The 288358-nt window shown below is 35.6% G+C and overlaps 8 protein-coding genes, 1 long non-coding RNA gene and 3 pseudogenes across 28 annotated transcripts; 4 read left to right on the forward strand and 8 right to left on the reverse strand.

Moving 5' to 3' along the window:
- Positions 1-5217: 5217 nt before the first annotated feature.
- LOC126694132 (probable galactinol--sucrose galactosyltransferase 1) lies at positions 5218-39785 on the reverse strand. Of its 4 annotated transcripts, none has more exons than XM_050390214.1 (14): positions 39341-39785; positions 38453-38712; positions 38266-38356; positions 37842-37890; positions 37647-37738; positions 37414-37521; positions 37181-37315; positions 36683-37093; positions 36443-36584; positions 36279-36346; positions 36058-36192; positions 35706-35923; positions 35385-35531; positions 5218-5648 (listed from the first exon to the last, which is right to left on the reverse strand). In XM_050390214.1, the coding sequence occupies exons 1-14, from the start codon at positions 39529-39531 to the stop codon at positions 5419-5421; spliced, it is 2277 nt and encodes a 758-aa protein (XP_050246171.1). In that variant the 5' UTR covers positions 39532-39785; the 3' UTR covers positions 5218-5418. The 4 variants fall into 4 exon arrangements, with proteins under 4 accessions (XP_050246171.1, XP_050246168.1, XP_050246170.1 ...); XM_050390211.1 differs by lacking the exons at positions 35385-35531; positions 35706-35923; positions 36058-36192; ... (7 more) ...; positions 38266-38356; positions 38453-38712 and adding exons at positions 5980-6197; positions 6334-6468; positions 6555-6622; ... (7 more) ...; positions 8731-8990; positions 9608-9655 and having other exon boundaries at positions 5218-5795; positions 39389-39762; XM_050390213.1 differs by lacking the exon at positions 35385-35531 and having other exon boundaries at positions 5218-5795; positions 39341-39783.
- Positions 39786-57073: 17288 nt separating this feature from the next.
- LOC126694134 (probable O-methyltransferase 3) lies at positions 57074-127660 on the forward strand (annotated as a pseudogene).
- Positions 127661-128894: 1234 nt separating this feature from the next.
- On the reverse strand, positions 128895-130389 carry LOC126694135 (pentatricopeptide repeat-containing protein At4g21065-like; annotated as a pseudogene).
- A 1313-nt stretch (positions 130390-131702) lies between these two features.
- Positions 131703-139112, forward strand: LOC126694136 (uroporphyrinogen decarboxylase 1, chloroplastic-like). Of its 3 annotated transcripts, none has more exons than XR_007645603.1 (8): positions 131703-132009; positions 132424-132486; positions 132573-132709; positions 136474-136856; positions 137002-137286; positions 137913-138148; positions 138321-138514; positions 138718-138905. XR_007645603.1 is itself a non-coding variant. In XM_050390219.1 (8 exons), exons 4-8 carry the CDS (start codon positions 136526-136528, stop codon positions 138881-138883), a joined length of 924 nt encoding a protein of 307 aa, XP_050246176.1. In that variant the 5' UTR covers positions 131707-132009; positions 132424-132486; positions 132573-132709; positions 136474-136525; the 3' UTR covers positions 138884-139112. The 3 variants fall into 3 exon arrangements, 2 of the variants coding, with proteins under 2 accessions (XP_050246175.1, XP_050246176.1); XM_050390219.1 differs by lacking the exon at positions 138321-138514 and having other exon boundaries at positions 131707-132009; positions 136474-136549; positions 136644-136856; positions 138718-139112; XM_050390218.1 differs by lacking the exon at positions 138321-138514 and having other exon boundaries at positions 131705-132009; positions 138718-139112.
- LOC126694139 (proton pump-interactor 1-like) lies at positions 133902-134876 on the reverse strand (annotated as a pseudogene).
- A 15745-nt stretch (positions 139113-154857) lies between the features above and the next one.
- Positions 154858-155675, reverse strand: LOC126694138 (uncharacterized). Its single transcript, XM_050390220.1, has 2 exons — positions 155611-155675; positions 154858-155527 (listed from the first exon to the last, which is right to left on the reverse strand). Exons 1-2 carry the CDS (start codon positions 155641-155643, stop codon positions 154994-154996), a joined length of 567 nt encoding a protein of 188 aa, XP_050246177.1. The 5' UTR covers positions 155644-155675; the 3' UTR covers positions 154858-154993.
- Positions 155676-160787: 5112 nt separating this feature from the next.
- Positions 160788-169654, reverse strand: LOC126694133 (disease resistance protein RPS2-like). 3 transcript variants are annotated; one of them, XM_050390216.1, is made up of 5 exons: positions 169495-169653; positions 169287-169388; positions 161447-164698; positions 161152-161310; positions 160788-161049 (listed from the first exon to the last, which is right to left on the reverse strand). In XM_050390216.1, exons 3-4 carry the CDS (start codon positions 164629-164631, stop codon positions 161202-161204), a joined length of 3294 nt encoding a protein of 1097 aa, XP_050246173.1. In that variant the 5' UTR covers positions 164632-164698; positions 169287-169388; positions 169495-169653; the 3' UTR covers positions 160788-161049; positions 161152-161201. The 3 variants fall into 3 exon arrangements, with proteins under 3 accessions (XP_050246173.1, XP_050246174.1, XP_050246172.1); XM_050390217.1 differs by having other exon boundaries at positions 161447-164641; positions 169287-169654; XM_050390215.1 differs by having other exon boundaries at positions 169287-169653.
- Positions 169655-188859: 19205 nt separating this feature from the next.
- On the forward strand, positions 188860-189772 carry LOC126694142 (chaperone protein dnaJ 11, chloroplastic). The gene has a single exon (XM_050390224.1). The coding sequence runs from the start codon at positions 189011-189013 to the stop codon at positions 189533-189535; it is 525 nt and encodes a 174-aa protein (XP_050246181.1). The 5' UTR covers positions 188860-189010; the 3' UTR covers positions 189536-189772.
- Positions 189773-191311: 1539 nt separating this feature from the next.
- LOC126694144 (uncharacterized) lies at positions 191312-193839 on the forward strand. 2 transcript variants are annotated; one of them, XR_007645604.1, is made up of 2 exons: positions 191312-191811; positions 191917-193839. It is a non-coding gene; the product is annotated as an uncharacterized LOC126694144 (long non-coding RNA). The 2 variants fall into 2 exon arrangements; XR_007645605.1 differs by having other exon boundaries at positions 191312-191801.
- A 3466-nt stretch (positions 193840-197305) lies between these two features.
- Positions 197306-204500, reverse strand: LOC126694143 (uncharacterized). 3 transcript variants are annotated; one of them, XM_050390227.1, is made up of 5 exons: positions 203385-204500; positions 202955-203161; positions 202770-202861; positions 202057-202687; positions 197306-197556 (listed from the first exon to the last, which is right to left on the reverse strand). In XM_050390227.1, the coding sequence occupies exons 1-5, from the start codon at positions 204174-204176 to the stop codon at positions 197467-197469; spliced, it is 1812 nt and encodes a 603-aa protein (XP_050246184.1). In that variant the 5' UTR covers positions 204177-204500; the 3' UTR covers positions 197306-197466. The 3 variants fall into 3 exon arrangements, with proteins under 3 accessions (XP_050246184.1, XP_050246183.1, XP_050246182.1); XM_050390226.1 differs by having other exon boundaries at positions 197306-197505; positions 202006-202687; XM_050390225.1 differs by lacking the exon at positions 197306-197556 and having other exon boundaries at positions 201806-202687; positions 203385-204499.
- A 31997-nt stretch (positions 204501-236497) lies between these two features.
- Positions 236498-247646, reverse strand: LOC126694145 (enhancer of mRNA-decapping protein 4-like). Its single transcript, XM_050390228.1, has 12 exons — positions 246675-247646; positions 245100-245149; positions 244869-245025; positions 244508-244726; positions 244120-244248; positions 242387-243973; positions 240156-240512; positions 239961-240080; positions 239680-239850; positions 238470-238634; positions 238187-238309; positions 236498-237030 (listed from the first exon to the last, which is right to left on the reverse strand). Exons 1-12 carry the CDS (start codon positions 247494-247496, stop codon positions 236722-236724), a joined length of 4209 nt encoding a protein of 1402 aa, XP_050246185.1. The 5' UTR covers positions 247497-247646; the 3' UTR covers positions 236498-236721.
- Positions 247647-273395: 25749 nt separating this feature from the next.
- On the reverse strand, positions 273396-283690 carry LOC126694148 (TMV resistance protein N-like). Of its 10 annotated transcripts, XR_007645608.1 has the most exons (10): positions 282925-283690; positions 280245-281355; positions 279806-280078; positions 278921-279718; positions 278044-278828; positions 277801-277930; positions 276122-276345; positions 275799-275890; positions 275269-275288; positions 273396-273948 (listed from the first exon to the last, which is right to left on the reverse strand). XR_007645608.1 is itself a non-coding variant. In XM_050390232.1 (7 exons), exons 1-6 carry the CDS (start codon positions 283413-283415, stop codon positions 277819-277821), a joined length of 3570 nt encoding a protein of 1189 aa, XP_050246189.1. In that variant the 5' UTR covers positions 283416-283690; the 3' UTR covers positions 277525-277674; positions 277801-277818. The 10 variants fall into 10 exon arrangements, 2 of the variants coding, with proteins under 2 accessions (XP_050246189.1, XP_050246187.1); XR_007645612.1 differs by lacking the exon at positions 276122-276345 and having other exon boundaries at positions 275269-275325; positions 275798-275890; XR_007645607.1 differs by having other exon boundaries at positions 275269-275890; positions 276122-276296.
- Positions 283691-288358: the final 4668 nt, after the last annotated feature.

Raw genomic sequence — 288358 nt, forward strand, 5'->3', positions numbered from 1 at the left:
TCAATTGTTATCAAAACAACTAAACATTTTGAATCAATTATTATTATTATAAATAAAACTATTTTATCATATAAGGAAGAATTTCATATTTTAAATAAATTATTATAATTATAAAGAAAAATAGTTTCTTATATAATATATATATAATAATAGTTTAAATTCCTCTAGTATAAATAATTGATGTATAACTATTATAATTAATATATGCATTTACTCCATTTGTTAATTCAATGAACTAATATTATGATTTATATGCAAACATCATCTCACATGAGTTATTTGCTTTTATATATACATCAATTGAAGTTTTTATTTTTGTTTTTTTTCCTTTTTATCGGGTTGATTGGGATTGAAGCGGGAAGTTTAGACTGATACGTTTGGCCCTTCCAAATGGTAATAAAGTGGGCCAAACCGACGGGTTTATGGTATAACAGAAGACATTGTAGGAATCAACTTTCTTTTAACTTTTCTGCTATTTTATTTATATATATATAAATATATATATATATATATATAATTGTTTTTCTATTTAGTTCATCAAAGAATAAATTTGTTATAATTATTAGAAGACGGTATTCCATTGATGCTAACTTGTCACAAATCAATTATCATGCATTGCAAACATTTAGGGCTTGTTTGGTTAAAAAAAATGGTCACTCATCACTCAATTTTCGTCACTCATCACCCATCACTCATCACTTAAAATACCCCAATTTCTCACCCCCACCTGTTTGGCACATATTTTCAGTTTCTCATCACTCAATTTTTTTTTACTTTTTGGGGACCCGTGCCCGAGCACCTGTCATAAATTCTGTTAGCCTACCCACCTCACCCTCACTCTCTTCATTTCATTTTCTTCCCCTTCAGTACCCACAGATGTTCATTTCAAAACCCACAAATACCCAAACCTCCAAACCGGCTAGGACTTAGCCCCAGCCGTTGGAGACACCACCCAAAACCTCTGGAGATACCACCAAAATCCAACACAGAATCCGCTCATCCTCCTTCCTGAAGATCTCGCCAACCGTCGTGCTCGTCATGAGCCTCTGCTTCATCGGCTTCGTCACCGCGCTCCACGTCTTTGGCAAGCTCTACCGCTGATCCACCGCCACCGCCGCTTAATTTTCTGCTCTCAGTTTCAGATTTGGAGCTCTTTGATTGTTGTTCTAGATTCACACTGATCTTCGGTTCTTTGACTCGGTAACTGAACGCTTCATTTTCCTTTTCCCTTTTTTTTTTGGCTTTGTAAATTTTTGTTGGCGCTGTACTTTCTTTGTTTTTGTTAATTTCAGATTCTTCGGGTTTTATTTTTTTCTTTTTCCCGAATCCACTGACCTCTGTAAGTTACTGTTTTAATTTTCATAATTTTGTACATGTGGGTTAGAAAGATATCTAATCTGGGTTGTATGCATATGGGTTTTTGGAATCTGGGTTCTTGGTCTATTGTGGGGTTGGTTTTTTTGGTTTTTGTTTTTTAAGGTTTTGTAAAATAAAATTTAGGGAGCGGTGGACCGGTGGCAGGTGAAGTCATTGGTGGCTTCTTCAACTTCCTCACCTTCAAAAAATTTTGATCTTGCCAAGGAGATACAGAAAACTCTGTAAATCCGGTGGAGGGTAGTCTTTGGTTGCTGGGTTTCATTCTTCACAATTGCTGGGTTTTTGAAGAAATGTTGGTTTGTTGCTGGGAAAAGGAGAAAGGGGAAAGAGAGAAAGAGAAAGTCGTTGGTGCTGAGGACTTGATGTAGACATGTCCCTGATGTGGGTCCCACAAAGGGGCCACAATCTCAGCAATATTACAAACTTGCCACTGAGTAACGGAAAATGAGTTATGAAAACAGGTGAAATGTGTTTTCACTTTCCCTCTTCATCACTCATTTTTTTGAGTCATAAAATCACCAAAACTGAGTTGTGGATCATGAGTGATATCATCCAAACAACTGCTCTTCTGTGGGCTCCACCAGTTTTGGATCATGAGTGATGAAAACATGATCATATTACTCAAAACTCACTGCATTCAAACATGCTCTTAGTTGGCCCTGAACTAAATTAGTAATCTTAAAATTTTGCCTCTTCCTAGAGGCTCTAGCTTTTCGATTTGGGTATGACTGTCATGATAATACAAGCTATCTATAACAGTTAAGCTAATAAGTAACATTGTTAGTAATCTCATTGAATTACCCAAAAATGGCTGATTATTTTGAGATACTTGTGTTAAATAGCTTAGGTTTTTAGATAAGATAGATGCTTCTTTAATTATTTTAGTTTCATTTGGTTATTGATTTAAGAATATGTTTGCTATGGAGGAGAGGAAGATGCATCAATAGCAATATGTATAGCTCAAATGTTCTATTCCCAGCCGATTATTTGTTTTTTATTTTTTATTTTTGATGTCTTTGATGTTACAACCTGTTGTGTAATAGTCTGGGTTGCTCAATAAATAAATTCTTTATGAGTATTAGTACTACTGAGTACTGATTAAGGTAATAATATATCATAGAAAACAGTTTTAAGGGTATTCATCTAGAATCTAATTGTTAGTTCTTGTGGTCTTGCTCTTAGTACGTTACAATGAATTCATCAACTATCCCCTACACACTTATTATCTATTTATTTATGATATTTGTTTAAAGGGATAATTATAGTAAACCCATCTGAGGTTAGGTCCGTTTTCATTTTGCCTACTCATGGTTTAAAACTTTACACTTTGTCCACCTGAGGTTAGTTCTGTTAGTCTTTCGTAACCCACCTCTCCGTTTGCCGTTAGAAAAACACATTTTTAGACTAAAACAAATATAACAAGAATAAAAAAGCTAGGGTTTTTCATTACTCATGAACTTCAATGAGAACAAAGTGGAGAAATAACACACCAATCAAATGACTGAATGAAATTATTTTTAATCTATAACAATATCAACAATTTCACAACAGCCCAACTATCACAACAGCCACAATCACACCAGTACTTAACCCTTTCTTCGAAGGCAGTTTTCCTTTTGCTTGACTCATTACAGGCGCTTCTGGTAATGAGCTCGGGTTCAATGGCACCGTCTGAGCCAATGCAGTCATTTGAGATGTATTGGTGAACGAACAAGCAGGCAAAGGACTTGACCCACATAGCCTGATTTCCTTCGTTCATCTCGGGTTCCTTGGTGAACAAACAAGCTCGGGTTCATTTGATTTCCTTCGTTCTCACCTCTGTCTCAGTCTCAACCTCCGTCTTGGTAGTTTGGAGTAGATCTAGGAAGAGGGCCGGCAGTGGTTTAGAGAGAATGGAGCTCGATCTCGGCCTCCGTCCCGGTCTCAGCCTCCATCTCGGCCAAAATGGAGCTCGATCTTGGCCTTCGTCTCGGACGACAGTGGTTTTCTTTTTTTCTTTTCTTTTTTTGCTTTTGGGTTGTGGGTTTGATAATGATTTGATTATGGTGGGGTTATGGGTTGTGCCTTGTGGTGGTTGTGGATTGCGGGCATGGTGGTGGTGCTGAGTTATGGGTTCTAATAGTGGTGGTGGTGGAGTGGGTGGCAACGCTTCGTGGGTTTCAAAAATTTTTTTTTTTTGGTTGTGGGTTTTATTTGATTTTGGCTTGCTAATGGTGGTTGACCTCCATGGCCGCCGTTAGCACCACTATGAGCCACCGCCATGACAGCCAAGCCGCCGTACAAGCCACCATCAAACTTTAGGTCGAAGCACTCGACCACCACCATCAGCAGGATGAACAATGGTGCTGTTTTTCTCTCTTTGGTTTGTTTCTATTTTCTATTTAATCTATGATTGGGTTCTAAAACTTTTTTTATTACAGTTTGGGTTTGAAAAATTAGAGGGATTTTGGTATGGATTTAGAGGATTTAATTGGTTTTGGATGTGTGTAACTGAAAATTTTGAACTATATTTACAAATATTGTGTTCTTGTGTTCATGAGGAAAAGATTTAATGGTTCGTGTTTGATCCGTGTTATGTTCTATTTTTAATAAAATTGTGTTTTTCTAACGGCTGAGGGTAAGGTGGGTAACGGATGGGTAACAGATTGAAGTTCAAGTGGGCAAAGTGTAAAGTTTTAAACCATGGGTAGGGAAAATGAAAACGGGCCTAACCTCAGGTGGGTTTACTGTAATTATCTCTTGTTTAAAATTAAAAATAAGTTTTTTTTTTTTTTTTTTTTTTTTTTTTTTTTTTTTTTTTTTTTTCAGTCAGAAACTGATGCATCTACTTACTGTGGCAATGTTGCCACCACCAAGAACAGGAACTCTCCTAGCAAATCAGTTAGAGCCACCCCACATTAGTCATTTGATGCTTTCAACTTATCATCTATTCATTTATGATATTTGTTTAAGACTGAAAATACGGTGTTTATTTTCAGGCAAAAACTTATGCATCTGCAAGGAGGACTATGCAATGTTGCCACCTCCAAATACAGGAAGACTCCTAACAAATCAGTTGGAGCCACTCCCAGATTGCTTATTTGATGGTTCCTTGTATGCTACCAGCCCAGTACGTACCCCACTATCCTTCCACACACTTAATTATCTATTTATTTATGATATTTGTTCTGTTATTAATATCTAATTTGTTATTCTATTTAATTTAATTAGAATAAATTCGTTATAATTATTGGATCATCTGTTTAAGATGCTAATATAATGTAGAAAAAGATCATTTGAACTTATATGTGATCATTTTTATTTTTCAGGCACAATTTGGCCCTAATTTAATGATGCAGTTGCCAAGAGACCAACCTGATCAACCAGGTCCCCAACCTAGTCAACCAGGTCCTGCCCAAGTTCTTCACTATCCACATTATTATTACTCCCACAACATTCCTTATCCACCACCCAAATGATGCTTCAAGGACTAAGACGGTTTAAGTTTAAGATTAGCACATTTTACAAGTAGCTTATTTATCACATTTTTTAATTGAATTTGTAGTATCTATGGCATGATTTTATTTGGTATTGTTTATTTCAAATTCTAATACTGGAATGATTTTATTTGGTATTATTAAATTTAAATTCTAATACTTTGAAGTTTTTTTCTTGTATGGTATAACTGGTTTATTTTTCAATTGTTTGATGCAACAACACTAAACATAATCAACCCCATGCATTATGCATTGTCCAAAAAAAATGACAAAACAAGGCTAGTAAGATTATTAGAATGACATCATTGGCATGGTTAGAGGTACAAATTTTGCTGCTAGACATACCCACCTGGTCTTATAAACCTGCTCAAAATTTGAGAGTTTGGACTCCTATCATTCTTTTCCAACAGGAGAAGTGAATAACATGCTTGTCTTTGGTACAAGATTTATCATTTATTTTGAACTATATGTTATACAAGGTAAATCTACAACCACAAGATACCACCATGTTCTCCTAAGGACAAAACTTAAATACCCCTAATACAGCAGTACATAAATTTCAATTTTATAGCTCAATGGATATGTTCCAGAGGTACAACTCTTTCTCTGGAACTCTCAAAGAAATGGTGACCAAACCCGATCCTTCTTCATATCTGAATTCTACTTCCTGCAAATCAACTGTTATCCTCTTGGGTCTAGCTGATGAATAAGCTCCAAATAGGCCACTCCCGCGAACTTTCAAGACAACACTGGTATTTGTCTTAGAATCATAATTCATTTCTTTAATGGCTCCACCTGAATTGAACATCTTGATTAAACCTACGGCAGCAAATTTAACCCCATTGTGGAGTTCCTTGACGGGAACCACTGTGAAAACTTCATATTCTCGGGATTTTAGTGTGATTGGAATTGCTGCATCCTTTGGAAGATATACTACTTCCCCTGCAATTAGTACCACAAAAATTTCATTAGAAGAATTAAACAGTAAACAGTTTTTTTTTTTTTTTTTTTAATTTTTAAATATTACATAAATGTTATGTAGCATGGTGTATTGTGGCTAAATGCTAAACCGTGTCTTATTAGATTTGATTGTACGAATTACAAAATCAAGGATAAATATACATACCACCAAGATGGGAAAATATGACAGTATCCCCAGTCCATGTATCATCTACAACTCTCGGCAAATAATCAACATCTTTAGCCCTAATCACCCCAGTAATAGTACCAGGATTTTCATCGTGGATAAGATTCTTCTTTCCAACCTTACACCAGCCAGCTCCCTGGCAGTTGAAGACTCCCACAACTCCATTAAACTCATTGAGATTCCAAATCTTTAGAAGACTGCACAATCAAGAGCTAAGTTAAACATAAATGGCCCTAAAACACACAGCATTTGTGGAAAGTGAATGACAGATTCTTATCGGGGTGGAAATTCTGTTAAGTCCAAGGGCCAATCATCATTGTTATCATTATTTACCTTTTTCCATCTCTGGCAGGATCAGAAAACAAGCAATCCCGTGTTGGTCTTCCTGGAAGTTTGGCTCTCAATATAGAACCATCAGGAAGTACAAGCTTCTTTAGGAGATTGAAATCGTGGTGTCCAGGCTTGTCACTGCACCACCATATATATATCTAATATGAGAAAACCTGTAGTTTCATGTTACAGAGCTAGCATAAGTTCATGAGCAAAGATCTTACCTGACATAAATAGCACATCCTCCCACAGCACGAGCTGCTCCATGATATTCAGCCATTGGGTGAACGCTCTATCATCCCAAGCAATTTTAAAATTAGAATCCAACATATTGACCAGCAATCTGAAAGTTCAAAGTAAACCCAAAAAATCAAATTTGATAGCTTACATGGAACATATCCCAATCTGGCTGCATAAATTCCCCAAGAAAAATGGTGTTATAAGCAACAGAAGCAATATGAATTGTGTGTGATGCTGGATCTCTTGGCCAGAAATCATCTGATGCCCTTATAACAGCTGATCGCTTTGCACTATACAATACCAAAGGCAAAACAAATCAATATGGTTTGAAACTCTAAATGAGTGTTAATGTCAAGAAAAGGAAAAGCAGGATTTCAAAAAAATAACTACCTGTACAAACCATCTGTGTTGTGACTCATGCAAGAAATAATTCCATTGTCAGGGAAGTTTCTGGATATAGACGCCTCTAAGGCCTGATGGTATTTTCTAGCAAGTTTAACCCTCCCACCATGGCCTGCCCCAAGAGTTTCAAGGATGTTCTGAACATCAACTTTGACACCATCAATACCAGCTGATGCAAGATATGAGTGGAGTTCATTGTAGAAGTTGAAAACTTTTTCAGGGTTCACAAGGCCGAGCCCATTTGTTGTAATGCTTTTTAAAGAAACACAATCCTCATTTGATTGAACCCCGGGAGATGAAACGGGATAGGTCAACTTAGATTCATAATGTTCCATCTCAGTAACACCAGGTCTAACACCACCCCAATATCCTGTTATCGCATGCCATACATAGACATACCTGGGAATTCACAAAGAAAAGCATAAATTCCTTATCAAATAATAGATGCAACACTAAGATTTGAAACTCTAAATAAGAGAAACCTACTTTAGAGCATGCTGATCCTTGATTTCACCAACAATGTGGCAAAGTCCCAATGCTGGATCCTCTACCCTGTGACCCTCTTTACCATCTTTCTGAAATTTGTGGTTTTCTTTGATATGTGTCAACCTGTTTGCAAAGCTGAAGGCCAAGAACAATGCCAAAACAGCAACTATTGTTAGCCAAAGAAAGGAAAGGTAGCAAAACAAACAGAAAAGTTTTTTGGATCAAGCACTCACTTGGCACTGTTATCAGCTTCACATTTAATACCAGTCAGATCCATGCTAACTGATTGCCATCCATCATCAATTATAACAAACTTTGGAGGAATCCCACCCTTCTCTAAGCTGCAATGGTTTTACTAATTAGCATCTTTTCTAATGCCAGAACCATGGAATTTTTAGGAAAATGCTAAAAGTACCACTAAGTTTACTACAAAAGCAATTGCGAGAAAAGCTAGACAGAAGATACCTCTCTAAACCTTCCTTCACGCCTTCTGAAGTAACATCAGTATAGAAAGCATCCCATGTACACCAGCCAAACCAGTTCAACATGTCTGGCATCTGAACCATATAACATATAGAAATTGGAAGTTATGGAGTTAAGTATGACAATGTACAAAAACCTAGTTAAGCCAGAGGATACTCTGAAGGAGGGAAAGTGTACCTTCTTTCTCTCACGATGACAAAATGTCTGTAAATGTTTCTCAACAGTCCTGTTCATAATTGAAATAAAAATAAAGTTCAGATATGTACAAGGAAAGATCATTTCTGCTTATCTAGGTCAAAACTCTATAATAAAACAGATTAAAAACATTTAAGAAGATAAGATCAAGAATAAATAAATGAGGGTGATCAATTTCACATAGTATGTGATAAGAATCATAAGATTTAAACCTGCAAGTGCTATATGAAAAAATTATATATATGAATTTTACTTCTAAGATTCTAAAGGAATTAATGTAAATGTGTTTTCAATTCTTTAATGACTTAGACTTGAAATTTCAAACTGGACACAGACAATGAATGGAAATCAAGGGATACTGGTATTGCCAATATATAAATGTGTATCAAAATTTAAGACTTACATGACTGCATTTGTGATGACATCAAAGGGGTCTCGTCCAGCAGCCACAAAAACCAAATGACTACCCTCGAAATCCTCAACAGCTGGATCTCCTGCAAAGAACCAATTTTTTTTTTTTTTCATATCCATTTCAAAGATGGCCAAAATGTCCATAAATTGATCAAACAAAAAATAAAACGTTTTATTTCATACCACTTTCCAAGCAAATTTCCAACTCATTCTGCTCGTTTCCCTGAAGAACAGCCCTGAAATCACCTTCAAGAATTGGTAAGAAAACAACATATAAGGCAGATTGGTCCATGCCATCTTTGCTTCCTTGTTCAACATTAGAACCATCGCGTGCCTCAACAATCAAAAACTGGGTCTCAAAGGGTATGTCTTGGCCACAATTACCCATCCTCTGTGTCATCCACCACATCTTGAAGCGAAAAACACACATAAACCGCAATCCCCTGCACAACCATTTGAATTCATCACAACATGTAAGGAAATAATCCAAATTTTGATCCTTACCCACATAGAACACTTACAAACCATCTTAAAAGAACCCCCACAGATTATGACTTAGAAATCACTCAAAAAAAAAGTATGAAACAAGTCAACAACAAAATCCCAAAGCTATAACATTACAAATTCTCTTATCAAAAGCTTGAGGTCCCCTGTATATTGAAAACTTCACATTATAACTAAAACAACAAAGAACATTTACCACATATAACACATTACAGATCATCTTAAAAACTCCCCACAAATTATGAATTGAATAATTTAGATCAGAATTCCAAAATATAAATTATACATATAAAAAAAGTTACAGTAAATCGCCAAACAAAAAAGGATTAGGATCAAACAACAAAATCCCAAAGCTTTAGGATTGCAAATCCTCTTATACAAGAAAGAAAACAAGCATACTTGAACAAAAGATGTGCTAATAAAAAATTTGTTAATTTATAACCAAGAATCAGAATAGTCATATTGTCATTATCTGAGCACACAAACATAGATAAATTCAAAGGGAACCCCATAACAATGTTCAAACAGAAATAAATAAGAAGAGAGAGAAACATACTCAAGCTTCCCAATAGGAAAGACCCGGCGGCTTCCCATCTGATTGGATCTAACCCCAATGAATGCCCCATTCACCAATGCACCTCCTGTGGCTGCTGTCACCACAATGTTGTCATGCACTTCATGCAACACTTTGTTTCCCAACACCACCAAATTCCCATCAGCTACACTTATCCCCGCCCCAACCGTCATCTTTTCTCAACAACAACAACAACAACAACAACCAAGTCTAAATTAGTCTCAAAATTTTATGATCAGCTATGAATTCTCTGACAGATTAATCAAAGACTGAGCAACAAGCTAGCTTGTTAAAAATCCTATAAGAATACCAAGTATGGACAAAATAAAACACAACAAAAGCAACAACGAAACAATAACTAGAACGACAATTTAGGATGATAGACACGTGAAAGCAAGCTATGAAAGTGAGTAGGTGACACTTGGAGAAGTTCATCCATGTATTTATAGGTGACACAAATTTAACACATGAAGGCCATGTTGAAAAATCAAGGAGTCGGTTGCAAATATGATTTTGCAAACTAGGGACTCCGTGGCTAGCTGACTCTATGGGAGGGACCCACTTAAATAAAAAGCCCTTCCTCGGACAACGTGTAAAAAAATATCTATTAGTAGATTATAACTTTTTTTCATGGTTGGAAAGTTTGGAATCTTATAATTATTAAACTTCGAGTGAATTATATTCGTTGTAACATTCGGCGCAACACGTTTGTCGAAATCTCTGTTGTAAATACGTACGGCGCCTTATGATGATAAAAAATATGACATGTCAGAATGTGTCAGCCTTTTTTATGCAGACATGCATGTGACTATGTCATTCGGCCTTTCACCTACCAATAATGACTCATGATTGATCTCAGTCCGTTGGTTTTCTGAACACCTGTCATTCATGACAAATCAGGGTAAGTTTTATTTGTCATCTTTGAAATCCTAATATCACTTACACAATTTATTTATTTATTTATTTTTGCTATTGTTGACTTAAACGAAAATAATTTGAAGAGTCTTAATGTTTATTTAAGAATAGTATATTTAACTTTTCACTAAAATTTTTTTGTTGTAAGTGGGCTAAAATCTTAGGTTGATAATAAAAATTAATCATTATAAAATAGATGTTATAGATTTGAAATAGTATTGTATTTATTTTTGTAATAACTGATATAATATAATAAGATGAAATTGGACTAATATCAATTTTTATAAATTTATTATTAAAAATATTTTTATTAATATTTAATTACAATATATATATATATATATCTTAATTGTTATGATAAAATTTGTGACTAACGTTATGGTTGTGTGTAACATGTCAATGAATGATTAATACAAAGAATGATTTGACATTAAATTTTGGGGTTTATTTTAATATTTGTGGATGCCCCACAAGGCAATGAATGGTGCTGATGGAGGCTTGATTGAAACTGGTTTGAAGATTGATAGATTGGTGAAGCATTAGATCATTGCCTTATAAATATCTCCCTCGTGAATTGGAGCTACGTGGCTTCTCAACGCAGGAACCAGCTTGGATACACTTGAGCACTAAACCTATTAAGATTTGGATAAATGTCAAAACACTTATAAGTATTCACACCTTATAAGTCTAGTGTATTAGAGCATTAAGCCTAAACTTTGTCTTTTTTTTTTTTTTTTGATGGGCTAAACTTTGTCTTCTAAGACATGAAATAGTGTATAAGAGCATTAAGCCTAAGCTTTGTCTTCTAAGTATTTTGACTATCTTAACTTAAAAATTTTAAAATAGAACCAAAATAATAATGTTAATTTATTACAAATTATTATCAAGGTGTAATTGATTTTCGTATGATTTGATATTTTATTTATCATTATTCATTACCAACTTATCACTTCTCAAAAAAAAAAAATTATCACTTTATAGAAAAAATAAAAAATGTAAACCATAAATTAGCTCAATCTCTCCTAGTGCTAGCCACGTGGCAGGTTTACACTGGATAGGTGTCATCTATATCATTGCCTTTAATAATATAAACCAATAATTATTGACCAGCAACCTTGGTAGCTACTAGAGTTGGGGGAGCTCATTAATTGCATAGGTTACATTGGGTTGGGTAAGCTATATATAATTTGAAGTCAATAAATAAATAAATACGACAATAAATAATAAAGTACTTATTACAATCAATGGCATTGAAGACGTAAAGCAAAATGAGTACGTGTAGCCACATCAGATACTACACAGACACAGCTCAGATCCTACTTGGCATTTAAAAGGAAGCTTAATAAAGAAAGATTTTTTATGCTAAAGTTTGTCAGAAACAAGAAGGGGCAGACAGATAACAGATTAGACACAGCATGGGACAGCTTGCTTGATATATATAAATATATATATATATATATATATATATATAATAGGCCCTCCTGATTTTGTGAATGCATCGATGACTCTATTTGTTGCAAAAATGCCCGTATTTTTTATATGATTGATTGAAGGGAATTCTATTAGGAAAGTCCACCCAATCATTATTGCAAATAGTTGTAATGTAATCTAAGGTAGTAGGATTAGAAATCGTTTTTTTTTTTTTTGGGCGTGGACGTAAATGATTCTTTTGCTAGGTAAGGAAAAAGTAAACCCTATTGAAAAACTAATTAGATATATTTTTATACATCAAAGAATATATTAGATTTATTTGAAAAGTAATTTGATTATTTGTTTATTTTTGTATGAGAGAGTTATTGGATGTCTTAGATTTTGGGATTTGGAGTTTAAGTATGAGAGGTTTATGTGTTAATTTGGGCATGTAAGAAGGTTTGTTCATGTTTGTGAGTTTGTTTGCGATCGTCTATGATTTTGGTGCGAGGTTAAGTAGTTGAGTGTACTTATAATTCATATTATTGATAGTAAATTTTGGTTGAGTTCATAAATGTAGGTTTAGTGTTAGTCAAATCACATTAAAATGGAGTTAGGTGGAGTTAAACAATAATATAGTGGCACCCATATCCTAAAAATCTAAACTTATTGAGAGCTTTCACCTCAAAGTTGCTAATATATTTAGCTTTTAGTACATCAAAAAATTATTTTATCTATTAATACACATTTCATCAAATCTTCTAATTTTACATACAACTCATTAAAATAATATAAACAACCCAACATATTAATGAAAATCATTAAAATGAACAAGAGTGAGAGGTCGGGAGGAGATTGGAGAAAAAAAAAATAAAAATCATTATAAAAAAAGATTGCTACAGTGAACTCTTATATAAGAGTTCACTATAAGTGAATGTTAAAAAAATTTAGATATAGCATATTTTTATGTAACATAATTTTTTTTAGTCTGAAGTGCTAAAATAACATAATTTAGATATACCACTTTTAATGTCCGTTTGGAGAGCTTATTTTTTGTCAGCTTATTTTATTATTCGGCTTATTTTTACTACTATTCATGAGTTCAACTGCACTTTTTAGTACTATTTATGGGTCTCACTATACTATTTCACCTAACTTTTATTTTTATCTACAGAATTTTCAGCAAAAAGTTTTCAGTTTCAACAAAATAAGTGAATTTCAAACAGAACCTTATTGTGAATGTTCTTACATTGGGCCTCAAATGGATAAAGTGCCAAAAAATAACATCCATAAAAAATAAAAATAAACAAAGGAAGCTGCATGCAAACACAACAATTTGAAAATTGAAAATTATCTATAGGATCATGTTAAAGGGTGCCCTTAGGGCAACGGTTAACAATTCATTTTTGGAAAATTTTGACACCACTTTTATGGGAAATGGAAAAAGTTGTCTTAAAATTAATTGTTTTTTTTTTCTTTTTCCATAAAAACTTTTTTTAAATGAATGGTTAACTATTACCCTAAGAGCACCCGTTAGCATTTCCCATATATATACCAAACAAGTAAGCCATAATTTTTTTGATAAGCGAGTAAGCTATAATTTGATACCATATACACTTTTAAGGACTTGTTATGTAAAAGTGATTTTTTTAACTTTAGGGAGGGCCACTGGCCATAGGGATGAACTAAATTACAATTTTTTTTTTTTGGTCAAAAATTTAAAATTTTAGGTTCGCCTTGGCCTCCTTGGTCCATAAATTATCCATTGAAAATGTTACAAACGGTTCTTGTTTTATACTAGATAATTGCAAGTGGCAATTTGATTTTGTGAATGCACACGTTATATTTGGTGTAAAAAAAAATATACATGCACTTTGCATTACTTCAAAGCATGTGATAATTTGATACAATCAATCCTACTCATCCTATATAAATATTTAAACCCTTCATTTTCTATATTATTTTTCAAGTTTCAACCAATTGCAAATGATTCAAACTTCAAATTTCCTTCCACCATTTTTTTTTATAGTAAAAGACAAATATAGTAAAGCAATGTTGAATGTAATTAAAAAGTACATAACCGGTTTGAGTCATTGTAAGGTGGCGGCATTCAACAGAATATAACGTTGTGTCAACGTCGAGTTGGGTAGGCCTTTGCTAGTTGAAGTAAGTTAAGTTTCTGTTTTTGTTTTTGTTTTTTTCAAACATTGAAATCATGAAATAATTGAAAAAAATTTCATTTCAAAAACTGTTCCTCACAAAAAGTATATAAATGGGCTTCAGTGTTTCACATAGACCCATGTGCCCCATTCCATTTTGAAATCCAGGAGTTTAGCCCAAAACTCCAAAAGCTCCAAACCCAAAAAGTGACACTGGATCCTATAAAGAGTTCTTTAAAGAAAGAATGCACATGTAAATGGGAAGAGAATGTGACATTCAACTGTGAGTAGTGCGGTTGATTATGGAACGAGTGACTAATATAACATAGTTTGACTCAAATCTATAGGTTTATGATTTTTGATTAAGTGATGTTTCTATCTATTATAGAATTGTGTTAACGAGCACCGTAAGGTATCCGTTAATAACAGTTTTATATTATTTTTTTAACAGCCTTATAAGTTGTAGGGCCAGTTTTATGGGAAGAAAGAAATATTAATATAAGTTGTGGAGTCAGTTTTATGTTTTTTTCGTTATATTTATATAATTTTATTAAGTTGGACCCACATTATTCTAACCTCAACAAGCACGCACAATACTTATTAACATATGGCTATAGGGTGATCTCGCACCATGATATAATGTCTCCACATGTATAGCATATTGACATCTTTTTTCTCTTTCTTCCTACAAAAGGACATTCACATGAGACATAAGATTCAGAGAAACAAGGGCAATAGGCATGTGGAGTGTGGAGTATGGACAGTTAGCCAGACAAAAAACATGTGAAAGCACATCAATGATCTAAATTTGTTTTTCTTTTTAGGGTCTCGAGAGGGTAAGGATCCAAATGTGGTCTTACTCAAAATTGTGAGAGATTTTTATGATGAGGCAGGCTCAATACTGTAGTAATAATGCAATTTTTATTTTTAGAACTGCAAATGAGTCAAAAACATTTATAATAGTAGTTCTGACCCCCCCCCCCCCCCCCCACAACCCTAGTTAAACTGAATATTTGGTCTTCAACATTTAATTTTTTTTTTCTTTCTAAATCATCATTTTCTTTAAAATATTCACTTTAATCTCTATAATTTCAAAATTGTTTCCACAAGATTTTTTGTGTTATTTTATGTATAGAAAATACTTGCATCGCAAAGAGAATTCATTTTACATCATAGGCTTTTTGTCATCAAAGTGATATTGGTTTCTTGAATTTCATTTACTATGTTATTATTTTCCATTCATTAGCTGAGGATAATAGCTTTTTCAAAAAAAATATTTTAAAATATAAAGAAAAAGTTTGAAACAAATGTTAAAATGTTTTTTTTTTTTTTGAGATAAAAAAAAAATGTTAAAATGTTGATGAGTAAGTATACAGTCTACACAAACTTATTTATGTTTGATTGCTTATTAAATAAACAAACTCAAGCTCAATTTTAAGGCTCGCTTATCAAAGTCAAGCTTGAGCAAGACAAAGCTGGGCTTATTTCGGTTCATAAACAAAACTCGTGAAACAGCCCATGAATAAGGCCAGTGACCAGGTTCATAAGTAAGCTTGATTTTATCAACATCTTTATATAAATCATTAGCTTAGATTGTAAGTCATAACCTTTTGCAACTTTGAGTCTTTGACATGTAGACTTGGATTGCATATCCTTTTAAGCCAGGTACTTATACTAACGCTATTTGGTGCTTAATTGAATTTTTTTTATTATAATTAATTTAAAAGGAAAAAAAATTGATTCACAATCTAACTTATTAATTGAAGGAGATCCTTTTAATATTTTATGTTGTCTTTTCAAATGAAATTAGGCTTTTATTTCCCTTTTCCTAGTTGAATTAGGACTTTATTTGTATTTCGTTTCTTAAATAGAAAGTAGGTTTATTATTTCTTTACCTAAAAAGAGTAGGAGAAACACCATTCCTATAAATACACTATATAAGGGGGTGGTGGATTATTATTATTATTATGTGGTTATTAATAAAACTTTATTTGAAAAGTTTCTTTTTTTTTCTTCTTTTTCTTTTTTGCCTACTAGTTCTACAATGGTTACTCTTTACCATTAAGTTAAAATACTAATAAGTTTCATCTTGATATAGGTAAGATTTGAACCCAACTTACTTATTCCATAATAAAAGAATTTACTAGTTGAAATAATTTGTAACCATCTTAAATTTAAATTTAAATTTTGGAGAATTTGTTCTAGTTGTAGGGGAGGGAATGACATCATTCCCTCTAATTTAGTTTATGTTTTTTTTTATTAAAAAAATTAACGTTTTTGTGAAATTAAGAAATTAAAAAAAAAAAAAAATGCGTCATTTTGGTAAGTTGACGGCAACAACTAACTAAACACTAACGGAAGACTCAATTGGGAATGAATGAAACTTAGAGTACCGAATGAAAAAAAGATGAAACTAAGAAGGTGGGTTTTGCATTTTGGCCAAATAAAAAGCAATATATATATACATATATCAAATAATATGCTCAAGGCGTAATATTACAATAAGAAACAGCATTGATGAAATAAATAGATATAGCAAAAACAAATATCAGTTGAGAAAGGAAAAATAATTAAACCTCCAGTTTTTCCAGAAGCTTATCCAATGCCTCAATATCTGCACCATTCTCTATAACAGAAAGTTCTAACTCACCTCCATCATCTTTGTCATCAGCAAGTGAAAGAGAAGCATAACCTCTCACTGGACTCCGTGCATCAGATGCTTTACTGTCCTTGGCCTGGTTTGTCACAGAGGGAACCCATATTGCTAATTGCAAAATTTACAGGAACAGTGGGTAAAATTCAAGCATTATAAAATTGTAGACATCCGTATTACAATAATACTCAAAGTAATGAAAATCTACTCATCAACAACAATAAAGCAACAATAGAGCCTAAATCCCAATATTGCAGAAAGATATGGAGAATTCTATATCTTCATATAAGAAGGAGAAGAAGATTCCCATTTCAAGCCACCAGAGCTTTGCATAATATTATCTTCATATGGCTGTTATGCCATCCGTTACTGTTTCAGAAACTGGAGCAGCTTCAAGAAATAAAGGAGTACTTTTGGAGAATTTATTACACTCTACTTTGCTTTGAAAGAGCAATGCATTTTTCTCAGGCCAAAAATGTTGGGAACAGAAATCCATTTCCAATAGGCCGGCCCAACAAAATTTGGACTTTTAAGGCAAAAATTTTATATGGCCTCTTTATATGTAAATATTTTTTTTTTGAAAAGCTTTATATGTAAATATTAATTAAATAAAATTATATAATACTAATAAAATTAAGACTAATTTGATATAAATACAGAAATTGATGAATAATACGAACTAAATTAAGGTTAATTTTATATAGAGGATTGAACATCATATAGAGGATTGAACATCATAGTTAAACCATAATTAAATAAAAAAACTAAAAAAAAAAAAAAAAAAAAACTTACTTTTACTTGGAAATATAGCAATGCATAGTTAAGCACAATTGTAATATAAATTTTATAATTTTATATATTCTTTTTAAGAGAAAGAGATAGATAGATTTTATTTGGTGTGTTGTTTTGTAGGAGATTAGTTTACAAAAAATAAGATCTCAAACTATTAGAAGAGATTAGTCATCACTAATGATCTATCACATTTGCAGTACCTTTTTTTTTTTGAAACATTTTTAGGGTTTCAATTGGTTTAAATTTCTAGCGGTCTCCTATCTTGGAAGCCTTGTTAGAAATGAAAAAGAAAAATACTAAAGAGACAAAAAATTTTCACAATATAATGTGATAATGACTATAATTGATGAATTTCAACAATTTAAGTTATTTGTGTTTGAATTACTTTTTCATATGATTAGTGACATGTTAGTTAAACTTATAGTAAAATTTGTGATATCTTTAACATCGATCTAAAAAAAAAGTGCCAATTATTTAAAAAAAAATATTATATTTCTATAAAATTTTGGGCTTTTACTTAGGACAAGGAGATGGGCTTTTTTTTTTTTTTTTTTTTTTTTTGGGGGCCTTAGGCCTAAGCCTAAGTTGTCTAGGTCTTGGGCCAGCCCTGATTTCCAAGCAAGATAAATGTCGGGTGATGTGCTGTTTGACAACATTGGAGAAAAAAACAGTAATGCTTTTTAAGAATTAATGCAGTATACTGAAGAAAATCAAGAAATGTGTGATGGACTGTAATTAACTAAAGTCAAGGTATGTAACCACCAAATTCTGAGAATTACTATCCAGTTGAGAAAGCAAAAGCAGCTAACATTTCCTTGAGGTGATATGGTTAATACTATGCTGCCTTTTAGCCTATTACATATGCAGTAACTATCAAGCAAGAATTACCATGAGAGGAAGCAATATCATGTAATCTGTTGTCATTTCAAACAGGAGGACTGATTTATGCTCTCAACAATTTGGGGTCTAAAGCAAAAATTTAAATACTAAATAAATAATATTTACTGATTTTTTTAAATTCATATCCAGATAAATATTTTTTAGTAAACATTTATAATGAGAAAATATTTATAAATAAATAAAACACAATTTATAATTAAAAATTATAGTCTATATATATATAAAACCGAAACCTTTGAAACTCCCATAATTTTCCACATCATCATTTTAATTTAAAAAAATTTTAAATTAAAAGAGAGTCCTAACAGGAGTCTCTTATCTATATATATATATATATATATATATATAAGAGACAAAATCTTTGAAAACTCTAAAACAATCTCCTCTGTTAGTCTCCACTAAGAGAGAAAACTCTAAGCTTCAATTTCTTTGGTACGCTTGCTATTGCTTTTTCTCTTTTTTGTGAATAAGTTTTTTTTTGCTTTTGTTTTGTGTCTGGTGGAGGTGATCTTGCGGCTGTCTGTTCTTCCAGGTCCCATGAGATTTTACATGACTTTCATTGGCGATAGAGTAGTACTTTACAATATATAGTATAACTACAAGTATTGTGGTAAGTTTGCTAACTTTTTGTGTGGTTCAAAGATGCTATATTCTATATTATTTTAGATTATATAACCTTAAGTTTTACCTTATGGAGACATATGTTAGGTTGTCTCACATCAGAAGTAGCTTATTGCATTTGTTGTACAAGTTTTCAATTCCTTTTGTGTGGATATTTTTTTGTAGCTGTGGAGTAAGGTATATGCACTATATGTTATCTTATATTTTCTCTTATGGTGTCATGCTTCTTTGTTTATTAATTAAAGATTATGTTGAAAGCCTATATTATTTGCACCTTCAAAGTGTTTGACAATGTTTGAACCAAATTTTTCATCAATTAGGAAGAATTGGATAAAAAAAACTTAGAAAAACTTTCCATCCTTACTGAAATTGTCTCGCAATAATGACTTTTTGTTTTTGTTTTGTTTTTATAATTTGTAGGTTCTGAATCTTTTGATTTTAAATTTTATTGTCTTTTGAAAGTTTGACCATCTAAATTTTTGGGTTCAATTTTTTGCAATATTTAAAACAGTTTAGCAAATTTCAACTGTTATAACTATGGATTATTCTCTTGAAGGTAACCTATCTTTCTCTTATATTTTCTCTATTTGGCAGTCATATATATATATATATATATATATATATATTTTTTTTTTCCTTTCGGACGTTTTAACATTAGAATTTTTTAGTTATTTTTTTTCAATATCTAAATTTGTTAGCTAGATTTTTTGCAACCCATTGCATGTTCAAGCAATGGCTTATTCATCAAATTGTAACTCAAAAAAATAGGAGCAATTCACGCAATAGTATAGTTTCATAATCAATTTAAAATTTTATAAAATTATTTTAGTCTATTATAAATAGGTAAGATCCCGTGCGTTGCACGGGTTTCCAACTAGTTTAACTAAAAATAAAATTTTAAAGTATAGAATTATAGAACTTGGTTATTGCAACTTTTTTAATGTTGTGATCACTTTATACTTTAAAGACTAAACTTCCACAAATAAAAATTAATTTATTACATGGTTCAATAAATTAGTATCACTATAATACAAATGAGTGATATAATATATATATATATATATATATCAATTTATCAATTCGTGGCCAAAGGCCTTGTAACTGAATTAGCATATTTCCATGTACAAGTGTTTGCAGGTCTAAGGAGGAAAGAATTCGCAAAATTAACAATATGTTGTAATTTTTTTTTTTTTTTTAATTTATCAGTGATAACTTATAATAATTGGTAAAGTAAAAGTAAAAGAGACTATGCGTGTAGAGTGGGTGGGTTAGTGTCTTTTGTGATGGTGTGTGGCCATGTGGTTGTGGTGTGCTAAAGTGCTAATATGCTATGTGCATTGTGCAGTGCAATTGACAGTGTGTTATCCTATCAGCTGTGCAGTGGCCAGTGTGCAGATTAAAAAAAAAATTGAAATATTGAATAAAAAGCCAACAATTATCACAAACCAGTACTCTTCAATCTTCATGAAAATTTCGGAGAGAGAGAGAGAGAGAGAGGTTACCTCAGATTGCTATGCCCACACACGACACACCGTCCACCACTGTGAAGGTAGTGAAGCGATTGCAAAGAATGATTGAATGAAAGAAAGCTTATAAAAAAAAATAAAAAAATCAAGGATTCAAGATAAAGAAAAGAAAGGCGAGAATATAGATGGAGAGATAGAGAGATTTTTTCTTCTGTCTTTTGTTTTAGAAATTTATAATCTTTATTTTAGCATATTTCAAGACATTTATGCTGTATTATTAATGAATTTTTCTGGTATTAATTTTGATTTTAGCATATTTTAAGTTAATGAATTTGTCTCCTATGATTTAATTTTGTTAGCCAAATTTTGACTATTTTTGTTTTTTTTTTTTGTTTTTTTTCCTTTTTAATCTTTTGTATTTTAGAATACAATGGGGTCTTTTTGATGCATTCTATTGACCAATAAAAGGACTTAAAATATATATAGATAAATATTATATATATATATATATATATATATATTATACATGTGGGGACTTTCTTTTATTTGAGGGCCTTAGGCAATTGTATCACTTGCTTATATTGTTCGGTCGATTCTGAGAATAGAGCAAGAAAAGTGAGACAAAAAATTTGGACTCATATATAGATTAGAGTAAATTGCAAATTACACTCATAAAGTTTAAGGGTAATTGGATTTTACATCCTGAATTTTTAGAATTTGGATTTTACCTCATGACATTTCAGAACTTGGATTTTACCCTCTAAAGTTTAGGGTTGTTTGGATTTTACACCCCTAAAATTTGAAACTTTAGGATGTAAAATCCAAACACTTCTAAAATCCAAATTCTAAAACGTCAGGGTGTAAAATCTAAATATCACCAAACTTTAGGGGGGTAAAATTCAAATTCTGAAATTTCAAGGTGTAAAATCTAATCATCTTCAAATTTTAGGGGTGTAATTTGCAATTTACCCTAAAGATTATAAGAACTAGGGTAACGTGTACATGGGCTTACAATGTAATTGGTATGTTGGGCCAATAATTAACAAAAAAACTTTATATAAATATTAAGTGAAACTACACTATTGATATCTGACATTTACCTGATGAGTGCAATTGGTTCTTCAAGTTTTAATTGGACATTATTAGTCCTTCAAGTTTTAAAAATGAGCGATATTAGTGTTTCTGTTAACTGCTATTAGTGATGTTTGCTCACTTGACTAATGATGTGACATTTTTTTAATGAAAAAAATATAAAAATTATTTTACAAATAGAAAGCCATTAAATCAAAATTTGAAATCCACGATTTGATAACTAAATCACAATAAGAGAGAGAATGGAAAAATGAGGTTTTGTAGGTGTGGCCTAAGAGTTGTCAACCCAAACTCACCAAAACATTATCTCCTCAAGAATTAATTTTCTAAGATAGTTTAATGAAATTGATTGATTTAAGGCAAAACAAAACTAGTGAATTAATTCATAGGAAATTCTAAGCATTTAATGTACTCGAAGTTTATGCTAAATCAAAGAACTATACATAACTAAACACTCTTAAAAAATTAATTCTTGAACATTTAAAAAAAAAAAAAGAAACCCAATAATAAAACCAAATTCGAATAGGAATTTGAGATCAATTCTAACAAACTGGCATAGTTATAATTCCTTCATGAAAATGAATAGTGTGACATATAATGCAAAGATGAAATGATTTAATTATTTTTTATGTCTTTTGTGGAATTTGTTTTAGATAATTATGATATTTTGCTAGTACCTCAACTTAAACCATTTCCTTTCCTAAACCCCAAAATACTTTGTGTATGGGAAAGTGTCACTAAACTACTTTTGTTGAATTAGACATTATCTATAATTAAACCAAATCAATAATACAAGACATCATGGGCCACAAAATTACAAATTTCCACATGCCAAGAATTTGGTTAAGAATGGAAAAATAAGGTTATTTAGGTGAGGCCTAAGAGTTTTCTCCCCGAACTCACCAATACATTATCTCACACAAACATTATTGCCTCAAGAATTAATTTTCTAAAATATTTTAATGAAATTGATTGATTTTGTAAAGTTGTTGTTGATATTGTATTTTGTCTGCCCTCGATTTGCATGTCGGACCCCCAAAAATTCAAAAATATTATTTTCTCCCTAGGGGGCCATGAGAACATCTGGAATGACGTGGCGCAACCCATTCGGGCACCAAAGCACCCGAAGTGCCCATTTTTGCCAAAATGACCAAAACGCCCCTAGTCAGCCCTAGGTTTAATCGAAGGTCAAACGAGGTCGAAAATTCCACAAAATAACGTTTTCATAGATTTACACCAAACCTGGGCTTCTCGGAGATTTTTAACAGTTTAACCAAGTTTGACCCGAAGTCGACCCGAGGTGGACCCAAAAACCCTAATTTTGATCCGGCTGTTAGAACGAGTTGAAACCAAAGCCATTACGAAGATTATCAAATTCTCATTCCAAGGACTGTTCATGGGTCGAAATCGGAGTTAGAATGGCCGAGATATCACGGAAACCGGGATGACGCATCGATCGACGCACCGCAAACTTCAAAAAGCCATAATTTTTCATCCAATTGCTGGATTTTCAAGTTTCACACCTTTTCAAAATCAGGATGCCTAGATCTTTCCAGAGGTACCCAGATCCACACTTTTAGAAGGCCTTTGAGGCCAGCGGCCCTTGAAGGCTTGAAGAGCCGTCGACAACCCTTCAAGGGCCACAGCCTTAAAATTCGCGCCCAGGGCTATAAATAGCCCCAGGCACTCCCTAGACCGGGGGGACACACATTTTTCTGAAAATTTCTCTCTGCCCAGTTCCTCTCTACGTTTTTTTTCTCTCTTCAAAACATCAAAAAACACCCAAAAACACATCAAAGTCTCTTGATTCTTCCCTCTTCACCAAGAACACAAGGTATTGCTTTTGTACCCAATCTTCCTTTCCTTGGTTCTACACTTTGGATTTGGGGTTTAGGGGTGTGGATGTAGCCTTTTTAGCTATCATCCACACCCCTAACCTTCTAAATCTTTTTCTAGCATTTATCTTTCTTTCTTTTTTTAGCTTAAATAACATGATTTATTGCTTTCTCTAGCATACTTCTTGCTTTATGTGTGTTCTTTGCTTAGATCTATATGTTTATGTGCTCTTTGACATGTTTTATGCTTAGATCTACGTCCTTTCATGCTTACATGTTTAGATCTACATGCTTAGGGTTCTATGCCATGCTTTCCTTTGTTTTGTTTCTCTTTTTGCTTTATTTTGATGTTAGGGTTATATGCTCACATGTTTGATATCATTTCTATGGTTATGCTTTGCTCTGATCTATGTGTTCGTGTGCTTTTCGCCATGTTTTATGCTTAGATCCGCATCCGTACATGCTTACGTCCTTGGATTCATGTTCTTCCATGTTTATGTGCTAGCTTTCACACGTTCACACACATTGCCATGCTTATATGTCTAGATCTATGTTTTCACCTACTTGCGTGCTTGGATCTATGCTTTATGCCATCTTCCTTGTGCTTGTGCGCTCCATGCCATGTTTGTGTGTCTAGGCCTAGACTTGTTTGTCATGCCATGTGTTATTGCAGCCCTTTTGTTCCTTTTATAGCATTTTCTTGTGTTTTGGCCTTTTGGTTAGGACCCGATCTAGACCCTGTGGTCTTTTTCATCGTCCATATACCTTGGCCCATATCAAAGGGTTTGGATCACCCGTTTTTCATGTCCAGGCTTGCTTGCTTCTATGCTTTATGCTCGTGTTAGCCTCTCTTGATTTAGGCTTTGCCACGTTTGGCGCCCTTAGCGGGTTCGTGGTTGTGTGGTTACATTCGACGCCCATGAGGCCTTGTTTGGATGTAGCCATTCGGGATGCATCACCATGATGCCGGTTGCCTCATGCACACCTATCCCCGTTTTCGCTCTGTGTGATGATTACTTACCATGCTTTTTTGTGCTACTCGTTGGCTTTATGTGCATCTTTACACGCTTGTTTACATATTCATGCATGAGTCTTGCTTGTTAGTATGTCGTCCATGTTTCAACACAATGAGGCTATGGACATCCGATCCAAACCTACATCTATCCCTTGTGAACACCACCTTTTGTTTGCTCTTGCATGTTTACCCTTTGCTTCTTGTTTGCTATCTTGCTTGTCTGCCCCTTCGCTCGTATGTTTGCACGCATCCTGTATGCTATGCTTGTCATTACTATCTTGCTTGTTTATGTTGCGCCCTTTTGCTATTGTCTATGCATCTCTCCCTTTCCATTGCTTGTCTACTAGTTTCTTGTCTTTGCCTTTGCATGTACACACATGGAGCAAGGACACATGGAGCTAGGGCGCGATCTCCTAGGCACAAGCAAAAAGAGTGCAGATGCAAGCTTACCAATATGAGTCGAGCAGTTGTGTTCAATAGGTTTATGGTTTAGCTTTTCCCTTTGGTTATGTACTCTTTTAAATCCCTTCCTTCTTCCTCCCTTTCTCCCTTAGATGGTTTGTATTAGGTATATCATGCTTTGTACCATTCGTCCTCATCTCTAGAGTATGGCGACCCCTGTTTATTTTCCTACACCTATATTTTGGGCCATGTTCTAGGGATGTAGGTATTTACTTTCCTGCTCTGTGTGCTAGCATTATGCATGATGCATGTATATATATATACCTGCTTGCCCTTTCCAGTGTGATTGTCACGATCTGTGTCACTCAAGGCTCGGGATGCATAATTTCCGCTGCGAAAGTAAGGTGACTTCTCGCCGAATTTTTGCGGTGGAAATCTGGCACTTTGCTCGAATGCCTTAGGAAAGCATAGATTGGGACCAAAACCATTCAAAACCAAACCTCAAAGTCCCGAAAGCCAATGTTGAAATCATGTTTTTACTGCCAATCTCCAAAAATTAAGGTTTTATCAAAACAAAGGACCATTCTTGGGATAGGTGTTGTGGGGTGCCTAACACCTTCCCCACACGTAACCAAACTTCTGGACCTAAGAATCAAGATTTTTGCCATCCACATTAGATTAGGAAAAATGACATTTTTCTTAACCTAGGATCGGTAATAAAATCAACTAAAAACGGGTGACTATTCACACCTTAGAAAAACCCAATGATTGGTGGCGACTCCACTTACCTTTGGTAATCACCTAAAATTTGGCCCAAATTCCTGCCACAAAACCAAAGGTAGACCAACCTTCCTCCATCGAGAGAGAGAGAGAGAGAGAGCACCCGAAGCTCCACTCAAACAACACACATGCATATACATCGAGAAGGGCCTCCAACGGGCCCCACACGCACGGGAGTTGTCACCATGGCGGGTGGTCGAACGAAGGCATGGCAGTGGCGGTCTTTTCCGCTTAGCCAGTTGAGGCTGGGCGTCGACAGTTGTGATTTCCAACTAGCCTTTGTTGGCTTTATTTTGTGCCAAATTTGATTGTATTTTCTTCAATCATTTCCCTGTATTTATGTGGGTTTATTTGTATGGGATGAGTGTGAGAGATTGGTGAAGAATCAAGCTTCAAAGAAGTATCAGTGTAATTCACGACTAGCTCACGAGAAGCTCACGAGAAGAGTAACTTGCGAAAGGCCACGTGTGAAGCACATGACTAGAAGCTGAAGAGTCCTACCAGACTGTCAAATTCATGAGTACTTCATGAGAAAGGCCATCTCGCGAGGTACTTATAAAACTCTCTGTTTGGTAAAAAGAAAAAGTGTTTTACCAAATTCTTTACCCACACTATATATACACTCATTACCCACGAAATGTAAGGAGTGCTTTTCAGAGAGAAAACCCTAGCAAAAACACTTGAGAGTTAGAGATTGTTCTACCCACAATCATCTACACATTTTCTCTCGGTTTTCCTATACTCCTACCTCTCCATCTCTACATCTTTGAGAGGTTCTTAGCCCAAACACTTACCTCACCCAATCTAACTATTGAGTCAAGTTTTGGTGCCTTTGGGAAGTATTGGAAGGAGTCATTTAGTGGTGGATGCAATCGGGCTAAATTGTGGGATCCGAAAATTTAGTGAAAACAAGACTCCGAAAAGTCTGTTGGTAGCAGGAGCTTGGAGGGTTCAAGTACATGGAATAGACTAAGTTTGGAGGGTCTTTTGTTATTCTTGGACTCCAACTTTATTCACTAGTGGATTGATTTCGACTTGGAGGGTCGTAGAAAGGTTTTTCCTCGAGTTCTTCAGTTTTCACTTTGATAACACATCTTGGTATTATCTTATGTTTGCATCTCTTTTCCCTACTCAATAAGCTTTACTTTTATTGTTCATTGTGGTTAAATATGGTTTAGAGTAGTGTTACCGGTTTATTGCGCATATTTACTTTTGTTTCGCATGTTGTTAAGTAAGAATAAAAACAATCTAGCCATAATTTTAAAATTAGGGTCCGAACAAGCATTAGTGTATTCACACTAATTTGTGCTTTCAAATTTAAGGCAAAGCAATACTAGTAAATTAATTCATAGGAAATTCTAAGCATTTAACGTACTCGAAGTTTACACTAAATCAAAGAAATATAAATATAAAATATATATATATATATATATATATAGAGAGAGAGAGAGAGAGAGAGAGAGAGAGAGAGAGAGAGAGAGATAAAACAAAACACTCTTAGAAAATTAATTCTTGAACATTAAAAAAAAAAAACAAAGGAATACCAATAATAAAACCAAATCCAAATAGAAATTTGAGATCAATTCTAACAAACCAGCATTGCCTATAATTCCTACACGTAAAAGAATCATGTGACATATAATGTAAAGATGAAATAATTTTAATTATTTTTTATCAGCTTTGTTGAATTTTTTTTGGTAATTCCAATATGTTGATAGACCCGTAGCTCAAACCATTTCCCTTCCTAGACCCCCATATACTTTGTGTATTGGAAAGTGTCATTAAATTATAAGGGTCTTGGCTCTTTTGTTGAATTAGACATTATCTATCATTAGACCAAATCAATAATACAAGACATTATGGGCCACAAAATTACAAATTTCCACATGCCAAGAATTTGGTTAAGAATGGAAAAATTAGGTTATTTAGGGGAGGCCTAAGAGTTTTCTCCCCGAACTCACCAAAACATTATCTCAAGAATTAATTTTCTAAGATAGTTTAATGAAATTGATTGATTTAAGGCAAAACAAAACTAGTGAATCAATTCACAGGAAATTCTAAGCATTTAATGTACTTGAAGTTTACACTAAATCAAAGAATTATACATAAATAAACACTTTTAGAAAATTAATTCTTGAACATTAAAAAAAAAAAAAAAAAAAGTAAACCCAATAATAAAACTAAATCCAAATAAAAATTTGAGATCAATTCTAACAAATCGGGATTACCTATAATTCCTTCATGAAAATGAATCAAATGACATATAATGCAAAGATGAAATTATTTAATTATTTTTTATTTCTTTTGTTAAATATTTTTTAGATAATTACTATATTCTGCTAGTCCAGCAGGTCAAACCATTTCCCTTTCTAGAACCCCAAGTACTTTATGTATAGAAAAATGTCATTAAATTATAAGGCTCCTGGCTCTTTCACTGAATTAGACATTATCTATCATTAAACCAAATCAATAATATAAGACATCCTGGTCCACAAAATTACAAATTTCCACATGCCAAGAATTTGGTTAAGATTGGAAAATTGAGGTTATTTAGGTGTGGCCTAAGAGTTTTCAACCCAAACTCATCAAAATATTATCTCACCTAAACATCATCCCCTCAAGAATTAAGTTTCTAAGATAGTTTAATAAAATTGATTGATTTAAGGCAAAATAAAACTAGTGAATTAATTCATAGGAAATTCTAAGCATTTAATGTACTTGAAATTTACACTAAATCAAAGAATTATACATAACTAAACACTCTTAGAAAATTAATTCTTGAACATTAAAAAAAAGAAAAGAAAAAAGGAAACCCAATAGTAAAACCAAATCCGAATAGAAATTTGAGATCAATTCTAACAAACCGGCATACCTATAACTCCTTCATGAAAATGAATCATGTGACATATAATGCAAAGATGAAGTGATTTAATTATTATTTTTATTTCTTTTGTGGATTTTTTTTAGAAATTACTATATGTTGCTAGTCCCGTAGCTCAAACCATTTCCCTTCCTAGACCCCAAAATACTTTGTGTATGGGAAGGTGTCACTAAACTAATTTTGTTGAATTAGACATTATCAATCATTAAACCAAATCAATAATAAAAGACATCATGGGCCACAAAATTACCAATTCCCTCATGCCAAGAATTTGGTTAAGAATGGAAAAATGAGGTTATTTAGGTGAGGGCTAAGAGTTTTCTCCATGAACTCAGCAAAACATTATCTCCTCAAGAATTAATTTTCCATGATAGTTTATATTGATTTAAGTCAAAACAAAACTAGTGAATTAATTCATAGGAAATTCTAAGCATTTAACGTACTCGAAGTTTACGCTAAATCAAAGAATTATACATGACTAAACACTCTTAGAAAATTAATTCTTGAACATGAAAAAAAAAAAAAAAAAAAACCAAATCCAAATAGAAATTTGAGATCAATTCTAACAAACTGGAATTGCCAATAATTCCTTCATGAAAATGAATCATGTGACATATAATGCAAAGATGAAGTGATTTAATTATTTTTTATTTCTTTTGTGGAATTTTTTTTAGAAAATTACTATGTGTTGCTAGTCTCGTAGCTCAAACCATTTCGCTTCCTAGACCCCAAAATACTTTGTGTATGGGAAGGTGTCACTAAACTAATTTTGTTGAATTAGACATTATCAATCATTAAACCAAATCAATAATAAAAGACATCATGGGCCACAAAAATACCAATTTCCTCATGCCAAGAATTTGGTTAAGAATGGAAAAATGAGTTTATTTAGGTGAGGCCTAAGAGTTTTCTCCATGAACTCACCAAAACACTATCTCCTCAAGAATTAATTTTCCAAGATAGTTTAATGAAATTTGATGTTTCTCAGAAAATCAGTAGGTTTGGATGATGCGGATTAAGAAGATGTGTCGGACCTGAAAAAGTATTGACAAAAGTCAGAGGAGACCGAGGTGACCGGCCACAAATCCTCCGATGATGAAGTTAGTTTCTTTCTTTAGGAAATTTGAAATTTCAAGATTCTAGGAATATTGTCTAGAATGAACTTACCTTCTTCACAGGAGTAGAAGTGTTTATATAGGTTGATGTAAGCGGTTATTCATCTCATAACTCCCCCTATTATTAAGGAATCTGTAGGATTTGGAGTCAACTCCTGTAACTGCGGTGGGAGTTATGTTTCTTTGACTATCATTTCCATAACTGTTGTTGGAAACGATTCATCACAAAGAGGCCTAATTTCCTTTATTAAGTGTAGAGCTCATCCGTCCAAACGTTTCTAAGGACGGACGAGCTTTTTAAGGAAGCTCCTCCATCTAAACGCTTCTAAGGACGGACGAGGTCCTTAAGGATGCCTAGGATGATCACTACATGCGCTTGGTTCGCCCTAGTTGGTCTTTCATTGGACGAGCCATATGGACGAGCCCAGGAGTTGGGTGTTTTTTGTAACACCATCAAAATTGATTGATTTAAGTCAAAACAAAACTAGTAAATTAATTCACAGGAAATTCTAAGCATTTAACGTACTCGAAGTTTGCGCTAAATTAAAGAATTATACATAACTAAACACTCTTAGAAAATTAATTCTTGAACATGGAAAAAAAAAACCCAATAATAAAACAAAATCCAAATAGAAATTTGAGATCAATTCTAACAAATCGGAATTGCCTATAATTCCTTCATGAAAATGAATCATGTGACATATAATGCAAAGATGAAGTGATTTAATTATTTTTTATTTCTTTTGTGGAATTTTTTTTAGAAAATTACTATATGTTGCTAGTCCCGTAGCTCAAACCATTTCCCTTCCTAGACCCCAAAATACTTTGTCTATGGGAAGGTGTCACTAAACCAATTTTGTTGAATTAGACATTATCAATCATTAAACCAAATCAATAATAAAAAACATCATGGGCCACAAAAATACCAATTTCCTCATGTCAAGAATGTGGTTAAGAATGGAAAAATGAGTTTATTTAGGTGAGGCCTAAGAGTTTTCTCCACGAACTCACCAAAACACTATCTCCTCAAGAATTAATTTTCCAAGATAGTTTAATGAAATTGATTGATTTAAGTCAAAACAAAACTAGTGAATTAATTCACAGGAAATTCTAAGCATTTAACGTATTCGAAGTATATGCTAAATCAAAGAATTATACATAACTAAACACTCTTAGAAAATTAATTCTTGAACATTAAAAAATAAAAAAATAAAAAAAAACCCAATAATAAAACCAAAACCAAATAGAAATTTGAGATCATTTCTAACAAACTGGCATTGCCTATAATTCCTTCATGAAAATGAATCATGTGACATATAATGCAAAGATGAAATGATTTTTAACTTATTTTTATTTCTTTTGTTGAATTTGTTTTAGATAATTACTATATGTTGCTAGACCAGTAGTTCAAACCATTTCCCTTAATAGACCCCCAAGTACTTTGTGTATTGGAAAGTGTCACTAAACTATAAGACTCTTGGCACTTGTTGAATTAGATATTATTTGATAGGCCAAAAATGTATTAACCCATTTGGTAACTTAATCAATTAAGTTAGCCAAGTGAAATTAATTAGATTCAATTACATGCAATAAGCGTGGTAGAGCAAACAAATCGCCAACTAAGTTAAATGCAGTAGAAAATAAATTTGACACAGGTGATTTGTTTATGAATGGGGAAAACTACTAAGACAAAATCCTATCGAGTGAATTTAAGGTCACCACTCCCGAGAATCCACTATTATCAAAACAAGCGGTTACAAATAAAAGGAATCTCAGTACCTAATACTAACTTACAGTTGAACCTTTATCCCAATACCCAATTGGACTTGTGATGTAGTGACAATCTCTCTTTATAATACACGGCTTCCAGTACGTGACTAACCAATTGATGCACAGATTCAAGTACGTGACTAACACACCAACTTAAGGAAGATTTAGCTACAAAGTTTTTTAGTTCATTCAATGATGAAGGTCAAGAAACTCCTTGGTTACAAAACCCTTGGTGCAAAGACGCAGCAGCTTCTACAAGGAATATGATGAATTAGGGCAAATTTTGTCTCCCGTCACAATTTGCATGCACAATCAATTTGCATTGAGTTGCATCACTTTGCATCACCTTTGACGGCCCTTAAAATAATCCTTATATATGTGTAGGGTTGTGAAAAAAGAAACCCTACATAAATACACATGGATATACGTGAAATCAGATTTAGAAATCTGAATTTCGTAATTCTCGACAAATACAGCTTCTGTCGAGCTACTGTCAAGCATCAGCATTAAACCTCGATGGATATGGATTTGTTGAGTTTTAATGAATAGCACTCCTTCACTTGATTCTTGGACAGATTTGCATGGTTTCATTACTAAACTTAAGCTCTTGTTCCTTGAAATACTAAACACATCCTATATCTACCCAATTATAAGTAAAGTGCATTTTGTCAAAGGATTAGCCAATTTACATAACATTTGTCTCTAACAATATCCACATATGTTCTAACATTATCTATTATTAAACCAAATCAATATTACAAGACATCATGGGCCACAAAATTACAAATTTCCACATGCAAAGAATTTGGTTAAGAATGGAAAAATGAGGTTATTTAGGTAGGCCTAAGAGTTTTCTCCCCGAACTCACTAAAACATTATCGCCTCAAGAATTAATTTTCTAAGATATTTTAATGAAATTGATTGACTTAAGGCAAAACAAAACTAGTGAATTAATTCACAGGAAATTCTAAGCATTTAACGTACTCAAAGTTTACGCTAAATCAAAGAAATATATTTAACTAAACACTCTTAGAAAATTCATTCTTGAACATTAAAAAAAAAACAAAGGAAACCCAATAATAAAACCAAATCCAAATAGAAATTTGAGATCAATTCTAACAAACCGGTATTGCCTATAATTCCTTTATGACAATGAATCATGTGACATATAATGTAAAGATTAAATGATTTAATTATTTTTTATTAGTTTTGTTGAATTTTTTTTAGTTAGTTCCAAAATGTTGCTGGACTTGCAACTCAAACCATTTCCCTCCCTAAACCCCCTTGTACTTTGTGTATTGGAAAGTGTCATTCAATTATAAGGCTCTTTACTCTTTTGCTGAATTTGACATTATCTATCATTAAACCAAATCAATAATACAAGACATTATGGACCACAAAATTACAAAATTCCACATGCCAAGAATTTGGTTAAGAATGGAAAAATTAGGTTATTTAGGGGAGGCCTAAGAGTTTTCTCCTTGAACTCACCAAAACATTATCTCCTCAAGAATTAATTTTTTAATGTAGTTTAATGAAATTGATTGATTTAAGGCAAAACAAAACTAGTGAATTAATTCATAGGAATTTCTAAGCATTTAACATACTCGAAGTTTACGCTAAATCAAAAAATTATACATAAATAAACACTTTTAGAAAATTAATTTTGGAACATTAAAAAACAAAGAAAAAAAAAAAAGGAAACCCATTAAAAAACCAAATCCAATAGAAATTTGAGATCAATTCTAACAAACCAGCTTAGCCCATTATAAAAATGAATCATGTGACATATAATGCAAAGATGAAATGATTTAATTATTTTTTATTTCTTATGTAGATTTTTTTTAGATAATTACTATATGTTGCTAGTCCCACAGCTCAAACCATTTCCCTTCCTAGACCCCAAAATACTTTGTGTATGGGAAAGTGTCACTAAACTACTTTTGTTGAATTAAACATTATCTATCATTAAACTAAATCAATAATACAAGACATCATGGGCCACAAAATTACAAATTTCCACATGCCAAGAATTTGGTTAAGAATGGAAAAATGAGTTTATTTAGGTGAGGCCTAAGAGTTTTCTCCCTGGACTCACCAAAACATTATCTCCTCAAGAATTAATTTTCTAAGATAGTTTAATGAAATTTATTGATTTAAGGCAAAACAAAACTAATGAATTAATTTACAGGAAATGCTAAGCATTTAACGTACTCGAAGTTTACGCTAAATCAAAGAATTATATATAAGTAAACACTCTTAGAAAATTTATTCTTAAACATTAAACAAAAAAATAGGAAACCCAATAATAAAAGCAAATCCAAATAGAAATTTGAGATCAATTCTAACAAACCGGCATTGCCTATAATTCCTTCATGAAAATGGATCATGTGACATATAATGTAAAGATGAAATGATTCACTTATTTTTTATTTCCTTTGTCGAATTGTTTTTTGATAATTCCAATTTGTTGCTAGTCCCGTAACTCAATTCATTTCCCGTCCTATACCCCATGTACTTTTTGTATTGGAAAGTGCCATTAAACTATAAGGCTCTTGGCTCTTTTGCTGAATTAGACATTATCTATCATTAAACCAAATCAATAATAAAAAACATCATGGGCCACAAAATTGCAAATTTTCACATGCCAAGAATTTGGTTAAGAATGGAAAAATTAGGTTATTTAGGTGAGGCCTAAGAGTTTTCTCCCCGAAATCACCAAAACATTGTCTCCTCAAGAATTAATTTTCTAAGATAGTTATTGAAATTGATTGATTTAAAGCAAAAAAAAGTAGTGAATTAATTCACAGGAAATTCTAAGCATTTAACGTACTTGAAGTTTACGTTGAATCAAAGAATTATACATAAATAAACACTCCTAGAAAATTAATTCTTGAACATTAAAAAAATAAATAAAAATAAAGGAAACCCAATAATAAAACTAAATCCAAATACAAATTTGAGATCAATTCTATCAAATTGGTGTTGCCTATAATTCCTTCGTGAAAATGAATCAGTGACATATAATGCAAAGATGAAATTATTTAATTATTTTTTTTATTTCTTTTGTTAATTTTTTTTTAAATAATTACTATATGCTGCTAGTCCCGCAAGTTAAACCATTTCCCTTCCTAGACTCTCTAGTGGTAGGAATAATGAGAGAGAAACTACTAAGCCCAAGTGACAGGAATAATGAATTATAGGCACAAAAAATAAGTAAATGGGCCTCGAGGAAAGCAAATGGGCCTAAAGGAGCCCAGAGAAAGAAACAGTAAACCCATGGGTATTAAGTGATGTAGAGAAGTAAGAATTGGCTACAGCAAACCCGAAGTAATGAAGTAAGAAAGTAAGGGATTGATGGAAAACCCATGAGTCCCAAGGATGAAGGATATGGTAATTGGGCCAGGGAATCTCAAGAGAGTTAATAAAAGCCCATGGAAATGTAGAATTAGAAAATAGGCCGAGGATGCTTAAGGAAAGCAAATGGGCCAAGGATGCCCAAGGAGAAAGAAATGGGCCAAAGGAGCCCACAAGCAGTGTTATGGGTCAAGAAAGCCCAAAGTAACATAAGTAAATCCAATGATCATACTGGGACATTGTGATCCATTGACACAATATACCACCATGTTCTCCTAAAGACCTAGTGAGTCCCTCAAATGGTGAATGGACTCTTTAAGGACAAAACTTAAATACCCCTAATACTGCAGTACATAAATTTCAATTTTATAGCTCGATGGATATGTTCCAGAGGTACAACTCTTGCCCTGGAACTCTCAAAGAAATGGTGACCAAACCCGATCCTTCTTCATATCTGAATTCTATTTCCTGCAAATCAACTGTTATCCTCTTGGGTCTAGCTGACGAATAAGCCCCAAATAGGCCACACCCTCGAACTTTCAAGGCAACACTTGTATTTGTCTTAGAATCATAATTCATTTCTTTAATGGCTCCACCTGAATTGAACATCTTGATTAAACCTACGGCAGCAAATTTAACCCCATTGTGGAGTTCCTTAACGGGAACCACTGTGAAAACTTCGTATTCTCGGGATTTTAGTGTGATTGGAATTGCTGCATCCTTTGGAAGATAAACTACTTCCCCTGCAATTAGGACCACAAAAATTTCATTAGAAGAATTAAACAGTAAACAGTTTTTTGTTTTTTTTAAATATTACATAAATGTTATGTAGCATAGATGTATTGTGGCTAAATGCTAAACCATGCCTTATTAGGATTGATTGTACGAATTACAAAATCAGGGATAAATATACATACCACCAAGATGGGAAAATATAACAGTATCCCCAGTCCATGTATCATCTACAACTCTCGGCAAATAATTAACATCTTTGGCCCTAATCACCCCAGTAATAGTACCAGGATTTTCATTGTGGATAAGATTCTTCTTTCCAACCTTACACCAGCCAGCTCCCTGGCAGTTGAAGACTCCCACAACTCCATTAAACTCATTGAGGTTCCAAATCTTTAGAAGACTGCACAATCAAGAGCTAAGTTAAACATAAATGGCCCTAAAACACACAGCATGTGGAAAGTGAATGACAAATTCTTATCGGGGTGGAAATTCTGTTAAGTCCAAAGGCCAATCATCATTGTTATCATTATTTACCTTTTTCCATCTCTGGCAGGATCAGAAAACAAGCAATCCCGTGTTGGTCTTCCTGGAAGTTTGGCTCTCAATATAGAACCATCAGGAAGTACAAGCTTCTTTAGGAGATTGAAGTCGTGGTGTCCAGGCTTGTCACTGCACCACCATATATATATCTAATATGAGAAAACCTGTAGTTTCATGTTACAGAGCTAGCATAAGTTCATGAGCAAAGATCTTACCTGACATAAATAGCACATCCTCCCACAGCACGAGCTGCTCCATGATATTCAGCCAATGGATGTACACTCTATCATCCCAAACAATTTTAAAATTAGAATCCAACATATTGACCAGTAATCTAAAAGTACAAAGTAAAACCAAAAAATCAAATTTGTTCGCTTACATGGAACATATCCCAATCTGGCTGCATAAATTCCCCAAGAAAAATGGTGTTATAAGCAACAGAAGCAATATGAATTGTGTGTGATGCTGGATCTCTTGGCCAGAAATCATCTGATGCCCTTATAACAGCTGATCGCTTTGCACTATACAATACCAAAGGCAAAACAAATCAATATGGTTTGCAACTCTAAAGGAATGTTAATGTCAAAAAGGAAAAACAGGATTTCAAAAGAGTAACTACCTGTACAAACCATCTGTGTTGTGACTCATGCTAGAAATAATTCCATTGTCATGGAAGTTTCTGGATATAGACGCCTCTAAGGCCTGATGGTATTTTCTAGCAAGTTTAACCCTCCCACCATGGCCTGCCCCAAGAGTTTCAAGGATGTTCTGAACATCAACTTTGACACCATCAATACCAGCTGATGCAAGATATGAGTGGAGTTCATTGTAGAAGTTGAAAACATTTTCAGGGTTCACAAGGCCGAGCCCATTTGTTGTAATGCTTTTTAAAGCATCACAATCCTCATTTGATTGAACCCCGGGAGATGAAACGGGATAGGCCAACTTAGATTCATAATGTTCCATTTCAGTAACACCAGGTTTAACACCACCCCAATATCCTGTTATCGCATGCCACACATAGACATACCTGGAAATTCACAAAGAAAAGCATAAATACCTCATCAAATTATAGGTGCAACACTACGATTTGAAACTCTAAATAAGAAAAACCTACTTTAGAGCATGCTGATCCTTGATTTCACCAACAATGTGGCGAAGTCCCAATGCTGGATCCTCTACCCTGTGACCCTCTTTACCATCTTTCTGAAATTTGTGGTTTTCTTTGATATGTGTCAACCTATTTGCAAAGCTGAAGGACAAGAACAATGCCAAAACAGCAACTATTGTTAGCCAAAGAAAGGAAAGGTGGCAAAACAAACAGAAAAGTTTTTTGGATCAAGCACTCACTTGGCACTGTTATCAGCTTCACATTTAATACCAGTCGGATCCATGCTAACTGATTGCCATCCATCATCAATTATAACAAACTTTGGAGGAATCCCACCCTTCTCTAAGCTGCAAAAGTTTTACTAATTAGCATCTTTTATAATGCCAGAACCATGTAATTTTTACGAAAAATGTTAACATTACCACTGAGTTTACTACAAAACCAATGGCGAGAAAAGCTAGACAGAAGGTACCTCTCTAAACCTTCCTTCACGCCTTCTGAAGTGACATCAGTATAGAAAGCATCCCATGTACACCAGCCAAACCAGTTCAACATGTCTGGCATCTGAACCATATAACATATAGAAATTAGAAGTTATGGAGTTAAGTATGACAATGTACAAAAACCTAGTTAAGACAGAGGATACTCTGAAGCAGGGAAAGTGTACCTTCTTTCTCTCACGATGACAAAATGTCTGTAAATGTTTCTCAACAGTCCTGTTCATAAATGAAATAAAAATAAAGTCAGATATGTATAAGGAAAGATCATTTCTGCTTATCTAAGTCAAAACTCTATAATAAAACTTGTACAGATTAAAAACATTTAAGAAGATAAGATCAAGAGTTAATACATGAGGGTGATCAATTTCACATAGTATGTGATAAGAATCATAAGATTTAAACCTGCAAGTGCTATATGAAACAAATATATATAAGAATTTTACTTCTAAGATTCTAAAGGAATTAATGTAAATGTGTTTTCAATTCTTTAATGACTTAGACTTGAAATTTCAAACTGGACAGACAATGAAAGGAAATTAAGGGATACTGGTATTGCCAATATATAAATGTGTATCAAAATTTAAGACTTACTTGACTGCATTTGTGATGACATCAAAGGGGTCTGGTCCAGCAGCCACAAAAACCAAATGACTCCCCTCGAAATCCTCAACAGTTGGATCTCCTGCAAAGAACCAATTTCTTTTTTCATATCCATTTCAAAGATAGCCAAAATGTCCATAAATTGATCAAACAAAAACTAAAACGTTTTATTTCATACCACTTTCCAAGCAAATTTCCAACTCATTCTGCTCGTTTCCCTGAAGAACAGCCCTGAAATCACCTTCAAGAATTGGTAAGAAAACAACATATAAGGCAGATTGGTCCATGCCATCTTTGCTTCCTTGTTCAACATTAGAACCATCGCGTGCCTCAACAATCAAAAACTGGGTCTCAAAGGGTATGTCTTGGCCACAATTACCCATCCTGTGTGTCATCCACCACAACTTGAAGCGAAAATCACACATAAACCTCAGTCCCCTGCATAACCATTTGAATTCATCACAAAATGTAAGGAAATAATCCAAATTTTGATCCTTTCCCATATAGAACACTTACAGACCATCTTAAAAGAACCCCCACAGATTAAGACTTAGAAACCACTCAAAAAAAAAAGTATGAAACAATTCAACAACAAAATCCCAAAGCTGTAACATTACAAATTCTCTTATCAAATGCTTGAAGTCCCCTGTATATTGAAAACTTCACATTATACTGTAACTAAAACAACAAAGAACATTTACCACATATAACACATTACAGATCATCTTAAAAACCCCCCACAAATTATGACTTGGATAAGTTAGATCAGAATTCCAAAAAATAAATTATACATATAAAAAAGTTACATTAAATCCGCCAAACAAAAAAGGATTAGGATCAAACAACAAAATCCCCAAGCTTTAGGATTGCAAATCCTCTTATACAAGAAAGAAAACAAGCAAACTAGAACAAAAGATGTGCTAATAAAAAATTTGTTAATTTATAACCAAGAATCAGAATAATCATATTGTCATTATCTGAGCACACAAACATACTCAGATAAATTCAAAGAGAACCCCATAACAATGTTCAAAAAAGAAATAAATTAGAAGAGAGAGAAACATACTCAAGCTTCCCAATAGGAAAGACCCGGCGGCTTCCCATCTGATTGGACCTGACCCCAATGAATGCCCCATTCACCAATGCACCTCCTGTGGCTGCTGTCACCACAATGTTTTCATGCACTTCATGCAACACTTTGCTCCCCAACACCACCAAATTCCCATCAGCCACACTTATCCCCGCCCCAACGGTCATCTTCTCTCTCTCTTTTTTCAACAACAACAATCAAGTCTTAATTAGTCTCAAAATTTTATAATCAACTATGAATTCTTGACAGATTTATCGAGGACTGAGCAACAAGCAGCTGGCTTGTTAAAATTCTAATACCAACTATGGACCAAGTAAAACACAACAAAAGCAGCACAAGCCAATAACTATTAACTACAACGACAATTTAGGATGATAGATACGTGAAAGCAAGCTATGAAAGTGAGTAGGTGACACTTCGAGAAGTTCATCCATGTATTTATAGGTGACACAAATTTTACACATGAAGCCCATGTTGAAAACTCAACGAGTCGGTTGCAAATATGATTTTGCAAACTAGGGACTCCGTGGCTGACTCTGTGGTTGGGACCCACTGAAACCAAAAGCCCTTCCTCAGACAACGTGTAAAAAAGTATCTATCAGCAGTGGAAAGGCTATATGCCAAATGTTAGGAACATTTGGCATTCAAGCCCCAAAACTACTCAACAATGGGAAGGCTATATGCCATATGCCAATGTCAAATTTGGGATTTAGCTACAGTACCATCTCAAATGTAAGATGGTGCTGTAGCTGAATGTTATAAAAAAAAATAATTTTTTAATAATCTCATTTCTCTCTCTTCGTCCATTTATCCCGGTAAATTTCTCTCTCCTCTCTCATTTTTTCAGTTTATTTTCTCTCTCTTTCTTCCTGCTCTCTCTTCTTCAACGGAATGGGGGCAACGGCGTGAGGCTCGATCAGAAAAGCTCTCTCTTTCTTCCTGCTCTCTCTTCTTCAACGGAATGGGGGCAACGGCGTGAGGCTCGATCAGAAAAGCTGTGGTGGAGGTCGTGGGTTTTCGACGTTAGGGTCGAATTTGGGTGGCGTTTGGGTGGCGTTGGGGTGGTGTTTGGGTTGGCGTTGGGGTGGTGTTTGGCGTTTGGCGTTTGGGTCGAAGATGATGATGGGTTTGGGATGAATCCAGACGGCGACAGGTGACCCTCTCTCTCTCGCCATTGCTGCCGGCGTTTGGCGTTTGGGTCGAAGATGATGATGATGATGACGGGTTTGGGATGAATCCAGCGACGGGCGACCCTCTCTCTCTCGCCATCGCTGCCGGTGAGAACAGATGGGTTTGGGTTTGGTGAGAACAGATGGGTTTGATTTTGGATGTTGATTTTGATTTTGGATTTTGATTTTGGTTTTGATTTTGATTTGGCTGGATTTGGCTGTGCTGTGTTGCCATTGGTTTGATTTTTTTTTTTTTTTTTTGTGGGTTCATGGTGGTGGAGTTGGGGGTTGCCGTGGATTGGATCGTCTTCTCTGAGTTCTGGATTGGTTTTTTTTTTTTTTTTTTTTTTTTTTTTTTTTGTTGCTGTGATCGGTGCTTAAAGGAATTGGTATGATTTTTTTTTTTTGGTGGGTTCATGGTGGTGGAGTTGGGGGTTGCCGTGGATTGGATCGTCTTCTCTGAGTTCTGGATTGGTTTTTTTTTTTTTTTTTTTTTTTTGGTTGCTATGATCGGTGCTTAAAGGAATTGGTATGATTTTTTTTTTTTTGGTGGGTTCATGGTGGTGGAGTTGGGGGTTGCCATGGTTTGGTTTGATTTTGATTTTGATTGTGGGTTGCCGTGGTTGCCGGAGTTTGTGGCCGGGGTTTCAAGCAACAGTTTGTGAATGTTCTGGTAGCAGGTGGTTGTGATTTGGGTCTTGGGTTTTGGGTTTTTGTTTTTATTTGGGTTTAGGGATATATTATTTTATTATGTGAAAATATTATTTTAATGAGTAGAATAGGAAAATAAAAATTGGATTGCTGAGAGTATTGTAAAATTGTATTGTATAATTGATAAAGTGACTTTTTGAAATGGTAAAATAGGATGAGATAGGAATTCCGGATGTGGATGCACTTAGAAAGTTTGGAATCTTTATTAAACTTTCAATGAATTCGTTGTAACATTCTGCGCGACACGTTTGACGAAATCTCTGTTGTAAATACGTACGGCACCTTGTGATAAAGTATGACATGTCAGAATGTGTCAGCTCTTTTTACAGACATCCATGTGATTCGGCCATGCACTACCAATAATGAATCATGACTCATCACAGGCCGTTGGTTTCATGGACACTTTATCACCCACCTTTCATGCCAAATCAGGATAAGTTTTGTTTGTCATCTTTGAACAGTGGCGGCGCCACTCATGGCCAGTGGTCTCAGGACGACTTTTATATATAATAATTTAAAATTTTATATTTATTTATATTTAAAAAAAATTTTGAGACCACTCTAAATTTTTTTTATGTCAATAAAATTAAATTTTGGTCTATAATTTGAGTAATTTAATAATATATTGAGGTTTTTCAAGCAAAAAGAAAAAACTCAAAAAACAAATTTTGAACTAAAATCTGAAGAAAAAAAATTATAATAAAATTACTAAAGGCTTGATAGTGGCTTGATTCCTTGACTAAGTACATTGTCCAATACAACACAATTTCTAACCTTTTATTATTTTATCTCACTAGACATATATTACTTCTCATTTTTAAAATTTTTTCTTTTGTTTATTCTTAACTACACACGTCTTCTGTTTCCTCGATTTCTATACTTCGGGTCTGTTTGAATACCGCTTCTGAAACTGAAAACTTATTGCTGAAAGTACTGTAGATAAAGGTAAAAGTTAGTTAAAATAGTACAATGGGGCTCATGAATAGTATCAAAAAGTGCAGTAGAGCCTATAAATAGTAGCAAAATTAAGTTAAATAGTAAAATAATTTTAATTTTTCAATTCAATCCAAACGCATGCTTCATGTGTGTTTGGATAAATTATTTTTAGTAAGTTTATTTTACTATTCAGCTTATTTTTGCTACTATTCATAAGCCCTACTGTACTTTTTAGTACTATTCATGGATCCTACTGTACTATTTCAGTTAACTTTTACCTTTATGTATAGTATTTTCAGCGAAAAATTTTCAATTTTAAAAAAATAAGCAATTCCCAGACACTTTTACATCTACGTTTTAAATTTTATTACATCTTTATCTACACTTTTACATCTACGTTTTACCTTCCTCGTTGTTCGTAACTTTTGTGTCTTCTACCAGTACCAGTGCGGCAGTGTCTCTTCTCAAGGTTTGAGTTTCAAATTTCTCAATACGATTTTTTTTTAGTTGTACAAGTACCTTTGTTTATTTTGTTTCATTTTTTTTTTTCCTTAAGAGGTTTTTCGGTGTATATAATGCAAATTTGTTTTGGTTTTAAGAACATCTTTTTTTTTTTTTAAAGCATAAACTTCATGCCGGCCGAATCTTGAATTTCGGTCGGTATTTACCAAAACATGCTAAAACACCTGAAATAGATCGGAATGACTCGAAATTTTTTCAAAGTGGAATAGGGTGGGTTACTGTTCCAGTTTGTTTACCGGCACGGTATTTTCCAGTTGTTCCGACCGGAACAGAATAGAATTAATAAAATTAAATCAAACCTAATTACCTAAAGGCTAAAAGGAAATAAGATTGTGTAATTTATGCTTCCTAAGGAACACCCTAGACAAAATTCCTGAAACCGCCACAATCTTTGAAATCCTAATATCACATACACAATTTTATTTATTTATTTTTGTCGGTCACTGAATTAAAAGATTTACACCTTACAAAAAAAAAAAAAAATTAGTGTTTTAGTCCAATGATAAAACTAAAAAAAATCATGAAATGGGTACCATAATTTTGGAATACTATTGTATTTATTTTTTTAATGATTGATTTAATATAAAAAGATGTAACCAAATTAATGTCTTTTTTTTATAAATTTATTATTAAAAATATTTTTATTAATATTAATTACAATATATATATATATATATATATAATCTCTGAATACTTATGAAAAAATTTGTGACTTGTGTGTAAAATGTAAGTGAATAGTGAATACAAAGAATGATTTGATATTATGAGTAATGGGTTTCTCAATTTTGGGATTTATTTTAACATTTGGGGATACCCCACAAGGGGATGAATGGTGTTGATTGAAAAGTTCTTTGAAGACTAACAAATTGGTGAAGCATTCGATCATTGCTTTATAAATATCTCCTTCATAAATTGGAGCTATGTGGCTTCTCGACACAGTAACTAGTCTATGTCTAGTGCATTGTGTTCTGGATTGGTTAAAATTTGGACACATGTCAAGTACTTGTCACATGTTGGAAATATTACACAAAGTAATAATGGAAGAACAAGATTAGCAGAAAAGACAAACAAAAAATAAATAACTTGGAGGCACTATATCGTTTTCCTTGAACAATATTTGCCTCTCACACTTTTGTTGCTAAAGGGTTATTGCAAATTTGTCTCCAGGATACAACCAAGATGTTGGGTTCTACAAATAGCAATTCTGGAGAATGACCACAGGATTTCTTGTGTTTCTCTCAAACTTACTTTTTGTGGAGTTAGTTTTTCAAGAAAATATAAGCCTCTATTTATACTCATAGGGTTATGTTTCATGAAAAAGCACATATGGAGAGTTAGTTAATTTTTAAGTGAACATAAGCTTGTTTCATGAAAAGGCACGTTTGGAGAGTTAGTTATTTTTTCATAAAATGGTTAACAAAGATTGAAACCTCTTCAACCTTTTTGAATAGTCACCAGAAAATTCCAAAACTTGAATTTTCACTTTATGAAACCAAATTCTCCAAACTCAAACATAATTATTACAACCTATTCTTGTATATACCAATATATATAACATTTATTTCCCTTTTCCTAGTTGAATTAGGACTTTATTTGTTTTTTGTTTCTTAATTAAAAGTAGGTTTATTATTTCTTTACCTAAAAGGAGTGGGAAAAATACTATTCCTATAAATACACTATATAAGGAGGTGGTGGATTATTATTATTATGTGGTTATGAATAAAAGTTTATTTGAAAGGTTTCTTTTATTTATTTATTTATTTATTATTTTGCCTACTAGTTCTACAATGTCCGTTATATAATGATTACTGTTTACAATTAAGTTAAAATACCAATAAGTTTCATCTTGATATAGGTAGAATTTGAACCCAAGTTACTTATTCCACAATAAAAGAATTTACTAGTTGAAATAATTGTAATCATCTCAAATTTAAATTTAAATTTTGGAGAATTTGTTCTAGTCGTAGGGGAGGGAATGACATCATTCCCTCTAATTTAGTTTATGTTTTTTTTTTTTTTTTTAAAAATAAAAAAATTAACTTTTTGTGAAATTAAGAAATTAAAAAAAAAATATATTAACTAATGACCAAAATGGCGTCATTTTTGTAAATTGACGGCAACAACTAACTAAATATTAACGGAAGACTCAATTAGGAATAAACGAAATTTAGAATACTAAAATGAAAAAAAATATGAAACTTAGAGATTGAGTTTTAAATTTTGACCAAATAAAATGCTCTGAGACATTACAATAAGAAACAGCTTTGATGAAATAAATAGATAAAATAGCAAATACAAATATCAGTTGAGAAAGGAAAAAGAATTAAACCTCCAGTTTTATCCAATGCCTCAATATCTGCACCATTTTCTGTAACAGAAAGTTCTAAATCACCTCCATCATCTTTGTCATCAGCAAGTAAAAGAGAAGCATAACCTCTCACGGAACTCCGTGCATCAGATGCTTTTACTGTCCTTGGCCTGGTCTGTCACAGAGGGCACCCATATTGCTAATCCAACAGCGTCCTAATTGCAAAATTCACAGGTACAGTGGGTAAAATTCAAGCATTATAAAATTGTAGACATCCATATTACAATAATACCCAAAAGTAATGAAAATCTACTCATCAACGACAACAAAGCAACAATAGGGCCTAAATCCCAATATTGCAGAAAGATATAGAGAATTCTATATCTTTAGATAAGAAGGAGAAGAAGATTTCCATTTCAAGCCACCAGAGCTTTGCATAATATTATCTTCATATGGCTGTTATGCCATCCGTTACTGTTTCAGAAACTGGAGCAGCTGCAAGAATTAAAGGAGTACTTTTGGAGAATTTATTACACTCTACTTTGCTTTGAAAGAGCAATGCATTTTTCTCAGGCCAAAAATGTTGGGAACAGAAATCTATTTCCAATAGGCCGGCACAACAAAATTTGGAACTTAAGGCAAAAATTTTATATGGGCCTCTTTATATGTAATTTTTTTTTTTTTGAAAAGCTGTATATGTAAATATTAATTAAATAAAATTATATGATACTAATTAAATTAAGACTAATTTGATATAAATACAGAAATTGATGAATTATACTAACTAAATTATGGTTAATTTTATATAGAGGATTGAACATCATAGCTAAACCATAATTAAATAAAAAAACTAAAATATATATATATATATATATTTTTTTTAAAAAAGAAACTTACTTTTACTTGGATATACGACTATGCATAATTAAGTACAATTGTAATATAAATTTTATAATTTTATATATTCTTTTTAAGAGAAAGAGATAGATAGATTTTATTTAGTGTGTGAATTTGTAAGAGATTAGTTTACAAAAAATAAGGTCTCAAACTATTAGAGAAGATTAGTCATCACTGATGATCTATCACATTTGTAGCATTTTTTTTTTTTGGAAACATTTTTAGGGTTTCAATTAGTTTAAATTTCTAGTGGTCTCCTATCTTGGAAGCCTTGTTAGAAATGAAAAAGAAAAATACTAAAGATATGAAAAATGTTCACAATATAATGTGATAATAACTATAATTGATGAATTTCAACAACTTATGTTATTTGTGTTTGAATTACTTTTTCATGTGATTGGTGACATGTCAGTTAAATTTATAGTAAAATTTGTAGTATCTTTAGCATAATCTTAAAAAGAAATACCAATTACTTGAAAAATATTATATTTTTATAAAATTTTGGGTCTTTTACTTATCAGATGGAGCCTTCTTTTAGTAGGATTTTTTTTTTTTTTTTTTTTTTTTTTTTTTTTTTTTTTGGGGGCCTTAGGCCTAAGTTGCCTAGACCTTGGGCCGGCCTGATTTCCAAGCAAGATAAATGTCGGGTGATGTGTTGTTTGACAACATTGGAGAAAATAACAGTAATGCTTTTTTCAGAATGCAACATACTGAAGAAAATCAAGAAATGTGTGATGGACTGTAATTAACTAAAGCCTAGGTATGTAACCACCAAATTCTGAGAATTACTATCCAGTTGAGAAAGCAAAAGTAGTTAACATTTCCTTGAGGTGATATGGTTAATACTATGCTGCCTTTTAGCCTATTACATATGCAGTAACTATCAAGCAAGAATTACCATGAGAGGAAGCAATATCCTGTAATCTGTTGTCATCTCGAATAGGAGCACTGATTTCTGCTCTCAACAATTTGGGGTCTAAAGCGAAAATTTTAAGTGAGGTTTTTTATTTTTTTATTTAAATAATAAATAAATAATATTTACTGATTTTTTTAAATTCATATCCAGATAAATATTTTTTAGTAAACATTTATAATGAGAAAATATTTATAAATAAATAAAACCTAATTTATAATTAAAAATTATAGTTTAACTAGAAATAAAATTTAAAGTATAGAATTATAAAACTTGGTTATTGACTTTTTTAATGCTATGATCACTTTATACTTTAAAGACTAAACTTACACAAATAAAAATTAATTTATTACATAATCATTATAATATAAATGAGTGATATAATGTCACACATTAATATTAAATTATCAATTGTTGTGATAACTTATAACAATGACTAAGTAAAAGTAAAAGAAAAAGAGACTATGCGTGTAGAGTGGGTGGGTTAGTGTCTTTTGTGATGGTGTGTGGGCCATGTGTCTGTGGTGTGCTACAGTGCTAATATGCTGTGTGCAATGTGCAGTGTGCAGTGCAACCAACAGTGTGCTATCCTATCAGCTGTGCAGTGGCCAGTGTGCAGATTAAAAAAAAAAATTGAAATATGGAATAAAAAACCAACAATTATCACAAACCAGTACTCTTCAATCTTCTTGAAAATTCCGGAGAGAGAGAGAGAGAGAGACAGAGGTTACCCCAGATTGCCATGCCCACCCACGGCACACTGTCCACCACTGTGAAGGTAGTGAAGCTATTGCAAAGAATAATTGAATGAAAGAAAGCTTATAAAAAAAAAAAAAAAAAAATTAGGGATTCAAGATAAAGAAAAGAAAAGAATAATTGATTTTAGCAGATTTCAAGTTAATGAATTTGTCTCCTATGATTTAATTTTGTTAGCCAAATTTTGACTATTTTTGTTTTCTTTTCCCTTTTTAATCTTTTGTATTTTAGGATAGAATGAGGTCTTTTTAATGCATTCTATTGACCAATAAAAGGACTTAAAAAAAAAAATATATATATATATATATAGATAAATATTTTATATATATATATATATATATATTTTTTTTTTATACAAGTGGGGGCCTTTTTTTATTTGGGGGCTTTAGGTAATTACATCACTTGCTTATATTGTTCAGTTGGCCTTGAGAGTGGAGTAGAAAAAGTGAGACAAAAAATTTGGACTCATATAAAGATTATAAGAACTAGGGTAACATGTACATGGGCTTACAATATAATTAGTATGTTGGGCCAATAATTAACAAAAAACTTTATATAAATATTAAGTAAAACTACACTATTGATATCTGACTTTTAGGGTACGTTTGGTATACTGAATGAGAATTACGATAGGAATTGTAATTTTTATTACTAGGAATAAAATGTGTTGTAATGAAATAACTAAATCTATTCATTAGCTTGGTTGTGAGTTATAACGTTAGAATGAAACTTAACATTTATTTTAGGAAATTTCTTACTCATGCAATTATATCTCATTAAAAATTGTTATTTTTAAATCTAAGAGAGATATGTGTTATTTTTTATTTTTATAATTTTTAGATGTATATGGAAAGTTTGTTTATTTGGAAATATATTAAATTTTGAAATTATTGCTCTTACTAAGGAATAGCTAATACAACCTTTTAAAGATGAATAGTTATTCCTCATTTTGAAGAATAGCTATTCATAAGGAATGATTATTCCTTGTAATAAAAACATAACCAAACTAAAGAATAACTAAACCATATGAATAACTATTACATTACAGTGTTTATTACAGTCTACCAAACATGCCCTAAGTTTCAATTAGACACTATTAATCTCTCAAGTTTTAAAAATGAACGATATTGGTTTTTTCTGTTAACTGCTATTAGTGATGTTTGCTTACGTGGCTAATGGCGTGGCATTTTTTTAATGAAAAAAAATATAAAAATTATTGTAAAAATAGAAAGCCATTAAATCAAAATTTGAAATCCACGATTTGATAACTGAATCGCAATATAAGAGAGAGAGAGAGAGAGAGTACCGAAGACTCCAATTCTATCTCTAATTGAAGGCTGACTCGTTTACTGTGGTTGAAGTAGTGGAACAGTAAAAGCCTACATTAAACAGCAAATCTGGAATTTTATGTTTTGATTTGGTATTACCTGTTACTTACCGAGTCATGTATTTGGGAATTAATGGGTTTCTAATGTGTAAAATAATTTTTGTATTTTTTTTCCTAAAAAAATGACACATCATTAAAAAAAATTATTATGTTACTACTATTCGATTAGTCATGTAAGTAATACCACTAACACCGGTTAATAGAATAACTAATACTTCCCATTCTTAAAACTTAAGAGATCAATAATGATCACTTGAAACTTGAGTGATCAATTGTACTCATATAATAAATTTCAAGAACCAATAATATAGTTTCGTCTAAATATTATCTTTCACACTCTCCTTCGAACTCAAGGATGATGGAGTCTCGACTTGAGTTTGGAATAATCTTGTAAAGCTCCCTCAAGTATGCTCCGAAATGTCCAAAAAGTCAACCTAAAAAGTGATCGAATTCATTGGATGATTGGATGACGTAGGAGGAATGCTGGAAGAAAGCTGCAGGGGTCTAAGAATAGTTGCATTAAAGACCAAGAAGGGGTTGCTGTGGCTTGAGCACAACGAAAATGGTTGAAGAATAGATACTGTGAATTTAAGAATGCTTTTGAGTGCAGATTGTCGTGAAATAATATCTCGGTGAGTACAAGGTTGAATCCTCAAGAAAAAGGGAATTGATTAGCAAATTATAAGATGCAATAAATTGAAAAAAATAGATATTAATTGAAGAGAAATTTTGATAGTTTGGTAAAGAAAATTTAGCTTGAGGAAAAACAACAATATATTACAGCACTAAGGTTTTAGAATCTACACACAACACATCTATTGATTGTCTTAACAATATTGATTATCGTATAATTTAGCAATTAGAACAAAAGAATTAATTTTCTAAGATAGTTTAATGAAATTGGTTGATTTAAGGCAACATAAAACTAGTGAATTAATTCACAGGAAATACTAAGCATTTAACGTACTCGAAGTTTACACTAAATCAAAAAATTATACAAAACTAAACACTTTTAGAAAATTAATTCTTGAACATTAAAAAAAAAAACAAAGGAAACCCAATAATAAAATCCAAATCCAAATAGAAATTTGAGATCAATTCTAACAAACTGGCATTGCCTATAATTCCTTCATGAAAATGAATCATAATACACATAATGCAAAGAAAAAATGATTTAATTATTTTTTTATTTTTTTGTTGAATTTTTTTTAGATAATTACTATATGCTGATAGTCCCATAACTTGAATCATTTCCCTTCCTAGAATCTGAAATACTTTGTGTATGGGAAAGTGTCATTAAACTATAAGGCTCTTGGCTCTCTTGTTGAATTAGACATTATCTATCACTAAACCAAATCAATAATACAAGATATCATGGGCCACAAAATTACAAATTTCCACATGCCAAGACTTTGGTTAAGAATGGAAATATGAGGTTATTTTGGTGGGGCCTAAGAGTTTTCTCCCCAAACCCACCAAAACATTATCTCCTCAAGAATTAATTTTCTAAGATAGTTTAATGAAATTGATTGATTTAAGGCAAAACAAAACTAGTGAATTAATTCACAGGAAATTCTAAGCATTTAACGTACTCGAAATTTACGCAAAATCAAAGAATTGTACATAACTAAACACTCTTAGGAAATTAATTCTTGAAAAAAAAAAAAAAAAAAAAAAAAAAAAAAAGGAAACCCAATAATAAAGCCTAATCCAAATAGAAATTTGAGATCAATTCTAACAAACCGGCATTGACTATAATTCCTTCATGAAAATGAATCATGTGACATATAATGCAAAGATGAAATGATTTAAATATTTTTTATTTCTTTTGTTGAATTTTTTTAGATAATTAGTATATATTGCTAGTCCCCGTAGCTCGAATCATTTTCCTTTTTAGACCCCCGATTACTTTGTGTATGGGAAAGTGTTATTAAACTATATGGCTCTTGGCTCTTTTGTTGAATTAGACATTATCTATCATTAAACCAAATCAATAATACAAGACATCATGGGCCAAAAAATTACAAATTTCCACATGTCAAGACTTTGGTTAAGAATGAAAAAATGAGGTTATTTTGGTGGGGCCTAAGAATTTTTTCCCCAAACCCACCAAAACATTATCTCCTTAAGAATTAATTTTCTAAGATAGTTTGATGAACTTGATTGATTTAAGGCAAAAAAAAAAAAAAAAAAAAAAAACTAGTGAATTAATTCATAAGAAATTCTAAGCATTTAACATACTTGTTGTTTACACTAAATCAAAGAATTATACATAACTAAACACTCTAAGAAAATTAATTCTTGAAAATTAAAAAAGACAAAAAAAAAAAAAAAAAACAAAGGAAACCCAATAATAAAACCAAATCCAAATAGAAATTTGTGATCAATTCTAACAAACAGGTATTGCCTATAATTCCTTCATGAAAGAAAATCATGTGACATATAGTGTGCGTTTGGATACTGCTTATTTTGTTGAAAACTGAAAACTGAAAACATTGTAGCAAAATAATTTTTAAATGTGTGAATAATGTTGTGGGACCCATTTTTAATGAAAGTTTTGTTGAAAAAAGAGGTTTATGGGTCCCATGAACAATGCATGAACCCACTGGAAAAGCTGAAATGTGCTTCTGAAAAAAAAAAAATAAATAAATAAAAAAAAAAAAGGCAGATGCAGACGCGCGTCCCAGGAATGCAATCCAAACGGTGCTATAATGTAAAGATGAAATTATTTAATTATTTTTTATTTCTTCTATTGATTTTTTTTTTTTAAGATAATTACTATATGCTGCTAGTCTCATAACTCAAACAATTTCCCTTTCTAGACCTCTAAATACTTTGTGTATGGGAAAGTGATTAAACTATAAGGCTTCACTCTTTTGTTGAATTAGACATTATCTATCATTAAACCAAATCAATAATACAAGACATCATGGGCCACAAAATTACAAATTTCCACATGCCAAGACTTTGGTTAAGAATAGAAAAATGAGGTTATTTTGGTAGGGCCTAAGAGTTTTCTCCTTAAACCCACCAAAACATGATCTCCTCAAGAATTAATTTTCTAAGATAGTTTAATGAAATTAATTGATTTAAGGCAAAACAAAACTAATGAATTCATTCACAGGAAATTCTAAGCATTTAACGTACTCGAAGTTTACACTAAATCAAAGAATTATACGTAACTAAACACTCTTAGAAAATTAATTTTTGAACATTAAAAAAACAAAAAACAAAGGAAACCCAATAATAAAACCAAATCCAAATAGAAGTTTGAGATCAATTCTAACAAACCGGCATTGACTATAATTCCTTCATGAAAATGAATCACGTGACATATAATGCAAAGATGAAATGATTTAATTATTTTTTATTTCTTTTGTTGAATTTTTTTTAGATAATTACTATATGTTGCTAGTCTCGTAGCTCAAACCATTTCCCTTCCTAGACCCCTAAGTACTTTATGTATGGGAAAGTGTTATTAAACTATAAGGCTCTTGGCTCTTTTGTTGAATTAGACATTATGTATCATTAAACCAAATCAATAATACAAGATGTCATGGGCCATAAAATTACGAATTTCCACATGCCAAGACTTTGGTTAAGAATGGAAAAATGAGGTTATTTTGGTGAGGCCCAAGAGTTTTCTCCCTAAATCCACCAAAACATGATCTCACAAGAACATTATCTCCTCAAGACTTACTTTTCTAAGATAATTTAATGAAATTGTTTGATTTAAGGCAAAACAAATTAAAACTAGTGAATTAATTCACAGGAACTCTAAGCATTTAACATACTCGAAGTTTACGCTAAGGGTTTGTTTGGATAAGCTATTTTAAAAAAGTGCATTTTTTAAAAATAGTGTTTTTAAAACGTGCATTTTGAAAAAACTATTTATCAAATCACACTTAACCATTTGATAAAACCATAAAAAAGTGTGGTTTCTATAAATTGAGCATTTGGATATAAACTGAACATTTGGATAAAATTGGTGTTGTTAGGTTCTAAAAGTTTAGAACAATTAACAAACCGTGAGCACAAACTTGTCTAAATATAAATTTTAGAGTCTATAGAGTTTATTAGACAATGCTCAAGGTGTTACAAGTTAGAACACAAGAACATATAAGCTGCAGAAAGAAGAATTTGAATTCAGTGAAATCTAACTGATCGAAAATTAGATCCGACCGATCAAAAATCACAGACATGAAATTTTTGCAGAATACTATTTCAGCCCAAACTCTGCTTAAACATTTAGGGTTTCATCTAAACTTCTTCACATATAAAAGGGAAACCCTAGCCACGTTTTGAAGAGCTTTTGAAGGATGTTGGAGGTGTTCTTGTGAGATTTAAAACGTATTGTGCCTTTCTCCATCAAAGTCACTACCAAAAATCTTTCTTATACCATTAGAACCGGTAGATCCAAAGTTGCTACAACAAGATCAACAATTGCTAATGATCTAAACCTTCAAGGGTGGTCTTAGAGTCACAAACTAGAGAGTTTGTGTTGTTAAACCTTTGAGTGGGATCTCAAAGTCACAAACAAGGGTGCTTGCGTTATCGTAAATCCAAGAAGAGAGGGAGTCCATGGATTCGGAGCTTGCACGTGGTCGTGTCAGTAAGTAACTATTGGAGGTAGCATTAGATTTAGGGTTAAATCTTTTGTAAAAACTTCAATTCTCTTATAGTGGATTTGTTTTACCTTAAGGATAGTTAGGTCAAATCCTCCCCAAGTTTTTACCTTAAAACAGTTAGTTTCATTGGTTTTTCTAGGTGATCATATCGTGGTGTTATTTACTTTTCCGCATCTTTGCATGAAATGATTTATTTGTGTTTAACCTAAATCTGAATAATTAATCTAAGTAATCACTTGGTTAATATATTAGGTTAAACAATCTGGTTTAAGGGGTCTAAACATATTCTCTCAGGTGTAAAATGTATGTGGTAGGTGTAATTTACAAAAATGGACATAACTATGTTGTTAAAGATCCTTTGTCATCTTGTAACTTGTAAGAGCATTCTCATCAAGAATACTATAAAATATAGCATTTAGCATTTCAAAAAATTACTTTATTCATTTTAAAAACTTACTTTACAATACACCAAACATTAAAGGCTCTATTATTTTACCACTTCATTTAAATTTTTTTTTATTCTTTCTTTATGTTTTTTTTATTCTTTCTTTATTCTTTCTTTATGTTTTCAATTAACTACCATGTACCTGTTAGTTATAAAGTTTTTTTTTTTTTTTTTTCCTTCAACTACCATGAATGTACCTGTTAGTTATAATCCTGGGAACATTGTGGAGCTGCTGTTAATTAAGTAGACCTTCTTTTGTTGGCTAAATCCTGATAAGGCCCTTGCAAACTCGTCCCAACGTTCAGTTGTGCCTCCTTCAATATCAAAGTCAATGCCATTTAGAACAGCATTGCCTAATGGACGTGAGTCTGATTGGCTCCCAAGAAAAGAGTTGTGTTAGGACCACCAAAAATGACACAACTTTGTGTTACAACTCGCCATGTGGCGAGTTGTAACTGGTGAAGGAGTGTCTGTGAGCCATGTAGGGACATATTTTCACCAATTACAACTCACCACGTAGCGAGTTGTGACACAAAGATGTGCTATTTTCGATAATTTCAGCATTTTCCCCAAGAAAATTGTTCCACAAGTACCCTGCAACATTAAACAAATAGTTTTTTTTTTTAACGTCTTACTATAGTGGGCTGCTATCTCTAGTAGCCCACTGTAGCTGGATGTTGAAATTTATAGCATATTGCACCTTTAATGTAGCGTGCTTCTTTTAGAATTAGATGTTAAAAAATAGCATATTTAGCATTTGATCAGACTTTTGGTAAACAACAAAGTTGTAGCCCTTTAAGTTATCTTTCCAGCCTAACTTGAATCATCTCAATTGGACATCGGACCCGAAAGTTATGCTCCAAATACTAACTGGTGCACAAGTTGGAATCCTAATCCAAATTGGACTTGGATTTGGTGCAAATTTCTTTTGATTCCTTGCTCCAATTGGACTTGAATTTAATTGGGTTAGCCTTCTTTTACTTCATCATGGCCCTTGTAAAATTAAAGTCCATTAGATTTCTTTTTTGCACAAATCCACTTATTTAATTTCATTATCCTACAAAAAACAAATTCAAGCATTAAAATTCAATTCAGCACAAAATTGATTATTTAGCATCATTCCAAAACCAATTATAAAATGCATGAACTAACTCAAAATAAGTATGATAATGCTTTTTAATAATGATATAAATATGCAAAATTAAGATATTATCACCAAGACTTTGGTTAAGAATGGAAAAATGAGGTTATTTTGGTGGGGTCTAAGAGTTTTCTCCCCAAACCCACCAAAACATTATCTCCCCAATCAGGAACAAAGTTGAAGAGAAAAGGGATACAAATACTTTGGACAAAAATGCCTTCATAACAACTTCTATTTTGTCGTTTTCTTCTTTTTGCTTTTCTTTTGTTACTTCTCATTTGTTTTGTTTTCCCCATTTAAATTGGGTTTCTATGTTCATCTTCATTTCCCCCCTTTTTCTTTTTAATGAAGTGCCCATCTATACATAAATTTTTAATAAAAATATAATGTGTTACTTTTTTTATTTTTAATCTAATAGGGGCAAAAAAAAAAAAAAAAAATTATACAAACTTCATTTTCCATCATCTCATTTTATTTGTCAACCAAATAAAAGAGTTTTTCATCCCAACACTTTTTCCCACTCCCTAACCAAGCACTCATGAGGAATTTTTTTCCCCCCACTTTTCCATCTCTTCCTCTAACCAAATGAAGTACTGGGCAAAAGCCTTCTAACCCTTTACAATAATACCTATTTATAAGGCTTTGATTATATTCTTTGATAGATATGAAATACTCAAATATTTTTTAACATTAAAAACTAAAAATCCTTTAAATCCAATTGAAGGAAACCCAATAATAAAACCAAATCCAAATAGAAATTTAAGATCATTTCTAACAAAACGGCATTACCTATTATTCCTTCATCAAAATGAATAATATGACGTATAATGCAAAGATGAAATTATTTAATTATTTTTATTTATTTTGCTGAATAGGACATTATCTATCATAAACAAAATCAATAATACAAGACATCATGAGCCACAAACTTATAGATTTTCACATGCCAAGAGTTTGTTTAGAGTGGAAAAAGGAGGTGATTTTGGTGTGGTTTAAGAATTTTCTCCAAACACAAATAAGAAACAAACATAAAAGGGGAACAACCCCTTTAGACAAAAATGCCCTCCCAACAACCCTTTTTTTTTCCTCATTTGAATTGTGTTTTTGTGTTCATCTTTTTTTCTTTTTAAAGAAGTGTACTTTCCAACAAAAATTTTTAATATAAATATAACGTTTTACTTTTTTTAAAAATCCAATTGGGGCATGAAAATAAATTTATTCAAACTACATTTTCATTCTCTCATTTTTCTTCTTAACTAAGCAAAAGAGTTTTTTATCCCTACATTTTTTCACTTCTAACCAAACACACATGATGGAAAACTAAATGTTTCCTATCCCCTAACCAAGCACTATCTTTCTATCCCCTAACCAAACAAAATCTTGGGTAAAAATCGTTTAACCCTTTACAATAATACCTATTTGTACGGCTGTGATTATTATTTTTTAATGTTAAAAAATAAAAATCCCATAGATACTTCCAAAAGAACGAAACCCATTGATAAAACCAAATTGAAATTGAAATTTGTGATTATTTCTAACGGAACAACAATACTTGTATGATTTATTTTGTTTATCTATCATTAAACAAAATAAATCATACAAGACATCATGGGCCCATTCTTTTTTGTTTCTGTCTCAACTATAACTAAAAAAAGTTTCCGAAGTTGAACGGGAGATTATCTATCATTAAACAAAATAAATCGTACAAGATATCATGGGCCCATTCTTTTTCGTTTCTGTCTCAATCATAACTAAAAAAAAAGTTTCCAAACCTTTTCTTTTGACCAATCCTTAAACGATAGTTGCATGTTCGCAAATTACAATTACAATGTTTCCGTACAATTTCCCTATATATAGAGCTCAATGTTCTAAAGAGTTGGTACGCAGAAAAACAAAATGAGTGGCATTAGACAACTTAGTTTCAAATTGGTTCCGGGAGAAAATGCTACTGAGCTACTTGATGCTCAGGCTCACATATGGAACCACATTTTCAACTTCGTAAATTCCATGTCCCTTAAATGTGCAATTGAACTAGGTATACCAGATATCATCCCCAACCATGGCAAACCCATGACTCTCTCTGAGCTCATCACTGCACTACCAATCCACCCTACAAAATCTCCCCATGTCTACCGCCTCATGCGCATTTTGATCCACTCTGGCTTCTTTGCTCCAAAAAACACTAGTGAAAATGACCAAGAAGAAGCATATGTACTGACTGAACCTTCTAGGCTCCTCCTTAAGGACAATCCCTTGAGTATGACACCTTTCTTACTAGCCATGGTTGATCCAATGTTGAAAACGCCATGGAATTATTTGACCACTTGGTTCCAAAATGAGGATGTTACGCCATTTGGCACGGCGCATGGGAAGACACTTTGGGATTATGGGGGGCATGAACTAAAATTTGCTAATTTTTTCAGTGAAGCTATGGCTGGCGATGAACGTGGTGGTTGGCAAGTGTAAGGGGGTGTTTGACGGACTGGAGTCATTTGTTGACATTGGAGGCGGCACAGGAACAGTGGCCAAGGTCATTGCCGATACATTCCCGGATATAGAGTGCACTGTACTTGATCTCCCACACGTAGTTGCTGGCTTTCAAGGGAGTAAGAACTTGAAATATGTTGGAGGGGACATGTTTGAGGCAATTCCTCCTGCAGATGCTGTTTTTATGAAGGTAAAATATATCTTTGTGCTGTTTCCACAATGGTCGTGTATAATAAATTAATTGCACGAGTCTTCTCGTATTGCTTACATTAGAATAAAAATCTTTTGTCTCACCTTTTTCTTTTTCTTTTTTTTTTGTTAGAAATACATTAACCCATTAGCATAGGTAATTCAAACACAAATAGCTTCATATATAGTATCAAGCAAGATATTTTTGGTCCATTATAAACCCCCAAAAAAGGGGTAATGGCCATGAAAAGTAATTCAAACACAAATAGCTTCATATATAGTATCAAGCAAGATATTTTTGGTCCATTATAAACCCCCCAAAAAAGGGGTAATGGCCATGAAAAGCAAATGCCTTATTTATTATAATTATTTTTCTAGGATGATTTACGCATCAACTTAGTGTTGGGTCCCAAATTATATTATCATAAATATTAATAATCCAAAATAACAATCACACACAGTAAAAATATTAGCAATCACAAATATTAGTTTAGGATGTGTCTTGGTTGATAGCTCAATATACTGGTAGATTGCTGTAAGCGAAGGAGTAGTAAAAATGGAAAGGAGCAAGTTTTGTTGGCAGAAACAGTGATGACAAGAGGATGATGGCAGATGGCTGGTCCCCATAGTTGGGACAGTGACAAGCAAAAATGTTCTTATTTATCTCACAATTAGAGAGGCTTTGTTGATATTCCATCTGCAAGGGTTTCAAGAATTAATGGGTGGTGCAAAACCAAGCAGCATTTCACTAGTCAGTCCACGGAAAAGTTTAATATAATATTTTAATTTTTTTTATAAATATGAAAATTAAAAATTGTGGTAGTTATTATTTGAAATTTATTATAATTGTATTTGTGTATAGAATTATTTATTCTAGCATTATAATATATTTATTATGATTTTTTTTTGTATATGAAATTATAAAGTTTAATATTTTAAAAAATGATGTACCAAGATTTTAATGGATGGCTTAAATATAGAATAAAATTTAAATACAAAATTTTTAAAAACTATATTAAAATAATCACGGGAAAAATTATGAGCCTAAAAAACTGACAATAGTATGAGACCAATTAAGAAGTCACAAACAGTCAAATTTATATAGATTATAGTTTTTTTTTTTTTTTTTTTATACAAAATTTGCCAATCTTACTATTCTTCTCTATATACTAAAATTTATATAGATTATAGATTTTTTTTTTTTATACAAAATTTGCCAATCTTACTATTCTTCTCTATATACTATATAGTATATACAGTTGTATAGACTAAGAATGTTAAGACAAAAGCTGCAAACGATAGGTTGTGTTAAATTATTTTTTTCCTATGCTCCAAGTTGTGTTATAACCTTCAGAGTTCATCACTAAGCAAGAAGTCGTACAGTATTTATTACCTGTGTCGTTTAGCAAAAACTCAAAAGTCATCAGGTTGTTAATTTGTTTAAAATTCTGTTAAAGATGACTGGTTTTCCGTTTTAGAGTTTGTTACATTTCAGTTTTGGTTTCCCGCCTTTTCTTTTCGACTTGTGTCTGTATAAGTATAAATACCAAAGCTCATTTCTGTAATTAAGTATGGAATGCATTTTACAATTTCTCATATAGAAAATATCTCTCTGTTTTTCATTTACCTTTCCAAATTTTGCTTCCACTGCTCTGCTCTACTTTGTTTTCTTTTCAGTAAAAAGTATACTTGTCTATCATATTTTTTTTCAAACAAAAGAGAAAGGACTAACAGTCTGAAGCCAAGAGAATTACCATTTAGTAAGCTAAAAAACACCAAGTAATCTTGGTCTGCGGCAAACATTAATTACGCGGTAGTGCCACAATTTTAAAGAATAACAAGACACTCTTTAAGTCCTAACCAATTACATGAGGCGTTACATATTCCCAATTTCCCATCTGCTTCTAGTCATGGTTCACCTCTATGGGATTTAAAAACTTGGTAATAGCTCAAGAAATACAGTTTGTCTGGAAATTGGATCGAGTCGTAGAGACAGAGGCTGAGAGTTTAGAAGAGAGTTAAGGTTGAAAGGATGTATTACCTTTGAACTATGAGCACATCAATCATTAGTGAGCTAATGTAGCTTTAAGACTCTACCTATTTGGCAGAACAAAGTGCAGGTGGGAATATCATGCAATTAAATGGATAACACAAACAAACAAGCCTTAGATTCTAACATCTCTCATCCAAGACATTGATAAGTTGTTTTGTAGAAGAACCTTTGAAGTGAACTATATATATATATATATATATATAATTATATATCAACCATATTAGACCAAGACAAGCTCATGGGTGTCTTACAAAGCCACTGTGACACAAGACTCATAGAGAATTACTTCATGTTCAAAAACAATTCTAGCCTAAAAGAAAACATTTAACAAGTGATTTAAAACTTCAGTCGAAAGTGGGTTTAATTTTATAAACATTTAAAATTCAATAAATTAATTTGGACACAAAAAAGAAAAGAAAATTCAAACATTATACAAATGAATGAAGTAACTTGCACACAATACATCATTTCAAAGCTAATGATTGGGGTAAAAATCTCAGGCTGGTTCAGCTCTAACCATTGCAGCTTTGGTCTTCATGGGGAAGCTAGCTAGGCTGGTTTACAAACAAGGCTTTCCTCATTATAAGAAAGCTTCTTCCTTTTTTGAAATAGTCTCAATTATCAAAGATAATACAAATCTATTTATCAGAATACAGCAAATTGAGGTGTCTCTAATCAAAAGAACAGCCGATGCAGCTGTTAAGGGAAGAAGCGGTAAATGGGAAAGAGCAAGTTTTGTTGGCAAGAACAGAGAAGGCAAGAGGACGATGCTGGATGCTATAGTTGGATGGTGAAAAAAAAAAAAAAAGGCAGTAGTTATTTGTCTCACAATTAGAGAGGCTTTGTTGAAATTCCATCTGCAGAAATTTCAAGAATGGGTGGTGCAAAACCAAGCAGATTGATGGATGCACTTTGCATTCACCAAATACAAAATGCACGCATGTAGATTATATCATACAATTAAAGGGACAAATAAAACAAACAAGCTTTAGAGTCTGATATCTCTCATCCATGATTTTGATCAGTTGTTATGTAGAAAAACTTAAAGTGACAGACATATAGCAGCCAGATTTGATCAAGACAGTCTCATTGGTGTCTTTTAAGTCTGTTGTGTTAAAGAATTTACCTATATATAAGGCAAAGCCTTGTACTGTATTTTACGTAGTTTAATACATAGTCTTTAAGACTTTAACATACTTCATGTTCAAAAACAATTTTAGCCTAAATTGTATGATAAAGATAACATTTAACAAGTGATTTAAAACTTAATAGTTTAGAGTGGGTTTTTATAGAAACTTGAAATTCAATGAAATAAGTTGGACCCATAAAAGAAAGGAATATTAATAGAGGAACGGAGAAATAAACATTATCAAGTTGATGATGTAGTTTGCACACAAAGCAGCATTTCAAAGTCAATCGTAGGGGCAAAATTGCAGGCTGGTTCAGCTCTAGCCATTGCAACTTCGGTCTGCAGAGAGGGAGCTAGATAGGCTAGTTTCCAAACAAGGCTTTCTTAATCATAAAAATGCTTCTTATTTTTGGAAAATGGTCCCAATTATCGAAGATATCAAGTATCTGTTTATTATGAATACTGCAAGTCTCTAATCAAAAGAACAGCCAATGCAGCAGTAACAAAAAGTTCAGAGAAGAGGATGTCATATGCCCATGCGGTTGGGTTAATTTGCACACACTGTCTTTCTAGTTCACAATATATATCTAAGGATGCCCTTCTTGATTCACCTTTGAGGTAAAAGAATTTAGAAAAAAGTCAATGAATAAAACAGAAGCAGACAATGTTTGAATCCTTGCACAATTACCAAACAATTTAACATGGAGTATCAAATATTACAAAAGATCACACCACTTAGGGTCCGTTTGGATTGAACTTATTGTTGCTAAAACTGAAAACTGAAAGGACTGTAGCAAAATAATTTTTAAATATATGAATAGTATTGTGGGACCCATTTTTAATATTTTTTAGTGTATGAACAGTGATAAACAGTGCTGCTACAATGATACTATAGTACTGCTACAGTGCTAGTTGTCCCCTGGAACGCGTGAAGTGAGAAAATAAATAAATAAAAAAAAAAAAAAAGTGGAAAAACACAGCTTTGGATTCAGCGGAAAACGCTGAATCCAAACGGCACCTTAGTCTAAAAGATGAACTCATGTTCATAAATCATAACCCAAAAAAGTTCAAATAATAAGAAATTAACAACCAATAAAACAAGAATCACACAGAAAAACAGTTTGAGAGTCAAGTTCTTGTTGTGGCCCTTGTGGGCCTACACCGGAAAATTATTTCACAAGCTGCCTCGACTTGGTGACATCCTATATATCAAACCAAACAGGAAAATAAACCACTTGTGAAAACAATTTTTATAGGAAAAATAATTAAAAAAGGATAAGCATATATGTGTGGGGTCTGACTTACAAAGGAAAAGTCATGTAAATCTGCCCCGTACATTGAGTACGAGATTTCATTGCTGATTGCTAGGTGGCTCTTCGTGTGAATCTGCTCTGTCCATTGAGATCTCATTGCTAAGTGGTCCAAATGGGGCATAAAAGGAAACGAGATTAGAAAGAAAGCAAGGAGTATTATAAGTAGATAAGGAATAAATTGAATCGCCCTCATAAAAGATAAACCAAAGATATAAAAGTGAAAAGAGAGTCATACCCATCATGATCCACTTCAACGAAATTCACAGAGGGGTTCAAGGGCATTCTTAGTAGCATGATTGTCCCATTCCAGCAACCCCCACCATTCTTTCTGTGTTATAATCCGTAATGAAGAAGGTGGAGATGATAGTTGTTCATCCCGCAAAGAAAGAGGTAATCTCTTAAGCTTTGGACACTTTACTATCTTAATATTTTGGAGAGAATCACAAACTATTGCCTTACTGCTACTGCAGATGGTCTCCAGTCTCGGCATGTCATATAATTCCAACTTCCTCAATCGGGGGAATATGGTGGTGTCATCTATTTCTTCTTCAACTTCATCCGATGCTGCACCTATTATTTCCTCTAATCTCTCACAGAGTTGGACTTCAATCTCTTCCAGGTTGGCCAGGTTTTGCAGCAAGCCAGGCGTGAAGAGCTTCTTTATAATCGGACACCCGATAATTAAAAATTGTTTGAGACAGGAAAGGGAGCCAGGTGGGATGTCTAGTGGTGATGCAACTTTCTCTTCCCTAAACAGTACTTGTAACTTACCCAAATATTCAAGATCAAGCCTTTGAAGAGGGAAGGTGTAAGAATAAGAAAGAACGTCTTCTATTTCTTCACACCACACAATAAAAATAGACTTCAGTTCTCTTGCGCATTCCATATATGGAGCATCAGATGAACTTCTTAAATTGTTACATTCGAAAATCGTTAGGGTTTGAGCGTCTTTTGGGAGCAGACTTACATCGCAATTGTATAACATTACACATTTGCCCTCACTTTCCCAAAATACATCATCGTCTATTTTGGCCGTCATTTCTCTCACTATAAATTTGTAATGGCTAAGTTGTCCCTCCCTCAAGGATCCCACGTATTTATTGAAGTCATCAACACCATAAAATGCTCCTTTAAAACACTCTAATTTCAAGCTTACTATCTCTTCCACATTCAATTTTCCACAATTTAATTTGAGAAATTGGAGTTGAGTAAGTTTGGATAAAATCCCCGATGGAATCTCCGGTATTCTGGTTCCTTCAAGATTGAGGTATCTCAAATTGACCAACATTTCCAAACCATGAGGTATTTCTTTTATACTACATGACCATCCCAGATCCAACTTCCTTAATGCCGTAAGCTTTGCTAATGAAGGAACATGATATAAACAGTAACAAGAAATAAGCCTTAATGTAGCAAGATTCTCCAGATCAGAGATTGAATTCGGCAAAGATGTAATACTACTGTTACATATACGAAGAACTTTGAGTCCACGCAGATGCACAAAAAAAGAATTTGCAATGATTCCACAAAAAAAATTATTGTCTAGAAGCAAGGTTGAAAGTTTAGGACATCTTGGTGATATATTAGGAAAGTTTAGCCTATCCCTCATGTCCATCAAACAAACCTTTTCAAGATCCTTTCCCCATCTTTCTTCATGCGGCATAAAATCTATCACTCTATCGCCAGCTGCTCCCACGAACTTAGGACCTGCAATCTCGAGGGCCATGTCTCTTATTAGATCATGCAGTTTCACATTACGGTTAATCCCAGTTTCTAATAAGCAAGCCCTTTCAAGTTTATTCAACATGGTATGGCCCCTATCAAACTCTGCTTGCCTGCTCTCCATCCGCTCTATTATTCCCTCATCAATTAAATCCTCAATCAATCGATCTCTTTCAAACTCATGGTCTTCACAAAAGAGTGCACAATACAATAGACAATGTTGAAGGTCCTCATCTTTTAAGCGTTCGTAACTAAATCGAAGCCTCTCAAATATTGCAGTGGCATCTACATTTTTGGGCCCCTTTTTTGGTGTCCTCAACTCATTCAATGCATTCCTCCATTCTGAAATGTCAATTACATTTTTTAAGCTTCCCGCTATTGTAACGATTGCAAGAGGTAAACGAGCACATTCTTTGACAACCTCCTTCACAATTGGTTCTATATCTCGAGTATTCAAAACATCACGACCCACTTTATCCAAAAACAAATCCCACGAATCTTCTTCTGAAAGAAGCTCCATTTTAATATTCACACAATCCATACGATTACAAACTTCCAAACTTCGAGTTGTCAATAGTAATCTGCATCCATTTGTTGGAGTGGGCTCTGGGATCCCTACATCCTCAAGATGAAATGCTTCCCACATATCATCTAGGATTAACACATACCTCTTCCAATTTTTCAATTCATTGTTTAGCTCGCCTGCCCTTGTAGTTTCATCCCCAAAGTCTGTGAGATCTAGTTTCAACTTGCGGGCAATGTCCTCTTGTAGTTTGAAAACACTTGATGGCTTTGATACAGTAACCCAAATTATATTATCAAACTTGTCTCTCTCTTTTGATAGATCATTATTGATTTGTTTCATGACTGTCGTTTTACCAATGCCTCCCATGCCATAAACAGCAATCCTCCTAAAATTTTCATCCAATAAGTGTTCCCGAACCCTTTCAATTGTTCTTTTGATTGTACTTTCTCCTACTACTGTTGTTGTTGGCAATTCTTTTCCATGGCTTACAGGTGGATCAACTACCAAACTATCTCTGAAACCACCTCTTTGATAAAGTTCTTTCACCTCTTGTATCTTTTGGCATGCAAGTTTTCCCATATGCATACGTGGGAAATACTTCCAGATCCCTCTGCCACCTTCTTCTTCAATAGTTTGTATCTCCCCGTTAATTGTTTCTACCTCTTGGAGCCAAAGTTGAACTTCTCTCTTTGGTCTCTTTCCTGGAAAAAGTTCAGACTTCATTTTTTCTTCTACGTCTGTCTTCTGACATTCTAGTTCTTTCCATTTTCTCTTGAGATTATTCACATGGTCACCAGCGCTGCTATGATAATTGTATAATTTGCCAATTTCATCCCAAATCTTTTTTCCTTGTTCAAGAACTTGGTTTAGTTTTTCTGGTTCAAGAAATTGGGCTAACTTCCCCATTCGTAAGTCCCTGCATAAGGTTCTATACCAGAATTCTCTTCAATTAACCTTTTCAGTTTTACCTCATCTGTTTCTCAAAAAAAAAAAAAAAAAATTCTGCCTCATCAAAATCAAAACTTTGCATTTTTTTTTTCAATAAAATGCTATAATTAATTGTCATCATATATTAATGGGATAACTGCATTGATTTTCATGAATTAATTATCTAAAGAGGGTGCACTAATTATTTATATAAAAGGAATTTATATAGTTATTTTAAAATTTTTAGATAAGAACACTTATTGTAAAAATAAATAAATAAATAAAAATTAGAATATTACAATCTAATTTCCAAGCAACGAATTGCAGTACCTTAGAAGGCTCAAGACAAGATTCTATAGTTGCTAGTAGGAGCATTGTATGTACTGTAATAACCTTCTAGTTTTCTTATTAGGGATTGCCTTAAAGTGTTTATTGTTTAAAGCTTTCACTTCTCTGTGTGTGTTTCTATTGTTTTGATTGTGTTTATCTATATAGACATTGTGACTTGAATCTTGATTAATTAACTACCTAGATTAAGTTGTGAATCAATTAATTAAAATTGGTAGTTAAGCCAATTAGAGGTCTAAATGTAACTTTTAATTGATATTAGAAATATAGGTTCACTCATGTAGGTCTAATCTTCTTCTATAATCCTTGACCTCTATTTGTCATGGATAAACTCAAGTGTCATACCCCCATACTACTCATGATTGTGTTGATTTGGTTTAAGACAATTCTAATGACGATCTTAAATTGTTTGTAATAAGCATTTTAGGGAACTGGTAAAGTTTAAGAAATATTCTAATAAATCCTTAAGCCTAGGGGTGAAATTTGATAAATCAAATAAATAGGCTTGATGAAGTAATTAATTCTCAAAAGCCCAAGTTCCAAATATACTAGACTCCTTTTTCACGTCCACCTCAAAGTCGTACACTGATAAATACAAAATTGTGTTTGTATCCCTAAACTGAAAGTAGTGAGGACAGAGGTTAATTTGGCCTATTAATGATCTACCTTTGCATTAACTCCACTATCAAAGGTATGTTGGTCAAAAAGTTTTGATAAAATCGAGAGTGGTGTAGAATATTCAAATTTTTACTCCTTTATAAAAAAAACGTTATGAAATTTTAAATGATTTAGGATTAAATCTTATTGTATTTCGTATTATTGGATGGCAAAAATTTTTAGCTAATTTAATTTTGAATGTTATTATAAATTTATATTATGAAACCATTGAAATTGAGTATTACAAAATTGAAAATTTGGAAAATTAAATTAAATATTAAAAAAAAAAAAAAAAAAAAGGCATTTGAATATGCATGTAGCAAGCAGAGGTGTTCACTAGTTATTTCATTTTTTGGGACCAAACCGGTCTGTTCAGTCCCATAAAAGCTTAGACCAGGCCTAACTAGACGAATGATCAATCTCAACCCGTCCTAGTCAGTCCGGTCCGGATTTCGATCCTGGGCCTGCACTTTGGACTTTGAATATTTGGTTTTTTGCAAATAATTTTGGTCTAACTGATTCAAAAAAAATCAAAATATAAGTTCAATTGTATTAAAATAAAATGAGAGGAGAGAATGGGAGAGTTAGATTATTAGTTTTTAATAAATAAATAAATATATATATATATATATATATATATAGAATTGTCCTGTTCAATTTGGTTGACCCTATTTTTTTACAAAAATGGAACTAGGAGTGACTGAATTCAACAGACCATACCAAATTTTTAGTCCAATCTGAATGGTTTTTTATTCATTTCTAAGAGTACATGATGAAGCTAGTATTATTTGCTTTACTAAAAATTTATTTATTTTTAATCGGTTAAGATTAGGCCCCCGATTATAATTGGGAAAAAAAAAAATCTTTGATTTTGAAGTATAAAGTTGCCTGAAATTTAATTTTTTTTAAGAGAGCAAATGTATAAAAAAAAATTATTATTATTATTATTATTATTCCTTATTTAATAGTAGCGTATATATTTTAAATTTCTTTTAGTAAACCATTCACAATTTATGTTTTCAATCAAATATCAATAATCAGAACAATAAGTATTAGTTCTATTATTAATTAATTGTTAGTATTTGTTTTTTAACATCTCATTGATCTCATCATACTTTATATTGTTAAAAATATTAAGGTCTAATCATGATCCAAGTCAATTATCCTAATGGAAGTTCAATGTACTTGTATTGTAAACAAGATAATATCCTAATCCTACTTATAATAACCTTAATTTTAGAGCATGTAAAGGCAGTTTAGAGTTAATCTAGATTAATAAGTCTAAAGTTCATTGTAAAAAATAAGTTTATAGTATAGATCTAATTGTTAAGGGCTTTTTAACAAAAACATAAATTGTCGGACGAAACCATGTTAATTTTAGTTGTAATCTTTATTTTTCTCTTTCAATCATAATCCAACATAAATTATTACATGGTAACAAAGCTAATCACATCAATTGTAGCATATGTATGAAGTCAACTTTCAGTAGGATAAGTGGCAGAGCACAAACTATTAGGAAATCAAATGAGATTAGAAAGAAGTGGGCAGTAGTATACCTGGATTGAAATGGCAATATATACTCGGATACCCGATATTTCTTCAAGATATTGATAACAGTGGAAAAATAAGCATTAAAGTTACGCCAAGAAGGTAACAACGAGCATCATAAATCTCCCTCTGTAGAAAGAGGATCGTGATTCAGAGCACAAGATTCAATATGTGAAGCATTTTTTATGATGTATAAAGAAAATGGGAAATTAGCAAGACAGGAGAAATTTCGTACAACTTTGCTAAGAAAACTCGGTTTATCTTCTTCTTTCTTGTCTTTTTCCCCTTTCTCTTTTCATTTGTCCGTCTCCACTATCTCTTTTACTTTTTGTATTCTTTCTTTATTTGTGCTTCCAAAGCCCCTTTCTTTATTCTTTCTTGAAAGATAGACAAGTTTCAGCCATTCCTTTTTTTACACCCTGCCCAACGTGATGTGACAAATATTTAACTCTTAAAGTAGGTTCAAGTTTAAGTTTTAATTAATATTTACAAATATTTTTAAAGAAAAAAAATCTAATACTACCATTTTTTTTTTTTTTTTTTGATGAAAAGACAGTAACTTTATTAAGAAGAAGATAAAAGCAGTATATCTTGAGCCAAAGCGGACTCAATAAAGTCTGGATTTTCCTCTATCCAAATTACATAATTGTCAATATTCTTGGCATGTTGAGCCAATATGTGAGCTGGTCGGTTCCCTGTTCGCTTAACATGTGAAAACTGGAAAGACCTGAATGCCTATACCTTCTGACCAATGCCTATAATGATGTTATAGATGGATGCTTGAGGACAGCTAGCACTGAGCATAGCATTTACGACCATTTTTGAATCACATTCAAAATGAACATCCCTTATACCAACATCCCAAGCGAAATCCACAGCTTCCTCCAAAGCTTTAGCCTCAGCTTCTAAAGGACCCAAGGGACAAAACACCTTCTTGCTCAAGGCTGCTGCTACCAGGCCACCATGGTCTCTGATGATGACCCCCACACCCGATGCCTGTTGGGCCTCAAAAACTGCTCCATCGACGTTGACCTTATACCATGGCGGAGAAGGGTTGGTCCAATGTTCCCTAACATGCATCATCGTCTGTGAAGGTTGGAAGTTGGCAAGCTGAAACTCCTCAAGCAATAGTCGTGCCTTCTGCAGAATTGTTGCTGCCGTTTGTCGTGCTTTTCCTTGTCGGACTGCATTCCTGTTAAACCACATACTCCAGGCAACTGTTATTACAAGTTCCAACAATTCATTACCCACCCGCTGAGAGAATTGTAGATGCCACAAGAGATCAATGAAGTCTCGAAAGTGTACCCCACAATTATCAAACGGAATTCCTGATAACTTCCATACTTCCTGAGCTCGGTCACAACTCCAGAATAGGTGACCACCGGATTCAGCGCCTAACCCACATGCTTCGCAAATCGGATCATTAAGGACTTTCCGATGGCACAAATTGTCCTTTGTAGGTAAAATATTACGACTCGCTCGCCAAGCAAATGACTTAACTTTATTGGGACATTTAATCGCCAGAGATTTTTCCAAAAGCTACTACGATTTCCACTGCTGGAACTGTCAGGTCTCTGTTCCGAAGAAGAAGACAAGGCTATCTTATAAGCACTTCGAACTGTAAAATTTCCTTTGGAAGTGTATGCCCATATTAGCCGATCTGGGGGTAGCCTAGAGCTCAATGGAATGCTCATAATTGACCGTGCATCATCTGGAGAAAAAGTGTGCCGAATCAAATCTCTCTGCCAAGTGCCATGGTGTGGGTCAATTAAGTTGTCAACTGTCATTCCCATTGGTAGCGCCACTGGAGGGCTGATGAGATTGAAAGTGTTCGGACTAGGCAACCATTTATCCCTTCTGATATCAATTGACACTCCATTCCCAACCTGCCACCGATACCCTTTACGCACAATACTTTGAACTGAGAAGATACTTCGCCATGCAAAGGATGGATTATTCCCAAGTTCAGCTGTAATGAAGTCACCCTGGGGGAAGTAACGAGCTTTGTACACCTTATACAGAAGAGTACTGTGACATGTTTGCAATCGCCAACCTTGTTTTGCCAACAGTGCCAAATTAAAGGCCTTGAGATCCCTGAAGCCGAGACCCCCCTCCTCTTTTGGAAGACACATCTTATCCTAGCTTAGCCAAGCCATCTTGTTTCTTTCATTTGATTGACCCCACCAAAACTTTCGAACCATAGCAGTCATCTCATCACATAAAGTGTCTGGTAACTTGAAAACACTCATTGTATATTTGGGAACTGCTTGAGCCACAGTCTTGATGAGTATTTCCTTTCCAGCCTGTGAGAGGAGTTTTTCTTTCCATCCAAAGAGCTTATTGTTTAGTCTTTCAATGAGCTGTCGGAATGTGTTACGTTTATTCTTTCCCACCAAAGTTGGGAGGCCCAAATATTTCTCATGCTGTTGAATGACTTCTGCACCAAACCTGTTTTTGATCTCATCTTGAATGTCTTGGGGAGTGTTGCGGCTAAAGAAAATGGAGGTTTTATCTCTATTCAATTGTTGCCCAGAAGCATGCTCATATGTCTCCAATACCTGTTCCAAGGCCATACAGTCATCCCTAGTGGCTCTGCAGAAGATAAGGCTGTCATCTGCAAAGAAAAGGTGTGATATCTCCGGTGCACCCTGGCAAGCTGCAATTCCTTTTAAAGAGCCTTGGTCCACAGATTGCTTAAGTAAAGCTAAGAGTCCTTCTGCACAAATCAAAAAGAGATAAGGAGATAGAGGATCCCCTTGGCGTAGACCCCTGGTAGGAGTGATACAACCTCGGGGTTTCCCATTAATTTTTACGAGTACTTTACAGTACTAACACACCTCATCATAATAGCCACCCATTCTTTAGCAAAGCCCATCTTCCTCATAATACCTTCCAAACAACCCCATTCCACCCTATCATAAGCCTTACTCATGTCTAGCTTTAAGGCCATCTCCCCCACCTTACCACTTCTTTTTTGGCTTATGTGATGCATTGTCTCAAAAGCAACCAACACATTATCTGTAATGAGACGGTTAGACATAAAAGCGCTTTGATTTTCACTAATAATTTGTGGAAATAACCGCTTTAGCCTATTAGCCAAGACCTTAGAAGCAAGTCTAGAAGCAACATTACTAAGACTAATAGGCCGATACTGATTGATCTTAGTTGGATTCTTAACTTTTGGGATTAGTACAATATGAGTGTCATTAAAATTAGGCGGAAGTAAACCATGATTAAGGAAATCAAGTACAGTTTTAATGACACAATTACTCACTAGAGGCCAAAAATGTTGGTAAAAGAGAGGAGGCATACCATCAGGACCTGGTGCTTTCTTTGGATGCATTTGCTTTAGAGCCTTTGACACTTCCTCAGCAGTGAACGCGTGCAATAAGGATTCATTCATAGCCGTAGATATTCTTGGTTGAATTGCCACTACTACCTTACTGTGATCAGTAGGCCCATTAGATTGAAAAATCATTGAAAAATAATTGAGTGTGGTCTGTTCTATACTTCGGTCATCCTCCTTCCAAGTACCCGTTTCATCACATAACCCACGGATGGTGTTCCGTTGAAATCTATTGGATGCTTTAGCATGGAAAAAACTAGTGTTTCGATCTCCACTAGTTAGCCATAAATTCCTGGATCTTTGTTGCCACATTGTACTCTCAGTATCAATCCATATATTTAAAGCTTTCCGAACCTCCATAATCTCATCATCAATCTCCTTTGACCCATGCATCAGCTCTAGCCTCTTTAATTGCTTCTCTAAACCGGCAATCTTTCTACCAACATGGCCAAACTCCATTTTGTTCCACACCTGTAGCCTTGACCTACAATTGTTGATACAGTTTGTAAAGGGAAATCCACCCGGTTTACATAATCCCTCATACCAAGCTTCTTGTACTACCTCGTCACACTGTGGATCACGCAACCACATAGCCTCAAATCTGAACATCCTCTGCCCTCTACGATTTTTGTCCTCCTCTTCTTTTGGTAACCTTAGTGTCAACAATGAATGATCCGAAGTAGACATAGGAACATGGTGAACTTCAGCTCCAACAAACTTTGACTTCCATGCATGGTTTGCTAGAGCTCTATCTAGCCGAATCCTCAGGCGCCCCTCGTTAGGTTGGTTCTTAAACCAAGTGTACGGTACACCATGAAAGCCAAGGTCATGAAAACCACAGTAGTGTATTACATCGCGAAACCGAGTCATTTGCCTTGCCGATCTGACATTACCTCCTGCTTTCTCTGTGGCACTGGTTATTTCGTTGAAATCCCCAATGCATAGCCATGGAAGTGCACTAACATGACTGAGTGACTCCAATAGTTGCCATGTCTCTTCTCGCTTACTCGTTTCAGGGTGACCGTAAAAACCAGTTAACCTCCAGACATCTCCATTGCTATCACTGTCAACTACAGCATCAATGTACCATCTCGTAATACCCTTAATCTCCACTGTTGATTCTGGTTTCCAAAGTAAAGCTAGACCGCCACTAGAACCAACACTAGAGATTGCAACCCCTTGACTATACCCCAGTTCATTCTTCAACGCACTCATACTATCACTAGAAAGTTTTGTCTCTATGAGAAAGACAAACCTGGGAGCTTCCACACGCAATGCTCGTTTTAGAGCTAGGACTGTCGGCCGGTTCCCAAGCCCCCGACAGTTCCAACTAAGGGTACTCATTGGACCCGGCGGTGCTGCGCAGTAGCCACCGCCGATCCAAAATTGTGTGCCATTAACTGACCTAGAGCCCGAGTCTCTTCATCCATCTTCATCCTCTTCTCAAAATCCATCCCATCTTCCTCCTGCAGCTGATCACTTTTTCGCTTTGGCCCTGACTTCGCACTAGATGACTCCCTGGTGTCCATTGGCCTAATCTTGTCCGTTACCCTTTTCCACGTACCAAGGGTATGCTCCTGTCCTTTAACTTCAGGCGCCTCTTGTATGTGTACAGTACTATGGTTTTGGACTATCCCCGTAGTTTTAGTCACAACAGTTTCTTCCACCTGTGAACTATTAGTATCAGTGTGAAGAACGTCTTTCCCAAGCATAGTCTCTATTGAAACCTCCCCCGTAAGAGTTGGCAAAGTTCCCAAGTCACGATCAATCTCCTCAAGCTGCGTTTGGAAAAGATCTTGATTGTTAAGAATTTTCGTATTTGAAGGACCGGGCTGTATTATCTCTTCCACATTTATCGGGTTTTCCTTGCATGGGTCATTCACCGTCCTCGATGTTGTCGCCGCCGTATGTGCCCCACAGTCAACCACTTCTGTAATCCGGAGTGATTGTGTAGTCCTCTGTGGTGGAGTATCAACTGAAGCATTCTGAGTTCCCCCATGGTAAGTCACAGGTTGAGACTTGTAAAACCTTTCCATTGTTGCACGCATCCATACCCCATACTGTTGTTCCTCTCTACGAAGGCTACCCTTGCTGTTGAGCCAAAGCTTACAATCCTTTTCATCATGGTTCAACACTCCACACCAATAGCAAAAAATCGGCATACGCTCATACTGAAAGGAAACCCATTGTGGTTGAGGCCCTCCAATATTCACCATCCTACCTCTGCACAGTGGTTGAGTAATGTCAATATTGATTCGTACACGGATACACTTACCCCTGCAGTCCCCTGTAGCAGAAACATCAACGGCTTCAACTGTCCCTAGCGTCTTTCCTATAGCCTCAGCGTTCTCCCTTCGCATACACCTCAGTTGTAATCCATGGATTTGAACCCAGAAAGAGGCTCTGTCAAATTTAGCATCTTCAACGCTTGCCTCCTCCCCAGGCTTGAAAAGCCCTATTAAATACTTGTCAAAAGTCCAAGGTCCTTGCATTAGAATACGGTTAACATCCGTTTCATCATCAAATAGCAGTAGAACTGTGTTTGCCCCAAGGTCCCTGATCTCAAAGTTACCTCCCGATCTCCACATGCTCCTCAGTGTTCGAGTTATGGCGTCCATATTTGGTCTTCTCTTGGTAAAAAATTTCTCCACTAATACCCTGTTGTTGGTGTTATCAGTGTTTGGGGTTACCAAGTCCACGGTATGACTCTCCTTGCTGTTCAGAGACAAGTTGGCCCACTTACCAGTGATGTCCTCCATAGTTGTGTAAAGAAAATTGTACGAAAATTCTACCCGTAGGAGAAAAGGTGGCCTACCTAAGGTAGGCAAAAGATTTCACGGCACTAGGGTTTCTCGAGAGAAAACCTAGGTCAGGAAAAAGACTTAAGTTTTTTCTAATACTACCATTTAGTTCAGAACTTTTTTACTGTAATTATAATTTTAGTGAGGTTACTCAAAAAATGTAATATTATCCTAATCAACCAATTGAATTTAATTGATTACACTATTATTATATCCAAATGGAACTTTAAAATAAGTAGTATTGAAAATTTCATCAATATTGCATATAGGTAGAATAAATTATGCCAAAAGCCTTGTAGCTGAATTGGCACCGCTCCATGCACAAAGTGCTTAGGGATCTAGGGGGGAAAGGGTTCAAGCTGCGGGGTTAGCAGCATGTTGTAATTATTTCTTAAAAAAAAAAATTATACCTATATATATTAATACGAAATAGGTAACAAACTAGTGTCACGGGTAGAAGCTATTAAAAGTTAAAAAGAAAGTCTTGTTAGTGATTGTATCTTGGAAGTCTTCCCTCATGATCGATATTGTTAGGGTTTGTGCCATAAAATCCAATTTATTAGCATGTTATAAATAATTAAATTGTTTAATTATATAAGACTGTTTATAAATGAACTAATGGGACATTATCATAGTCCTTGAGATGCATTGTATGTGATTTAGTTACAAAAGATATAAACCACAAGTTCCTTATAAACTCAAAATATAGTTCATAGTCGGTGATGAAATTGGGTGTTTCATCTGCGAAGACTATAACACATTAACTAAGATAGTTTATCATGATCATGGAAGTGGAGACTTCTAGTTAATGTGTTGATATGTCTTAAGTGTGTAAAACATATTGAACTGGACCACTGTGAGATTAATTATTCAATTAACAACTGTCACCTGAGTAATTAATCTCACAACTTCTACTTTCATAGACTCTTAATCCTGAGAGGATAGTGAACCCGATCATAAAATGTAGGTTACTTTGATATATCAGGAGTGAAATCTAGATTAACGATCAAAACCTCAGTATGTTGGGTAACCACATATAGTGTTGAGAGAACATATATTCTCTAGATGGAATCCATAATCTCTTTCTATAGAGGCACGAAATATCCCCTTGAGATAAGTTTAATGAAACTGGTTATTCAGGGCCGACCACTTTAGTAAGAGTTACTAAAGTTTATATTTTATGAAATTAGATTTCATAAATATGAATAACTAAAAGATTAAACTAGGTACTCAAGAAATAAAATAATTGTTTACAAAGTGACAGTTTATTATGACTTTGTTCACTATGGATATTTCATGGAGGGGTCGAATGATATCATATTAGAGTCTTGGGAAATAATTTATTAATAAGGCCTAAAGTGCAATTATATTTCCATAGTGGTACTTATTATATAATTAATGGTAACTTTGGGCTTGTCAAGAGTTGATAGATGAGTCTAAGGCCCATTGGAGCTAGAGCCTTATTAGTCCTTTGGTCCCATCCCAAGCCACACACTTTAGTCCAATTGGGCTGGCTGAAAAGGCTAACCCAATTAGATAATCAGTTATTTATTTAATAAGAGTTATTAAATAAAGTAACCACCAAGGTAATTAAAACATACGTATAATTAAAAGGAAGAGAAAACAATTTTTCTCTATAGAATCTTGGAAATACACTTTTCCAAAGGAAAATCAACGTACACAAGAACTGATTGAGAGACCACTCACCTTGGGCACCATGTGGAATTGGGATGAAGATTAAAGGTATTCTCAAGTCTTGTTTTTGAATTTTACTGTACCAAGGTACGCTTTCTCTTCTTTGTTCTAGAATTCAAGGTTACATGTTATCTATCATGAATAAAGTAGATCCTTCTGTTGTTTCCGCTGTGGTTTTTGTATGAGATGCAAAACCAGTTTTTCCAACAGATACAACTTTCCTAGAAAAGATCTAACTAGGAACAAATTTCTTCCCATGCACGCTAACATTGAATATACTCTAGTTTTTTCTACATCTAATAATATATTGTGAAAATTGTCATCCAAGTTAATTGAAAATGTGTGATGCTCTAGCACAAAATCTTTCCTAATCAATACTAGTCAACAAAATCCAACATGACATTAGAATTTCCTATCGTATACAGTGGGTTTGTTTGATATTGTGAAATTTCTTTATCTAGCCATTGAAAAGTCTAGTATGAGTCTACCTAGTTCCAAAAGTCATATGCTTAACTAGTGAAGAGTTGAAATGATTATTAACCAAAATTGTGCTTATTTTAGGACCAAAATTGAGATGATCAAGAATGCATTTTATGAACGTGTCATGGATATGAGCCAATTTTTTGATGTTAGGTAGTAATGGCCTCCTGTCCTGAATTCATTTATGGCACTATTTGTGGTTTAACCTAATTTCGACATTCCCTCGAAAATGAAGTTTATCTATCTCAAAAAAAAAAAAAAAAAATGCAGGGATTGCATAATTTTTTGATGTTATAAATTATGAAGATTGAGGACAAACATCCCATGTTTTCATGATTGAATTATCAAAAAAAAAAAAAAAAAAAAAAATCCTTTTGCATGAATCTTTTAGTGAGAAAGACTTAGGACTAATTGGAAACTACCTTACTTAAAACAACCCCGTCGGATGTCAAATACTTAACAAGTAATTCCTCTCACAATGGCAGTTTGTCATTAAATTTGTTTATTTTATGATCCATATCAAAAGATCGATATTAGTAACGTGTTTTCTTTTTTTATTCTTCTTTATATTTTTGAGAAGATAGTAACATGTTTTCTAAACCATTCCTTATGCAGCTGCCAGCAATAATAAGATAAGTAAAAATGGAACAAGTGACTTTATCATACATACAAAATAAGCATAGAATTTTTTTTTTCTTTAAAAAAAGGAAAAAAAAATGCTATTGCTATTTTGTTCATCCTTATAAGAATTGAAGCATAGATTAAATTTTCATTATTCTTGACAAGTTTTTTTTTTTTTTTTTTTTTTTTTTTTTTTTTTTTTTAATTTTCAATTCCTATATAATTTTTTATTTTGTGTTGGTTTAAACTTTAAATGGATTTTTTTCTCAAGCTTACAGAGCACGGGCTTTAGATAAGAGGTTCAACTCTTTATAATGCCAAGCATTGACCGTAAGTCTTGTAAATGGAACAAATCAAGATAAGAATATAGTCAATTTTGGTTAGCCATAGCTTGATTTGCTAGACATCAGTTTTCTTCCCTACCAAAGGTTTGCTTTATTTTAGATGGAAATTTCATTGATTATTACTACTTGTATACAAATTTCAAGGATCATTAAATTCGAATAGGTCCCTCACTGACCTAACCAGGTGGCTAGGTATTAATGTGTTACTAGGATCAAATTTCAAGGATCATTAAATTGGAATAGGACCCTCACTGACTCGAATTTCTTCCCATGCACACTAATGTTTGTGTAAACTCCAAATTTTTTCTACATTACATAATGATATGTTGTGGAAAGTGTCATATCTAAGTCTGACATGCTTGAAAGTTGTAGTTGAGAAAACAATAGAATCAAAATTAATAAACTCAAAAAAAAATCACCATCTTTGATTCATTTTTCTTATAGTATTATTTATTATTATTAAACAAATAATGGTTAGACAAATCAAATTTGAGAGTTTCATGGATAACAATTGAAATGATTTTTATTTGTTTTAAAAATAAACTTATATTTTATTAGTAGCTATTTTATATTTTCAAATATATAAAAAACATATATATATACATATATATACATATATATATATATAAACTTGGCAAAATTTTAATATGTACTTATTTATACTTATTTGTAAATGTATCTTATGAATATGCATGTGTTACAAGCTAGTGTTTATTATGTATTGGATGACATGAACTTTAAAATTGCATAGCACAAGGTTAATTTATCATCAATAAAATGAGAAGTTCATAAATGTGCAAATGTCAAACCTAGCCAAGAACTTTGTTGCCTAACTAACATCTTCTGGTGTTTCTAACGGAGAGTCAGAGATGGCCAAAGTATAAATCTCCCTTCTTGATTGTAATTATTGAATTTTTTTTATTTAAAGTTTCAAAATCTAAGATATTGATTTTCTTGTTAGTATCTATATCTTGGAAGTCTTCCTTGTGCTCGCACTATTTCTTCATAAAAGAGCTATGATCAAATTCCTTCCCACGCATACTAAAACATTAAATATACTCTATTATTTTTCTTCTTTTGATAAGATACTATGGAAATTGTCATCCAAATTGAAAATATGTGATGCCCTAGAACAAATCAAGATAAGAAATTAAGGATATAGTCCATTTGGTCCGCCTTAGCTTGATTTCTCTAGACATCAATTTTCTTTCATGCTAAAAGTCCAAATTATCTTAAAATATTTTCCAAAACAATGTTTTTAGAGTATCTTTCAACTTTTTCCTTACAAAAATTAGACAGGATTTAAATAATTCTATAGCTCCCAAAGATATATATATATATATATATATATATATATATTTTGGTGGAGTTGCAAAACAAATTAGTTACATTGGATGGATTCTATCCTAGATATTCGTGTCTTTTTAAAGGTATCAATATTTATTGTGCATGAGTCAAGCATATTGCATTGAGTTTTGGTGTCTGTACTTATTCTTATAGTGTTTATCAAAAGAAATATAGTTTTTAGTAATTTTAACTTTAAATTTGTGAAAAGAAAAATGAAAAACTATTTTATTTGAAAAGAAAATGCTAGATTATTTGAAAAAATAAATTAAGACAAAAAGAAAAAAGCATTAAAAAAAAAAAAAAAAAAAACCTTTACTCAAACAAACTCTTGAAATGCAGGAGCAGTGGAGCAGAGTGTTAATTTTACCATCAAGAAAACCTATAGTTTATAAATTTGAAAGTGTCAACAACTGACAAGAAAAAAGAAACCTTGATTTTCTAGTTAGTTTCTGCATTCTAGAAGTCTTCCTTGTGCTGGGAAAAACTTTTTCAGAAAAGATTTATACTGGGACGAAATTTCTTCCCAAGCACATTCAACATTACATTGATGTAATAGGAGATATTAGAATTTTCTACTGTATAGACGATGTGGCCATGTGGGTTTGTTTGTTGATGTAACCATACATTTTGGCAACAAGCATTGACCGTAAGTCTTGTAGATGAGGACCCTCCATATTTTGGTCCCTTATTTAGGTTCATTTGAATTTTTATCAATTTTCTAAACTTGACACAAAAAGTGTAGCATATTTTAGGCGAGATTTTGATTCGTCATTTGTGATCAATCCCACTATATTTACTTGTTTAGATAATTTGTGATAGCTATTTCCTTTATAAAACTTTTATCTTTTATTTTTATTGTTTTCTCTAAAAATGCAAAATCATTGGTGAATCCCTTCGTGACTACCTTTGATATTTCAAACATGGGATGAAACAAACAATCAAGCCAATATTCATTTTTAAGCTGATATCGTGAGATACTTTGTAGCTTGTAGGCAGGGAATGGATCTCAAAGTGCCACACATTAAACTGCCTGATGAATTAACACAACAAATTCCTATTATTATTCATCAACTACTAATCAAAATAAGCTAGACAAATAAGTTATACATTACAACTTAATTAGTTTTATTTTTTATTTTTTTTTTATAACAACAACTTAATTAGTTGATTTGTTGGCTTGTTACTAATTTTAGTGAGGTTACTCAAAAAATGAAGTATTGTCCTAATCAACCAATTGAATTTAGTTGATTACGCTATTATTATATCCAAATGGAACTTTAAAATAATTAGCATTGGAAATTTCATCAATAATGCATATAGATGGAATAAATTATACCAATATATATATATATAGGTAACAAACTAGTGTCATGGGTAGAATGTATTAAAAGTTAAAAATAAAGTCTTGTTAGTGTTTGTATCTTGGAAGTCTTCCCTCATGCTTGATACAACTTTCTTAGAAAAGTCTAACTAGGAACAAATTTCTTTCCATGCGCACTAATGTTGAATATACTCTAGTTTTTTCTCCATCTGATAATATAATGTGGAAGTTGTCATCCAAGTTAATTGAAAATATGTGATTCTCTGGCACAAAATCTTTCCTAATCAAAGCTAGTCAACAAAATTGAACATGACATTAGAATTTCCTATCGTATACAATGGGTTTGTTTGATATTGTGAAATTTCTTTTATCTAGCCATTGAAAAGTCTAGTATGAGGCTGCCTAGTTCCAAAAGTCATGCTTTACTAGTGAAGAGTTGAAATGATTATTAACCAAAATTTTGATTATTTTAGGACCAAAATTGAGATTATCAAGAATGCATTTTATGAGCTTGTCAAAAAAATGAGCCAATTTTTTGATGTTAGGTGGTAATGGCATGCTATCCTGAATTCATTTAAGGCACTATTTGTATATGGTTTAATTTAATTTTAACATTCCCTCGAAAATGAAGTTTATCTATCTCAAAAAAAAAAAAAAAAAAAAAAAAAAAAAAAAAAAAAAAAAAAACTGCATGGATTGCATAATTTTTTGATGTTAGGCAAAATGAAGTGGTGTCCTAGCTATTTTTGTTTATTAGCTATTTTAGTGGTCTTATTCACAATTGACAACATTGTTTTGTTTGAAATTCATTCCAAAAATATATATGATGAAACTTCTAGTTGTAAAAGAAATTGATATCTTGATTTTCAAATATTCATTATAAATTGTAGAGAACATTGGAAAAGAAAAATAAATTCATGTGAAAATAAATCTAAAAATGTTCGTCAATGATTATTATTATTATTATTATTTTGCAGCCAGTCATTGATTAATTATTACTATATATAGACTTAACTGAAATTTTGATCCACAACTAAGTATATATTAAAGATTGAAGCAATTACACATCCCCGTGTGCTTTTGTTGCTTAGTTCTAAGCTAATTGTTATGCTACTTGTCATGTACATTATTTCATTGTAAACTAAATTAAGCGTCATTTAGACTATTTATTAGTTACAGATTTACCACATGTTGTTTGGTGATAATCTTGTTAGGACATATGTGGAACATGTTATGAACATATGTTATTTAGAATTGGCTAATCCTTTGATAAAATGCACTTTACTTGTATTTGGGTAGATCTAGGATGTGTTTAATACTTCAAGGAACAAGAGTTCAAGTCCAAGTATTGAAGCCATGCAAATCTGTCCAAGAATCAAGTGAAGAAGTGCTATTCATTAAAGCTCAACAAATAGCTCGACAGATGTATCTATCAAGATTTAATATTTGAGGCTCAATAAATAGCTCGACAGTTGCATCTATCAAGAATTACGAAATTCAAATTTCCAGATCTGTTTTTCACGCATATCCAAGCTATTTATGTAAGGTTTCTTTTCTCACAACCCTAGACATATATAAGAATTATTTTAAGGGCTGTCATAGGGTTGTTGCACTCATTGTTGCATGCATATTGTGACCGGAGACAATTTGCCCTAGCTCGTCTTTCTCTTGAAGAAGAAGCTGCGTTTGTGCGCCGTAGGGTTTTGTAACCAAGGAGTTTCTTGATCTTCATCTTGTGGATAAACTAAAGAATTTTGCAACCAACATCTTTCTCAAGTTGGTGTGTTAGTCATGTATTGGGATTCATGTATTGATTGGTCAGTCACGTACTTGGAGCCGTGCATTGAAAGGAGAGATTGTCACTACATTACAAGTCCAATTGTGTATTAGGTTAAGGGTTCAACTGTAGGTTCGTATAAGGTACTGGGATTCCTTTAGTTGTAATCGCTTGTTTTGATAATAGTGGATTCTCGAGAGTGATGACCTTAAATTCACCCAGTGGGGTTTTGCCTTGGTGATTTTTCCCATTCGTAAACAAATTACCTGTGTCAAATTTAATTTTCGCTGCATGTAGTTATTTGGTGATTTGTTTGTGCTACCACGCATATTGCACGTTAAATTGACTTAATTAATTCACTTGGCTAATTAATTGGTTAATTTACCTAAGGAGTCAATACATTCTTGGCATATCAAATCTGTTGTAAACTAAATGATTATTATTATTTATGTTTGATGACTTGAGCATAATCGGTTTTTAATGCTTTAAATTTGTACCACGCATTAGGGATTTGCATAAAGCATTGACTCTGTAAGTCTTGTAGATGCAACAATTTTGTGGGACATTAATAAGTTCATTTTTGGATATATATATATATATAATTTTCTAACTTGAGAAAAGTGCAGTGCAACTTATTTTACATGGAGCTTTGATTGGTTATCATCATTCATTACTTTATCAACATTTAAAAAAATAATAAAATCAAGGATCATTAAAATAGAATATGTCCCAATTTGATTTTAATTTTTAAATGGCTGTGTATTTTTTACTCAAAAACAAAGTGACTGTATTTATTATAGTGATTTTTTATTTTTGAAGGTGATACTACTTCGTAGGATATAATAATAATATGGAATTTAGCTGGATTTTACTTTGAAATATTGTGGAAAAAAGGACAAAGGTTTTAATGAGATCATTAGGCAAATACAGTTTATTGGAATTAGAAAAAAAAGTTTAGTTAACAGATGCTCTTGAGGCATTTGTTAATAGACTATTTTAGGAAATTTTGATACCACTTTCATGAAAAGTATTAAAAAAAATGTTAAAAAAAACTCCGTTGTTTTTTTTTTCCTTTTTCCACAAAAAAATTCTAAAAATATTTATTAAACTAATGGCCTTAGTATCCGTTAACTTTTTCCTTCCAAAATTAGATGGGATTGAAGTAATTCTAGAGCTCCCAATGTTGAATTTTTTTATTTTTTTTATTTTTGGTGGAGTTGCAAAACATATTTGTTACATTGGATAGATTCTATCCCATATATTGGTGTATTTATAAAGGTATCAATATTTATTGTGCATGTGTCAAGATATATTTTTTGGTAATTTTTATTTTAAATGTGTGATAAAAAGGTGAAAAACTTAAAACTAGTTTATTTGAAAAAAAAAAAAAAAATATATATATATATATATAGATTATTTGAAAAAGAATTGAGATAAAAGCATAAAGCACAAAATAAACTTGCATTTTTACCCAAACCGACTCTTGAAATGCAGGAGTAGTGGAGCAGAGTGTTAATTTTATCATCAAGAAAATCTAAAGTTTATAAATTTGAAAGTGTCAAAATTTGAAAGGAAAAAAGAAAAAAGAAAAAAGAAACCTTGATTTTCCAGTTAGTATCTGTATGTTGGAAGTCTTGCTCACGCTAGAAAAAACATTTTCAGAAAAGATCTATACTAGGATGAAATTTCTTCCTATGCAGATTCAACATTACATTGATGCAATAGGAGATATTGGAATTTGCTACCGTATAGACGATATGGGTCTGTTTGTTGATTTGGCGACAAGCATTGACTATAAATCTTTGTAGATGAGGACCCTCCATATTTTTGGGCCCTTAGGTTCATTTGGATTCATATCAATTTTCTAAACTTAACACAAAAAGTGCAACATATTTTAGACAAGAGGATTTTGATTTGTCATTGGTGATAAATCCCACTTTGTTTACTTGCTTATAGAATTTGTGATAACTATTTCGTGGTCTATGGAGAAGAAAAAAGATAGAAAATGAGTGGTTTTTTCCATTTTAAAACTTTTTTTTTTTTCTTCTTATTGTTTCTTCAAATAAACACAAAAAACATAGGTGAATCCCTTCATGACTACCTAGGATATTTCAAACATGAGCTGAAAAAAACAATCAAGCCTATGTTCATTTTTAAGTTGATTTCATGAAGTACTTTGTAGGCAGGGAAGGGGATCTTAAAGTGCCACACATTATTAGCACAACAGATCCCTATTATTATTGACCAACTACTATTCAAAATAAGCTAGACACATAAGTTATATGTTACAATTTAGTTGATTTTTTGAATGAAACTATATGATTTTAAGACTTTCCAAAATAATAAAAAAATTTGTGATACAAACTTATCAAGAAATTGCTTTCTCAAGATGGTTTAGTTCCATATGGCGCCACAGAAAAACTCAAAATTTGAGATTTCAATTTTACTTCCTTGTGAGTTGTGACTACTCATTTAAAATGTTAGGTTTTTAGTATTGGCTCCATGATGATAAACTTCCATATATTTTGGGTTTTATTTGTATTGTAATTCTGGGTAACAAAGGCTAGAGTTGAAGCTGCAAAAGGAGTGCTACTTATAAACAGGATGGAGCCACCATTGGACTAGGGATTGGCCCCCCAACCCCCACACCCCCCCCCCCCCCCCAAATTATAAATATATATATATATATATATCTCTCTCTTTGTGTGTACTAATTTTGGCATTTTTTTTTTCTATAAAATTATATTTTGTTTCCCTTAAACAATATCATTGATGTTTTTTAAGAGTAATGGTCACAAACTTTTTACAACATTTTTACAAACTATTTTGGTAGCAAATCCCTATTAGTTCGCATATAGGCCCATCACTCACATCATTTTTTTACTTACTAGTTACTATTTATTACATCAATTATTATAAAATAAAATAAAATAATTGTAGCTCTAGCATTTTCCTCATTTTAGTGACCATAAAAAAACTTATAGATCTAAAATCTAAAACAAAATATGCAAGCCAAAAAAAAAAAAGATCAACAACAAAAATTACCGATAGTAAAACTCAACCGTGCCCTTAAAAAAATTCTAAACAAAAATAATTTTATTCTTACCCACAAAAAAAAAAAAAAAAAAAAAAAAAAAAAAAAAAAAAAAAAAAAAAAAATCTCAACAATTAAGTAGTATCAGAATCAAAAGTTGAAACTGCCGTAGAGTCAACTAAACGGTAGCCCCATTGGCAGTGGCAACAGGCAAGGTCCTCCATTTTCCATTAGAAAAAGAGGGTTGCAGAATAATGCATCAAACTTTGTCAATGCTGATAGCATTTATAACGTACAGGTAGTTTGTGCTTAGTAAAAAGAATATGCCTTGAAATAGGCTTTGCATTTTAATTATAAATCAAATTCATTTTAAGGTCAGATGGAGCAGTGTCCATTGTCCAAGTTGTTATGCTTGTTACTAATTTTAGTGAGGTTACTCAAAAAATGAAGCATTGTCCTAATCAACTGATTGAATTTAGTTGAATACGATATTATTATATCCAAATGAAACTTTAAAATAAATAGCATTGGAAATTTCATAATAAGATAACAAACTAGTGTCACGGGTAAATTGTATTAAAAGTTAAAAAGAAAGTACTCTTGTCTCCAAGCACAGATCTTACTGGGAACAAATTTCTGTCCAAGCACACCAACGTTGAATATACTCTTGTTTTTTCTCTATTTGATAATATATTGTGGAAAATGTCATTCAAATTAATTGAAAATGTGTGATGCTTTGGCACAAAATCTTTCCCAATCAATACTAGTGTGCAACCAAAAGTTCATGAATGTGCAAGTGTCAAAATCTAAAATATTTTGACACTTTGATTTTCTTGTTAGTGTTTGTATCTAGGAAGTCATCCAAGGACACTAATGTTGAATATATTCTTGTTTTTTCTCCATTTGATAATATATTGTGGAAGTTGTCATCCAAATTAATTGAAAATGTGTGATGCTCTAGCACAAAATCTTTCCCAATCAATACTAGTGTGCAACCAAAAGTTCATGAATGTGCAAGTGTCAAAATCTAAAATATTTTGACACACATTAATTTTCTTGTTAGCTTTTGTATCTAGGAAGTCTTCCTCGTGCTTTGCGCAATTTTCTCAGAAAAGATCTAACAGGGAACAAATCTTCCCATACACACTAACGTTGAATATACTCTAGGTTTTTCTCCATCTGATAATATATTGTGAAAATTCATCCAAGTTAATTGAAAATGTGTGGTGCACAAAATCATTCCTAATCAATACTAGTGTGCAATCAAAAGTTCATGAATGTGCAAGTGTCAAAATCTAAAATATTTTGACACACGGTGATTTTCTTGTTATTGTTTATATCTTGGAAGTCTTCCTCGTGCTTGGCACAAATTTCTCATATAAGATCTAACTAGGAACAAATTTCTTCCCGTGCACACTAACGTTGAATATACTCTAGTTTTTTCTCCATCTGATAATATATTGTGGAAATTATCATTCAAGTTAATTGAAATTGTGTGATGCTCTGGCCAAAAATCTTTCCTAATCAAAACTTGTGGGTAGATTTTAACATGACATTGGAATTTCCTATCATATACAATGGGTTTGTTTGATATTGTGAAATTTCTTTATCAAGCCATTGAAAAATCTAGTATGAGTCTGCCTAGTTCCAAAGTTCATATGCTTCATGAATGAAAAGAGATGAAATGATTATTGATGATGCCGAAAATACCACCAGTGAGCCACACGGTCCTCGCGCACTACAAACAGCACCTGCACAACGAAAAGAAAGGACCTAGCAGAGAGTACCGGTGTGGTACCGGCCAAATACCCTCCGAAGGTTAAGTCAGAACTATTCTCACTGCTCTAGAGTGTTAGAGAGGGTAAATTATGCGTACCTTGGTTCGTGAGGGTGCTTGGTTTTTATAGTAGTAGGGCTTCGACCCCTTTTCCTTGGAGTAGAAGTCTTTTCCTTTTAGGATTCTCCTTGAGCGTATTTTGCGGGATCCTTTCCATATAGGAATCCTTCTTAGGTTTCACGAAACGTGGAGAGCAAGTCATTTACTTATACACGCGAACGTGGTTAGCAAGCATTCTTTGCCAAGTGCCGTCAACCTATGTTGTGCCTTCAGTCTACATACCGTCAGCTTTAGGACAACCTTTAGCTTTATTATCCCGTCGGCCTGCGGAACTCTTTACTCCATAGTGCTGCCAGTTTGTTAAACAAAGGCTGACGGCCCAATAGGTACCGTCACCCTTATCTCTCATTTGACCACTTCTTTTATCTTTATCAGTTGCCCCCTACTCCATACCTCCGTCACTTTCTATACTGACGGGTTATGGAGTTAATGCCTCAGTTGATTATGTTATTTTCTAAAGAGGCGGGAATATTGTTCACATGGGTCTCCTCGAGCCGCCGTGCATTTAATGCTCTGGACAGGTGGCTTGTTTTTATTGGCTTTGCTTCTGATGAGGGCGTCACTTCGTCTTCCGCGCCCTTTTATCCCATATATAAACAGCACCTCCTCCTCATTTTCCTCTATTTCATTCCTGTTGATCCTTGAGAGAGAGACCGTCGTCCTTTTTCGTCAGCTCAATCTTTACTTCCGTCAGCTTATCCATCACCGTCTCTAAAGCCATCCAGAAGGCCATCTTACCAGTAAGTTTCATCTTCTCTTCTTTTTTATTTTTGCCTCTTTCATTAGTGAGGACGTCAGCCTAGGTACTTAGATTGGATCCATCACTTGTAGGTAGTCAGATGTCAAGTGACGCGTCGTGTGAGGAGTCGTCAGTCCGCGAAGGAGCGGGCTACGACGAGGCCTTTGGTTTTGGTAATGAATCAGAGGACTTTTCCCCTTCATCAGAGAGAGAGACGTCGGCGCGATCTCCTGACGGTGATGAGAGTTACGCTGAAGGAGATAAGGACGAAGTAGAAGAGGAAAGAGGAGAGGATGAAGGTGAGGGGAGTGATATAAACGTTGACGGCGATGATAGTGACGGAGATGATAGTGACGGGGATGAGGGACCAAGTGAAGGAACTTCAGAGGGTCCTGGAGATAACCGTCCTTTCATCCTTCCTGAGGACTGGGCCGTCAACAAATTCTTACCTCGGATGAGTGATAAGGTTGTTAGGGAGTTGCGCACTCGTTACCAAATCCCAAACCATATCCTGATCCGTCTCCCTAAGGAGAATGAGAGTTGTTACTCAGGGAGAACAACTGACGTGGGCATGTATGACGCCATGTTTGCTGCGGGTCTAAGATTACCGTTGACGGCCCTACACTGTCAGCTAGCTGACTTCCTGGGCTTGTCCGTCACTCAAATTGCCCCAAATGCTTGGAGGACTTTCATAGGAGCTGAGGTCTTGTGGGGCCGTCTAAGTGGAGGAAACCGTCAGCTTACCTTAGACGAATTCTTTTACTGCTACAGGCCCCATCATATCGCCTCGTCTAAGGGGACATACCATTTTAATGCCCGGGAGAAAAATCTGAGGCTGGTATTAGATATGCCAGATTCCAATAGGAACTGGAAAAGTAGGTATTTTTTTGTTGAAGGGACGGACTGGGTTTGCCGTCAGGAGGAATGGGCGACGATGCCCCATGGTTATTTTGACAATACTTGGGCTTTTGTGAGAGATTCAGGTTAATCTCATCAACTATGTTCCTTCTGTTTTTGAAGTGACGCTACTAACATTCCATTTTCCTTTTCAACTTATACCCGTCCCCACATAACCAACGAGCAAGAGGAGTTCATCCGTCGGGTTCTAGAAATCCCTTTGGAGGAGCGTAAGTGTAGGGATTTGATTACCCTTGACACAATCCACCTATATTGTGGGGGTCTGGAGCCGTCAACTGAAGCTCAAAAGTTGGAGGAATTCTCTCGTCGACGTGAGTAGATTTCTTATTGGTTTCGTTAATTTATTCCTCCGTCTCTTATCCTGACGACTTCTTTTTATTGTAGAGATGGAGTCTGCCAAACAGAGGATAAGGGCTGTCGCGGCTCATCAGAAAGAGGAGAAAAGGGCGAAGGAGGGGGGGTGAGACCTCGTCAACCCCCAAGGTCGTCAGTAAGCAAGCAAAGAGGAAGCCCGATGGAAGTGATGGCCGTCCGTCCAAGAAGGCCGCCGTCACTCCTGGGGACGGTGCTACAAAGGAGAAATCACCCCCTAAGCCGAGCCATGGTGCAGGTAAAGGGGCAATGACCTCATTGGGTCCCGTCAGCGAGGGCCCTTCCCGTCTCCTGACTCATAAGGACTATGCCGTCGGGGAGGTTAAGTCCTTCATAAAGCCGACGGACATAGAGCCTTGTGACCTGTTGGAGACGGAAGATTTAGGGGCGTCAGCCCTTTTTGATCTCACCAGGGTATGCTTGCTACCTCTTGGTTGGATTTGATTTTATTCTGCTTTGAACTTTGACTGACGGCTGTATTCTTTCCTTTAGCTCTTGGTTCAGCATACGGAAAGCATCCTTGTACTGGGCTTGTTCATTCATCAGATTTGAATTGTGCTTCCGTACCCGAGTGACGACTCCCTCCTTTACAACCCGAGTGAAGAGTTCCGCAGGCCAGCGGGATAATAAAGCTGAAGGTTGTCCTAAAGCTGACGGTATGTAGACCAAAGGCACAACATAGGCTGACGACACTTAGCAAAAAATGCTTGCTAACCACGTTCGCATGTATAAGTAAATGACTTGCTCTCCACATTTCGTGAAACCTAAGAGGGATTCCTATATGGAAAGTATCCCGTAAAATACGCCCAAGGAGACTCTTATAAGGAAAAGACTTCTACTCCAAGGAAAAGGGGTCGAAGCCCTACTACTATAAAAACCAAGCACCCTCATGAACCAAGGTACGCATAATTTACCCTCTCGAACCAAGGTACGCATAATTTACCCTCTCTAGCACTCTAGAGCAGTGAGAATAGTTCTGACTTAACTTTCGGAGGGTATTTGGCCGGTACCACACTGGTACTCTCTGCTAGGTCCTTTCTTTTCGTTGTGCAGGTGCTGTTTGTAGCGCGCGAGGACCGTGTGGCTCACTGGTGGTATTTTCGTTCCCCACAGATGGCGCCAACTGATGATGCTGAAAATACCACTAGTGAGCCACACGGTCCTCGCGCGCTACAAACAACACCTGCACAACAAAAAGAAAGGACCTAGCAGAGAGTACCGGTGTGGTACCGGCCAAATACCCCCCGAAGGTTAAGTCAGAACTATTCTCACTGCTCTAGAGTGCTAGAGATGGTAAATTATGCGTACCTTGGTTCGTGAAGGTGCTTGGTTTTTATAGTAGTAGGGCTTCGACCCCTTTTTCTTGGAGTAGAAGTCTTTTCCTTATAGGAGTCTCCTTGGGCGTATTTTGCGGGATCCTTTCCATATAAGAATCCCTCTTAGGTTTCACGAAACGTGGAGAGCAAGTCATTTACTTATACACGCGAACGTGGTTAGCAAGCATTCTTTGCCAAGTGCTGTAAGCTTATGTTGTGCCTTCGGTCTACATACCGTCAGCTTTAGGACAACCTTCAGCTTTATTATCCCGTTGGCCTGCGGAACTCTTCACTCCATAGTGCTGCCAATTTGTTAAACAAAGGTTGACGGCCCAATAGGTACCGTCACCCTTATCTCTCATTTGACCACTTCTTTTATCCTTATCAATTATTAACCAAAATTGTGATTATTTTAGGACCAAAATTGAGATTATCAAGAATGCATTTTATGAACGTGTCATGGATGTGAGCAAATTTTTTTATGTTAGGTAGTAATGGCCTCTTGTCCTAAATTCATTTAAGGCACTATTTGTGGTTTAACCTAATTTTGACCTTCCCTCAAAAATAAAATTTATCTATCTATTAAATAAAATAAAAGATTTTGCAGCAAGTGCATAATGTTTTGATGTTAGGCGAAATGAAGTGGTGTCCTAGTTATTATGCTTATTAGCTATTTTAGTGGTCTTTCACAATTGACAACATTTTTTTGTTTGAAATTCATACCAAAAATATATATGATGAAACTTCTAGTTCCACTAACTCTAAAGTTCCTATTGCCAAAAATTTATTACTTGCATACAAAATTTGAGGATCATTAAAATGGAATGGGATCATAAAAAGTAAATTTTTTTAGTAACCATATGTGATAGGGAAGCAGAAAATTAGCCAAACTCCAGTTCGTCCAAATGTGTCGTCCAGAGCCAATTGAGCAAGTTCGACCAAGAATCACCCCAGAAGAAGTAAAAGTGTCCATGGACAACAATACTACTCTTGATCGGTGAAGTCTCCCATAGACGATAAAGTCGTCCATGAAGGTCGTCCATGGACGACCTTCAGATGTCCATGGACGACCAAACAGTCCTCCACCAGACGGACAAATACGCAACACTTGGAAGACTTTCGACTCTCTGTAGCGGTTGTTAAACCCATAAATATCGCCATGAATCCATCAAATAAGTTAACTTCCGTTAGCGGTTACAATTCTAATAGCCGTTGAGGAAGTTAACTCTGGACTCGTTGGCTTCCACAAATCTTGGGGAGGTTATTTGGACAAATAACCGGCCCTAGGATCCCTACATAAAGGACCGGTCTGAACCCGAGAGAGGTAAGAACTTTTCTGAGATACTACTCCCAAATACTTGGAACTCCCTTCTCTGCGAGGCTCACTTTTCCATCGGAGGGGGTTTGGCCGGTCTTCTCCGGTCTTCTCTTTGACTGTGTTTGTTTCTTGTAAGCCTTCAACCACTTCAGTAGCCCATCGAAGCCAGATCATCCACCTTACTGATTCGGAGCGATATCAATTGGCGCCATTTGTGGGAAGAGATTGTTTTGCAACTTTCTTTTCCGCGACAAAGGGTTAGGATGGTCATGACCAGATCGAGGGCTACTAGCCCAGGCCGTCAGGGAAGCAGAGGCGCTTCAAGTGATCCCCAGCGTGATCGCCAATCCGCACCAGTCATGCAGACATCGTCTGTTCAGCATGTGCAATCTATGGCAGCTGCAATGGCGGAGTTGACTCGCCAAAACCAAGAGTTAAGAATGGAGATCAATCAGAGAAGACAGACATGTGAGGAACGTGAAGGAGGAGGACAAACACAAGGTCATGGCGACAGAGAAAATCCTGAGATTGAAAGTTAGTTAAGAGGCACCACTTCACGGACGGTTCCACACTTGAAAGAAGAAATTGACCAAATGAAGAAAGTCATGGAGGAAATGAAAGAGAACATGAGGAGGACGAATCCTATAGAAGATTTGGTCCACAAAACTAACTCTCCCTTTACGGCTTCCATCAACGGTCATCCTCTACCATCAAAATTCAAACTGCCTTCCCTGGATTCGTACGATGGAATGCGTGACCCATTGGACCACATTGCTACTTTCAAGACAACTATTCACCTTCAAGGGGTCCCTGATGAAATCATGTGTAGAGCCTTCCCTACCACCCTTAAAGGCCCGGCGTGAGTTTGGTTCAGCAAAATACCTCCAAGTTCTGTAGGTTCTTTCGAAGAGTTAAGCAAATTGTTTGTTAACAACTTCATCAGGGGACAAAGACACAAGCGTTCTTCGTCCAGCTTGCTGACCATAGAGCAAGGGGAGAACGAAAGCCTACGGTGATTCATCACTCGCTTCAACAGAGAAGCCCTTAGTGTGGACAAGGTAGACGACAAGCTTCTATTGGCGGCCTTCCACAATGGGATTAATTCTGATTTATTTATCCACAAGATATATGAGAAGGAGCCTCAAACTATGGCTCGTCCATTCGGCTCAGAACTTCATGAATGCAGAAGATGCGATCATAGCCAAGAAGAGGAAAAGAACTGAAAGGATGGAAGTGCACCCAGCACGTCACTCAGAACAAGGCCCTCGTCCAAAGAAGGGACGGACGGAAGATAAGAAGGAACGAGATAACAGGAAGACGGGTCCTTTGGGAAGAAGCCAGAACTATACGCCCCTGAACGCTCCACTTGATCAGGTGGTCATGCAAATCAAAGACGACCCTTCCCTAAAATGGCCAGAGAAGATGAAGGGAGATCCCAATAAGCGCAATAAGAGTAAATATTGTCGCTTCCACAAGGACCATGGGCATGACCGGATGAATGTTATGACCTGAAACAGCAGATTGAGAATCTTATTAGACAAGGAAAGCTGAGGCACTTCATTGGAAGGGATCATAGAGATGAGAAGTTGAAAGGAAAAATGGAGGAATCGTCCCGGCCCCTACTAGGAGAGATAAGGATTATCATTGGAGGAAGCTCAATGGGGCAATCTTCCAAGTCGAAGAAGACGTATCTCAAAGTGGTGCAAAACGTCCAGCTCTCTGGACGATCACCAAGGACGAGACCAATGGACGAGCCGGCCATTTCCTTCACCGACGAAGATGCTGAGAGGATCCATCACCCGCATGATGATGCGATTGTCATTACTCTGCTTATTGCAGATTATACAACCAGAAGAGTGTTAGTTAACAATGGAAGCTCAGTAGACATATTGTACTACCCAGCCTTCCAACAGATCAGGCTTGGGCGGGATCAACTTCGTCCAGTTTGCTCACCATTGATAGGGTTCAGAGGAATGAAAGTGCAGCCCGTAGGCACCATTACATTACCAGTAGTGGTAGGGTCATACCCGCAGCAGATATCTAGGGAAGTCAATTTCCTCGTGGTGGACTGTTCGTCTACATACAATGCCATTATTGGAAGACCAACTCTGAACAGTTGGAAGGCGATAACATCTACCTACCATCTATCAGTCAAATTCCCTACGGAGTACAAGATAGGGCAAGCACAAGAAGATCAGTTGGCAGCTAGAGAATGCTATTTAGCCATGATGGCTTTGGACGAACAGGTGCAGACAATGAGCATTGAGGAAAGAAGGGTTGTTGCAGAGCCTACAGAAGTATTGGAAAATGTTCTTTTGCAAGAAGATGATCCCGAGAAATTCACCAAAATTGGAACAGGTATGAAGGAGAAGGCAAGAAAAGACCTCATCCAGTTCCTGAGAAAGAGTATCGATGTTTTCGCATGGAGCCATGACGACATGCCGGGAATCGACCCAAGTGTAATCACTCATCGATTGAATGTGCACCCCTTTTTTAAGCCTGTTCGTCAGAAGAAGAGGGTGTTTGCCCTTGAGCGAGATAAGGCAATCAAGGAAGAGGTTCCGAAACTGACCACGGCACAGTTCATTAAGGAAGTCTATTACCCGGATTGGTTAGCCAATGTTGTGATGGTGAAGAAAGCAAATGGCTAGTGGAGAATGTGCGTAGATTTTACTGACTTGAACAAGGCTTGTCCCAAGGATAGTTATCCTTTGCCACGCATTGATCAATTGGTGGACTCTACGGCTGGCCATCAGTTGCTGAGCTTCATGGACGCCTTCTCAGGATATAATTAGATCAAGATGGACGAAGCTGATCAGGAAAAGACTTCCTTCATTACCAGCCAAGGCTTGTTTTGCTACAAAGTGATGCCCTTCGGTTTGAAGAATGCAGGGGCAACTTATCAAAGGTTGGTAAATCACATGTTTCGTCCACAGATAGGACGGAATGTAGAGGTTTATGTTGACGACATGCTTGTGAAGAGCATAGACGAGGGAAGCCATTTGGACGACCTACAGGAAACCTTTGAAACACTTAGACGATATAAGATGAAATTGAACCCAAGTAAGTGTGCATTCGGAGTATCGTCGAGAAAGTTTCTGGGGTTCATGGTTTCGCAAAGAAGAATCGAGGCGAATCCAGACAAGATTCAAGCCATATTGGACATGGAGCCACCGAAGAATATCAAGGAAGTCCAATCCTTCACTGGACGAGTTGCCGCTTTGAACAGGTTGTTTCGAAAGCCACAGAAAAATGTTTACCTTTCTTCAAAGTCCTCAGGAAGGCATTTGAATGGACGGACGAATGTCAAAGGGCCTTCCAAGACCTGAAGGACTATCTCACTACTGCCCCATTATTAAGTTCGTCCGTGCAAGGAGAAGAACTGTACCTATACTTAGCGGTGTCCCTACACGCCGTAAGTTCAGCTTTAATCAGAGAAGAAGGGAAAGTACAAAAGCCCGTGTACTACACTAGCGGAGCACTCAAAGGAGCAGAGGGAAGGTATCCGCTTATAGAGAAATTGGCTTTTGCACTGATAACAGCTTCTAGGAAGTTAAGACATTACTTCCAAGTTCATATCATCAATGTCATGACGGACCATCCGCTTAAAAAGGCAATGAACAAGTTGGAAGCCGCAGGACGGCTGATTCAATGGGCGGTGGAACTTAGTGAATTCGACATTCGGTACCAACCGAGAAATGCAATAAAGGCTCAAGCCCTAGTAGATTTCATTGCAGAGTTCACTCCGAGTCATGAGGATCTTGGGGAAGGAGAGTACAATAACAAATGGGTCGTCCATGTAGATGGATCGTCTACATTGTATGCTGGAGGAATAGGAGTTGTTTTGCAGTCGCCAGAAGGAGACAAATTAAAGTACAAGGCCCGTTTGCAATACCAGACTACTAATAATGAAGTGGAGTATGAAGCCCTTTTAAAGGGGTTGGAGTTGGCCAAGTCTGTAGAAGCAGACTCAATACTTGTCTTGGGAGACTCTCAATTGGTCATAGGCCAAGTAAATGGGACATGCGAAGCCAAGGAAGACAGAATGAAGAAATATCTAAAGAAGGTAGTACGCCTTATAAAGAAATTCAAAAAAGCTGATTTTATTCAAATCCCAAGAGAAGAGAATGTGGAAGCAGATATTCTGGCGAACGAAGCGTCTGCGAATGAAGCGTTGGACGAGTTGGATGAAGTACACTACATGCCAAGTATAGACCTTCCAGAAATGCTGCAGATAGAGGGTGACGAAAATTGGATGACCCCAATAGTGTCATACTTGAAGGACGGAAGGCTTCCAGAAGAGAAGGACGAAACTAGGAAGCTCAGGGTCAAATCAGCCAGGTACGTACTTATGGACGAAGTGTTATACAAAAGAGGTTTTTCCTAGCCTCTCTTAAGATGTTTGGCTCTGGACGAGGCAAACTACATGTTGAGGGAGGTTCATGAAAGAGCATGTGGAAACCATTCGGGAGCCAGATCACTCGTCCATAAAGTCATCCGTAGCGGATTCTATTGGCCAACCATCCAAACTAATGCTAAGGCATATGTCAAAGTATGTGATCAATGTCAACGTTTCAGCAACATTCCCAGACAGCCAGCAGAGTATCTCACGCCAATGATGGCCCCTTGGCCTTTCGCGCAATGGGGACTGGACATTTTGGGGCCCTTTCCAACTGGAACTCAGCAAATGAAGTTTCTGATGGTAGGAATAGATTACTTCACAAAATAGGTGGAAGCAGAACCCTTAGCAAAAATTACGCAGCAGAATGTCAAGAACTTCGTCTGGAAGAACATTGTATGCAGATTAGGGGTACCTAGAGTACTAGTGTCTGACAATGGACGACAATTTGACAACACACCTTTCAGGGAATTTTGTGAATAGCTTGGAATGAAGAACCATTACTCCTCACCCTCCCACCCACAGGCCAATGGCCAGGCAGAAGTAGCAAACTGATCCTTGTTGAAGATCATCAAGACTCGGCTCGAAGGGGCAAATGGAGTATGGCCGGATGAGTGACCAGGTGTTTTATAGGCTTATAGAACCATAGTGAGAACTCCAACATGGGAAACTCCTTTTAAACTAGCCTATGGAAGTGAGGCAGTTATACCGGTAGAAGTACACATGACGAGCCACGGGGTGAGGAAGTATCAAGCTGAAGAAAACGAAGAACAGCTCGCTCCTAACCTTGACCTTATGGACGAAGTCAGGATGGATCCAGAACAGAGGACAACGAGGTACAAAAATCTCATGGCAAGACAATATGATGCCATGGTGAAGCCTAGGCGTTTCAACATCGGGGATCTCGTCCTAAAGAGGGTTACCTTGGCAACAAGAAACCCGGCCTACGGGAAACTTGGGCCAAATTGAGAAGGACTTTATAAGGTTATCAACTGCAAGAGGCAAGGATCCTATTATTTGGAAGCTTTGGATGGGCGGAGGCTGGAACACCCTTGGAATGTTGAGCACCTAAGGAAATACCATCAATAAGTGCTGACTCTTGACAAAAGTGTCCTTGGACGAGATACTTGGACGAGCAGAAGTGTGTTTACTACTATTGTGTGTTTTAAGTATTTTAATAATCCCCTAGAAAGTACATTAGTGTTTTCACTTTTGTGCTATTCATGGACGAGTTGGTTTGTATTTTTAATTCAATAAGGCACTAGCTCACGAGCATGTGCCATGCCTGTGGACGAATGTTTACATAAGTTTGGATTTTCAAATATATATATATGATGTGTTTTCAAGTATATTATTGGAATCCTTTGTATGTTCATTCAAATTGATCCACAAAAAAGAAAGATAAGCATGGACGAATAAAATCCTTGGACGCGAGGACATATCGTCCATATGCTTTCCTCAAAAGGAAAAATGAAACAAGGTACATCCGTCCAAAGCATGAGACGAGATGAAACCTGAGCTAAAAATGAAGCAAAGGTACATCCGTCCAAAGCATAAGACGAGATGAAACCTAAGTTGAGGGTATATCCGTCTAAAGCTCAAGACGAGATGAAATCCGAGAAGTGTCCGTCCAAGACACGAACGAACAAAGACTTCCAAACTAGCTTAACAATCCATTGCATTGGATGAGAAATCGCTGGGAAGTCTAATCAAGGACGACAAAATGATCATCCATAATTTTGAATGATGAATACAATCTAATAAAAAAGGAAGTCATTCATAGACGAACTATACATAAGCTAAAAGGAATCAATTTGCTCTATGTTGGTGATGTAATAAAAAATTCACCCCCATACCCAAGACGAGGCGAACTAAATTCCTGGGTGGACGAATCACATAGTCTCAAATGATATGACTTATGAAAATAAAAATTTCATACATAAAGCTGAAAATGTATGTATTCAAACACAATGGAAGATGAAAATAGAAGTACTCATTTTTTCATGAAATTTAAAGAAGGGTGGACGACCCATGTCCAAAAAACCCCTTAAGTTGTGAAAATGAAACTGTATATAAAACTCGTCCACAATCTTGGACGAGACAATTGTACTTATATGAACTAGAATAAAATTAAAAAAAATAAAAAAAAAGGAAGAAACAAAGCCCAAAACAACGGGCACTTCCAGATAAAAGTAAATAAAATTTTCTAAGGAAATTGCAAATCATTTGGGCAAACTAGCCTTGGGGTCGTCCTGAGTGACTTCAGTATTAGCATCATCCATTAATTTGACGTCCTCGGAACTTGTCTGCAACAAGGAACTCTCTGTAGCAAGGGGAAGCTTGAAGGAGTTGAAGTCCAAGTCAGGATATGCCTCCTCAGCATCAGCACGGAAGTCTTCATAGCCAACTACATAATGACTGTCTAGACGATTCTTATACTCGTCAGACTTCTTAAAGGCCGCAATAGCTTCTTCACATGCCTTCTCCAAGGACGAGGCAAACTCTGAAACTTGTCCTTCGAGATGGACGATGCGGGTATCCTTCTCTAAGTTGTCAGCCTTAAGCTCTTCCACCTCGTTCTTCAGCTTCGTCTCACTTCCTTGTGGACGATTAAAATCCTCGGTCAACCTAAGGACCTCCCCCTTCTTTAGCAGAACTTCATTGTTCAGCTCCTTAGCTTTATCATTGGCCGTCTTAGCCTCTGCAGCGAGCTCCTTAGCTTGGCAGGTTGCTGTATAAAATTTTGACATAGACTGCATATGGACGAAAGGGAGTTAGACATCCTGTTCAAATTGAAATTAAAAAAAAAAAAAAAAAAAAAAAATTCACAAGGACGAGGGAAAGACTTACCTTAAAAAGGTCATGGATGCCAGAACGTTCAAACTCCTTCACTGACATGTTATAGCACTCATTCACTTCACGATCAGTGACGATTCCTTTGAACGTCCTCCATGCATAACCCTCGTCCAGAACTAGATTGGAAGGACGATCAGAGGTTTCCGCCGAGCTGGGCTTGCGAGAAGCTTTGGGTGGAGGGGGAGGATCGCTCTGGACGGGATGGACTATTTGGACGGGCTCCACATCCACTAAAGGTTCGTCCAAGTTCACTGTTGGAGGTACAAACTTGGGGACCTTGGGAAGGGAAGTCTTAGCAGACTTTTGCTTTTTAGGGCCTCGACGACTTGGTAGGTCGTCCAAGTCCACAGCACTGGATATTGGCTTAGAATTCCTCTTCCCAGCCTGGACGGAAGCCTTCCCAGCCTGGACGGAAGCCACTTGGGCAGACGGAGGCATAGCAACATCCTCGTCCCCACTAGTCACTGTCTTCTCCTTGTTTTCCCTCATTGTAGTTATTCCTGCAACGAGGAAAGTAAATTTAAAAAAAAAAAAAAAAAAAAAAAAAAAAAAAAAAGAGAAAGGGAAATGAAATGAAGTGGACGATACTTACTTCGACGAGTAGTCTCCTCGTGACTAAGGTTCTCTGTAGTAGGCACTGGGCCAAGTCCCCAAGCTGCTAGATGACTGAGAGTAACCAAATCGTGGAAAGTCCTCCCAGGTAAGGCACGAACCACGTCTATCTGGTCCAGGTAAAATTTGTCCAAGCGTGGACGAACAACAGCTGCATCAACAAAGAGAAAGAGTTAGACGATTGAAAGATTGAAAAAAAGTAAGGAGAAAAGAAATAAAATAGAAAGAAAACATACCCTCAGGACGAAGACGACCTAGAGGGCTGGTAAAAGGTGGGAAGGGGGGACTACCCACATCAGCTGGTTCCCCAGCCCAATTTCTAGAAATAATAAAAAATCATTTTTTCCAAAGCCGGTTAAACGAGCTACGACCCTTAATTAAACTGTAATAAGAGCCCCTGGACGAGAACTGGTAAAAACCAGCAGATTTCTTTATTTTCGAGGGCTTATAACAGTAAAGGAACTCGTCCACCGTTATTGGACGGTTCCTTTCCAGTGCCTCACGCCATAACACTTGCATGGCAACTATCGTCCTCCAACCATTGGGGTTGAGCTGGTTAGGTCCAATACCCAACCTTTGGAAGAGGTCTCTACAGAAGGAATTTAGAGGAAACCTAAGGCCAGCTAAAAGGTAAGAAGTATATACCCCTAAACCAAAGGAAGGAGAACAACACCATTCTCCAGCCTTGGGTAGACGAGGGTTAAGCTCTTTAGGAATTTGGTATTTATCTACAAGAGTTTTTAACTTGGCAGCGTCTAAGGTGGATGCTACCTTTGGGGCACAACTATAAATGACGTCTTCCTCGTCCTCTTCCTCGTCTTGAGGACGCCTAGATGGCTGTCTAGACGAGCTAGCCCTAGATCCAGAAGCCATCCTACGTTGTAGTTCCTGGAATTCCTCTAAGGGAATGCCAGGAACCCCAGACGAGTAATGCTCGTCTGAGGAATCACTACAGGACGAGCTATCTACACTATCCTCACTACCCTCACTCCTAGAAGAAACGTCCTGGTACTCGTCTATCTCCCTCTCTATACTACTAGATGAAGACATATTTAAGATGAAAACCTAAAAAGAAAGAAGAAATACCTGATAGAACTGGGACGAGGGCTAGACGAGGCTCTTGGACGAGATGGTAGAGGGGAAAATGAGAGGAAAGTAAGCGGCATGAATGAGAATGCACTATTTATAGGCCCTAGCAGCTGGGTCACTGAAGTGACGTTCACCATTCAAAAATTGACATGTGGCGATTCCTTTGGGAAATGGGTTCGACACGACTGGCCAACCAATAACCTCGCGACACGTGGCTCACGAAAAGTAAAATTTTATTAAAATTACAATAATATCCTGGACGACCCTTTGAACAAAGGGGCAACTGATAGGGAAGCAGAAAATTAGCCAAACTCCAGTTCATCCAAATGTGTCGTCCAGAGCCAATTGAGCAAGTTCGACCAAGAATCACCCCAGAAGAAGTAAAAGTGTCCATGGACAACAATACTACTCTTGATCGGTGAAGTCTCCCATGGACGATAAAGTCATCCATGAAGGTCGTCCATGGACGACCAAACAGTCCTCCACCAGACGGACGAATACGCAACACTTGGAAGACTTTCGACTCTCTGTAGCGGTTGTTAAACCCATAAATATCGCCATGAATCCATCAAATAAGCTAACTTCCGTTAGCGGTTACAATTCTAATAGCCGTTGAGGAAGTTAACTCTGGACTCGTTGGCTTCCACAAATCTTGGGGAGGTTATTTGGACAAATAACCGTTCCTAGGATCCCTATATAAAGGACCGGTCTGAACCCGAGAGAGGTGAGAACTTTTCTAAGATACTACTCCCAAATACTTGGAACTCCCTTCTCTGCGAGGCTCACTTTTCCATCGGAGGGGGTTTGGCCGGTCTTCTCCGGTCTCCTCTTTGACTGTGTTTGTTTCTTGTAGGCCTTCAACCACTTCAGTAGCCCACCGAAGCCAGATCATCCACCTTACTGATTCGGAGTGATATCAATATGAAAACTGAATATCACAAGTGTTTTGAATGATATTGTAAACTAATCACTTAAGTCTGTTTGGTTGGAGAGGTGGAAAAGTGGGATAATAAAAATTGGGAAAGGAATAAAAAAGTGGGAGGAAAAAAGTTTTTTTTTTTTTTTCAAATGTGTTTGTTTGGGAAAACGTAAAAGTGCAAAAGACGAAAATTTATAAAAAACAAAGTTGGTATAAATTTATAATTACATTCCTATTAAATAAAGTAATAGGTAGCACGATTTTTATATACATTTTTTTTATTAAAAAATTATGTATGGAGTCTATGGACACTTCACTTATATATATATATATATATATATTTATATATATTTATATTATAACAGTTGGATTCCACAACTGGTGGATGCACACCACAATGACAAGTAGCGCAATATTCTATCTATTTGGAGTGATAGTGACAAATAGTGACACGTGGCAAATAACAATTTGTTCATAACTTAACACATTTGACATTTGTCAATACATATGGCAATGACATGGCTAAAGAAATTAAATATAAAGAAATAAATGCCTTGATTTAAATTATTATTTTTGAGCATTAATGCATTACTAATATGATACAAAATTTAAATTATTTAATGGCATATGAAATTCCCTAACTTTTTTTTTTTGGATACAAAATTCCCTAACTTTTAACTTTTGAGCTTTTGCACCACCTGGCTTTTATTTCCTTCATTTTTGAGAAAAATGGTGCTCATCCCACGTTTTTTCAATATAAAAAATAATTAAAATAATAATAAAATTAGCATTTGATAATAACATTAGCAGATTCTCAAAAAAAAAAAAAAAAAAAAGAATAAAAATAAATAATAACCTTAGCAGTTATCGTAATTAATGGAGATTTAATGATATATATGGAAGGTCATTGAAATGGGAAGGAAACTTTTCAGCTTTCAACATATAAATTAAAGGAAAATTAGTGGCATTATAATGCATTAACATTAATTTCCTACAACAATACCATTCTGTAATTAAGATTAAATGCATAATAATTAACTAAGAATTATTAAAAGCAAAAAAAAAAAAAAAAAAAAAAAAAAAACTAAAAATGTTCCTTTGAAAAAAACTTCCAAAAGGAGAGATGGCTAATTAAACCAATAATTTAAAAAAAAATACAAAAAAATATTTAGTGGCATCACAATGCTTTTGCATTAATTTCTTTTAATAATCCAACACTATAATTACTATTAATTTCTATAGGAAAAATATCAAAATTATTTTTTTAACTATGTACAATACAATATAATTATTATATATATATATATATATATATATATATAAAAGAAAGCTTCCAAAAGGAGATAATTACTACTACCTTATTATTCGATTAAATCTTCCAAATCCTTTTTTTTTTTTTTTTTATGATTAAATATTTCAAATGACATTAAAAGAAAATAGTAAGGCTATGTGGGTTCCAGTTAACTCAACTGGTAAAGTCTCTGATGGTTGTATAAGAGATCTAGGGTTCAATTCCCACCTACACCAAAAACTGATTGGTGTCTTAGTCTGATGATAAAGAGCTATTATCAGGAGCGGACGCCATAAGTTGAAACTCTCTCAAAAAAAATAACGGGCTACCATGAAATCTCATTAGGGAAGATTTAGGGTTGGGTAATAGTCTTTGGTTTGGTTCCACTTTGATTTAACCTTTTGTCTTCTTCAACAGATTCATATAGTAAGTACTATATATTTAAATGCTAATCTATTAATTGGGTATTATCGATTTTTTTCTTCACTGGCCCAATCCAAAAGTTACATGCTCTTTTCCTCATTAGTTGTTTTGTTACATTATTTATTGGTGGGTTTGATTTATGGATTATGTTTTGTGCATTTTGAATTTTCTTTTTGTTTATACAGTTTCACCCACCATTTATTGATGTTTTATATGTTTAGCATTTCTTTCTCTTAATTTCAAATGTTTGGTTATTGATAAACCATAGAAAAATTATTTTTAAAAAATCCACATTTTTCTTTGTTTTTGTTGATGTTAATTTTTTATTAATATATTGGGATGTGTTTTTGTTGATATATCTTTTACTTTGATTTTTCACAAAAGTAAGGAGCTTTTCTTGGTTTCTATCTATTTAATTGTTTAATAAACTCTACGAAAATAATCTTAATTTTATATTTGTTTGCTAACATATCTATTTGTAAAGAGTAATTTCACAACAAAGAGAGTTGGAAGCTTCCATTGGCTGCTTGGAGGAATCATCCTTCTTTATCATTTACAGGAGGATACCAATTGTAGACAACTCAATTTGTATTTTTATATAAGTAATAGTTGTATTAAAAAAAAAAAAAATGTAAGATACAATAGATAACAATTGGGTACTCTATGTGACGCATTGGTATATCGATTTCACTTCTTTAAAATTTCTCTAGGTTCTTTTGAATTATAAGAAAAAATTATAATATATATATGGTTAAAGGAAGGAAAGAATTTATAAAGAATCACATAGAATTTTTTTTAATTTCAAATAGAATTTGTTAATATTATTTGCCATTTTTTTTTATTGTACATGCTTCTCAAAAGATTGGGTTAATAAATTGGAAAGGAGTTAATAAATCACAGTTTAGAAAATTCAATTCTACAAAGTATTAGCCATGAAACTGTTATTGAGTTTCTTCAAATTAAATTTATGTTGTGTATGGAAATAATGGATGCTTTTGAATTATTCGCTTTCAATACATTACTTACTTCATATTTAAGTATATATAATAGAAATTAATTATATGTTTATGCTAAAAAAAAAGGTACATTAACAATAAACATGTGAACTTTGTCCATAACAATAACTACAAAATTTATATATTTACTTTCTTATGAAAAAATACAGTGCGGGTCAAAAACTAGTTTATATTAAAAGTACAAGCTAAAAGGATCCAAAGCTGATAAAAGAAAAAAGATTGAGAATGAAAGAATCAGATAAAAATAAAATAAAGAAAAAGACAAAAGGTGAGATAAGGAAAAAAAAAAAAAAAAAAAACCCAAAACCAACGAACAGTGGAGTAATGGATAAAAATAAAAGAAAGAAAAAGAAAAAAAGCGAGATACGCCTAAAAAAAAAAAGTAAAAGAAACCCAAAACCAACGAACAGTGGAGTAATGGATAAAAATAAAAGAAAGAAAAAGAAAAAAAGCGAGATACGCTTAAAAAAAAAAAAAAAAAAAGTAAAAGAAACCCAAAACCGAACAGTGGAGTAACAGATAAAAAAAAAACAAAAAACAAAAAACAAAAAAAATGCTCAATTTTGTCAATAACGCACATTCTCCTTTTTAATTTTATTCTCTCCAATTTGGAAATATCAAGGTTTGGTAGGTATGAAAAGAAAATAGCCGGCTCCACCAATTTTTCTCTCCCCCTCTCCTTCCAACCAAACCCCTCTTTTACCTATTTTCTCTTCTTTTTTCTTTTTTTTGACAAAAACACTATTTTGATCTCTGCATTTTTGTGTTACTTTTAATTTGGTTATTACATATTTGTAATAATCAATTTGGTTTTTATTGTTTTCAACTTGTAATCAATTTGGTCTCTACTGTTAACTCACTAACAAAAAATATCTATGTGACAAATAGTGTGAAATTGACACACTTGAGCCTGACGTGACATTAAAATGGCAATAAAAAATGCCTATCAGGATTTGGATAAACAAAAATTAATTTATCAATTTTAATGAAAAAAAAAAAAATCCAAAAACTAAAAACATGAACCCAGATGATTTTGAATGTGAACCTAGATCTGGAAACACACATCTCCATTAACTAAACCCATATCTTAACCACAACTAAAAAACCAAACTCACAATATCTCTATTCAGGATTTTTTTTTTCAAAATAACTACAAAACCCAAACAATTTTATTAGTTAGCAACGTTTTCAAACTATTTAGGAAACTAACAACTCGAGTATGTGAGACTCGATTTCACTGTAGCAAATCGAGTATAAGAGAGTTGATTTCTTTAGGAAATCGAGTATAAGAGAGTCGATTTCACTGTTCATCATCTTCTTCGTTCATTCTTTTTTTTTTTTTTTTCTCCATCTGCCGTCCCACACCCTTCTTCCCAACCCCTAAAAAACCCAAGACAATGCTTCCTTCTTCAACTATATCCATTTCTCAAAATCCCAAACCCAAATCATGATCTCAATTGGAGCAAAAATCCAAACCCCTCATCTAAATCCATTTCTCAAAATCCAAACCCATTTCTGCTCCGATTGTGATTTGGGTTTGGGATTTTGAGAAATGGATATAGTTGAAGAAGGAAGCACTGTCTTGGGTTTTTTGGGGGTTGGGAAGAAGGTGTGGGACGACAGATGGAGAAAAAAAAAAAAGAATGAACGAAGAAGATGATGAACAGGAAATCGAGTCTTAAAGACTCGAGTTCCTCAAGAAATCGGCTCTCTTAAACTCGATTTGCTACAGTGAAATCGAGTCTCACATACTCAAGTTGTTAGTTTCCTAAATAGTTTGAAAACGTTGCTAACTAATAAAATTGTTTGGGTTTTGTAGTTATTTTGAAAAAAAATCCTCTCTATTCATTCCCTCACAACTTTCATTCCATTCCATGAAGCCCAAAACCATAGCCACAAAGCCGAAAACCAAAACTCACAATATCTCCACTCACTTTCTCAACGCTACTGCAAAACTCTTCATCAACTTCAATTCATTACCGAAAATTTCATAAACGAAAAAGCGCAAAAAAAAAAAAAAAAAAAAAAAAAATCCCTTGAATATTTTCTATCACTTTCATTTTCATGTTCCTAACTTTGTCCCTAGAATCATTTACACATTGAGAAAAAATCCTACTAGAAAATTTTGTTGGATTTTGTTTTTCCGTCAGTTTTGTGAGAAAATCTCACAGGTTCTATGTATTTGAACTGTTTTCGCTAAATTACAGAGGGGTTTTGTAGATGATTGAGATTTGAATAGGTTCTATATCTAGGTTTACGTTCAAAATCATTTGGGTTCATGTTTTTAGTTTTTGGTTTTTAATTTTTTTTTTCTTTCATTAAAATTGATAAATTAATTTTTGTTTATTCAAATGCTGATGGAGTTTTTTTTTTTTTTTTTTTTAATGCCGCATTAGCATCAAGTATACCAACTGTTCACACTATTTGCCATGTAGGTATTTTTCATTAATGAGTTAATGGCAGAGATCAAATTGATTACAAGTTGAAAATAATAAGGATCAAATTGATTACTACAAAAATATAATAACCACATTAACTGTATATCTAAAATGTAGAGACCAAAATGGTATTTTTTTTTTTTTTTCCTAAAATGATAACGATATTATTATTACTTTTTATTTTTTATTTTTTAGGTATTACTACTACTACTACAATCTGTATATCAGATTGTTCAACGGGTGAGATACATGCAGGACACAGTGGACACTCTTTTTAACCGTGCAGTCTAGTTAAATACACCATTGTGCAAATGTCAGCATGAAAAGTTCCTTGCAATCACCATCCAATGCAGACCCATTTCCTTGAAAATATAAATAAATAAATATATATATATATATATATATGTATATATAGAAATAGAGAGAAAGAAAGAAGGTTGAGAATTGAATAAAACTTTTCAAAAATTATTCGCAGCAAGAGGATTTTAGTTTTCCAATGAAAAACATTACAACACCCCAAATTTAAAGAGAAAAACCTGTAGCCATAGTTATCTAAAAAAAATAAAATTTAATTTTCTTTGACCTTGGGCGGCAACTCACGCACCCCAGCCACCAGGAGAATCCCGTGCCTACTCCTTGTGAGAGAGGCGATTAGGAAGCTGCTCTTAGGACCTTCGGAGTGAGAGTAAGGACCTTCGAAGTGAGAGTAAGGAATGGAGTCTCTATCGGGTCTGTGGGAGAAATTTTCATTGTAAGAATCTGAGGGGAGCCATTTTTTTGTGGAGGAGAGTGATGGGGAAAGCGAGTTCTTCTTGGCTGCCGGGTTTTATACAGGTCAGATGTTGAGTATTGAGGCAATTGCTAAAACTTTAAAGGGTATATGGAGAACCAGAAGGGGTTTTGAAGTTAGGGACATGGGTGATCACAGAGTGCTGTTTATTTTCCGGGATGAAGGGGATGTGGAGCAGATCATGAAAGGGGAACCTTGGACTTTCAACAAACACCTTGTGGTGTTGAAAAGGATTAAAAAACATACGGATTTAAGTCAGCTTCAGTTTGAGACTACTTGCATGTGGGTTCAATTGCATAACTTACCTATAGGGATTTCTTCTAGTGCTGCAAAGAGTATTGTTTCTACAGCAGGTAAGGTGTTTGAGAATAATCCGAATGAGGAGGTGTATGAAGGCAGCAACTTTGTCCGTGTAAGGGTGGGTGTCAATATTACTAAACTTTTGTGTCAAGGAAGAAAATTAGCTCTAAGGGATGGACAAGACAGTTGGGTGTGTTTCAAGTATGAGGGAATGCCTAATATATGTCATTGGTGCGACAAGCTTACTCACATGGATAGGGAGTGTCCAATCTGGTTGAAGGGCAAGCAAACATTGAAGGAAGCTGAAAGACAATTTGGGTCATGGATGAGGGTTGTGACACCAAATCTGACAACCATGAACCTATGGTCTTTTCCCATGACACAGTAAATCCGATTTTGGTGGAACAAGTGGTGCCGCAGGATGATATTGAGGTGGAGGGGACTGGGTCTAGGGGAAGTCTCAATGAGCAAGAAGTGGAGGATGAATGTGATAATGCATTGCGGACTGATCCAGCTCTAGTTGGAGTGACCATCGAGGGTGTTGGCTTCAGTGATATAGAACTTTCAAGGCTGGATTTTCATAATCAATTGTAGGAAATTGACAAGGAAATTGCGAGATTTGATTCAAGTGAGGGTGGGTCTAAGGAAGGTGAAGAAAGCTTAAATACTAATATGGGTGGGCATCCAACTCGGTTTGGTGTAGAAGAGGGTTTAGGTGATTCATTGTTAGAGTAGCAAGGTATATCGAAAGAAGGGATAGGAAAGATTAAAAGTGGGTACACACGGTCAACTATTAGAAACCAAACTAAAGGGAAAGGTTTTATTACCTCTTGTAGTCCTAATGAAGGCAGGAGGGTGCCTTCTTTAAAGAGAACATTTCAAGATTTAGAAGGGAAGGGTAAGGAGACAGATTTTAACAAAAAGCAAAGAGGGGTGGGTTTTGATGATTTAACAGTGGAGGTTGGGTCCCAGCCCCGCCAACAGCAATGAATCTGTTAACTTGGAACTGCCAGGGGTTTAGGAACTGCTGTGCAATTGATGAGCTTGGGGAAATTATCCAAGCAAAAGATCTCGGGATTGTGTTTTTGTCTGAAACATGGTCTACTAAGGAACACATGAAGCGCATTAAATTGAAGTTAAATTTTGATGGTCTGTTTACTGTGACTAATGAAGCTAGGGGTGGTGGGTTGGCTTTGATGTGGAAAAATAGTAGCAATGTCTGGGTTGATAGCTTCTCTTCTTACCATATAGATGCTATTATTAAGGGGGGTACGGAGGATGCATGGAGATTAACAGGTTTTTATGGAGAGCCGAAGACGAGTATGCGAAATGAAGGATGGAATATGCTATGTATGTTGGGGTCAAAGCCAAAACTTCCACGGTGTTGTTTCGGGGATTTTAATGAGTTATTACAAGTGGAAGATAAACAGGGTGGTGCACCACGAGCTCATAATCTCATGCAAGCTTTTAGATCATTGTGGGTTTGTGGACTTAGGCTATTCTGGTCCAGACTATACTTGGCATGGGCGACGGAGGGGTGAGTTGATATGGGAAAGGTTGGATCGAGGGATTGCCAACTATGAATGGCATGCTCGGTTCCTTGCAGGAAGGATTATGCACTTGAATAGTTTTACTTCAGACCATTGCCCAATTCTATTATCTTTGAATCCAAATGGGGAGCATCAAATGTGGAGACAAAAGCCTTTCCGTTTCGAGGCAATGTGGTTATCTAATTCAGAGTGCAGTGGTATTATTTCAAGAGCTTGGGCAGTTGATCAAGAGGGTACTCCCATGCACGTGGTATCAAAAAAGATTAAAAAAAAAATGTAAGAAGATGCTTACGGCGTGGAACCGTGACCACTTTGGTAATGTGTTGAAAAAAATAAAAAATTTAAAGGAGTGGCTTTGGAGGGCAAAGGTAGATTTGGTTAGATCTGGGGATGTTGATTTGGTGAATCGATTGAAGAAGGAACTTAATGAATTATGTGCACAAGAGGAGAAATGTGGCATCAGCGGTCTAGAGTTCAGTGGTTACAAAGTGGTGACTAGAATACTAAATTTTTTCGTGGTGTCTCAACCCAACGAAAGAGAAGGAACTTTATAAAGGGGCTATGTGATGAGAATGGAACTTGGCAGGAAAATGAGGAGGTGGTTTCGAGTTTATTAATTGAGTACTATGCTAATTTGTTTACTACTTCCAATCCTCGTAACCTAGAGCGGATATTGGAAGGGGTTCAACTGGTGGTAACTGAGGAGATAAGGGCTACCTTGGCTAGGCCCTTTAATGTGGAAGAGGTGGAATGTGCTATTAAGCATATGGCTCTGTTAAAGGCCCTAGGACCGGATGGGATGCCGCCCTTATTTTATCAAACTTATTGGATTGATATAGGTATGGATGTCTCTCAGGCTGTTCTCTCTTGTTTAAATTCTAGATCCATCCTAAAATCTATTAACCATACTTTTATCACTCTAATTCCCAAAGTCCAAAATCTAGAAAGGGTGTCTGATTTTAGGCCCATTAGCCTGTGTAATGTGATTTATAAGATTATCAACAAGGTTATTGCTAATCGTCTTAACCCTTTACTGGATTCTATTGTCTCTGAAACTTAGACCGCCTTTGTTGCAAATAGGCTTATCACAGATAATATTTTAATTGCTTTTGAATCTTTGCATCATATGAAGAATAATTGTACAGGCAAGCAAGGTTACATGGCTCTTAAGCTAGATATGACCAAAGCATATGATAGAGTGGAATGGGCTTTTTTGGAATAGATCCTTATGAAATTGGGTTTCCATGAAGATTGGGTAGCTTTGTTGATGGAGTGTATTACAACAGTGTCCTATTCTATTCTTGTTAACGGAGAGCCAAAGGGTCTGTTTAGGCCTTCAAGGGGTTTAAGGCAAGGGGATCCTCTTTCGCCTTATTTATTTCTTTTTTGTGCTGAAGGCTTAAATGCAATCCTGAAAGAGGCAGCCTTAAAGGAAGAAATTCATGGGTTTTTTATTTGCAGGAATGGTTCGAAACTCACCCATCTCTTTTTTGCAAACGATTGTCTTTTGTTTTGCAGAGCATCATTGACTCCAAGAATTATTGGGTTACTATAAAGAAGCTTCGGGACAAATGATTAACAAGAGTAAAACTACTTTCTTTTTTAGTAAAAATACTGATGCACAGACTATGAAGGAAATAAAGCTGTCTTTGTGTGTCCCTGCAATTCAGCATTACAAGAAGTATTTGGAGTTGCCTTCTTTTGTTGGTAGAGGGAAAAAAAGCATGCTTTATGCAAATAAAGGAGCAGATTTGGGCAAAAATGTAAGGGTGGAAAGAGAAGCTTCTGTCTCAGGCTGGAAAGGAAGTTATGATAAAGGCAATAGTTCAATCTATACCTACCTATTCCATGAGTGTGTTCAAATTACCTGTTGGTCTATGTAAAGAAATTGAAGCCATGATCCGGAAGTTTTGGTGAGGGCAAGGAGAGACAAAAAAAATCCATTGGGTGAAATGGAGTGCTCTTTATTCGTCTAAGTCTATGGGTGGAATGGGTTTTAGAGATATTCAGAATTTTAATAATGCTCTTCTTGCAAAACATTTTTGGCGATTATTTCATCATAAAGATTCTTTACTTTATAAGGTTTTTAGCGCAAAATATTTCCCCAATAGTAGCATCTTGGAAGCGCCGGTTCATCTTCATTGTTCTTTGGCTTGGAGGAGTATTTTACAGGCAAAGGATGTCATTAATAAAGGTGTGGTGTGGAGAGTGAGGATTGGAGAATTTATCAAAATTTGGGAGCATAACTGGTTGCCGGAGCTTTCAAACAGCAAGGTTGTCTTTCCAAGAACTGATACTGATGTTATTTTTATGAAGGATTTGTTTCTGGCAAGTAGAAGGATGTGGAATCCAGGTTTAGTGTAGTGGCTTTTTCTAACTTGGGAGGTTGACTTGATCCGAAGAATACCAATGAGTGAGGAGTTCGTAGCTGATTTGTTGATTTGGCCTCTCACTCCTACTGGGGATTATAGTGTGTGGAGCGCTTACCGTATGTTGGAATCTACTACAATGAGTGTTAATCCAGGGTCATCATCAGTGGATGGGCAGAGCAAGGTTTGGAAGGGGATATGGAAGATTAAAACTCTGAATCGGATTTAGCATTTCATGTGGAGAGCTGCTCGTGATTCTTTACCTACCAAGCAAAATCTTCGACATCATTATGTACCTGTGGAAGCTTCCTGTTCTACATGTGATGAACATTTGGAATCTCTAATTCATTGTTTGTGGTTGTGTGAGCATGCCCAGGCTGTGTGGAAATCAACATTAACTTTGTTCAATTTTATAGGAAGCAGTATCAAAGTTTTTTTGATTTATTGGAGGAAGTTTTGGATAATGCTTCGGAATTTCTGGTTGCTCTATTCTTGACTATTTCTTGGTGTTTATGGCAGAGGCGAAATAGATTGAGGGAGAATCATCCCAATTGGCCGTTGCAGGAAGTGGGTGAGAGGGTTGTCATGTTGGTTCGGGAATTCCTTGACCTGTGCAAACCTGATGCGTTGCCGAGAGGGTCTGGTGCTCAAGTGTGTTGGTCTCGTCCTCCAGAAGGTGTCTTTAAGGTGAATTACGATGTTGCCTTGTTTGAGAATATTGGTAGTGCAGGCATTGGGGTGGCGATTAGAGATTCAAAAGGTGAGATCATTGCGGCGTTATCTCAGAGGATTCCTCTTCCTTTTTCTGTGGAAATGGCAGAAGCCATGTGGTAGAGGAAACTCTTCGGTCAGCTGCAACATGTTGTATGGGAATGTGGTAGAGGAAACTCGTTCAAGCTTTTCAATTTCATTTTTGTAGGTTTATTCATGTGCGTCAGGGTGGGAATAAGTTATCCCACACCCTTGCTAGAAAAGCAGTTTCATCTACTGGTTTAGATGTTTAGGTAGAAGAACTATCCTTTGATTTGGAGAGTGTATTCCAAACTGATTTTTCTTAATTTATAAGAGCTTACCTTTTTCTCAAAAAGAATAAAAATCTTTTGTCTCACCTTTTTTTTTTTGTTAGAAATATATTAGCCCATTAGCATAGGCCCAAGCCTAATTCTATTTTATGTGCAAGTTAAGTCTCCTACTTGTATTAGAAGTTGTTTAGGGTTTAGTCTACTATATATACTTATGTTATGGTTTATTGTAATACATGATTTATATTACAATCTAATATATTATTGATGTAGCCCTTTAGGGTTTCCTCAATCGATGTAGGCCGTTAGGTTCCGCATCCATACTAGCATATTTAACATGGTGTATCAATGCTAATATTTAACATGGTATCAGAGCCACTTTCCTGTGGCCATGGTTTTCTGTCCTTATGGTGTGTTTAAGAACAATCTCTGTCTTCCTCGATATTTCTACGCTGCGTTCATCTTCTTTGGCTTCCCATTGCTGCTGCTAAAACTCTTCGGTATAGTCATGCCACCGTTAGAAGTCGCATCAACACTATAAGACCATTGTCTTCCTCAAACCACTGTCACAAAGTCAAAATTCATTCAAGGGACCTTCTCACTCTTTTCAAATCTCAAGATTTCATCAAACTTCCATCTTGAGTTTGAGAGTGGGTGTTAGAAATATATTAGTCCATTAGCATAGGCCCAAGCCTAATTATGCTTTGTGTGTAGGTCAAGTCTCCTACTTGTATTAGAAGTCATTTAGGGTTTAGTCTACTATATATACCTATGTTATGGTTCATTATAATACAGGATTTGTACTATACTCTAATATATTATTAATGTAGCTCTTTAGGGTTTCTTCCATAAATGTAGGCCATTAAGCTGAACCATGTAACTCTTGTATATTATTGTATTTTATAATTTATGCTTTCATTTCTGCATCCATACTAGCATATTCAACGTGGTGTATCAATTTTTTTATGCTTGTGGGGTGTGGGGGATAAGGGCCAGGGTTCAAGTCTCCAGGGGGGAGTTTTACACATATACACACTTAGATTAGGTTAGAGTAGAAATTCTACCTTGTATAAAAAAAATTAAAAAAAAAAAAAGGGGAGAAATTAGCATGTTTTATTTTTTTGGGCTGTTTGACTAATACGTGTCTCCAATGATGATCCAACAGTGGTTGGTGGGTCATTTGAACGTTCTGGAAAGTGGGGGCCAACGTCAATAGTATAGTAGCTATGGAAGAGACTAGAATGTCTTTAATTTTAGTATATGGTTTGTGAGTCTGACTTGGTGCATCTCACGTGCGAGACTTTTTTTTTTTTCCCCCCTAAAGTATAAGGAATAGAGAACGTGCGAGAGGGTGTTTTTTTTTTTTTTTTTTTTTTTTTTTTTGAGATAAATCATAGAAACTTTATCCTTTGTAAAAATTTTCCATTCTCTTTTAGTAGATTTGTTTTACTTGAGGATAGTTAGGTCAAACTCTCCCCAAGTTTTTTACCTTGAATCGGTTCATTTAATTAATTTTCTTGGGTGATCATATCAATGTGTTCTTTACTTTTTCACTGTTGTGCATGATATGATCTTTCTCTATTTAACTTAGATCTCATAATTAACCTAAGTAATCAATTGGATAATTTATTAGGTTAAATAATCTGTTTAAGGGGTCTAAACAAACAAACAGTTTTTTTTTTTTTTGTACAAATTCACCACTAAATTACTAGGTAAAAATACAAAACTGACCCTCTTACTTTCACTATTTTTCATTTCAATTCTCTAACTTTCAGTTTTGTCAATTCAGTCCTGTAACTTTCAATTTTTGTCAATTCAAGGCTCCATTACAACTTAGTTAGTGTTGCTATTAGATATGCTTGAAATGAAGCCGTTTTGCTTCTTCTTCTTCTTTTTCTTTTTTTATAAACTTGGAATTAAAATAAAATAAGAAAAATCTGAAAAAAAAAAAAAAAAAAAGAAGAAGAAGAAGAAGAAGAAGAAGAAGAAAAAGAAAACATTAAGGGAACGATCCGTGCAAGAAGACTTCAACCGGAGAAAAAACCTGTGGTCCATCTCTGCTGTTTTGCCCGAAGGCGCACTGGAGGTGGACCCCAGAACTCACCGATTGAAGAAACCGGCAACACCGGTCCTAGCTGGCGCCCCATCGATGCTTCCAATTTACGACGCGCTGGCCCCAGGGCCTTCTCTAGCTCCAGCTCCGGCTTCGACGCCAGGCCCTGGTGGCCCCCATTGCCACTTCAACGGTATGAAGCAAGTGAAGGACTTTATCCACACACTCTTGCATTACGGTGGCTACAATGAAATGGTAGATATTCTTGTCAATTTAACCTCTTTAGCAACCGAGATGGGTCAGTTGGTTTCAGAAGGGTATGTATTGACGGTTTTGGCACCCAATGACGAAGCCATGGCTAAGTTAACAACGGACCAGTTGAGTGAGCCTAGTGCACAGGAGCAGATTATATATTACCATATCATACTGGAGTATCAGACTGAGGAGAGTATGTACAATGCAGTGAGGAGGTTCGGGAAGGTCCGATATGATACTCTACGGTTACCACATAAGGTTGTGGCTCAAGAGGCTGATGGGTCTGTGAAATTCGGGGAAGGAGATGGGTCGACTTACTTGTTTGACCCGGATATTTACACCGATGGTTGAATTTCGGTGCAAGGGATTGATGGGTTTTGTTCGCACCGGAGGAGGAGACCAAGTAGTGAAGTAAGCAATGATTCAGGGAAGGACGTCGTTCCCTTAGTGTTTTCTTTTTCTTTCTTTTTTTCAGATTTTTCTTATTTTATTTTAATTCCAAGTTTAAAAAAAAAAAGAAAAAAGAAGAAGAGCAAAACGGTGTCGTTTCAAGCATATCTAACGGCAACACTAACTGAGTTGTAACGGAGCTTTGAATTGACAAAAATTGAAAGTCAGAGGACTGAATTGACAAAACTGAAAATTAGAGGACTAAAAAGAAAAACAGTGAAAGTTAGAGGGTCAGTTTTGCATTTTTACCAAATTACTATGTAAGGCTATAAGAATAAATCCCTTATAGGGTAAAACCACATAGAGGGCCCCCATGATACTTGTGGTACCTTTATGATACTAAGGGTGAGTTTAGTTCAGTTTTTTGTAAAAGTGCATAATGAAAAAAGTGGAGTTTTGTTAAAAGTGCATAATGAAAAAGTGGAGTTTTAAAAAACTGAGTATTTGGTAAAAGCTGTTAAAAAGTGCATAATGAAAAAGCTGAGTGTTTGGCTAGCACTTATAAAGGTGGTAATTTGAGGGATAAATTACCAAAAAGAACAATGTATATATAAGGGAATTTATTTTATGCTTTTTTTTTTTTTTTTTTGGATGTGAGTTTATTTCATACTTATTAAATCATCTATTTCATATACTTACTAAAAAATAATAATAATAATAATAATAATAATAATAATATAGTATTGGTATTATTTTAATAATGTTTGGGCAATTTTTCTTTTTTAGTGTTATAATTATTTGTTATTACTATTAATGACTTCTTATTAATATTAATTAAATCTAAATAATTTCCATCATCATGAACCACAAAATAAAAATGTAAAAAGATGATAAAATATACACCAATAATCTAAGTTTAAATTGTACTACATAAAAATGTAAAAACATATAAAATACATATCAATAACCCAAGTTTAAATTGTACAACACAAAAATGTAAAAAAGATGATAAAATACATACCAATAACCCAAGTTTAAATTATACTACATGATATTATTAAAAAAAAAAGAAAAAAAGACAACTACTAATTATTATCCCCCCAAATGGAATTAGCAATGGAATCACGAAGAACCACCATCGCAGGGTTTGTCAAAGATCTTGAGTTCTGCTCATAACTGCTATCTGCTTCACTATTATGTTCTTTTCTAGAAATTGAATCTCGATTGGCGTTTATGAAGCCCCTAGAGTTAATATTAGTCCTAAGCTAATACAGAGTACCACATAAGGTTGGTCACTTCTTTTGGTTCAAACAAATCATTCCTTGTAGCCACTCTAGCTGTGACTCTGGCTCCTTGAAAGTTAGGAACATCTCCCTACGTGACCTTTTTAGTAAGATAAAGGAAGCTTGAACCACGAACTTACTATCCACTCCAGGAAGTGCTCTCACAATCGTCATGACATTATCAATTGAACTTGGTAACTCTCGAGAAGTATCTTCAGACTTATTCTGACATACAGTTATTAATCGACTAATATGATTGTCCAACATTGCAGCCCCTCCTATCTTCTTCTTTTTCTTCTGTGAGGGTATTGATTCACTAGTACGCTTTTGTCCTGAACTACGTGATTGACTAGTATGTCCTTGCTGCAAACTATCAATGTCTAAACTCATGTCACATTGATCATCCTTAAATTCGGAGCTACCATCTGAATCACCAGCACCCTCTTATGTCATTATATCAAGTTGTTCTAGATTCTGTAGACCTTTCTCTCGAAATTTTTTAGCTTTGGGTAATTCCTACAAAATGTAATTGTAATTTCACTCATATAACAATAATGTAAAAAAAAACTATCTCCAACTAACTACATATTAATAAAATACTCAACTCACCTTCAACTTTCAGTCCCACCAATCATCAGTAGCACGAATCGTTCCCTTCACTGCATCCCAACCTAAACCTGTGTCAAGATTCCTCAATTGTTCCCACACTCTCCAATCACCTTTTAATACATCCCACCTACTTTTTAATTGCTCCCTATCATAATTTTGACCGGTCTCATCACAAAATTTGGTCACTAGATTGGTCCAACCTTCGGTACTAAAGGCAGCACCTCTATTTCTATTCCCGAGTTGAATCTGTTCCTCACAAAGGTTACAAAAAGTAGTTGTCCAGCTTGAATTATTATCCCATAATTCTCTAGCCTTTTTTGCCTCGGGGTTGGAAGTTGTGTTTTTACCCATTTATAAAGTTAACCAGTGAGGTTGAAGCATATTAACAAAACCGTAAAAACAAGCCAATGAGTAGTTACAATAGAAAAAGGTTTTTCAGAAATAACTGAACATTCTCGGAAATAATAACAAAATCTAAACAAAAATAAGTAGACGGTACTCAATAATTTCCCCAAATCTCTCAATACACATTGTCATCCACAGGCAAAAACAACTAAACAATCCTCCTACCTATATACAGTACATAAACATTGTCCGCTCTGTTTCAGCTTTTATTATTTACCAGTTTTTTCTGGTGACAGACTGACAGTGGGTAGGTTTTAATTCTTTTGGTTGGTTAAGGTATTGAATATATTCTTGTTTTGAGAAATGTTCTTGCCAGAAACTGGTACGCCAATGGTGATAGATAGGAACATGACCAAATTACAAGTTAGAACAACATTGAAATTAGTACCACCTTTGTGGAAACTGGAAACAAAACATATTCTTCAAGGGCTCCACCTGGCTTGGTTTTTCTACCAACTGTTTGCCTCTTTATTACTTCTTGTTAGTACTTAGTTTTCTACCCAAACATTTCGACCAACCAAGACAAAGACTCAGGACAATCCCCAGCTACCAATTAAAAAGGCCGTCTCTGATTATCAAGTAACAACAAAAGCTCATAAGAGCATACAAATAATGTTTTTTTTCCCTCCCCCTTTGATTTTTAATTTGTTTCAACTTCTTAACCTGTTTCTCAAAAAAAAAAAAAAAACTTCTTAACCTTGTTCTAAAAGACATGAAAAACAAAATGTCTAACAAAGATATTACTAGGATAAACAATTTTTTAGTCCCATTCCTTCTTGCTAGTTGCTGACATGGATGTAGTCCTCCAAAGAGTATACTATAATTAACTAGCCAATTCTCAGACTATGGGCAATACAATTAACAAACAGGCACTCTCTCAAGGTGTTCTTAATTTTTAATTTCATATTCTCATAAATGTATAATAATGATATTGATTGGAAAGATCACAATTTTATAACATTTGCACAAGATTGTCCATGGAATCTTGATGTCATTTTATGATGTTTTAAAAAATATTGTTAGATAGTTCTTTTAGTTTTCCTCTTGTCCCACGTGTGTACAAATTGTCCTAACCTTCTCAGACTCTCAGTTTGGACATGCAATGTAGTGTTAGCACAAGATATATATAGATATATTAGTCTTTAGTGGGATTTCATGTAAGATTGAGAATCCCTTAAGATTTTTCTAACACAGCTCTAAGAAAATCTAATGACATCCATCTAAGATAGATGCTGAGACTCTTTTATGACAGGTTCTGTATGATAAATTTTTACATTTGTAACAAGTCCAATCTAAAGGGATATTCCAATCTAATGACAGGCCCCAATTTTTTCATTTGTATAAAGTTCATTCTTGGCTTTGAAGTTGGTAGAGTTATTTATGTAACTATATTAACCACTTTTTAAGCTTCTTTGGCAATAATTACGATCACAATAGAGAAAAGAACAACTTATTAATCCTAGACTTTAAGCATGAAATGGTCAATGAAACACGCAGATGTAGATTATATTTTACTGAATATCCTTATCAGCTAAACACTTCATTATATATTTTTACTTTTACAATAGTAACAAGTCCATATGACTATATTCCAATCAACAAAAACAAATAACTAAACAAGTAAAGGAACAATACCCATTCATAGCAAGATCTGAAAATTTTTTTCCCACACTCGGTAAAAAAAAAAAAATTCAGATCAGTGTTGGTACCTGGTGGTTTTTGGTAGCAGATTAGTGTTTTTGGTATCTGAGAAATCAAAACCCAAATCCATGAGAAATCAACCAAAGAACAGAGAAATCAAAACCAACCCAGACCCATGAGAATCAACCCAGGTTCGGTCCAAATCAAAACAACCTATACCCATGAGAAATCAACCCAAAGAACAAAGAAATCATAACCAACCCATACCCATGAGAAATCAACCCAAAGAATACACAGAAAAATCATTACCCATAACACAAACCACAATCCAAAACTACAGAAATAGCGATACCCAAACCCACGGCCAAACAACCATAAACACGCAGCAAGACAGAAAGAAAGAAGAAGAAGAGGAAGAAGAAGAGGAAGAAGAAAAGGAAGACGAAGAAAAAAGACAAAGTAGAGAGACTTACGGAGAGGGCAGAGCAAAGCAGAGAGAAGAGATGGGAGGCGTCGTGCAAAGGGAGAGCAGAGATGAGATGAGGGGCGTGAGAGAACTGAATAACTGAATGGGTATTTCCGCAATTCTATCATAGCAATGGTAACCCATCCAAAACACGCAGTGCGCGTTTTCATTTATGGACCCTCAGAGGTCCATAAAAATTTCCGCGTTTTTGGTCTATGCCCAAAACGCAACTTTTATCAAAAAGTTGCATTTTGGGCTTACCAAACGCAATTTTAGGCCTGACTTTTTTCAAAAAACCCTTTTTGGACTCAAAATGTGGAAACAAACGGGCACTAAACTTTCTTAGTGAAATGGCTTCCCTGAAATGTGTTGGTCAAAACAACTCTAATATTTAAATAATTTTTCTGATCTAAGATTAATAAGAATGGACTGTAAACTTTTCAAAAGTCTTTTTCATACCATTGTTGGGATAAGAGACCCCATTATTATATAATTGAAGATCATGCCTCCTTCGTCCAAAACTTTCCTAAGATCTTAGGCTTTCAGAGGATGGGATGAATGTCACTGTGATCCAATAGGTAGCTAGGAGGGAATGGTGTCATAGGTTTCGAACAGTTACCAACCATGGTTTGTAGTAGTTAAAGGCGGCTAACTGGATTCGAGTCCTCCCTTGTGGCTTCAATTGCATTTGGTCAACTTCCAATCCAAATGTTACAAGTTTTAGCCCTAGTCTTTTTTTGAGATGAATGGTAGAAAATTTTATTGATATAAAAGGTATACAAACCCGTGGACAACACCATAGGGATTTTTTTTAAAAATAACTAAATCCTTCAAACTATTTTATTAGTTGGGCAACTTTCCAAATTATTTGCATTTCTAACAATTCGAGTCTAATAGACTCGATTTTGCCATTTGAAAATACACTTGAAAATTGAGTGTGAGACACTCAATTTTCAAACTCGAGTTTCTCACACTCGATTTTTAAGTATATTTTTAAATGGTAAAATCGATTCTATTAGACTCGAATTGTTAGAAATGCAAATAGTTTGGAAAGTTGCCCAACTAATAATATTGTTTCGAATTTATAGTTATTTTAAAAAAAAAATCCACACCATAGGCATGAGGGGCCCCAGCCACTTAGTTATGCTGAGTCCATACAGTGGGAATTTAAATACAATATAAAGGAAAATACTTAAAACAAAAATCAATGTATCCTTTGTGTTTCCATCAGACTTTGATATTCTTCAAGCAAGCCCGTCGTCCCTTCCAGGATTACCTTTGGGTGGGTCTGGAACTGTCCGAAGATCATCTTATTTCGTGCGTTCCATATTGCCCAGGCCGTGGTCGCCCATAATTCCAGTTCTTGCTTGCTTACTTTTGTTTGCATCTGTCTAAATAGGAGGAAAAAATCGTCTACACCGTTGCTGCTCTTCTGAATTCTTCCTCTGACCAGAGCCTATACATTCCTTGCAAATGGGCAAGTCCAAAGTACATGGGAGGTGGTCTCGGGTTCCTGTTTACACATTTCGCAAGTCCGGTCTATGCTCAGTTGCTCACTCTACGGCAGTGTAGATTGTCCCGTGTAGGCAAGCAATTTGAGCAAGCTCTCCATATAAAGGTGCACACTTTTGGCGGCACGTTTAGTGACCAGATCATGTTCCAAGTGGATCTGTGGATTCTGGCTGCTAAGTGCTCTGCTTTGTGATGATGTCGCAGTCTATAGGCCACCTTGTATGCTGATTTCACCGTAAATTCTTTTAACCTGTTTTCCATCCAAATAACAGAGTCATGGCCATTAGTGTTGTTGAGTGGCAAGGAGAGGATTTCATCCCTGGTTTCAGTGGTTTGGGCAGTGAACATGGCAGCTACTTTTCCCCGGTCCCACTGTCTTGTGTCTTGGTCTATTAGCTCACAAACCTTCATATCTGGTGGTACTTCAATTCGTGTTACAGGGGTGTGTGATAGCCATGAGTGTGTGAATACTCCAATGCTACGGCCATCTCCCACTTTCCACCTAGTGCCTTCCTTAATGACATCCCTTACTGATAATAGACTACGCCACACAAAGGAGGGGTTATTCCCTAGCTCAGTCATCATGAAAGATGAGTTTGGGAAATAACGTGCCTTGTACACTCTGTAAAACAAAGAATGATTTTCCTCGATTAATCTCCACGCCTGCTTTGCCAACATAGCTAGGTTAAAAGCATGAAGATCACGGAAACCCAGTCCTCCTTCCTTCTTTGCAGTGCATGGTTTCGTCCAATTGATCCAGTGTATCCTCTGTTCATCTTGGTTTTTACCCCACCAGTATTTGGCCATCATAGAATTGATGTTGTCGCAAATGGAATATGGTAGTTTGAATAGACTCATGGAGTATGTAGGTATCGCTTGGGCCACCGTTTTGATAAGAATTTCTCTTCCTACCTTTGAAATAGTTTTTTCTTTCCATCCCATGACTCTCTTGGTGATTTTTTCTTGTAAATCTTTAAAGGTGTTAACCTTTGATTTACCTATGGCCATTGGCAACCCAGGATATCTTTCACATTCTGTCATAACTCTTGCCCCAAATAGTTGTTTTATTTGCTCTTTTACCTCCGGCTTCGTGTTCTTGCTAAAAAAGAGGGAAGTCTTTTGTCTGTTGATTGCTTGACCGGATGCAGCCTCATATTGTGCCAACAATTGTAATAGTTTTTGGCTTTCCTCCATTGTTGCTTGACAAAATAAAAGGCTATCGTCAGCTAAGAGGAGGTGAGATACCCATACTCCATTTTGGCTAGATTTGATTCCTTTTAACCCTCCTGTCTCCCTTGCTTTTCTCACTAGGGCTGAAAGGCCTTCCACACACATGAGGAATAGATATGGTGAGAGAGGGTCACCTTGTCGTATCCCCCTAGTAGGAGTGATAAAACCCTTTGGCTCTCCATTTATTAGAACTGAGTACGAAGCTGTGGTCACCGTCTCCATTGCCAACTAGACCCAAGAAGGAGCAAAGCCCAATTTCACCATCATTTGTTGTAAGAAGACCCATTCTACCCTATCATAGTCTTTGCTAATGTCTAGCTTCACCGCCATCTACCCCTTCTTTCCCTTCCTCTTGTTTCGCAGCCTATGAAGTAATTCATATGCTACAGTAGTATTGTCAGTGATTAGACGGTTTGGTACAAAGGCACTCTGGGCATCAGAAATCACATTTGGCAAAATAAACTTCAAACGATTAGCAATAACCTTTGATATGATTCGGGATATTACATTGGCTAAGCTAATGGGTCTATAGTCCACCATGTGTGTAGGGTCATATTTCTTTGGAATTAACACTATATGTGTATGGTTCATTTTTCTTAACATATGGCCAGAGTTTAACACTGATAGTACAGCTGTTGTGACATCATGCCCTACAATGTGCCAAAACTTCTGAAAAAAGAATGGAGACATACCATTGATGCCTGGTGACTTGGATGGGTGCATTTGGAATAGGGTCTCTCTAACCTCGTTTAGAGTATACCGTTGAAGAAGAGAGGCTTTCATACTTGGGGAGACCCGTCTGTCCACCGAATTTAGTACTCCTTCAATGTATTTTGGGTTGGAAGAGGTGTTGAAAATAGTGCTCTGCAGTTTGGGCTATGCTCCCTTTCGTAGTATTCCAGTTACCTTCTTCATCAAAAATCCCCAAGATCTGGTTTTTGCGTCTTCGGTGACTAGCCCTTTGATGAAAGAACTTCGTATTTTTGTCACCAATCGGTAGCCAAATGGATCGGGACCGTTGGCGCCATGCCAATTCCTCTTGATGCAGCAAATCATTTACCTCAAATTTTAATCCCTTAATTGCAGGTAATTGATCAGCACTATTGAGGGAGCATAGGGCCTCCAATTGTTTTTGTTTTTCCTGAATTATTGTTTTCGAGCTATCAAATGTTGCACGGCTCCAGTTAACCAAAGCAAATCTGGTTTTTTTTTTTTTTTTTTTTTTTTTCTCAAAAAGAATTGACATAGGGCTGCCATGCCCCACTTCGATAATCCATGCTTCTTGAATTACTCTCTCACAATCCGATTTGGTGGCCTACTTTTCTTCAAATCGTTTTGGTATCTTTCTCCTCCTATTCGGCTGGTTTGTATCATGTGTGGTGATAAGGATTGGCACATGGTCAGAATAAGATGATTGAAGGTGAGTCACACGAGCTGCTGGAAAGATTTCTTTCCACTCAACTGTGGCACATGCTCTATCAAGCCTTTCCTGCACAAATGCATTTCCAGGTCTACCATTATTCCAAGTAAATATATTACCTTGAAAGCCCAAGTCCACCAGTTCGCAATGTAGGAGTGTAGCTCGAAAAACCTACATCTAGTTTAATGGTTTTGGTAATCTGCCTTGCTTCTCGTTTGATGCCATGATCTCATTATAATCCCCAACACAAATCCAAGGAGCCGAACTTCTAGTGTGAAGGTGCTTGAGTAACTGCCATGACTCATGTTTACTTTGTCCATCCGGCCAACCATAGAAACCTGTCAATCTCCATGAGGTATTTGAGCCATTGAATATGAGAGCATTAATGTGATGAAGAGTGAAAGTTTGGATATGCAAGTCTATCTCCTCCATCCAAAATAGGGCTAACCCACCGCTCCTATGAATACTTGGAACCGCTAGCATACACCGGTATGGTAAGTCTGCTTGAATTTTTCGCATCTCATCAACTGATGTTTTGTTTCCATGAGAAACAAAATTTTGGGAGCTTTTTCCCTCACAAGGTGAGAGAGGACATTTACTGCACGTTGGTTCCCAAGCCCCCGGCAATTCCAACTTAGGATTTTCATTGTTCTTGGCAGGGCTGCAGCGCAGCCTCTACCGTTTGACAAAATTGTTCATGGCTTTCATCTCCGTTCTTCCTTTTTTTTCCTCTCCTCTTCTTCATCATCTCGGTCCCCTTCTTGTTGCCCTCTCTTTGACCCCGAGTTATTATGAATAGTATTGCTAACCCTTATGGGAGAGTCCGTTTGGCGCACTAGTCTCTTCCATGTTGGCATGTTCTCTGTGTGGTGTCTGGTTTGTGTTTTAGTAATCTCACGTGCCTCCTCACGTGGCTTTTTTTTTTTTTTTTGATCCTGGGGTGCATTATTGATTGTAGGTTGAGATACTTCCACGTATTCAACTTGGACATTTTGTAGTGACCCAAAAAGGGGGGTCTTGCATTCTATGGAATCCCACATCGCCTAGGGAAGCACACGGAAATGTGTTTATAAGGAATGATCTCCCTTCAATGTGTAGAGGCCTTTTCCCCAGCGCAACCTGGGGAAGAACAAAATCGTGAGGGGTATGGGCTCCAAAGCGGACAATATCTACACAGTTGGGGTGGGGTCATTACAGATGGTATCAAATTGTAGTGACCCAAAAAGGGGGGTCTTGCATTCTATGGAATCCCACATCGCCTAGGGAAGCACACGGAAATGTGTTTATAAGGAATGATCTCCCTTCAATGTGTAGAGGCCTTTTCCCCAGCGCAACCTGGGGAAGAACAAAACCGTGAGGGGTATGGGCTCCAAAGCGGACAATATTTATACAGTTGGGGTGGAGTCGTTACACATTTACTAAATTTTCGACTACAATCATGGGAGTAATTGCTTTTGTTGAAATAACTTCCTTTCCCGTTACCTCATTTCCATTCAGATACCCATCCGTTACACTTTCCTTATGGGCTTGATTGACCTCCTGAAAATCCTCTTGCATTAACTCCTCTTCATTATTTTGTCTGATAACCGTTTCCTGAGATTCTGCACCTGCTCCACCATTATGTTTCTTTCTGTTTTGATCATTATTGTCATCAATGCCTCCTGTGGATGTTACCCTTGCTTCATTGGGCTGCCCCCGTCGTCCCTGTGCTAGTTCTGGCGTCGTTTCCCGCCGTAGAGTGTTGTTTCGCCTTTGATCTGAGGTAGTGCCAATTTTACGATACGCAGCTCTAAGCCACTCCCCATATGGGTTCTTGGTCTGCTGCTGTGTAGTTGGTGTTAGGCAGTCTTTTAACTCGTGACCAAAGATGCCACATTGGTAGCACAGCCCCGTTAGTCGTTCATACTTGAATCCCACCCGGACTCGATCCCCCTCAGGACTTGCTACACACCCTCCCCTTCGAATTGGTTTGTCCAGCGGTATCTCTACTCGGATTCAAATGAAACGAGCTTGTATTTTTATACTTGCAAAATATCAAAATAATCATAAATTAATAATGAACATCTATAAAATTCTTAATACCAAATGTTTTATACTTTAAAATTATACACAAAACATGAGTTTATGAATTACATAGTAAATGGCATTTGATTGACAATTTTTTTTTTTTTTAATTTTTTTGGTGTATATTAAGAAAAGAAAAGCAAAACATATAATCCAATAGTGAGTGTTTCAAAATATTAATTTAATAAAATGTTTTATGTAGTGTATTACTATAAAGAGATACACCACCTGTAACTTAATCCTATATAAATATAGTTTGGTTCAAGTTATAGCATGTATAACATTTATCAACAATCAATAACTTTCTATTACATGTGTTTCATGATAAAACTACCATTGAAATAAATTTTCTCATTATGTGCTATATGTTTTCAAAATATAAATATATACTATCAAATACTGATAATTATCTTATCTATAAAATATTTCAATTTTCAAATTTTTTTTAAAAAATTTTGAGTGAAACATGAGTTTATGAATAAAAAGTAAATAATATTCCATTGGTACAAAATATGACATATATGTCAAGAATACAAACAACATGTTTGTTTAGAAAATATGGCAATAGACATTTGCATATAATATGTTTTGTGGGTGCCTGAGGACCAAGAATGAAGTTGAAAGGTCACAGCATTGACGTGGTAATGCTGCAAGCCATGGGCCCAAGGGGGGAAGCCGCCCAAGGAGGAAACGAAATGAGTCATGGTACTCTGTGGTATTCTAAGCCAAAGTTAGGATCTGAAGAGAGTGAAAGTCAGTGGGTAATAGGGAAGCTTCTAGCCTAGAGTAGCCTATTGCATCTACATTAAATGATAGACAACCGTTTTATTAGCCGCATTGATGAGGAAGTGACCTAAACAGTGTGAGCCACAGCTACGACAGATTCCCTCCACCATCTTCTTCAGATGTGAAAGGTAACAAGTATCAAGAAAGGAGAGAGGTTAGGTAGAAATGGATGGTGAAGATGTGATGGAGGTAAAGGTATATAAGGAAAGGAGAGAGCATTAGAAAAGAGATCGGAGAAAGAGAGAAAGAAATAGAAAGAAGAACATTGGAGAAGAAAGTAAACAGTACCACATTTTATACAAATCAAGTCTCCTCAGGAGCCTTGGTGGAGGGCCTAATACTTACTTATTTTTTAATGTAAACCTGATTCTTCCTTGTAGCTATCCTCGGGTAGAGCCCATTGTTGTTGTTTTTTCCCTCCTCTTACAAATTTTATTGATTTGGGCCAAGTTTAAAGGGTACAACCCATTACTCTAAGTGGGCTTGGGCTACAAACTTTTTGGTCCTTACACATTTGTTTAGAAATATCAAAATATTACATTTGTTTCATGTCATTGGGTATGTTCCATTTCATGCATTTCATTTTCCCACATATTCGGGTAAAAAATTAAGTTTCTTTCTTCACCGAAAAGGGATTATTTTAATTGCATGGACTAAAGATAATAATAAAGAAAAGAATATAAAAATATATATCATTATTTCTAAGGGGTTTTAGAGTTTTTATTTATTTTATTTTATTTTTATTGTTCTTGCAAATGAGAATACAGTGGATATTGCATGATTGGAGTGAAGAGGAATGCATGAAACTACTTAAGCGATGCAAGGAGGCAATCACAATCAATGATAAGAAAGGAGAAGTAATTATCATAGAGTTGGTGGTGGGAAATCAGAAAGAAATTGAGAAGTCAACTGAGACACAACTCTTCTTTGACATGGTGATGATGGTATTGGTGAAAGGAAAAGAGAGAACTGAGAAAGAATGGGCTAATCTATTTCTGGATGCTGGTTTTTGTGACTATAAGATAACCCCTATACTGGGTTTAAGGGCTCTTATTGAAGTTTATCCTTAATAAGCTTTTGCAAGTTTGATAAATTTTCATGCATGCCTTGGTTTCTAGTGTGCCTATGTATGTTATCAGCGATATGCTGATTCTAAATAAAATAATGTATTAATGTTTTATCTGTATTGAAGGTATGTGTAATATTATTTACCACTAGTTGATATCCAGCACAATGTGCATGTATGCTATCATTTTGTTTTTAAAATTTAATAAGAAATAATATTTATGATGTATAATACTCATTATGTGCTGTGATATTTAGAAAACTAATATGGTTATATTACATGTCACCTATTATATTTAGAAATAATATATTATATGTCACTAAAATAAGTTAAAAATATATAACTAGTTGATCAGATATTATATTACTTCTTTATATTTTCTATATTTGCAAAATGTTGAGATGATAAAAGATTAATAATTATTTTATTTATAAAATATTTTATTAAATACTGCAACAGTGGCATTCCAAGAGACAGCATTCTTTTCACTCGTTTTATAAAAAACATTGGATGCCTCAGTTGTACGGCCTGATTTTGAGCACATATCAATCAATAAGTTTGCGTTAAAAACAGGATTTTTTTTGAAAATAACTACAAAAGCCAAACTATTTTATTAGTTAGCCAAGGTTTGAAAGTAATTTGGTATCTAACAACTCGAGTTTTATAGACTCGATTTCACTGTAGCAAATCGACTTTACCAGACTCGATTTCTGTCGCTGCTACTGTTCACCATCTTCTTCCTTCGTTCGTTCTTTTTTTTTTTTCTCCATTTCAGGTCCTGTTCACCATCTTCTTCCCTTCTTCCAAGCCCCCAAAAACCCAAGCCAATTCTTCCTTCTTCATCTAAATCAATTTCTCAAAATCCCAAACCCAAATCACGATCTCAATCGGAGCAAAAATCCAAACCCAAAAATCACGGTTTCTTCTTGCGTTTTTCTGGGTTTCTGCGTTGGATCCTGGGCTGCGTTGCTGTGATTTCTGGGTTTCTGCGTTGGTGTTTTCTGGGTTGCGTTACTGTTGGTGTTTTCCTGCGTTGCTGTTGGTGTCTTCCTGCCTAGCGTTTTCTGGGTTTCTGCTTGCGTTGGTTTCCATGGAAATCGAGTTTGTTGAAGTCGATTTGCTACAGTGAAATCGAGTATTATAAACTCGAGTTGTTAGATAACAAAATAGTTTCAAACCTTGCCTAACTAATAAAATAATTTAACTTTTATAGTTATTTTCAAAAAAAATCCTTAAAAACATCATCCTCGATACCCATCCATCCTTATACTGATCCCGTGAATATCCTTGCTTGCTTTAAAGTGTTCTAGCTTGACCAACACCGGCAGCATACTAGAAATGGTAATATAGTTTGGTTTAACCTTTGCATTAACACTACAAAAAACGCGGGCTATAACCGTGTTTTTAAAATGGGTTATAGTTCTAAAAAACGTGGCTACAGGCCCATTTGATCTATAGCTCTATAATCATCGAACCAAATCTCTCCAAGGCATCCAAATTATGATTCATAAAAGCAAGACTGGTGATAAATGCAATCCAACCTCATTCCTCTCAACCATTTCATCAAAAACTTGCTTTGTAGCCTTCAAATTCCCACACTTCCAATATGCATCAACCATCGCATTGCCAATATTCACGTGAATATCCGAACCAATCTTCACAACATGACAATGAATACGTCTCACCATGACCCCATCTTCAAGACCAGCACAAATCGGCAACACACTAACAACGGTAACCAAATTCGGCCTAAGCCCAGATTCCAAATTCATCTCTTTAAAAAGATCAAGCGCCTCACAATAACACCCATTAACCGACAACACCCCAATTATCGTATTCCACCGCATCCCTTTCAGGCATTTCATCAAACACTTTCCTTGCATCACTCAAACCACCACAATTCCCATATAACATCAAAAGGGTATTCCCAACGTAGACATCAAAGTCAAAACCCAGCTTAAACACAACCCATGAACCTCCATTCCCTTCCGGACCTCCATATAGTCCGAACAAGCCTTGAGAATGAAAGGGAATGTATGATCATTGGGTCGAACGCCAGTCCTAACCATCCTATTGTAAGTCTCAAACCCATCAAATATTTTGGCAATGGGGTTGTCACGAATAAGGATGTTCCACAAGAAGGCATTGCGGCAATGGTGAAAGGTTTGCTGGAAGAGAAAGCGAGAGGCAGTGGGGTCTCCAAAAGTTGAGTAACTGAGCATTAAGGAGGCGCAGAGAGAGACACTGTGAGCGAGCAAAGCGTTGAGAAGTGCAGAGGCGTGAGATTGCTTGGTTTGGTGAAAAGAGTGGGCGTTGGAGATAAGAGTGAGGAGATTGGAGTGAGAGTGAGTGCATGGTGCTTGTGTGGTTGTGGAGAGAGAGAGGATTTGGGATTTGCTGCATTGGGATGGGATTGGGATAGGGAGTGTGGTAGAAAGGAAAGGGAGAGATTTACGTGCATGGTGATGATGGTGGTGGAACAAGAACATAGAATGGAGACCAGACCAGACCAGGCTTATATGTTAGAGCAAAGGCATGTGGACTGTGGAGACTCTCTCTGATGGTGTGTGCTTCTCTTAGGGGTAAATCTAATGTAAGTTCAATGATATCATGGGTTGAACTGAAAAGCTGTACTCTGCCACTGTATGCATCTGAGTTAGTTAACAACAAAATGAGCCTGATCCAGTTGTGCAACGCTATTTTTCTATCATTGCGTTTACTGTGTTTGCTGTGTTATCTGCTGCTCGCTTTGTTTTGTGTTATCAAACTGAAACATTCAACACATAAATGGAATCACTTTGAACACCATTTCAACCTGTCAAGAAAATTTCAAAAAAGCTTTAAAATAATTTTGTAAAAATGGCCATAAATTTAACTCATTTATTTATTCAACTTGTAAAGAGCCGGGGAGATTCAGTCAGAAGTTAGTAGGAACAAAAATTCCTATCCTCTCCATTAAGCTTCATAAAGCTTCCAAAGGGATAGAGTAAGTTTAGTTTAGGATATACATTACCAACCCAATCATTTTTAAAATTGCCTTAAAATTTAAAACTTGCTAGTTGCTGCAGTAAGTATTTAAAAGTGGTTGTAATATATATATATATATATATATGGCTAAAATGTAAAACCTATTTTCTATGTCTCACCTAAATTCATTTCAATCCTCTAATTTTGCTTTCATTTATTTCAGTTCTCTAACTTTCAAGTTTATTCAATTAAGGTTTTTTCATCAACTTTTGTTATATGTTGTGGTTTATTTTCCAATTTTTTAAATTTTTCTTCAAAACTTTTAAATTGAAAAAATTCAGTAAATGATTGAAAATTATTTTTTAGATTTTTTTTTCAAAAAATTTTAACAAAAGTTGATGGAAATTTCTTAATTGAATAAATCTGAAACTTAAAGGGTTGAAATAAACGAAAGCAAAATTAAAGGATTGAAGTGAATTCTAAAGAAACTTAGAGCATGTTTGGTTAAAAAAAATGGTGTATCCACTTTTCATTTTCTTTATTCTATATTCAAATCCTGAATTTGAATATAGAAAAAAACACTTATTTTCACATTTGATAAGTTGTTTTGAATACATTATTTGGGTATAGAATACATTATACCCGAGTTTGGTCATTATTTTCTATTTTTTTTAAAAGTAAATTTTCTCACTCACACACGTCACACCACTCAAAAAAAAAAAAAATTGTATCTTCACAATATTTACGAATATGTCATTGTATTTGTATTTATAAAAAACAAAAACTCTAAAAAGTTGTATTCATTTTTTGTATTCAAATTTAACTTTTAGGATACTGAAAATGAAAACTAAATACAATTGCTAAACCAAACTAGTTTTTTAGTGGTAGGACCCACTAAAAAACTAAAAATGAAAAAAAAAAAAAAAAAAAAGAAGAAGAAGTGTTTTTTAGCCCTTTTTTTTTTTTTTCCTACGTCTATATAAAAAATGACTGACGGGTGCTTGTATTTGACAAAACTACGTAGGAAAAGCTCAAACGGCAGCTTCTCTATATAGCTATATTTTTAGCAATATAACTATTTAGCAACACTTCTGTGAGTACTCTTAATCTGTTGCTTTGTGCATGTGTGAGCTAAAAAAGGTTGAGCCCGTTTGGCATTTGTGTTTTTATAAAATTTTATCCTGAAAGATTAATTTTTAGTGGCACTGATAGTTTTGGTAGCAAAAGATTGATTTGGCAAGTCAGATCAGTAGGGTAAGAAGTTGGAGGGGAAAGAGACAAGGAAGGAGGGAAGGGAAAATCAAAGGAGCAACTCTTGCTTGCTTTGTATAGCAAGTGTAAAAATTATGGCTGGTGGTGGCTGTGAAGTGTGAATTGAAGATTGAGGTACATCAATGAGTGCACATGTATTGTTTGTGAAAATGTCTGAATGAGTTTTTATTTTATGTATTTTTGTTCTTTGTTCGCGATTTCTCTTGGTCGTCTACCCAACATTACCTTTAAACTTCCCTATGTTTTGGATTGCTTGTATGATGTTTGATTGATTCAATATTAAAATAAACTTATAATTTGTTGTGCTACGAGAATTGATTTTGTAATACTGATTTCAATCTCAATTTTCATGGATGAGTGATTCAAAATAATCAATATTTTCTAATGGTGATTTGTGTAACTAATGAATCCAAGTGCCATAGTTAGAGGGACAGTATCTTTTGCTTGAATTTAGAACTAATATACTTGACTTTGATCATTGCTATAAATAATGAGATAAAACTAATGTTAGTCTATCACTCTTATCAGATTCAGATAAAAGAAAACCTTCTCTCACAGTTTCTTAGAAATGGGTTTCTATTCCCCAACCATGTAAGCCACTCTCTCTCTCTCTCTTTGTCCCTTCTATGTTTTTGTCAAGTTGCAATTTTTAACAAAGTAATTTGGTTTTCTTGCAGTGTGGTTTGCTCTTCAAGCTTCTTCATACACTTGGCTTCGAATTCTAGCTTTTCCACTAGACCTCTCTTTCCTCCTAAAACAAAATGCTTCTCCAAAAAGTTCCACGTGGCATGCTCTACATCTACTTCTCCTTCTGGTATGCTTTCTTTGCTTTTCTTTCTCTACTATATATATTTGTGTGTATATTTTAGGTTATGGTACTCTGCCTGATAATAGGTAATTCTGCATTTTTGTTTGTTTCAATTGGTGCACATGTTATAGTTTGCAATGGGTTTTGATGGACAGACAAAAATTAAATTAGTAATGCCCAAAAATCCCAAGTTACAGTTTTCTATTACTTGTTTGGAAGTGTATATTATATATGAGGCTTTGTGTTTTGTCATTTAAAATTGACAAACTACTATTTATTTCAAAAGTTTAAGCTATTAGGAAAATGTAAATTTAATTATTTAACCATTATTTAAACATAATAACACTATCCTCAGGTGTGGGGGATACGTGGGATTATTATCATTTTTTTAATTTATAATTGGAGGTGGAGTGGAGATAGGATTCAAAGTCAAAGCTACTTGCTACACCAGATACTTTCTATGCCATAATAAATTACTAGTTGCCCCAAACACTTTAACTATTAGAAAATGATGAATTTAATAATTTAACCTTTATTCTAACAAGAATATTGCCAAACACACGGGCGATGTTGTCTTGGGTACCCAAAAACGGCACACTTATTCCCCACATGGTGGAAAGCAAGATGATAAGTAGGATAAATTAGAGTGCAAAGCAGCTCAATATTGATATATGCCTTTTTTAGCAGCTAGTTTATGGATTCAGATAACATTTATGAAATTTGATCAAAAGTTAAAATTCGAAAATAAATCCAATCAAACTAAGTGTATGTAGTTTCTTCCCTCTGACTGAGCTACCAACAACATTATGATTTTGAGTCCACCCCTTCAAAGGATATCACAAATCGGAATAACTTAATCTTAGTACTACACACCTAGCCATTCACACCCTGAAGCAGAAAAACTGGTTCATAACTCTTTCTATTTAGTTCTAACTCACTTTTTAGAGAAGATGGGTGTATCCAAGTACTTGAAAAAGTAGTAGAAACACAACAGCTGGAGTAGCCCAAAACCAGTAGTTAATTGACTTTTTCCATTTCAAGATGACTTTTGGGACTGAATCTGGGCCTTTTGATCTATTCCTGTGTCTGATAGTCTTCGACTTCACCTTATTAACCTTCTCCATTTAAACCTACCGCTTTTCTGGTTCATTCTTCAGGATCGATATCTGGTCCAGCTGCTGAGGCCTTTTTCTTTGCTTTCTTTTCATGCTCCTTTAGCTTCTTTTCAGATTCCTTTTGAGCTCTTATAGCTGTTTTGGCTGCAGCTTTCTCTTGCAAATTCTTTTTCCTATCCTACATTTCCTTCATCACACTGTTTTCAGAGTAGCTAAATGCTGTCATATGCATTTTTTTTTTCTCCCTTCAGCTCTTCTGCTAAAGAATTAATCTCATTGTTTTTTTTTTTTTTTTTTTTTTGCATCATCAAGTTGCTTAATTTTGACCTGAATTACTTGATTCTCCTTCCTTGCTCCATCCAAATCACCACCTATGAGCTTAACCTGATCTTGAATGGCTTCTTTTTCTGACCCAGTGAATCCTGAATCTTAGCTCTCATAACAGCAATAGCAAGAACTTTTCCCTTGTCCCCTCTAGCTGTTTGATTTCTTTAAGGAGTTTCTTTTCCTCTGACAATGGAATGCTCTAATGTTGTATGTAGTAATGAAAAATATGGATAAAATTTTTAAGCTCTTCCTCAGATAAACATAAACCACTACCCCGACTGGCATTGCTTGAATTGCGCAACTTCGCAAGAGCCTGTTGCCGAGGTTCCATCTCCTTTCTTTTCTCATCCAAGATCAACTTAATTGCCTGTTGGCATCTTTCAGAGCTCTAATCTGAGAAATTAACCCTGCTCGATCCGACCTGTTTGCCTTCGGTGCTTCAGTGATCTGAAACCAGACATGATTTTTCCTCTGGTTCTCTTTATCAGCCTGACACAAAAATCAAATAAATGGATTTGCTCAGGAGCTGCACACTCGTCAACTGCATCCTTAGGGAAGTTAGCATCTGAAACATCATTTCCTTCTACTTTAATTGGTTCATCTCCAAGTGAACCAAATTTAATGGTCTCCCCAAGCCCAGGCTCTTGATCCAATTTGCCATTTTCCTTCTCATGCAAAACAGTAGTGACTGAGTCTTCTTCAGCTACAGTCTCCACTGGTCCTTGGATCATCTTGGTCCCTTTTCTTGTCTAACACCCGCACCCCAACTCATCTTCAACTACATCACAAATTTTATAATAACAAATCATAGGAAAATTGGTTTTCTTAAAGTTGTCTAGGCTTCTGCTTGGACTCAGTGCTGCTGAGAAGTCCTGGCGCACTGCTAAATGCCTCTCCAGTGCTATTAATGGCTCCTGCGTCATCCAAAGGGAGGAAAAAAGGGGGGAGGGGGCGTAAGCATGCACAAGTTCTGAATGGATTTTCAACAAAGTGACATCAGTAGTGCTTGGTACAGGCAAGAGATACAAATTTCCTTGATGAGGCTTATTAGATTTTAAGAAACACTAGGAAAAAAAAGAGAACGGTTTTATATCCTAGAAATTTAAATCAAAAGGAAAAATAGGAGAGGGGACAGAAAAAGGGCTTCATTTCTCATAAAGTTGTGAACTTGTGTCTCTAGAAGTTTAATGTGGGTTTTTCATATTAAAATGAGAGAAGAAATTGAAGTAATTGAAAGTTATTTATGTTGTTTTGTGACAATTAAATATTATTGTCTCACTAAATTGTGGACAGCAAAGGGACAAACTGTTAGTGCTTTACTGAATCTCTGAAACTTAGCAAATAATTAAAATGTATTAGTTGCATCAATGTGAATCTCTTAAGATTTATGTCATAGAATAAGGTTGGGATGGTGCTTGGCAACATCGATACCTATAACCATGTCTGCTTACATTACTAACTTAAGGGTTGCCATGTGAATCCAGCTCACTTAAACAAATTACTTTACTTAGAAGCTTAGCTTCTCTCCACATCTAGATGTCAATATTTGTCATGCTATCAAGGAATCCTTAATGAATGCATTATTATGTCTTAGCATCAAGCATATTGCGCAATATGCCCTTTCTATAAATACCCTTCTATGTTTTAAGGATTCAGATCTTATAAGATTTAACTAAGGATTTTATAATTTTGCTACACATGCTTTGGGTGACTGCAACAACAACAACAAAGCCTTAGTCCCAATATTTTTGGGGTTGGCTATGGATCCTCAATAAGATTACTTAGGTTCACATGTATTTTATGCTTAGGCTGACTGCTCAAGATAAAATACTTAATATGAATTTGGTGGAATTAGATGTACCAAATCAGTTTTCTTAAACCATAAGTTTTTGTTAAGATCATTCATAAAGTTGCCTTGGTTCCTGTTTTAATATGACATTTGCCGGTTTTACTTGTACCAGCAAATATTTTTATGTTGTCAACCCTGCTCTTGTAGTCTTATGAAATCTTGGTACATCCTCTACTATGGAGCCCATTACAAAGGATTTTCCATCCGTTAATTTAACCTTCTTTTCCTTTGTTCCCACTCATTTCAAAATTACATATATCTGTTGTATTAGTATTTGGACTCCATGTTTGAAGATTCATAGATCATCTTTTTTCATCTGTTTCTTAACCTTAATGTTTTGGGGAGGTGTAAATTTTTTCCTCTTTGAGAATCAAGTATGCTATTGTACCATTGAATATTACTTGATGTTTGTACTCCATGATTTGAGATATGTGGAGGTCTTCATTGGACCCTCTTATCTTATTTATTTATATTTCCAGATCCTCTTTTGGTTAAGGCTGCAAGAGGAGATCCTGTAAGTTGACCTCCAGCATGGATGATGCGCCAGGCAGGAAGGTATATGTCTGTTTATAGAAAGCTTGCAGAGAGATATCCATCCTTTAGAGAGAGGTCAGAGACAACTGATCTCATTGTAGAAATCTCTTTGCAGCCTTGGGAAGCTTTCCATCCCGATGGAGTTATTATTTTCTCTGACATACTTACCCCTCTACCTGCCTTTGGTGTCCCATTTGACATAGAAGAAGTAAGGGGTCCTGTTATCCAGTCACCAATTTATTCTGAAGAGGGACTGAAGTCTCTGCATCCCATTGACTTAGAAAAACTTCATTTTGTGGGGGAATCCCTTAGGATATTGCGCCGGGAGGTACTCTATATAGTCATTCATGCCTAGAAAGAATAACAATTGTGCTGTTTTGCATTTGTTTTACATGTAAATTATGAGTAGAAGTGTAGTATCTCTCTTTAGTCTTGCTTCTCTAAGTTATATAATTATTTATTCTTTTGTGTAGGTTGATGAGAACACTGCTGTTTTAGGTTTTGTAGGAGCACCTTGGACGATAGCTACATATATAGTGGAAGGGTGTACAACGCGCACATATACAACCATAAAGACCATGTGCCATACTGCACCACATGTATTGAGGGCCCTTCTTTCTCATTTGACACAGGCAATATCAGACTACATTGTATTCCAAGTGGAATCTGGGGCTCATTGCATACAAATTTTTGACTCATGGGGTGGACAACTACCGCCTGATATGTGGGAACGCTGGTCAAGGCCTTATATTGAAGAGGTAAATATAAACTTTTCTGGGCACTATAAACTTTTCTTAAACTGTGCACTATGATATTGTGACTTCCTGTGCTCTTTTTTCAACTTGTGGGTTAGGAATTTGATTCACCATGCACTATGCATAGTTTTATCCCCCCCCCCCCCCCCCCCCCACCCCTCCCCACCCTTTTTTCTTTTTATTGTATTGATCTACTTCTACTTGAATTACTGTCTTACCCTAAAAATTTAAAATTAGTATTTCTCTACTTGGTTTGCCACGACATGCAGAGGTGTGAATTTTCAAGTCTCAAGTTTCTTGCATATTTAGTGTGCCATGTATAGAATTTTAGTTACCGTGAAAATCAGAGCACAATTTTGTAACATGCAAAGAGTGACTCATAGACCAAGAACATCATTTTCACCTATCTGTCATTGCCTTCTCGCTTATCATTTTGATGAAATATTGCTGTACACGTTATGTCTACATGCTATATTCTTGACAAAATTGCAGGATTTCAACTGTTTTGGGGTTTTTGTTTATTTTCTTGTGTGTGTGTGTGTGCATTCTGGTGAGCAGAGCATGATTTGTGTAAGTTTTCACATTTTCTTATTTTTTCCTTGGTATTAATTATTTTTCTGAAAGTGCAGATTGTAAGTATAGTGAAGAACAAATGTCCTCAAACGCCACTTGTTCTATACATTAATGGAAATGGTGGCCTTCTTGAGCGTATGACAGCAACTGGCGTTGATGTGATTGGGCTTGACTGGACAGTGGACATGGAAGATGGAAGGAAACGATTGGGTAAGGAGATCAGTGTACAAGGCAACGTCGACCCTGCTTGCTTATTTTCTCCTCTTCCTGCCCTGACAGAAGAAATTCAAAGGTTTGTGACAAAAGTTTCTAATCAAAATTTCCGTCACATTGACTTCGGCTTATCTTCGATCTTCTTATGTGCTTGCCACGGAGACTTGCCTATTTGTTATTTATTGCCTAAGATTATACGGATTTGGAATTTTTCTATTTAGTCAAGAAGTAAGAGTTGGAAATGTTGGCAGGGAAATTGGTTAGGAATGGAGTTGTTATTCCACAGTGATGATAAAGATTTCCAATGACTTGAAAATTTCCTAATTGGAACATCTAAATGACACCCACCTGAGTCTGCATGAGCTGGTTGAGACTTTCTTTTTATAGTCAAAATTACTTGTGTAACAAGAACAACATTGGTATCATTTTCTAACAAAATTACAAGGTGTGACTCTGAAACTTAAATAATTTTGATCTATTATTATGTGTCTATCAATTCATATGGCATCGGTGGCAATTGACATGGACAAGGTGTCTGACATGATATAAAAGTGAATCTTGCACTTTTGGTTCTTGTTGAAATTAAATTGACTTTGGAACTTTCATAATAGTATTTAACTGATAGCCTTTTGTTGTTGTTGTTTTCAGGGTTGTGAAATGTGCTGGTCGAAGGGGACACATTCTTAATTTAGGTCATGGTGTTCTTGTCGGGACGCCTGAAGAAGCTGTTGCACATTTTTTTGAAGTTGCAAGAAGCTTGAAGTATGATACACTTTATCAAGATCGAGCAGTAGACTCTAAATTGGTAGTTTGAGGAGAATATTCATTAAGCACAAGCATGCTTAATCTCACTTTAGCTTTGTTGTAGTAGAGGGCTTTCACTTACCTAAAAGCTTTGAGATTGTGTACATTTTTTTTTTTTTTGGGGGTGGGCATTAGTTAAAACCAGTTGTATTTGTAATTTATGATTAATTTCTTCATGAATTAATAAATTATTAATTTTTGGTCAGTGTACCTGTAGCACATTTACCATTTTCTTCAAACATCACAAATTTAATACTCTCAATGCGGTCCGCTTTGGCTTCTGCAATCAGAGGATCTATTTTAAATAAATCCCTTCTTATAAATATTATTATAATGGAATTCAAGAAATAGTTATGTAAATAGAGTGAATGAAGTATATATGAAATGTAATATAAATAATTTGGACAATAAATGGTGTTAACATTTTTGTACGTAAAGCTGAGATCATATGTCATCAATCATGAATCAGATCTTTAAAATATATATATATATATATATATATATATATATAATAAAAAAATTATAAAAAAAATAAAAATAAAAATAAAAATAAAAAAACTGAGCAAAGTAAGTTTTAAATGAAAGGATGTTATTCTCTAGGTTTTTTATGTGCCCACAAGTACATGTACACAGATATTTGTCTCTAATTACAGGGAGTTGCTTCCTTTCCTAGAGAGAGAGATTAGTATTGTGGAGTCAAGAGGTAAAATATATGTTTTTTTTTTGAAAAGCTAACTTCTATGCAAACAAACAAACATAAACAATGCATGAAGCGGAGGAATTAATTAAGAATAATAATTTTGCTCTTATAATAAATGCATTTCAGCTCAGTTTTCCAATTTATACTCATTTGATTTCTATTTGATTCATCCTTCCCTCTTTGTTTTCTACTTTAAAATGTCCTCCTCTCTGTTGATCTGGATTTCAATTTATCATCCTCTTAGCTGATTTAGGTAAGTTTGAATTTCTTTTCCTTTTAAGAACAATAATATTCGTTTTTTTTTTTTTTAATTTTGATTGATGATACATTTACTTAATAGTGTTAGTTTTTATTTATTTATTTTCATATATATATATATATATGTATATATTTATTTAGATAGGTAAATGTGGGGTCCAATAATTTATGGGCCAAGCCCACTTGCTCATGGGGAGTCCAAAGGCCCAAGCCGAAGAAGGTTATGGCCCAAGCTCAAAAATATAAGGCACAAAATGGCCCGGAGATGCAGCCGAGGACAGTTTAGTCCTCGGCAGACCCAAAGCTCCAATGAGAAGAGGGGTAAAAAAAGGTATAGGAACAAATTTGAAAGAATATCTAAAATATCTCGGGAAAGCTGCCCTTACTACCCTTCCCAGATAAGACTCTGCACCCAACAGAGCCGGATTCTTCGGCTTTATCAACCACCCCCAACGATTCTGGGATTAGACTGACGGGACAAATATCAGTCTTGGAAAGGTTGACCCTACACGTGGACGAAGGACAGCGAACGTGGGATAGTATAAAAGGAAAGGTAAAGTAATAAAGAAAGAGAGGGGGGGAGGGCCAAAAAGGAGAGCTTCCCATCCCACCTCCAGGAAAAAGACTCCATGGGTGAAAACACCTTAACAATGTATGCACATCACAGAAAAAACCCACCGCCGGGTAACCGGGGGAAGACCTTAATGCTCCTCGGACGAGTCCAACCCCTCAGGATACGACGCTATAGGGCTTAAATGTTCAAACCCAACCCCTTTTTCTAAATGAATTCCTCTAAAATCAGGACCGGACCATCGCCCCGTGATCAAAGGCAAGCCTTTCAAGCCCACTCTCTACAAATCATATTGTGAGGGATCTTTCATGTGCGAGCCTAACATCATTATTGGGCCGTTAAATAATCGTGTCCCTACAATTGGCGCCGTCTGTGGGGAGGCTTGCGCGTTGGCACAGGTGGCGTTTGAGTCAACTCTCTAGCAAGCAGAGATTCGCGGGTTTTCCCCCATCTCCGGTGACATGCAGTTGTTGCTCCAACATAAACTTGTGCCAGGGCTTACGTCCTGTAGCGCCAACGGCATGGGCAGCTCTAGGGGCTTCCGACCTCAAGTCAGCTCTCCCCGCCATGGTCAAGGGGCTGACCTGCGAAAAAAGCAAATAAGTACAAAAAAGTACTCAAAAAGTTTTGGACAGAACCAAGGCCTTGCATGGTCCTCAGACTCAAGCCTATGGGGAAACCAAGTACTCAAAAAGTTTTGGACAGAACCAAGGCCTTGCATGGTCCTCGGACTCAAGCCTATGGGGAAACCAAGTACTCAAAAAAGTTTTGGACAGAACCAAGGCCTTGCATGGTCCTCGGACTCAAGCCTATGGGGAAACCAAGTACTCAAAAAGTTTTGGACAGAACCAAGGCCTTGCATGGTCCTCGGACTCAAGCCTATGGGGAAAACCAAGTACTCAAAAAGTTTTGGACAGAACCAAGGCCTTGCATGGTCCTCGGACTCAAGCCTATGGGGAAACCAAGTACTCAAAAAGTTTTGGACAGAACCAAGGCCTTGCATGGTCCTCGGACTCAAGCCTATGGGGAAACCAAGTACTCAAAAAAGTTTTGGACAGAACCAAGGCCTTGCATGGTCCTCGGACTCAAGCCTATGGGGAAACCAAGTACTCAAAAAGTTTGGACAGAACCAAGGCCTTGCATGGTCCTCGGACTCAAGCCTATGGGGAAACCAAGTACTCAAAAAAGTTTTGGACAGAACCAAGGCCTTGCATGGTCCTCGGACTCAAGCCTATGGGGAAACCAAGTACTCAAAAAAGTTTTGGACAGAACCAAGGCCTTGCATGGTCCTCGGATTCAAGCCTATGGGGAAACCAAGTACTCAAAAAAGTTTTGGACAGAACCAAGGCCTTGCATGGTCCTCGGACTCAAGCCTATGGGGAAACCAAGTACTCAAAAAAGTTTTGGACAGAACCAAGGCCTTGCATGGTCCTCGGACTCAAGCCTATGGAGAAACCAAGTACTCAAAAAAGTTTTGGACAGAACCAAGGCCTTGCATGGTTCTCGGACTCAAGCCTATGGGGAAACCAAGTACTCAAAAAGTTTTGGACAGAACCAAGGCCTTGCATGGTCCTCGGACTCAAGCCTATGGGGAAACCAAGTACGCAAAAGAAAAAACCCAAGTTTTGGACAGAACCAAGGCCCTGCATGGTCCTCGGACTCAAGCCTCTGGGGAAACCAACTACTTATAAGGAAAAACTACATTACATGGACCTTAGGATTTATCCGAGGAAAACTCTTCACTAACAATTGGGTTAATTCCTAAATTGCGAGGATTCTCAAGTCTGCTTTCGGATCTTCAGCACCAAAGGGATCGATGCAATATAGAGCAATATGTCGCCTGAAACACAATCGGAGTTCCCTACTACTCAGTCAACTCCTCGGATGGATTATTTAGAGATTATCATTCTCGGACGGTATTCTCGCACTTATCACAGAATATTCAACTGTTACCTCGGTTAGTTTCCTAAGTTTAACTTACTATGAATTATCGTCATAATGCCTAGTAGTGTTGGTAAATCAGAATTAGTTGGATTATGTTTCAAGGTTTCCTGCTCTAAGTATCATTGAAGAAACACACACATGGAACACACCCATTCACAAAGTAATGTTGCAAAAAGAATAGTATTCAAAACAAGTAAATAAATTTCCCTTTTTACTAAAACAAAGAAATAGTACAGCGTACAATGAAAAGCTGGAATCAGCTTATGTCAAAGCTCACTACATAATCGAAAAGAAAGATACAAGAGAATAAGACAAAACCGAGGAGGCAGCACAGAAGAGAGGTTGGCTTCTAAAGCTAACTACATAATCGAAAAGAAAGATACAAGAGAATAAGACAAAGCCGAGGAGGCAGTACAGACGAGAGGTTGGCTTCTAAAGCTAACCACATAATTAAAAAGAAAGATACAAGAGAATAAGATAAAGCCGAGGAGGTGGCACAGAGGAGAGGTTGGCTACTGCTTTACGACCTTGTTCTTCCTCAATGCTTTTACATGCCCATAACTCAGGCAGCAAAAGAACCCAGCTTGGGGCCTGCACCATCGAAGAAAAGGTGCAGAGAGAGCCCAGCTTCAGGCTAGCGTAGCTGAAGAAAAGGTGCATGAAACCCAACTTGAGCCTCACACCGCTGAAGGAAAGGTGCAGGGAGCCGGAAGTTGAGGAGCCTTCACCAAAAATTTGCCTGCAACAAGGCAGAGGCGATGATGGCGGAGAATCTTTCTTCTGACACACCAAAATTCTGGCATGAACAGAACCTGCTTCGGATTTTGACTAAAAGAGGGAGAAACACCCTTTCCCCTCTGTCGAAACGGAATATTCTCTTGAATTTATGCCTCCTTTGCCCGTACCTCACTATTTTGAGTCTCAGGAGGACATGGCGCCTCTGTGGCGGAGAGAGTTCCTTCTCCCCAACCCTCGCCTCAAACATGTTATACTAAGGGAGGATAGCACCGGATATGGGAGTTGTGATTTGGGAGGAAACTGAAGGATTTGTGCGTAGGTAAAGCAACTTTCTCTCCTATTTATTTAAAAGGATAAGGTGGTGGCATTTAATTCACGCAGCGTCCCAAGGAACGCTACAGACAAAATGGCTCCGGCTCAATTTCCAACGCCACCTGCAACCATGAGATTAAAGGAGTCTCGTGAAGGCGCACCTCGAACACTGGGACGCCAAAGAGTACCGCGTGACCAAAGAGTACAGAAATACCTCTTAATTTGTGGGCCTAGTGAATTCGCGGCCCAGGCCCGTTCTGCATGGGGGCCCAGGGACTACGGCCCATGCCGAGGAATAGCCGTTGCCGAGGACAACCTCCTGCTCGGCACCTCATGAAATACCTGAGGAAAGGGATAAACTGAACTATGGTCCTCGGACTCAAGCCTATGGGGAAACCAACTACCTGGATAACAAAACTAGGTTTTGGACAGAACCAAGGCGTTGCGAAGTCCTCGGACTTAAGCCTATTGGGAAACCAACTACTCGGATGGGGAAGGTCCTCGGCTCAAATACTGTAAAAGGTTAAGGCCAGTAAGAGTGATAAGAAGATGGCGAAACGCCCCACTGTTCAGTAGCCTAAAGAGGCTGTTCATTTTGCGGGTGATATGTCTTCGGATGGTTACTTCCTACACTGCATCGAGCACTCAGTTCTCATTTCGGCTAGTTTTGGGGTAAGTATCGTTCTTCACAGGTCGGCATTGTTGTGCCAAACAACTCTATTAAAGTTATGGTTACACCTATTTCTTAGCAAGTATTTTGGCCCTGGTTGTCATTGATTCAAACGCTATATTTTTGTGCCGAACAGCACTTACAAATTCGTAAAAACGCTTTTCTCTTTGATAAGGGGTTAAGGACCCAAGTATTGTACCCTAAGGTCGGCAGTATTGTGCTCGGCTGATTCAGTAAGCTCATCATAATATCCTTTCTGTTCCTGCCTCAGGGGAGTTTCAGCCCTAAGAATCATTTGTTCGATCCAGTATTATCGAGCAAGATTATTTTTATAAACATGGAGCAAGATCTTTTTATTAGCTGGAACTTTAGTCCTATACGTCAGTCACGGTTTAAAAATAAAAAGAATTTACAAGACTGTATGTCTATGGATTGCGTTATCATTTTGGAAACATAGAGATATAACATGCAAAGTAAAATGGCAACAATTTTTATTAATATAAAGATACATTACAACGTACAAAAAGGGGCTTAAACAAGCCTATACAAAAGGTAAATTGTTGAAGCAACGATAACATCAGCAATACAGATAAGTAAACAGTCAGGTGTCTTTTAAACTCGTCTTCAAAGTCTCTCCAATCTCTGCCTCAGTATCGCCCATATTGAGAGAAGAACCTTCTTTAGAAAAAGATGAAGGAGAAGGAAGAAGAAGATGGAGGAGATGAATGAGGAAGATGGAGGAGATGAGTAAAAAGAAAGAGGAGAAGAAGAGGGAAAAGATGAAAAGAAAGAAAAATGAGCAAAAGAGGGAGAAGGAAAAGCACCAGGATGGATCTGGTGGTGGAAAGAGGAAGGAAGAGAGGCAAAAGGAGGCGCCAGTGAACGAAAAGAGGAAGAAGCAGGGGCACTTAGTCCCTGCCCCAGTCCTGACTCCTAACACACTGGTGCCATGTTAGATATGCTCATGAGAGAGCGGGTGGTACTGATAATGTGTGTCCTCGGCTCAGTCACGCCGAAAGTGTGACGTGACGAGTCCCTGCTTCGGATTTTAGCTGAAAGGAAGGCGAGACAAATCTTGAGTCTCCGCCATCCTTGCCCTGACCGAGCCATTTCGAGCTTCGTTAGAACATGATGTTTCTGGGAGGGGAATGGCTTTTTCATTGCTTATTACTATGGTGAGTGTATTTCAGGTTAAGGTATAACCAGAGGGAAAAAGTAAACTTTGGGAGGAATCTAAGGGATCCAGGTATGAGAGAACCAGCTCTTGTCTTTTCTCTTTATATGAGGGACGAAGAGAAGGGAACTTAATATGTTCAGATCCCCAAGGAAATCCACCAACCAGAATATGCCCGTTCCGCTCCCCCACGCCATCAATAACCATCAAATCTGAGAGGTCTCGTGAAGGGAAGATATTAAAGACACGCTTCGGATAACCAAACGGCATAAGCGCATCGTGAACAAATTAAGAGGAACATCTCGTGGACCGGTACATTTCCTGGGCAGGTGAAGAGTCGTCAACGTCAGTCAAAGGCTGAATTAAATGAGCCATAATAAAGGCTCGGTATTACCAAAACCCCCTTCTCCAACCAGGAGGTCGGACAGCAGGGTTTTGAGGGGCTATTGTGGGGCCCAATAATTTATGGGCCAGGCCCACTTGCTCATGGGGAGTCCAAAGGCCCAAGCCGAAGAAGGTTATGGCCCAAGCTCAAAAATATAAGGCACAAAATGGCCCGGAGATGCAGCCGAGGACAGTTTAGTCCTCGGTAGACCCAAAGCTCCATTGAGAAGAGGGGTAAAAAAAGGTATAGGAACAAATTTGAAAGAAGATCTAAAATATCTCGGGAAAGCTGCCCTTACTACCCTTCCCAGATAAGACTCTGCACCCAACAGAGCCGGATTCTTCGGCTTTATCAACCACCCCCAACGATTCTGGGATTAGACTGACGGGACAAATATCAGTCTTGGAAAGGTTGACCCTACACGTGGACGAAGGACAGCGAACGTGGGATAGTATAAAAGAAAAGGTAAAGTAATAAAGAAGGAGAGGGGGGGAGGGCAAAAAAGGAGAGCTTCCCATCCCACCTCCAGGAAAAAGACTCCATGGGTGAAAACACCTTAACAATGTATGCACATCACAGAAAAAACCCACCGCCGGGTAACCGGGGGAAGACCTTAATGCTCCTCGGACCAAGTCCGAGGAGTCCAACCCCTCAGGATACGACGCTATAGGGCTTAAATGTTCAAACCCAACCCCTTTTTCTACTTGAATTCCTCTAAAATCAGGACCGGACCATCGCCCCGTGATCAAAGGCAAGCCTTTCAAGCCCACTCTTTACAAATCATATTGTGAGGGATCTTTCATGTGCGAGCCCAACATCATTATTGGGCCGTTAAATAATCGTGTCCCTATAGTAAAATATACTAATTTTAAATAAAATATAAAAAGTAAAATAAACAAATTGAAAAAAATTTATTATATATAACTTCATATCTCACATTTTATTTACACTCAAATGACACTTTAATTCATTCTTTCATAAAATTGAGACAGGTTTGCAGGATTAAGGAAGTTCAAACAAAAAATCATGGAAATTTATTACTAAATGACCTTCCCACCAGCCCTCTTCCTTACCCAATGGTAGGCAAGAAAAATAAATTAACTTTTCCAAACTAAGTACATTAATACTCTCTAGAAACATCAATTACAGCACACAAACTTTAAGATAACCATGTAGGAAAGCATTGCTGATGTCTAATTGATGTAGACGCCAATGACATTGAGCTGCCAAGGTTAAGATGATTCTTACTGTAATTGACGTAAGATAACCACTTGAATATTCTTCTTAACTTGAACAGAACAGCAATGTCTAAAAGTAACAACTTGCTGTAGCTTAGCAATCCAGGCTGTAATGCTTGTCTTTTGTTTTGTGTATTGAATCTTGATGGTTGAATTTGTTCGCATTTACCAGCCACACGTGTGGACTTGGAAACCCCTATCTATTAGTTCATTTATATTTATTCCGCAACTGATAAATATCCCACAAAATTAGAAATCAAAGTCGAAAAGGAGGCCAACTATACATGACTATTCCTTTTTTACACCATGCCAATATGCATTAAATAGTTAGCTAGCTTGTGCAACAAATAGCAACTACTTTTTTTTTTCTTATTTTGTGTTCTTATTAATTAGTTGCTTCCAATGCTAGCTTTGGATTTGCAACACCACATCTACAACACTATCTTAGTTTTGGCTGTTTGGGGAGGAAAGAGATTGATATATAGGCATATAGCTAGCTAGCTAGGCCCTTCCAGTTCCACTACTTTTTCATGAGTTGTGCTAGCGCCATGTAAAGTAGCACAACTTGTGTCACAACTCGCTCACGTGGCGAGTTGTGAGTGGTAAAGAGGTGATGAATTATCTCTTTTTCATGGTTGCTTTTTCTCTCAATAAGTGATTAAATTGTCAGATTAAGAATTTACTGTTTTTCTTTTCTTTTCTTTTTTCTCTCAGCAAATAATTAATTTGTCAAATTCGGAATTTACTGTTTTTCTTTTCTTTTCTTTTCTTTTACTCAAGGGTGCATGTGTATTAAATATTAATAATCATTGAAGTTTTGGCTGGAAGGATTGGTCATTGATGCATGCATGCACAAGTCATATCTTCAATCTAAATGGGTAAAAATAAAATAAAAAGTAAAATGAGTAATTAAAAGCTAAATATTTTATAACTGAAAATGATAAAATATTGGGCATGATGGGCTTACCTTAATGGGCCTGACGGATTGGGTCTCTTGGGCCTGCGTAAGTATGGTCCCAGCTTTGAAGGCCCATCACTGCTGACGCAGCGAGGGCCCATGATCCGGAAATGGGAATCCTTGCTCACCACGTTTGGAAGAATTGGGAATAGAGTCCCACATTGAAAAGATGTGGAAACCAAAAAGGGAAAGTCAACCCCTTATCACTATAAAAAGGCGTAATACCCACAGAAACCGAGGTATGCTTTTATGAACCCTCTCTAACGCACTAAGTAAAACAAAGGAATTCTAACTTGACCGTCGGAGAGCCTTCGGCCGGCACCACACCGGTGCTTCTCTGAAGGATTCTTTTGTTTGTTTCGTTGTGCAGGTTCGATTCGAGTCGCGAGTACGGTGTGACCCATTGGTGACGGTTTTCGACGTCATCAGTTGGCGCCGTCTGTGGGAAGACGACCGGGTACGGTAACATTTCCTAGATAAAGGAGTTACATGGTACTCACGCGCTCGATGGCAACCACAAATGACGTCCAAGAAGAAGCCCCTACGACTGCCCTTGAGAGACAGGTCAAGACGCTCGCCGCAGCCGTGGAGCGCCTCACCAAACAAAACCACGACCTGACGGAGCAGCTGAATCAAAAGAGTGCAGCCGTGAATAGCCAAGGAGAAGATCAAGAAGGGAACAGTGAGGAAAGGAGAAATAATGACGGACCACAGGAGAGTAACGCCCCGAGCAAACAAGTGCGACGGGACGCTAGCATCCCCTCAGTGACGGACACAGCTCCACAACCCATCATCGCGGAGATGCAGGCGATGAAGGAACAGATGGAAGTCCTGATGAACGCTCTCAAGGGGCGAGTGTCCAGCGATCTTGACGACCTTGTCAACCGGACTGACTCGCCATTTACGGCGTTCGTCAACTCCTTCCCCCTGCCGAGTAAGTTCCGCATGCCGAGCATGGACAGTTATGACGGAATCAAGGACCCCCTCGATCACCTAGAGACCTTCAAGACCCTGATGCACCTTCAGGGAGTGGCGGACGCAATTATGTGTAGGGCATTCCCTACAACCCTGAAGGGCGCGGCAAGGATTTGGTTCAGCCGGCTGACACCAAACTCCATCGGCACCTTCAGGGAGCTGAGCGCTCAGTTCACTACGCACTTCATCGGAGGACATCGGTATAAGAAGTCCACAGCTTGTTTAATGAATATCAAGCAGAGAGAGGAGGAGACGTTACGGGCCTACATATCACGCTTCAATAAAGAAGCGCTCACGATCGACGAAGCCGACGACAAGATATTGGTGGCAGCATTCACGAACGGGCTGAAGGGGGGTAAGTTTTTGTTCTCCCTATACAAAAACGACCCAAAGACCATGTCAGAGGTGCTTTACAGGGCCACCAAGTACATGAACGCTGAAGACGCATTGTTAGCCCGAGAAGACAAACCCAAGAAAAGGGACAGACAAGAGGACCCCCGACAGGACCAGGGGCGAAAGAGAGGACGGATGGGAGATCGAAGGGAGGAGAGACGCCCAAAACCAATGGGCGGAAGGTTCACAAGTTTCACTCCGTTGACCGCCCCGATAGACCAAGTCCTAATGCAGATTAAGGACGAAGGATCCCTGACGTTTCTGGGAAAGCTGAAGAGTGATCCCAACAAAAGGTCCAGAGACAAATACTGCCGCTTCCACCATGACCATGGTCACGACACGGCCGACTGCTATGATTTGAAGCAACAAATCGAAACCCTTATCCGACAAGGGAAATTGAAGAAGTTCGTCAGTAAGGAGAGAACAGATCAACCCCCACAAGAACAACACCCCCGCCGAGAGAATGAGCGACCAAGGCCCCCATTGGGGGACATAAGGATGATAATTGGAGGAACAGGTGCGGCCGGATCGTCAAAAAAGGCTCGCAAAACATATCTTCGGATGGTACAGAATGTCCAATTAGCAGGCACAGTGCCAAAGATGGCAAGAAGGGAAGGCCCTATTATCGGGTTCTCGGAAGAGGATGCAAGGCGCCTACACCATCCACACGACGATGCCCTCGTCGTCACCTTGCGGGCAGGCGATTACAACATCCACCGAGTGTTGGTCGACAACGGTAGTTCGGCCGACATCTTGTATTATCCGGCGTTCCAACAAATGAGGATTGATAGGGAGCTGCTGATACCAACAAACGCCCCGCTCGTTGGTTTCGGAGGGAGTAGAATATTCCCTTTGGGCGCAGTCACGTTATCGGTGACCGTAGGAGATTACCCACAACAAATCACCAAGGACGTAACATTCTTGGTGGTCGATTGCTCGTCAGCCTACAATGCTATTATTGGGCGACCCACGCTCAACTCGTGGAAGGCGGCAACATCAACTTACCACCTGATGATCAAGTTCCCAACAGAGTATGGGGTAGGAGAGCTACGCGGAAGTCAAATTGCCGCACGAGAATGCTACGTAGCTATGATGGAGGTGGAAGACCAGATCCAGGCTTTGAACATAGAAGAACACCGAACGACGACAGAACCTACAGAGAAGCTAGAGGAGATAACTCTCGACGGTTCCAATCCAGACCGAACCACCAGGATCGGAACGCTTGCAAAACCCGCAATCCGTCAAGAGCTCGTGGCTTTCTTGAGAAGCAATAAGGATGTGTTCGCCTGGAGCCATGACGATATGCCAGGAATCGATCCCTCGGTCACAGTACATAAGTTGAACGTGTTGCCCTCGTTTCCACCCGTCCGACAAAAGAAGAGAGTATTCGCCCCGGAACGAGACCAAGCAATAGCGGAAGAGGTCCGCAAACTCCAAGATGCAAGCTTCATCAGGGAAGTCTACTACCCCGATTGGCTGGCGAATGTGGTAATGGTGAAGAAAACGAGTGGCAAATGGCGGATGTACGTGGACTTCACCGATCTTAACAAAGCATGCCCCAAAGATAGCTATCCCCTTCCAAGGGTCGACATCCTAGTGGACTCGACGGCTCAACACCAATTGCTAAGCTTCATGGATGCTTTCTCGGGTTATAACCAGATCCGCATGCACGAGGACGACTAGGAGAAGACTTCGTTTGTAACCAGTCAAGGTCTCTTCTGTTACAAAGTAATGCCATTCGGTCTGAAGAATGCAGGGGCAACATACCAGAGACTAATGAACAAGATGTTCGCACAGCAAATCGGGAGGAACGTCCAAGTTTATGTCGACGACATGCTGGTGAAGAGCCGGAAGGAGGAAGACCATTTGGAAGATCTCAAGGAAACATTCGGCACACTTCGATCCTACAACATGAAGCTCAATCCAGGAAAGTGCGCGTTTGGTGTAACGGCAGGAAAATTCCTAGGATTCATGGTATCTCAAAGGGGGATTGAAGCTAACCCGGACAAAATCCGAGCCATAATGGAGATGGCCCCCCCGAGAAACGTGAAGGAAGTACAGAGCCTTAACGGCAAGGTAGCGGCATTGAATAGATTCGTGTCGAGAGCGACGGACAAATGTTTACCTTTCTTCCGAACATTGAAAAAGTCATTCGAGTGGACGGACGAGTGTCAACGAGCATTCGAGGAGTTAAAAACCTATCTATCTTCACCACCTCTACTGAGCCCCTCGCAACCAGGTGAAGAGCTCTTCCTCTATTTGGCCGTCTCCACTGTGGCCGTCAGCGCGGCCTTAATCAGAGAGGAGGACAGGGCACAGAAGCCCGTGTACTACGCCAGCCGGGCGCTCCGCGGTGCCGAGGAAAGATACCAACCTATGGAGAAACTCGCTTTTGCGTTGGTCACGGCGGCTCGCAAGCTCAAGCCCTACTTTCAAGCCCATACCGTGAACGTAATGACCGACAAGCCCTTGCGAAGGGCACTAAGTAATCCTGAGGCCGCAGGTCGACTGACGCTGTGGGCAATAGAATTGAGTGAGTTTGACATCAAATACCGTCCACGTGTGGCCATTAAAGGACAAGCTGTAGCCGACTTCATAGCAGAGTTTACGCATGACGCGGACAAGGGGGCAGAAGAACCCCCCCAGTGGAACATCTACACCGACGGATCATCCAATAAGCGAGTTGGAGGAGCCGGCATAATATTGCTGTCACCTGAAGGAGACGAGATTGAATCTATGGTCCGTCTCGACTTCCCCATTACCAACAACGAAGCAGAATACGAAGCGGTAGCAGCAGGACTCGACCTAGTCAAAGCCGCCGGAGCTGAAAGTGTGGTCGTGCATTGCGACTCTCAAGTCGTGACCAATCAAGTAAACGGAGATTATGAATGCAAAGGGGAAAGGTTGAAGAGATATCTTGATCAAGTGAGGGCTAGAGTCGACTGGCTAAAAGCAATATTCGTCCAGATCCCCAGGGGAGACAATGAGCCCGCTGATCGGCTAGCCAAAGCCGCTTCAGCAGAACATATGATAACACCGGGTAATGTGCTTTCCTTTGTTCAAATCTTTCCGCTAATAGACCCCGACAACATGCAGGAGATACGCTCCGAAAGAAACTGGACTACGCAGATAACTTCATACCTAAAGGACGGGATATTGCCTGAAGAGAAGGAGGCAGCGAGAAAGTTAAAAGTCCGAGCGGCAAGGTTCGTCTTGATAAAAGACATTCTTTACAAGAGAGGTTTCTCCCGTCCTTACCTAAGATGTCTCGGGGTTGAAGAGGCAGACTACGTGATGAGGGAAGTACACGAAGGAATATGCGGGAATCATTCTGGATCGCGGTCGTTGGTGCACAAACTGCTACGAGTTGGGTATTACTGGCCGACCATGCAAAAGGATGCTGAGTCCTACGTTAAAAGATGCGACAAATGCCAGAGGTTCAGCAATTTTATCGGACAGCCAGCTGAAGAGCTAACCCCCATAACGGCTCCATGGCCGTTCGCTCAGTGGGGACTGGACATCATGGGACCTTTCCCAACGGCGATAAGGCAGTTAAAGTTCTTGGTAGTGGGTATTGACTACTTCACGAAATGGGTAGAAGCAGAAGCCTTGGCCACCATTACAGAAAAGAACATTAGAAGTTTTGTCTGGCGGAACATAGTATGTAGGTTTGGTATTCCTAGAGTCCTTGTCTCAGATAACGGGAGGCAGTTCGATAACGGCCCCTTCCGTGATTTCTGCACACAGCTAGGAATAAAAAACCACTACTCATCACCCGCCCATCCTCAGGCTAACGGTCAGGTTGAGGTCACAAACCGATCCCTGCTAAAGATTATCAAGACTCGGCTCGAGGGGGCAAAGGGCATATGGCCAGAAGAATTGCCAAGCATACTGTGGGCGTATAGGACAACGGCGAGGACTCCGACAGGAGAGACACCGTTTCGACTGACATATGGGAGCGAGGCAGTCATCCCAGCAGAAGTTGGGCTCACAAGCTACAGGGTTCACAACCACGACGAGGGCAGGAATGACGAATCCACGAGGCTACAGCTGGACCTTATAGATGAGGTCAGGTCGGCTGCAGAGCAGAGGATCGCTAGATACCAGGATCGCATGTCCAGGCATTTCAACTCCCGGGTCCGACAAAGAAGCTTCCAAGTAGGAGACCTCGTACTCAGGAGGGTCATGGGTGCAACAAGAGATCCTACACAGGGAAAACTCGGCCCCAACTGGGAAGGACCTTACAGAGTTGCGTCGTGGAAAAGGAAGGGAACATACCACCTGGAGACAGTAGACGGAGAAAAGCTGCCGCATCCGTGGAATGCTGAGCACTTGAGGAAATACTACCAGTGATAGCGACACGACAACCAGTTTTTCCTTTAAGACTTTTTGACATTATTAACTTTTCCATCAACTGTTTAACTATTTTTGCTACAATCTTGTCGTGCCTTTTTAAGCCCGGGGGGGCAGGCACTTTTCCTTTACACATTTCTATCAACTTAGATTTTCTACTTGAATGTCGCCCACAAAGTAACTGAGTTCCACCAAATATACGGATGCAAAATAAAGTCCATAAGATGGACGGATCCTTCAAATGGATGATCACTTGATGTCCGCAGGATGGACAGACAAGTCCGCAGGATGGACGGATAAGCCTACAAGGATTATCACTTCCACAAGGTGGACGGATCACTAAAGTGATGAAACGTAAGTCCACAAAGTGGACGGATCACTAAGGTGATGAAACGAAAGTCCACAAAGTGGACGGATCACTAAGGTGATGAAACGAAAGTCCACAAAGTGGACGGATCACTAAGGTGATGAAACGTAAGTCCACAAAGTGGACGGATCACGAAGGTGATGAAACGTAAGTCCAAAAAGTGGACGGATCACTAAGGTGATGAAACATAAGTCCACAAGGTGGACGGATCACTAAGGTGATGAAACGAAAGTCCACAAGGTGGACGGATCACTAAGGTGATGAAACGAAAGTCCACAAAGTGGACGGACCACTAAGGTGATGAAACGTAAGTCCACAAAGTGGACGGATCACTAAGGTGATGAAACGTAAGTCCACAAAGTGGACGGATCACTAAGGTGATGAAACGAAAGTCCACAAAGTGGACGGATCACTAAGGTGATGAAACGAAAGTCCACAAAGTGGACGGATCACTAAGGTGATGAAACGTAAGTCCACAAAGTGGACGGATCACTAAGGTGAAGAAACATAAGTCCACAAAGTGGACGAATCACTATGGTGATTAAAAATACAAGGCCACAAAGTGGACGGATCACTTAGTTGAACATAATCCCACACAGTGGACGGATCACTAATGCGATGAAACATACACAATGGACGGACTACCAAGGTGATTACACAGAAGTCCACAGTGGACGGATCACTAAGGTGAAAATAATTCCACACAGTGGACGGACTATCCCACAAGGATAATAAAAGAGCATGTACGCAAAATGGACGGACCACTAGCAACGTTAATTTTTATAAGTCCGTTCAAAAGTGTCATACAACACCACAGAATGAACAGATCCCCAATTGTAAGTGCTCAATAAAAAAAAAAAAAGTCCTCAATATGGACGGACAAACAAAATATTCTCACAAAAATACTCCCTCAAGAAGGTAGACGGAGCTTTAAACAGAGTACCAAACAATTATAAAAAGCATATGTGAACTTTAAGCCAAAAGCCCCAAAGGCAAATGTTTAATACAATTAAAAAGGACGGATTGTCTTAAAAAATGAATAAAAAAGAGGGACGGATTGTTCACAAAATAAAGTACATAGGCATCAATCTTTCTTTTCTTCAGCAACTGGGACATCCTTCGACGGGGCGGACTCTCCGTCTCCTTGAGCAGCACCGTCGCCAAAAAGGTCCTCCGTGTTTTCGGAGGCGACGAGGAGGGCAGAAGTCTGGGCTTGGTCCTCAAGTTTGACCATTGTCAAGTCCAGCTCTGGATAAGCCTTCTTGACTTGACGGAGGGAATCATCGAAGCCTTGGAGGAAGGAGTCCGACAGCTCGCTCAAACAGGACTCCGAGCATCGGTATTCCTCGACGGCTGCCACTTTAGCCTGACGGAGATCTTCTTTGAGTTGTTTGATCTCAGCCTCTTTATTCTCTATGACCGTCAGCGAAGTGGCCGTCTTCTCCTCCAGCTCCTTCCTCGCCTGCTCAGAAAGCTCCAGCTTCTTCTCCATCTTGGACCTCCATCCCTGAAGTTGTCCGAGCTCTTCCTCCGTCTGCTGCGCCTTCGCGCGCACCCGGTCCAAGGTACTCTCACGGTTGAGACACCGGTCAAGTAGTCCCTTCATCATGACCAAGGACTGCAAATAGACAAGAGACCGTCACATAATGTAGGTAACAAGAAGAAAGAAAAATAAAAACTTATTTGACAAACATAACCAACCTGAGCGACGGAGAAGAGGCCCGTCTCCCCCATGGCCTCCGTCGAATGGTTTCCCAGGTCTTCATAGTCTTTTGCCGTGATGATGGACGACAGCTTCTCCAATGCATACTTGGAGTCATCACGGAGAAGGGAAGGAGGTCTCTCTTGCTTACCCTCTGGGGCCGTCATCAGTCCTTTACCCGTCCCCTTCTTAGCTGGGGTGACGGTCTTGACACCCTCTGCCATCAAACCAACCACGGGCTCAAGTGAGACTTTTGGTTGCTTAAACGGACGGTCAGATTTTGATGTTGGTTTCCTCTTAGGTGCTGAAGCCGACACCTTAGGAACCACCTCGCCGGATTCCCTCTTCTTGACGGCTTGGGATTTGATCAAAGCTCTCCTTTTTGCGTCATCCATCTCTGCAAATAATGACGGATGAAATTAAAACTACGTAAGGGCAGTTAGATGACAAAGTAAAGTTGACGGGCTTACGTTTATGAACTCGTTCGTCGTATCTAATTGCTTCTTGGGTGGGCTCAGGACCGTCACAGTACCAATGTATGGTCCTTGGGTTCACCAACTTAGCCCAAGTCCTTTCCTCCGGCGTAGTTTTCCTGCAAATCTTTTCAAGGAAACTAAACTCCTCAAGGCTGACTTGTGGGCGCCGTCTACCTGCAGAGAAAGGTGATCAAGATATAGACATAAAAATGGACGGATATGAATAGCAGTATAAAATTAAGACGGATGCATACGTGTCTGATTTATTACTGCCCAAGTTGTGTCGACGGGCATGTACTCCGTCTCCCCTGGATGGTTCATCCATCTGTCACCCTCCAGGAAGAAGTACCGACTCTTCCAGTCTCTATTTGAGTCTGGGGTCTCAAAAATCACCTTCAACAAGGAGCTCCGACTAGCAAAACTGTACATCCCCCTTGATCCGGAAATCTCGTCTGGACGGTAACAGTGAAGAAATTCACGGACCGTCAATTTCCTTTCCCCGTTCGACATTGCACCGTAAAGAATCTCCATGGCTATGAAGACCCTCCAGGCGTTAGGGGATATCTGGGTGACGGACAACCCCAGATACTGTAAGAGTTCCCTATGAAGTGTAGAAAGCGGGAATCGAAGTCCAGCCTTCAACGCCTGCTCGTACACTCCGACACCGTCTACCCCCTCATAGTAACACTTCTCCGACACGTAAGGTAGACGGATGGAAACATAGTCAGGGATTTGAAAGTTGGTTCTGAAGGTGCTGAAATGTTTCTCTCTGATGACGGATGTAAACCTATGCACCGTCCACTCTGGTAACATAATGAACTGCCTTAGTCCATCAGCACCTACAACAGACTCCAGTGCTCGATCCCCGTCATCGTCGGAACCATCTACTTCAACTATCTCCACATCCTCATCTGTTGAGGATGAAGAGGAGGCAGACGGACTCCGACTTTCGCCGGGGCTCTCTTGGTCTTTATGACCGGACGGGTATACATCCTCGTATTCCGTCCCATCACGAACCACCGACTGGTTACTTGACGCACTAGACATTTCCTACAATTGACAATAAAACCTAAGACTGACGGGTTTGAAAGTGTTGACGGGTATGGAAAGCCTAACAACAATGCATGGACGAAAATGTAACTTGACTATAGTAAATTAGAAGCACTTACCGAACTTAGCAGAGGATAGGTGACGGTTGGTGTAATCAGCAAATATTCGTCCTCGACGGATTTCTCTGACAAGGTTGACGGCTTCGCTCTGACAAATGTTTTCTGAGTGAAAATTGAAAAATGAAAGAGTGAGGCGCCTTATATATATAGGAAGTGCACGGAAGACGAAGCGACGCTTCGATCCTATACAACGACCATTCGGAGAGTGACACGTGGCATGCTTAATAAATGCTGACAACCTGTCAGTACGTACCAACAGATTTGTACCCGTCATGTAACCGTCAACTTGATGATTCTTCCTTTGACGAGTTGATCCATCTGGGACCGTCATCCTATTCTGCATGAATCCGTCGTAGCCATACATAAGGACCGTCACCCCATTGATCCTTTGTCCTTAAAGATGACGGATCATTGGGGTGAAGGGGGCAACTGAAGATGATAAAATATTGGGCATGATGGGCTTACCTTAATGGGCCTGACGGATTGGGTCTCTTGGGCCTGCGTAAGTATGGTCCCAGCTTTGAAGGCCCATCACTGCTGACGCAGCGAGGGCCCATGATCCGGAAATGGGAATCCTTGCTCACCACGTTTGGAAGAATTGGGAATAGAGTCCCACATTGAAAAGATGTGGAAACCAAAAAGGGAAAGTCAACCCCTTATCACTATAAAAAGGCGTAATACCCACAGAAACCGAGGTATGCTTTTATGAACCCTCTCTAACGCACTAAGTAAAACAAAGGAATTCTAACTTGACCGTCGGAGAGCCTTCGGCCGGCACCACACCGGTGCTTCTCTGAAGGATTCTTTTGTTTGTTTCGTCGTGCAGGTTCGATTCGAGTCGCGAGTACGGTGTGACCCATTGGTGACGGTTTTCGACGTCATCAATAACTTTTGATGTATATGCTCTAGGGTATTCAATATGAACAAACTATTAAGTCAAAATACCAATAAGTTCCCTCTTAGTATAGGTAGATTTGAACCCCATATATTTATTTTATAACAAAAGAATTTACTAGTTGAAATTATTGGAATCATCTCAAATATACATTTTAAAGCTTGAAATAAAATGATTCGAGCTCACGCTCCTATAATTTTAACAAGTCAAATTTTGGGAGCACAAAATTGTTTGTGTTCACTTTGGCATTTTCATTCTCTTTCTTTTGGGCCAATTGAGATACGGTTCAAGGAGGCGATTTTGGCCCATTAGCATTGATTTTTAAAATATTTAGGCTCGAAACACTGTTTGGGAAATATATAGCAATATACCACTTTTTAGGTACTCGAGCTTGGCAAGCTCGAGTACCATGTTTTTTTAATCCACTATCGCCCCATATTCAAGGAGCCCTATAGTGGCGTTTTTAAGCCCTATACTTTTCTATCATTTTTTTTTTTCAAACAAAAGAGAAAGGACTAAAAGTTTGAAGCCAAGCGAATTACTATTTAGTAAGCTAAAAAACACCAAGTAATCTTGGTCTGCGGCAACATTAATTACGCGGTAGTGCCACAATTTTAAAGAATAAAAAGACACTCTTAAGTCCTAACTCCTAACCAATTACATGAGGTGTAACATATTCCCAATTTCCCATCTGCTTCTAGTTATGGTTCACCTCTATGAGATTTATAAACTTGGTAATAGCTCAAGAAATACAGTTTGTCTGGAAATTGGATTGAGTCGTAGAGACAAAGGCTGAGAGTTTAGAAGAGAGTTAAGGTTGAAAGGATGTATTTCCTTTGAACTATGAGCACATCAATCATTAGTGAGCTAATGTAGCTCTAAGACTCTACCGATAACACTATTTGGCAGAACAAAGTGCAGGTGGGTATATCATGCAATTAAATGGATAACACAAACAAACAAGCCTTAGATTCTAACATCTCTCATCCAAGTCATTGATAAGTTGTTTTGTAGAAGAACCTTGAAGTGAACTATATATATATAATTATATATTAACCATATTAGATCAAGACAAGCTCATGGGTGTCTTTCAAAGCCACTGTGAAACAAGACTCATAAAGAATTACTTCATGTTCAAAAACAATTCTAGCCTAAAAGATAACATTTAACAAGTGATTTAAAACTTTAGTCGAAAGTGGGTTTAATTTTATAAACATTTAAAATTCAATAAATTAATTTGGACACAGAAAAGAAAAGAAAATTCAAACATTATACAAATGAATGAAGTAACTTGCACACAATGCATCATTTCAAAGCTAATGATTGGGGTAATAATCTCAGGCTGGTTCAGCTCTAACCATTGCAGCTTTGGTCTTCATGGGGAAGCTAGCTAGGCTGGTTTACAAACAAGGCTTTCTTCATCATAAGAAAGCTTCTTCTTTTTTGGAAATAGTCTCAATTATCAAATATAATACAAATCTATTTATCAGAATACAGCAAATTGAGGTGTCTCTAATCAAAAGAACAGCCTATGCAGCTGTTAAGGGAAGAAGCGGTAAATGGGAAGGAGCAAGTTTTGTTGGCAAGAACAGAGAAGGCAAGAGGAGGATGTTGGATGCTATAGTTGGACAGTGACAAAAAAAAAAAAAAAAAAAAAAAAAAAAAAAAAAAAAAACAGTAGTTATTTGTCTCACAATTAGAGAGGCTTTGTTGATATTCCATCTGCAGAAATTTCAAGAATGGGTGGTGCAAAACCAAGCAGATTGATTGATGCACTTTGCATTCACCAAATACAAAATGCACGCATGTAGATTATATTATACAATTAAAGGGACAAATAAAACAAACAAGCTTTAGAGTCTGATATCTCTCATCCATGATTTTGATCAGTTGTTATGTATAAAAACTTGAAGTGACAGACATATAGCAGCCAGATTTGATCAAGACAATCTCATTGGTGTCTTTTAAGTCTGTTGTGTCACAGAATTTACCTATATGTAAGGCAAAGCCTTGTACTGTATTTTACGTAGTTTAATACACAGTCTTTTAAGACTTTTAACATTCTTCATGTTCAAAAAATATTTTAGCCTAAATTGTATGATAAAGATAACATTTAACAAGTGATTTAAAACTTAATAGTTTAGAGTGGGGTTTTATAGAAACTTGAAATTCACTGAAATAAGTTGGACCCATAAAAGAAAGGAATATTAATAGAGGAATGGAGAAATAAACATTATCAACTTGATGATGTAGTTTGCACACAAAGCAGCATTTCAAAGTCAATCGTTGGGGCAAAATTGCAGGCTGGTTAAGCTCTAGCCATTGCAGCTTCGGTCTGCAGAGAGGGAGCTAGATTCGAAACAAGGCTTTCTTAATCATAAAAATGCTTCTTATTTTTGGAAAATGGTTCCAATTATCGAAGATATCAAGTATCTGTTTATTATGAATACTGCAAGTCTCTAATCAAAAGAACAGCCAATGCAGCAGTAACAAAAAGTTCAGAGAAGAGGATGTGTCATATGCCCATGCGGTTGGGTTGATTTGCACACACTGTCTTTCTAGTTCACAACATATATCTAAGGATGCCCTTCTTGATTCACCTTTGAGGTAAAAGAATTTAGAGAAAAGTCAATGAATAAAACAGAAACAGACAATGTTTGAATCCTTGCACAATTACCAAACAATTTAACATGGAGTATCAAATATTACAGAAGATCACACCACTTAGTCTAAAAGACGAACTCGTGTTCATAAATCATAACCCAAAAAAGTTCAAATAAAAAGAAATTAACAACCAATAAAACAAGAATCACACAGAAAAACAGCTTGAGAGTCAAGTTCTTGTTGCGGGCCTACACAGCAAAATTATTTCACAAGCTGCCTCGACTTGGTGACATCCTATATATCAAACCAAACAGGAAAATAAACCACTTGTGAAAACAATTTTTATAGGAAAAATAATTAAAAAGGATAAGCATATATGTCTGGGGTCTGACTTACAAAGGAAAAGTCATGTAAATCTGCCCCGTACATTGATCGAGTACGAGATTTCATTGCTGATTGCTAAGTGGCTCTTCGTGTGAATCTGATCCGTCCATAGAGATCTCACTGCTAAGTGGCTCTTCGTCTGAATCTGATCCGTCCGTTGAGCTCTCATCGCTAGGTGGTCCAAATAGGGCATAAAAGGAAACGAGATTAGAAAGAAAGCAAGGAGTATTATAAGTAGATAAGGAATAAATTGAATGACCCTCATAAAAGATAAACCAAAGATATAAAAGTGAAAAGAGAGTCATACTCATCAGGATCCACACGGAGGGGTTCAAGGGCATTCTTAGTAACATGATTGTCCCATTCCAGCAACTCCCACCATTCTTTCTCTGTTATAATCTCTAATGAAGAAGGTGGAGAAGATAGTTGTTCATCCCGCAGAGAAAGAGGTAATCTCTTAAGCTTTGGACACTTTACTATCTTAATATTTTGGAGAGAATCACAAACTATTGCATTACTGCTACTGCAGATGGTCTCCAGTCTCGGCATGTCATATAATACCAACTCCCTCAATCGGGGGAATATGGTGGTGTCCTCTATTTCTTCTTCAACTTCATCCGATGCCGCACCTATTATTTCCTCTAATCTCTCACAGTAGCCTACTACAATCTCTTCCAGGTTGGCCAGGTTTTGCAGCAAGCCAGGCGTGAAGAGCTTCTTTATATTCGGACACCTGGCAATTATAAATTGTTTGAGACAGGAAAAGGTGCCAGGTGGGATGTCTAGTGGTAGTGGTGATGCAACTTTCTCTTCCCTAAACAGCACTTGTAACTTACCCAAATAACGGAGATCAAGGCTTTGAAGAGGGAAGGTGTAAGAATAAGAAAGAACGTCTTCTATTTCTTCACACCGCACAATAGAAATAGACTTCAGTTCTCTTGCGCATTCCAAATATGGAGCATCAGATGAACTTCTTAAATTGTCACAATTGAAAATAACTAGGGTTTGAGCGTCTTTTGGGAGCAGACTTACACGATCGTCTATTTTGGATAGAAGTACACATTTGCCGGCCGCACTTTCCCAAACTACACAATCGTCTATTTTGGCCGTCATTTCTCTCACCATAAATTGGTAATGGCTAAGTCGTCCCTCCCTCAGGGATCCCACGTATTTATTAAAGTCATCAACACCATAAAATGCTCCTTTAAAACACTCTAATTTCAAGCTTACTATCTCCTCTACATTCAATTTTCCAAAATTGTCACATTTGTGAATCGTTAGGGTTTGAGCGTCTTTTGGGAGCAGACTTACATCGCAATTGTATAACATTACACATTTGCCCTCACTTTCCCAAAATTCACATTCGTCTACTCCGGCCGTCACTAAAAATTGGTACTGGCTAAGTCGTCCCTCCCTCAAGGATCCCACGTATTTATTGAAGTCATCAACACCATAAAATGCTCCTTTAAAACACTCTAATTTCGAGCTTACTATCTCCTCTACATTCAATTTCCCACGATTAAATTTGAGAACTTGGAGTTGAGAAAGTTTGGATAAAATCCCCGATGGAATCTCCGGTATTTTGGTTCCTTCGAGATTGAGGTATCTCAAATTGACCAACATTTCCAAACCATGAGGTATTTCTTCTATACAATTTGACCCTCCAAGATCCAACTTCCTTAATGCCATAAGCTTTGCTAATGAAGGAATATGAGATAAAGAGAAACAAGAAATAAGCCTTAATGTAGCAAGATTCTCCAGATCAGAGATTGAATTCGGCAAAGATGTAATCTCACTGTGACGTATATGAAGAACTTTGAGTCCACGCAAATGCACAAAAAAAGAATTTGCAATGATTCCACCAAAAAAATTATTGTGTAGAAGCAAGGTTGAAAGTTTAGGACACCTTGGTGATATATTAGGAAAGTCTAGCCTATACCCCCGGCCCATCAAACAAACTTTTTCAAGATCCTTTCCCCATCTTTCTTCATGCGGCATAAAATCTATCACTCTATCGCCAGCTGCTCCCATGAACTTAGGACCTGCAATCTCGAGGGCCATGTCTCTTATTAGATCATGCAGTTTCACATCACGGTTAATCCCAGTTTCTAATAAGCAAGCCCTTTCAAGTTTATTCAACATAGTATGGCCCCTATCAAACTCTGCTTGCCTGCTCTCCATCCGTTCTATTATTCCCTCATCAATTAAATCCTCAATCAATCTATCTCTTTCAAACTCATGGTCTTCAGGAAATAGTGCACAATACAACAGACAATGTTGAAGGTCCTCATCTTTTAAGCGTTCGTAACTAAATCGAAGCCTCTCAAATATTGCAACAGCATCTACATTTTTGGGCCCCTTTTTTGGTGTCCTCAACTCATTCAATGCATTCCTCCATTCTGAAACGTCAATTACATTTTTTAAGCTTCCTGCTATTGTGACGATTGCAAGAGGTAAACAAGCACATTCTTTGACAACCTTCTTCACAATTGGTTCTATATCTCGAGTATTCAAAACATCACGACCCACTTTATCCAAAAACAAATCCCACGAATCTTCTTTTGAAAGAAGCTCCATTTTAATATTCACACAATCCATACGATTACAAACTTCCAAACTTCGAGTTGTCAATAGTAATCTGCATCCATTTGTTGGAGTGGGCTCTGGGATCCCTACATCCTCAAGAGGAAATGCTTCCCACACATCATCTAGGATTAACACATACCTCTTCCAATTTTTCAATTCATTGTTCAGCTTGCCTGCCCTTGTAGTTTCATCCCCAAAGTTTGTGAGATCTAGTTTCAACTTGCATGCAATGTCATGTTGTAGTTTGAAAACACTTGATGGCTTTGATACAGTAACCCAAATTATATTATCAAACTTGTCTCTCTCTTTTGATAGATCATTATTGATTTGTTTCATGACTGTCGTTTTACCAATGCCTCCCATGCCATAAACAGCAATCCTCCTAAAATTTTCATCCAATAAGTGTTCTCGAACCCTTTCAATTGTTCTTTTGGTTGTTCTTTCTCCTACTAATGTTGTAGTCGGCAATTCTTCTCTATGGCTTACAGGTTGATCAACTACCAAACTATCTCTAAAACAACCACCTCTTTGATGAAGTTCTTCCACCTCTTGTATCTTCTGGCATGCAAGTTTTCCCATATGCATACGTGGGAAATACTTCCAGATCCCTCTGCTACCTTCTTCTTCAATAGTTTGTATCTCCCCGTTAATTGTTTCTACCTCTTGGAGCCAAAGTTGAACTTCTCTCTTTGGTCTCTTTCCTGGAAAAAGTTCAGAATTCATTTTTTCTTCTACGTCCGTCTTCTGACATTCTAGTTCTCCCCATTTTCTCTTGAGCTTATTCACATGGTCACCAGCGCTGCTATGATAATTGTATAATTTGCCAATTTCATCCCAAATCTTTTTTTTAAGTTCAAGAACTTGGTTTAGTTTTTCTGGTTCAAGAAATTGGGCTAACTTCTCCATTCGTAAGTCTCTGCATAAGGTTCTATATCAGAATTCTCTTCAATTAACCTTTTCAGTTCTACCTCATCTGTTTCTCCAAAAAAAAGTTCTGCCTCATCAAAATCAAAACTTTGCATTTTTTTTTTCAGTGAAATACTATAATTAATTTTCATCATATATTAATGGGACAACTGCATTGATTTTCATGAATTAATTATCTAAGGTGCACTAATTATTTTTATAAAAGGAATTTATATAGTTATTTTAAAATTTTTATATAAGAACACTTATTATAAAAAATAAAAATTAGAATATTACAATCTAATTTCCAAGCAACGAATCGTAGTACCTTAGAAGGCTCAAGACAAGATTCTATAGTTGCTAGTAGGAGCATCGTATGTACTGTAATAACCTTCTAGTTTTCTTATTCGGGATTGCCTTAAAGTGTTTATTGTTTAAAGTTTTCACTTCTGTGTGTTTTTCTATTGTTTTGATTGTGTTTATCTATATAGACATTGTGACTTGAATCTTGATTAATTAACAACCTAGATTAAGTTGTGAATCAATTAATTAGAATTGGTGGTTAAGCCAATTAGAGGTCTAAACGTAACTTTCAATTGATATTAGAAATATAGGTTCACTCGTGTAGGTCTAATCTTCTTCTACAATCCTTGAACTCTGTTTATCATGGATAAACTCAAGTGTCATACACTCATACTACTCATGATTGTGTTGATTTGGTTTAAGACAATTCTAATGGCGATCTTAAATTGTTTGTAATAAGCATTTTAGGGAACTGACAAAGTATAAGAAATATTCTAATAAATCCTTAAGTGGGTGAAATTTGATAAATCAAATAAATGGGCTTGATGAAGTAATTAATTCTCAAAAGCCCAAGTTCCAAATATACTAGACTCCTTCGTCACATCCACCTCAAAGTCCTCCACTGCTAAATACAAAATTGTGTTTGTATCCCTAAACTGATAGGAGTGAGGACAGAGGTTAATTTGGCCCATTAATGATCTACCTTTGCATAAACTCCACTATCAAAGGTATGTTGGTCAAAAAGTCTCCATTTGAGAAAATCGAGAGTGGTGTAGAATATTCAAATTTTTACTCCTTTATTAAAAAAACTAGATAGCATGTGGAAAAAAAGTAGTCTAATAATTAAGGTCAATTCTAAATTTTATTTATATTACAAAACAAATACATGAATTATTTGATTTTTAAAATATATAGAAATTTACATTAATCAAAAGAAACATTAATTATAAGAATTTTGATAATTATATCGTAAAAAGTTAATCTCATTTGTTTAAGAATTTTGATTAACCACAAAGTTAGGGTAGTTATTTAACATATAAATATTTATTTAACTATAATATTTTTTTTAATACCTACTGCTAAAGACAATATATCTATTCTCCAAAAACTTCTAAGAATGATAACGAATATCAACAAAGTTGATTAAGCCAACAAAAAATTTCTAAAAACACAACAGAATGATGCAACATTTTCATAATACCTTTATAATTTTGTTATATTTTATTTTAACTTGTAAAGAATTGACAACTCAGCAGTTTTGAAAATATTGTGACAACATCAATATGTTTTAACATTTTTCACACAAAAAAATGTTATGTCCATGACATTTTCATAACAAATTATAAGTAGTAGGTTACTACAAGTTGTTATTGGTGGGCAAAAAAGTAGTTTCATTGGTAAGTTTAAATTAGAATCAATAACAATTTACCATATTTAATTTGTTATGAAAGTGTTGTGAAAATTATTGTGGACAAACCAAAAATAATATAACAAATATACTATAACTTTATACATTCACCAAAAAAAAATAAAAATAAAAAGGCCAGCAAAACAGTGAAAGTTAAACAAATCAAAATTACTGTAGCGAAATTACTGTAACTTTTCCCATTTACTCTTTATATATATATATATATATATATATATATAGAAATATACATTGCACTTACAATGTAAATTTATATTGTAAACACATAAAAATTGGTAAATGTTATACATATTTGCAAAATTTGTACTTTTTTTTTTTTTTTGGAAAATGTATATAATATTTGCTACTTTTTGTGTGGATACAATGTAAGCTTACATTACAAGTAAAAAGTAAACATATAAAGATCCTTAAAAAAAAAAAAAAAAAAAAAAAAAAAAAAAAAAAAAGCTCCAACCAAGTTAGTGAACTTGAAGGAAAAAAAAAAGAGTAAAAAGGCAAGTCACTAAACCAAAAATACTGTTCATAACACTATTCATGAGCCTATTCTCTCTTTTTATATATAGAAAAAAGAGCACAAATCGATGACTGAGACCCAAAAAAAAAAAAAATGAACAGTACATATTGAATAAACCAAAAGTACTGTAGTTCTTACACATTTATTCAACAAGTGTTACAACATTTTCACAAAACATTTATATTCAGTTGTGATTGGTCACAGTTTCATATTTTATTATTTTATTTTGACTTATAAAAAATTGACATCTCAATAATTGTGAAAATATTGTGAAATTTGTTGTGTCAGTATAACAATATATATGCAGGTTCTCATAAATATTTAAAAAAAAAAAAAGTACAAATGAAAGACTGAATGAAAAAAAAAAAAAAAAAAAAAAGGGGTTGTGGCTACTGTAGCTACAAACCTATAATGCTACTTGAAGAAACCAAAGTGGCACTATAACAACTGTTCAAGACTTGGGGGAAAAAATGGCTCACTACACCAAAAGGGGCACCGTAGAGGCATTGCCTCTTTTTATTTAATCAGTACAAGTAGAAAAAAGAGAACAAACCGACCAAGAAAAAAAAAATTACATATTGAATAAACCAAAAGTACCATAGTTTTTATACATTCACCTAACAAGTGTCATAACATTTTCACAAAATATTTATTTTCAGTTGTAGTTGGTCACAGTTTCATATTTTATTATTTTATTTTGACTTATAAGAAATTGACACCTCAATAATTGTGAAAATATTGTGAAATCTGTTGTATTAGTATAACAATATATATAAAAGGAAAAAAAAAAGTACAAGCGGAAGACTGAAAAGAAAAAAAAAAGCTGTAGCTACTGTTCAAAACTAAAAAAAAAAATTAAAAATTAAAAAAATAAAAAGAAAAAGAAGAAGAAGAAGACAAAGTGGCTCAATAAACCAAAATGACAGTAGAGGTATTGCCTCTTTTTATATGGTTAATAGATGTTATGAAATTTTAAATGATTTAGGATTAAATCTTATTGTATTTCGTATCATTGGATGGCCAAAATTTTTAGCTAATTTAATTTTGAATGTTATTATAAATTTATATTATGAAACCATTGAAAATGAGTATTACAAAAGTGAAAATTTGAAAAATTAAATTAAATATTAAAAAAAAAAAAAAAAAAAGCATTTGAATATGCATGTAGCAAGTAGAGGTGTTCACTGTCTAGTCTAGGCTATTTATTTCATTTTTTGGGACCAAACCGGTCTGTTCAGTCCCATAAAAGCTTGGACAAATGATCAATCTCAACCCGTCCTGGTCAGTCCGTTCCGGATTTCGATCCTGGGCTTGCACTTTGGACTTTGAATATTTTGGTTTTTTTGCAAATAATTTTGGTCTAACTGATTCAAAAAAATCAAAACATAAGTTCAATGGTATTAAAATAAAATGAGAGGAGAAGGGAGAGTTAGATTATTAGTTTTTAAAATATATATATATAGAATTGTCCTGTTCAATTTGGTTGACCCTATTTTTTTACAAAAATGGGATTAGGAGTGACTGAATTCAACAGACCATACCAAATTTTCAGTCCAATCTGAATGGTTTTTTATTCATTTCTATGAGTACGTGACGAAGCTAGTGTTATTTGCTTTACTAAAAATTGATTTTTGTAAATCGGTTAAGATTAGGCCCCTTATTATAATTGGGAAAAAAAAATCTTTGATTTTGAAGTATAAAGTGGCCTGAAATTTTTTTTTTTTTTTTTTTTTTTTATGGGAGCAAATGTAAAAAAAAAAAAAATTATTATTATTATTATTATTCCTTATTTAATAGTAGCGTATATATTTTAAATTTCTTTTAGTAAACCAGTCACAATTTATGTTTTCAATTAAATATCAATAATCAGAACAATAAGTATTAGTTCTATTATTATTATTTTTGGAGAAAAAGTTCTATTATTAATTAATAGTTAGTATTTGTTTTTTAACATCTCAACGATCTCATCATACTTTATATTGTTAAAAATATTAAGGTCTAATCATGATCTAAGTCAATTATCCTAATGGAAGTTCAATGTACTTGTATTGTAAACAAGATAATATCCTAATCCTACTTATAATAACCTTAATTTTTGAGCATATAAAGGAAGTTTAGAGTTAATCTAGAATTAGTCTAAAGTTCATTGTAAAAAAATAAGTTTATAGCATAGATCTAATTGTTAAGGGCTTTTTAACGAAAACATAAATTGTCGGACCAAACCATGTTAATTTTAATTGTGATCTTTATTTTTCTCTTTCAATCATAATCCCACATAAATTATTATATGGTAACAAAGCTAATCACATCAATTGAAGCATATATATGAAATCAACTTTCAGTAGGATAAGTGGCAGAGAACAAACTATTAGGAAATCAAATGAGATTAGAAAGAAGTGGGCAGTATTATACCTGGATTGAAATGGCGATATTTCTTCAAGATATTGATTACAGTGGAAAAATAAGCATTAAAGTTACGCCAAGAAGGTAACAACGAGCATCATAAATCTCCCTCTGTAGAAAGAGGAAAGTGATTCAGAGCACAAGATTCAATATGTGAAGCATTTTTTATGATGTATAAAGAAAATGGGAAATTAGCAAGTCAGCAGAAATTTCGTACAACTTTGCTAAGAAAACTCGGTTTATCTTTTTCTAAAATATGTGTGGTTAATGGGCTGCTTTAAATGTGTCCAAATTGTCCAAGTCTTCTCTTAGGTCTTCGACTTTTTGTCTTTGAACCGTTCACCTCATTAAATGTGTGCAAGTTTCAGCCATTCCTTTTTTATCACCTTGCCCAAGGTGATGTGGCAAATATCTGAACTCTTAAAGAACTTTCAAGTTTCAATAAATATTTACAAATTTTTTTTTAAAAAAAAAATCTAATACCACCATTTATTTTCTAGCTTTTTTACTGATAAAGAGTAACTAATAAAAAAAAAAAAATGAGTTTATATATAAATGTTAGACATTTAAATTTACAATTGTGCCCAAAAAATATATAAAATTGTATGATTCTAAAATTACTTTCTTTTAAAAGCAATAGATATAATTGAGTATATAATTATCTTAATTTAAAATTTTTATTTTACTTAATATAATATAAGTGTCCTTATAATTTGTATATTATTATTGCTATCACAAGTTTAACTAATCAACATATAAATAAATACTATATCTACCTTTGCTTAGTATTTGATATTTCTATTTGTCTTGTGAAAGTTATGACATAAAAAAGAGATAATTAAAATAAACTCACTTGTGGTATAGTCCGTTTTCACTTTGTCTACCTGTAGTTTAAAACTTTATACTTTACCCACCTAAGGTAACTTCCATTAGGGATCTGTTACCCACCTCTCCTTTTGCCGTTAGAAAAACACATTTTTTTAAAAAAAACAAACATAACAAAAATAAAAAAAAACTAGGGTTTTGATTGCTTAAGAACTTCTATAAGAACAAAGTGGAGGAATAGCACAAAAATCCCGCTTTGATCTTGGCTTCTCTCCCCACTGTGGTCGGGGTTCAAAGTGGGTTTGAAGTTAGAAATAGGGGTGGGTTTGCTACTGTGGTTGGGTTTCATTTAAGCTGCCTCAAATGAAACTCCATGGCCAACCCTTCAAGCTCGTTTCCCTTAATCATTGACGTCATCTCAGCAGTGAGCTCCTCTATCGGACCTCCATGACCGACCCTTCAAGCTCCCACAATAAATCTCACCGAGCCCTCTTTCTCACTCTAAACCCAAGCTCAGTCTCTCTAAGCTCTCGGCTTGAGCTCTCTCTAAACACCTGTTCTCTCATCTCTAAAACTCTCTCAAACGAACTCCATGGCCACCCCTCTCAAGCTCACCCCCTCACATCAACATCGCCACCTCAAGCGGCCTCGCCTCATCAGACCCTCATTGAGCCCTCACCGAACCCAAGCTCCCTCTCTCTAATCTCTGAAACCCTCTCAAGTTGAGCCTCCCTCAGACTTCCAAGGTCACCCATCTCCAATCATCAACCACCACCACTCTATAGTGGTTCCTCGGCCTAAATTGAAACCACCTCAAATGTAAATTTTAAGGCTTGAAATAAAATGATTGGAGCTCACGCTCCTATAATTTTTATTTTTTTAACAAGTCAAATTTTGGGACAACAAAAATGTTTGTGTTCATTTCGGCATTTTTATTCTCTTTCTTTTGGGCCAATTGAGATACGGTTCAAGGAACTATATTTGATCATATGAGTGAGCATGCCACTTGGGCCTTCATAATGTACACAACTATTTTGCTACTATTTCCATTCTTATTAATTGAAGGGCCCATGAGCAGCTCTTACCTTTCTCTCCAAAAATAAAAAAAGGCCCATGAGCCAACTGCCCATAACGAACATGCAAGAAACAGAAATATAGGTTTTCTGATGAGTAAGAGAAAAGCTTGTTTGGATAAAGATGTTCTCCATTTCATGGTCTAAATTAAATGTTTTAAAAATCTGAATGTATAAAGTCTGCAACGTAATTATAATTTTAAATGATGTGGCACTCTATACAATGTGAGATCTAGAAAATAAAATCTAAGCAATGAAAATTATGAAATTGACAAAATGAACAAGATTTGAAATGGAGAGGATTATGTTTTGATTGGGTTAATGTTCATTACTATCAATTTAAAACTATAATAGGCGCTTTTCAGTTAACTCAACTAATAAAGCTTATTACTATCGAATTTGTCTACACAAAATAAAAATAAAAATAAAAAGCAGGTGAGCGTCATATATTGATATATATCACTAGTGCAAGTATAAGACTTAAAAGAGGAGCAAGACAGCCCCACACCACGCACTGCTACAAATGAACCAAGCTATTTATGAACAGTTCGAGCTCAGCTCGAAAAAAGGATTGTTTATGTTCGTTTGTTTAGAAAAACAAGTCAAGCTCAAGTCTTAAGTTTACACACGATTATTAAACAATCTAAGCTCAAACAAAATAATGGGTTTGTGAACAAACTCGTGAACACATGGGTTCGATTTAACTCTATGTAATATTATATTTTTATAGGTATACTTGTCTAAAATTATATTTATATAGATTTGAAATTAGATTGTATAAGTTTGTCAATAGGTTTATATGATATTAAATTATTATTTGTAGCTTATTAATGATATAAAAAATATATTCATAGTTAAAATTCATAAAATTGTGAAGAGATAAAACATTTTAGTCATAGCTTCACACTATATAGAAAAAAAATTAAAATTAAAAAAAAAAAAGTTAATCAAGTAGCTTATGAACAAGTTTGAGCTTGCTTGACAAGAAAATAAGCCAAGTTTGAACATAAAATCTTATTTAATAATAAACTCGAGCTTGGCTCGTGTTCAAAAAAAACTTAAATGAACAAGTTTAAACATTTAATACTTGGTTCGGCTCAACTCGTTTACAACCTTACCACACACCTAGAAAACATGCATAAATTTTCATAAAATTCAACTGCTCGTTTAATTATTTTGAGTTATTTTTTCTTGAAAAGGAAGGACATTTACAACATCAATTATTAAAATCATCCAGAACAAACAAAGAAGTATTTTTTTTAAAAAAAATCAGTTCCCTAGAATGGAGGCCTGATTGCATGCGTGTTTCTAGACGTATATATAGTCAATTTGTCATGTTCTTGCCTCGTCATCCTGCCTGATATGCCAAGTTCAAAACAATCAAATAATCTAGAAAGTTAAAAAATATAGTTACATATACATATATATATTTATATATATATATATATATATATAAAATAAAAAAGAAAAGAAAAAAGAAGTTAATACAAAGTTTGTAATAACTATTATAGCATTTTAGGGGGGAAAAAGAATTGAATTTGCATGCTTGCCTGATTGCTTGTTTCGATCGATAGAGACAATTCTATGACAGAAGCAAGCATTGTTAATTTACAATCTCTTGCTCCACACCACACACAATCAAATTTTTAGATCAGGAAAAAAAGGTCACTGTCTATCACTGAAACATTGTGTTTCCATGCCTGCTTGCTTCATAACTTGTTTTGATAGAGATGCATCAACAGCAAGGAATGGTCAATTATGTGTCATCTTAAATTCTTAAATTATATGATATATAAGTACAATCCTTAAGAAAACTACCATTCCTCTTAAATCTTAATCGAAGAAGACAAAAAGACCACACATGATGCAACATCTTCCAACAGACAAGTTATCTCATAAACTGGCTCCGATTCTCACTGCCCAATCCCTTCAATTACTTAGCTTTTATCTCCAAAAATAAAATATTTCTGCACCTAAGTTTGTCACTTCATGAATACAAAGAATATACTCTTCTGTGCAAGCCTGCAAATCTTGGGTCTCAAAGGCAAGAAATAATCAGAAAATCAAATAATATATACAACTTTTTCACAGTATTGTTGAAATGGTCGACCCGTGAATGATGAAAAAAAAAGGGTGAACTTACTTTAACAAATATGAAAAATATTATGAAAAAAAAAAGTTTGGAAATTGGAACACTATTGAAAATAATATATTCCCTCTAGCTGCAAAATACAAACGCATAATTTGTTGCCGTCCTACTTTACTATTTGCAGCGTCACCTATTTTATATTACTCCATAATGAATCAAAAGATTCATGAACTTTCATCAAAGAAAATACTAACGACTTTAATAAATATGAAAAATATTATGAAAAAGAAAATGTTGAGTTTGGAACACTATTGAAAATAATATATTCCTTCTAGCAACAAAGTACAACCGCAATATTTGTTGCTGTCCTACTTTAATTACTATTTGTAGCGTCACCTATTTTATATTACTCCATAATGAATCAAAAGATTCATGTACTTTCATCAAAGAAAAGAAGATTAATGTACTAGCAATAGGAAATTAATGATCGAGTCCATTGGCTAATATACTATTTTATCAGGAATTTGTAACATCATGATTGCTGCAAGTTTCGATAATAGACAATTAACCAAACATAATGACGTGACCATTTGACAATTTTTATTTATTTTTGTGGGTTACTGGATTCTTGTTCATTTGTCAGCATGACCATATGAATGTTAGAATTTTACATATTAACTAACGACCTACCTTAGTTTATTTATAACTTTTTTATGCAATTCCAACAGCTTGATGCTACAACTCATTGGACAAGTTGTTACTAACATGTTTCAATCTTTTTTTTAATGAATAAAAGTTCTAAACATTTTGATTCCCTGTTTCAATGATGTAAGGATAGACTTTTGGCTCAAATAATGCTGGAGACACAAATTTTTTAAGAACTTTTTTTACAATTCGTTAAAGTGACAAATTCTGATTAGAATAACATTTTTTTTTTTTTTTTACATAATATTGATGACAACAAACTATGTTAATATGTGTGAAAAATGTCATATGTGACTCGATTTATTTGTTTTAACACCTAACATGGCCTTTAGTCTAAGCATGAAAGATAATATAAGGATAGAATATTTTGGATTGATATCTTCTAAAGTTTTAAGTGTAACTTCACTCTTAAATTTTCAAAATTCTATTAATTTAAAAATGAGTGGTGTTTTCACCTCATCAAATAATGTATATAGATACCAAATTGATGATAGTAAGCTTTATATATATAAATGTTGATGATTTGATCAAAATAACTTATTTTAAAATGAGTAGATAGTTTTAGGTACTGCATGACTCATTTTTGAGTTACTATAAAAAAAAATACTTCCAAAAAATCTTAAGCTGATGAATATGAATGGCCAGCTATAAGTATTGTTAATCACAAAATAATCATGAGTCCTGCAGTATCCTTTTTTTACTATTGTATTCATGCCAAGTTTTCCATAGGATAATGAACCTAGCCATGGCCTGCCAAAAACCAATATCTGCCGCTTGGAGTTGTTCAGATTAAATTGTTAAAAAAAAAAAAAAAGAGGAAATGTTGACCAATACCTTAAGAGTATTTGTTAGTGAACCATTTTAAGAAAGTTTTAATGGAGAAAAAAAATTAATGTTTTGATATATTTTTTTTAATACAAGATAGAAGTTTTAATCTAACCTAATCTAACTGTATATGTGTGTGAAACTTCCTCCTGGAGACTTGAACTCCAAACTTTATCCCCCATAAGTACTTATACTTATAGAATGACCATCACGCCAAGGATGTGTGGCGATATGTTTTGACAGTTTTGTCTATTTCTCATAAAAGTTGTATCAAAACTTTCATAAAATAGTTTATTAACAATTATTCTAAGGCCCTTGAATCCAAAAGATAATTGTGGGAGCCGGTCAGTCACTAGAATTATTAAAGTCAAGTTAATTGGGCCTGTAGCCCATCCGAGGAGGCAAACCTGCTCGGGGAGACCCATATCAGATTAAAGGGGTAACCAAACGAAGGGAAGAGGGAATATCATGAAAGGGGAGTTCAGTATTCATCCGAGGACAAAACCCTTCTCGGCAATACGAGTCCGAGGACGATCAGGACGCCATCAGGTAACAAACATATCTCAGAGCTACGTCACCACTCAAGGTGGGATAAGGGCCCAAAGGTGGGAGAGAGAGAGGACAAACAAATATATACGGTAACAGTTGCCTCCGCATTAATTGCCTCTCAACTAACTCTCTGGCCACATTAATGTGGAAGTGATGTCTGAACAGTGATGAAGCAGCCTTACAGCTACTAGAAGGAGGTTCCAGAAAATGTTAGATAGGACAGAAAGAGATCTCCTGAACCCAACCTACACGTGTGTGGTGAAGATGGAATAAAGATGGCGGTATATAACATGAAAAGAGGGCATGCAGGAAAGGGATTGGAACATAGAGAAGAAAAAAGAGAAGACTCAAGAAGAAAACGTGAAAAACAAAAGAAATGTATCTATTTCAAAGAAAAAAACCGATTGTTGTATCAGCTCTGATCCATCAATAAACGTGAGGTTGAATCTTTTTATTCTACGGAGGTTAATCTAGTTCTTAACACCCACGCTCTACAAATTATATTGTTTGAGCTTTTTTACGTGCGAACCTAATATCATTTTGGGTCGTTATAAATCGAGTCCTTACAATAATGCTAAGGCAATTTGTTTTTTGCTCATATTTTTAACATTTTTTGATCTTGACTAACACCCCCAATTGACCAATTGGCATGAGGGCAATCACTATTGGAGAGAAATGTTTATCCTTCTTCATTGTGCCATTGTGGTGGACCTTATTTATTGGTTAAAGGCTCATATTCTATTTTCATACCTTTGGTGTGTCCAGTTAAAATACTTTACCTCACTCTCAGCTTCTTCTTTAGATGATTCTCATCTCTTGGCAATAAGATTTTTTTTTTCTTTTTTTCCTTTTTATTCGTTGGATCTTTTTGTAATGTTGGAAAAGGAGTTTGAACTATAAGTGCACTCAGCTTTTTAAAGGTGCACACCCCTTTCTCAAATATCATTGAAAATGTGGAAAAAACCATTATCAAAAGCATGTCGGCCATTATAGCCGAATTTTTTAATGTCGTTACTTGCTATTGCTATTGCCAATGTCCTAGTAGCCTTTTGCTTACTACTATAAAACATTTCAACAATAAATTAGGCCTAAATAAATGAAGCACTAAAGAAAAGAAAATACTGCTTATTTTGACTCTTAAAGAAGATAATATATATATATGTGTGTGTGGGGGAAATTTGTTTGACTTTACATAGAGATAAAAAAAGGTGAAACGGATCTTATGAATTTAATTAAATATTATCACACAAAATCAAGAAAAGATGACCAAATATATTATTCAGCCACAAAAAAAAAAAAAAAAAAAAGATGGCCAACGATATTAGTTTGAGAAAAAGAGAAAAGTAGAAACAAAAATTAACATTCGAATACCTAATCATTCATCTCCACACTAAAAATGTAGTGACTAGTTGACATATCATTTTTGAAAGGATGGACCATATCTTTAGGTTTTTTTACCATATAAACAATATGAGATTCTACCATGCGGTGCTCTCTTTGAAATGATAATTGAAATAATCTTTAAAACCAAAAGATAAAAACAAAAAAAAAATAAAGACTTTTAGTTTCTTTGATTCAATATTTCAAGACTTTTCTTATTAAACAATAATAATTCTTTGTAAGACTCTTTGTTTTCTTTGATTTAATTTTTTGAGCTAAATACTCCTTGCACTTCTACGCCTTTATATATATGTGTCCACAACACTCTAGGACATCTCATCTCAAATACATCCCAACTAAGAATAATGTCATATATCTTCAATATTTCAATAACACCTACCTAGCTCCAACTTTGTCGTCTCATTTAAACTTAACCCATATGAGTTGGCTATAACCAAGGAAGATGACTTGCATTTTTTATCAAGCAACGACGACGACTTATTGTTTTGATGTTGAGGCCAGATGTTGTGAGTTGTGTAAAAGAGCTAGATGTGATTGGCTTCAGATATTTAGGTGTTTGGTGTGAGAAAGTTATAGCTGTATTTTGTTTTAGAACTAAATAGAAATAAAAATAAATATTCTAATTGATTATTGATGGGATTAATTGTTTTTTTTATTAATATTTTAAAAATCATAATTTTTAGGTTTCTTTGTAGTTTTTTTATTGTTTAGTGCAATATAGTAGCTTTCTCTTAACTAATCCTAAATTAACTCTAAGATTACAATACTTGCTCAACAAATAAGATGAGAATTATATTGTTTGCTCTGCAAGCATGTAGATAATGGTTATGTTATGAGTACCTTTGGGCCCATAATATCTTCTAACATCTATAATTTGTATAGAATTCCAGTTTTCTTTTTTGCACCCTGTACAATGCAAATGGAAGTGTCAGTGTCATGGTTAAAGAATATATCCAATATTATGAGCTTAATAATAAGTAACTAACTTTGAGCGTTCAAAGTCCAAGGATAAGACTTAAAGAAGATTATGGTAATAAATTCAGCAAAAAGAAGAAGAAGAAGAGATTATTTTTAAATAAACACAATCCACGATAAAACGAAAGGCATAAAGTATGAAAAAAGTATCAATCAAATCATAATCAACCACTTGAAAACTTTCGCAACCAAACCTGTCTTATTCTCAATTTCTCAGTACGGAGATTTCTAAATCTATGTGCCTTTGAATCTTACGCAGTGGGATTCAATTTTGCTTTCCAGCTTTGTGAATTTTTGCGGTGGGCTTTGCTGGAGGGAGAAGGTTGAAACATTAAAATTGACTAAGGCTGTGTTTGGTTCGCGTAAAATCATTTCCGGAAAATATTCTATTTTTCGGAAATGCTATTTTCCGGAAAGGAAAATGTTTTCATGTGTTTGGTTGCATTTCAAAAAATGTTTCGGAAAATATTTTCTGATGTTTGGTTGTGTTCTTGAAAATAGCATAGAAAACACATTTTCACATTTTCTCACATTTTCTTAGTTACCAAACGATTATATAATATCATTTATTCATCAAAACACAAACAAAACCCAGAAAAAAATCATCAAATCCGGACAAACGAAGGCGAGCTCGCGATCGGAGAGATCGCGATCGGTGCGATCGCGCTCGGCGGCGCGATGCGTCAATCGCGATCGGCGCGATCGTGATCGGAGCGGTCGGCGCGATCGCGCTCGGCGGCGCGAGGCGTCGATCGCGATCGCGCTCGGCGGCGCGAGGCGTCGATCGCGATCGCGATCGACGCGTTCGCGCGATCGCGATCTCTCCGATCGGCGCATCGCGATTGCGCGAAGATCGACCCTTCGCGCGAAGATCGAAACGGAGATCGCGATCGGAGCTCTGGGTGGCTGGATCGATCGGAGCTCTCGCACTTCGTTGGCTTCGATCTCGCTCGTTGGCTTCGATCTCGTTCGTGGATCGGGGTTCGTGATCTCGCTCCTTGGAATCGTTGTGTTCTTCGATTGTTTTTTTTTTTGTTCTTTCTCTCTCGCCGATGTGTTGTGTTCTCTGTTTTTTCTCTCTCTCTCTCTGCGTTTTGCAAGCCACGGAAATGAATTGAAGTGAAAATGAAGGCAGAAATTCATTTCCGTGGTCAAGGCTTCAAACTTCGGTCAACAGGAAAACATTTTCCGGAAAATAATATTTTCCGTGACAGCCAAACGCCCTATTTTCCAGAAATTGATTTCCTGAATTCGTTTGAAGCCGATTCAAACGCACCCTAAATTCCGGTGAGGATTTAGGCCATGTAGCCAAACGTGAATTGCACCTCACACAAAAAAAAAAAAAAAAAAAAAAAAAAAAAAAAAAAAAAAAAAAAAAAAAAAAAAAAAAAAACCACACCTATATGCCATCATACTTGGAACCCAATTGACCCACATCCTCATGTGGGTCTGGTCATCCCTTTTCATTTATGTCAAGGTTCTACCTTAACTTAGAAATAACTCCATTTATTACCTGTTTAGGTATTTTCTGGCTCACTTGAAGTCCTAGCAAAGACCCATTATTCCCATCAAAAAAAAAAAAAAAAATTATAATAAAAATTATGTTAGAATGTACTTTATATCCTTTAACTATTTCTTGACATTTAATTTTTTTTTTTTTTTTTTTTTTTTAGAGAATTTCAACTTATGGCGTCTGCTCATGATAAACACTATTTATCATCAAACCAAGACATCAATCAATTTTGATCCTCAAATCTCTTATACAACCATTAAAGACTTTACTAGTTTAACTAACTGAAACCTACTAAAACTTATCATTTTTGAACCATTTATTATTATAACTATGTAAGTGTGCTAGCTCTTTTTTCTAGGTGGAACTTGTGTGCAGTGTATTTGTGCATTAGATATGTTCAGATTCGAACACGTTGAGATTCAGTTACGTGTTTAGTGCATTACTGCACTAGACACAAATCTTGTTCTTTTTTTTCTTCGTTGTGGTCTGTCACATTTATCCCATTAACCTGCCTAAAAGATTTTTTTTTTTTTTTGGTTAAAAATGTTGTCATTTTTGGATAGGTAAATGACAAGATTCTAATTAATGTAGACAGAATGAGTATATTAACATTGCTATAATATTCCAGAGTGTAAACTGCAAGTTTTAATAGTCAATAGACCGATATAAAAATGACCAGAAACTTGTGTAAATAGGACTTCAGGAAAAACTAAAAGTATAATAAAATTTAGGGTTGTAATAGACTTTATATTGCAATGATGGTCCTTAATATTATATTTGCGAATTAAGAGATAGTATTATTGTAGAAGGCATATAGTTGTAGGGTGAGAAGGAATTCCACTATAACTTGAAGATGTAATGGAAGTTTGTTAGTTTTAAATAGGGTTGGTTCACTCATTGTATTAGCTAGCTACGTTAATTATTGAATCACATAGTGAAAGTAAGCATGTTTAGTATAAACCCGATACGAAATCAGTTTCTTATGGAAGGATTAAAGTTACATTTTTTCCGGGAAATGCATGTCCAATCCTTTCTAAGACAAAATTATTAGCAAAAGAAAGTGGAGCCCTTACTTCTGTGCTACCTTTTAAATATACTTAAAATTAGGTAACAAGAGCCAAAATAATAAATAAAGCAAAAAAAAAAAAAAACACATATATTTAATAGGTGACAAAGTGTGAGGAAAAACCTTTACAAGTGTCATACACCCCAAATAAAGCAATACACTATAAAAGAAGTTTACAATCTAGAACAAAATCTTTGTTGCCTAAAGGCTCTACAACTTTAATAGATGAACTCATTGTTGTGACCCACATTCGCTTTTGGAACATTTGAACTTATCATACGAGAACCCCTTTACAATCAACACTTACGTGTTTATGATCAGAACCTCTAATAGACTCTAAATCACCTACTCTAAGATTTGATATTGCTATGAATTCATTGAAATGCAATTTCAAGCTATTTGATTACAAGTATTTGGTATAAACCAAGATATAAGGATTGTAGTTTCCAACATAAATGTTTAGATTCAAATCTCTTTTCTCTAATTATCAATTTTTTTTTAAAGACAAGGCAAGAGAAAGAGGTGAGACAAAGAAAAGAGAGAATAACCTGACTTATAATTATTAATCAAGTAAAATTGACCAATAACTGTGAGTTAATTAATAACAAGTCTCCTATTGCCAACATGTGTTAATGTGGAATATAAGATCCCATTGATGCCTGAAATATACCAATCCTAATTGAACTAAGCTTTGGATTTTCGAAAGAGCATTTAGGCTGGGAATAAAAAAAAGAGCACTCAGACTTGCAAGACATCATTGAAGGGGGAAAAATTCACAATCCCACAAATGATTGACCCTTCAAAAGTAAATATGCTTTTAGCACCAAAAATTAAAAAAAATTAAAAGTTAAAAGGAAACATTTGAATTGAATTAGAGTTTTTCTAATAGTAAATTTCCCTATATAATGACAGAAAAGGAAAATATCATATTATTTGTATATCTTTTCTCACACAATAACTTTGTTATTTTTAATTTTATTTTTTTTCAAATAAAGAGAGTGAAATAGGGAATATGTGGTAGCTTAGTGACCATTTGGTTACCAAAATTTGGACCAAAAATCACCTTTGCAATTTCAAAACTTGATTTAATGCATTTGGTAAAAAATTTGCAAATTGTACTTTTTGGATCCTATTATCCTATACCATGACTTTTTTTTTTTTTTTTTAAACCAAGTGATGACTGATGACTTGGTTTATTATCCTATTATCCTATAGCAAAGAAAAAGGTTTATTCAAAAAGTGAACCAAACTATCACTTTTAAAAAAGATGAACTAACCTTTTGGACAGCAGTGGTAGGCCATAACTTGTTTTCACACACATTACCCTTATACCTAACAAGCTTGATTGCCGCGAAAATTGTTTGTCCTTTTTTGTTTGTATATTGTGGGCCTGGTATATTAATATGATAATAAAATGGTTTTGTATTTGACTATTTGTGCTGCTGCCTTCTTCTTCTTCTTCTTTTCCTAGCTTTTTGCTTTTTTTTTTTTTTTTTCCTCACATTTTCTCCATAAAAAGAGTAATAAAAATAGTATTTTTTTTAAATAAATAAGTTAAAAATCTATGTGAGTTTTAATTAATTCAATATATTTTTTTTAATCTTGAATGTGAAATTTACAATTTAGAATTAAATCTTGCATTCAATTAAAACAGCTTATTGATTTCTTGATCATGGTAATTAAAAAAAATCATTAATAATTAAAGAACAGACAAAAGTAGATTCAAGTAGTATATAATATCTATAAAAAAAACAAAAACCAAAAAGTCCTTAAAATCCCATTTAAAAGGAAAGCCTTCTAGATGCATTCGCACGTGCCAATCCCTATCAGTTTGAGAAACTCTGGATTCCTTTCTCTCTCATGACATATCAAAATATCTATACCAGCAGGGAGTACATTTAAATTGTTTAATGTTTTAGGACAGGGACAAAAACAAGACAGCTTCTAGAAGGCCTCACACGTGCCAGACTAATCACACCCACACAGTGTCTAGAAGGAAAAGGCCAATTTAATTTTTGGCTTCTGCAGTACCAAAAAAGTATACATCTCACTATTTCAGAGAGGAAATCAGCCACAGCTTCTAGCCTTCTAGAATGCCTCACACGTGCCAAATCACTCACAGTCCCACACACACGAGGTGGTATTAGGTGTTTCGGGGGTATGCATTCTCACACTTTGTATTTTCTCCACATGCACACCGGTGACTAGAAGGGAAAGACTCAATTTATTTTGGCTTTTTTGCAAGTACAAACTGCAAAGTATATTTCAGAGAGGAAAACAGCCACAGCTTCTAGAATGCCTCACACGTGCCAAACCAATCACAGCCACAAAGAGCGTCCAAAACACAAAATCTTATCACTATACTATAATATTTTCATAACAAAACTTAAATATAAAGTTTCTATTAGTTTTCATATGAAATATCTATACGAGCAGGGACTACATTTAATGTTTCAGGACGGGGACAAAAACAAGACGGCTTCTAGAAGGCCTCACACGTGCCAGACTAAGCATAGCCACACAGTGCCTGGAAGGAAAAGGCCAATTTATTTTTGGCTTTTGCAGTACAAAAAAGTATACGTTTCAGAGAGGAAAACAGCCACAGCTTCTAGCCTTCTAGAATGCCTCACACGTGCCAAACCACTCACAGCCCTACACACACGAGTTGGATACATGAATTCTCACACTCACATAAGAGTGAGCCTCACAAACGTCCGAATCACTTTGTATTTTCTCCACATACACACACCAGTGACTAGAAGGGAAAGACCCAATTTATTTTGGCTTTTTTTGCAAGTGCAAATTGCAAAGTATATTTAAGAGAGGAAAATAGCCACAACTTCTAGAATGTCTCACACGTGCCAAACCAATCACAGTCCCAAAGAGTGTCCAAAACACAAAATCTTAGTACTACGTTATAATATTTTCACAGCAAAATTTAAGTATCAAGTTTCTATTAGTTTTTATTTAGGCAAATTGTTAACATTATTTTGTTTATCCATTATTATCAGTTTTCCACTTAAACTTTATTGTGAAATTAAAATGATTGTGCCTATTGCTTTATTAAAAGACAAAAGACCCATTTTAATTTGAGAAAGCTTATAATCACAAAAAAAAATTGATAAAAAATTTCACACCATATTAATATGTAAGATTGTTAGTTATAAGTAAAAAAAATAATATAAAAAATCACTTCAAATAAAAACTTATTAACATTAAATGTTGTGAAAATTTTTTGTTGTGTGTTGCTATTTTAATTTTGGCTGTACAAATTATTTCTAGACTAGAGGTCTCAAAAAGAAAGAAAAAAAAAAAAAAATCTAGATAGAAAACAGGACAGGATCTAGAAGGCCTTGACACGTGCCAAACCAAGGAGAGCCACACACAATAGTCAATAGTGATTGATAGAATTAATAGAAGGAAAGGAATAGACCCAATTCACTTGGTAGATTATCTTATCCGTATGAATTTGAATTTTAGGATAAGGGCCATAAAGTTAGGTCAGGTCCCGTGCATCCTACGGTGAAAGCTCATTTTCAAGAATCCCCACCGTTGGTTTTTATGTGTTTTGATGGGTCAGTTTGGCAATTAGCAAAGCCAAACCAGTGGCTACACGTACTTCCCCATCGAAACCTTGGGCCTTTAGTTTCTTCTCTTCTAGAAACTCTGTCACGCGGGAGATGTTCTCTTTACTTGTCCAATTTTAAATTGAGTTTTATTTTATTACTCAGCTTGCATACAATAATTATACTCAAATTTTGTAGTCCGTCAAACAACTTCCAATACTTTTCTACCGAATATTCCAATTTCGAACCTTTTTTTAAAACAAAATATGTTATCAAAGTTGAAAAAAAAAATTAAATTAGTTATATTATTTCTAACTGACTATGTTTGATTTTTCTTAGAGGGTTAAGAGCTTCCAGTTGGAAACATTGCTACAGTTTGAGTACAAACTAATTTTCCATCCACTCGAAATGATTAAACACCGCTCAAAATAGGAAATAAATTCACTTCGCATAAAGAGGAATGGATTTGACACAACCTAACTTAAGAGGAAATTTTTATGAAATACACAAGTTAAATATGAGAACAATGAAATTAAAATATACTTTATTGATAATAGTAATAAGATTACAGCACCTAAGTTACAAAAAGCCTAAATTACAAAGCCTAATTCACGTGAGACAAATCTAACGCACTTACAAGTTACAAGTAAGAAATAATAACATCCAAATATTGATTACATGAGAGAACAATATTCCTGGTTTTGATGGATGATTGTGTGTGTTTTGCGTGGAAGTATGCCTCCCTATTTATACCTGAGACTTTGACAATTATTTTAATTTCCTTGGTTGAGAATCATTCTATAAAACATTGGTTGAGAATCCTCCAATAACTGTCTTGAAGTACCTGCTTTTATCACAAATGCGCAATGTACTCTAATCACAAATGCGCAAGTTTCTCTTTGTGATTTAAAGTAACTATCTTTACTTGGTTTCTAGTAATGTGAGCCACATGTCTCTCTCTATCTCTGCCTAAGAGCAATTACATCAGCTCGGACATAATTGTGCAAAATGGAAAAAGTGGCTAATTTTACACAATTTAAGCAAAAAAAACCCACACCAGCTTGTGCATAATTGTGCATTTATGCACAATTACTACAGTAACCGTGCATATATGCACGGTTACTGTAGCATGTGTATTTATTATTTTATTAATTTCCGTTCGCACCTTTTTTTCTCTCTTTTCTCCGTGCACAACGAACTCAGTGACTTTCCTCTCCTCATCTTCTTTTTCCTCAGATGCACACAAACACACCCACATCCACACAAACACACAAACAAACCCACACAGACAAACCAATAGAAAGATAGATCGGTGCTTGACTGGAACAATCAGTGCTTGTGGGTGAGAGCGGCGATATTGGAAAGGTGTGTTGAAAAGTGTGAGGATTAACAGAGCGGTAGAAAAAGCCATTGATGGCGAGCAATCTGGGTCGATGGGTTGAGAAAAAGACATGGGAGGTTGGATCGGTAAGAGGGTTGTGGAGCTTGGTTCGTGGATCGGCCAGTGAAGAAGTCCGATCGATGTGGTTCGTGGATCGACCGGTTGGGTTGGTAGTTTTTGAGTGGTGAAGAAGTCCGGCCAGCGTGATTCGTGGATTGGCTGGTTGGGTAGGTTGTTTTTGAGAAAGAATGAGAGAAGGTAGAAAACAGAGAGAGAGAGAGAGGTGATCTGTTCAGAAATGGGTATTGAGAGGGGTAGAGAGATGGGTATAGAAAGAGAGAGAGAGAAACAAATCAGAAAAAATGGGCAGAAAGAGAGAGAGAGAAAGGGCGCGTATGTAATGCGTATGTATGTAAAGGCAGTTGAGAAAAATAAAAAAAAAATTAAGAAGAAAGAATATTTTATTGAAATATCTTGTAAAATAGATAAACTGATGTGAATGTTTTGTAAAAATGATAGTGTAAAATAGAAAAAGTAGGTTTTAAGTGTAAAATAGAAGGAATCTTATGCACAAGCTGATGTAATTGCTCTAAGGGTTTCATTTTACTGTTATTGTGTCGTGTATTTAGGGGTAGGGCCAGAAATTTTCATTTGGGGGCAACTTGTGGTACTAATTTATTAGTCAATACTCAATACAAACTCTCATACACACGTAAAAACACATACATCTATACACATACACACATAAAGATCATGTTTGCTGACGATCTTTCATAAAATTAAATTCATCTTTTACTATCTTCCATATTGAAATCTTTAAAATTTTAATTTTCAATATAAATTACCAAATAGTCTTCCAAAGTGAGTAAATTTTTTTCAATTGAACTAATAAAATGTTCAAAGATATGAATGATTCAAAATTTTAATGGATACAAGAACACATTTTACAATGAAAAGTGATTTAAAAAAAAAAAAAAAAAAACTTATCTATAACTACTAGACCAATTAGACAATTCTTTTTTCATGAGCATCATTGGATTTAATTTAAAGATTTGGGAGGATCGGGTAGGCTAAATTATTAAAATGTTTTATATATATAAATATATATATATATATATATATATTTATTATCAATGAATTTTCAAATCTTTTTTTGGTGGAGGGTTCTCTCCTTTCAAATTTATAATAATTCATACAAATAATTTAATGAATAAACCTTACCATAAATATAAGAAAAATGATCATAATTTTTCATACTTCGGAAATATTTGAGGATAAGGCCCCCACCCAAACATGTAGTGCTGACCCTGCATGGATTGCAAAGATAGATGATATGTACACGGTACAGAAACAGAAGATGAATTCTGAAAACTGAGAAGGACGGACCCAATAATTCCATGAATGTTGGCTTCTTTATATGTATCTTCTAGAAACTCTGGCATGTGGGAGACTTTTGAGACCTTCTTACAAGTTGTAAAGTGAAGTGTGTGTACATACGTGGTTAGCACTTTGTGTCGGCTACAAGTTATCTGATTATGAGCCGCTCTTGATGTGAGCCAAAGCCAATCTCACAAAACGCGATCAATGATTGAAATAGCCATTAGCCAATACTCATTACCAATGGGCAATTCCACGCTGCGCACGTTGTATTTGCCAATTTGCATTATCCTACTTTTTTAACACGCTCAACGTGTAACACAAACACTACATAATATGAGTTGGACAATCAAATTTTCTTTTTCTCTTTTTGGAACACCTCATCTTGATGATAATATGAGTTGGAAAAATCAAATATTATTCTCTTTTATCTATACTTTAAAAAGAAAATGAAATTCATAACATTCCCTTAATAATATCATACCTAACCAAACCAAATATACTAAACTTTTTCATGCAATGTATGTGAATTAACTTTTTTTTTTTTTCTTGAGAAGAGTATGTGAATTAAATTAATTGGTGATATCTAACTGTATCATACACAACTAATATACTAAATTTAATCATTGCATAAAGTTTTCCTCAAAATTAGATTAGAGGAGATCAGGTGAGATTTCATAAAACTATTCACGTGTATTAAATTATTGAAGTCATTATATCATTTAAATAAATCATATGACTATTAAATAAATCATGTGATTAAAAGTATACGTAAATAATCTTATGAGCTGCTACTAGTTCGATAATTTTTCCTACTTTAATAATTTCCCCACATTAAATATGAAAATCTTAATTCAAACAATCAAATAATATATAAAATTTTGAGGGATCAAAATTTGACTGTTTGTGAAGCCTATTGCACGAAATTTTGAGTAAAGTTTTCAATATATATATATATATATAATATTGTTGTAAGTCTCAATGGTCAATTATAATCAATAATATTCTAAAATATTATTTATATTTCATTCCTTTTTACTCAATTTTTCTTACTTTCAAACAGGCAATTAGTGATGGATACAAACCTACAGCTCATGGTGAGTAGGGATGAGCTATCCAAAGGATGTTAAAAACTTACCAAAGTGTGAACAAACCATGACTAGGTGCCCCATCTATCAACCTTTATTAGACCCATTTCACATTAAATATGTATTTATGATTAACCATTATAAATTCCTAAAATCGAATATAACCTGAAATGAATGTGATTGGTTATAAATAAATATTTGAATTATTTTATTGTGATTGGTAACGAATGCCAAACACACACTTATTAAAAGAATGAAAAGTCTAGTGGCACTGAACTTATCACAAAATTTTTTATTTTATTTTATTTTTATGAAAATGGTGGGTATAGTAGGGCTGTCCACAGGTTTGTTTAGGTCAAGTTTGTGCCCAACTTAGAACTGACCCGACTTTGTTAAGTGGCAAATCGGAGGACCTTTCATCAACCAAATCAATGATCAGATCGGTTGAATTGTGCTTTGCACTAGTGGAGTCGAATTCAATTGAAACCGAGAAGGTGGTGGCGCAAGGAGGATCTTGTCGGAGACTTCAGATTTCCTCTAGATCTCTGACTACATCAAAAGATCTCCACCATATCTTGCGAAAAATCGCTGTATTTTCACCAAATATAGGTAGAATCTTGGACAACGATGTGATTTTAGGTTAAATTCTTAGTAGAGATGGAGGTCTCTGACGAGAATTTTGAGATATTTTGGTGGAGGGTTGGTCGGGTCTATTTATATCGGGTTTCAGAGGGAAGGCTTGCTACTCGACCCGCTCCTGTTGGTTTTGAAGGAGGTCACCCGCCACTGACCACCCCATGCATTAGTTGGGGTGATGGTTGGCTTGGTTTCAGGTGGGTTTGGCAGGAGGCTAGGTGTAGTGGACACCCCTAGGGTAGATTCTAGCGAGATGAGTATCTGAAAGAGTATGTACCTAGGGTCTAAAGCAAAACTCTTTAAAAGAAATTGTAAAGAAATTTCACAGCCATGGCTCATGAGCCATGTTAAAAAACTAGTAGGCAAAGAAAGATAAAAAGAAAAAAAAGAAAAAAAAGCAAGAAAGAGAGAAATCTTCTAGAAGACGTGAGAGCCCACACGGACCACTGAAATGCAAAAACAATTGCCTTTTCCTTTCTTTAAACCCACACAACACAAACCCAAACCCAAACCCCACATATACTGCATTGACTCTTTATATAAAACCATCTCCTTCTCTTTCTCCTTTCATACATTCACACAGACTCTCAATTCTCTCTTTTCTCTAAAATTCTCTAAACTCTCTCCCCATTTTACCCCTAAAACCCTCAAATTTCCTTTCTCAATGTTTAGAACTCTGAACCTCCCCACCGCCGCGCCTCTCTATTCCTCGCCGGAAACCAGATTCTCCTCTTCCAAACGGTCAGTCAAGGCCTACGCTGCCACGGCTACCGAGGCGAGGCCGTATTCCTCGTCGGCGGCGGTGCATCCGGCGAGTCTGTATGAGGTGCTTAGAGTGGAGCGAACGGCTTCGTTGACGGAGATCAAGATGGCGTACCGGAGCCTGGCCAAGATGTACCACCCGGACGCCATGATCCAACAACACCACCACCAAGACGAAGAAGACAAGCCAGAAATCGAGTCGGACTCCGAATCGGACGGCAGAGATTTCATAGAGATTCACAACGCGTACGCGACGCTCTCCGATCCGGCGGCGCGTGCGCTCTACGATCTCTCCTTGGGGAACACCACTTCCCAGTTCAGCAACCAGAGGGGACCGTTTGGGTTCGGCGTCGGATTCGGATTCTCAGCTCCGAATCGGACCGGATTTTACCCGACCCGAAGATGGGAAACCGATCAGTGCTGGTAGCCTGAACTAGGAACCGCGTAGGTCCTCATAGATATTTTCTTCTGTTTTTTTTTTTAACCCAAAAAAGAAAAAGAAAAATTTTTCTTTCTTTTTTTTTTCTCTAATTTTTGATTGGGGGAATTTTTGTTTCTGTCACGGTGACGTGGCAATGTAGAGAAAATCTGTAAATTGTACCACCACCCAATTTTCGAGTAAATATTATATATATATGTTAGCAAATGGAGCTTTACAGTTCAATGAATCACATTATAAAGTTTAACATTTCTTTTTAAATAAATGGGCAATATAAGCATATGATTGGAAATTCAACAAGGGACTGTAGTTTTGGCAGAAATTATACCATCGTAAATTCTCGTTTTGAGTGTTTTGAGAATTACTCCTATTTTTTTTTTTTTTGATAGAATGAGAAATTAATGTTTAATGTTTAATTGGTTAGTCCTGAAATTTAGTTTTAGAATTTTTTTAATGTGAATTGTTCGGTTAACTTGAATTTTATTTTCTTAATAACTTGGATTTTATTCTTATTATATTCATGAGAAAGAGAAACAGTTATAAGCACATAGTGGAGTCAGTGGTCCAACGGGTAGTGGTTTGGAAAGAGAGAAATTACAATTTCCTATGTGAGTGGAGATAAAGAAAAGAAAAGAAAAGAATTTAATATATAGAGATAATGTTAATTACTTTTTGGATTTACCATTTACTTTAAATGTTGGTTTACAATATGGGTTTAATTAGTTCTAAGTCACTTGTAATCGAATAAAATATTAGAGCTTGAATTCGGTTTATATCAAAAATTAATGTATTTGGACCTGATAAAAAACAATCATTATAAAGCAAATCCATAAATTAAAACTCTATTAAATTTGTAAACATTAACTTACAATATAATTTTTTTTAAAAATTCATTATACAGGCTATAGATTTATTTGGTTAGACATTTTAGATGAGTTCATAAAATAAAAAATAAAAAAAAGAAGTCATTTTAGAAGATTAAAAAAGTATTTTTAGGCGCTTTGGAATATTAGACCTATTTGATAATGTTGTTTATGTTTTTTGAAAATACGTGTGAGTGAAAAAATGCTGTGAAAATAAATATTATATTGTTTAAACAATAAAAACTGTTGTTTAAATACCTCTATTGAACACTCCCTAAAAGAGTTTTTCTAAAAATCAAACTCTCTATTTTGCAACTGCAACCGTTTTTCAGGACCACAATATGTCAATATTCATTACAAGATATATACTCTTTGTTTCTCTAGAAAAAGAAAAAGAAAAAGAAAGACATATACTCTTTAAATATATTTACATTGATGCCCCCACCTCCTGTAGTTATGGATGGTGATAGACTGATAGTTACAAATGCTAGTGCTAGCTGGAAAACAAAAGTATTGACGAAGAAAATGGAGTGCAATGAGAGCGATTGGGTTGGAGTTGATTGACAATTTCAACTAAATTGTTAGATGGGCAGAAATTATCCTTTGGACGGGTTTGGAGGAAAAGTTTGTCCTTGTTAAACTTTGTTTCTATGAGAGTTGGCCCACTTTCAATGCACAGCCTCTTACAAAGTAACACAACACATTCCTTTGATTTGAAATCTCTGAGACTCAGTACTTTCGAAAAAGAAAGGCTTTGTTGAAAAATTCTAATCAAAATTCAGCTTTCATATGTTTTGACTAGAAGGAAAAATCTCATTCCAAGAAGAAAGTGAAGATGTTTACAAATTAACATTCCCTAATGAAATTTGACCATGGAAAATTAAGGATGGTAAATGAAAATTTTCATCAGAAGAAAAACCTTCTAGAATATTTTTTTTTAATAGAAAAATTACAACAAGGATGGAGTTATTTCACAGCCCTTTCTTTTTTCTTTTTTGCTATAAGCCATTTTAATCCCCACCTAAGCATTACTGCATTAGCATTCATTTCCACAAACATCTATTGCGCAGTATACCACAGTTCAATTTTAAAACGCAAAATTCCCCAAAACCCTTGCTTTCATTCACTGTTCTCCGTTGGTCTGTGTAATTCCACACCTTAAAAATGCAAACTTTGAACTAAAAGAAACAAAAAGATAGCATTTTGGTGTAGAAACAACTGCTTCAAGCTCAAGCACCTTCCAAATCAAATTGTTCAAAAACAATACCTTGCCATACCAAATGCTTCTTCTAACAATTCGAATGCTCCACACCACACACCAACCCATGTGTTGTAGAAAAGCCTTGCTGGGTAATCCACAGTGGATCCATTAGTTTTTGCAACAATTTCAGGTTAGGTCAGGTCAGTAATGACTTGGATTTTGTAGTTTGCTGATTATTTGGGAATTGTATCAATTTATTTATTTTTGTCTAATTGGGTATTTTGTATTTTCTTTTTCTTGGTTAGATTCAATTATTTGTGCTATGGTGTAGCTTGTGGATCACTTGGAATTTGGTGAGAATGCCTCATTGTATTTCTTTTTTTGGAGGTGGTACTAATGGGTAGTAATTCAATTCAGGTTATAAGAGTGAAGTGGTGTTTAGGTAATGGATGCAGAGTGAATGGTAATGATATGAGGGTGTGAATTGTTAGTTATCTTGGGCATAAAAAAGAAAACTTTTTTTTGGAGGGAGGGAGTTGTTATATTAAGATTTGGATGATATATATGATGAATTCTTGAAATTTCAGGCTGCAAAGAATGATAAGGACTCAAATGGGTCACATTTGAATGGACAAATCCAAGCCCTTGTTGATATGCTTGTGGCAGAGGAAGGTATATCACTTGGGAGTGTTTTGTAATAGGTTTCTTGTATATGTCCATGTTACAACGTCTCTTGATGGTTTTGAGATTTGATGTTTAGTTCAAAAAGTGTCGCATTCTTATACTTGCTATGCATGTAAAATAAAATGATGATTACATTGTAAAATGTAGAAAATTCAAATAGGGTGGAGATGCTTTTTGTCGTCACAAGAGAAGGAATATTAGTGTTCAGCCTACCGTGACTGTTTATTTTTTCTCAGCAGGGCAATGCAAATACAAACTACGACTTCCATTATAGAAGAAGAGGAAGGGGAGGGGAGGGGGCGGGGGGAGTAGACAATGCTATAACAAACTACACACTGTATCTTACTAGGAAATAATCACAAGAACCTACCATCAGTCTTTGTGATTCCGTGAAGCTATCTACCCATTAGGAGAGACAGGTTCTAAGATTTTCAGTCATCATATAACAGATCGAATGCTATGGTGGTATTGAGCCAGGTTTACCGTTTACTGCCTTACGTGTAGATGACCAATGTGAAAATGAAAAGGAGGACTGAAATGAGTTAATCTAAAGTGTTGTACTTCAATGAAATCTTGAGCCAGGTTTAACTAACTGATAAACTGTACTTGAGGAAGATCAGAATTCTGTGTATTTTGGGCAATCTAAGAGTATGGTAGACTTTTGTTAAAAGATGCAAGATTTGGGGGCTGAGTAAATTACAATTATGCATTTCATAAGACATGATATATCATATATGTAAATAAGGTTGTTTATAGATGTAGCTTGAGTGACACATTTAGCAACTTTGCAACTCACAGTTGTCATCTAGTCTAACCTTGGTAATTCGACTATCAAGTTCGGAGTTCATAAATTAATTGGGAAGATATGCAAATTATTCTGGAAATGATAAATAGTTTTTGGATGGAAATATTGATGCTTAACTTTGACTGAAAGGAGAATTCCTTTTTTATTTTCGTTTTCTTGTGCTTTTGTTCATGCATGTGTATGGTTCTGGGGTTCATGACTTGAAAACTTGATCATAGAAATCACACAATTGTAAAGTTCCAAATTTTATTTATTTATTATTATTATTTTTTTTTTTTTTTGTGGTGGGGGTGGTAAATTTTCATTTATGAAGCAAGGAGAAAAGGAAAATAGAAAAAGTTCAATTAGATTGGACCTTGTGCATACTAGATAGTTGGATTGAGATTCTTCACTTATGTAAATATTTCTCATTCCTGTAGGAGGAACTATAACTTTGTAAGTTAAATATTTTTGGTCCTGTACATCTAAATCTTGTTCGTTATTGTTATTATAGTTTTAATTTTGGGATGCACTGATTATGCAATTTGAGGTGACTTTGCAAAAAGGAGATTGCAAAAAAGTTCACATTTTAAGGGAAAACTCAAAACTGTAAGTTTTTTCTTTGAATACCCGCTTCTTATTTTCCTAGTGCCATACCATTGATACTTCCTGAAACTCATCTTATCTGTTTCGGATTTCATATCTTGAATCATAAAAGAGCTTGAAAATATGGACACATTTAAAAAAAGAAAAAGAAAAAGAGCTTGGACAATTGATAATAACAATATGGACAATATAAGTCAAGGAAGTGATAATTAAATTCTCTTTACTCAACATGTAAACTCAACTGTATTTTTGGGTGCTTTGTCACTTGATAACAATCTGAGGTATATCTGGGATTTCCAGTTGTTTATGTTGTGGATATTTGAGTTGCCCCATTTATTTTGTCTGCCTGGTGTCCGGAAGCCTGGCTAGGTCATAGAAGTACCCACTAACCCAAATCTTTGACCTGCAATGCAAGAGGCATACAAAATGAAACGAATCTGGTCAAAATATGAAAACCTGAATGACTTTCTGGTCTTGTGAACTAAAGAGTTGATTTTCCAAGTGCAGCACGAGTCTTGTTTTCAATTTATATCCTTAGATAGTTTGATGATATTTTGTAGCTAATTGGGTGCTATCTTGGTTACATGTTGATATGCATCATACTTTTTTTGGGGTAAAATTTCAGATACCTTAGAAATTCTTTATTCTGTAAACTATGAAAAGGCAAAATGCTTCTTAGATATATCATAGGCAAACAAATTTCCATGCAATTACCATTTCTTCTTTCTTTTCTTTTCTTTTTATTTTTTTTTGGTGGGGCGGGAGGGTGGCAAAGTTTGAAACTAATGGTTTTTCTCAAGCTCAAGAAGTGATATGATAATGTTCATCTACAAAAGAAGAAAATAAATAAAGAAATCGACTCATTCTTCATTCTTATACATGTTTATGGTGCTGATAAAGTTGTCTTGTTCTACCAAATGCATGTGTGGCTTTGGTGTGTCCTCACGAGTCTCTTTCAACTGATGTTACCAAACTAACCATAAGTGCTTGTTTAATACTTAATTGTCTTACGTGGAGCTGAAACAGTTCAGGGTTGTGGTTGAATTGCTATCTCGTCTCTCTCTGTGTGTTTGTGTTTTTGTTAAATGGACCAATGGGTTATAGCTCAAATGGTACTTCATTTTCTTATAATGCGTGTGTAACAATAAAAAGCAGAAAAAGAAAAGAAGAGATTATTTCTGTAAATATTGACCTTTTTTTGAGGCCAAAATTGTTGGCGATGTATATTATTTGGAATGCCTCTTTTCCCGGGGCTGCAGAAGTTCTTGTAATGTATCTGCCTAACATCCTTCTATACAAGTCTTGTTTTGGTACAACTTCCCTGTTATACCAACACTCTGGCAGTATTATCTTGCACTTTCTTTTGTAAATATTGTCTTTTAGCCATATGTGTTTTAACTTCTAAGTTATACTATTATCCTTTAAGCCAGATGCGTTCCAAATCATTTTTGTTTAACAGCTAGAAGGTCGAGAACCAACACCACCAGCATGATTGATGAGTGCCAGATTTGAAGAAGTTAGCTTCCAAACTGCTAAACAGATTCACCATGAAAGTCAAAAAATGTGAAAGACAAAGTAGAGTAATCAGGTGTGTGTGTGTGTTGCAACTTCAGGTTTAATGTGATATTTTGAAACACATCTCAGACACCATATAAATATTGAACACATCTTTAGCAGCTTCAGGAAGATGCTAAAGAACTAAAAAAAGAGGATCTGACTACAAATAGAATGGTGATTTACGCTGAGTTAAAGATGTGTTATCGTACTATCTCTAAAAACATTACATGTATAATTTATGTCACCCACTATAACTTAAGAAAAAATTACTTTTTTTTTTTTGGATAAAAACTTAAGAAAAAATGACTGACTAGAGGAGCATGAATACATAACTTAAGAGAAAAATGACTGACTAGAGGAGCATGAATAGAGTTGCTCTATTGCATGGCTACAACACCCTCGATGAGTAACAAGGCACATACTTATAGTACTCATTAGTAATATTTGCAGCAACAGCATTCATTTGACAACTCATCACTTTTCTGGCGTTTTACATGGGCAACACAATTTTTGCTATTTATATATATATTTAAAAAAAAAAAAAAAAAAAAAAAAAAAAAAAAAAAAAAAACCTAATCTGGATAAAAGACCAATGAATGATTTCCTCAAGAGACTGCTACATGAGAGAAAACGTGATGATGAGAACAGGTGCAAGACAATGGGGGAAAAAATTTGGTTATCATCTTTTAAGAGCAATTGTTTGGTCATTTTTGTTAAAAGACACCAATCAATGACTTGGGGGGTAGCTGCAATGGAACTCTTAACGTTAATAGCTAGGCTAGGAGGGTTAGAGGCACATAGGAAACAAGCAATTCAACGTGCAAGCACACGTTGTGCAGGTCCTTTACGTATACGTATATCTAAACATATATATGTTGTGGAGAGAGGGAAAGAGAGGAGAGCATTTCATATGCATAGCTAAATGGCTTTGAAGCAGGTCCTCAGAAGTATTGGCAAGTTAAATGTTAAAAAAGCCTGTTATCACCTTGGAAAAAAATTTCTGACATAGATGTTTTGAATTGTGTTTGGTAGAATGTGAAGTGCTTGTATCATCTACTCTTGGTGCTCTATAAGACCACTACGTTTGCAATGCAGATAACTTAAGTTACAAAGTTATTAATAGAAGTGTAAAACCCTGGGCTCAGGATGACTATAACAATATTGAGTATACGGAATGTTGAAGCAATTTGTTGCTTGGGATCTGTGGTCAGTCAGCTGTCAGCCCACTCATCTCTCATCAGGTCTTCAACCTTAAAGGTGAACACATCCTTAAATGCATAAAGGCTTAAAATAATCGTTATATTATTATTGCATGAGAAGGAAGCAGATATCTTCAAATTAAAAAAAAGAAAGAAATCAGATGTTGAAAAAGCAACAACTTTTGGTTCACCAAATCAATCCATGAACACAAACTGATGATAAATGTGTGATGCTACAAAGTCAAACCCAGTATCTACATGGACATCTACTCTCTGTTATTTGAGTCATCATACTACACTAATCTGTATCAGATATTTACAATGAATTAAAGAGTGGAAATATACATCGCGCAAGTTTAGAAAGATGACTATCAATCAAGTTTGGAAATATATATTGCATAAGTCAACATGTAGAATATAAAATAACTGAGACATGCCAAAAATTATGCATGTATTGATGTATGAATGAGTACACAATAATATGAGAGTGAGAATTAACTTACCAGTAAATCAATCTAATCCAGCCGCAATTTGCTACCTTGCTTTGGTCCAATAGGTGCCACTCATACCTTGCTATGGTCCAATAGTTTGGAAAACACGGCGTGTCTTCCAATCCCAAAACCAGAATATATGAATAAATAATTGACACCAATGGATTTACTCTTCCAGCAACTTTGCTATCTACTATAAATAAATATCTGACACCAATGGATTTACACTTTTGTCTATGCATTGCTAGTATACAATGTCTTTGTTGTGCTGCAAATGCTCAAAAATTTTTTTGATAACCAGCGGCAACTATTTAAGATTATCTTAACAATTTGGTCAATGACAACAGAAATTAGGCAACACAAGATATATTAGTTAAAGGAAAATGAATGAATATATGAATAAATGCTTCAATCGATACGTGTACATGCATGCACAAGAGATTCAACAACTGCAAACAGAATCTCCATATAGTTGGAACATAGACAATGTCAATAAAAAGAAAAAATTTGATAGACTCTGCTTATGTTCTGTATTCAAGGATTCTTCATCTTGATCCTCAACTTCCGGGCCACCTGTGCTGCCTTGGGATGAACCGGACGCTTACTACCATCAGATTGCTCTACCTCAACCCAGTTAATAACCTTCAGTATCAGAGACCGAGGAACTTTCTTAATATCCCCATCTGCTGCTCCTTTTGTTTTCTTCATGCCCTTTTCCAATGCCTTCTCCAAAAAATCCATAAACCAGTTTCCAGCTTCTGTTTCAACCTGTTTCCCCAATTTGATTGTATTGCTTAGGCTGCTGTAGGAAGAGGCTGGTTTCTTGTTTTCATCGTTTTCGCCTATAGCAGCAGATTCAAGTGGCAGTTTTCCAAGTGGGGAAGACGGTTTTCTATCCAAAGATGACTTGTGGTTGAAATTTGATCTCAGGACTTTTCCCATACTTGTCTTCTGCTCGCCTCTTTCAGGAAAGACTGCAATGGATTTGTATAATGCTGTTCGCCTTCTGGATAAATTTAGTTCTGAATTTCGGCTTTGGTCCATTGAGTTGTGTATGTTTTCCCTTAAAACTCATCTTATCTGTTTCAGATTTCATATCTTCAATCATAAAAGAGCTTGAAATATGGACACATTTAAAAAAAGAAAGAAAAAAAAAAGAGTTTGAACAATTGATAATAACAATATGGACAATATAAATCAAGGAAGTGATAATTAAATTCTCTTTACTCAACATGTAAACTCAACTGTGTTTTTGGGTGCTTTGTCAGTTGATAACAATCTGAGGTATATCTGGGATTTCCAGTTGTTTATGTTGTGGATGATTTGAGTTGCTCCATTTATTTTGTCTGCCTGGTGTCTGGAAGCCTGGCTAGGTCATAGATGTACTCACTAACCCAAATCTTTGACCTGCAATGCAAAAGGCATACAAAATGAAATGAATCAGGTCAAAATATGAAAACCTGAATGACTCTCTGGTCTTGTCACTTGTGAACTAAAGAGTTGATTTTCCGAGCGCAGCACGAGTCTTGTATTCAATTTATATCCTTAGATAGTTTGATGATATTTTGTAGCTAATTGGGTGCTATCTTGGTTACATGCTGATATCGTGCATCATACTTTTTTTGGGGTAAAATTTCAGATTCCTTAGAAATTCTTTATTCTGTACACTATGGAAAGGCAAAATGCTTCTTAGATATCAGGCAAACAAATTTCCATGCAATTACCATTTCTTCTTTCTTTTCTTTTCTTTTTTTTTTTTTTTCTTTTTTTTTTTTTTTTTTTTGGGTGGCGCGGGAGGGTGGCAAAGTTTGAAATTAATGATTTTTCTCAAAAGAAGGAAGAAAATAAATAAAGAAATCGACTCATTCTTCATTCTTATAGATGTTAATGTGCTGATAAAGTTGTCTTGTTCTACCAAATGCATGTGGCTTAGGTATGTCTCACGAGTCTCTTTCAACTGATGTTACCAAATTAACCATAAGTGCTTGTTTAATACTTAATTGTCTTCCGTGGATCTGAAACAGTTCAGGGTTGTCGGTGAATTGCTATCTCGTCTCTCTGCTTGTTATGGATCCTTTTGATTTTTATGTTTGAATCATTAATATGCACTTTGTGTGTTTATGTTTTTGTTAAATGGACCAATGGGTTGTAGCTCAAATGGCTCAAATAGTACCTCATTTTCTTATAATGCGTGTGTAACAATAAAAAACAGAAATAGAAAAAGAGAGAGAGAGAGAGAGATTATTTCTGTAAAAATTGACTTTTTTTGGGGCCAAAATTGTTGCCGATGATTTGTATGTGTCATCTTGAGATGAATCCAAGATTGGAATGCCTTTTTTTTCTTTTTCTTTTTTGGATAATGGGTTGTGTCACCTAGCTTTATGTCAGTATTTTTACCAATCTTATAGGTCTTGAGGTCAACTTTATACCGTGTCCTTTTTTCTTTTTCTTTTTTTCATTTATCCAATTTTTTTATTCAGTGAGACTCACATTATTTTAACCTTAACAAATGCCGTGCTTGTTAACATTTGCCTTTGATTGTGTATATTACTTGGAATGCCTCTTTTCCAGGGGCTACAGAAGTTCTTGTATCTGCCTAACATCCTTCTGTATGTTTTGGTACAACTTCCCTGTTATCCCAACCAAAACTCTGGCAGTATTATCTTGCACTTTCTTTTGTAAATATTGTCTTTTAGCCAGATGTGTTTTAACTTCTAACTTCTAAGTTATCCCAACCAAACTTCTAACTTCTAAGTTATATTATTTTAGTCAGATGCATTCCAAGTCGTTGTTTAACAGCTAGGAGGTTAAGAACCATCACCATCAGCTTGATTGATGAGTGCCAGATTTAAAGAAGTTGGCTTCCAAATTGCTAAACAGATTCACCATGCAAGTCAAAAAATGTGAAAGACAAATTAAAGTATTCAGGTGTGTGTGTGCGTGTGTTGCAACTTCGTCTTTAATATGTGATAATTTGAAACACATATTAACACCACATCTTTAGCAACTTCAGGAAGATGCTAAAGAACTAAAAAACAGAGGATCTGACTACAAATAGAATGATGAGTTAAAGATGCGTTATCTTACTAATTCTAAAAACATTACATGTATAATTATTTATGCTCTATTGCATGGCTACAACATCCTCGATGAGTAACAAGCACATACTTACAGTTCTCAGCAGTAATATTTGCAGCAACAGCATTCATTCAACAACTTATCATGGTTCTGGCATTTTACATGGGCAAGGCAATTTTTGCTATAAAAAAAAAAAAAAAAAACCTAAACTGGCAAAAAAGACTGCTACTGTCAGAGAAAAAACGATAATGAGAACAGATGCAAGACAGTGGGGGCAAGATTTGATCTTCATCTTGATTTTAAGAGCAATTTTTTTGGCTATCTTTGTTATGAGACTCCAATCAATGACTTGGGGGTTGGTTGCAATGGAACTCAACGTTAATAACTAGGCTAGAAGGGATAGAAGCACATAGGAAACAATCAATTCAACGCGCAAGCACAGGTTATGCAGGTCCTTTACATATTTTTGTTATGGAAAGAGAGGGAGAGAGAGAGCATTTCACATGCATAGCTAATAAGTGTCTAAATGACTTTGGAAAAAAAAAAAATTTCTGTCATAGATGTCGTCTGAAATATGTTTGGTAGAATGTAAGAGCTTGTATCATCTGCTCTTGATGCTCTCAAATGCGCTATAAGACCATGGCATAGATGTCATTTGGATCGTGTTTGGTAGAATGTGAAGTGCTTGTATCATGATATCATCTGCTCCTGGTGCTCTCAAATGCTCTATAAGACCACTACGTTTGCAATGTAGATAATGGCAACTAATGGTTTAAATTCCTATGTCTTCAGTTACAAAGTTACATATATATATATATATATATATATATGTATAGAACCCTGGGCTCAGGATGGCTCAGGATGACTATAACAATATTGAGATGTTGCAGGCAGCTGAGTATACAGAATGTTGAAGCAATTTGTTACTTGGGATCTGTGGTCAGTCAGCCCCACTCATCTCTCATTAGGTCTTCAACCTTCAAGGTGAACACATCCTTAAATGCATAAAGGCTTAAAATAATCGTTATATTATTGCATGAGGAGGAAGCAGATATCTTCAAATGAAAGAAAGAAAGAAATCAGATGTTGAAAAAGCAACAACTTTTGGTTCACTATATCAATCCATGAACACAAATTAATGATAAATGTGGGATGCTACAAAGACAAACCCAGTATCTACATGGACATCTACTCCAAGGATGTTCTGTTATTTGAGTCATCATACAAAACTCCCAGAACTTTCTTTACTACAATAATACTACACTAATCTGTATCAGATATTTTCAATGAATTAAAGAGTGGAAATATACATTGCGTAAGTTTAGAAAGATGACTATCAATCAAGTCTAGAAATATACATTGCATAAGTCAGCATGTAGAATATAAAATAACTGAGTCGTACCAAAAAATATGCATGTATGAGTCCACAATAATATCAGAGTGAGAACTAACTTACCAGTAAATCAATCTATCCCAGCCACAAGTTGCTACCTTGCTTTGGTCCCACAAGTTGCATACTTGAGAGTTATGAAAAGTCGGCATGTCTTCCAATCCCAAAACCAGAATTTACCCTCATCTCAGTATTTCACCCTTAAATTCCAGAAACTTTGCAATCTACTATAAATAAATATCTGACACCAGTGGATTTACTCTTTTGTCTATGCGTTGCTAGATACAGTGTCTTTGCTGTGCTGCAAATGCTCAAAAAATTTTTGACAACCAGCAGCAACTATTTAAGATTATCTTAACAATTTGGTCAATGACAACGGAAATTAGGCAACACAAGATATATTAGTTAAAGGAAAATGAATGAATATATGAATAAATGCTTCGATCGATACGTGTACATGCATGCACAAGAGATTCAACAACTGCAAACAGAATCTCCATATAGTTGGAACATAGACAATGCCAATAAAAAGAAAAAATTTGATAGACTCTGCTTATGTTCTGTATTCAAGGATTCTTCATCTTGATCCTCAACTTCCGGGCCACCTGTGCTGCTTTGGGATGAACCGGACGCTTACTACCATCAGATTGCTCTACCTCAACCCAGTTAATAACCTTCAGTATGAGAGACTGAGGAACTTTCTTAATATCCCCATCTGCTGCTCCTTTTGTTTTCTTCATGCCCTTTTCCAATGCCTTCTCCAAGAAGTCCATAAACCAGTTTCCAGCTTCTGTTTCAACCTGTTTCCCCAATTTGATTGTATTGCTTAGGCTGCTGTAGGAAGAGGCTGGTTTCTTGTTTTCATCGTTTTCACCTATAGCATCAGCTTCAAGTGGCAGTTTTCCAAGTGGGGAAGACGGTTTTCTATCCAAAGATGACTTGTGGTTGAAATTTGATCTCAGGACTTTTCCCATACTTGTCTTCTGCTCACCTCTTTCAGGAAAGACTGCAATGGATTTGTATAATGCTGTTCGCCTTTTGGATAAATTTAGTTCTGAATTTCGGCTTTGGTCCATTGAGTTGTGTATGTTTTCGTGAAATCCAGGGGACTCTTCTTCAGATTTTTTGGCATTTGGATTTTGAGCCATTTCGGAAGCTGAAGTAGCTGCTTGAATGGACACCATATCAGTCACTGCTTGCACAATTTGGTGATGAAATTCCAGAAACCGATCAAAACAAGCCGCAGGAGCATCAGGTTTAGCTGATTTGCTTAAGTTGGAAAACATCCTACAGCAAACCACATCAGTATATTAGATCAACTAGGAAGTTCACTACAGAAATAAGTTAACAGAATGATTTTTATACTTACTTGAGAGATCGAACTAATGTTTCAGTAGCCGAAGCATCTCTTAGTGCTTGAAGGGCAATTTTCTGTGCTGTTTCTCGCTGCTGCACTGCTTCCTGTAAAGCATGGAATAATAAGCAAATGGGGCTGCAAAATTTAGTCAAAAAAAGCTCTAAGGTAGGTACAGATGACTCTGGAAGGAAATTTACCTTGCCCAATATGCTAAGTTTTCCAGGTAAATTCATGGGGAGACTGGTGCTAGTGCTGATATCAGAAGCTGGATTATCAGGCTGAGATTGTAATTGAGGTGTCACCTTTGAGTTTGAGTTGGAGTTCTGGGCATCTCCACCCATATTGAGGGAAGTGGCCACTCTTGCACTCCGTGTACTCGGCGGAGGAGTGGCACTTTTCTTTTCCTAGAAAAATACATTTATGTCAAATTTATAACAAAACTTACCAATAATTATACATAATTTGAATTAGGAAGTAAAAATCTGCAACAATTTTTTCAACAGAATTGGGCACTGGAAAGGTGTCTATAACACAACATAACAGAAAAACATTCATAATTGATCCTGTTATAATGTTTGCTTTATGAAGAGTTCAAATTCAAAACAACAAAGAGAACAATGTACCTACAGCTAAGTTGAAGGGACTTATTGGGATCTTAGGCTCTCTTTCACAAACGCTCCTACTCCTCGGGAATTTCGAAGCAGAAGAAGGGGCTACACAGCTTTTCCTAAGCATAGCAGCAGGGCTTTCTCCCTTATTATTATCCACCATCTTTGCCAAGAGCCCACCACCAAATGAACATCTAATACCTCCACCGGCGCTACAATTTCCATCCTTGCCAACCCTCCCTCTTCTTATCATCGGAGACATTGGAAAATTATTACTACCACGCTCTTTCACCGGTGTACTACACTGATCGAAATCCAAATTAACCGGCTTGAAAATCATGGGAGACGAAACAGAGACACCCTCTGTCCCTCCTGTCCCCCAAGAACCCCTTCTGTGAGTTTGAGCCGAGAGCTTTGAACTGGACCTTGGTTCACCTTTCTCTCTAAGACCCATTAACGGTTCTGGTGTCCCCACAAATGGGTGTCGGCCTGGGATTGGTTTAGCTCCTTTTATGACGGGAACAGGAGATCCCGGCTCCAATCTATCGACATAGATGAACTGCCCAAGCTGCATTTTATTGCTGAGAACAAAATCATCTTGTTCTGAAGGAAGACTGACATAGATTGAGTGAGAAGAATCAGAGACTTTAATGTAAAATCCATGGCTTGGCCAAAGATTCTTCTCATCAAGATCAGCCGGAACGATATCTGTGACCTGCAAAAGCGAGTTTCTGTGCTCACTCGTGGGTTTCATCCCCGTGTTCATGCCATCCAAAAGCTTCATCAGTATTCCTGGTGCCAATGTTGCCATGGCAGCCCTTTTTCAAAAACCCAATTGTCAAACTCAAGGAGAGATTGAGATTTGAGAAAAGAAAGAAGAAAAAGATTAAAACTTGAAATCAAAGAAAGAAACCCAACAAAGAACCAAGAAATTCAAGAATAGTAAACAAAGAAGAATTGAATTAGGAACCAAAAAAAGAAGAGGAGTCAAAAAGAATTGATTTTGGGTGTGAACGAATTGATTTTGTACGGATCAAAGCAGAGCTGAAGAAGAAGCATTGAATGTTTTGGTGTGAGATCAAGATTCACGGAGTTTTCATGTAGTAGTGAGTGGACGTTGGCAACGGTAAGCTTTGGTTTTAGTAAAGGGACCCAAAAAGGAGCTAACTTTTTGAATTTTAGAATTTTGGAACGTTGAGGACTGTAACGGTCATATTTGAGGGCTGGTGATGTGTCAGCGTAGTAATAATTTTGAATTATATTATAATCAATCATAGAGACAAATTAACCTGCCGGTTGCTCTGCCTTTACTTGTGATTTACAGTTTCTCAAAAAAAAAAATACTTGTGATTTACATTTTTTGTTTTTTTCCTTGAAATGACATCGTTTTGGATTATTTTTTCACTAGCTTAAAAATATTGAATATATGTAGCTACAATAGCTAGTAGCAACCTGAAGATGACTGCTGATTGGGTGGGAAAAGGGCATTGACATTGGTTTGCACACTACAAATTTCACTACATAAGTCTTATAAATTGAAGTATCATCAATTATAAAAAGTACTTTCAAATACTCATTTATTATTTTATTCAAGTGGCACATTTATATTTATTAACAAATCAATTTGTAAATTTTTATTTATATATAGTAAAATTGTAATAACTTGAATATTTTCCTTTTTTATAACCATGGGACCAAAATTGTTGAGAGGGAATTGTCAAGATTTATTTATTTTTGTGTAGAATTAATGCTTTTTTTTTCTTTTGTTGCTATTAAGGGGTGTCCAGAGCTCTTTGAGCATGTGATTTTATCTTGAATGTGTTTAATCCCCTCATCCCCACACACAAAGTAATTAAAATGAAGATTTCTTAAGGGTAATCCTAAGATGCTGGTTAGAGGTTTTGAATTTAAGATTTCATGAGATATTAAGAACCCCTGAGAATTACTATTATACCAAGTTATTCAAGTAACAAGTGAATGAGTGAATTCCATATAATTCAATTTTATACCCCTTTTTCAAAGTTGGTCCCACCAATCTCTCACATGGTACTCATTTATTAACATATCTCAAAACAAGAGATACTTGCTTCTTAGCTTGATCCCAAGGTGGATGATTAAGCACTGCTTTTGATAAGCAAATCAATGTGCTGATAAGTTGGCAAGCAAAGGAGTTGGCCAACAACAAGATTTTATTGTTTTTGATGATCCCCTGAGGATCTAGCTATGCTTTTGTATTATGACGCCATTGGCATGTATTTTGAAAGGCTTTGCCTTGAACCTATTTAGTTTTCGTTAACACAATCCAGTATTTACACCCCCCCCCCCCCCAAAAAAAAGAGATGCTTGCTTCCTCATTAAGGCTGATTTCATTAAGCAGTAGCTAGACTGATGGTCCCATGCTCCTAGCATTGTTAATCTAGGATGGTGGACTTAAGAGGTATTGGGTAGCCTCTATTAAGGAGAGGATGGCGAGAGGAAAGAATATACTAATTGTATTGAGGTATCTCTAGGCTCTTTATAATTGGACAATTTCTTCTTCTTCTTCTTTTTTGGTTGACAATTTGATAGTTACAACATGGGAAAAGGGATTGGAATCCTAAAGTTCTTCGATAAAAATACTAGGAAGTGCCAACTAGTTGAGCTAACAACACCAAGGTCAAACCTCGGCACTTTCAAGTCGGGGACCTATTCCTAAGGAAGGTGACGACAGCTACTAAAGACCCCACACAGGACAAGTTAGGCCTCAACTAGGAAGGACCCTATAGGATCCTTGACTGCCATAGAAAAGGGACCTACCACCTGAAGACCCTCGATAGGCAAAGACTCCATCACTCGTGAAACACCAAGCACCTGCGTAGATACTACCATTAGTGAATAACTACAAACTATGTTATTGCTTTTCTCTTTTAATATTGTTAAAGTAGGATAGTAAGTTTTTTTGATTGTTGAAGTAAGACCCCCGAGGACCATTAGGCACATTATCTACATTTTTCTAGATTATGCATATCTTTTTGTTAAGGATTTACCTTTTAAGAAATTGTCTACAATGAAATATCCACAAGTCCTACCTATGGGGTGGACGGATGACCAAGGATACCGACGGGTACCTTAGTTCAAAAACATTACTAAGTCCTACCTCGGGGTGGATGGATCTCGACAGGTACCTTGGTTCAAAAAACATACTAAATCCTACCTATGGGGTGGATGGATATCTAAGGATATTGACGGGTACCCTAGTTCAAAAAATTATTAGTCTTACCTACGGGGTGGACAGATTACCAAGGACACCGATGGGTGTCTTGGTTCGAAAATTACTAAGTCCTATCTACAGGGTGGACGGATCCCCAAGGATACAGATTGGTACCTTGGTTCAAAAAATTTCTAAGTCTAACCCATGGGGTGGATGGGTCACCAAGGACACTGATGAGTGCAAAAAAGTGTTAAGTCCCTCATACTGGGTGGACAGATTGGAACATTGAAGGATTTCTATTCCTAAAAAACTCTTAAGGGTAGACGGTAAAAAAATATGTATATCTTAAATACCCCTAACAAATGATAACAAAAGGAGAAAAATCTTGCACAAGAACGACAATGGCAGTAAAAACATTCATGCAATGGTATTAAAGAAAAAAGCAACGAATGTTCCAAATAACACTTAAAGAAAACAGGTCACATGTGCCAAAACAGGGCACCCAAATTGTTCTTAAAATAGAAGAAAGGATTACAAAGAAAGAAAAGAAAACATGAAGCTTTAAGTAGTGGGGGCAGGATCAGCTATCTCTTCCGTTGTCCCTTCATGTTGAGGTGGATTGTCGCTAGGGGTATGCTCGATTCGGTTTCGGTCGGTTTGTATAGGTACGGCCAACCAAAACCGAATATTTCGATTTGTGAAATTCTCAGCCAAAACCGACCGAAATGGCTGGAAAACCATCGGTTTCGATGTATATCAGTTTCAATCGGTTTCGGTCGGTTTTCGGTTTTCCAAAGAGAGGGTTATTGAGATTTTCAAAACCCTAAATTTAATCACATATAAAAAACAAATAGAGCAACAGAGAGAGAAAGAGCTGTTGAACAAATCAGAATGACAGAGAAAGAAAAATTTCCAACAATATTTGTTCAGCAATTTACAGTATTACATACAGATTCCAACAAAAAATTGAAAATATTTTGAATTAGCAAAAGGGTCCAGACAGAACTTTACCGTTGTTGCACCATAGCAGGAGCCTACCACCATGCTTAAGCCTACCACCATGTCTTTGTAGTGAATTGAAGAAAGAACAAAGACATGTGACTTAGAGAGAAGAGAAAGGCATGGCCATGGTCCATGGGACTCAGAGAACGAAAAGAAAAGAAAAGAATGAGGCGGCCGGACTGAGAAGGGCAAAGACCAGAGAGAAAATTGGGGAAGGACCGAAGGATAGAGAGAGAAAATTGAAACGAGAAAGGTAGAGACAGACAGAGAAAAAATTGAGAGAAAAAAATGGGGAAAGCGGTGGTGGGATCAGCCAGCTAAAACATAAGGAGCATACCATTAAGGCCACTAATCAGTTATGTATTAATGTTACATAAATATATATATATATATATATATATATTCGGTCGGTTCAGTTTGGTTTTGGGTGAAAAAATCCAGCACCGAAACCGAAACAAAAAATTTCGGTTTTTAAAAAAATGAAACCGAAACCGAAGCGAAAATTTGGCAACGGTTCGGTCGGTTTGTTCGGTTCATCGGTTTTTTGCACACCCCTAATTGTTGCCTTCGATCACCTGGGGAGCAACGACCTTCTCAGGTGCATCCTTGCCTCCGTCCTCAACATCTACAATCTCATCGTCCACTCAGGGAGTCATAGGGATCGTAGTGTCGATCTGAATGGAGGAGAAGTACACGTCAAAAAAAAGGACGAGGACTTGCTTTCTAAAGCCCACAAAACCTTCGCCATACTAAGACCCCAATAGGTTGAAGAACGGCTATGAGTCCTTGTACTCCTCAACAGTGTCGACTTTGGCTTTATCCATGCTCTCCCGGAGGGAAGTCACCTCAGCCATCAAGGTGGCATTGGCCTCCGTCAACTCCTCAGCTTGGTGGGAAGCGCCATCGAGCTTTTTCACTTGCTCCGACAGGGCCTTGACTTCTCCATTAATGGTGCGTATCCTCTCCTTATATTTCTTTAGTTGGTTCGCCTCCTCCTCTAGACGACTCCTCAAGCGTACGATGGCTTCCTTAGCGACACACCTAATTTGAAGTGCTGGCATCTTCATAGAAGCCTGATAAAAACGGACGATTAGTACGATTACAATACATGACGGGATAAAATTGTGACTTAAAGTAACTCACCCTCATCAAGTCAAAAAGGCCGGAGTCCCCCAGAGCCTCCGTCTCATGATCAAAACATTCGTCAATATCGGCATCCTTGATGATGTAGTAAGCCGTCTAGACGGCGTGCTGCTTTTCCCTTACCAAAAGAGGGACTTCCGGAACGACGGGCTCATTAATGACGGGGCCATGAGCTGTCATCAAACCCTTACCCACACTATGACCCACCGGGGGGGGGGGGGGGGTTGGGAGTGCCCTGAGGACCTATCGGACTCGAAGCGACGGATTGACTGAATATCTTTTTTAATGGGTGCTCCCCGTCACCTTAGTTCTTCCTCTTTTGGCTTGTCTTGGCAATAGGGGCAAATGAACTACCAACTTTAAGTTGAAAGGCTGCAGCCTTTTTCACCTCCAAGGCATTCCTTGTCTCCAGGTCTCTGAAAAAAACAAAAAAAAAAAAAAAACCAATCCTTGGTTAAAAAATGAGGTGTCCACAAAATGTTTCTCATTGGCGTAGCTGGGAAGGTGAAAGTCATTTTCTGATAGAGGATGGTGAATTCGAGAGTATATGGAAAATTATGATAAGCTAAATATCCATCATCTTATTTAAAGATATAGGTAAAATTTCATTTAGAGGAATTCGTTTACACTAACAAAACACTATTCTAAAGGAGAATACAAGAGTTACAATAAACAATAAGTAGAAAGGACAGTACTTTGTGATTGAGATTACCTTTGTTATTACCGTACAAATTTGATCTCTGTGATGTGGTTCTTTGATCTCTGCATCCAATGCATCTCTTTGATCGTTGAGAAATTCGATGTTTTTTTAATTAATTTTTGAAAGGACTTGAATGATATTTACTCTTTCTTAAAGGAAACTTAGGATTTTGACCTCGTGAGGATCCCTGGTTACAAACCGAGGTGTCTACAAAATGATTCTCATTGGTGTAACTGGGAAGGTGAAAGTCATTTTCTGACAGAGGATGGTGAATCGGCGAGTATATGAACAATTACGATACGACGAATATCCATCACCTAATTTAAAGATAAAGGTAAAATTCGGTTTAGAGGAATTCGTTTACGCTAACAAAGCAATTTTGTAAAATTGAATAAAATACTTTCCAGAATCAATGATTATAAAGGATGATACTTTGTGATTGAGATTACCCTTATTGTTATGAGCATAAATATATTCGACTACAATATAATCATGATTATTATGCGACAACATAAGATTTTGCCAGTTCGTGAATTTTTTGAAAATACATTAATCTTACCCTCCATCCCATCTTTTAATTAATATCAAGTGTCAGTCTTCATTCAAAAGGAAATAGGCACTATTCATTGAAATTATGCCCTATAAAAGGTTTTACCAAGTTATTCGTTGTAGTCTTAACCTTCACAAGAGTATTAAAGAATTATTTATTACTATTTTAAATGCACTAGGAAATAATGTTCTTCCTAGTACGTAAATCACAAGAGATTTTCCACAACTACTTTGTAGGATTTATATTTAAATTTCGACAAGAAAATTACCAAAAAGAAGTCATTCGAAAGGGAAATACCTTGTGATTGAGATTACCAAGGATTTTTTCACCGAATATAGTTTGGTTACTATAAAAATATATTACCTTTATTATCCAATACTTGGGCTTATAAATTAGGTTTGTCAATAGAAGTGTGAACTTCAATACACCAACCACTTTGTTAAATTAGAACAGACAAAATGTTCGACTCAATAATTAGAAAGATGGTCATTGTCATGTTATTTGTCTTCCCCTCGCGTTTCTTCATGAGCACAAGTGCTGGAATATCACAATTGACTGATCCTCAAAAACATCATCTAGCAAGAATCAACCACAATGTACCAGGAGGACCCAATACTACACATAATCCAATCTCTGCATGGACAGATTCTCAACAACATATTCAAGACAGAATCAACCGCAAAGTACTAGGAGGACCCAATCCAATACATAATCCAGCCAGTGCATGGACCGATCCACAACCCAAATAATCGTGCAAGAACCAACCGTAAAGTACCAGGGGGACCTAATCCAATACATAATCCAGTCACTATTTGGACTAATCCACTACAAAATGACCGTGCAAGAATCAACCGCAAAGTACCAGGAGGTCCCAATCCAATACATAATCCAGTCAGTGCATGGTCCAATCCACTACCAAATAAACGTGCAAGAATCAACCGCAAAGTACCAGGGGGACCCAATCCAATACATAATCCAGTCAGTGCATGGACTGATCCACTACAAAATAACCGTGCAAGAATCAACCGCAAAGTACCAGGAGGACCCAATCCAATACATAATCCAGTCAGTGCATGGACCAATCCAAAACAACATAACCGTGCAAGACCAAACCGCAAAGTACCAAGGGGACCCAATCCAATACATAATCCAGTCAGTGCATGGACGGATCCACAACCAAATAACCGTGCAAGAATCAACCGCAAAGTAACAGGGGGACCCAATCCAATACATAATCCAGTCAGTGCATGGACTGATCCACTACAAAATGACCGTTCAAGAATCAACCGCAAAGTACCAGGAGGACCCAATCCAATACATAATCCAGTCAGTGCATGGTCCGATCCACTACCAAATAACCGTGCAAGAATCAACCGCAAAGTACCAGGGGGACCCAATCCAATACATAATCCAGTCAGTGCATGGACTGATCCACTACAAAATAACCGTGCAAAAATCAACCGCAAAGTACTAGGAGGACCCAATCCAATATATAATCCAGTCAGTGCATGGACCGATGCACAACAAAATGACCATGCAAGAATCAACCACAAAGTACTAGGGGGGCCCAATCCAATACATAATCCAGCCAGTGCGTGGACTGATCCACTACAAAATGACAGTGCAAGAATCAACAGCAAAGTACCAAGAGGACCCAATCCAATACATAATCCAGTCAGTGCAAGAATCAACCGCAAAGTACCAAGAGGTCCCAATCCAATACACAATCCGATCAGTGCGTGGACTGATCCACTACAAAATAACCGTGCAAGAATCAACCGCAAAGTACCAGGACGACCCAATCCAATACACAATCCGGTCAGTGCGTGGTCTGATCCACTAGAAAATAACCGTGCAAGAATCAACCACAAAGTACCAGGAGAAACCAATCCAATACATAATCCAATCAGTGCGTGGTCCGATCCAATACCAAATAATCGTGCAGGAATCAACCGCAAAGTACCCAGTGGACCTAATCCAATACATAATCCAGTCAGTGCATGGACTGATTCACTACAAAATAACCGTGCAAGAATCAACCGCAAAGTACCAGGAGGACCCAATCCAATACATAATCCAGTTAGTGCATGGTCCGATCCACTACAAAATAACCGTGCAAGAATCAACCGCAAAGTACCAGGAGGACCCAATCCAATACATAATCCGGTTAGTGCATGGGCCACTCGTCTACAAGATCCCTGATAAGGAATCAATCGTAAGTGAAACACATGGAATACACGATAATATTGAAAATCCACAAACCTAAATGTGCCACATAATAGTAAAAGGATATGAGCCTTTATACTACTTGTATCGATCATAACTATTATCTTTTACGTTGGAATAAATTGATGGGCTTTTGCATGTATAATTGACGATTTCGAACTAGCGTTCTATATGTTTGTTCGTTCGCCGCTGTGATAATATCTTTGTGTTTCATGTGATAACTTGGCATACCTATTATAAGACCATTAACTAAAATTTGTTTATTGTTAATTAATTTGTTCCAGAATTCTTTATCATTTCATTGAATCATTGGCTTTAGACAAGACTTAGTTGATTTTTAATCATTACGAAAAATGTCAACAACCTACCCTTTTTGGAGATTTCTTTCTATCGAAGAATCATAACAACGATTGATTTGATTCCTGTGAGATACACTTTTGTTTAAAAGAGTTTATCCAATTAATAGAGATTTTACTTATAAATTGGAAACCTCATAGAATTGGATCCTTTCGATTGCAATGATTTGAAAAACCACCAGTTAGGATAGATGTAGAAGAATAATATCCACTCTATACGTATAATAGGTTTCCTCCTCATGTGGCTAAAGAAAATACGAAATTATGAGTATGAATAGAATTTTTAATTAATGATTTCAAGTAGATCCATAAAATCCATAAATAATCAAATCAATTAAATGTGACTTAAGTACTTTTTTAATTCCTAATTCATATCCCGAAAGGGAAAAAAAAATCATTTGATGTCTCTTACTCTTCACTCAAAGTAGATAACTCGTAAATAATGTTTCATGCAAAACAAAACGAATGTGTGATAGAGAAAAACAAATTGTGTTCCATGTTCTTATAACTCCAAACAATGGTGTGTTCTTCAATAGTATAATTGGATTAAATTATGTTCTATGTTCTTATATCTCCACTCCTATGAGACATACCCATATCGTTTCTCATTACTCAGGAAACTTAGTTGATTTAGTTGTATGAGTTCCTTTGACAAGTGCCACATTACAGATGATTTATTGACCATTTAACAGTGGAGTGTAGCTAACAATTTATAATATATAAAATATTTCTAACGTGAGAGGATTTGGTTAAAATTTTATGTGCTACTGTGAGAGACCGCGCTCTCGGTCCGTTTTGGCATTGGGACAAACCTGTGAGAATGGGTGGACTTTTATTATTGCCTCTCAAATTGGATGTTCGACTGATTATGTTTTCCCCTTTAGACTAAGGGTTTTACAATGGAGACACCACTTCCTTATTTATTGGAAGAAATAAGAAACCCAAAATCGAAAAATTCATCATTTTATTGATTTAAGAACGAATGTACATCGATAGTAGGAAATTACATGGCTTTGGTCCTATATACAATCCAAGATAAAGTACATGGCTTTGTTTGTTAGTTACAATCTAGAGATTTAAAATTACATGGATAAGCATTGATCTATCTACCCATTATCTAAGCTTGGAGGCTATGTTACAAGATGGGAAGGTGCTAGGCACCCACCTTTACCGGGGAAACCGGTCTTCTAGACTATGGTGGCCAACATTTCTATCATATCATCCAATATGTTATCAATCAATTTGCATGTTGATTTTAATGTGTGTGTGCACACGATAAACCCTAATTCCAAATATTAATCATTGTATTTCGACTAAAAAAATAAATTGTAGTGAATGCGTGCAGGTGGTGATATCCTAGATTCAAGGATTTGAGAGAATTGCAAAATAAACGTGTTTTCATGTTTTTTATGTGGATTTAAAATCAAAGCTATTGTTATGCATGAACATGTGACGAACAACCAAGAACATGTGAAGAACGATATGAACATTTAAGAATATCACGAACATTGAAACATATTCAAGGAATTTAAATAATCACTGGCAAGGTTTAATCTTGAATTAACATTATAGCAACACGAAAAACAAGTTAGGGTAATGGATTATAACTACATGCAGGATCCACACGATGGAGGAGGAGGCTATCGGTGGAGGTCTCAAGGGTGGAGGCCTACGTAACTTTCCAAGGAAGGATAGGCTCTTCAAATTGTTAAAAGATGTTGCGTTTGTTTTTGTATGTCTAAATTTCACTTAAAGTGCTCTTTTGGGTTTTTGATTGACCAAAGCCTCTCACAATTTATTCGGATTAGTTAAGTTTATAATCAATTCAAAATTAATCATGTGATTGCATGGACACAACTTAATTCGGATAGCCAACATTTAATATTTTCCATGAATTTTATTGATATTAAAATTTAATTGGACAAGTTTAGTGCCGATTAGCTGGTCTTGGGTCCCATGTTGCAATTAATGGCATTGAAATTCATGAAAATTGACAAATTAACATGAAAAAAAAGGGCCAAAAACATAAATGATTGATCTTGGCCAAATTGCAGATCGACCCACGGACTTGGTATTCATCTATCAATCGGCATACTTAATACAAAGGTCTCTACTCGCCCTTGAGCAAACCCAAATTTCAATTTTCCTCCGTTCCCCCCCCCCCCCCCTCAATTTTACCCTAATTCCAAATCCATGACCCAGGTTAACGAAATTTATTGTTTTAATACTTTCAGTTTTTTTATTTAACAGCGGTATCAATTTTTTAAAATAAAAAATAAAAAATAATAATTATCACCAAAGATTCATCCATCCTATTAATTAATTAATTAATTTTGTGTGTGTGTGTGTGGGGATCTTTCTTAGAAATTCCAAAATCTACCATACCCCTACCTTCCAAATTTATAGAAATCGGAAATCTTGCTCACACCTAGTCACTTAGTGCCAAGGGGGGAGCAATTAGACCACAAAGTTCAATTGAAATGAAATTCTTGTCTTAAAACTTATAGCAATGGGATTTTCAAATTAAAATTCATTCATCATGCTCACATCATTTAGGCATTAAATTACAAGAGTTTACTTTAACCGTAAAAATTTGATCTCTGTGATGCGGTTCTTTGATCTCTGCAACCAATGCATCTCTTTGATCGTTGTGAAATTCGATGTTTTTTTAATTAATTTTTGAATGGGCTTGAATGACATTTACTCTTTCCTAAAGGAAACTTAGGATTTTGACCTCGTGAGGATCCCTGGTTACGGAACTGGGTGTCTACAAAATGATTCGCATTGGTGTAGCTGGGTAGGTGAAAGTCATTTTTTGACAGAGGATGGTGAATCGGCGAGTATATGAGCAATTACGATAGGACGAATATCCATCACCTTATTTAAAGATAAAGGTAAAATTTGGTTTAGAGGAAAAAGTTTACGCTAACAAAACAATTTTGTAAAATTGAATAAAAGACTTACCAGAATCAATGATTATAAAGGATGATAATTTGTGATTGAGATTACGTTTCTTGTTACGAGCATCAATATATTCGACTACAATATAATCATGATTATTATACGACAACATAAGATTTTGCCGGTTGGTGGATTTTTTGAAAATTCATTAAACTTACCTTCCCTCCCATCTTTTAATGAATATCAAGTGTCAATCTTCATTCAAAAGTAAATAGGCACTATTCATTGAAATTATGCCCTTTAAAAGGTTTTACCAAGTTATTCGTTGTAGTCTTAACCTTCACAAGAGTATTAAAGAATTATTTATTACTATTTTAAATGCACTAGGAAATAATGTTCTTCCTAGTACGTAAATCACAAGAGATTTTCCACAACTACTTTGTAGGATTTATATTTAAATTTCGACAAGAAAATTACCGAAAAGAAGTCATTCGAAAGGGAAATACCTTGCGATTGAGATTACCAAGGATTTTTTCACCAAATATAGTTTGGTTACTATAAAAATATATTACCTTTATTATCCAATACTTGGGCTTATAAATTAGGTTTGTCAATAGAAGTGTGAACTTCAATACACCAACGACTTTGTTAAATTAGAACAGACAAAATGTTCGACTCAATAATTAGAAAGATGGTCATTGTCATGTTATTTGTCTTCCTCTCGCGTTTCTTCATGAGCACAAGTGCTGGAATATCACAATTGACCGATCCTCAAAAACATCATCTAGCAAGAATCAACAACAATGTACCAGGAGGACCCAATACTACACATAATCCAATCTCTGCATGGACAGATTCTCAACAACATATTCAAGACAGAATCAACCGCAAAGTACCAGGAGGACCCAATCCAATACATAATCCAGCCAGTGCATGGACCGATCCACAACCAAATAATCGTGCAAGAACCAACCGTAAAGTACCAGGGGGACCCAATCCAATACATAATCCAGTCACTGCATGGACTAATCCACTACAAAATGACCGTGCAAGAATCAACCGCAAAGTACCAGGAGGTCCCAATCCAATACATAATCCAGTCAGTGCATGGTCCAATCCACTACAAAATAAACGTGCAAGAATCAACCGCAAAGTACCAGGGGGACCCAATCCAATACATAATCCAGTCAGTGCATGGACTGATCCACTACAAAATAACCGTGCAAGAATCAACCGCAAAGTACCAGAAGGACCCAATCCAATACATAATCCAGTCAGTGCATGGACGGATCCACAACCAAATAACCGTGCATGGACTGATCCACTAAAAAATAACCGTGCAAGAATCAACCGCAAAGTACCAGGAGGACCCAATCCAATACATAATCCAGTCAGTGCATGGACGGATCCACAACCAAATAACCGTGCAAGAATCAACCGCAAAGTACCAGGGGGACCCAATCCAATACATAATCCAGTCAGTGCGTGGTCCGATCCAATACCAAATAACCGTGCCGGAATCAACCGCAAAGTACCCAGTGGACCTAATCCAATACATAATCCAGTCAGTGCATGGACTGATTCACTACAAAATAACCATGCAAGAATCAACCGCAAAGTACCAGGAGGACCCAATCCAATACATAATCCAGTTAGTGCATGGTCCGATCCACTACAAAATAAGCGTGCAAGAATCAACCGCAAAGTACCAGGAGGACCCAATCCAATACATAATCCGGTCAGTGTATCTGCCACTGCTCTACAAGATCCCTGATAAGGAATCAATCGTAAGTGAAACACGTGGAATACACGATAATATTGAAAATCCACAAACCTAAATGTGCCACATAATAGTAAAAGGATATGAGCCTTTATACTACTTGTATCGATCATAACTATTATCTTTTACGTTGGAATAAATTGATGGGCTTTTGCATGTATAATTGACGATTTCGAACTAGCGTTCTATATGTTTGTTCGTTCGCCGCTGTGATAATATCTTTGTGTTTCAGGTGATAACTTGGCATACCTATTATAAGACCATTAACTAAAATTTGTTTATTGTTAATTAATTTGTTCCAGAATTCTTTATCATTTCATTGAATCATTGGGTTTAGACAAGACTTCGTTGATTTTTAATCATTACGAAAAATGTTAACAACCTACCCTTTTTGGAGATTTCTTTCTATCGAAGAATCATAACAACGATTGATTTGATTCCTGTGAGATACACTTTTGTTTAAAAGAGTTTATCCAATTCATAGAGATTTTACTTATAAATTGGAAACCTCATAGAATTGGATCCTTTCGATTGCAATGATTTGAAAAACCACCAGTTAGGATAGATGTAGAAGAATAATATCCACTCTATATACGTATAATAGGTTTCCTCCTCATGTGGCTAAAGAAAATAAGAAATTATGAGTATGAATAGAATTTTTAATTAATGATTTCAAGTAGATCCATAAAATCCATAAATAATCAAATCAATTAAATGTGACTTAAGTACTTTTGTAATTCCTAATTCATATCCCGAAAGGGAAAAAAAAATCATTTGATGTCTCTTACTCTTCACTCAAAGTAGATAACTCGTAAATAATGTTTCATGCAAAACAAAACGAATGTGTGATAGAGAAAAACAAATTGTGTTCCATGTTCTTATATCTCCAAACAATGGTGTGTTCTTCAATAGTATAATTGGATTAAATTATGTTCTATGTTCTTATATCTCCACTCCTATGAGACATACCCATATCGTTTCTCATTACTCAGGAAACTTAATTGATTTAGTTGTATGAGTTCCTTTGACAAGTGCCACATTACAGATGATTTATTGACCATTTAACAGTGGAGTGTAGCTAACAAATTATAATATATAAAATATTTCTAACGTGAGAGGATTTGGGTAAAATTTTATGTGCTACTGTGAGAGACCGCGCTCTCGGTCCGTTTTGGCATTGGGACAAACCTGTGAGAATGGATGGACTTTTATTATTGCCTCTCAAATTGGATGTTCGACTGATTATGTTTTCCCCTTTAGACTAAGGGTTTTACAATGGAGTCACCACTTGCTTATTTATTGGAAGAAATAAGAAACCCAAAATCGAAAAATTCATCATTTTATTGATTTAAGAACGAATGTACATCGATAGTAGGAAATTACATGGCTTTGGTCCTATATACAATCCAAGATAAAGTACATGGCTTTGTTTGTTAGTTACAATCTAGAGATTTAAAATTACATGGATAAGCATTGATCTATCTACCCATTATCTAAGCTTGGAGGCTATGTTACAAGATGGGAAGGTGCTAGGCACCCACCTTTACCGGGGAAACCGGTCTTCTAGACTATGGTGGCCAACATTTCTATCATATCATCCAATATGTTATCAATCAATTTGCATGTTGATTTTAATGTGTGTGTGCACACGATAAACCCTAATTCCAAATATTAATCATTGTATTTCGACTAAAAAAATAAATTGTAGTGAATGCGTGCAGGTGGTGATATCCTAGATTCAAGGATTTGAGAGAATTGCAAAATAAACGTGTTTTCATGTTTTTTATGTGGATTTAAAATCAAAGCTATTGTTATGCATGAACATGTGACGAACAACCAAGAACATGTGAAGAACGATATGAACATTTAAGAATATCACGAACATTGAAACATATTCAAGGAATTTAAATAATCACTGGCAAGGTTTAATCTTGAATTAACATTATAGCAACACGAAAAACAAGTTAGGGTAATGGATTATACCTACATGCAGGATCCACACGATGGAGGAGGAGGCTATCGGTGGAGGTCTCAAGGGTGGAGGCCTACGTAACTTTCCAAGGAAGGATAGGCTCTTCAAATTGTTAAAAGATGTTGCGTTTGTTTTTGTATGTCTAAATTTCACTTAAAGTGCTCTTCTGGGTTTTTGATTGACCAAAGCCTCTCACAATTTATTCGGATTAGTTAAGTTTATAATCAATTCAAAATTAATCATGTGATTGCATGGACACAACTTAATTCGGATAGCCAACATTTAATATTTTCCATGAATTTTATTGATATTAAAATTTAATTGGACAAGTTTAGTGCCGATTAGCTGGTCTTGGGTCCCATGTTGCAATTAATGGCATTGAAATTCATGAAAATTGACAAATTAACATGAAAAAAAAGGGCCAAAAACATAAATGATTGATCTTGGCCAAATTGCAGATCGACCCACGGACTTGGTATTCATCTATCAATCGGCATACTTAATACAAAGGTCTCTACTCGCCCATGAGCAAACCCAAATTTCAATTTTCCTCCGTTCCCCCCCCCCCAATTTTTCCCTAATTCCAAATCCATGACCCAGGTTAACGAAATTTATTGTTTTAATACTTTCAGTTTTTTTATTTAACAGCGGTATCAATTTTTTAAAATAAAAAATAAAAAATAATAATTATCACCAAAGATTCATCCATCCTATTAATTAATTAATTAATTTTGTGTGTGTGTGTGTGGGGATCTTTCTTAGAAATTCCAAAATCTACCATACCCCTACCCTCCAAATTTATAGAAATCGGAAATCTTGCTCACACCTAGTCACTTAGTGCCTAGGGGGGAGCAATTAGACCACAAAGTTCAATTGAAACGAAATTCTTGTCTTAAAACTTATAGCAATGGGATTTTCAAATTAAAATTCATTCATCATGCTCACATCATTTAGGCATTAAATTACAAGAGTTTACTTTAACCGTAAAAATTTGATCTCTGTGATGCGGTTCTTTGATCTCTGCAACCAATGCATCTCTTTGATCGTTGTGAAATTCGATGTTTTTTTAATTAATTTTTGAAAGGGCTTGAATGACATTTACTCTTTCCTAAAGGAAACTTAGGATTTTGACCTCGTGAGGATCCCTGGTTACGGAACTGGGTGTCTACAAAATGATTCGCATTGGTGTAGCTGGGAAGGTGAAAGTCATTTTTTGACAGAGGATGGTGAATCGGCGAGTATATGAACAATTACGATAGGACGAATATCCATCACCTTATTTAAAGATAAAGGTAAAATTTGGTTTAGAGGAAAAAGTATACGCTAACAAAACAATTTTGTAAAATTGAATAAAAGACTTACCAGAATCAATGATTATAAAGGATGATAATTTGTGATTGAGATTACGTTTCTTGTTACGAGCATAAATATATTCGACTACAATATAATCATGATTATTATACGACAACATAAGATTTTGCCGGTTGATGGATTTTTTGAAAATTCATTAAACTTACCTTCCTTCCCGTCTTTTAATGAATATCAAGTGTCAGTCTTCATTCAAAAGGAAATAGGCACTATTCATTGAAATTATGCCCTTTAAAAGGTTTTACCAAGTTATTCGTTGTTGTCTTAACCTTCACAAGAGTATTAAAGAATTATTTATTACTATTTTAAATGCACTAGGAAATAATGTTCTTCCTAGTACGTAAATCACAAGAGATTTTCCACAACTACTTTGTAGGATTTATATTTAAATTTCGACAAGAAAATTACCAAAAAGAAGTCATTCGAAAGGGAAATACCTTGCGATTGAGATTACCAAGGATTTTTTCACCAAATATAGTTTGGTTACTATAAAAATATATTACCTTTATTATCCAATACTTGGGCTTATAAATTAGGTTTGTCAATAGAAGTGTGAACTTCAATACACCAACCACTTTGTTAAATTAGAACAGACAAAATGTTCGACTCAATAATTAGAAAGATGGTCATTGTCATGTTATTTGTCTTCCTCTCGCGTTTCTTCATGAGCACAAGTGCTGGAATATCACAATTGACCGATCCTCAAAAACATCATCTAGCAAGAATCAACAACAATGTACCAGGAGGACCCAATACTACACATAATCCAATCTCTGCATGGACAGATTCTCAACAACATATTCAAGACAGAATCAACCGCAAAGTACCAGGAGGACCCAATCCAATACATAATCCAGCCAGTGCATGGACCGATCCACAACCAAATAATCGTGCAAGAACCAACCGTAAAGTACCAGGGGGACCCAATCCAATACATAATCCAGTCACTGCATGGACTAATCCACTACAAAATGACCGTGCAAGAATCAACCGCAAAGTACCAGGAGGTCCCAATCCAATACATAATCCAGTCAGTGCATGGTCCAATCCACTACCAAATAAACGTGCAAGAATCAACCGCAAAGTACCAGGGGGACCCAATCCAATACATAATCCAGTCAGTGCATGGACTGATCCACTACAAAATAACCGTGCAAGAATCAACCGCAAAGTACCAGGAGGTCCCAATCCAATACATAATCCAGCCAGTGCATGGACCGATCCACAACCAAATAATCGTGCAAGAACCAACGGTAAAGTACCAGGGGGACCCAATCCAATACATAATCCAGTCACTGCATGGACTAATCCACTACAAAATGACCGTGCAAGAATCAACCGCAAAGTACCAGGAGGTCCCAATCCAATATATAATCCAGTAAGTGCATGGTCCAATCCACTACCAAATAAACGTGCAGGAATCAACCGCAAAGTACCAGGGGGACCCAATCCAATACATAATCCAGTCAATGCATGGACTGATCCACTACAAAATAACCGTGCAAGAATCAACCGCGAAGTACCAGGTGGACCCAATCCAATACATAATCCCGTCAGTGCATGGACGGATCCACAACCAAATAACCGTGCAAGAATCAACCGCAAAGTACCAAGGGGACCCAATCCAATACATAATCCAGTCAATGCATGGACTGATCCACTACAAAATAACCATGCAAGAATCAATCGCAAAGTACCAGGAGGACCCAATCCAATACATAATCCAGTCAGTGCATGGACTGATCCACAACCAAATAACCGTGCAAGAATCAACCGCAAAGTACCAGGGGGACCCAATCCAATACATAATCCAGTCAGTGCATGGACGGATCCACAACCAAATAACCGTGCAAGAATCAACCGTAAATTACCAGGAGGACCCAATCCAATACATAACCCAGTCAGTGCATGGTCCGATCCACTACCAAATAACCGTGCAAGAATCAACCGCAAAGTACCAGGGGGACCCAATCCAATGCATGATCCAGTCAGTGAATGGACTGATCCACTACAAAATAACCGTGCAAAAATCAACCGCAAAGTACTAGGAGGACCCAATCCAATATATAATCCAGTCAGTGCATGGACCGATGCACAACAAAATGACCATGCAAGAATCAACCGCAAAGTACTAGGGGGACCCAATCCAATACATAATCCAGCCAGTGCGTGGACTGATCCACTACAAAATGACAGTGCAAGAATCAACCGCAAAGTACCAAGAGGAACCAATCCAATACATAATCCAGTCAGTGCATGGACGAATCCACAACCAAATAACCGTGCAAGAATCAACCGCAAAGTACCAGGGGGACCCAATCCAATACATAATCCAGTCAGTGCATGGACTGATCCACTACAAAATGACCGTACAAGATTCAACCGCAAAGTACCAGGAGGTCCCAATCCAATACATAATCCAGTCAGTGCATGGTCCAATCCACTACCAAATAAACGTGCAAGAATCAACCGCAAAGTACTAGGGGGACCCAATCCAATACATAATCCAGTCAGTGCATGGACTGATGCACTACAAAATAACCGTGCAAGAATCAACCGCGAAGTACCAGGTGGACCCAATCCAATACATAATCCCGTCAGTGCATGGACGAATCCACAACCAAATAACCGTGCAAGAATCAACCGCAAAGTACCAAGGGGACCCAATCCAATACATAATCCAGTCAATGCATGGACTGATCCACTACAAAATAACCATGCAAGAATCAATCGCAAAGTACCAGGAGGACCCAATCCAATACATAATCCAGTCAGTGCATGGACTGATCCACAACCAAATAACCGTGCAAGAATCAACCGCAAAGTACCAGGGGGACCCAATCCAATACATAATCCAGTCAGTGCATGGACGGATCCACAACCAAATAACCGTGCAAGAATCAACCGTAAATTACCAGGAGGACCCAATCCAATACATAACCCAGTCAGTGCATGGTCCGATCCACTACCAAATAACCGTGCAAGAATCAACCGCAAAGTACCAGGGGGACCCAATCCTATACATAATCCAGTCAGTGCATTGACGGATCCACAACCAAATAACGGTGCAAGAATCAACCGCAAAGTACCAGGGGGACCCAATCCAATACATAATCCAGTCAGTGCATGGACTGATGCACTACAAAATAAACGTGCAAGAATCAACCGCAAAGTACTAGGGGGACCCAATCCAATACATAATCCAGCCAGTGCGTGGACTGATCCACTACAAAATGACAGTGCAAGAATCAACCGCAAAGTACCAAGAGGAACCAATCCAATACATAATCCAGTCAGTGCATGGACGAATCCAAAACCAAATAACCGTGCAAGAATCAACCGCAAAGTACCAGGGGGACCCAATCCAATACATAATCCAGTCAGTGCATGGACTGATCCACTACAAAATGACCGTACAAGATTCAACCGCAAAGTACCAGGAGGTCCCAATCCAATACATAATCCAGTCAGTGCATGGTCCAATCCACTACCAAATAAACGTGCAAGAATCAACCGCAAAGTACTAGGGGGACCCAATCCAATACATAATCCAGTCAGTGCATGGACTGATGCACTACAAAATAATCGTGCAAGAATCAACCGCAAAGTACCAGGAGGACCCAATCCAATACATAATCCAGTCAGTGCATTGACGGATCCACAACCAAATAACCGTGCAAGAATCAACCGCAAAGTACCAGGGGGACCCAATCCAATACATAATCCAGTCAGTGCATGGACCGATGCAGAACAAAATGACCATGCAAGAATCAACCGCAAAGTACTAGGGGGACCCAATCCAATACATAATCCAGCCAGTGCGTGGACTGATCCACTACAAAATGACAGTGCAAGAATCAACCTTAAAGTACCAAGAGGAACCAATCCAATACATAATCCAGTCAGTGCATGGACGGATCCACAACCAAATAACCGTGCAAGAATCAACCGCAAATTACCAGGAGGACCGAATCCAATACATAACCCAGTCAGTGCATGGACTGATGCACTACAAAATAACCGTGCAAGAATCAACCGCAAAGTACCAGGAGGACCCAATCCTATACATAATCCAGTCAGTGCATTGACGGATCCACAACCAAATAACGGTGCAAGAATCAACCGCAAAGTACCAGGGGGACCCAATCCAACACATAATCCAGTCAGTGCATGGACTGATGCACTACAAAATAAACGTGCAAGAATCAACCGCAAAGTACCAGGGGGACCCAATCCAATACATAATCCAATCAGTGCATGGACTGATCCACTACAAAATAACCACGCAAGAATCAATCGCAAAGTACCAGGAGGACCCAATCCAATACATAATCCAGTCAGTGCATGGACGGATCCACAACCAAATAACCGTGCAAGAATAAACCGCAAATTACCAGGAGGACCCAATCCAATACATAACCCAGTCAGTGCATGGTCCGATCCACTACCAAATAACCGTGCAAGAATCAACCGCAAAGTACCAGGGGGACCCAATCCAATGCATAATCCAGTCAGTGAATGGACTGATCCACTACAAAATAACCGTGCGAAAATCAACCGCAAAGTACTAGGAGGACCCAATCCAATATATAATCCAGTCAGTGCATGGACCGATGCACAACAAAATGACCATGCAAGAATCAACCGCAAAGTACTAGGGGGACCCAATCCAATACATAATCCAGCCAGTGCGTGGACTGATCCACTACAAAATGACAGTGCAAGAATCAACCGCAAAGTACCAAGAGGAACCAATCCAATACCTAATCCAGTCAGTGCATGGACGGATCCACAACCAAATAACCGTGCAAGAATCAACCGCAAAGTACCAGGGGGACCCAATCCAATACATAATCCAGTCAGTGCATGGACTGATCCACTACAAAATGACCGTGCAAGATTCAACCGCAAAGTACCAGGAGGTCCCAATCCAATACATAATCCAGTCAGTGCATGGTCCAATCCACTACCAAATAAACGTGCAAGAATCAACCGCAAAGTACCACGGGGACCCAATCCAATACATAATCCAGTCAGTGCATGGACTGATGCACTACAAAATAACCGTGCAAGAATCAACCGCAAAGTACCAGGAGGACCCAATCCAATACATAATCCAGTCAGTGCATTGACGGATCCACAACCAAATAACCGTGCAAGAATCAACCGCAAAGTACCAGGGGGACCAAATCCAATACATAATCCAGTCAGTGCATGGACTGATCCACTACAAAATAACCGTGCAAGAATCAATCGCAAAGTACCAGGAGGACCCAATCCAATACATAATCCAGTCAGTGCATGGACGGATCCTCAACCAAATAACCGTGCAAGAATCAACCGCAAAGTACCAGGGGGACCCAATCCAATACATAATCCAGTCAGTGCATGGACGGATCCACAACCAAATAACCGTGCAAGAATCAACCGCAAAGTACCAGGAGGACCCAGTCCAATACATAATCCAATCAGTGCATGGTCTGATCCACAACCAAATAAGCGTGCAAGAATCAACCGCAAAGTACCAGGGGGACCCAATCCAATACATAATCCAATCAGTGCATGGACTGATCCACTACAAAATAATAGTGCAAGAATCAACCGCAAAGTACCAGGAGGACCCAATCCAATACATAATCCAATCAATGCATGGGCCACTCCTCTACAAGTTCCCTAATAAGGAATCAATTGTAAGTGAAACACGTGGAATACACGATAATCTTGAAAATCCATAAACCTAAATGTGCCACACAATAGTAAAAGGATATGAGCCTTTATACTACTTGTATCGATCATAACTATTATCTTTTACGTTGGAATAAATTGATGGGCTTTTGCATGTATAATTGACGATTTCAAACTAGTGTTCTATATGTGTGTTCGTTCGCCGCTGTGATAATATCTTTGTGTTTCCTATGATAACTTGGCATACCTATTATAAGACCGTTAAATAAAATTTGTTTATTGTTAATTACTTGGTTCCAGAATGTGTGATAGAGAAAAATAAATTATGTTATGTGTTCTTATATCTCCAAACAATGGTGTGTTCTTCAATAGTATGATTGGATTAAATAATGTTCTATGTTCTTATATCTCCACTCTTATGCGACATACCCATATCGTTTCTCATTACTCTAGAAACTTAGTTGATTTAATTGTATGAGTTCCTTTGACAAGTGCCGCAGTAGAGATGATTTATTGACCATTTAACAGTGGAGTGTAGCTAACAATATATAATATACAAAATCTTTATGACGTGAGAGGATTTGGTTAAAATTTTATGTGCTACTGTGAGAGACCGCGCCCTCGGCCCATTTTGGCGTAGGAACAAACCCGTGAGAATGGGCGGAGTCCTATTAACGCCTCTCAAATTGGATGTTCGACTGACTATATTTTCCCCATTATACTAAGGGTTTTTCAATGGAGTCAACACTTACTTAATTTTTGGAAGACATAAGAAAACCAAAATCGAAAAATTATCATTTTATTGATTTAAGAACGAATGTACATTGACAGTAGGAAATTACATGGCTTTGGTCCTATATACAATCTAAGATAAAGTAGATGGCTTTGTTTGTTAGTTACAATCAAGAGATTTAAAATTACATGGATAAGCATTGATCTATCTACCCATTATCTAAGCTTGGAGGTTATGTTACAAGATGGGAAGGTGTTAGGCACCCACCTTTACTGGTGAAACCGGTCTTCTAGACTATGGTGGCCAACATTCGTATCATATCATCCAATATATTATCAATCAATTTGCATGTTTATTTTAATGTGTGTGTGCACACGATAAACCCTAATTCCAAATATTAATCATTGTATTTCGACTAAAAAAAAAATTCCAATGAATGCGTGTGGATGGTGATATCCTAGATTCAAGGATTTGAGAGAATTACAAAACAAACGTGTTTTCATGTTTTTTATGTGGATTTAACATCAAAGCTAGTGTTATGCATGAACATGTGATGAACAACCAAGAACATGTGAAGAACGATATGAACATTTAAGAATATCACGAGCATTCAAACATATTCAAGGAATTTAAATAATCACTGGCAAGGTTTAATCTTGAATTAACGTTATAGCAACACGAAAAACAAGTTAGGGTAATGGATTATACCTACATGCGGGATCCACACGGTGGAGGAGGAGGCTATCGGGGGAGGTCTCAAAGGTGGAGGCCTACGTAACTTTCCAAGGAAGGATCGGGTCTTCAAATTGTTAAAAGATGTTGCGTTTGTTTTTGTATGTCTAAATTTTCAGATAAAGAGCTATTCTGGGTTTTCGATTGACCAAAGCCTCTCACAATTTATTCGGATTAGTTAAGTTTATAATCAATTCGAAATTAATCATGTGATTGCATGGACACAACTTAATTCGGATAGCCAACATTTATTATTTTCCATGAATTTTATTGATTTTAAAATTTAATTGGACAAGTTTAGTGCCGATTAGCTGGTCTTGGGTCCCATGTTGCAATTAATGGCGTTGAAATTCGGGAAAATTGACAAATTAACATGAAAAAAGGGGCCAAAAACAGAATTGATTGATCCTGGCCAAATTGCAGATCGACCCAAGGACTTGGTATTCATCTATCAATTGGCATACTAAATAAAAAGGTCTCCACTCGCCCTTGAGCAAACCCAAATTTCAATTTACCCTCCGTTTCCCCCCATTTTTCACTAATTCCAAATCTACGACCCATGTTAAAGAAATTTATTGTTTTAATACTTTCAGTTTTTTTATTTAACTGTGGTATCAATTTTTTAAAAAAAAATAAAAATAGAAATAATAATTATCACTGAACATGCATCCATTCTTTTATTTTTATATATAAATATATATATATATATATATATATATTTTGTATGTGTATGTGAGTGTGTCGATCTTTCTTAGAAATTCCAAAATCTACCATTCCCCCACCTACCAAATTTGTAGAAATCGGAAATCTTGCTCACACCTTGTCACTTAGTACGTAAGGGGGAGCCATTAGACCACCAAGTTCAATTGAAATGAAATTCTTGTCTTAAAACATATACCAACGGGATTTTCGAATTAAAATTCATTCATCATGCTAACATTGTTTAGGCATTAAATTACAAGAGTTTACTTTAACCGTACAAATTTGATCCCTGTGATGTGGTTCTTTGATCTCTGCATCCAATGCATCTCTTTGATCGTTGAGAAATTCGATGTTTTTTTAATTAATTTTTGAAAGGGCTTGAATGACATTTACTCTTTCCTAAAGGAAACTTAGGATTTTGACCTCGTGAGGATCCTTGGCTATAAATCGAGGTGTCTACGAAATGATTCTCATTGGTGTAGCTGGGAAGGTGAAAGTCATTTTCTGACAGAGGATGGTGAATCGGCGAGTATATGAACAATTACTATAGGATGAATATCCATCACCTAATTTAAAGATAAAGGTAAATTTCGGTTTAGAGGAATTCGTTTACGCTAACAAAGCAATTTTGTAAAATTGAGTTAAAGACTTTCTAGAATCAATGATTATAAAGGATGATACTTTGTGATTGAGATTACCTTTCTTGTTACGAGCATAAATATATTCAACTACAATATAATCATGATTATTATGCGACAACATAAGATTTTGCCAATTGGTGAATTTTTTGAGAATACATTAATCTTACCTTCCTTCCAATCTTTTAATGAATATCAAGTGTCAGTCTTCATTCAAAAGGAAATAGGCACTATTCATTGAAATTATGCCCTTTAAAAGGTTTTACCAAGTTATTCGTTGTAGTCTTAACCTTCACAAGAGTATTAAAGAATTATTTATTACTATTTTAAATGCACTAAGAAATAATGTTTTTCCTAGTACGTAAATCACAAGAGATTTTCCCCAACTACTTCGTAGGATTTATATTTAAATTTCGACAAGAAAATTACCAAAAAGAAGTCATTTGAAAGGGAAATACCTTGTGATTGAGATTACCAAGGATTTTTTGACCAAATATAGTTTGGTTACTATAAAAATATATTACCTTTATTATCCAATACTTGTGCTTATAAATTAGGTTTGTCAATAGAAGTGTGAACTTCAATACACCAACCACTTTGTTAAATTAGAACAGACAAAATGTTCGACTCGATAATTAGAAAGATGGTCATTGTCATGTTATTTGTCTTCCTCTCGCGTTTCTTCATGAGCACAAGTGCTAGAATATCACAATTGACCGATCCTCAAAAACATCATCTAGCAAGAATAAGCCACAAAGTACCGGGAGGACCCAATCCAATCTCTGCATGGACCGATTCTCTACAACATATTCAAGACAGAATCAACCGCAAAGTACCAGGAGGACCATCCAATACATAATCCAGTCAGTGCATGGACCGATCCACAACCAAATAACCGTGCAAGAATCAACCGCAAAGTACCACAAGGACCCAATCCAATACATAATCCAGTCAATGCATGGACTGATCCACTACAAAATGACCGTGCAAGAATCAACCGCAAAGTACCAGGAGGACCCAATCCAATACATAATCCAGTCAGTGCATGGTCCGATCCACTACCAAATAACCGTGCAAGAATCAACCACAAAGTACTAGGAGGACCCAATCTAATACATAATCCAGTCAGTGCATGGACTGATCCACTACAAAATAACCGTGCAAGAATCAACCGCAAAGTACGAGGAGGACCCAATCCAATACATAATCTAGTCAGTGCATGGAACGATGCACAAAAAAATGATCGTGCTAAAATCAACCGCAAAGTACCAGGGGGACCCAATCCAATACATAATCCAGCCAGTGCATGGACTGATGACCGTGCAAGAATCAATCGGAAAGTACCAGGGGGACCCAATCCAATACATAACCCAGCCAGTGCATGGACTGATCCACTACAAAATAACCGTGCAAGAATCAACCGCAAAGTACCAGGAGGTCCCAATCCAATACACAATCCGGTCAGTGCGTGGACTGATCCACTACAAAATAATCGTGCAAGAATCAATCGCAAAGTACTAGGAGGACCCAATCCAATACATAATCCAGTCAATGCGTGGTCCGATCCAATACCAAATAACCGTGCAGGAATCAACCGCAAAGTACCAAGAGGACCCAATCCAACACATAATCCAGTCAGTGCATGGACTGATCCACTACAAAATAACCATGCAAGAATCAACCGCAAAGTACCAGGAGGACCTAATCCAATACATAATTCAGTCAGTGCATGCTCCGATCCACTACAAAATATGCGTGCAAGAATCAACCGCAAAGTACCAAGAGGACCCAATCCAATACATAATCCGGTTAGTGCATGGGCAACTCCTCTACAAGATCCCTAATAAGGAATCAATCGTAAGTGAAACACGTGGAATACACGATAATCTTGAAAATCCACGAACCTAAATGTGCCACATAATAGTAAAAGGATATGAGCCTTTATACTACTTGTATTGATCATAACTATTATCTTTTACGTTGGAATAAATTGATGGGCTTTTGCATGTATAATTGACGATTTCGAACTAGTGTTCTATATGTTTGTTCGCTCACCGCTGTGATAATATCTTTGTGTTTCCTGTGATAACTTGGCATACCTATTATAAGACCATTAACTAAAATTATTTTATTGTTAATTAATTGGTTCCAGAATTCTTTATCATTTCATTGAATCATTGGGTTTAGACAGGACTTCGTTGATTTTTAATCATTACGAAAAACGTCAGCAACCTACCCTTTTTGGAGATTTCTTTCTATCGAAGAATCATAACAACGATTGATTTGATTCTTGTGAGATACACTTTTGTTTAAAAGATCATCCAATTCATAGAGATTTTACTTATAAATTGGAAACCTCATAGAATTGGATCCTTTCGATTGCAATGATTCGATAAACCACCAGTTAGGATAGATGTACAAGAATAATATCCACTCTATATACGTATAATAGGTTTCCTCCTCATGTGGCCAAAGAAAATACGAAATTATGAGTATGAATAGAATTTTTAATTAATGATTTCAAGTAGATCCATAAAATCCATAAATAATCAAATCAATTAAATGTGACTTAAGTACTTTTTTAATTCCTAATTCATATCCCAAAAGGGAAAAAAAATCATTCTCTTACTCTTCACTCAAAGTAGATAACTCGTAAATAATTTTTCGTGCAAAACAAAACGAATGTGTGATAGAGAAAAACAAATTGTGTTCCATGTTCTTATATCTCCAAACAATGGTGTGTTCTTCAATAGTGTGATTGGATTAAATTATGTTCTATGTTCTTATATCTCCACTCCTATGAGACATACCCATATCGTTTCTCATTACTCAGGAAACTTAGTTGATTTAGTTGTATGAGTTCCTTTGACAAGTGCCACATTACAGATGATTTATTGACCATTTAACAGTGGAGTGTAGCTAACAATATATAATATATAAAATATTTATAAAATGAGTGGATTTGGTTAAAATTTTATGTGCTACTGTGAGAGACTGCGCTCTCAGTCCGTTTTGGCGTTGGGACAAACCCGTGAAAATGGGTGGAGTTTTATTATTGCCTCTCAAATTGGATATTCAACTGATTATGTTTTCCCCTTTAGACTAAGGGTTTTACACTGGAGTCACCACTTACTTAATTATTGGAAGAAATAAGAAACCCAAAATCAAAAAATTCATCATTTTATTGATTTAAGAACGAATGTACATTGATAGTAGGAAATTACATGACTTTGATCCTATATACATTCTATGATAAAGTACAAGGCTTTGTTTGTTAGTTACAATCTAGAGATTTAAAATTACATGGATAAGCATTGATCTATCTACCCATTATCTAAGCTTGGAGGCTATGTTACAAGATGGGAAGGTGTTAGGCACCCACCTTTACCGAGGAAACCGGTCTTCTAAACTATGGTGGCCAACATTCATATCATATCATCCAATATGTTATCAATCAATTTGCTTGTTGATTTTAATGTGTCTGCAAGTGATAAACCCTAATTTCATTTATTAATCATTGTATTTTGACTAAAAAAATAAATTCTAGTGAATGCGTGTGGGTGGTAAAATACGTTGTGATTGAGATTACCAATACATAATCCAATCAGTGCATGGTCTGATCCACTACCAAATAACTGTGCAAGAGTCAACCATAAAGTACCAGGAGGACCCAATCCAATACATAATCCAATCAGTGCATGGACTGATCCAGTACAAAATAATCATGCAAGAATGAACTGCAAAGATGCAGTGTTTGTTTTTGTTTGTCTAAATTTTCAGTTAAAATGCCCTTACGGGTTTTCGATTAGCCAAAGCCTCTCACAATTAATTGGGATTATTTAAGTTTATAATCAATTTGAAGTTAGTCATGTGATTGCATGTACACAATTTAATTTGGTTAGCCAACATTTTATATTTTCCATGAATTTTATTGATATTAAAATTTAATTGGACAAGTTTAGTGTCGATTTGCTAGTCTTGGGTTCCTTGTTGCAAATATTGGGTTGAAATTCGAAAATAAAAACAAAATCGACAATTTAACATGAAAGAATGGTCGAAATAAAAAAAATATATATAAAAAAATAAGATAAAAAAACCATAAATGATTGATCATCGCCAAATTGCAGATCGACCCATGGACTTGGTATTCATCTACCAATTAACATACTTAATACAAAGGTCTATACTCGGCCTTGAGCAAACTCAAATTTCAATTTACCCTCCGTTTCCCCCCATTTTTCACTAACTCCAAATCTATGACCCATATTAAAGAAATTTATAGCTTTAATACTTTTAGTTTTTTTATTTAACCATGGTATCAATTTTTTAAAGAATTTAAAAATCATAATTATTACTAAACATTCTTCTATTATTTTAATTAAATTCTTCTTTCTTTTTTTTCTTTTTTTTTTTTTTTTTGTGTGAGTGCGTGGATCTTTGTTGGTAATTCCTAAATCTACCATACCTCTACCCACCCAATTTGTAGAAATCGGAAACCTTGCTCACACCTAGTCACTTAGTACCTAGGGGGGAGCCATTAGACCACTAAGTTCAATTGAAATTAAATTCTTCTCTTAAAACATATTCCAATGGGATTTTCAAGTTAAAATTAATTTATCATGCTCACATTGTTTAGGCATTAAATTACAAGGGTTTACTTTGACCGTACAAATTTGATTTGTGTGTTGGGGTTCTTTGATCTTTGCATCCAATGCATCACTTTGATGGTTGTGAAATTTGATGTTTTTGTAATTCATTTTAGATAAGGCTTGAATGACATTTACTCTTTCCTAAAGGAAACTTAGTATTTTGACCTTGTGAGGATCCCTGGTTTCAAAACGAGGTGTCTACAAAATGTTTCTCATTGGTGTAGCTGGGAAGGTGAAAGTCATTTTCTGACAAAGGATGGTGCATTGGCGAGTATATGGACAATTACGATAGGCCGAATATCCATCATCTTATTTAATGATATAGATAAATTTTGGTTTAGTGGAATTCATATACGCTAACAATGGCATAGTTGAATAAATATTTATAATAATTTAATAAATATGATTTACTTGTGAATCATTCTTTGAACTCTTTTCAGCAGAAAAACCTTTTGACAGGGAAAGAAAACGGAATCAAAATAAGAACCTGAAGAAACTAGCCTACTGACAAGAGCCAACGTAGATCAAACTGAAAAGTGTAAAACAGAGCAGAAAGACATAATTTAACAACGATTTCTAAGAATCTATCGAGAGTTCATTTAAGAAGTTAAAATTAATTACCAGCAGCATATTTGGAAATGGAAATGATATTATGATACAGAACCAAAGAAAGAAGCACTGCTATTACATCATAGAACCAAGGCCTTTCTTGATAGATTATTACTAAAAATGTGCAACAAGGAAGCATAAAGAAAATTAGTTCGTTGAAGTTTCTAGCCAGGTAAGCTGATGGGAAGTTTTCGAATCTATGTAATTTATGGATCAATGAAATTGTCAGCTGTGCTTCTTTCCATATGTTGTGGACGTGAAAATATAGCTTTTATGTAGAAGTGCAAACTCACTTCAGGGGTTATGAGTTATGACTTGTATTTATGAACTAAGGGTTATGAGTTATAACTTGTATTTATGAACTAAGTTTTGTGACTGGAACTTTGTGCACAATCTAGGCATAGCAATGTCTGAGTGAAAAAAATACATGTCTAGCTAGCATAATCTTAATTCGAAAAAATCTTGTTTATGTCCGGCGTATACAACTTATACGAGACTGACATGTAGGCATTACTCAGAGTGAAAAAAATACAAGTCTAGCCAACATAATCTTAATTCGAAAAAATCTTGAATATGTCTGGTGTATACAACTCATGTGAAACTGACATGTAAGTCCCACATGTGAGTCTCACATGAGTCATATATATCGGACGTATAAGATAACTTCTCTCTTAATTTATTGATCATAACAAATTTTTATTTTGTTTTAAAAAAAAAGATAGATGATGGATCATTACAGGATGAGTATTGGGTTTGGAAAAGTTAAGAATAAATATTTTGATTCCCAGCCATCAAAAGAGTGTTTCAGTGACCTATGCTCCTTAATCTTAACAAAGACTTAATGGTAGTAAATTATGGATCGAACCTGTTATCTTGCATCATGCCTCATCTTAAATGAAAACCTTTATTCTTTGGAGCAAGGTTTTCAGATCTAGACCGTTTATTAAACCGTAAAAGGGAGAGGTTTAAGATTTTTGAGGTCGAACCGAGGTCGAACCGGGATCGAACCGTGATGAAGTCATAATTAATTTAATAATTAATTAAAGCCTAAATATAGATATTAAATTTATAAAACTAGCAAAACTGAAAATATATCTATATATGTAAGGGAAATTTAATAATTTTCAAACATATATTTAATAATTAAATAAGAAAGTTAATAAAATAAAATAATAACCATGAAAACATTAAAATTTATGATTAGTTTTTGAAATAAATTTGAATATCTTTGAAGGATTTTAATTATAATTTTTTTATTCCTTTTAAGAGATGGATAATTTAATTAAGTAGAATAAAGTTGTGTTAAATTGTTTTTTTTTTTTTTTTAAATTGCTAAGGGGTTGGATCAGACGGTTCTCACCGGTTCGTGCGGTCCAACCCCGGTTTTAGTGGTTCACAGAATTAACCAAAAATCCGATTCTTTATACTTAAAAAACCGGTTTTCATCCGATTCCCAGTTTTCACGATCCGACCTCCCGGTCCGGTCCGGTTCTGAAAACTATGCTTTGGAGAACTCAAAGCTAGATGGTCTATGCTTAATTCTGTTTTTGGGGTTTTTGATTTAGGGAGTAGCACTTTTGCCGTTGTAAATGTAATCTTGAAAGAGGTATGTCAGTAAGTTTGTGTGCAGTCCCTTTGCTGTTTTGTTTCGGCCTGTCTTGGTCTTCAATAAAGTTTTTCCTGTATTGAAAAATAAAAAAACCTAGCCTGGTTTACAAACACAAACTAAGAGTTTTTGGAACTAAAATTAAGGCACAAGGAAATACCAAAGTTAAGGCAAATACGACTTCTAAAGGCGCCCCAGAAGCTGTTCAAGTAAAGCTCATTGTTGCCAAGGCGAAAATAGATATCACATAATACTATACAAACACAAACGTGTTTGAGTAGATATCACATAATATCTTGCATCTAAAATTGAGTTTCATGTGTATGTGTGTGCACGTCTTGTTTTTTTGAGATGACGTAAAACCTCACCAAGACAGGGCCCATTAGACCTACCCTTGGAGAGTAAACCCGGATACTCAACTCCACCTGCCAGAACCGTTAAAATTGAGCTTCATGTGTTTTGATTAGAGAGTGAATATCATTCCAAAAAGAAAGTGAAGATGTTTACAAATAAACACTCCATAATGCAAAAAACAAAACAAAACAAAAAACACTCCATAATGCAATTTGACCAGGGAAAAGAGATAAGGATGGTACAGAAAATGCAAAATTTCATTTCAGCGGAAAAACCTTTTGACAGGGAAAGAAAACGAAATCAAAATATGAACCTGAAGAAACTAGCCTATTTCACATATTCTAAGGACAATTTTACCCTATACTGTTGGGACCCTTCCCTGTGAGATTTGTACAAATTCGCCAATACATTGAAAAGGTCTAGCTCATGTATTTGCACAATGGTGTGGAGAAGGTAAAAGTCATTTACAGGTCATCAGCATTGAGTTGATGACATGCATGAGAAGACGGATACTTGAGAGCTCAGCGCCGGTAACTGTAGGCAAGCTACGTTGATGGTTCAGTATCTTGTAGACTTGATCAAAGATGGGCCGCACATGCACTGCAATCATTGGGTCTGCTGGTATTATTGCATTAGCAACGTCTGTCATCCAACCAAGTTTTCGGGTTGTATCATTACTGATATCACAGGCTAACTGCTGTAAAAGTGAAAGCAGTACTCCTTGGCTCAAAGGGAGAGGAACCATTGACAAGATCCCATGTAGATCAACCTGAAAGAGTAAAAAGGAGCAGAAAGACAAACTTTAGCAATGGTTTCTATCTTTCTATCAAGAGTTCATTTAAGAAGTTAAAATTAATTACCAGCAGCATATTTGGAAACGGAAAAGATATGATACAGAACCAAAGAAAAAGAAAAAAAGCAATTACATAGTAGAACTAAGGCCTTTCTTTGTAGAATATTACTAAAATTGTGCAACAGAGAAGCACATAGAAGACAATCCAATTTGGTGATATGTAACTCCCATTGTTAACAAACCAGTAGAATCTATATAAATATATTAATAGGTAAAGCTAAGAGAAAATTCAATTAGATTTCAAATTTGATTCTTTTTTTTTTTTTTTTTTTTTGCATTTTTTCTATACAAGATAAAAATTCTACTTTAGCCTAATTTAAGTGTATATGTGTGAAATTCTCTCCTGAAAATTTCAAATTGGATTCTAATTGTAGTCTAATTTTGCGTCACGTATCCTATCTATATATTTTTTTAATTTCTAGGTGAGTTAATGTTGTGCAGAAAACAAAGAGTCTAATATAAATAAACCATAAAAATAAAAAATAAAAATAAAAACCCAATAAAAAAGAGTAAACTCATGTGTATCTCCAAAAAATCAAATAAAATAAAATAATAAAGAAGAAAAAAAGAGTAAAAAAACTCATGTATATATCTACAACTTAAACAAGGTATAATTTAAATCCACATATGTGTAATTATGTTGTTTTTATTTGTACCGTGCATATGCACGGATTATACACTAGTTTTACATAATTTCAAGAACAATACATAAATTTAAAGTTGAAGATTTCATCCAATTCCAAACCAGACCAAAGTGACAGTAGATTTCAACCCTCAACTTTGGTGGAACTCCAGATAATTTGGGAAAGTAATTAGTTCTTTTTTTATTATAAGTAATTAAAGATTATAATGCAAAATAGGAAAGTGACACCCTTTTTTCTTTCATGAATTGATTACTTGTCAAAAGGAGGGACAGTAACTAAGCCTTATTCCCAAATTAGATTGAATACAATTAATGAAAGATTAAATGAGTTGATGATGCAACTAGAGACTTTTAGTCTGTTAACAATTTTGAGTACAAAAAATATCTAATGCATATTATGAGTTATTGTTTCTTGGCTAAATAGCTCACCTGAGAACATAACCAGGATACAATAGACACATCACTTCTTTGTAGGGCAGCAGTGAAGGCCTCCTCATATTTGTGCTCAGATACCAATCTTGATAGCTCCTTTGTTGGATCAGGCACCTCAACCTAATACACATATTGAGAGTGCTTCTAGTCAGTATAGCCAACTGAAACTTGTATAGGAAAACAAAAAACAAAAAAAAAAAAAAAACATTTGATAACCACATATTGATCTTCACATTATGGGTTTGAAAAATCAGCACAAAATTAAGAAAACAGTGCAGACCTTCTCATGGAGAGCACCCAAAGGTCCATTGCTCAGCTGGGAGACCAAGGGATTTACTGCACTTGGGTTTGCTCCTGCAGCTGCAAGAGATAGAAGCTTTCTCTGACCTTCGAGCAATTCTCCACCTAAAGTTTGAGTAACTGTTGATGCTGAATTAATCGCATCCTGCATAGTTACATAAAAAGTTCAAAATCAGATGAAAATACAGAGTGTAGATAGCTGCAAACTAAGTAACAGACAGGCAAGGGCAATTAATGTGTCCAACAGCTTTATCTTCAATTACTCAGAGCCTAGAATAACTACATAAAAGGTGTAGCATTACCATTCACATCATGCATAAGACCCAAATGTCTGAACCAAACAATAAAATATTAAGAAATAAAACAAAAAATAAGTATCTGAACCAAGCAATACACAAGATTAATTATAAAAGAAAACAGGCTAATATTAAAAAATTGAGAACCATAAGAGGTGCATTTAATTCCAATTAAGAGAATAGCAAGATATGAGTGTATCAGGGCAGTACATGGCTGCCAACAAACAAACAAGAACTTGCATAATGAAACTTTTTTTTCTTTCTCCAAAAGCAGAAACATCAAAAAAGTATAAGCAGAATCAACCCCAAAATACTTTCTCATCTGACCAAACACTGTCATTCAATAAGAATTGACCAGAAAAAGTCCAGTGTCTGTTTAACCTTATATATACCCACTATTTTCCAACAGTCATCACTCACCTACCATACTGTCACTGTACTGAATTATTTTTTCATATCATCTCAAACAAACAGAAGTTCAAGAATCCAAATATTGGGACATGGCTTCAAAATAAAAATGGATACAGTTGGGGAGCAAATAGGAGTAAAAATGTTAAAAGTCATTCAAGATTTAATATAGAAATACATATGAAAAGCACACCGTATAAATGACCCTATTATTTATAGATATGCAGTGATGAACTGCTGATATTATAGCGCAGCCAGTTCAAAGCAATCTACTGTAACCAATGGTGAAATGTTTTCAACAGCAAATAAACATATGTTGCTTATTACATTTCCTACACAATCCAACGTAATTGTCTAAATTGAAAACCGTTAAGGTTTAAATTCATGACCATAAGAGGAAAGGGATAAACATTCATTAAATAAAAAGGACAATAGATTGAGACCCGCTTTCTAATGATTTATGTGATATGAAACATTTATACACACCCTAAGAGCAAGTGCCAATGGAGAATGGGTAGATTCCAAGTGCTGCCGGGCTGCATTTGTATGTTCCACCATTCCTTTCTGAAATGTAGCATCTATTTGCTCAAACATGGTTTTAGATGACATCTCAAAGGCAGGGATAACTGACATTTCAAAACTTGATTTTAAAGAATCCTGCAATAAAAGATAGATTGCTCATGTCATTAGAATAAAATTCCCCTATTTATACATTGTGTCTTAATCAATAGATCATTTAAACTATGTCAAGTCAAACTTGTAATTACCTGAAGAGCCTGTTTGCCGGAAGTTTGAAACTGTGCTTGGATTTGCCTAGCAACAGTAGCTTCAAGTTTTGCATTAACAGATTTCTCCAATTGATTGATGGCCTTATCACCCGCTCCTCTCTACAACACAAAGCATCCATTAGACCCTGCCACAATAACAAACTTATAGAAGAGCAAGATCTTGAAGATTCTAACCTGAAAAGACTCTGCAATAGCTGAAGATATTGTTTTCTCAATAGCTGGAGTGATTGAGCGAACTACAGCTGGTCCTACTGCAGCCATTTCCTTCTTCACTGCTTTTTCTAACATAACTGGCATGTCTTTCATAAAGTTATTCATTAAATTTGTAACTTGCTGTGTTCGGTCTCGTAATAACTTCTCATTTTTTGCATTCTCTTCCTGGAGACGAGCCCACAAAGCATCAGTATTGGCCTTGACAGCTTTCTCCATACTCCGCCCTAGATTTGTCTCGAGTTTTTTACATTCTTTGCTAACTGGAACGGATATCATTGTTGTCATCTGCTTCTGCGTTTCTTTTTGCATTGCCATGAGCTGCATGAAATGGAAAAGAAGGGGGGGGCAAAAGAAAAGAAAAAGGAAAATGATAATTAAAGATGGATGAGTAGAAAGCAGACAGGCTAAGCATGTAATATTAATGAAAGAGCACCATACAAGATGCAGAAGCATAATAACTTTTTCTGCTCACCAAATTATTCCTGGTATGTTGCCAATTTCAGAGTCAAAATGAACAATTGTGCCAGTATCTGATTCTCAACTCATGCTTAATAAGAACCAAATGTTAATAGTCTGAATGTTCTTCAGGAAATTCAAGTAGAATCTTGAATGGGAAACAATGAGTGACTTGGGTTTCTTGGATCTTGGGTTTGGTTTATGGTTGAATGCAGAAGTGTGGATGTGAGAAGTCGATAGTTTGGAGGGCTTGGATGTGGGATTTAGATCATGAGAGGGTCAGGCAAGGCTAGGGCAGCAAGTGTGGATGTGATTTAGGATGGGTTCTTGAAGGAAAATGTTTTAGGGATTGATGGTATTGCAGTAGGGTTTTGGAATGGAATGTGGAAGATTGATGGTTGATGGAGTTAATAATTTGAATGTATGAATGAGTTAAGAGAAGGAATTGGCAAGGAAGTTGGTTACGAGAACCTGCCATGTGATTGGCTAGAGCCTAACAAACTCCTCTAACTAACTGATAGGCTATCATACTTATCACTAACAATATTTTAGCTAACTAACTTTCTGTTACAAGTAAAAGGAACTACATATCATACAACATAAGCACTAGTGCTGATCATAAGGAAGAACTAATGACTGAACTTGCTGGACATTAACAAGAAGTAAATTGCCTGCTCCAAGCTGCCATACTTCAGTACTTGGCTGCGGCATGGTTGTAACATGCTGGCAGCCCCTTACAGCCACTAAGGACACTACAAATGGACTGCGACAAGAGCTAATCCTTTTTTTTTTTTAAGTAATAAATTTTACTAGAAAAAATTCAACAAGTACACAGAGTATATTATAGCTGAAAATCAAATGAGAACTCTATTATTTGCCCACATGGCCTCATCTTATTGGTTCTATTATTCCCCCAGTGCAACCAATAATTCCAGCTTGTGTTTTTCTGATTAACACATGTTAAATGTGATTAGCACGCTAGGGATTGTAACTAACTACTCTATCTTATCCTACTAACAACTAACTTGTAACTAACTCAATCTAAGCCTCTGTAATCTTAGAATCTCTACAATCTGAGATCTTATTTGTCATCCCAAGCTTGAACCACCTGCATGGGAGTGAGAGGGAACCACCATGCAAGACCAGAGACAATTGGAGCTGGGATTGTCAATCCTGGGCCTAAGTGCTGTACGGCACTCTGGGCTCTAACCTAATGTGCCATTCAGCATTTGGGGCCAAGAACCCCAAATTTCAAGATCATATCACCAAAGACTATAGAAGGACTGAAATGACAGTAGCATTACTTATTTACTTTGGAAAGGAATTTATAATAAAATAACAATATTAAGGTATATGCCATGAATAGATTGCAGGACAGACCAAAGTTTCCACGATGAATGCCACCCTCCAATTTCATTAATGAGAAAGGAGTTGTCCACGGCCACGTAAGTGCTGAGTCTCACTTTTTTTTTTAGATAAGTAAGTCCCAGGTTTTTATTGAAGACCCAGAAAAAAAAGTCTTACCTACCATCAAAACTTAGTGAATACATAAATGACATGATATATATACTCTTAAAACACAAACACACGATGAGATATACTTATATGTGACCACGTCACTGTGATTTCAATTACCATATATGACCACTCTTTAGAGCATGTAAAAACAATAAGCAGAAAATAATGGGACATAACATGATGCATGTAGAGAGGGATATGTATTTGACCATGCTAACCTGATTGAGCATCTCCTGCATGGACAAAATTTGAGAAAAAGCAGCTTCTGTAGAGGGGAGACTTGTATTCCCGCTTGTTTCAATTGTAGAATCTATTGAATTGAAAACACTCGGAGATGGGGAAGATGGACCTGATGCTTGAGAACTTTTTCCCTTCTGCTTTTTCCCTTTTGTATTAGGTGTGGACAACTGTGGTACTGTTGTGGATGTAGATGACTCAGAAACCTTCACGGAGAAATCCTTTGTGGAGTCTTGGACTTCATCCTCATCAGCATTAGAAGGTTGGGCCAGTGCCTCTATTTCATTAACACCAACTTGCCGAGCTTCCTCTACAATATAAGTTTCTGCTGATATAGCAGAGCATTCTCGGGCCATCTCAAAACCAAGATCTGAAGCCTGGGAGCAAAAGTATTTTTCCTTATTTTCTGACAAAAGATTTTGAGAATCTCCTTGGGGGCCAAATTCAGCATTCTGCATAGATCTTGTTTCACCAACTACTTTCACCTCCACTTCAGCATTACTGGCATCACTGTTGACAATCACGTCCTGGATACTTGCCTCACCCTCACTCTTGCCATCAAGAACACTAGTAGTTCCAGTGGATGAATTTCCTTTCAATTCGGAGGGAGTTACCAGGTGAGTTGGTTGTTTGAAAATGATACGAGGATTAAGCACACTAGAATCATCATCCAACGAAGACACATCAGACATGTTTGCATGAATGGTGTCCACTTGCCTGTCAACTGAATAATCATTAACCGGTTGATCTCCAACAGGCATACTGAGTGAAGGTGGCTCGAAGCTACTTGTTGGACTCCTATAACCAGAGAGCTCTCTAGGCAACCTAGGAGTCAAAGGAAGAGGTGGTGATGCAACATAAACACTATCAACATCACTAGTTACGGGTGCCAGTGCAACAGCTTTAGATTCAGTACTTAAACTGTTAATTTCTTTTGAAGTGGCTGCCTCAGCTGAACCAGAGCTTACAGTATACCTCACTGCAGTTGCAGTCTCAGGGCTACTTACTTGTATAGTTGGTTTGGGTACTGAACCAGCAAATGACAGCATCTCAGTAGGTTTACTTCCAGATGGGTCCAAAGTCACAAATCCTTCAACACTAGTTGCCTCACGTGAAACATTTGAATCTGATTTTTCTAACCCCATGTTCTCCAGTGGTGGTGGCAAGCACTGGGCTAAGTCCAAAGCATATTGCTGAATAGCCTGTGTCTGGACACAATAAACCTGAATAATATGTTCACCATGAGATAATATATCACTTGTCCCGGTAAAACTCAAAATTGGCATAGTGACCGTAGACTCTTTCATGTAATCCATGCATGTTGCTGCTGGATTAGGACCATAGTCCAAGTGTACAGCATATATCGCATTCTTCTTAGCATTTGCAAGCAAGAGAATGCCTGCTTGAGACAATGCCACAACTTGATTGAAGAATGCCTCCTCAACTCGAGGTTCAGCTGAACTCTTCAATTCCAATGTCTGTGTACACTTCCATTCAGATTCACTCGGCAGTAAATAGCCTTCATCGCTTGCTGAGGACCAAATTTTCACTTCTCGATTAAGTGGGCCCTGTAAACAGGTTTTACACAATTCAATAAACAGGCACTATATTTGGAGGCCAAATGCCTAAATATATCAGAACTGGCGATCTAACAACCAGCACCACAGTGAATTAGATTGAACAAAATAAAGAACTTAACAACAAGCTTATATACCGCTGTGATAAGTATGATGTGATCTGGCCGATGGGGAGCAGTTAAAAAAGTCGCCGAACAAACAGGCTGGCCTTCATATGGTCTTAATACTACGAGCGGTGCAAACTTGCGATCTTCCCAGATCTTTATCTGTTGCACAACATACATTATTTTCAAAGAAAAACCATGAGCATCTTTTGTTTTATTGATCATAAAGAACATACAATAGGTACTGCATGAGTGACTACGCACCCATGTACATATATTGCTAAGTTAATAATGCCAAGAAACATCACACTGGATGTATGGAATCCAATAACTGACAGTCATTTTAGTAAACCTTTCAAGACAAACAGTTACATAAACCTTTGAAGTAAGGAAAGCAGCAAAGAAGTAGATAAATACAAACCGTGCCATCAACAGAAGCAGAAACTAAACGGGTTGTCATCCATTGGCACATCGATAGGTCAGTTACTTCTCCATCATGATTACCAACTAATTGGACCCCATCAATGACCTTATCAACAGGACATTTGAGAGGTTCCTCTGCCGAATACACTTCACCCTTCCCAACTTTTGTAGTATCAATTCTCATAATACGTCTTCCAATCCCAACTACCAAAATCTCCTGCATAGAAGTGTGTATCAGTCATAATTCATAAGCAACATTATCAAGCGACTTCACAGCTGAGAGGAGCAACCAGGGAAAGAAATATAATTATAAGCTGCAAACTCTTGCATAAAAGATGATTTAAAAAAGAATTTATTACTTGTTTGTGGCAGTGCCAACAAACTCGTGGATGCGCAGCTCCCTCCTCTCCTATAAATTGAACGGCAACAACCGCTTTTCCTGTTATTTGAGGCTTATCTTCTTCATCTGGACCTTCAGAAATCCTCCACACATAAACTCGTCCATCTACGCCAACACTGCACAAAAACACGTTACCGCAAACCCATATAACTTGAAGGATGGGAATTATGAATGATGATATGAAAGCTACCTAGCCAAAAGGTGAACATCCTCAGCAAAGAAAGCCATGTCTGTGACCCTCTGAGAAAACAAGTCATCACTCAGATTCGTAGAAGAATAAAGTAATAAAAAAATAAAATAAAAAAGTACTTTCATCACTCAGCCTTTAGAATAAGCATCAGCAGAAAGCAAGTAACACAAACAAGAGTTAAGATAAACAAACTTGTAACCCAAAAGAATGCCAATTAAAAAAAAATGAAACTTCAATTTTAAAGAAAGCAATAGCCAATATCATCAGGTACCAAAAACCTTGACAAAGCAGGACCAACAAACTCACATATAACATACATTTGGGAGTCTTTAATATGATAAAGACTGTCCATTAAAAATTCTCAAATTTCATCTTATAACATATATATTTCTGGGTTATGCATTGTGAAGCTATGTTTTGGTCTTTTTGGAGCATGGAGTGATTGATCTACTGGCTGGTTGGCGAAATTGGTTTAGTAAACATTCTTCTGCTGTGTGGAATTTAGCTCCTTTGTGTCTAATGTGGATTTGTGGTGGGAGTGGAATTACAGAACTTTTGAAGATGTGGAAGGTTTGGGAATGCAGTTAAGACTTCTTTTCTTGTATTATTTTGTGAATAGTTGACTGTCTTATGTCTTAGGGACAGTGGATGCAATTCTTTAGGCTATCTTGTGTTTTCTATTGTTCATGAGATAGTTTTTTTCAGAATAAAATCATTTACTTATCTTTCTTTTCTTTTCTTTTTTGGATATTCTCACATCTGAATAATTCTTCAGCTAACTATGGACACCCTCTAATGATTGCTTCTCAAGAAAGTGCAATTGGCCTTAAACGATTCTTCCAAGATCAACAACCAATTGTAACTTATCACTATCTTAAAAAAAAAATTAAAAAAAAACCTACATCACCCAAAGTGCAACGAACCATTCATTCCACACAACTTCAACCCAATAACTCACCAACCAAACCACACATAGGTTTTATTATAAAACAAAGAAAAAGCCATTCATAACTAACTAAATTGCAACGGGAACCAAATCAATCCAAACAACTAAGTCACTATTGAATTTAAACTGACTGTGGCCTAGAAACAAAGGCTGCAATGTAGTGTTTACACCAAGCACCCAATTACTCACTAACCGAGCCACATCATAAAACATACAAAAACCCATTCATTTCAACAAAAGTTGAACCCAATTACTCACTAACCGAGCCGTGTCATAAAACATTAAAAAAGAAAAACCATTCCTAACTAACTAATTGCAACACAAACTAATTTCCATCCAAGCAACTATAATCCGAACAAAACGCCATCCATAACTAACAAAATTAATTCAATAAAACTATAACATATCACTAACTCACTAAATTGCAACACAAACTAAATCAAATGCCAATACAAGTATACAATCAATCACTATTAAATCAAACCCAACAAAGCACTAATCCATTCACAGCACAAACCAATTCAATCCAATGCCACAAAACAATAAGCAGTAATGGAAGTTAAACCCGAGTATGTCCAAGCAAACCATAATCTCTCAAACCCAATGCCAGAATGAAGTTAAAACTAAACCTGAGTGTGTCCTCGAAGCAAAGACCGCAAGGCGGTATTAATGTTAAGAACCCGGATATTCCCCTGCCTCAATCCATAACAAATATACGCCTTATTCACCGCAATCTGCCGCCCCACGACGAGCTGAGGATCCGACTGATACTTGGTAATGGGCGTAACTTCCAACTGCTGCGGCGGGGACTCCCCTTGGAGCCTAACGTCGACGTCATACACCACGTGTTCGCCCACCAAATGCCGGCCCTTCGGAATCTTACTGCTGGGCATCCGGATGGGGCCGGACCCGGCAGTGTGGAGTGGCGGCGGCGGCAGAGTGATACCCATCATGGGAGGAGTAGGAGAAGGAGGAGGAGTGTGGTGCTGAGGCGGCTGCGGCTGCGGCTGCTGCGGCGGAGGGTCGTGATTGGAGGGAGGGGAAGGGATGTTGCCCAACAAGGCCATGAGACGGGCGCCGCCGGAGTTGGGGTTTGGAGAAGGGGAGGAGGCGGAAGTGGAGATGGTGATTGGGGGTTGGAGAGGAGGAGTTGGGTAGGAGAGAGAGCGCTGGGAGTGTAGTAAAGGGGCGTTTTGGTTTTGGAGAAATTGAGGGTGGTGATGATGATAAGGCATGTGTTGTTGTTGCTGTTGCTGTAGGGGTTGTTGGGGTTGTTGTTGTTGTTGATGGTGAAACGGTGAGGATTGGGGAGGGAAGGAGTAGGGAGGAGGGAAAGGAGATGTTGGGGTTTGAGATTGGGGGATGGAATTGAAGAAGGTTTGCATGTCAAAAGGAGTGATGGGTTGTTGCTGTTGGTGTTGATGGGGGTTTGGATTAGCAGAGGAAGCCATGGAAAGAGAGAGAGAGAGAGATGGTGTTATGAGATCTGAAAAGAACACCAGGCCTTTTACAGAAAAAAGAAGACTTGGGAGTGAAGAAGCAGTGGGGACTTGGAAGAGACCAAAGTTTAGGGGAAAATTATGGAGAGAAAGAAAGAAAGAAAGAGGTAAAATGAAATGATATAATAATTATATAAATACTAGTAATAGTAATACTAATAGGGTCTTCATTTTTTTATTTTTTTATTTTTTTTGTGCTTATCAACAAAAATAATGTTTTTAAAAAAAATGTGGAATATATATACTCAAAAAAGTATAATTGTTTATATTGTATCAAGATGTGTTATTATATATATAGTACAGTAATAGATTTATTATTAAAATTAATAATTATAGAGTTTTGTGTTTTAATATTTATATTAAATTTCAATATTTTCATATTTTGATAATAATTTTGAGTCTTTTTTTTCTTTCTTTCTTTTGATCTATTATGATTTTTTAAATATATAATTTGGATGATGGGATCTTAATGTTATATATATACTTTATATTTATGCATATTAGAGTTTATTATAATTTTGAGTTTTTTTTTTTTTTTTGATCTATTAATATTTTTATATAATTTGGATGATTGGATTACATATTTATGTATATTAGATTTTAAATAGGCAAAAATCAAACCATTTTAAATTACAATAATATGAGATAATAAATCATTTTATTTACTATTTGCTTGTTCTATTTTTTACTAACTTTTTTTTTTTTTTTTGAAAAACAATTCAGCTGAGCTTTATTCATGAGCTGGTAGTTTTTTACTATCTAAATGAATGAAGTAAAATAATAAATATCATATCCTTCAATCAATTACTTGTTATTTTGCTACTTTGACCAAAAAAAATTATATAATATCTTATGAAAATATACTAACATAGATAAGTTATACCACAAAATTAGATTATAATAGTAAAATAAGGAATGATTATATATATATATATATATATATATTGATATGTATTAGGGAAAAATCATTTTTTTTGTTTGGAGGATTTCCTCGACATATACTCCCTCTATCCCAAATTGTTGGTCCTATTTCGAAAATCAAACTTTTTTCAAGAAACATCATTTAATTCATTGTTTGTTTGTTAAAAGGTAAAAAATTTCCAAACTACCCTCATTAATTTAAATTATAGAAAATGAATGGTATTGACTTTTTAAATAAAGTAAAGAGGTAAGATATAAATTTTATTTATCAATTTTTAAAAAGAGGACTTCATTTTGGGACATCCTAAAATGGAATAGAAGACTAACAAATTGGAAAGAAGCAAGAATGTAAATTGAATTGTTCATAATATGATTTTGTTAAGTAATTAGAAGAAAGAGATGAAAATATTTGAGATATATTAAAATCGCTAATGCAATAGGCAATGGATAGTTCTAGGAGATGTCTGCCAACAATAGATGAATCATTGAACGGTATCGGTGTGGTATTGGCCTAAACAACTCTAATGTTTAAGTCATAAAGTATAAGAATGGAAGAAGATTACTCACTAATTATTATTGTGGGCTCATACCTAAACCTAGTTGTAGCTCTTCCTTATATGGAGTTGTTCTTAAGTTATGTTTGGTAACAGTTTTGAAAATATAAAGAAAAAACAATTTTCTTGTATTTTTTAAATCAAAAACATGTTTAATTAGTTGAAATTAAAAAAAAAAAGTTTTTTGAAGAAAAAAAATAGAAAATACTAAAATATGTTGTTAATAGGATTTAAACTATCCTGCTAACTCATTAAATGAGACAAATTTATTAAACTAAATGCGTATTTTCATTAACTTTTGAAAATTAGAAACTGAAAATAGCTTTTTCCATATTCTCAGTTTCTTTCACAATTTGAGTTTTGAAAACAAATTATTTTTTTTCTATCCATTTTGGGTTGCCAAACAAGTTTTTTAGTCTCAAAAATAGAAATGTGTTTTTGAAAAAAGAAAATAAGGGAAAAAAACAGTTACCAAACATACCATCAATATTATGTTAAGAGTCATTTCCTTGTTTTCATGCATCTTACGTCATGGTGGTAAATGCTCTTATGTAATGGGTATAACTCCCATTATGTTCGTAATTATTAGTGGTGTAACTGAAGGTTTTCATAACGAAGAGTGATCGAATTTTTAGACTAAGTGTTTGACCTTGATACTAGTGTGCATTTGAAATTAGTTTATCTAACTCTTTATTGATTACTTTTTACTGTAAGTGTGCTAAAATATACTTACAAGTTGTATCCCAAAGTTTCAGAGATAACTAACAAGTCGAGTCCAGTTTTCTCTTTTCAAACAATTTAGATCCTTTAGTTAATTCGAGCTATGACATCAGTGCTCAATCTGTAATTATTGCGTGCTCACTTTTTGTTGCAGTTAGTTTTTCTGTTAGAGGAGTAAATGAAATGTGACTTTTAAAATAAAAATAAATAAATAAATAAAAAACGAAGGATTTAAGATCTATTACTTCGCAGATGAAAATATAAAGTGGGATGTTGATCTACACTGTCGACTATATAATATTGAAAAAATATATATATATGAGAGGTGGATAGCCATAGGCCCATACTGATTTGTTGTAGTGTGGAAAGATTTTTCTACATGTGTAGTGTTCGCGTGTTTCTTCTTTATTTTATAATAAATTAATGGTAAACTAATTTAAAGAATCAAATATTTCTTTGATTTACTTTTTTTTTGGGTACCAATAAAAAAGTTTATAATTTATTTTGTAAATCAATGGTCACGTAGAACTTAATAGTAAATTACTAAATTATCATTTTTTTAAAATTACTAAATTATTATTTTGTGTTAGACCCTCTTTTTCTCTTTCTTTTGTGTGTGTGTTTGTTTCTCAAAATTATCATTTGAAAACCAGAAATACTAATAGAATAAATAGGATAGGCTCTAAATTTAAGTAAAGTTTATTCTAATGGGTAATTATAAATTTACATTGTATAAACTAAGAATTTTACTTTTCTAAGTTCTTATGACTGCCATTGGTTGTTAATCTTCTATGTATCATTTCAATTTGTCAAATGTTGTTGAATGGACGATGGCTGAAGCTGTAAAAACCATAAGAATGATCATTGGTTATCTTTCTCCTTGTGATTATTCATTGGTTGGATTTGCTTGGTAAAAAGCTATTAGTGGAAGTGTTGGAGGTCTCTTTCAAGCTCATTCATCTTTGAGAACTTGTATGGTAAGTTTTGGTTTCTAAAGTCCTAAAGAGACAAAAGTTTTAAGGTATCACATGATTCCTTGTCTAGTGTCAACTGCATTATTTTATTTTAAATTTTGTTAGTGGTGGCAAGAATAAATAGTTAAAGAACAAAAGCAAAACAAATCCAGGCAATGCAAAGAAACAATGGAAAATATTCATCATCATTAACAAATAAAGGGATTTTGTAGGGTAGAAAGCTGATAATCTTATACGTGAGTAATAATGCACGTTTGATACTCAATATCTTAACAAAAAATTTCATTATTAATTGTCAAGTTGTTATTGATTTTCATATAAGTTTACTATTGACACCGCTACATTGTCTGTCGTTTATAACTTTGCTATGAAAATTTTTGTGAAGAAAGTTGTGAATTTGGACTTATTGTACATATATACCAGGCTGAAACATGTCTATCTCTTGTCATTGTCAAGTCCCTAGAATAGGGTTTTTTTATTTTATAAAGTCCTATTGTCTATCATGTACTATTTTAATTTCCCTTCTAGATGTAATAAAAGCAGAACATATTTTCTATTCAAAAGAAGGACAAAAGCCACTTCATTATCTAAACTAAAAAGAGGGCAATGATAGATATCTTTTTTTTCAAAATTCACTGAGTTTTGCTTTCCTTTGAAGCCAACAACACCACACACAAACAACAAGTGGATATAACGTCAAAGCAATTTTTTTTCTGATAGAGATTACACATTTCTCTCAAAAACAAAGACATCTACTCCTTTATTTTCCTATAAAGACTACAAACATGTGCTGTAAGAGTAGGATGTGCATATATGCTGACAGTGCTGGTGATAGTGAATTGCCTCTCAAACACCAAGCATCTCACACCTGATCTGCAACTATAGCAACAAATTCTATATTTATTTTGTAATTTATTTCTCTCTGCTCAAGACTCATGAACTACCATGATAGTAAATTTATATATTTATTTCTTTTACAATTCATCTTTTATAGTTTCTCAAACATATTATATAGATAAAATACATCATATTCATTTTCATTCCCTTTTTATTCTTTTATGATCTATCAATTTCAATATTTCATTTATTCCATTCTTTTATAAACTCCCAAATATAGTGCCAATGTAACGAGTACAAGTAAGTGTCGGACAAATACAAACCATGCCACCAATATAGAAGCAGAAATCAAAAAAAGGTTGTCATCCATTGACACATTTTGGTAAATCAGTTACTTCTCCATCATCATTAACCAACAAATTGTACCCCATCAATGAACTTATCAACAGGATATTTGAGAGGTTCCTCTGCTGAAAACACTTTGCCCTTCCCCTCTACTCCCAACTACCAAAACTTCCCATATGAAAGTGTGTAGTAAGGAAAATTATTAGGTACTCCGGAGTACCATAAATGTGTAATCCTCCTTCTCACATTAATGGTGGGTCCTACCATGAATTTAATTAGTGGGACCCACCATTCATGTGAGAGGAGAGAGTACGCATTTAAGGTATTCCGGGAGTACACAATAATTTTCCTTGTAGTAAGTCATAGGCAATATACCATCCAGCAAATTTATTTCAAGAATTAAATGCACATAATTCTTGTAAATCAAATATTTCTTTAGCAATATTTACTGAACAGATGTCAAATACTTCTTTTCCATTTTGTCAAACTTTCACATCAGAGAACAGAATTGATGCTAAAACTACTCTCTTGTCACCAAGAAAATTTGTTTGTAGTGCATGAACATTCGACATAATTCTCCAAATTCACTGACACTGTACAAACACCCTGTCCTCTATTTCTTTAACCCTGGAAAGTTAAGTGGCACCAAACCAATCCAAACCAATACTTTCTAAGTTTTCTTTCTTTTTTTTTACCCTCTCTTTTTTGTTTTAAATTCTTTCTTCCTAGCAAGACTATTGACTATGGTATAACCCCAATGCACACTCCAGATAACAATCCAAAATCTCTAATTTGGTTTTGCAATCATGTGGGGAAAAATAATATTCTTAACAATAACAGCTAGAAAATAAATATTTTCATATACACCACATTTATGAACTCAGTTCTTTCTGTGTCAAATATCAATTCTGACTACAAAAATTGATTGGAGTGTCAGAAAAAAACTACTATGATATCTTATTTTTGAGTCTACTTCATTAGGTATTTCATCAAAGAAGTCAGTAAAAAACCGTGCTTTTCCAACAGATTTGGTGTTCCCTAATTCTATCAAATAGCAACAAAATCTATCAACTAGCTCATATAAAATTCCCAAAAGAACAAATGTGAAGGTGAATTACAAAGGGGTTAACCTCAACTTGGTCTATTCTTCTATATAAAATCAATGAATTCAAACTGGCTGCAGAATAACAGGTACTCCAAAACAAAAATTAAAACTGGGTTTACCATCATTTTGGCCTGTTCTATCCTCAAATTTATTCAATTGCTTTCATTCTTGCTCCGCACAATCTTTTGCTGGAGGAGATCACCGAGTCTCTGAGATGTTGAAATTCATGCTATGTATCCCTCTTCCACTATAAGATTGAAACTTTAAATTCCTTTGATAAGAATGTCTTAGTCTCAGCAGAATTTGAGTACCCCCATGCCATCCTCAGTCTGATCCTCGAAATGAGTCCAAAAGAAGTGGTACGTACTTTGCATGATTTGGCTTGGCTGCAATATTGATGATATAAGACAAGAGGTTGAGTAAAAAAATTAGTATTTTCCTCTTTGGTGCAAAAGCTCACGAGATTAGGTACATTTCTGTCCAGTTTGGTTCATTCTCTCTGAGCAGTTACATATTTTCCCCGTCTTTCCCAATTTCCTCCCTCAAAACCCCCCCCCACACACAAACCACTCATCGAGTCCGAGTGTTCAGTGCTGGCAAAGGAGCTGCAAGTTGTGTGGATGCATGTGAAGTTGGCCAGGCATTAGAGGTAACAAATGCACTTGGCAGAACTTCCAATACCGCAACGTCAACTACCAGTGTTGACAATATAACCGATGGTTTGACATGGAATATTTTTATTATGATGAAGAAGATGGTATCTAAAAGATAATGATGTAAGTTTGATTCCTTGAGTTTGAGTAAGCTGTGTTCTGGGTTTTCATTACTTGTTTCTAATATTCTTTTTATTATATGTAATGTACTAATATTAGTAGTAATTTTTGAGGGTTCAAAGCCTAGTTCTCCTCATAACATAGAGTCGACAATTTCATGGCCTACAATACTCTTTAACAGTTTTAATGTTTGTTTTAGTAACTTTATTATTAAGATTTTTTTTCTTTATTAGAATTCTTTTTCTATCTGTGAGTACACCAGGGAGGTACCTTGGTTTTAATTTTAATTTCAGAAGGTTTCTCACTTTCAATTCTGAATAAATAAGAATGAAACAAATGAATATTAAAAAATTTTAATGTGCCACTATGTTTCTGATTTCCGACTAGAAATATGACTCTATGGAGCAGTAAAAATCAGGCATGCAATTGTTATTTTTATTAACTTTTTAAAATCTGCTATTAGATTTTCCATAACCCTATGATGAGTTTTGACAGAATCTTTGCTGGAAAAAATCATTCTAAGCTCCAAAGGATGGAAGCTAGACTTTCTCAGGCACATAGATTAATCACTTCGATCAAATCTGTCATTAATATCCTGCCTCTATATACCTTTACATGCTTCTGAGTCTGTTTGTAATGAGATGGATAGAACTATCTGCAAATTTGGTGGGTCATGATAATAACAATAGAACTTCATTTGGTAGATGGGATACTTTATGTAAACAGTGACGGGTCTTGGGCTCAGGAAAGCATTTTGGATGAATATGGGCCATGTTAGCCAGATAGATATCTCTCAATCTCAAACCATCCTAAGTTAGCAAAAACAATTATGGAAAATATTATCCAAAAGTACTTCCTTTCAGGATCATTACAAACCATAGAACTCAAGTATCTGCTTTTGTAGGAACTCTTCTCTTATCTAATAAGATAGATGCAGGTAGGCAATGGCTGTTCTATTGACATTAATCATTCCTTCCTAACATTACAGCCAACAACATTCATCAACTAGGAATTCACAGAGTGTCAGATCTCATAAGCCTTATTCAAAAACCTGGAATTCTAGCCACTGAATCAATTATACAGCTTTGAGGATGCTAAATCCATTAAATAACTCGAGTTTGGGTTGGAACTCAAATGTGACAAACTCAAACATAACTAAATAATTTCGTTTGGGTGCTATTCTCCTAAAATTTTTCTAATAGTGTGTTATAAAGTAAATTTTGGCTATATGTTTCAAGACAAAGTTTCAATCCTTTTTGCTTCTGCCACCACCTTAATTATATGCTATCCTTATTGTGTGTCATCCTTATTGTGAGCCAAGTTTTTGCACGATATGTGGTGCATTTGTTCTTAGTTTCCTCTAAGATTTCAATAATTTTTCTAGTAAAAATTATTATTTTTAATGTTCTATTTTATAAATAAGATAGAAAGACAATAAGAGCCAATAAAAAAATTATTATTTTTAATTTTCTATTTTATAAACAAGATAGAAAGACCATAAGAGCGGAAATAGTGATTTGAATCATACTAAACTTGTTCACAAATTTAAAAATTGCATCATATATATATATAGAGAGAGAGAGAGAGAGAGAAAGAGGTACGTTTCACGTCTATTCAAGAATGCAAATATCGTTTTGATTAAATAAAAACATGAATATCCTTTTTTTTTTCCAGACAAAACTTATATATAGGGTGTTGTTTCATAGGTTCCCCCTCTTAGGATTCTCCCATGTGGCTATTTAACTAAAAAATGTACTTCTATTCCATGAGAAACAAGTCATGTGGCTACTTAACTAAAAAATATACTTCCATTCTATGAAGAAAAAAAAAAAAGCCATATGACAGAATTTTAAGAGAGAACATCACCTAAATACTCTACCTAAATCTTACCCCTTTTTTTACATTCTTGATTGCATGTCACTAGATTTTTTTTTTTTTTTTTTTTTTGTTGGACTTTGTTTCAACAGTTGCAAAAACAATTAAATTTGAGTAAGAATAAGATATTTTCAATCAATCTTTTCTCTTATTATCTTAGAAAAATGAAAAAAAAAAAAAAAAAAAAAAAAAAAAAAAACCATATGACAGAATTTTAAGAGGAAACCTCACCTAAATACTCTACCTAAATCTTGCCCCTTTTTTTACATTCATGATTGCGTGTCATTAAATTTTTTTTTTTTTTTTTTTTGTTGGACTTTGTTTCAACAGTTGCAAAAACAATTAAATTTGAGTAAGAATAAGATATTTTCAATCAATCTTTTCTCTTATTATCTTAGAAAAATGAAACAAAAAAATACTTACATAATTAATGCACCAATTAAAATGATTAATGCACAAATAATTTTTTTAATTACATAGAATAAATACTAAAATGTTGGTTTTATATAACTATATATATATATATTGTCAAAGCAACTAAAATGAGGAAGAATGCCATATTCTAAAATTATTATTATTATTAATCCAAATAAAAATAGTTTCCTGTATAAACTTTATTAAAATAATCATATGAATTCCTTTAATATAAATAATTAATGTACAATTTTCAATAATAAATATATGCAGTTATTTTATTGACTAATCCAATAAACTAATAATTTAGAATAAATAAAAACTTTATTGAGGTCGGAGTCTAAAATAAAGAAAATATTAAAAAATACACCATATAACAGAATCTCATATTCCTCCTTTACTCCCATATAAAAAACATATTGATTGATTTTGCTTCCTGTGACAGATAGACTGTATCAATTAGCTAGGTCCATCTTCCACCATCTTGTATCATCATCAATAAGTGCAATCACTTCACATCATCTTCTAGGATTTTTGAAAATCTTGATTATGACCTCAATGTGTTTAAAGTGCTCTTACACCAATTGAAAAACCTAGATTTAGACCCCAAAAAACAAAGTAGTGGATTAATTGAACACAAGTATTGCTTTATTCCAAACTAATATTACGAACAGTTATTTCAATCACAATTATCAACATAGTAGAAGGCATATAAATTTGGTAATGAATTTGAATACCAATGAAGAATATCTTCAAAGGAAAAATCACTCCAAAGATCCAACTCTATAGAAGGTTCATTATAGAAGAAACAATTACAATAGTCTACTTACAAAACCTTTGAAACTAGACTCTCTATTTAACCTTAACAAACTCCTCACTTTCCTTCCCATTACAGTAACCTCAAAATTTTGGAATTCATCTGTTAGGGTCATATTTTTATATAGTTGGTATATTCTATGACAAAATGCAATTTACTTGTATTTGAGTAGTTCTAAGTGAATTCAAGAATATCATAAAGGATATTGTAAAGACTTTACAAGTGATACTATTGAAGACATGAAGATTACTTAAGAAACTACTCAAGAAAAGCTGGACCTGCAGGTCCCAATACCTATCTCGACACATTCAATCTATCGAGATTTAATGAGCCTCGATAACAGGTTTAATACATCTTGATCTATCTAGTTGGCAGATTTCAAAATATAGCCTAAAACGTTTGAATTCTAATTGGCTTTTTTTTTTTAATGGGTTTGTCTAAACCTAAAATATGATGTGGGTCTGTGTAAACCTAATAGAAATAGGAAAACTCATTTAAAGGGTCCATTAAGCTCCTATTTAAATAAGGTGGTAGAGAAAGAAAACACAAACCCTAATGCTTCATAAGGTTTTCTTATTGAAACCCTAGCCACCATCTTTTGAACCTGTGAGTTCAGAAAACAGAAGAAAGAGATCTTGCTGCAACTCTTATGCATCTTTGGGTTTTGTACCAATCAAAGTCTCTAGCACCAACAAATGAAGATCTTATTGGTGTTTTTATGTGAAGTTGTTGCCAATCAACTACAACAATCAAAAGTGTTGTTGTGGTGTTGTTGTGGAGTTAGTCACATACTGGGATTCATGCAAAACTGTTAGATACAAATTGGAGATCTTTGCAAAGGGAAGAAGTCTCTACAAAATCAGGATCAATTGGGGATTGGTGTAAGGATTCGATTGTAGGTAGGTACTTTGGGATAGATCAAGTTAGAGTAAGATTCCTCGTACTTGTAACCTCTTGATTTTGATTAGTGATTTTAGGGAGTGGTGACCTAAAAATCACCCGATGAGGGTTTTACCTTATGAAGGTTTTCCCTATTAATCACTCTAGATTATTTGTTGATTTGTTCATGCCTCCATAATATTGGCATGTAATTTGACGTAATTAATCAATTTTTGGTAATTAAATTAATTAACAAGGGTTAATCTATAACACAACATCTTCTACATAAAATTTCTCCATAATCAAACCCCATCCACAACAAGTCAACAACCCAAAGTCACTAAGAAGTTTTGGTTTTTGTGGTTTAGATGAACAACACTTACATGTACAATATTTTAATCTCACAATTAATAGGGATGGCAATTTTGCCCCGCCTCGCTTGACCCGCTCCTTCCTACTTCGCCCTGCACGGGTTTTTCTTGTCCTGCAAAGGTGGTAGGGCAGGGATGAGGCAACATTTTAGACTTGCACCACAGACGGGGTGGGGATAGGTTTAGACTTTTTAGACCCACCTACGCCACCCCACTCCACCCCACCATGTGTTGATAAGGGTTAAATTGTAAATTTTTCATATTCTAAAACTCTACTATTTAAACAAACATATCATCAGCTTATTTTATTCTACCCAACGTAGTTTTCGACCTCTTTTTTCTCTCTAGCAAAGTTAGAAATAAGTTACCATTGAATTATCATTGTAACCTTGGAGAACACTTCCTTCTTGGATTTGCTTTTTTTATTAGAGAGAGCTTTAACCTATGGCGTCCACTCCTGATGATAGCTCTTTATCATCAGACCAAAACACCAATCAGTTTTTTGTATAGGCGGGGATTGAACCCTAGATCTCTTATACAATCATCAGAGACTTTATCAATTGAGTTAACTGGAACCTACCTTTTATTTGCTTATTAGTGAAGGTAGTACCAAATAATTTTCATGCTTTTCAACAATAGGTTCCAAATATGCTCTTATATCTCCTTGTACGTTTCCACTGAAGAAAATGTTGGATTTCTCACTGTTTAATGTTGCCTCATATGTTTATAAAATGCTTTGAATATCTTTGTACTTCTCTACCTTTGCATTACATAACACTAGAATAGGATGTTGTCATTAAAAAATAAATAAATAAAAAGTGTGCAACTCTTCTGGTCTTTTTTGGTTATTGCTACACCATGACTATGGATTTTTTTCATTCTCTCTACACCCAATAGATGTGATAATCTCCAATCAAAAAAAAAAAAAAGATGTGATAATCCTTCTACAGGTAAACGACAAAAAGGGATATGTTATATGTATATCTACACCCCCAATAGAAGAAGGAATATTGGCCAAATACTAAATAGCATTGATTCAAAAAAAAAATTAAATTTGGTGTTGACGTGTGAGTGTATTCTCTTATTTCATCTCCCTTCCCCTATATATATTTGTGTGTGCGTTTATCAAATAAGAATTTAAATAGCATGTACTATTCAAAGTCTACTTTTTTGAGAAATTACTGTTCTAAAGTCTAGACGACCAAAGAGGAATAAAATGATTTCTTTGGCTACTACTATTATTTATATTATATTCTATTATAGAGGATAGCTTTTATTGTTCTTATTATATATTATATATTTTCGGTTCGTCTTCCATTATCGCAGTAGTTAACATGTAATTATTTATCAATGTTTGATTTCATGTCAAGTTTAATTTCAATTTCGTAGTAGATGCCTCGGACCCATATTGTGAGTAGGAGGTGCCTCATCCGTTTTCAAGTGATTGTATTTCTGAGCATTGCGAATATATGTAACTTTTGCTAAGCCATCTTGTGAATTGCATAAGTTTTCCTCCAAACATAATCAAGTTATGTGACAATTTGTGTAAACGGTTAAACATCTTAAAAATAAATGTTAAGTTGCTCATGTGATGACATGTGTTCATATTTAGAGTTATAATATTTTTCATATAAAACACTATTATAAGAGGGGAGGGTTTTGTGCTACATAATAAGCTTCAGGGATTAAGTTTTACATAATTAACAATTTATACATAAATCAATACCATAAAAGGGGTTTATTGTTATATTCTAAACTTCAAGGGGTTCCATGTTTTACAAATAAAACCTAAGTTTTTGTATTTTTTTTCCCAAATAATTTAAATAAGTTACATGATCATCAAATAGATTATGTAATTGACCGTACATATAGATGCCCATTTGAGTTGTCACATAATTAATGGGTTAGATGAATTCTCCTTCAAACCGATTAGGAAAAAATTTATTCTAAAAAGAAAAGAGAAAGAGTCTATTTAATGATGAAAATTTACAAGTTTGAAATATATATATATAGTATCGCATTATTTTTTTAAAAAAAAATTATCATTCTTTATCAAGTAAAATGTTAGTGTAAATTAATAAATTATATGACACCATGTATATCTTTAGATTCAGGGAAAAAAATTAAATGTAGAGAATCCTTAATATTAAGTTGTGTACATAGCTAGAAAAATAAGGGGAAGAAAAAGCTATTTAATTAATGGCAAAACTTAGGTTCAGTTCCTTATGTGTTGTACCTTTGATTTGCTAATTGAATTCAACCATATAGTTATATTGACCAATACGTGGAAATGGTGACATCTTTCCAAAAACAATTATATTCAACCATGTAATTCATTGGCCAATGCAACCACAAAGTTGAATATAATAGGAGAATATATAGTAGGGCACTGGAAAATTTGTAACTAGTTTGGGTAAAACTTTTGTATAGTTCCTCATGTAATATATTATGTTCACCAATTAAATTCAAACGCATAGCAACTCCAAGGAATTAGCCTAGTGGTGCCTAAAACCTCATGAGATCCATGAGGTCTTAAAGTTAAAAGTTTAAAATCTCTAACTAGCATCATGGGGCCTCTTCAAGGAATTCTTTCCTATAATCATTTGGTGTGTGCAAGACGTAAGGAATACATGCACTCGGAGGACTAGTACCTCCTCTCATTCAATTTTCCAATCTCCTTCAATTTTTATTTAAATTTAATACATGTGGCATTTAAAAATCAAATAAATCAGGTGTTACGCATCTAGCTAAAAATTGTAGGAAATTTGTTTCGTGCTTAACACCATTATTAAGGGAAAAAAAAGACCAAACAGTTTAATTGTCAATAAGAGAGATATAATTATTTATATTTTATTAGTAAATATAATCATATGTTTGAATTTCATTGGAGAATTTTATGTACTGCAGCTATATACTTATATATATATATATATATATATATGATAAAATTTCAATCTATAACGTCCGCTCTATAATAATTATTCTTAGCTAAGCTAACTATATACAGTTTCATGATAATTGTTCTTATCATTAGAATAAGATATCATCGTTCTTTGTGTAGGTAGGAAACTCCAGATCTCTTATTTAAGAGATAAGAAATTTTATTAGTTTTTTTTTTTTTTTTTGAGAAAGAAGTCCATTTATTCAAACATCAACAGAAACTTCTATCAAGCAATACAAGATTGGAAGCATCACTATGGATGTCTTCTAGCCACATCCATGGGACATGGGACTGTCTGGCTAATTCAACTAATTTATCAGCTACACTGTTCCCTTCACGCTTTACATGTGAAAATGTAACAGCTTGGAAACTAGTCACCAAATGCCAAGAGTCCTTAATCAAATGGCCAAAAGAGGCAAACACTCTTCATCTGAGTTGAGGGAGTTTATTATGGTTTCAGAATCTCCTTCAAGTGTTACGGTCCGAAGATTGAAGTCCCTTGCAAACAAAATTGCTCTCCTGCATGCTAGAGCCTCAACGTGTTCAACAAATGGGGGTAAAGCAATTCTTTCAGACATTGCACCAATTACTCTACCTTCATGGTCTCTGATAACTACCCCTATACCTGCTGCTTCTAGCTCTTGAAAGATGGCATCATCAAAATTAACTTTACACCAGGAGTTAGGAGGTGGGCACCAATGGACTGGCGTTGAAGGTTGTTGTGAGACCGTGGGCATGTCTTGGGCATTATGGAACTCATTGAGCCGATCTAAGGCCTCAGCAAGGATCTGTGAGCTTGGCAGCGAGGGTGAACTAGTTTGTATCGCATTTCTTTTGTACCAAATACTCCAGGAAATGACTGCGAATCTCTCGACAAAATGAAGGTCATGCTTGTTGAGGATTCCCATTAGAAGGTCCTGAAAATTCATGAATCATTCTGCAATGTGGGGTTTACATAACTCTTCCTGCCACCAAATTTCTTTAACCAAATGGCAATCCCATAGAGCATGTATGACATCTTCAAGGTGATCATGGCAGAAATCACAATTGGCTTTGGTGATTAGTTTTCTGCGATAGAGATTCTTCTTTGTTGGTAATGATTCAGAGCAAGCTCTCCAAAGGAAGTGCTTAATCTTATTTGGAATATTAAGCATCCAAATAGTGGACCAAAACACCTTGTGAACCGAAGAGCTCAATGGGCCTGGTTGGTTATTACTTGCTGACTTGGCTAGGAGTCTATATGCTGATTTCGTGGAGTATCTTCCATTTTTTGTTTCCTTCCATATTCTGACATCAACCGATTGGCGAGAACTTAATGGAATGCTAAGAATCTCCCTAGCCTCAAAAGGTAAGAATTCTCTTCTGACCCAATCTTCACCCATCTTGTGCCATTTTTTGTTATCAAAGCACATACCTTAGCATTCATTGGAAAGAATTTTTTAGGGGAAATGACTTTGCTGGAGTGCAATCCGGGTAGCCACTTATCTCCTCTGATCATAAACTACTTCCATCTCCAATTCGCCATGAGGACCCCAAGTCGATTACACGACGAGCCTTAAGTATGCTCTTCCACGCATAGGACCCTGTGGTTTTGACTCCCTCATCCATGATTGAGCAAGAAGGGAAGAACCTAGCTTTAAACACTTTGTAGAACAAGGAGTCCCTGTTATGAATCAACCTCCATACCTGTTTCCCAAAGAGTGTAAGGTTAAAATTTTCGATCTCACGAAATCCCAAACCACCTTGACATTTAGGAAGGCAAAGCTTATTCCAAGCCATCCAGTGAGTTTTGCGTTGGTCACCACTATACCCCCACCAAAACTTGCGTATGAGCGACTCTATATCTTTGCACAAACTTTTTGGTAACTTAAAACAGTTCATAGTGAAGGTAGGCATAGCTTGTAAGATAGATTTGATCAACACCTCTCTGCCTACCTGTGAAAGTAGTTTTTCCTTCCATCCCTGAATTTTCTGCCAAACCTTTTCCCAAACATAGCTGAAGCTTTGTTTCTTTCCTCTTCCCACGAAGGACGGTAGTCCTAGATATTTTTCAATCTAATGAGAATCTGTCACCCCCAATCTGTCTTTTATGGAATTCCAGACTTGCAGCCCTGTGTTGGTACTAAAGAAGAGTTGAGTTTTCTCACGATTGATCTGCTGCCTCGATGCCCTTTCATACTTTTCCAACAATTCCAAAACAGCAGAGCAGTCGTGGTTGTTGGCTCTACAAAACAGCAGGCTATCATCCACGAAAAATAAGTGGGTCACCTTAGGTCCCTCTCGGCATAAAAAGAGATCGGTGATTGCTCCATTGTCCGCGGCTTGCTATATGAGAGCGTGATGTCCTTTTGTGCACAAAAGGAAAAGATAAGGTGACAACAAGTCCCCTTGGCGGAGACCTCGCTGTGGGTGGATTAAACCATGGGGTACACCATTAATCAAAATTGAAAAAGAAACAGTACTGATACAGGAAATAATCAAATCAATCCATTTCCTGTTGAATCCTAATTTCTCCATCAATTTATCCAAAAATTGTCATTCAACCCGATCATAAGTCTTGCTCATGTCGAGTTTTGCGTTGGTCACCACTATACCCCCACCAAAACTTGCGTATGAGCGACTCTATATCTTTGCACAAACTCTTTGGTAACTTAAAACAGTTCATAGTGAAGGTAGGCATAGCTTGTAAGATAGATTTGATCAACACCTCTCTGCCTACCTGTGAAAGTAGTTTTTCCTTCCATCCCTGAATTTTCTGCCAAACCCTTTCCTGAACATAGCTGAAGCTTTGTTTCTTTCCTCTTCCAACGAAGGACGGTAGTCCTAGATATTTTTCAATCTAATGAGAATCTGTCACCCCCAATCTGTCTTTTATGGAATTCCAGACTTGCTGCCCTGTGTTGGTACTAAAGAAGAGTTGAGTTTTCTCACGATTGATCTGCTGCCCCGATGCCCTTTCATACTTTTCCAACAATTCCAAAACAGCAGAGCAGTCATGGTTGTTTGCTCTACAAAACAGCAGGCTATCATCCGCGAAAAATAAGTGGGTCACCTTAGGTCCCTCTCGGCATAAAAAGAGATCGGTGATTGCTCCATTGTCCGCGGCTTGCTATATGAGAGCATGATGTCCTTTTGTGCACAAAAGGAAAAGATAAGGTGACAACAAGTCCCCTTGGCGGAGACCTCACTGTGGGTGGATTAAACCATAGGGTACACCATTAATCAAAATTGAAAAAGAAACAGTATTGATACAGGAAATAATCAAATCAATCCATTTCCTGTTGAATCCTAATTTCTCCATCAATTTATCCAAAAATTGTCATTCAACCCGATCATAAGTCTTGCTCATGTCGAGTTTTAAGGCCATAGACCCTGTTTTTCTTGACCTCTTGTGTTTGAGATGGTGTAAGGTTTCAAAGGCTATCAATATGTTATCTGTGATGAGGAGATTGGACAGAAATGTACTTTGGGATTCAGACACTAGTTTTGGGAGACATTTCTTTAGGCGATTGGCAATGGTTTTTTAGATGAGTTTATAGATGATGTTGCATAGGCTTATGGGTCGAAAGTCTTTGGCTATTTATGGGGATTTGGTTTTGGGAATAAGGCTGAAAAAGGTATGGTTTATATTTGGTGGAATTGTTCCTGAGTTTAGGACAGACAGGGTAGCTGAAAGTACATCATGACCAACAGTATTCCAATAATGTTTAAAGAATATAGGGGGCATACCATCAGGATCGGGTGCTGAAATGGATTTCATTTGTTTCAAGGCTACCTCCACCTCCTTTGCCGTGTAAACCTTGGTCAGCTCTGAGTTCATCTATGGCGTCACTTTTTTATCAATCCCTTGAAGGATGGAATCAAAGTTGGAGGGAGCTGTTGAGGTGAATAGCTCACTAAAATAAGAAACCATCATCTACCCAATCTGTTGTTCATCCTCAACGACCCGGCCATCTTCACAAATAAGCTTGGAGATAAAGTTTCTCCAATTGTGTTGGCTTGCTCTACTATGAAAATAGCTGGTATTGAGATCCCCAATCTTAAGCCAATCCAAACTCGACCTTTAATGCCACATACAGTCCTCTTTGACCATTAAATCATAAACTTCCCTTTTTAAAATCCTCACTTGCTCATGATTTTGACCAGCCATTGACAAAGCTTCTACCTGAGCTAGTAATTTCCTTTTCTTCTCCAAGAGACTTCGAATGTGCCTAAATGTAAGTTTGTTCCAAGTTTTGAGTTTTGTGCCGCATGCTTCTACTTTGGAGACTAGCTTATTCATGGAATTGCCGGTGAAATGGTTCTCCCACGCATTCTTGATCACCCCTTCACAACTGTCATCCTTCATCCACATTACCTCAAATCGGAATGGCTTGCCTCTCTTATAAGCACATTTTCATCATCAGAGCAGATCCACAATGGGCAATGATCAGATAGAGAGCCCGAGATATGATGAACCTGAACTGAAGGGAACCTTTGCATCCATGAAGCCATTGCCACTCCCCTGTCCAATCTGATCCAAGTCACTATCCCATCAAATTGATTGTTGCACCATGTAAACGGCGAACCCACATAACCCAAATCTCTGAATCCACAAAAGTCTAGCGCTCCTCTGAACTCCACCATTTGACACTCAAGCCGTGGTGCCCCACCCATTTTTTCCCTTGCCTTCACAATCTCATTAAAGTCACCTACACAAAGCCAAGGTAGATTCATTTGTAGACAGAGATGCTTAAGTAGCACCCAAGAGTGTTCCTGGTTGGCTGCTACTGGATTTCTGTAAAAACCGGTAAGTCGCCAGCTGTCATCCACTCCTCGGTCAACTATTGCATCTATATGTGATGGGGATGAGCTCTGCACCTTCAAATTGAGACCCTCTTTCTAGTACAAAGCTAAACCCCCACCTGTGTTATTTCTAGGAACAATAAACAAATTTTTCAAATTAAGTTTACGGCAGAGATTTTTGAGGAACTTATCTTTTGCTCTAGTCTCCATCAGGAAAACGAACCATGGGGAGTGCTTCTTCACCATCTCGGTAAGCTCCAAGACTGCTCGTGACCTCCCCAAGCCACGGTAGTTCCAGCTGATGCCGTTCATGGCGTTCGGCGTGGCTGTACATCAACCACCGCCACTGGGAGTGAACAAAGAACATTGTCTTGCGAGGCATTTGGGCGTTTGCTAGGTCATGGATCTGCACTCTGAATTGGTTCCCTTCTGATATCAATTCCACAGACATCTGCCTCCTTATTTGTATTTTTAATTGCACGTGGTAGTCTAACCCATGTGCCTTGTTCTTTGGGTTTGGGTCCATTGGCATTGCCTTTTTTTTCTTTTTGTGGGCTTCCCTCTGCATCAGGTAATAAAATAGGCCCAATACACTAGGCTATTCCATCGGACTTGACTAATTGGGCCGAGATAGTGCATGATACAAAATCCCGCGCTACTAGAATTTCAAATTGGGCATCCACGAGTACAGGAATGGAAACTAAGAGCCTGTTTGGGTAAGCCTTTTTCGTCACTCAATTTCCGTCACTCAATTTTCATCACTCATCACTCATCACTCATCACTCATAACCCATCACTCATCACTCATTTTTTCACACTCATTTGGCAACATCACTTTTATTTTCATCACTCAATTTTTTCACACTATTCATGGACCCCATAACTGTTACTGTGTCAGACCACTTCTGTTTTGTTACCCGCGTACCATTTTCATCCCCCATCAATATTTCTCTTTTTCTAATTTCCCCTTCCCCTTCAGCCCTGTCTCTCTCCCAAAGCAGAAACCCAAACCCAGAAAAATGTCTCAACCTCCCTTGCCTCGTCAGTACCATCATCACCGGTGAACAACGCCGAAGTCTCCGACGTGTACAACGGCGCCATCTCGCCGTCGTGACAAAATATCCAAAATATCCAGAGCAATTTACACACAAACAAACAAAATAATAATAATAATAATAATAAAGAACATTTTAAAGTTGAGTTATGAGTGACAAAGGCACAGGACACTATCATAAAAATTAAAATCATCTAGTTTAACACCAGTGCCCTGTTTGACGAATCTGGTATGGCCACCAATACATCACCATAACGACGGTTTCATGATTTCAACTGAACTTCTTACCGAAACATCAAACAGAGAAAAAAAAAAAACAAATTAACATCTACAGTCCAAGCTTCCATCTTCCATTGTAATTATTGAATTTATTAAAAAAAAATAAAAAAACCAGTAGTAAGAGTTTAGTACAAATATGGTAGACTGGCTTCGGAGTTTGGACACCTTGGGTAAACTAAGTAGAACAAAAAAAATAAAATAACAAAAAGAAAATCAAATTTCAGATTGGGAATAGAATATAGGCTATTATTAGAACTCATTCATAACTGTCAGTACATGATCCTGACTCATATTTATTTCATATCTAACATCTGAAATACACCCAATCCAAAATTCACGCTTTTCTACGACTGTTGCTCTACTTGAGACATACAAGGAAGTCCATCTTCTTTTTGCAAGTGATTCTCCGAGTGGGAGATGTGAGCAAAGACAAAAATACAGTGAGGCTTAACTGCAAACCCATAACCATTGAAGCAAAACAACAACCACGGTTTCAATCAATCAACTAAAATGGTTACCCAAACATCAAACAAAGAAAAAAAAATAAAAAACTACAAACCCATAACCATTGAAGCAGAACACGCATAACCACGGTTTCAAATTCAAATAAAATGCTTACCCAAACATCAAACAAAGAAAAAAAAAAGAAAAAAACTGCAAACCCATAACCATTGAAGCAAACCCAGATCTATGGTTTCAATAAATCATACAAAATGCTTACCCAAACATCAAACAACGAAAAAAACGGAAAAAAAAAAAAAATATATATATATATATATATATATAGTGAAGCAAGCAGAGAAGCATTGCGTTTCCGTAGCTGGTGGCGCGGTTGGCTGAGCTTGGAGCGGTAAACTTGTGCGTGGGGAGGTCAGGCCAGTGAGAGCTTCTTGGAATGGAGATGCTCTGCTTTACTGAAATGAAGAGATGAAGTGAAGAAAGGAGTGATATGACTGAAGAGCCGTTGGAGACAATATGAAAAGGAGCGCACCACGTGATTTGTTCTGACTGTGGGACCGGGTAAGTAGTTTTATTTACAAAAATACCATTGAGTTATGAGTTATGGAAACTGAAAACAGTCAAAATGTGTTTTCAGTTTCCATAACTCATAACTCAAAAATCAGAGAATTGAGTTATGGAAACAGAGTTATGGAAACAGAGTTATCGTTTGGCCAAACAACCTTTTTACTATGGGTCCCACCATTTTTGAGTTATAAGTTATGAAAACTGAGAATTGAGTTGTGGAAACTGCTTACCCAAATAGGCTCTAAATATTCAGTTTCAGAATTCAAGCCTAACTCGTCTATTTTCTTTAATGTTTCCTCAAATTCCGTCATCATTGAATTTCCTTAGGCACTTTCCTTATGGGTCAGCTTCGAAATCAGACTTGAGTTTTCCGGCGCCACCGCTACCTGAGTCGTCGAGGAAGGCTTGTTACTCTTTTTCTTCCTTTCATTGTTTTCACCCTCTTTTCTAGGATGATGGAAGGCATCATTACGTGGTTTTGGGCCAGAATGGTTTTGACTACTACCCGGAACATAAATCGAAGTTCGCCTCACCAAAAACTCAATTTCTGCTCGCAGCCAATCTCCATATTGTTAATCCTCTTTTCATAGAGATCCTTTGCTTCCAAGCCATAGATCACAGTCGCGATCATCATGAGATACCAGCCCGCACCAGTAGCAGACGTTGGGGAGGCGTTCGTATTTCAAGGCAGCCCAGCCAATAACTTGACCCTCTGACCAAATTTTCCGAACCCTGCTAAAAGGTTTTGTAATGTCCACACGTACTCGGACCCGGAGATAGCTGCCTCTGTTCCCATCCTCTTCGGTTTCAGTTGTATGGAGAAGAGACCCAATTAAGCTTCCAATCGAGTCCCCAATTCAAACGTCATGCAATGCACCGGGAGGTTATGTATTTGAATCCACAATTATACAAATCGAAATGGAATGGCTGAGATAGGAATATTGTCCACCACCTTTTCCATAATCACCAAGTGTTTGTCATAAGTCCATGGTTCATGTTCCAGAACCCTTTCTAGAACATATTCATTGTCAAATTCAAAGAAGAGCCTGTTATCTCCCATGTCTTGAATCCAAAATTCTTTCTGAGTTCTCCAGAGCAGTTTGAATGTACGGGCTACTGATTCAATGCTCACTGTTCTCCTTGTTAGGAACTTCGCTGCCAGAATAATGCGCGTGGAAAGCGAATCTTTGGAGCACGCAGCCCCCGTTTCCTCATCTTCATCCAGAGTAAGGTTGCGCCAAAGCCCCTCTAAAATATCCATTCTCGTATCAGAAGGGGAATCAGAAGAAAGAACGAGATTTTAAGACATTGCGTAACTATTACAGCTCATTGTGAAGATTGGTGTCACTCTAGACTTATTGAATACAGACCGACTGTGCTAGTCTATAATATTGACACGGTAGCTATTACTGTGTGCCTCGTGTCCTTTGTTCCAGTTCTGAATAGCCAACTTTCAAATTTAAGAGCTCAATGATCTATTCAAAGCTACATATGTAATGTCAAATACAACCCAAAGCACACCAGTACAGTACTACTCTCCTCAACCATTAATTGTAGCACAACTTTCACATCCTAATCAAACAAACATGGCAAGCAACAAAGAGGCAAGCCATCCACAAGAAGCTAAGAATAATAGTACCCAAGAAGAAGAAGGGCTTATAAGTGAGAAGCAACCTAGTGAAATCATCACTAGGATGTTACAATCACAGCATCAACATGTTCATGGTGCTTTGGCACCAACAGATGGCCAAAGAGATCACATTGTGAAAGATGTTGTCGATGATGAGTTGGATGATGTGGCTGATAATTGTCCTGGGGTGGACCAACAAGCGGACCACTTCAAATGTGTGCACAGGAAAATGTGCTCTACTTAGCCTTTTCTTTTGATAATGTGTAATTGAGTAGCCTAGCAGTGAGCTACTTAGCTACCTGTGTGATAAATGGCTAGGGTATGAGGGTGTGGTAGGGTTTGTATTTGAGTTTTGCAATTTTCATGAACCTGTATGAGAGTCTTTCCTTGAAAGGGTAATGGTAAACAACCTTAAAACGACAAGACTGAGTGAGTATCCAGTACAAACCGAAGCATAGCTGATAGCTCAGCCATGAACATACCAATCCAAGCCCATCCCCTTTGTTCTCCAGCTCTTGGCATGTGTGTCAATCTGTAAACCCATATCAAACATATTCCCACAAAGACTGTGAAAGCTAACACCTTATATGCACCTACAAATCTTGCTTCTTTTGTCTCAAACAATGGAAGTGCATCTTCTTCACCACCTTCCTTTCCCATATGATCTCCGTCTGTGTGCTTACACTAAAAAATCTTGCAGACTCGATGCAACAATATCAAATATTCATGTGGTTACGGTGTTTACAGCAATTATTGATGACGTTCTATTTGTAATATTTCCCATAGCAATTATTGCACACAGTTATTTCTTCCATTGACTTGTGACTCGGGACAAGGCGTCAAGGCATATAAGATTTTTTCTAAACATAGATATACTACCAATATATAAACAATTCTAAATTTCGGTAATTATATGAACTTTTTTACACATTAATAATTTGATAAGAAATAGCTTTTCTCTTTTATTGGTGGGAATTACATGTTATCCTCCCATTGTATCAATAAAAGTACGTAGTTCTAATACCACAACTATTTTTTGTTACCACAACTTTAATGTGGTAGACTATAAGTGAATTACTTATTATTTTCATATGAATCTACAATTTTTTTTTTACTACTCATATTCTATTATATTAAAATTGTGACATGATTGTGGCAAAAAAAAGGGTTATAGATCTATATTTTCTCTCAAAAGAATAGTTTTATAACTTTGTTACAAAAACTTATTATTATCTGTATTATGATATTGGTCAATCTCATTGCACAAAAGATGAGTAGTTTTTTTTTTTTTTTTTTTTTTTGAGAGAGAGTCAAGAAAAAGTAGTTAGAATAAAAAAGTAGTCAATACTAATTAGATATTATTTTGGTTTTATTAGAGGAATGAAGTATTTCAATACCAGGTATCAATAGTAATATATCATTTTAAGAATATCACTATATATATATATATATATATGTATGTATGTATATTTTTAAATTAATATATTTAATCAAGACCCAAAAAAACTACCCTTTATAAAAAAAAAATAATAATAATAATAATAATAAAAGACAAACCCATATGCCAACCATGTTTAGGCCCATGTCCAGCCCTTTTTTTTTTTTTTTGGAAACTGGCCCATGTCCAGCCTACTTAGCCAATAATAAAAATAAAACATTCAAAAAGTGATTAAAAAAAAACAGGTAGTGTGAGTGGTTGACAGGCCACTCAACCCTCAAACTTTTAAAATGTTTATAAAAAAAAAAAAAAAAAAAAAAAAAAAGGAGTAGCGGACAAAACGTTTGGTTTGCCCGACATTCAAAGATTCAAAATAATAAAGCCAGCAAAAAACAAAAATGAGAGAGAATTATTTAGAAAAACAAAAGCTCAAATGAGGGAAAATTTCCAAAAGAGAGAAACTGTGAGAATATAAGTCCAATGGGCATGAGGTCGAATGTACTATTTGTAATACACTTATACACTATTATTACTGGTATAACACATATTTTGACTATATAAAAAAAAATTTTAAAAAGAAGGTAATTCTTTGTGCATTTAAACCGCAATTGTTGTAAATTTATTTTGTTTTATTTTATTTTTTGATGGGCACGATTGTTTTTTTAATTAAAACCCAATATGTACTTACCAACCAAAATACAAAATTTATCTCTATATATGATCAAAACAATATGGTACACCCTATATTTTAGAGCACTAACTTTCAGCCTTGTTTATGCACCAGTGTTAATATGATAAGGGAAATGTTAACAAGTATGGTGAGGGGTTTGTTAAGGTTGGAGTAATGTGGATTTCACTTAATAAAAAAAATTGAATAAATGGAAGAAAGAGACATAAAACTAACCCTACAATTTATTTTAATTTTTTTTCTTTCTTTCTATGAAACTGGCCCCACAACCTATAAATGACATAAAGTTGTAAAAAAGACAAAAAGCTACCCAAAAAATTAATCAAAAAAGCTATCATTAACAAGCACCTTACAGTACCCGTTAACACAAACCATATGATAAATATCTACTATATCGGTCAATATAAAATTGACTCTTTTTGGCTCCAGAATGTGGTTGACGAGGATAATATAGCTCTCTTTGACAATAACACTATATACACTTAATTTTATGTATTATATAAGTGTATGGCCATTGTTGAAAGTACCCGTTAACACAAGCCATATGATAAATATCAACTATATCGGTCAGTATAAAATTGACTCTTTTTGGTTCCAGAATGTGGTTGACGAGGATAACATAGCTCTCTTTGACAATAACACTATATACACTTAATTTTATGTATTATATAAGTGTATGGCCATTCTCTCTCTCTCTCTCTCTCTCTCTCTCTCTCTCTCTCTCTCTCTCTCTCTCTCTCTCTCTCTCTCTCTCTCTCTCTCTCTCTCTCTCTCTCTCTCTCTCTCTCTCTCTCTCTCTCTCTCTCTCTCTCTCTCTCTCTCTCTCTCTCTCTCTCTCTCTCTCTCTCTCTCTCGTTAAATAACGTTGTTGAAGTAAATTAAAGGAATCAGGTACACCCACACAAGGAAGAGATCACATCGATCTCCCTTACCCAAACGCACCAAGGTCCAAGGAGATGGCTATCCTTCCCTATCCTTCCCTCAAAAGGGCCATTGGAGGCCCACCTACCCAAGTGTATGTATGGCCATTATTGATGTAGCTCTCTCTCTCTCTCTCTCTCTCTCTCTCTCGTTAAATAACGTTGTTGAAGTAAATTAAAGGAATCAGGTACACCCACACAAGGAAGAGATCACATCAATCTCCCTTACCCAAACGCACCAAGGTCCAAGGAGATGGCTATCCTTCCCTCAAAAGGGCCATTGGAGGCCCACCTACCCAAGTGTATGTATGGCCATTATTGATGTAGCTCTCTCTCTCTCTCTCTCTCTCTCTCTCTCTCTCACATTATTAAAATAAATTAAAGAAAATAGATACACCCACACAATGAATATGGGACCTGAACTCGTAAAATTATATGAAATGAGAGCACCAAGGAAATAGTGATCCTTCCCTCAAAAGGGCCATAGGAAGCCCACCTAGCCAAATTATGGGCCAAAGGCAACATGATTGATATCCTAAAAACTAAGAGCGTGTTTGTTACCGTTGTTTAAACAATAGTTTTCAGTATTTAAATATCATTACACGTGTTTAAACACACTTCTTTACCCACACGTATTTCCAAAAAATTCAAACAGCGTTACTAAAAATCTTTTACTAAACGAGGGCCCTAAGAGCCACACCAATGTTAGCTAGGATAGAATCAATGGACCAATGAGGAATCGCCCAAGAGTAGCTGATCGGATCAAGGTACATTTAGAGCTATCACCTTTGTGGTTAAAAATTTGTAAACCCACCAACCTTCATGCATTCTTAGCTTGGTGTTGTATGAAAATTCGAATTTTTTTTTCCCCCCTCAGAAGAAAAAAAAAAAAAAAAAAAAAAAAATCGTTTTTTTTTTTTTTTTTTTTTTGGCAAGCATCCTTGGATCTATTGGGTGAGACCCTCTGATAATTAAGCTTCTTCCGTGCCATCCAAATCAACTCACAGCATATAGCAGAAAGTTTTGTGTTTCCTCTTGCTTGATAAAAAGCTTCATACCTACATTCAACAAAGTATATATTGTTAAAAGTAAAAGATTACATTGTTTTAAGCTTAGTTAGCACTTAACAGACAGCTCATTAACAATTATAGATAGAAGTGTCTTTTTCAAATCAATAAGTAATGTTAGGGGTGCAAATCAAATTTGAAACTTTAGAGAGTAAAATCAAAATTACTCCAAACATTTTGCAATTTTGTCTATTAATAAAGATGTTGCAAACCAAATCTGTTTACCCCCACTGAAATAATCCACCAAAGTTCCGTTAATTGTTATCAAGAATCTAGGGGTAGTGATACACTCCTTAATTCAGGATTCAGATCAGTTGCAATTCCTCCCTTTCTTCTTACAAATTTTTTTTTACCTTTCACTTTTTACTTCTCTTAACTTTTTTTCATCAATAGTTGAGATTGAAAGTTGCATTTTTCAACTTTCAGTCTCAACCATTGAGAGGAATTGCATTAGGTGCAATACCCTAAATCTCAATTTGGGGTTGAAAATTAGAAATCAGTATCATAATTGTAGTCTATTTATTTAGGCATCATTACTTTTAGCAACTCAAGTTTCAATGTCGGGCAATATTTATCCCACACTATCCTATTACACACTATCCTATTACATGCAATTCAACTTTTAAATTAAAGTGGTGCTTTGAAGTTATGATTTCAATTCAAAACTTCTTTAACTAAAATCATGACTTCAAGACTTCAAGACACGACTTTGATGATTGTGGTGCAAATATTGTTCAACCAATTGCTTGAAAGATTAAGATCCAACCGTCATTCCTGATCAGATGTCTTCACTAGTATGATAAGATACTTTTAGCAGGTCAGAAATGATTAAGAGCTCACTACTCGTGAAGTCATTAGCACCTTTTATACACTCAAGGTAACAACAGCTCAAGCCAAAGCTTATTTATTTTAATATTCTGATACAGGGCTGACTACAAGAATCCAATCAAAGACAGAATACTAGAAGACCACAAGGTTCTTTTTTGTTATTACTATTTAATTATAACTATTAGTCTAAATTGTGTGTGCATAATCATAACCAATCCTGAACGCTGTAACCGCATTGTCTCATGTCATCCAGAATTTGACACAAATTTGTTCCAGTAATATAGTAATATTTGCAAGGAAGCTAGGAGTAGCATCCTTAAAGCTGTGCCATTGCTTTCAATACTTAGAATCATAATCCCACTTATTCAAAAAAAATACTTAGAATCATAATCCCAAGTGAGGCTCTCCAATAAAAGATTAATAAATTGTAAGCATCTAAAAAAAGATTTTATAAACTCATAATTATTGTTAATGGAAACATACCTTTTGAAAAGATTTGTTCTCTGCAATGAAAAACCACCATAAGGATCATCAACCACTCCATAGAACCACCCAAAATTTAGTTTGATTTATGTTTGAGAAAGAAAAGAATTAGATAGAATCATAAAATTATAATGCAGAAAACAATAGAATTAAAACAACTTAATCAAAACGCAGAAACCACATTATTTTTTATTTTTTTTTTTTATTCTAATATCTCTGAACCTTATTTTTCAACTTTGAATTTATGCAGCATGAACAAGAACAAGGGCCATGGATACGTCACTGCTGACACACACAAACATGGGCAGATCATGGGAAAATAAGATGATAACATTAATCTGTTTCTGTTTGAATGTTCTAACACTTGTAAGTAATAACATTAACAAGGTACCTATGTGTGTGTTTGTGGCCAATTAAGCTAATAATTAAGTCCATTACATTATTAATATAGTGGCTGTCAAACGCATAATCAGGGATGACTCATGATGCAAAAATTTAATGACAAATTCCAACAGCAAATCAAATTATACCTTTCTTAGACGTCAAGATATGCATTGCTTGCACATTGCATCATTTTTTAAAGCAATTACCTCACTGTGCAATCAGCAGCCCTGGCCCCAGCCTGAATGTAGGAAAAGCAATTTCAAGAACTAAGAAAACATATACTCCCTTCATGCCATGATAAGAGTAAAAATTCCCAGTTTTTACTTAATATATTTGTACCTTGTCAAAGTCGAGGAATATTTATTTTAATGTTACAGATAACATCCTTTTTTTTCCACATCAATTACAAGAGATATATTGTATTTTATGCTCATTTAAATGTAGAAGTAGGGTGAAGATTAGAACTTACTTATGACCTAGGAAGTAAGGACACTTCATTTAAGGTGTTGTACCCGTGTTGTATCTGTTTTGTACCAGCCGTTTCATGCTATAATTTTTCAAAAATTATTTGTGTCGCCATGTTGTACCCGTACCTGTGTCCGTGTCTGTGCTTCCTAGCTTATGACAGATAATTGTAATAACACCTGATGCATTTTTTTTTGTAAATTGTATAGAACAAGCTCAAAACTTTAACTGCAAAGAGAAAAAAACCATCTAAGGAGAGAGATTTTTTTTTAAACAAAAGAATAATTCAGATATAATTCAAATTATTCGGAACATGCAATATCATTAAGAAGCTCTGTATCACATTGAACAATGCTTGCATAGATTCATCATGGGCTGCAATACATGGTGAAAATCCTTCAGTGAACATTCTTGGAATGATTGTGCGGATTCAAGGCACAATCAAACTTGAGAGTGAAACCACAATTCTTGCATCTTCCAACTAGAAACTAGTGCCTAAATTGTGAAGTTGCACCACTGTGCCCTAGTAATTCTGATTTAAGAATTTTTGACATTTACAAAACGTGCATTAATTGTGAGTGGCATAAAATAATTTTTTTATAAAAAGGACATTTAACTGAAAAATCATAGTCCAAGTAATTTTTTTTTTTAAATGTATGAGTATATTGAACTGGGAGGGAACATTACAATGCAAAATTAACACATATACATGAGATTTTCTTTTTGCAAAGTATTTACTTGATATTGTCTTTTTGCTAAGTATGTACTTGATGTTTTAACTTAGTCATTGGTTACAACAAGTGAAAAATTAATTAAACGGGAAAGGAAAAACAAATGCAACAATAAACCTTTTTTCACTTACAGGTAAGTACAAACCTATTGAGTTTTGAAACCATGACCTCACCCTCCATTCCATTATTATTAGAGGAGGAAGTACCAATTGAGCTATAGCTCATTGGTCATAAATGACCTCTTCTTCACAATATTTTTATTTATAAGAAAGTTAAACCCATGTATATTGTTTGTACAAGATATACAAGCATAACTATTTGTTCAAGAACAATGTTTACTTTTCTCTACAAGGCATTCCAATAATAAGTTTTTAAGGTGATATTTTTTGTAATTACAATATATATATTCAAAATTGAATTTGTATATATCAATAACTCCAAGTGAAATAAGTAAGAGAATGCCAAAGAACCATAGAAAATTACTATAATAAAACTAGTTGGAGGTAATCCTAAATTTATTCACAACATATTTGCAAGTAGGTGAGACATGAAATGGTTACAGAGCTATGGTCTTCAAAGGGATAGAAGACTTGTTCATAGGTACAGAACTACAGATATAGAGATTAATTCAAATGTCTGCAAAATAAGGACATCAAGTACCAAAGAAAAGACTTATATCTGTACCCAGCTCCATCATTTACGAAGTCATCAAAATACCAGAACAGAGGATCCTAGGGAAAAAATCTCATATGTAAGAGGAATTGCTTTCATCAACAGCTACGGAAATCAACCCAACAATGTTGAAGTTGTGGCTCTGTCATCCTTACTGATTCAAGTGTTTGCAATAAATACTTGAGCAACAATCCTATAATTGAGCATTTAATTGAGAGAAATAGAAAGAGAAGTACCCAAAGATGTGAATCCAAAAATGCAACTATAGAAGGAGGCATACCTTGGCATCGAAGTTCAATCAAGATTTTCTTGCCTTCTTTGACGGTGGATACAACTTGGAGTTGAAACCATCATTGAAATAAGAGTGGGCCATTGAAAGCCCTGAATCTTCTTCCATTTCCCTCGAAGCCCTTGAGTTTCCCAACCAAAAAAAAAAAAAAAAAAAAAAAAACACACAGAACTAGTTTGTTTCATTTTCTTTGGCTTTTCAAACAGAGAGAGTGAATAATAAAAAAGAAGGTACCTGGACATGAGCATTGCAGTTGGAAGGGTTGGACGAAAGCTCCTTTTCCAGAGTCGGAATCGGATTCGAAGCCATCCGAAGTGGGACAGGTAGTGTTTTTGACGACGTCTGGCATAGGTTGGTCTATGGTTTCTTCTTCGCCGTCCACATAGATGTCCAGAATCTCCTCCATTGTTGACAGCCCATTGATTCATATCAGAGCCACAACAATTATGCCTAGCACTGGGACTCGGCAAGTGAAAAACATCAGATTTTTGGGAACAACAGATGCACTCTACACGTACCCCCCACCTTCTTGGATGGTTTTTAACCCGATCCATCACAACCAAACGATCCTTAATTTCACATATTACCTCAACATAATTTTGTTCAGATGGGTTTGACTCATTCAATCGTTCCTGTAATTCGTAATTAGATAAAGAAAATATCCACAGATCGTCGGATAATTCATCTGCATATATAGGAGTTGCTGTAAGGAGCCTTTTTTCACACCCATTGATGGAAAGGAAAACTTCACAGGAAGACATCCGTGGATAGTTCGCCGGTCCAAGAGCAAAACAGACAGAAAAAATATTTGGAAATTTGCGACCAACCCAAAATGATACAACATCTCTATCACTTTCATGGTTTAAGTTCAACCACTTTGGAATCTCAGTTACTGGTAGTATAATATCAAATTTACCATCGTTCAATAATTCGCTTGATGATGTTTGTGGATCCATTAATATCCTACTTCTTGCTCCTTTACATGCTTTATTAGGTAAAATCCCTAAAATTTCTCCAACCTGCATGCAATTAGCAAATTCAATAAATTGAATCTCCAATCTAGAAGAAAGTAACAAAAATTGTTTCTTTATAACTTAAACAAGGGAGAAACCTGATTCAATAATGTGCTTAATGATTGTGGATTCAACGAATAGCATTTGCTTGCATTCACATTTTCTACCGATTGTGGAAGCCTTGGAATTTCCCGAAGCTGCTTGCAATGTTGTATATCAAGGATCGCTAATGAAGTAAATCTGCTAAGGCTTTCAGGGATGCTAACAATATTAGTTGCAGATAGATTTAGAGAAATCAATACGGGGAAGTACTCAGGTTTCATCAAAAAATCTAATTCAATTATATTTTTATTGCCCCTGAAACTCAAGGACGTCAACCTCAAAAACCCATATTTGGAAAAGCCATCCAAATAATTGTATGTCTGTCTCAATTTGGCAGTGGGAATATATAGTCCAAGAAGATGTTGTAATTTATAGATGTCATCGGGAAGATACCTAAGGTTTTCGCAATCCTCTAAGTTTAAGCCATGAAGCCCAGTGAGATACTTAATTGATGATGGCAACTCTCGAATACCACTCCCACGTAAATTTAAATTATCACATTTCATTTCTGGATGAATATTAGGAAACTTCTCCAGCATTAAGCAGTCCCTAAGAACAAATTCCACAAGAGATTTCAACATGAGGTTGTTTGGAAGAGTTTGAAGTTTTCCACAACCTTGGAGATCCCATACCTGAAGCTTATCAAGAAATCCAACTGACTCATGAACCTCAACTAAATTTTGACAATAGGAAAGATTCAATGTTTCTAGGCTTGGGGTACACAACTCAGGTAATTTTGTAATGGACTCACACCCTTTGAGATTGATATATTTTAAATATTTTAGTTGGATTCCCTGTAGAAGAAAAAAAAAAAAAAATTATTTTAGACCATTCAAATATAATTTAAAGAAATTATAATTTATAAATACTAATACTCATACCAATTTGAATGTTGTCTCCAATCTAATAAGACTTCTTGGCATCTCAAGTTCAACAAGTTGTCGAGGATAATATTTGGATGGCAAGGAAAATGGAAATTCAGGCCACTGAAGCAACGTTAACCCGTTGGGGAGATATTCGAGTTCTTCACAAATGTGTACATTACGAACTATTAGAAATTTGAGATTTACCATCTTTTCAAAAACTTTAGCTTCTATTTGCATCTTTATCGGGTGAGGTGAGCAACACATAATTCCCCGAATTTTACTTGATCCCTAATTGGACAAAGCATTAGTTAAACTAAATAATAGAACTATAAAAAATTTTAAAAATTAAACAAATGTATACCAATAAACTTAAATTTTCTTCAACATTAAAAGGAAAAAAAATAAATAGAAAAAACTCATTTGGGAGAAAAAAGAGATGCAAAAGAACTTATACCATATTTGTAGTTAGTAGTTCTTCAGCATCCTCAAAACACCATATCCTGCTACGTTCTCCAAGCTCTTTTGATTCTTGTTGAACAATTTCTCTCCCCATTTGTTGAAGCAAGTCATGCATCCACAAATTGCCAGATTGACCAACAGTTATGAGACACTTATCAATAAGTTTTCTAATTCCATAATCAGGATATAAGTTGCAAGCGTCTAATATATTCACTACATAATCCTTCTTTAATCCCTTGAAGAAACATGAAATATCAAGAAAAATATCCTTTTCAGCCCTTCCAAGTCCATCATAGCTTATTTTGAGTTTTTCTTGAATTTTTTCATGAGGTATGTTTTTATACTTTTCCAATGCGCTTTTCCATTCACATATACTTTTTCCACACAGATCAGAACCAATTATTTTAAGAGCTAATGGAAGGCCATTGGCATAATGTATGATTTGCTCTGTAACTTCTGAATAAGTTTCCTCCGGTTCAATTTTTTGGAAGGCATACAGGTTGAAGAGTTCACGAGATTCAGATTGATTTAATTCCTTAAGCTCATAAATTGGATGATCTTTTCCAAAAGTGTTTAGCACTTGTTTGTCTCTTGTTGTTATAATGACTCGACTTCCTAGAGCAAACCAATTACATTCTCCAAGCAAATTTACCATCACTTCTGAGTCAACCACATTGTCAAGAATTAAAAGAAGTCTTGTATGACAAAGCCTTTCCTTTATCATAATAATTCCTTTAGGTACACTATCTACCTTTACATATGTGCCCCGTGAGATCTTAGAAAGAAGCATCTCTTGTAGTTTGATTATGCCATCATTTGTTTCCGACTTTTCTTTAACATCCTCTAGAAAGCAACTCAATTCAAAAAAATTAGCAATTCTGTTATAAATAGCCTTTGCAATTGTAGTCTTACCTACTCCTCCAAGACCATGAATCCCTACCATGCGAACATCATTTGACTTCATATCTAAGAGCAATTCGATAGCATTTGCACGAGAATCTATTCCAACTGGGTGTTTAGTAACAAATAACTGAATGCGATTCAATTTAGTAACTAATATCTCTTTAATAATTCTCTGGATAAATTGAGTTTCAGATTCAATACAGCTGTCACACACAAAGCATAAGAAACATATAATAAGTAAGACAAATTGAAAATATACATAGAAGGGTCATTCATGTATAAAGAGTTCAAAAGTTCTAAAGTTATTGTGGGTTGGAACAGTAAGTTCATCTAATGGGTAGTGTCTAGGGGCAACGATTTTGTATTGGATTTGTAACTTCTCTTCATATAGTGAATTGCCCTATTTGGATTGGGTTGCCCTTGCTATATATATATATATATATATATATATATATTGCATTTGAGATGTTCTGTATCTATTTTTTTCACTTTCTCACCATATCATGGTGTTATTTGTTTATTACCTTGCTTTATTGATTGGTGACTTGATGGTTTCATTGATTAAATCATTAAAATTGGGTTGGTATAATTGGGAATTAATTCACAAATGCGTTACATTTTAACTTTGGGAATTAATTCCTCTCCAAGACTACTTTACAATTGAATTTCATGAGTAGTGAGTAGTTTTTTTTTTTTTTTTTTGTGAGCTACAATAGATTCTCGATTAAAAGTGTTAAATAATTGTTTTAGTGAGCATCCAATGAAGTTTCTTTGAATGTCATTATTGAATAGATTTTTTTAGCTACAGTAGATTATCAATTAAAAGAATTAATTTATGGTTTTTCTTAGCATACAATGAAGTTGATTATCTTAACTTAGCATTCAGTCTTCAAGAGATCAATGATTTTTTTAGAATTGATGATATTCATTTGTTGGGAGAACAATTACTTACAAGATTTTACATATCATGAATAAATTGAACTTTATCATTATAGGCATAATGTAATTTAACACTCAAACTTTAAAAAACATTAAAAAAAAAAAAAAAAAACAATTCAAGATTGTACAAATAGATGTTAGGGACTCAAAAGTCAATAGCTTATCAACTTGTTTTTAGAGGGGTTTGTTATCATACTTATCTAAGATTTATTGTAACTACAAAATGATGACTTTCTGTCCTAAATATAGTAAAGATTAAGCTCACAACAAAATGAGAGGACAATCTAACACTCTTTGATCATGTATATTGAAATAGAAATTGCTATTAAATTTTTAATACAAAATTAATTATAGATTATTTTTTAGAATAAAAAAAAAGATCAAATGTTATTTTGATAGATCATATATAATTGAGTTAAAATATACTAATACTGGACAAATACCATTAAATTTTTACACATATTAATGTAGTTTTGAGCTTTGGTATATTTCTTATGTGAATTTTTTTTTTTTTTTTTAATTCAAGATTGGGGCTTGCCAAAGATGATTGGATCCACTGAAGACGATTTTTAAAGTTTGTAAGTCATAAAAGCACACAACAATAGTCATAATTGGTAAATTTATATGGCGTTAAATTTTTTTTTTTTTTTTTTTTTTTTAAATTTCTACAATCAACTTTTATAACTTATCTACCAAAGTAGTAGTAGAAGATTCTATGAAAAACAAGGTACTTTCATAATCTAGTATTTAATGATAACTTTTATTTGGTGTGAATCCCATAACAAAACTATTAAACTCTATAACTTATAGAAGAGCAATGAATAGTTACGTACCCCTCCTTGTAATGGAACCCAGACAAGTTAGTTGCTTTAGTCAAAGCTGTCCTCCACATCTGAACTTTCTCCTTGTTATCCTTCAATTTTTCTTCATGTTGAGTTAGTGCTACTCCAACTTTTCCCTTTTGTTTACGTATTTCTGACGGATCCACTTTGTAAAATACAGGGAGAACCATCTGTCCATTATTCCTACATTCAAGAATCTTTACAAGTTCATCTAAGCACCAACCGGAAGATGCATAGTTATCAGAGAACACAACGATTGAAATCATTGACAATTCAATAGCTTTAAGAAGTTCTGTTGAGATTTCTTCTCCTCTCCGAAGATCATTATCTATGAAGGTGTTGAAACCCTTATCACATAAAGCTTGATATAGATGACTTGTAAAATTATAGCGGGTATCTTCCCCTCTGAAACTTAAGAAAACGTCATGGATAAATCGGGGAGTGAAAGAAGAGGAGGCTCCGTCATTGATCTGGAGAGCCATAGGAATAATCTATGAGCAAAAAGTTGAGAAAATATGGAGAGAAGAAGGATGTGATGTGATGAGATGCAAAAACAAAATGACTTTAATGACAAAACGCAATTTGATCGGAGAATGGATCAAATTGTGACAGTCCCACGCGTTCCATTAAAAAAAAAATTTGAGAATGGGATCTGAATGCTTGAACGCAGGGAGTGAGAGAGAGACTGTGAGGGAGAAATATCTGAGATCTGGAGACACTTGAAGTGGGAAGAGATTAACACGTGTGAAAAAACTGAAAAGGCACTTGGAATAATAATACGCGTAACTTTTAAGTAAAACCAAAAGGACAAAATAGACTCCTTTTTATAAGATAAAAAAGAAAAGAATAAAAAAAAAATAATAAAGAAAGACACTTTTTTTTCTTTTTTTTCTTTTTGAGATAGAGGAAAGACACGTTTAAGGGTCGTTTGATACGTTGTTTTACTTACATTATTTGTATTTTTTGTAAATATAGATAAAAAAGTATGTAAAAATATGTATAATCTATATTTATTAACCTTACCTCATTGCGTCGCTGTGACTACATAAATAAATGCTACATTAACATTTTAAGAACTCAAACAAAAAACTGCCTTTTGGTTTGGTGGTTTATGCCAAACGTTTTGACTTTATAAGTTTGGTAGTTGTTCAGTTATTTGTATTTATTTTCTTCTTTTTCTTTTTCTTTGGCTCTTTTCCTGCTAAACTTTATAAAAAAATAACCAACTGCCTATAACTTTAGACACAACGTTTCACTCTCTTGGGCAGTAGTTATAAATATACAATATTTTTTTTATATCTCTCTCTACGAACTTCTTTCCCCCTCTCTCTCTCCCTCTCTCCAAAATTTATTTCTTGCTGAAAACTTTGAAACAAATTTATCCAGAAAAGTTTTTTTTTCTTATTTGCAATAGGACTTCTCTTTTCGGTGATGCCAGCCAGCAAAGCGCTGCCAAATCAACTTTAAAGGTCAGATACCTTTTCTCATATGCATGGTAAAGAAAAATTGGGTACAAATTAAGACTACAGGTGAATTATTGGGGTGACAATAGGATATATCAAGTAGTATAGTATTTGTATCAAAAACTCATATAAATAAGTGAAAATCATCAACTAATGACTTAAGAAAATCGATTGATTCTATTAAGGAAAAAAATCCACTAAATGAAATTGCCAAATTAGGCCCATCTTAAACCCCAAACCAACAGATACATTGAAAGATTCGTTTTTTTTTTTTTTTTTTTTTTTTTTTAAAGACCTGAACAACACCTTATCACCACCATGAAATCTATCAAATGTTGACATGAATGCTTCTGCAAAATATTTTGACGAAATAAAATAAAATAAAATAATAAAAAGAAAAAGAAAGGAGCATGGTGAAAACACAATGGTTCTGCAAGATTTTTTGTAAAAAATTAACATGTTGTTGTGTAGGATTGGGAAAATAAAAGATAAGGCATTCTGAAAGTAAAATGAATAAATGTGTGGATGAGAGCAATTCAAGATTGAAGTAAAAAAAAATAACAAAGAGATAAAAATGAGAGAGTTTGAAAAAGGTGGAGAAGAAAAAAAATTAGAAGAAAAAGAAGGGAGAAACGGAATGAACTTGTGCCGTTGAGCAATTTGAAAAGAACGAGGAAATTAAAACTTTTTTTTGGATGATAGATGTTAAAAAAAACAATAAAATAAAATAAAATAAACTCCAAAGTGGTAAAGATGAGAGAATTTGAAAATGGAAGAGAAGGAAAAAAAAATAGAACAAAAAAAATAAATAAATAAAGAAGGGAAAAACATAATGGATTTGAGCAATTTGAAAAGTATAAGGAATTTAAAACTTTTTTCTTACCAACTACTTTCCGAACCTCATGTCACTTACTTTTTAGTGGTTTTGAAATACTTTTTTGAAATTATTAAATAAGTTGAGTTATATTAGATTATTTACATTATTTTCTATTACATATTAATAACTTATCTCTCAAAAAAACTAATAACTTAACAATACTTATTGTAAGGACACGATTCATAACGAACCGTAACTGTGTTGGGTTCGCACGTAAAAAGGCCCAAACAATATCATTTATAGAGCGTGGTTTTGAAAGGTTAGGCCTTGGTCGCCAAACGGTGGGTTTTTCGTGGTGTTCATACATGACTAAGGCGTTCTCGCCCTAGGAGTCTTTCTCCTGGAGGTGAGCTAGGAGGCTCTGGTTTTTTGTCATTATTCCCAGCCCCTCTTTTTGGCGCACTAACTTTTACATTATATAGTCCTTCTTGGTTGATCTTAGCCCTACACTTGTTGGTCAGGCAGGTGCTTACTTCTGTATCTGTCCCATCGGCTGTCCCCTCTTACTTTCTGTTAGTTGCGAGGATCGAAGTTACACCATTCAAGCGTCTTTTCTCATTAACATGATCAGGATGCTGGCCGGTGCATTTAATGCGGAGGGGACGTATTTTCCTTGAACCTATTTTGCACCGTACCTCCTCGTGTGCCCTATTCCACTCACATCCCCTTCAGGGGACTATTTGGGGATAGCCTTCACTAAGACGTTGCTCTTCTCATCGAAGTCTTGGAGTGCTGAGGAAATGAACACCACGAAAAATCCACTGTCTGGTGACCAAGGCCTAGCCTTTCAAACCCACGCTCTATAAATGATATTGTTTGGGCCTTTTTACGTGCGAACCCAATATCATTTTGGGTCGTTACAAATCGTGTCCTTACAATTTATATTAGTTTATAACATGTGCATATGTACAGTACAATTTAAAAAATATATAATTACACATATATATATATAAATTCAAATTACTATCTCTCTTATTTATTTTTTTTTTAATTTCTTTTAGATATACACATGAGTTTACTCTTTCTTTTTTTGTTTATTGAGTTTTTGATGATTGGACAAAATTTAGATATAGCACCTTATGTACTGTTTCTTAAGTTCCCCTCTTAAAATTCAGTCATGTAGCTACTTAACTAAAAAATACACTTTCAACCCATAAGAAAAAATTTCACATGGCAGAATCTTAAAAAATGAATCTAAGGAATAGCACATAAGTATTGCTCTTGATGATTTATTTATATTAGACTCTTCGTCTTTTGCACCTCATTAACTCACTTAAAACAAAAAATTTAAAAATTTAAATAGAACACGTCACAAAATTAGACAACAGTTGGAATTCAATTTAAAATTTAATTAGATTTTCTCTCAACTTTACCTATTAATATATATATAGAGAGAGAGAGAGGAAATCTTTTATTGTTCTTATTATATATATATATATATATATATATTATATTTTCGGTTCGTCTTTCATTATCGCAGTAGTTAACATGTAATTATTTATCAATGTTTGATTTCATGTCAAGTTCAATTTCAATTTCATAGTAGATGCCTTGGACCCATATTGTGAGTAGGAGGTGCCTCATCCGTTTTCAAGTGATTGTGAATAGGAGGACCCATATTTTGAGTAGGAGGACCCATATATTTTCTGAGCATTGCGAATATATGTAACTTTTGCTAAGCCATCTTGTGAATTGCATAAGTTTTCCTCCAAACATAATCACGTTATGTGAGGATTTATGTGTAAACAGTTAAACATCTTAAAAATAAATGGTAAGTTGCTCATGTGATGACATGTGTTCATATTTAGAGTTATAATATTTTTCATATAAAACAATATTATAAGAGGGTTTTGTGCTACATAATAAACTTCAGGGATTAAGTGTTACATAATAAACAATTTATACATAAATCAATAACATAAAAGGGGTTAATTGTTATATATTCTAAACTTCAAGGGGTTCTATGTTTTATAAAGAAAAGCTAAGTTTGTGTATTTTTTTTCCGAATAATTTAAATAAGTCACATGACCATCAAATAGGTTATATAATTGACCGTACATGTGGATGCTCATTTGAGTTGTTACATAATGGGTTAGATGAATTCTCCTTCAAACCAATTAGGAAAAAAATTATTCTAAAAAGAAAAGAGAAAGAGTCTATTTAATGATGAAAATTGACAAATTTGAATAATATATATATATATATATATAGAGTATCGCATTATTTAAAAATTTTATCATTCTTTATCAAGTAAAGTGTTTGTGTAAATTAATAAATTATATAACACCATGTATATCTTTAAATTTGGGAAAAAAAATTAAATGCAGAGAATCCTTAATATCAAGTTGTGTACATAGCTAGAAAAATATAGAAAAATGAGGGGAAGAAAAAGTTATTTAATTAATGGCAAAACTAAGGTTCAATTCCTTATGTGTTGTACCTTTGATTTGTTAATTGAATACAACCATGTAGTTGTATTGACCAATACACGGAAATGGTGATATCTTTCCAAAAACAATTATATTCAACCATGTAATTCATTGGCTAATGCAACCACAAAGTTGAATATAATAGGAGAATATATTGTAGGGCACTTGAAAATTTGTAACTAGTTTGGGTAAAACTTTTGTATAGTTCCTCATGTAATATATTAGGTTCACCAATTAAATTCAAACACATAGTAACTCCAAGGAATTGGCCTAGTGGTGCCTAAAACCTCATGAGATCCATGAGGTCTTAAAATTAAAAGTCTAAAATCTCTAACTAGCATCATGGGGCCTCTTCAAGGAATTCTTTCCTATAATCATTTGGTGTGTGCAAGATGTAAGGAATGCATGCACTCGGAGGACTAGTATCTCCTTTCATTCAATTTTCTAATCTTCTTCAATTTTTATTTAAATTTAAAACATGTGGCATTTAAAAATCAAATAAATCAGTTGTTACGCATCTAGCTAAAAAATGGGAGGAAATTTGTTTTCGTGCTTAACACCATTATTAAGGGGGGAAAAAAAGACAAAACAGTTTAATTGTCAATAAGAAAGATATAATTATTTATATTTTATTAGTAAATATAATCATGTGTTTG

Source organism: Quercus robur, chromosome 8, assembly GCF_932294415.1.
Source record: "Quercus robur chromosome 8, dhQueRobu3.1, whole genome shotgun sequence".
Taxonomy (NCBI): Eukaryota; Viridiplantae; Streptophyta; class Magnoliopsida; order Fagales; family Fagaceae; genus Quercus; species Quercus robur.

Bases quoted from the DNA above. Each gene is read 5' to 3' on its own strand.
- LOC126694132 (XM_050390214.1), bottom strand. From the start codon at position 39,531: ATGACCGTTGGGGCGGGGATAAGTGTGGCTGATGGGAATTTGGTGGTG. The intron at 37,316-37,413 runs GTGAGTGCTTGA...CTTGTCCTTCAG, and splicing joins GAAGCTGATAACAGTGCCAA to CTTTGCAAATAGGTTGACAC. The intron at 5,649-35,384 runs GTGGAGCCATTA...TGTTCAATTCAG, and splicing joins AATCAAGATGTTCAATTCAG to GTGGAGCCATTAAAGAAATG.
- LOC126694136 (XM_050390218.1), top strand. From the start codon at position 136,530: ATGATGCGCCAGGCAGGAAGGTATATGTCTGTTTATAGAAAGCTTGCA. The intron at 136,857-137,001 runs GTACTCTATATA...TCTTTTGTGTAG, and splicing joins TTAGGATATTGCGCCGGGAG to GTTGATGAGAACACTGCTGT. The intron at 137,287-137,912 runs GTAAATATAAAC...CTGAAAGTGCAG, and splicing joins CAAGGCCTTATATTGAAGAG to ATTGTAAGTATAGTGAAGAA.
- LOC126694138 (XM_050390220.1), bottom strand. From the start codon at position 155,643: ATGGGGGAGACGGGCCTCTTCTCCGTCGCTCAG. The intron at 155,528-155,610 runs GTTGGTTATGTT...GTCTATTTGCAG, and splicing joins GCCTCTTCTCCGTCGCTCAG to TCCTTGGTCATGATGAAGGG.
- LOC126694133 (XM_050390217.1), bottom strand. From the start codon at position 164,631: ATGGAGAAGTTAGCCCAATTTCTTGAACCAGAAAAACTAAACCAAGTT. The intron at 161,311-161,446 runs GTATGACTCTCT...TGGACCACCTAG, and splicing joins CTCCGTGTGGATCCTGATGA to CGATGAGAGCTCAACGGACG.
- LOC126694142 (XM_050390224.1), top strand. From the start codon at position 189,011: ATGTTTAGAACTCTGAACCTCCCCACCGCCGCGCCTCTCTATTCCTCG.
- LOC126694143 (XM_050390227.1), bottom strand. From the start codon at position 204,176: ATGGCAACATTGGCACCAGGAATACTGATGAAGCTTTTGGATGGCATG. The intron at 203,162-203,384 runs GTAGGTACATTG...GTATTTTTCTAG, and splicing joins TAAGTCCCTTCAACTTAGCT to GAAAAGAAAAGTGCCACTCC. The intron at 202,862-202,954 runs GTAAATTTCCTT...CATGCTTTACAG, and splicing joins AACTTAGCATATTGGGCAAG to GAAGCAGTGCAGCAGCGAGA.
- LOC126694145 (XM_050390228.1), bottom strand. From the start codon at position 247,496: ATGGCTTCCTCTGCTAATCCAAACCCCCATCAACACCAACAGCAACAA. The intron at 244,727-244,868 runs GTAATAAATTCT...ACTTCTATGCAG, and splicing joins GTTGGCACTGCCACAAACAA to GAGATTTTGGTAGTTGGGAT. The intron at 238,310-238,469 runs GTCTGCACTGTT...TATGTGTATTAG, and splicing joins TGGGTGCTCTCCATGAGAAG to GTTGAGGTGCCTGATCCAAC.
- LOC126694148 (XM_050390232.1), bottom strand. From the start codon at position 283,415: ATGGCTCTCCAGATCAATGACGGAGCCTCCTCTTCTTTCACTCCCCGA. The intron at 279,719-279,805 runs GTATGAGTATTA...TTTCTTCTACAG, and splicing joins TGGAGACAACATTCAAATTG to GGAATCCAACTAAAATATTT. The intron at 277,931-278,043 runs GTACCTTCTTTT...GGGAAACTCAAG, and splicing joins ACTGCAATGCTCATGTCCAG to GGCTTCGAGGGAAATGGAAG.